Here is a 288,358-nt window from a genome sequence, read left to right as displayed (position 1 = left end):
GGCAGGCCTCCCATGGGCATCAGAAAAGCATGGCATATCAAGCTGCCTTAAGACCAAGAACCTCCCTCTGTGTTCAGGCTGGGCAAGGCAATCCAGCTGAGGAATAAGCCAGCCACAAAACTGGGGACAGCCCCTACTCCCATTGCCCGGAGTCCCACAAATGGACCAAGCTATACAACAGTCACATATATGCCGAGGGCCCTGGTCAGTTCCACGTAGGCTCCCTGGTCGTTGGTTCAGTCACTATGAGCCCCTATGAGCATCCTTTTTATATAACTGCACACTAGATTCATTCTTACTGTGCAACTGCTGCCTGTATCCATGGCAGAGATTCCCTCTTCCGTATGATAGAATTGAACGCCTGTGCAGGCACTCTGTCTCGTGCGTGGAATGATTTTCAATTCTGAAAAAGAATATGTAAAAGAAGGACTTGGGGGAATCCCCTGTCTCTCTACCAGAATCTGTTCTTTTCTACTGGCATTTGCCTTGACTCTGGTATCAGCAGATGAACGACAATTCCCTTTAAGGAGCTGTCTGTACAGTGTTGCTTTAATCACATCCCGTTTCCGGATGTGAAGGACATCTAATGGAGGCACTTCAGCTGTGGCGAAGGGCGCAGTGAAGAAGAGGTTGCTCTGTCACCTCCAAATAGTGCAATTGAAGCAATTAACATCTTTATCTGCTTAGACTCTCAGCTCTATATTTTCAGATAAGGTTTTATTCTAACCACTTGAAGACAAGATTACATAGTGACCAAGATAGACCAATACTGATAAGTCATTTAAACACTGGGGCCAAGTGCTTCCCCCCCCCTTTTTTTCTTTTCTTTTTCTTTCTTTCTTCTTTTGGGTCTAGGATGTTTATCTTTGAATGTTGCTGCTTGGACTCAGCAAAGATGAGGCTTTCAAATATTTCTTCTTACAGTCTTGCATTTTCCAGGCATTCAGAAGCCATTATTCGTTACAACAGCCTGCATCAGTTATTTTTGACATGACAAAAACAGGATGCCAAAAATCTGAGAGTCTCACCTAGGTATCTGCAATACATTAGGTGACGAGTTTAGTTAAAATCCAGAGAATACCTGATTCTAGGAAAATAAAAATTGTAATTGTTCAGGAAAGCATTTAGGGCATAATAAAACAGGATCCTGAAAATGAATTCGGAAAGTGCCCTGCATTCTGCGTGAGGAAAGGCAGGATGATGGCTGTTTCAAAAACACATCGTTTAGGATTGGAGAGAAAATCTCTGTTGTTACTGTAAGTTTGGTCTTTACATACTACATGCAAAAACGTAGATTGTGGTGAAATGTGCTTGTCACACCGCACTGAGGGGAGGGGGAGGCAGAGCCGGTATCCTGTTATAAAACAAAAGATGGGCAGCACCTGAGCTGTCCTCTTCACACGCACCCGCGTGCACTCACACACACCCGCGTGCACTCACACACACCCGCGTGCACTCACACACACCCGCGTGCACTCACACACCCACGTGCACTCACACACACCTCATGCACTCACACACACCCGCATGCACTCACACACACCCGCATGCACTCACACACACCCGCATGCACTCACACACACCCACATGCACTGGCACACACCGCATGCACTCACACACACCCGCATGCACTCACACACACCCACATGCACTGGCACACACCCGCGTGCACTCACACACACCCGCGTGCACTCACACACACCCACGTGCACTCTCACACACTGCATGCACTCACACCCGCATGCACTCACACATGCATGCACTCACACACACGCATGCACTCACACACACCCACATGCACTGGCACACACCGCATGCACTGACACACACCCGCGTGCACTCTCACACACCCGCGTGCACTCACACACACCCGCGTGCACTCACACACACCCGCGTGCACTCACACACACCCGCGTGCACTCACACACCACGTGCACTCACACACACCCACGTGCACTCTCACACACTGCATGCACTCACACCCGCATGCACTCACACACGCATGCACTCACACACCCTCATGCACTCACACACACCCGCATGCACTCACACACCCTCATGCACTCACACACCCTCATGCACTCACACACACGCATGCACTCACACCCGCGTGCACTCACACACACCCGCGTGCACTCACACACCCGCACACTCACACACCTGCATGCACTCACACACGCATGCACTCACACACACCCGCATGCACTCACACACCCTCATACACTCACATACCCGCATGCACTCACACACACATGCACTCACACACGCACGCACTCACACACACACGCATGCACTCACACACCCTCATGCACTCACACACACGCATGCACTCACACCCGCGTGCACTCACACACACCTGCGTGCACTCACACACCCGCACACTCACACACCTGCATGCACTCACACACGCATGCACTCACACACACCCGCATGCACTCACACACCCTCATACACTCACATACCCGCATGCACTCACACACACATGCACTCACACACGCACGCACTCACACACAGAATGCCACCTCAGTCACCTGTCCTTTGAGTCAAATGTGAATGCCTGACATGTAAGTCTCAACCTAATTACCAATTACTAGGGCCTGTTTTGGGACCTGCTGTTGGAATAGCACATTTTAAAATGTTTGGCTTGTTTGATTCATTCTTATCTTCATTTATGAGATGTGTAGTATCTAGAAGATGGGATAATGCCAAAAGGTGATATTGTTTATAAGACCTGGCAGGAAACTACATTTTAATGCATTTTTCGCATCTTTCCATACATTTTGAGATACTGAGTTAATCTTTATGTTCACATATTAAGCACATATTCTGACATATGCAATTATGCACATTCATACATATGGCTGTAAACAAACATCATTTATAAAGCTCATTTTATAGATTTAAATTTTCTTATGATCATGTCTTATACTTGTATATGATATAAGAAGGGTGTATTCTTTTCATTTTTATTTTTCTTTCATTGGTATGGCAAAATAACTGGCTGAAGCAGCTAAGGAAGGGTTCATTTTTGCCTCACAGTTTGGAGATACAGTTCATGGTGGAGATGAATGAGGGCAGGATCATGGGGCATCTGGTTATATTATACCTGGCTTTTCTTATTCAATAGGTGACCCCAGCCAATGGGATAAAGGTTCCCACTTTCATGGGGACCTCTGCTACTCAGTTAATTAAACATCTTCTTAGACAAACCTAGAGTGTGTTTCTGTGCAGATTCTAAATACAGTCAAGTTGATAATAACAATTAACAATCATAAGTCCACCCCTTGTTAATTTCACTCCCAAGCCCATCAAACAATTTATCTCTATAAATCACTGGTTTGGGGCAGTTCTAAAACAATTCAAAAATCCGAAGTATCTGTTCAGTAAAATGTCTTGAGTGAGTGAGGTCACTTGTCGCAACCTTGATCTCAGTCTGAACCTCATATCTCACTTGCTAGAAGGAAAGAGCCATTTCCCACAGGTTTTCTCTGTCTCCATATGTAAGTCATGGCCTGTGCAGGTACAACATAGGTCCCTACACACTAAACAAATAAAATACATACATAATAATCCATCGTGTCATCTGAGACTCGAGAAAATCCCCTAACTCTTAGTACCTATAGTGTCAAACATAGCTTCCATTCTTCACTAGATGGTGATGCAATAGCACTTCTGTTCTAGAAGGCGGGATGGGGCACCTACAGGAAAGATCAGACCGAAGTCTAAAATCAGGACACCCATTTTTACAGCTCTGTCCAGTCTGTGGGTTCATATTGGAGTCATCTGGACCCAAAACGTTTCGGCAACCTGCTCTCCTCTATGGACCACCTCTAGCCTCTTTCTTTGGTCTAGCTTTTTCTGACAGACGCACTATGGTTCTGGTTTCTCAAACATCTGGTGTCTTCACTGCACTTTAGGCTTCATCTCTCCAGCTGTATGCAGTGCTCTCTCTGGGCCTCCTTGCAGTGATTCTGACCCTGTCTCCTCTCTCAGGCTTTAGGAAATCTTCCCATAAACACATAAGACCTCCTCTCTTGTCAAACTCTGATGTACCATGTGCCAAGTTCTTCTGTCAGCTCAAGGTGTATCCTGCCTTGCTTGGATCAGAACTGAAGTGACTCACATGTGCCTAGCTGATCCTGCAGTAATAACTCTAGATTGTTCTTCAGCAGGGAACTCCTGCAGTGGAATTATCAGTTTAGGCTCTCTCCTTTCGAATGGAGTTTTATTTCCCCACTAGCTCCTTTGATGGGCAGGACCCTGGCATAGAATGACCTCTGGGAAGTTGCTAACACAGTCCTCATTTTCCTCTGAAACCCTATGAGCTGGGTATCCTCTCAGCATGTCTCTTACCACTGTGGTCTTCAACTCCCCTGCTCTGCACGAGTAACTTATTAACAATTTGCATTTAACATTCTGGGCCTCCCAAACCCTTAGCTCAAATCTCTATCCAAAATTCCCTGTAAACTTGCTTGAAAGGCCTGAGAATCATATGATCAAGTCTATCACCATAGCATCCACATTCCACAACACTAATATTCTAATATCTATGAAAATGAAATACTTGAGTCAATCACCTTCACGAATAGAGGGTGTTGTGACTCCCATATTAAAGGAAACTTGACCTGATGCACCAACTCTTTTTCCTGCACTCTATTATTTTTCTCATTTCAGTAGTGTTTATCCTGTTTTAGAAGAAAGATCCACAGTTATTAAAGCGCAGAGTTGGTAAAGAAGCCCATGCTTGCAGAACTACCAGAGGTTATTACTGTCTAAAAGTCTAAGTAGTTCAACTGAAAGAGGTGGAGTCACACACCTTTGGGAGGAACTCAAGGAAGAGTTTCCTCCCACTCCTATAGGTGGGATCTTCCTCTCATCCTCAGGAGAGTGGCTCTGCTCTGAGACCAGTTACCTGTCTCTGCTACCTCACTTTCTGAGCAGGAAACATTCTAATCAGTCGCTGTTTGTACCCTTCCCAGGCCCCAGAGCGTCACTTTTACCCAACAGTGGTGCCTGCTGTTTTTATTTTCAGAATATTCCCTTATGTGAACCGGTAGAAGAGAAGAGAAGCTCAGAGACTAAAGGTTCAGGGTGTGGGAGGAGGGGTGAGAAGTGCTCTGAAGTCAGGACTTTCTAATAGGTAGCTGCTGGAGAACCTGGCTGCCAGTATCCAATCCACACTGATACGTTAAATCACGACCTCAATTAGCCATTTGTGTAGGGTTGATTCAAGACCTAACAAGGTCCTGATGCTTGCACAGCCACTGAGCCACCTTTTCAGCTTTCCACCACACTTTTCCCACAATTTGGTTCTTCTATGAGATCTATGATAGACTTCTTGGATCTTTCTTTAGTGTTAAAATGGTTATCTTTTTTTTCATTTTTCCTAATAATTTTGGGCATTTCAAACATCACCCACTGCTGCCTGAGCTATTGTAAGCAATGGAGTTTGCTGGGATAATGCCTTTACCTAATGCTTAGCAGATGGCTTGAACAGTCTAGTAAATCTATTGAAAATGGCTGTATACCTTTTACATCATTGCCAGTAATGCATGAGAATTCTTTTTATTCCCTAGTGGGGCATAAATTTCAGGAAAAAATAAAATGCACTTTCTTTTTACTTGCTGTGAATTTCAATCTCTGCTTCTTGCAACTTTCTGAATTATATTGATCTTAATGTGATTATTTTCAAGACCAAATGCACAAAGATGACTTCAAAATGTAAGCCATAATATCAAAGTGTAATTCCCGTGAAATAACAGCCATCTATTTTAATGGTACACTTTTAAAGCTTCAGATATATACTTATACATTTTCATGAATATATTAAATTTGGATCAAACATATAAATCTATATACTCTGACCTCATAAAATAGTTGGAATGTTTTCCAATAGTGTATGTTTTGTAAGAGAGCTTAATATAGAATTATTTTCTTCTTAAATATTTGATAGGATTCATCATATAAGCAAAGTAATCTCAATGGGATTTTAAAAGTAATCAATACACTAAAATTATACCTAGTTTGGGGGAAGATATATGACTCATTGTTTTCTTTTTTAGAGGTGGGTGGTTTTGAGACAGGAATTTTCCGCATAACAGTCCTAGCCATCCTGGAACTCTCTTTGTAAATCAGGCTGGCCTCAAACTCATCAAGATCCACCTGTCTCTGCCTTCTGAGTGCTGGAATTAAAGGCGTGCGCCACCACCGCCTGGCTTTCATTGCTAACATTAAGTCCATGTAATGTTCTCGCAGAGGACCTAAGTTTGGTTGTCAGCACTCATATCAGGTGATTCTCAGTTGTAACTCCATCTCCAGAGAATTCAGCACATCACACACACGTACAAGTCTGTTGCCAGCAATTAGCATTTTCCCTACTAATTAATTCTTTGTTATGGAGGCTTTCAGCATCTCTATTCTAGATCCTCACCAATGTAAGATGGGTGTTAGTGAACTACAGCTATCCCACTGTTCTGCCAAACTTTATTTCTGTTTACCTGTGCTTCCGCATCTACTGCCCATGATGTTGTTTTATCACTCTCAAGCACTTCTAGGTTCTATTAATGCTTATTCTATAATAAGGGTGATTTTCTTTACTTCTGCATGTGAAAGAAAAGACATAGTATTCATTTATGCATCTGTATTTTTGCATAATATTCTCCAGTTCCATTGGTTTTAGTCAAATGCCTTCACTTTTCATTCCGTATGGCTGAATATTTTCCATTACATATAAAATTATAAAATCACATTTTCTTGAGACATTTAATAGTTGATGGACAGTTAGGTTGTGTTGATTTCTTGGCAGTTGTGGATACCATGGCAACCAAATTGCAGATGCAGATGTTTCTTAATATACTGGCAGCATGTGTGTGTCTTTATACCCAGTGGTGAGAATCTTCAGTCATGTAGTAGCTCCATTTTTAATGTTTTGGGAACTCTCATATTATTCTCCATTATAGCAACGGTAATTTTTGTCCTGTCAATAATCACTACGGACTATGTTATTGCCTCATACTTAACAGCACTTGTTTGCTTTATATTTTAATAGTTATTCTAATTACAACGGAGTCATAACGTCTTGTAATTCTGATTTACATATCATTGCTGGTTAGTGATATATAGCTTCTTTTGATATGCCTCTTGGTCATTTCTGTTCCTAATTTGATAGATGTCTATGTAAAAGTCAGGCAATCATTTTAATTGGATTATTGAGGGGCTTTTGGTTGTGTATTTTTGTTTTTGAGTTATAAAATAAATTACCTGTGAATGCTTTATTTTATTCTGCTGGCTCCTTCTTCACTCTGTTGGCTATTTTCCTCACTGTCACAACCTTTGTGTGTGTGTGTGTGTACCCGCCTCTCAATACATACCATAAGTAAATGTAATTTTAAGCATTTTAAAAAGTAGATTCTTTCCTTTCTAATAAATAAAATGCAGAGAACAACAATGAAGTGCTGGATTTCAACTAAGAGGAACACACTGAGCTGTTCCGCTCAAAGTAAATGGCATTTAATCCACCTATTAAAGGAATTCAAGAACAATTGTATGTTCTAAAGGTCTCCCATAGATGAAACTGTGAGCATGCAGAGAAAGGAGCTGGTTTTCAGGGATGGGGGTTTTAGTGAGGTGTCAAACTGCCCCATGGTGCTAAATAAGTATCCTTACTCTCAGTGACTGAGAATCAGTTCCCCAAGTCCTTCTGGAGGAGAGTGATAGGAGTGCCATTTTCAAACAGAAGCCTGTTTGGATTGTGGTCCCTGACTTTGCAGAAGCAGTGGGAACTTCAGAAGCTCCTCACATTGGGCAAGGGTTGTTGCAAAGAATAAGAATTCACATTTCATTTTGTATTTTTAATCAAGCAGCTTTATCAAAATAAAATTCATATACCCTACAATTTACCCATTTTAAATGTATAACTTATTGGTATCTTCATGGAGCCATGGACACAGTCTGTTGTAGAACAATTTTGTCACTTCTGAAAGGAAGCTGATTCTCTTCAATATCAATGTTTTCCATATATTTTCCCCTGATTCCTGGCAACCCATGATCTTTCACTACACGTGTACCTATTTTTAACATTTCTTGGGAATAATCTGTGGACTTTTGAGCCTAACACTTTTCATTTTAATGGAAATGTATTTCATACAACAAGTTCTGATTACAGTTTACCCTCCACCAATCCTCCAAGATACTTCCCACTTTTCCATATACCCAAATCTACAATCTTTCTATTAATTCTTATTGAAATAAAAACAGGAATATAACAACAACAACAACAACAACAACAATAATAATAATAATAAACAAAAAACCACACTGGAATAGGACAAAACAAACAAGAAAAAGTAAAGAGCTAATGAAAACTCATAAGAAACACATATAAACTTAGAGACACACATGTTGGCACACATAGAAATTCCATAAAAAATGACACAACTAGAAACCATAGTAAATTGCAAAGGATTTGGAAGGTTGGTGGGGGCAGAGGATGAAGCTATGACAAAGCATTTTGAAACAAAGAACTTTTCCAAATTCCACTGAGTTTGCTTTGTGGTAACCATCTACTGCTGGCCTGTGCTGGCCTTTGGAGTGGTTTATATATCCACTGAGACTCTGTCAGAAAAAACTAATTGTTCATTTGTGAGTGACTATTAGTTGGAGCTAGCTGCTTAGTTAGGGCTGTAGGCTTGTCTCCACTTCCCTCTCAGCTCTAGGGCCCCATTTGGTTTAGACCTGTGCAGGCCTTGTTCATTCTGCCACAGTCTTTGAGTTCCCATGGACATCAGTGTTGCTGTGTTTAGAAGGCCTTGTTTTCTTGGTGTCTGTCCTCCATACCCTCTGACTCAAATTTTCTACTTCCTCTTCCACATGGATCCTAGACCTGAGGGAAGGAATTTTATGGAGATATTTCATTTAGGGCTGAGTGTTTCATCTTCTCTTACCCTCTGCATATTGTCTGTGTGTGGGTGTCTATGTTTGTTCCTGTCGGGTGCAGGAGGAAGATACTCTGATGATGGCTGAGCAAGGCACTGTTTTGAGTATAGAAGAATGTCCTTAGGAGTCTTTTATTTTTCTGTTCCCTTAGCAGAACAGTAGTATTTGGTTTTTCCCTAGGTCCCTGGGCTGTCTAGTCTCAGCTTCTTGGTCACCCAATCAGTGTTGGAGATGGGTATCAAAAAACTCATTTTATGCAATCTCACTTTTCTATTTTGCTTGCTTGATGTTTCTTTGCTTTTGACACATTATCCAAACAGTTTCTTGCCCATTCTGATATCCTAAGCAGTTCCCCATGTTTGCCCTCAGGAATTTCAGTTTCTGGTTTTACATGTCAATTTTTTTATACATGTCAATTTTTAATGCCTATTGAGATTGATTTTTGTGACAGATGAGGACGACTTACCTAGTTTGATTTTCCTTCAGGTAGAGAGACAGCATTCTTATTGGCTTCCTAAAACCAGTATTCTTTCTCCAATGTATGTTTATTAAGTACTTTTTACACGGCCCCCACAAACTTGATAAATTGAATTTTTGTTTTTATTCTATTTAAACTTTTTTCTAGCTTATTTACTTATTCTTTGACATATTGCTTCATGTTAAATTTAACATATTTAGGATTTAGTATGTCTATGTTTATTGATTTGTAGTTTCATGCCAGTATGGTTAGAGGACACAGTGTTCATCATCTTATTCGATTTCCATTTATGAAGAGTTATTTTACAGAGCTGCACATTGTCTGAGAGTTATGAGTATACTTCAAAAATATATATGTCTTATATGAAACTTTCTGCAAATAAAAACTAAGTGAAATTGGATGAAATCATCACTCACACCTTCTCATCGAATTCTCTGTCTGCCTTATGTGTATATTCCTGGAAATCTCCAGTGGAAACCGTGGGTTGTCATGCATCTCTCTTCTTTTCCCTCCAGGTTTGATTGCCTTATAACATTTATGACAACTTAATATCCAATATACATTTAGAATTTATTTCTCATCCTGAAATTTCACTGTTATATTATCTTCTCATGTGTTTGTGAGGAATGTACATTCTCCCATTACTTTTGTTTTAACTGATGTCTATATTTACTTAATATTCATATTTATATATAGCATGTGATTTGGTCATACTTTTGAGTGTTCTGAAAACCACCCTCCCTGAGGTCCTCTGACTTTACTATTTCCAGGCAACACAATTACCTATCAATTCAAATTTAAGAGTTACTTTTATATCCTAGTTTACATCCTCCTGGGCATATTTAAGTATACCATTTTATTATTTGTTCTCTGTATTTGTCATCATTTGTTTTTACAATGTGGCAGTTTATTGAAAGTTTTATTACTTAATGTTCTATAGTATTTTATTATTTCCCTGTTATTTATACATCCTTGTATTAAACTTTACATCATGCTTCTTTAATAGAGCATAGAGTATAGTAAACTACCACTTCACAGGTGGAGACGCTTCATTTTAACTGTCCACGTGACATGATCTGGAATTAACTGGGAAGACAGTCTTTATGAGGCCTGTGGCACAACTGTGAGGGATTTTCTTAATTGGGTTCACTGAAGTGGGAAGAAATATTTCTCCTTTATGTTGCTATTATCACTACTGGCCTTCCCCACAGTGACAGGAAATCAAGCTTTCCAGGTATTGGGAAATCAAGATTTCCAGGTACTGGAAAATTTGTATTTACCTTTGACTCTTTCTGTATGCTCCTTGTAAGTTGTGCCTCTCTCCATAAAACCACAGGGTCCATTATCATTTAATCTTAATATTTCATGTTTGTTTTATAGAGATAACAGTAAAACATGCATTTCATATATTTAGTCTCTCCTCATGTTTTTGATTAATTTTTAAGAATCCAGCATTACTCACAATGTAATTTTCCTTAGTTGAATGTATTATATTCAGTATTTACTTCATGAACAGTTTTACTGCTCCTTCATTTATGCATTGGTTAGGTTTCTGACATTTGAACCATCACTGCAATGGTGTGAATTTTCTTCCAATGTATAGTTCTCGAGTGAGAACTCTATTACTGTTTCTCTGATTCCCTGATGATGTCTATAAAAGAGTAACTCTTTTTTTTAAAGATATACGTATATATGTATGTATGTATGTATATGTATATATACAGTGTTCTGCCTGAATATATGCTTGCAGCCCAGAAGAGGGCACCAGATCTCATTACTGATGGTTGTGAGCTACCATGTGGTTGCTAGGAATGGAACTCTACCTTCAGAAGAGCAGGCAGTGCTCTTAACCACTGAAACATCTCTCCAGCCCTCTGTAACTGTCTGGGACAACACCTTCTACTTCAGCTTTCCTTCTGTATATTTGACCTTAACTCAGAGATCACTTAATGTTGGGACTCAGAGTTTTGAATACACTTGATAAAAAATGTAGTCTTATGGCTCTGGTCGTGCATGCTTAAGTCACTTGGGAGTATGTCCAAGGTCATGAAGGGTTGTGGCATTCTTCGGGGTGTAGTTTTCTCTCTATTCTTGAGCTTGGATAGCTTTAATTCTTTCTCATTTAATGTTTCTGATCTCAGTTCTGGGGTATCATTATAGTTAAGATCATTCAGTTTATCTTAAACTTTAGATATTGTTTTCCATACTTATTATTTGTGCATCTTTGTCAACTTCTCTATTACATATCATGCTATGTTTCTAAAATATCTAGGTGAATTTACTAGAATTCTTAGAAATGCTTATTTGGATTTCTTGTATTTCTTTTATCTCTTAGTAACTTTGATATATACATATTATATTGTGTACATATATATTACAAATCATTCACATTATTCTTGTTTTGACATTATCATGTTTATTCAGCATAATTCCATGGAGATTCACTCAAGCTATTCCATATTAATTTTCTTTATTCTTTATCATTAAGTAGTACTCTATGTTTGGTAGCTCGCAATTTGTTTACAGCTCACTCATTGATGAATATGTAGGTAGGTTCCAGTTTAAGTCTATTAGAATAAAGCTTCTAAGAACATTAATAGACATAGTTTAGGCTGAAATGCAAATTTTCAATTTTTTAGACAAACAATTCAAAGACTTTTTGAAACCTTCCTGTTCTCTTATATAAGAAACTGCCAAGGACTGGAGAGATGGCTCAGTATCTAAGAGGATGTGTTGTTCTTCCAGAGGACCGGTGTTAAATTCCCAGCACCCACACAGTGGCTTACAACTGCCTGTAACTGCAACCCCAGGTAATTGGACAGTTTCCTCTGACCTCTGCACATACCACACACACACAAAATACACATACACATATGCAGTTGAAACACTAGCACACATCAAATAAAAATCAAAGTTAATTTACATAAAGAAACCTCCAAGCAGCTTGAGAGACTGGAGTGGATTCCATTCTCTATGTGTGAGCAACCAACTTTCTCCAAGCCCTTCCTTGCAATTTGTGTTATCGGATATGATGGTTATCGTTTGTATTGGATAGGTATTTATTGGAATCCCATTGTAGTCTTCATTTGAATGCATTTTAGCAATTGATGATTTTGAAAAACTTTTGACATGCATAGTTACTTCTGGTGGCACATGGTATGGATAGTCTCATGCCATTTGTGCAAAACATTTTTAAGGTAATGGCCTGTTTCTACAATTAGCACTGAATTGTCTATATTCTGTCAATTATATTTTAAATAAACACTGATTGTGGCCAGTAGCCAGGCAGGAAGTATAAGCGGGACAACCAGACAGGAAGTAGAGGTGGGTCAATGAGAACAGGGGAATTCTGGGAAAGAGTAAGTCCATTCCTCTGCAGTCCTGTCCAAACACCAAAGAAGGAAGATGTGACTTGCCCCGCGAAAAAGGTACTGAGCCATGTGGCTAACATATACTAGAATAATGGGCTAATATAAGTTATAAGAGTTAATAAGAAGCCTGAGCTAATGGGCCAATCAGTTTATAACTTTGTTGACCCCTGTGTGATTTCTTTGGAGTTTAACAACTACGGGAACCAGGCAGAACAAGGACTGGGCAGGACAGAAACCTCAATCAACACTGAATGACATAGTTTGCTGTAGGAATTCCTGCAGCCAGAAGCCGTTAAGTTACCTGCCCACTTAGATGGGGCCTCTTATACTATATATGCTGATGTAAAGCATGCATCAACTCTCTCTGCTGGCTATAGCATTTTGGTTGCTGGTCCCTGTTCAAAAAGAGCATTGTGATCTGTGAGTCTACCCCTAAATAAATAACCTGCTATTATATTCAATTCTGAGCTAGTGTGGAATTTCTTTTAAGTGTCCTTCTTCAATAGTTATGTTGAGACTCAATACAAAGCTGTCTCTAGGTTTTGTCTGACAGAAGCCAAGTGCAGCTGCCTCAGGACAGCAACAGTGACAGCCATTGTGCTTCTCAATTCAGCAAGGTCATGATTAAGCTGCTGATATTTGCTCTATGTGTCCTCTGATTTACCAGATGTGTCCATTCCTCTGAGAGGCAGCTTCTACCTCCTTATCAACAATTCAGTGTCTAAACAAGTCCCTGAGAAACGCTGTAAGCACATCCTGAAATGAGAGGTGACTGCTATGTATCCTGGGTGCATTGGGAGTAGACTCCATTCTTCCCCGCATCTGTCAGCAGCACAAGCTGTTTCTGATTTTTCTGGGACCCATTTCACGTGTGTGTGATTATTCCCCAAATTATATCTGCATGAAAACATTGAGTGTGACTTCTGAATCACACAATCCTTGACATCTCCCTTTTCTTGAATCTCTAGTCATTTAGCACTGCCTAAGGCATGCTTATCTACTCAAAAAAGTAGAGTGTTGGTGTTTTGGGGTAATATTCAGGAAGTACTCATTTTGTTTTGTTTTAGACAGTAGTCACCATTGCTAGACAGTATGTGCTCACTTTAAATATTACTGTCTTGTGCCTTGGTTCATAAGATGGAAAGAGAATATTGGTTGCCAAAACCGTTTGATACACTAGATAGTAAAGTGCCTATTTTCAATGTGGAAGAAGCCAAGTTACATTCTTTTGTTCTGAGACACTCGCTAAACTAGTCTTATCTATTTCCTTCCACGGAGAATATATTCCAATATCCCTCCTTGATGAAATGCTTCCGTTTTAAACATATGAGAGTAAACAAAGATTTCTTCTGGTCATTAGTTCTTTGGCTGATCTACACCAAGATCAAACAGCCAAGTCAGTAAATGCAAGTGTAGGAACTGCTGAGTCTTGGAACCTGCACGATAAAACATGCCTGTGTAGAACTAATCCCAGAGTCAGGCTCTTTGAAGCTGCATGGTAACACAGTCCTGAGACTGCATGCATATTCATCCCAGCTTATAAAACACAGGCTAGAGTCCAGACTGGTGACAACTCGCTAAACTGTATATTTAAAGGAGACTAAAAAGCCAAGAAAGGACCATCAAAATCACATGCAGAAGTCTGCCACAGATGGCAATGCAACTGTGGTGTTTTCTAAATTTCTGATTTATCACGATCAGTCTTTATGTGTCTCATAGGGTATTACTTTGTTCCCCTGAAATACATGCGGTTTCCAAAGGTGATTCTTCTTGAGGTAACAGTTAATTTCCTGTGTTTATAGTGCAGATTTCATATGGGAGTAAATGAATCCTCTTTGGTTATAACAGTAAATGAGTCTCATGAGCTGGGAATGATCTCTTGGCAACTTGCCTCTGTTTGGCCAAAGATGAGTGAAAGAGGCTTGGGAAGCAAGTGACAACCTCAGCTGAGCCTGGCTTATACGGCTCTAGCAGGTGCCAGGAAGCAAGTAACAACCTCAGCTAAGCCTGGCTTATACTGCTCTAGCAGGTGCCAGGCAGAGGTGGAATTTGTCCAAGTGGTTAGATTGTGGGTCCACACCTCTATGCTTTGTTTTTGAAATACTAAAAGGTTTAAGAGCTTATTTTCATTTTTATTGAGGTATATGTGTATGTCTGTGTCTATGCCACATATGTGGGGGTGTCTGTGCAGGTCAGAAGAGTATCCAGATCCCCTGGAGCTGAAGTTAAAGGAAGTTGTGAACCATTCAACATTGTGTTGAGAACCAAACCCGAGTCCTCCGTAAGAGTAGTATGTACACTGAGCCAACTCTGCAGCTCCTGCACACCTCTCCCTCCTTCCTCTTCATCCTCTTCCTTCCTCTTCCTCTTTTGTCCCCTCCTCATCTTCCTTCCCATTCTTCTTTCCCCTCTTTGCACTGATATGGGGTTGACCCCAAGACCATGCACATCATTGTCAAGTGTGCTCCCACTGAACTGTATCCCCATTTGGAAAATGTACTTTCCTACTTAAATGTTATTCATGTTAAAACACACTGAAAATATACATTTAAAAATCAAATAGAATTTAAACACCCTCATTCCCCAAATGCCATAAACATCCCCGCAAATATCTGGCTAGCAGGAATGAGCACAGAAAACTGTAGAGCCCCCAGAGGCGCCTTTGAAGTGAGCGTCACCATTCTGTCCTAATGGACCACACTTGCCACCACAGAGCTCAGAGACAGGGCAGGAGCACAGTTTAGACATAATGGTGCATTCATTCTTCTGCGTACATCAATCACTCTCTAGCTACACATGGTGCTTAATGAACTAATTCCACCTATAGCATATAAGCTATTCACTTACCTATGTGTATCATCATAGCCTCTGCTTCAGGCAGAGTTCTCTGACTATTAGCCTGCTTATTGTCTGTGTCCAAGGTTTCATGTCTATTTCTTGACCCCCATATGATTTTCTTGTGTATAATCACAAAATGTAGTATTTATAGACATGTATGTCATACCCAGCATGAACCTCTAACATGTCTTCATAAGGAAGCTCATAATATTCATTACTAATCAGAATCAGTGTCTCTGTAGAATATGCAGTGCTCCCTGAAGCACAAAGACAGATTCCTCCAATACCCTAAAGAGGAGGCTGAGTCATGAAATAAAAAGATTGTACTAACTATTGATAAGCGACAATATTGCCCATATGCTTGCTTAGTATCATTTGAAGGCATTCCTGCTTTGCTCCATGTGCGGGACGTTTGTTGTTTATCATAAATCCTCTGCGTGTACCACCTCCTGCTGACTTCTACTGTCGCCAGTTTTATGTTTTAGCTCTTTTGTGTGCTTTGTGGTGGCTTTAACTTAAATTTACTTATGTTAAATGTTGTTTCATGGCTCACTGCCATTCAGAGTTTTCATTGCACATCATCTGCCTTAACTCCTTGCTTACTTTTAAAATATACCGATCACATTTTCCTTGATATTATGAACAAGGTATCTATAAAGCTTTGAAATGTCTCATCAAGCAAAGAAAGTTATCAAGGGTATGACTGAGAAAGGAAGATAACTGGAGCAGATGTCGTCTTCCATCCCTCCACCTTCAGTCATGGTTTGTTTACTGTCCATAGCATGTGTGTGTTTGTATATGTGCATATATGTGTGTGCGTGTGTGTGCGTGCATGCATGTGTGCACTTATGTGTGGCAAGGGCAGAGGACAACCGGGCGTGTCACACCTCAGATGCCAAATTTCTTTTTCTTAGGCTCTCACTGGACCAGAACTTCTGAGAAGGATAAACTGTCTGGCCTCAAACCCCAGTGACCCACACACCTCAGTTTCCCCAGAGCTGGAGTATGGGTGCTGACCACTGTGCTCTGTTTATTTTCTTTTTTCTTTACCTTTAAATCTGGGGGTTGACCTCCAGTCTTCACACTTATGCAGACAGAGATTCACTGACTGAATTATCCTTCTGGTCATCTATCACAGTATCTTTAAATTCAGCAAATAATTGATTTGAGTACCCAGAATAATTTGTGTCATTTTAACAGAATTTTAATGGTTGAAAGCTATTAATGTAACAAACGAAAACTCAGCAGCTATAGCCAATATATAGGTGTCTTTATTTTGTCCCCCACCTCTCCACAAATAATTTGGCTGTGTCTTTTGAGACTGCCGTTGACGGTATGCATGTGTGTTGATATGACAACTCTCAGATAACTGCGCCAGTACTGCCATGCTGGCATTTAACGTCACAGTCATCAGTGCCCACTGACCTCATTCTGGGGCACCCCAACAGACCATCCACGCAACTCCAGTGTTCCCCATCAGCACAATCTTCCTTTTACAGCACACAGAACTGGGAGGAAAGCAAAAGGAATTTGTCCAGGCTGCTATGAGCGAGTAATATGTCAACCATGGTATTTTCCGTGCTTGTGCTGAAGCAGCGCTGGGGCAGAGAGGATGGAAATAATACCAAAAGCAATTAATATAACAGACAATTATTTTGTTCCTCAATTTTCTCACCTGGATCAAGTTCGCTAGCAGGGCCCACTAATGAATACAGGTTGGCAGCGTGCCTCAGCCCTCACACTTAGGCAGCTTCTGTGAAGGCTTTCCTCAGAAGACTTGGGTTTAGTCAATTTTCACATTCTCCAAAAAACAGTTATCCGGCTGGATTATTTATGACTGGGAGCAATTATGGTTAGAGGCACTGGGTATTCATAAAAGGTCTTCCTTGCCTAGCAGATTGTGAGATGATGTTTGAAAAGTAATTTGGTTTTTATATAAGATAGTTATTCAGATAAAATTGCAGCTCTGCTTCTCAATCTTTCAGTTATTAATATGAAAACCTGAAAATCTCAAATTCTGCTACCTGTTCATTTACATGGAGCTGTGCAAGTTTTTAGGGCGGAAAAGCACTCACTCTAGACAAATACATAAGCAGAGGTACTCCAAGGCATTATCTCCTCTGATGACACGCCCTTCTTCATCAGCTGCCATTATTCCTATAAGCTGGAAATGCTTTAACATGCCACTTTCCAATTCATTTTGTATGGAGTGGATGGGTAAGGAGCTGCACAAACACTCTGACTGCTCCGTAGGCAGATCTTTCCGTGTGCAACGCTGGGTCTGTGCATCCTTTCAAGCCACCCCGGGCTTCTTGTCCTGATGTGTCTCTTCAGCTCACTTCAGGTGGACGGCAGAAGATATTCCTGTGTTTTGTTAGTTTTTGTTCTGCTATTCTGCTTCTGTCGGTGGTTTGGATCTGAAGCACAGCCAAGCGTTGTGTCTCAGGGAGAGAGAATTCTGGGTGGGAGGAAGACGTGTGGATGTCTCTTTAGTTCACCTCGCGGAGTCCAATTTCACAAGCCATTAATGCCCTGAAAAGGGAGATTAATCTGAAGACCTACCACATTCTCAAAAATCGGACAAAGTGTTTGCAAATACCGTTAGGTTTCTTTGGGAAGGACTCTTTGAGAAAGGATTCATTTATATTCCCATAAATGAAGGAAGTGAGAGCCCATAGAGGTAGGAGTGTCTTCTTATACAGTGTATGGATATTTGGAAAATACTTTCTTTGTTCTTGGCATCATGTAAAACAGATCTGAAAAGTATATGGGTTTCATAAAGTATGTTCAAATAAATTCAACAAATAATCAGAATGTGCATGCCATGGAACTGAGGGGGTGTGTGAGTGTGGGCAACTAGGGACACATCCAAAGCATGTGTCAATTGTGTCAGATGCGCTCAGAGACAGGCATGGCCCTGGACACATTCAAAGACCATGGACTGAGGACATTCGAAGACCTCAACCGTCTTCGTCAGTCACATGAGCCTAGAACAGTGGTTCTCATGACCCCTTTGGGGCTTGAACAGTCCTTTCTTTCATAGGGGTCACCTAAGGCACTGGAAAACACAGATATTTATTTACATTGTGATTCTTAACACAAATAGGTTTTTTTTTCCCTATCTCTTCTCCAGTATATTTTGGGTTAAATCAAAACAAATAGTTTTATGGTTAGGAGTTACTACAACATGAGGGACTGATAAAGGGTCCCAGCCTTAGGAAGACTGAGAACCAGTGGCCTAGCACAGGAGATTACTACATGGGTTCCAGGATTGCTGAGTGAGCACAGACAGCCATGGTCACCATGCCTACAAGGAACAAAAGTAACGTTCAGATAGGAAAGAGTAAAACCCTACCAGGAGGTCTTGTAAGAACTGAGAAGACCCTAGAGCCTTGAAAGCCATGGAAACCTAGAACAGAAGCACAAAGAGAAGCAAATACCATGATAGCTTCCAGAGCTCACAGCTCCAGCAATGCTTCCCCTCTGCAGGCGAGAAGGCATCAGGGGAATTCTGTAATGTGTACCAGCTGACACGGACTTCCTGAACTAACAGGAAACTGTGTAATCCCCACAGACCTGCAGTCTGGTAAGAGAAAAAGAGATGCTTCATGGGTGCTTCCTTTTGGAGAAACAATTCATATTGACTCTTTAGCAGCTTCAGAATTCAGGCTGCTGTGGCTGGGTTGCACAATGGGGAGGGGCCACCGTCTGAATTCATTGCCGCTCAGGTGGTCTGAGAACCCCTCCCATATGCCTACATCTGAGGCCACTGAACCGTTCAACCACCAAGCCTTCCTCAACCTGGTAAAGCAACTCTGACCCTGGCACTTAAGCTGGCTCCGTGCCCATTCTTAGAGGAGAGCCATGTTTTGGGGACAGAGAGGAGTTCGTATTCAAACTGTAGGCCCAGTGAATCAGGTGTTTGTCCTCTGAGGGCTTTGGCCTGCAGATGTAGATGGAAACACACCTATTCCATTCAGCTGTATATAAAGAACTACAGGCAACTAAAGATGCCGAGTGGCAGAGAAATGGTCTTCCCCAAGGAGGAGCACATCAATTGTTTATGGAAGACCAGATGTCTATACAAATACACATACATATGTAACAACAATTAATGAGAAAAAGAGACCATGAATTAGAAGAGAGCAAGGAGGCATGTATAGGAGGGTGCGGAGGAAGGAAAGGGAAGGGATAAATAATGTAATTACAACTTCAAAAATAGTACAGTATTTTATAGTATTTCCTGTTTTGTAATAATTTAAGATTAGTCTACACACCAATTACCATATAAAAAGATGTAGAAAATAAATGTTTTCAGAAACTACAATTTGACCCTAGCTTCAATGGTCTGCTAATCCCACCTGATGCCTCTCAGTCTCCGCTTCCAATTCCCATTCTATTCCCTGGGTGGTCTTGTTTCTGTGTAACAATGGCAACAGGATAATGAGGGGCAGCTCGCATGTGCAATATGGCATTAGAAGTAGAAATTCCTGTTCTGTCCTTAGAATGGAGTGTGGACTGATTTGACATCATCCTGCCCAGGCTCCTGGGTTTATTCTAATGAGCACGGCAGCCTAATTACATGGCCAATGATAGTTCTCAGGAAGAACTCTGCTCCTGTCTTCACATTTCTTGGTCTCTAGTTATTCAGCATGCTTTGGTGGCTGCTTTTCCACCTAGGAAGAGTCCTGCAACTACCTGGACCCTTGAACTTTGCTGGAGCTACCCTGTGTTTGCGCTTTAATCTCACAATAAAGAATAGGGAGAGATGGAAATATCTAGAATGAACAGATACATTCTAGCTCTGTTAAAATTCTCATCAGAAGTCATCTTTTCAACCCAATCTGCCGTCATCTTTCAGTCCTGCTCAAAGGCGCTGGGAAAGCCGAGGAGTTAGCATCTCTCAGGCATCTGCTTGTTATGATCGATGAATGTGTTCTGATAAGTGCAATAAAAAAATCATTATGAGAACCATTTGCATGCAGATGAAGTGCAGAGGAAACAGTGCGCCCACAGACTTGCCTAACAGAACTACAAAAGTGTCCATGAATATTTACTACATATACAACAGACTTCGGTGCCTCTCCCAGCTCCTTTAACATAGTCTATGGCAGTTTCTTCTGGGGATGTTGTTTGTGCTGAGTTATTTCTTCGAATATCACATAATGAAATCACTAATTAAAATGCATAAGGCCCTTTCAAAACAAACATGTTATAGGGTCAAATTGTTTCTACTGATGACTTAAACACATTGAAAAGTAGTTTGAAGTCTTTCCAAATTTGCATGGAACTCTCATTAATACTGATAGGGAAATCTAACAGCCAACAGTTTTTAGTAAATCCGCTTACACACACACACACACATACACACAAACATGTATCCTAGTTGTGTGTTTTCCATTAAGATTTGTGCACAGAATCTGCACTCTGAAAGCTTTTTTTTTTTTGCAATTGACATACATTGGAGTGTTCTGTAAGTTCTGACACTACATGATAAATGAAGCTCCATTGGAGACTCATTTCATCCACACAAAACAGAGATCTATTTTCATCTGCACATCACACAGGTCAGCAATGGAGTAGTCCTTCTAGCTTCTTGAAATGGAGAGATGCCAGTACCAGGAGAGGGGCCAGAGGACGCCCTGCAGGAACATTCAACAACTGGAAAATTAATACCTCACCCAAAGGTTAAAAGAAGCTGGCTATGAGAAGAAAATAAAATTGAACTTGAATCAACTGTTGTGTGGAGCAAGATTAGGGTACATGTAAGGGAACAGGGGCAGTGCCCCTGAGTGGCCTAAAGCTCTTAGAGAGGGGCAGTTCTACTGTGGTCACAGAATGTGTGATAGTTTAGTTATGAAAAGTTTAAACTAGCCAGGACTCTGATATGGTCCTTTATCTAATTAAGGTGTACATCACTCTGTAAGGGCACAATTGAAGTGTGCTTCAATAGGAGTAAGGGGTCTTAAAGGAAACTTGAAAAGCCAGAAGAAACAAAGTGTAAAACAAAAAGATTCAAATTCATGATATCCTGGGCTCCTTTGACGCAAGAGATTTTTCTCAGTTGTGGTTATTGCTAAAAGAAACTAAAACAGGAAGTCCACCTGCAATCCCCCAATGCAATAGTGGAATAAAATGTCCAAAAGGTGAGAGTATAGGACAGTACACATAAGATATTTTCTAAACTGTCTTTGTGTCTAATTGAGTGAATATGTGATTACAGACAGAAAACAATTTCTAGTTGAGAAATATGAATGTACATGCAGCATCTTTACCGTAGCCACTCACTATGTTGGTGGTAAGAATAGACTCTTCAAGTCCTCATGACCTCAGGATTATCTCTTTGGTAAACAACACTGCTGCAGATGACAAGCAGCCCTATGAAAAGAAGGCTGCAAAGGCGAAAGAGAAATACGAAAAGGATATTGCTGCTTACAGAGCTAAAGGAAAACCCGATGCATAGAAAAAGGGGGTGGTCAAGGCTGAAAGGAGCAAGAAAAAGAAGGAAGAGGAAGATGATGAGGAGGATGAGAAAAAGAAGAAGAGGAAGACAAAGATGAGGAAAAAGATAATGATAAATAAGTTGGTTTTAGTGCAGTTTTTTCTTGTCTGTAAAGCATTTAACCCCCCTGTACACAACTGACTCCTTTTAAAGAAAAAAAAAAATGGAATGTAAGGCTTTGTAAGATTTGTTTTTAAACTGTACAATACTTTTTTTTGTATAGTTAACACACTACCGAATGTGTCTTTAGACAGCCCTGTCCTGGTGGTATTTTCAATAGCCACTACCTTGCCTGATACAGTCTGGGGGTTGTAAATTGGCGTGGATATTTAAAGCAGGTACTTGTTGGTGCACAGCACAAATTAGTTATATGTGGATACAGTAGGGATTTTTTTTTTTTTGGTTTTAGTGTTTAGTTGTTTTTTTTTTTAATTTTCAGTTGTCTGAAATAGCTTACACAAAAATAATTGTTGTTCTGTTAACTGAATACCACTCTCTAATTGCAAAAAGTTTGTAGCTGTTTTGTTGGCATTCTGACTGCTACTAAGTAAATACATTTTTTTTATTTAAATAAAAAGCCTATTTGGTAAACTGAAAGGTAGGAGCCTACAGACATTGCCAGTTCTTGTTCAAAAGGTAGAGATTAAAAATGCAAATGAAGTACTAAGACCTCAACAACAGAATGTCCAGAAACTCAGTGGAGGGACACTATCAACTCCTGCAAATTATCATATCCCTGACAACACTTCCCAACAGACAGGAGCAATGGCTATAGAACTGGAGACAGTCTGAGTTTTTAATCTACAAATGTTACATGTGGACTGTGCATCTTAGAGGTGTAACTATAGAGAGTCATCAAGTGGCTGCCTAAAAGGATGAGGTGTGTGACCAATGATGGAAGTTTTATATGGTAAGAGTAATGGGTTTTGAAAAATTCATATTAAAAAAGAAAACTTTCCCAAGTTCTTCTGTGATGACCATTTATTGGGTCATATGCTGTAATAATTGCTAGGTATTCAAGAAGAGAGCAATTTAAAATTTATGTGAAATAGTCTGATTTTTAAAATTGGCTATTATTTTGCAAAACAAACGTTAAAGCCAAACACACAACAAAACCATACATATTTCCTTATGCTGGTCTTAAATATGAGCAGATGATCGTGGAAGAAGCAAGGCAGAATGTTTTTGTCAATTAACCACAGGAAGTTATATCTTTTTATGATCAAATAAATTTTTTTCTGATAAACATAGAGCATTTAAATCATAGTCATAAAATAACCTATAGAAATTATTTATGTCTGAAACTTGTTTGTAGTTGATTTAAGAAACAAAACTAAATTTATTTAATAGCAAACTAAACTGTTCTTTACTTTTTCATTTCATTCAAATTTATTTAGGACCCATCTCATGCAGAGATAGTTTATATCTAATCACATAATGTACACAAGGAGGTAGCTCCAATGTCGATTTGCTGGGCGGTGGTGACAGGTTAGGATACCTGTCAGCAAACATTCTCGTTCAGTGACTTTCAAAGGTTGAAACGACCATTTGTGACATGTAATTTGCAGAAAAGCTTTTAAGATTATGTTTTCTTGGATGTTCCTTGGTAGGATTCCTGAGGTTCAAGGGCACAGTTGGCTGCCACACCTCTTGCTGACTGTAGAACCCTCCTCTCTTCATTGCAAGTTACTGGTCTGAGAGTGGAGAGTTCCAGAAGCATAGAATACTTAGTTGCATATTTTCTTGACAAAAAAATCTTGGCTAATTCAATTAACCTCACATCCTTCAGTGTCTTCATTTGTTTTCTGAAGCATGTCTGAGGAAGGAGATGATCTGTTTGGGTAAAAATCTGTCACCTTTAGGGAAACAATGAGCGTGTAATCCCAGGAGAGATGCCGTTTTGACCAAACCGTAGAGATGAATTTCCTAAGAAGTGCTTTAAACATTTTAAAAGGGTTTAGATTGGAATAGTGCCTGGTGAACTTCTGCATTTAACACCTGACACATCTACCTACTTTTGTGGTTTGGGGTTTTATTTTGTTTATATTCCTAACACTGGCCTTAAAGACATACCCCTTCCACCTCACCTCCAAAGTTTTGTGATTAGAGGCCAAGCGTGAGCCATCATGAGTGACCCTAACTGTATCTAATTTCAAACTTTGGCTTCTGTGGAGTTTCATTGCAGAGTACTAATTTATCCATCCTCAATCCAAACCCAAGAATTATGAATTTTCCTAATAAATATTTCCACAACTGAAACTAGCAAACCTTATCTGAAAGGCAAGCAAGAAAGTTGGATTGAGAATGCCTCTTAGATTAAATAGAAAATGCACTATTTAATCCATGCTTCTGCAGAATCACAGAGAGAACTGTATTTATTTGGCTTTATTGGGTCTTTCAAAGGCACCAGTGACCTTATAGGTCTCATGGATTTACATTTCAATATCTAACAAATGTCTTTGCTTATTCATTCTTTTTAAAATATGCTAAATTTTTGCAGGGAAAAAATGTAACAAAGATGAATTAATTGCTAGATCCTCAGATAGTTTGCATAAAAGCCCATGAGAAGATTAAAATGATTCCTGTAGGAACAAAGTCAGTTATGGGGAAAGCCTCACAGTATAATCATCTTTGTAATGAAAGATCCACTTAACTGCTCCTTCAAAACCATGTGCCGGCTCTTAAGTCAGTTCTCTCTCTTTTCACATGTATAAAACTTAAAAAAAAAAACTCTGAAACTTTTTAGACTTTTTGAGAATATTTCTCACATTTTATTTTTGAGATGGACTTTGAGTATCAACTGCGTGAGTGATGGGATTGGCAATGGGAATATCACTAGCAGGGTCATATGTATCTTACCGTCCATGTCTAGTGATTTTGCAGCTTAGTACCACATAGCATCTATTGTTTTTTGACCCACCCCATCTTGCTTCTTCATTTTGTAACAAAAAAACAAAAGACATGCATACGCATACATACCTCCACATTTCTCTCCTCACAAACATGCACATTTAAATTTTTCATGAAAAATTTATGACACTATAACTAAGTATTAATGGTAAAATATGAGATACAATGTTATAAGAGTCATTTATCTACAATAAGTCACAGTTCTTTATGGTAGAAAGTACTAATAGATAATAATAAGCTTAACCTTAATCTATCATCTATAGTTTAGATAATAATTAGAAGACTGTGTTTGTCTTCATGCAATATAGAGGGCAAACCATGGAATTAGGTTATGAGGAGCTCACTTTCCTATTACTAAATAAATAACTCTTAAAAACTTACTAATGCATTTCCCCCCAATATAGCCATAGACACATGCAGCACATGTGCTCACACACACACTGCGCGCACACACACACACACACACACACACACACACATGCAAAAAAACCCACTGAAAAGATAAGCATTAAAAGGACCCAGTTTAATGATAAAATAAACTTGTAAGCAGGTTTGTTATTTTAAAGTTCTCAGGTTGAGAGTGATTTATCAAATATCATAGATTTGGATCAAGTCCTGCTTAGTGTTCACTCCTTTTCCAAAGGGCAGTCTGAGACTGCCCATAAGGTTTTCTTTATTTGGAATTAACAAAGATATAAGTTTATAAGTTTGTTGAAATGGTTAACTCTACATCTTCCCACCTCAACTCATCTAACCAATATCTAATGGGGAAGCTGAAGTTAGTTTCCAGGGTGATTCTAAATCCCATCAAGGTGACAACCAAGATCCACTTCATAGCCCTCCAGCTGGAAAATCCAGAAGGAAACACAGTATTTGAAAAACACTGTACAATATAATGTATGGGCAGAGGGCAGAAATAGACACCTTTCCTTACATGACAGAAAAAACATGTGGAATGGTGTCACTATTAGTAATTATTAGTGAAATGCAAATTATTCCAAAATGTGACTCACCTATCCAAACAACTTTCAAAAGAGCAGACTACAGTCATCACCATGGGTGCATGGGAAAAGGTCCTACATTCCCGGAGGGAAATATAGTGGCAGAGTCTGAAACCCAAAAGTAGAATCTCATATGACCCAGGAACCCTACATCTTAGGGGAAAATTTTGACTCCAATCTTAACTTTTGCTCTTTCTTTTGGTGGCATCAGAGGAATCCCACCAGTAATGAACTAACTTTGAAAATATTTTGCTTATCCGGAAATACAATTTTGATATGATTGTGGCAATAAATATTTAAATTCAATGTGCAGTTTTAAAAATAAGGGAAGAAGAGATGAGATCAGGTTCTTAAAGCTTTCTAGACCTTATTTTGTCCTGTATTCAATAATTCTTTAAACCCAATGCAAATTACATAATCTAAGTAATATATTTCTGAAGTAAATAATACATTTTCTCACTCATGGTCATGTGTAGAGGGACAAATGACATATTTTATATGCATTTTAGAAATCTTTCTAAAATGATATACCAAATATCAGCAGGACTTGTAAAGGTAAAGGTAAAAGAGTTTAATTATTCATTATCAATAAAAATTCATGAATCAGATATCGGGGTAAGAACCTGAAGGATCAGAGAAGCAGAGAAGCCGCCAGTCCTCTCCTACCTGCTCCATTCCTTCCTCCTAAAGGGCCAAGATCCCTCTCTGATCCACCTCACTGCTTTCTGTCCTATCTGTCCTCAATCCTCCAAAACCTTTATGGTAATTTTGGTCAGCTAGTGTCTAGCTCCGCCCTCTGACTCTGAGCAAGCTTTGCCAGAACATGATTAGAATAGCACACAACAGGGGCGTGTCAGAGGAAACGAAAACTAAACTACAATCCAGTGATTCAATGCCCCTAGACTCATTGATTGCTACATGTTTCCATCCAGCTCTTAGGAACCCCCTTTCAACCATCCTCAACATGTCCTCACTTTAACAGTAGACAGCCCAAGAGACTGGAGGTTGCATTAAGCCTGAAGGTCAGCCATTCACAGGATGAGATTCTACCATGTCCTTGCTTTACTAGTAGACAACCCAAGAGGTTGGAAGATGTTTTTATCTAGGTCAGCCACACAGGAAGAGATGTGGAGTGTGGCTTTCGTCCAGTCCTGTTGCACAGGAGGAAGGCTCTCTTTGTTGATAGACAATGCATTTTTTGTGCCATTTGTGTAGCGTTTAAAGTAGAAATTCAAGTCCCTAATGTCCCCCTTTTCTTTTTCACTTTCTCCATGCACATTAGTCATAACCAGTCAGTCTAACTTAAATCATTTGTTCATTATTTGTCATCCAGCTCCTCACTTTTTGTGTTTGGTTAAGGGTATTGTTCCATGGTTGTCGTGGCCCGTGAGGGTCCAACATAAATTCCCTAATTCCTCAAACCGGCTGGAACGGAGTCGCGAGGAAAAGAACCGACACAGCTTACACCGTCATCATGGAAATGGCCAGATCGCCGTTTATTCTCCAAACATTTTTATATACCCACACCAAATTGAGCGGGGAAGGGGGAAAACACATTACGCCATCACCTAGGCAACCAACTGCCTGGGCTCAAGTCACACCCGCATCTAGCAGTCAGGTAGGCCCTGAATTAGCATCTCTATAAGACATCCTTCCAAATTACAAAAGAAAGGAAGCACCAAATATCTGAACTCTTAAGTCATCAGCTTCAGTCAAACATCTCTTCTCAGGTAATCCACATCTTAACAAAAGAAGCTAGGAGCAGGCATCCTGGCCTTTGTTAAGGGCAGAGACAGCTTGTCTGCAGAGCTACGTGGTCAGTTCGGACCGGGCTAATGGCTTTTGTGCCATATCGAAATATGGGCCCACACATGGTGGCTTACGTGTCTCTCTCAGTTGTCAGATCACAGATCTCTTTTACTACTGGTAACAATCATTACTGTCATTAGACCTAATTGATTGACAGTCAGTTCCAGAAACAACAGGAACAGTTTGCAAATGCTTTCTCAACATATGTTTCTCTTACATTTTCCAATTACAGAAATCAATTGTCAAGGACCCTTAAGGGAATGGACGTGTAGACAGAGGTATGGATAGACAATACATCTGTGAAACATGGAAGGATAAATGTATATATGGTGGGTAATAGATAAATAGTTGATAGATTTCAGATCAATAATGTGTAAATAATAGATAACCTATGGTAGCAATGACTTAGAAAATAGATAAACAGATTATCTCAAGTGGTTATAGAGGCTGGCAAGCCCAGTGTCTGCCAAATAGACTTGTAGCAGTCTAGAGACCCAAGATTACTAATGACCAATTTGAGTGCAATCTGGAATTTAGTGAACCAGGAAGTCCACTAAACACTTATGAAAAAAATTACCTTGTATACTTTTTCCCCTTATTGGATGAGGCCTACAATGAGGGAATTGTGCATCACTTAAGGAGCAATTACACACTTATTTAATGTTTTTTAATCTCACCCAAAAGCTTTCTCAGAGAACTGCCAACAGAAGTGTTTTATCAAGTATCTGGACATTCCATGGCCCAATCAAGTTGGCATCTAAAAGTAATTATCACGTATCTATAACACACCAGAAAAAAATGATGAATTTTCTTGGAATGAATATTTCATTGTACTCCCAATTTAGGTGATAATCATGCTTCATAAATCACACTGTGAACTTGGGATTAAATTGAATCATAAAGTACTCGTTTCAAAGACAAGGGAATGCTTTCATTGATGATAATCACAGGCTTTCTCTATAGTGTTTTCAAGGACATGGCTTTAATCAAAGAAAGATTTAGGTACCAAAGTTTAGGTTTTTAAAACTTGAGATCTAAATTTGAAAGGAATCGATTGAAATTTTGAGTACTAAAAAGTTAAACTTGAAAGTCCAGATAAAAGACATTCTACATGTTAACTAGAACTATAGAAATAATCTATGTTCAAATATTTTACATTTTAATGAGCTTAAAATTTTCCTACTTGGAAAAGGAACTATAGCAAAAGTCTATATGTTAAAAAAATCTGAATTGTCCTTATCTGTTTTGGTATCTGTGGTTGTTTGAACAGGAACAATGCCCACGGTCTTATGTGTTTGAATCCTTGGCCCATAGAGAGTGCCATTATTAGAAGGTGTGGCATTTTGGATAAAGTATGTCACTATGAGGTGGGCTTTAATGTCTCAGATGCTCAAGCAGAGCCTATTGTAACATTAGCTTCTCCTGCCTATGGATGAAGATATAAAACTCTCAGCTTCTTCTCTAGTACCATGTCTGCTTGCCTGACACTATGCTTTCCCACCATGATGATAATGAACTAAATCTTTGAGCAGTAAGCCAGTTCCAATTAAATGCTTTTCTTTATAAGAGTTGCTATTGTCATGATGCCTCTTTACATCAATAGATATCCCAATTAAGACAGTATTTTACTCCATAATATATTAATTAAGACTAATTTTGATGATTATGTTGGAGAGTCATCTAGGATTTCTTTTTATAGTTTTATTAACCTTTTCTCCTTCAGGACATGGTCCCTATTACATTTATAATAGTTACACTATTAATAATGACAGTTATCTTTGTTAATATGTCATGTATCAGCTAACCTGCTATATAAGAACATGCCATATCAGTTGGTTCCTGTAAGGAACATATGATTTCTGTGTCTGGAAGATAAAGTGTTAACTTTTCATGAGAAAATTCTCAGAGAACACAGAGGAGTCTCTTAGACATACAAAAGGAAACAACCAAAGTCAGAGACTCGGAGACCCAAGGTCATCTACTCTGTGGTCAAGGTCTGTGCCTTTACAGCAAATACAAGGAGTCTCTATTCAGATTTTGGAATATGTCACAGATAACCAAGATTTTTTAAGGTGTCATTTTGCATCTATAAAAATATGTTGTGACCTTTAGTTAAATAATGTTTTTTATTTTTAACAACAATTGCTGCCTTTTAGCATGGGAAAATATTGGAGTACCTTTGTTCTTTTCAAACTTGTACCACATAAGATTGAATGAAATTGCTGCTCTTTACTGTTATACAAAATTATCCAAACTTAATGGAGTACACCCTGGGTTTTATTAAAGGCCAAATAATCATTAGCATTTCCAGAATGATGAGGATTCCAAATATAAACACTGTTTGTTTCCTTAATGAACGGCTTGCATTTTATTAGGGCTGTAAATCTATTTCATGACTTTATGCACTGTTTTTTAGGCTGGTTAGGAGCTCACTATGTAGCCTAGGCTGGCCCAAAATGTCTACTTATTGACTACTATGGATTTTGATCGCTGCAGTTGGGTCTGAGTCAGTTTGGTGGTTGGTAGGGCAGAGCTGAGGCATGGTGGGATCTTCGTGAAGTGGGGTCTGGAAGAAGTCTTTAGAGAACTGGGAGAGCAGTCTTTTAAATGGATGAGATGACATTTGAGGAACTCCTGAGCTCATACAAGAGTGAGTTGTCATACAGCAAAATGCCTACCGAATGCTCTGTGGCCTCCTGCTTGTGGATGCTTCTCTAACACCCAACTTAAGCTCCTGCTGCAGAGATCTTTTTCCCTTTGACAGATACAAAAGAATGTGAGAGCAAAACTCAATGGAACTACTAGATTTTCTACTTTTAGATGTAGAAGCTCTGGATCCAACAAACTCCTTTTCATCAAGCAGATCTTCTAGCTTTAGTTTATCATTATTAAATCCTGAATATGTACAGTGGTGACACACATATTCTGTGGTGTTGACATTTCAACACTACCTGCTGAGTGAGGGACATCATCAATGATAGTATTCAGGGTACCAAAGTAATTGCTGGGCAATTTAGATTGCTTCACAATCTAAAGATTAATTTCATCTTCTACTTGTATTTCTTTCTTTTTCTGCTTTCTAGTAGTTCTCTGGACACTATAACTAAAAGAACATGCCTGATTTCTCATTAAACTCAAGAACTTTATAGAGAGGGCTTTTTTGTGTTTGTCTTTAGCATGAAGTCTCATATAAAAGAAAATGTCTCCCTCGTAGCATAGAAACAAGTAAAAATAGATATTTAATCTAGATACAACAGGATTGTTTGATTGTTAACTTTCTTTGGTTTAGACGTCATATTTTGCTCTCTGACACCAACTGTTTTCTTTTTAGTAAGGTTTCAGAATGCTTTTTCCATTGCTGTGCTTCTGAGGACCTTCGCTGTCATCGATCATCTCTCTCTCTTTCTTTCTATCAGTCTGTCTGTCTGTCTGTCTTTTCTTCCTTCCATCTATTGTCTATCTGCACATGAGCTAAAGTCTAGTTATACATTAAGTTTTTAGATGATCATTTTCTAGAATCAGCATTAGGAAGTATTAGTTAAGTAGGTGGGGTAACTTACCTGTAATCTTCCACTTCTTTGTTCTTAGGTTCTTGGTATCACTAATATATTATAGAGCTTCCTGTCCTATGCACTGCGCTCAGAACAAATAAGATTATCTCTAGGGGTTTATTCCTTATCTATGAAATGCAAATACATATTAACTCATGCCCCACCCCAAGCAGCATTTATTCTAGATTTGAAACGTTGATAGAAGATGTTTAATCAGTAATGATGATTTGAAATGTTAACTGATGATGTTGTGTTACCTGATTACTTAATAAAACATTAATGTGCAATTCATTTTATGGAGATGAGTAAATTTTTTAATCAGCTTACTTTAATAGGCATTTTTCTAGATCATCATGGAGCTAGCATTCAGTCAGTTTTAGGTTCAATGGCATAAGATACTTTTCTTGAAGAAATTCAGTTCCATCTGTGGTCCTGAGTTTCATTTGTCTTTCTTGCTAGATGGATTTTAGGTTTATTTCTCCCAGAAAACTTCTTCCTGTACCCGTGTTTCAGCTCTGCCATGTTGGTTGAACCATAATGGACATACACTATCTAAATATAACGAAGACATAAAGGCAAAAGGCATGTGGTTGCTCAAGTATATGTACATATGAAAGAATAGAGTGCACTAAAAAACAAGGATGGGAAGAGACTCCTCAAAAATGAAGAGTTTCCATGACAACCCACAGTTCATATCGCATTAAATGATCAAACGTCTCCTAATACCATAACACAATCAGCTCTCTGCTTCCATACAATGTTGGTGAGCAGAAAAAATTAAAAAGCATGCAAACGTTTTGTTTTTTTTTAAATCTGTTTTCATTTGCAAATGGTGTGTTTTATATAGTGAAGATACCAAGAAATTCCCTTCAAGGTCATTTAAAAACAACAATTAAGTTTATCTGGACTATAGAATCCATTATCAATCTTTGATAATTAGTTGTGCTGACAATAAGAATCCAGCCTGATCTAAAATACTAAAATTGTACATTAAAAGAGAATACTTCGTAGATATAAAAAGTTAAACAAACAGAGCACTAGGGCAAGAAGTTTTTAAAAATTGATAAAAAGTTATCTAAAACATGGAAATTAACAAACTCATAGATTAAAAATGATAACCTTTTCAGGTAATACACTGAATTAAATTTACTGTATAAGAAAATATTTAGGATTTTTTTTTAAAAAATGAGATGGTTTCTTTTTTTCTATATCAACATATAAAAGTCCCTCAGAAGAATTGGCATTATAAATATCCATTATCAGAGAAATATGAAAGGCAAACATTTAGTTTCTGTGCTTGCACAAATGTCACTTCTAGGTACCTTTCATAAGACTCATTTAAAAGTCACTAATAGGTCATTTTGTCATTAGAGAATCCTTCAACACAGAATGAAGCAAACAATGATTTAATTACTCAGAAATTAATACTGGTACCAAAGTGTGTTTAATAAAATATGACCAAGACATTAATCCACAAACCTATGTATACCTGATTTTTGTTAAAGAAGCCAGAAATATGCACTGGAAAAAAAGACAGCATCTTGAACAAAAGTGCTGGTCAAATTGCATGTTTGCAGGTAGAAGAACTCAAATAGATCCCTATTTGCCAACCTGTACAAACTGAAGTCCATGCACATCAAATACTTCAATGTAAAAACAGACCTGCTAAAAATGATAGAAGATTGGGGACTAGCCTTGAATGCTTTGGCACAAGAGACAACTTCCCGAATAGCACATCCAGAGCACAGGCAATAAGCTCAACAATAAATGGAACCACATGAAACTGAAAATCTTTGGCAGAAGTCCTCCTCAATGGTACAAAAGAACAACCCACAGAACAGGAAAAGATTTTAACCAACTCTATCATGACCTCCTAATTACAACAAGAACAGGAATGTTAGCGATTTACTAGACACACCTGATTCCAAGGATCAAATGCCCATAGTTCAAATCCAGAGCCGAAGGCCATTAAAGGCAAGAGTCCAGTTAATTAGTACAGAGAAATCAAAATGGTACAGTATAATGGGAAAAGAGTAATACATTAGAACATTCCCTCTAGGGAATAAGAGGAACAGGCCCATATAGTAAGACTAAGAAACTGTAGTACAAAGTCTGTTTCCCAAATGAAGTTGTTTTCCAAGGCCAGGCATTTGGATAAGGGCCTCCATTCCTTTGGGGGCTTGAGGAAAGTTCCTACTTGATAAAGCAATCATTCTCCCTTTCTCTAGGAAGAGAAATGTGTGTCCTTTTTATTAACAGGTGTCTGGTGCCTATTGTCAAGGTCAAGGCTAGCTTCCTTAACTCCTGATCTCAAACCATGTCCCAGCTTACAGGTCCCTTGTCTCTAGTTTAATCCTGTGTGCAACTATGCAGTATAAAATGTGTAATCTTCTCTCAATAAATAAATAAAAGGCCCTCCCAACCCGATTCACCATCAGATCATATCCACTACCCCACCACCCCCTGCTGCCACCAAATCCACATGTCCTTTTTGGGATCTGAACCCCTTGCCGAAACGTGTCTCTGGCAGTATGTACTCACTGAAAAAAACTGCAGCTAATATATCTGTGGGTAGTTATAGTGTTTGCTAGAAAGGCAAATAATCACATATGTTTTTGACGCCTCCTAAAACCCAGGACTCTGATACCTACCTGAAGATTTATGGAGATCAGATGAGTTTTATGATATCACTGAGCATCAAAACAGTGCCGGCAATGAAGCAGCAGGTAGGATCTAGGGGTACGCCTTACTGTTGACTGACTTCCTGAGGCAAACATGAGATCATGGGGCCAAGTGATTCACTGCATTGGGACATCTGCTAAAAATCTCCTCAGGGCGGTTGATAATTAAATTCCAACAGGGAGATGGATCAGCTGGTCTAAGTTAGCCTTGCTCAGGCTAACTAAGGCAGCAATCTCCTATTCTCCAAGTGTCCCATTAAATTTAATACTCTTTTCAAAGTGTAAGTTTTTTTTTCTTCCTTTCTTTCTAAAAATGATCCCAGGAAGATTGGTTCAGTCATTATCTAAGTTTTATCAGACCTTACCAGAAAATTACAGTTAGGTGACTCCATGAATCATGAAACTGAAGTGAGTCAATAAATAGGAGGATCTTATATGTATATTGATATTTAAATTCATCGTGAATATTTTAAGACTATATCATCCTTCCAAACACATCACTCGTTCCTGTGCTCAAAGAAAAAGAAGAGCCGACAGCCTTTTGATGGGGCTCACAGTGAAAGTCTGGTGCATTTGCGGTGGGATGTCTCAATTCTCTCTAGATTCATACAATTGGCTAAAGTGAACAAGAACAAAACAATTTATTGAATGAAATATTCACAACCTTCCTTATGGAAATAATTTTAGGAATACAACTGGCTGCAAATCATGAAGTAATACAAAGCTACGAAACAAACAACACTGCAGGGGCAGTGAAGCCACCAGAGTGTCATACAGAAAAGGTGGTATATTGTTAAGGCATAACACTGAATGATTCATTGCCCCAGAACGCAAATGCTGATCAGCCTCGGAAGAGATTAGCCTGAAGGAAATGCCACTGTTTTCCTCTTTCATAGGCCTTATATCTGCCATATATTTGCATACGTGCAAATGACCTATGTTAAGCTGAATGGAAATCAGAAAGAAACCTCAAGGTGGCTTGCGCATCAATACTAAAGGGAAGGATGGACCAGTCATATTGGTTTGATTGAGGCTTGAATACACAAGCCACTGACATGAGTCCCTTAACTAAGTATTTAAGTTGTTTTCCAAGAAGAGCACCTAGAATGTCCTCAGTGAAAACCACTGGTTCGTTTGAGAACCACGTAAGCTCAAACTGTTACCCTGTGAGGAACACCAGGCTGTAAGAGGCATGGTGACAGTTCATACTCATAGAAGGGACCCTTAATCCAGTCCTTGTTCCACCTATTGATTGACAGACAGCCTGCTGTCCCTATTATAGTTCCCTCAGGATCTGCTTACTTATGCACAAATACTTTGAATAGAAATTTCTCTTTAGTTCTAACTTCTGGTTAGGAAAAATATCAGAAAAAGGAAGGAGGGGAAGAGTTGAACTGAAAGGAAGAAAAGATTTTTTTAGGATGATAGCTGATCTCTGGAATCAGAGCTCATTAACATAAAGATTATCACACAAGTCTTTCATGATTTCTAACTTTCTATTTCTGTCTGCAGCCGTGAACAAATCCACAGAACTATAAATCCTTTCATGAGCTGGGATGATAAGGTACAGTAACACCCAAGCAAATGTTTGCTAGCTTAGGTGTGAGGGGACACCTGAGAAAGAAAGTATTCTAAATTTATAAATGATCAGCAGAACCTAAGACATTCTTGGTAAAACGACATTAATTCCATCTTCAACAGTATATAATACAGATGATAACAAGTCTTCCTTTGTTTTAAATTTAATTTCTATAGCAAAATTAAATATTCCACAAGAAGCTATAAGAAAGCCACAACGAAAGGTCCCCTTAATAGACCCTTGTGAATGGGGTCAATGCCTTTAGTGCTTTCACACGGAGGATAAAGCACAAAGTGGAGCCCTGGGAACCAGGAACCTGACCCTCTCCCACAACTGATGTATGCATTCCTTGATCTTGGCTTTTCTCACCTGCAGATCTCAGAAATGAAATTATGTTACATATAAGCCAAGTTGATGGCATTGTTGCCTAAGCAGCAGCAGCCCAAGTGGATGAGGGTTTGTGTGAAATGGCTCTAGCCCTTACTCTTTTGCTTTCAAGTTTTATTATATTTCAATCCGGGCATTAAACAATTAGGATGCATTTCCATTTTACTCTTTCTGAGTTCTATGCTGCTGTCATTAGAGGTCTTGCTATCCATATATATATATATATATATATATATATATATATATATATATATATATCTTACAACCCAAAGTGCATGAGCACATGTGTATAAGATTTTAAACAATATGAATATAAAAACTATCTCTCTGCAGTTACGTAGTGTTAGAGTTTCTTGGCCTCCTACATTCTTCCTCTGTCTCTCTGTTATTAGATTGCTTCTGGAAGACTCATTTAACATTTCTCATAGTGGAAGGACACGGTGGATGAATTCTGTTTGAATGTTTCTGAATACATAATTATTTTAGCCACATTATTGAAACTTGTTTATTTCTGGATAGACTGTTTTAGATTTCAAATGTCATTTACCATGGCACAGTGTTTTTTTTTTTCTCTTCTTACTTCCTTTGCTCTCATGAGAACCCTTCTTCTGTGCCCTACTTTTGATCCTCTTTAAATTATGGCTCCTCTTCAGGGACATTTCTTTCTGTGTTTTTTTTTTCTGTAGTGTCTTGGGCCTCTTCTGTCCTGCACTTAGACATTTCCTCAGTTTTTCTGAACAATTCTAGCTGTTGCTCTTCTACTATATTTTTTTTCCCTCTATTCGCTCTTCTCTCATGAGCTTCCTAAATACATGTGCATATTGCCAGCCCTCATCCCTCAGCTCCATGAAACTTTTTGGATTTTAATTTCTTTTCTATTTTTGCTTTAGGGGTTGGGAATAAATCTCAGCATGAGAGTGCTTGATTAGCATACAAGAGGCCCTGAGCTAGACTCCCAGCACCAGAACTAACAAATGGCTAAATTTAAAGACTGCCCCCTTTAAAAAGAATGCTTTACATTTTTCTATGTGTATGTGTGAGTGCCTGCGTGCATATATCACGCGCTATGGATGTCTAGGGCCTTCAAAGGACAGAAAAGGGAGTCAGATTTCTCATGAATGGAGACAGAGAATATATGCTTGTGAGTAGCCATATTGTGCTGGATACAGAACCTGGGTTCTTTTTTTTCTTTCTTTCTTTGATAATACCAAGTGTTTTTCATAACCACGTCTTGTTTTTGTAGTAATAAGGGCGGCGGGGCTGCGTCCCCAACACCCCAGCCGCCTGCTCGGCTAGCTTATGCTCCAAAATAACAACACACAAACTGTATTCATTTAATCACTGCTTGGCTTACTGGCTAATTCTGATATACCGATCAACCCATCTCTAATCATCTGTGAGCACCGGTCTTACCGGGAAGATTCTAGGTCGGAGCTTCATCGCGTGTGTCTGCCCGGGAGCGAGGCATGGTGTCTCTCTCTGAGGCGTCTGCTCCCGAGAGGAGAGCTGTCAAGTCTGAGCTCACTTCCTCTTCCTCCCAGAATTCTGTCCTGTTTACTCCACCTACCTATGTCCTAACCAATAAAATGGGCCAAGGCAGTTCCTTTATTAGCCAATGACCTTCCTCCATCATGCTTTCTTATTTTGAGTATTTTCTCCTATGATTTAAATTCATTGCCTTCTTTATGATGACAGACATTTTTTTCATGATTTGAGACAGTGAAATTTTCTTGTTAGCCATTTTATTTTTCTCTAAAATGAGCTAATATTTGTTATATAATAGCTTATATTATAAATAGTATCCCTAGCTCATTAATTTTAATCTTTCAATATATATTTGAAACCTATCAAAATATTTAACTAAGTTTTAAATCTTTTCATCTATGCATTGAGTCACTGAAATGAGCTTTGTAATGCTAAATAACCTGCACAATGAAAACTGTGTCCTGGGATTCTTTGAACATCAGCGAAATCTATATATTGTATTTTATACAGGGTAAGGCGTCAGCAGAATCTCTGTATATTGTATGATATACAGGGTAAAGCTTTCAGTCCATGTTCATGAGAAGTGTCATTCTACAATTTCTGACATTTGCATTCTTTGTCCCCATTTTTTAGGTTGTACCTCTTTTTCTCCTTAGAGTCACCAAGTGTAGCCCATACAGATCCTTACATTAGTTAACAGGAGGACAGACACAGCAGATAGTTTATAAAAAACAAAGTCATGTAAGAAGCAGCATTCATGGGCCATGTGCTGTCAGCATAAACTGCCAACCAGGTGACTGTAACACACAGCAAGAAAACAAATAGCAATAATCCCGAGCTTCCCCTTACCTTCCTCCCTCTGGGACATTAAAATCTCTCTATCTTCCAGGGGGACCATTTGAGTGTTTTCACTTCTTCCAGGATCTTGAGGCTCTGACGTCTCTAGAAACTTTGGCTGAACTTTTTCAGCCTTGCTGAAGTTCTGTGTTTCAGCAAAGGACCCACAGGATTCTTGCTAAACCTCAACGATTAACCAGGATCAGGTGAGAGGCCTCTCAGCTCTACTCAGGACCCACGAGGCTCCTCTGCAGTGTTTGAAGACTTCTTCCTAACAGGTTCCTGGAGCTTTGGGGCCTCAGATGGTCACTTCCAAAGAAGCAGCTTTGCTCTCCCATGTAATCTACCAAGTGCTGCTGAGGCATCATGTTTGGAATATATGTGATTTTAAAACACATTGTTTATGACAGTATAACAAGGAACAAAATGAAATCCCAGTGCCTAATCACTACCTGACCCCGAATGAAGGCATAGAGCTGAAGTAAGGTGTCCAGGGATTACAGTTTACTCTGCTTGTGATGCATTCCTGTACGAAGGTTTTGTCAAAATACAAGTGAACAGCTGCTCTTGAGACTGCCTTCCTCTTCAGTCTGAGTCACTACTGCCCTCTTGAGAGCCTGTGTGTGTGCGTCCTCCTCCACACACATCCCACCTTCCTCCCAAAGACACTTCAGCTATAAGAACTATAAAGGGATAAGAGAACTTGGCCATCAGGATAGAGCTCCTTTAAGAAGAATACTAAATGTTCTATCTACTCCATCCAAGGGATTTAACTCAGATGAAAGGCCTTGTGCAGGAAACTCTCCCTTTTCTTTCTTGCCTAGGTAAGTATTCCGAGCAGATGGCGTTATTCAATTATTAGCAGTTGGCACAACAGGTAAGAAATGAGAAAAATTTAAGGGCTATTGAACGCTAGGGAGCAATATTCATCCCGGCTCCTGGGGAATTAACCATAAAGCTCTCGTTAGTTTTAATGAGGACGCACAACCAATCTGGAAATGTTCACATTGACTCAGCAGTGCGCTCCACAGCACAGGTGTTTAACTGTCATCAGATTCAACAGTCTGATCCGAAAAGATTAAAAGACTGTAGGATAAAAAAACCAGCCATTCACAAAGGCAGAAAGGTCTGGGGAACCAAACTGTTATTTTAAACTTGAAAATATTAAGACAACTTGAGAAGCCCATTAAACTCACCCAGCTCAGCCTCATTTAGTAAATTTATGTATTGATATGTGTTGGTTTCTTAGCAGTGACACAGGAAAGGCTTGCATTTGGGCAATGCCTATATTATTATTTTGTACAGGACTATTAAGTTTGTTGAAGATTCATTATTAACATACTATAGCAGAATGGCCTCGTGATGGAGGGACACGCCTCCCCCAGGGAGAAGAGATGTGTGGTTTCCTATTGACACTGGAAGAGAAGAATCTATAGCTCAGAGTTGAACCACCTCTGCTGTGGCTGGGGAGCACATTTGCTGTCTTGCACATGACTGCTGAAGTCATGTAGAAACTGGTCATTTGTACTAGTGATTTCAGGAATTCTTTACAGAATGTTTATCTTGAAGATAGTTGAGAGAGTCCTCAAGGGGTCTTGATTGCTTCTATATTTACTGTATACCTATCACTGGCTTGTGTCTATGTCTATGTCAGTGTCTTCACGGGTATAGAAAATTATATCTCCATGTGTTTTAGTTTGTTTGGTTCAAATACGAGTTTGGTTCACGTTTTGAAGTCACGTGACAAAAACCTGGACTGAGAATTTGTGATTCCTGTTGGGAGCTATATCATGTAGCTGCTTATCAAAGGAAGATAAGACCTCTGTGGTCCAGTAAATGCCAGAGCTACACACATAAGATTCTGTAATGCTTACACAATCCCCTGTAGTTCATACGGTCATGGGCAGGTTATTCAGTTTGTCTGAAATTCTGATTTCTGGCTCTATGATAAGATCGAGTTGTATTTTCAGGATAAAAGAAACTAATATTAGATTATGTGTGTTGCTCAAAAACTAAACCTTTCCCCCTTTAGAGCCTGCAGCGCAGCTTTGAGTATCATGAATACTAGGGGTGAAGGCTCCAGATGGGCACCAGCTTGACTTCTCCATGTTCAGTGGATAGTGTAGGGGTTGGATGTAGCAATAGAGCTTTTCCACCAGTCTGTGGAGAGCCACCAATATTCTTGCCAATAGCCTGGGTTGTTTGAGGGTTCCCATGGGAACTCTATTGTATGGAACCCATTCCTCGTATTAGAAGCTTTATATGGAGACAAGAGATATCAAATTGGGACTCTGACTGCCCCATTATTTGGTGATTTCACTTAGATCATCATCATATATGTATGAATTTTAGGAAGCTTCTACTGTATTAAGTTTCCATGTGGCCCACCGCATGACCCTTACTTTTAGCAGCTCTTCCTCCCTGGATTCATCCCTTCACCTCCTTTTCCCTCCACCTGCCTGTTTGATCCTTACATTCCAGTTCCCCACCATCCATCCATAACTGTCTGTTCTATTTCTCCTACTTAGGGAGATCCATCCCTCTCCCCTAGTCCCTTACTCTCTGCCTAACCTCTGTGGTTATGCTGATTGTAGCTTACTTAAATTTTAATTTGAAGGATTTTATGTTTAAATATTTGCAATGCAAAAACAGGTTTTGTAGTAAATGATCCAAAATATCTTTATGAAGAAATTTACTTTTATTATATATAAACATAGGCCTTGCTGCAGACATAGATCAGTTTTTGAGCTATGTTTTTAGGAAGGGGATCATTTAATTAAAATAGATATGAATAATTTTCCAAGTGTCTTTCAAATATGTATGAAGAGACTTTGATTTTTTTATGTATTTATTTATTCATTGAGAATTTTATATAGTATATTTTCATCGCATTCTTTCCCACCCTTACCTTCCCTATACTTTTTCCTCTCTTAAAAAAAAAAACAGGAAAAGAAATCACTAAAAGCCTGGAGTCTGGTTTATGTTGGCAGAACATTCTCGAACATGAGGCCTGCGTTGAAGTATGTTTGATGTCCCCAGTGTCATTCCATTCAAGAAAACTCATTTCCCTCTCCCAGCAACTCTCAATTGGAAATAACTTCTTAGCCACTGTTGGACTTGATACCTACTTCGACTTCTCCATGCTGAAAACGTGAGTGCTCAGAAATAATGATCTATTATTTGGCTTCACATTTTCTTAGACGGAATTCACTTTCTACAATATCATTTACCCCACAATATTGAGGTAAAATATAATTCAGATTTTTAACCTTAAACTGTACTTTAAATTCATAGCTTCCGATGTGATCTGAATAGTAGTATTTCTCTTTAAAATCTAGATATTGAACACAACTCACAGCGTGATTGTATTTGAAGACAAGACTTTCTGGAGGTATGTAGGTAACAAGATGAAGTCAGGATATGAAGCCCCAATCCTGTAAAATTAGTGCCCTTATAAGAAAATATTGCACAGTTCTTTTGTTTTCATAGTCCCCATCTCTCTCCTAACTGGCTCCTTTCCCCAACACATGAGCTCAAAGAGGAGGAACCCTGTGAAGCTCAGAGAGAGGCCAGCTTCTGCCAGTTGAGAAGAGGCCCCAAATGAAATCCTTGTTTCTCTCACCTTGATCTTGGACTCCAGTTTACAGAACTGTGAGAATTAAATTTTGGCCAGTGACACCTCACTTTGTGGTATATTATGTTATAATTTAAGGCAGCTTCTGTGTACTGATATTTCATTTGTATTTTAATAAATAAAGCTTGCCTGATGATCAGAGAGTGAAACAGCTCCACTGGTCAGCCTTACAGAACTGGCAGTGGTGACCACACCTTTAATCCCAGTAGCCACATGAGTTTGCCACAGAAACCAGGAGGTAGTGGTGCATGCCTTCAATCCCAGCACTGGAGAGAAATATGAGATGGGAGGAGACAGCTCTCAGTCTCATTTCCAGATTCCAGGAGGCAGGATCGCCATTTCGGACTGAGGTAGAGGTAAGAGCCAGTAGCTGGCTGCTTTGTTTTTCTGACCTTTAGGTTGAACCCCAATTTCTGTCTCTGGATTTTTATTAATCATGCTACACTTCTGAGTGAGTGAACTGTGCACATACATTGTTTTATTACTGCATGTGATCACTACACATCTACCCGATCAGACAAATACTTTCATACATGGAAAGCCTCCAGGTCTCGGAGAGTTTGTGTTTTCATCTAGAAACCCATTAAGGAAAATAAGGGATGGGATGCATATTCTATATGATGAAGGGACTTGTTCTTTTTGTTAGGCATCAGGTATAAACTGTGCACATTGACTTAAAGATGCCCTAAGTTTACAATATGTAGTTCTTTGCCATGCCAGTATCTCCAACAAAGGCATTGTTGTGGTAAATGAAAGAGTTTGTCATCATCTTCTGCTAAGCTGGATTTCCTGGTACAGGTGTCATGGGAATATTACCTTGTGAGTTCCCTTCATATAGTAAGGTCTAAAGTGACAGTAGACTCCATTGATTCCAAGAAAATTGGATTTTTTTATACAACTTCAAGGAGAGGGAACCTTTCCATGTGGCTGGAATGGTAAAGGGCATCACTTGAGGCTGCCATGGACACTTGTTAGATCATGTCTTGCACAAGAGCATCAACTGATCCCCCATGAGAAGTGGTGCTATCACCATCTCTCCAAAAACGGGTTGGCAATGCCACATTTCTGTTTGCAGTACAAACGTGGAAAGTGCTTGAGTAGCATTGCCATGAATCAGTGCCTTTCCCTAGCTCCTTATAGGAAGTTCTCACCTCATCAGCTACTCTAACTCTCTGCTGGAAACTCTGAATTCCCTTTCTTAACAGATGAAAACATTTCAGAATGCAGCACCCCTTCTTGTCCTTAGGGAGTACATTCCAAGACACCATGCCTAAGACTACAGAAAGTTCCAAACCTCAGCTGCTTTCTCCTGTACAGAATTTTGATCACAGTATTTTGTGACAAATATTGCCATAAAAAAACTGTAAAGCAGATTGACTCAAGCCATTGCCTTCATTATAGAATATTACCCAGGTGTAGGATACTATGCTCTCTTCAGGACTGAGAGATGTCTCCTCTAAGATTTCCGTGGCTCTCTGAACTAGTAGCTCATCTTCTGGATTTGGCCATCATAGCTTTGTTTTCTGAGTTTCCTTTCATTCTTCTACCTGCTTCTCGAAGAACCTGAGCTTTCCCAAACTCTGGCACTGACCCTTGGGTGTCATCTGATACAACATTGGCTCATTCTGCTCTCTTTTCTTAGATTCAGACCCAGATGGGTATCTGATCCTTACATATTTTGTGTAGTTTCTAGTAACATAAAAGAGAAAGCAGTCCCTGTGACTGCATTTTATCAGAAGGGACTGTTCTTTAATATTTGGCTTGGGTCAGAGGTGAGAGTCATGCTAATCAATCTATGCTTTATTGTTCTGACCCAATTAAAAAAATGTGAGAAACTCATTCTCATAACAGCATGGGTATAGAGTAATTTACCAATTTAATCTCCTTAAGGTTAAACAGATTTCCTTGTTTAGAAGATATTTTTTACATGGCTAAGGGGATGTGAATTAGTTTTTAATTATAAACCCTTGTTACGGTAGAAGTATATACCAATGGGAGGTAGCCATGTTTTGGCTGTTTGAGCTGTGAATTCTTAGTTATTTCAACACTGGCCAGCTTTCAGGTCCTGGGGAAGCATGTGACAAGCGTGTGACATGGTTATATCAGTTGTGGAATCTGCAGGCTGAGGTCACGGCATTAAAAACACCAAAACAAGGGAATGCAGCAATCCTTCATAGAAATGTTGGATCTGCAGTATGCCCTGGGTTCTCGAAAGCCCAGCTCAACCATTTAGGGCTTGTTCTAGTCATCTTAACTATCAGCTTGACAGCCTAGAATCACCTGAGAAAGGAATCTCAATTGAAGGCTTGCCCTGATCAGATTGGCCAGCGGGTGTGTGGGAAATTGTCCTGCCTGTTAATTTTAGCAGGAATGCCCAGCCCACAGTGGACTGCAGGCTTCTCTGGGCAGGTGTTCCTGGACATAGCAAAGAGCTAGCTGAGCGTGAGCCTGAGCAAGCCAAGAAGTATCGTATTTCTCCATGGCTTCTGTTTCAAGTCCCTAACCGTACCATGACCTAGAATGTAAGACAAATCATGCCCTCATAACTCAGTCTTCCTATGTGGTGTTTTTGGCCTTGATTTTGGTCACAACAATAGAAGAGGGATTCTTTAAATTATTTCCCACTACATCCTGAGTGTTGGGATCACAATGATGCAACTCTATACATGGTTTATATGGTGCTAGAGATCACACCCTGGGCTTTGCGTTCCAACCCTAGCCCCTTGCTTGTTGGTGTTCATGCATTACTGGAGAAGGTATGAATTCATGGATATGAGATGGAAGCTGGTATATGAAGGAAGGCATTTTAGTAGTCAAGAAAAGGGGCTGTCTGAAAACAAGCATTTTTTTTTTACCTTGTTTCCTTTTGTAAATATAAGCTTGTCTGAGACCAGCAAAAGAATGGAAAATGTAAACCCCAGAACTCTGGCATTCAAGTAAACTTCACTGGAGCACGATGAGGGGTTGGAATATGAATGAAGCTCACTTCTTTCACATCATCACGGGGGGGGGGGGGAAGATGACGGTCAATATTCTCCGCAGTCTTCAGCCTCATGAGAATATTATATTATCTGAGATAAAGCTGTGACTGTTTGAGCTGCAGTGCCAGGCACAGCCGCAGTGAGATAGCAGGAGCTTAGTCATGGTATTTTAGCCATGGTATGGCTAATGTTCCCTGGTTGCCAGTGGTCATGAGTGTAGAGAACCTGGATGGTTCTCCAGCACAACACCGCTTCAGAAAGCCACAGTGCCACAGTTCAGATGGAGAGACTGGAAGGGATAAAGCAAGTTCTGTTCCTCTGAAGGCTGAGGAGATCTCCCTAGTGTTCTCCAAATGACTTGACTTTGAAGAACATGCTAGAAAGTGGAAATATTTTGATAAATATTTTCTGGTATGTGTCACTGGAAAAAGTCACCTGAAAGGCTATTTTATCATCAAATAAATAAGAGTTTTACATGTTATATGAATAGTTAATGTAATATTTGTGGCATACGGGCATGACTGTGAAAGCCAAACTTGCTTTAAAAAAAAATGAAACATGCGCCAGAAAATGTACCTACGCAGAAAACATTTCATAATTTACAGCATTGCTGCTTCTGTATTTGGAAATCCTTTTGTGAGCACGTTAGCAAAATGTATAATTATCTTACTAATGTGATATTTTTCCCCCGAAGGCTGAATGACTGCAAGCTAAGCAGGCAAGACTTGCCTCAGCGTGATATACTTCTCCTGAGTCTTTTGTGGAGAGGGTGACTACTTATAAATTATCTGTCGCATATAAATTAAGATAAATAATAACACGAATCTGCCCCTTCCTGTCGGGACTACAGAAGCTAACAGACAGTCTCCCTTGCTTAGAAATAGGTGGTACCTACTGTAAAACCCCAATATAAATAGAGGCGAGAGTGATAAATTGTGTGTTGTATTTCTAGCAGCTCATTTTCCTGGGAAATGGTGCTGGGCAATTTCCCTCCACAAAAACCTTGTAAGATGAATCCTATTTACTCTGGGTCTATTTACTTCTTCTGCAGAACAAGTTAAAATGTGCTACTTGTAAGTCTGATGTGAGGTCTTGTTGGGTTCCCCCCTCCTTTCATATGCCTTTTCTGAAATAGCAGCCATACTTTTGGCATCATTTTATTATTGTGCTTGAAAACAACCCATGTTTCTCAGAAAGAATTTCCTAACCACTTTAATTATACAGTACATGCCTTCCTATTTTCTCGGGATACTTTGGCCAATTGAAAAAGATCAGAGAAGTTAGCATAATGCAAAAGGAAAATACAAAGCTTGGAATCTGCAGAGGCTCTAGAATAAGAAAAGTCTGAGGGTCTGCCTCATACAGACAGGGACAGAGACATCACTCACGGCACACTGGTCCTGTGCTTCTAGCAATGAGTCCCAGGAAGCAAAGAGCAAGCAAAGTCAGAAGACAATAGGATGCAAGGAGTTTTGTTGTTATTTGTGGTTTTTGTTTTGTTTATTTTGCTTTTTTTTCATTTTAAGAAATGGAGCTAAGCATGGTGGCTCACACAAACAATCCTACAATGCTAGCATTTTGGACATGAGACAGGTGGACTCCAGGAAGTGCCAGGCTTGACCAGGCTACAGAGTACTTTCCTGTCTCAAATTAAAACAAAAATCAATAAAAATGTAGAATATTGGTATCAATTATATGAAATATTAGTAGTTAATAGTTAATAATTGCTTCTAAGGAGATAAGAAAGGCCATCCAGGGGATCACTTGAATATAAACAATGCATGTTAGAAGGTTCTCAGATAGGGTGGGGATGGCAGGAAGCAGAGGCTTCATGAGAGGAGAGCATGTTTTTCAGGATGTCACTCTGTAGGGACAGCGTTGGTGATTCTGAGTACAAAGAAATCATGCAGAACCCATTTTAGGTTTTGGGGGCAGATGGGTTTATTTGTGGATGGCGATTAAAAGTGAGATTTGAGGGACATTCCTGGCTTCAGGTGCAAAGTCGGTACCATTTTTTATAGGGCAATTAGATTGTCAGTGTAGTCCGTGGTTGCACCAACATAGGAAGGGATAATGTGGGAAAAGATAACAGATCTGCAAAGTGGGGCCATTATCTAGACAACAGGGCTTCTAGAAGTCTACAGAATCCAAATCACATATTGACTGAAGTTGGGGTAGAACTGAGGCTATCAAAGGGTTGGGAGTGTGGTGAGAGGAAGTGGGTCAGTGGCCACATTAAAAGCTTCAGTAAGAGACAAGAGGTGAGCTCTGGCATCCACCCACACTAAGGTCACAATGGTAAAAAAAAAAAAATGACTGTCGCTTTCAAAAGATCTGGACAAGGGGATCTTAAATGTTCCTAACCCCCACGCGTTAAACTTTTGGGACATATTAGGTGTTCAACTAATTACCTCAATCTGATTATCACACATTGTACTTATACATAGGTGCGGAAATGCCACCCCGTAGCCAGTAAATGTCCACTTATTATACATAAGTCTTCAGAGAGGTAACGTCAAGAAAATGGGCCAAGTCACAGAAGTGTTAGACGTGTTATTACTGTCCACACCCAGCTAATCTTCCTGCAATGGATGAAGAATCTCAACTCTTGTGAGAGCACAATCCGCAGTACCAGGCCAAATGAGTCTTACACCCAAGTTCCTCGACTTTTGAACGGCAGTGTGGTGATTTCCAGTCATTATCATCAAAGAAGTAGTAAAGCTTTGCATTGTTGGATTTTAATTCCCTCGCTTTTCTTGATCCTTGAGAAAACGATCTAAAAATGTCATAAAATATACCCCCCCTAGGGGTAATTGAGAGAACCAGGGCTGCTGCTTGGTGAGCAGCATATCAGGTGACTCTGACCTCTATGCAAAACTCCAGTTGACAATTCTCCTAAGGCACTGTCTGTGCCCTGGGCAGGACAGCCATCACATTTAACATCTCCCCACCTGCTTGTGTGGCTTTGATGGCTTTTCCCCCAAATTGATTAAACTACATGTGTCTTTTGGGTCAGGGTAATCTAGGTTATTTGTGGGGGCGGAAGAATCAAGTTTCAGAGAAGTAGCTGACGCCTATATCTGAGCCATTCCACCTTCCTCCCCTCAAGCCTGCACGCTGACCCTCTGTGCCCTCATTTGCTCTGATGTGTTCATCCTCTCCAAATACCAGTTTGAAGCTACAAAAGGTGCATTTTGCAGGTGAGGTGCTGGTGGGTTAAAACACCTTAGCGGAGAAAGTTTTTCACTTTGTCATGTTTGTCCCCCCTGCAAGGTGATTCGGGGACCATTTTCCTTAACTGTCATAGAAATGGCCTCTGTACGTGCCACAGCCGGTAACCACACTCACTCTTGTGGAGAGTCCTCAGTGCGTCCACCCTTTATCTAAAGTAGTTTTCCTCAGAAGGTAAGCTAGCCTCTAAACATACAACACTCAATGGAAAAGAAAAAGCATTATTTATGAGTTTGACTCATGCGAGCTTGAAGCTACCACACACTTGTGTTGAAACATTTGATGTTTTAGGATTTAGGTTTTATTTCTCAGTTAAGCCCATGGGCTAGACTTGGAAATGGCAGCTTAGATCTAGGAGCCGACGATACGACCATATTTCACTTGAGGGGAAAGTCTCTCGATGGTGCTCAGTGCCCATGCATTCCTGGTACAATGGAGCTTTGCAAATACAGCTCTGCGTCATGTGTGAGTGGAGCATGGGGAAGGAGAGACGTCGGTTCAGTTACTCACTAGAGCAGTGTATCATCTAGTGTCAGCAGCTGGAGCTTAATGGATATGGTCCAAGCTAGGAGCCGCTGTGATCTTCCCTTTTCTCACACCCAGGATTCATGACATGGGTTAACGAAGAGTGGGCTATAATCCCACAGTGGAACAAAACCATCCCAAAGATCAGTTAGTAGAAAGGAATATAGCTTAAATATTCCCATTTCAAATCTGCACTTTAGAAACTTCAACCACATGATGTAATTTTTTGTATATGCTTTGAAGTCCATTTGATTTTCGGTGACTACTCATTTAGGAAACAATTGTGGAGTCTGTGCTTTGTACTTAGGTGAGACTGCATATATACGTCGGGTAGTGATGGTGGAGAGATGTGAGTAGACTAAACGATGTCCTGGGGACAAGGCTGAGTCAGTCAAGTTCCTGCTATGCAAAGTGAGGAGCTGAGTTTAGAGTCTTAGGAAGCCGTGTAAAAGCCAATTGTGGTGATGAGCGCCTGTAACCCAGCACTGTTGGGTAGAGACAGGAGGATGCTCAGAGCTTGATGGCCAGTCAGTTTAGCCAAGATGGCAAACTCTAGGTTCAGTAAGATGCTGTCTCATAAAACTACGGTGGGGACTAATAAAGGGTGCCTGATGTCAGTCTCTGGCTTCCATATATAGGATCATGCATTTTACCCGGACACAAGGATATTCAAATGCTCACATGCACACACATGAAAATACATACATACATACATACATACATACATACATACTAAACATTCCCTTATGCTCTCAATTGAAAAGAGACTAGTCAGAATTGACTCCAAAGTTGTTCCTAGTGTTTCCATTATGTCCTTGGAGCTATAACAAGTCCCTGAGGTATAATAACAAATGATCCTTTAATTGAAAAAGTGTTTATTTATTTCTTAGACAAAGAGCCATGCAGCATTGTAAGGAATCCACAAGCAAGCCATTGGCATCCAGAAGATTCTCTACACTGTTATCCAAGCCTTGATGTTGCCCAGGTTTGAGCTGCCATTCACAGCCAGACCTTCATATTCTGCTGAAAGTAAATGACTTGCTGGAGCGTCCCTAGAGCACCCAGTCACTCAGTGACCTTTATGGATTCATAGTTATGTCTGGGCAAACTCAAAAGTGACATCATCTGACATCTTGCTGAGCTCAGGGGCTGAGTTTCTTTACATTCTACACTCCTGACTTTTCTCTATGCATCCCTCCCTGTAGGCAATGTTGCTATAGTCACCCAAAAAATATTTCAACAACACCAGAGCTCCACATTTTTCAACCTCTCTCCCATTGCCTATCAGGAGCTGACCCCGGTATTCAATTATTTCTAATCTTCACTTACTTTACTAAATATGAATAGCTCAGGGCTCTCCACAGTATGCTGTCTCTGACTCCAGGAAATTAAACAACAACCCTTTAACTCTAAGTATGTTCTTAATGATGTTTAGATTGTTGATATTTATGTAAAAAAACAGTCTGAAAAGTAATGAAATCAATGTTCTGAGAACAAAATAGGGCTTGTAATAAAATTATGTGTATGTGTGAGTGTATATGTGTATGAGAGAGGGGGAGAGAGAGATAGCGCTTGTGCTAGCACACACACAAAAGAGAGGTACAATTAATGACTGAGGTGAAGATAAGGGATTAGTTAAGGCAGAGGAAAATGCAATCAGAATTCATCTCCATCCATTATCAGAACTGGGACTGCCATTATTTTCAGTGCTGAACCCTTTGTAAGTGACCCTTTCTATAGTAAATAACCTATTGCCTGTGCTTAGGCAATGAACAAATCAAAGTCAGCGTGTCACACAAAAAAGAAGACAGAAAATCAGGATGGGATTTGAGAAGTAGAGTTCTAGTCAGAGATGAAGAAGGGAAAAAAAGCCAAAAATTACTATTTTTTTTGACCTTGTCAAAAAACTAAATCGATTTTTGAAAATGACATCATTCCCCCCTCTCGAATCCTTCCCACTGCCTGACAAGAGCAATGTGGGGTAGGGACAGCCATCATCACATCTTCACAGGAAGAAACAGACAGACACAGGTTTTTTGAAGTCGTAAAGGCGAAAGTGCAAGGACCTCGACTCAGAAGGCTGATGCTGGCGGCATGCTCCTAACAGGAGTCTGGGCTATGCACAGCCCCATGGCACTCCCCATTTGACAGATAACAAAGCATGATTTGTGCTACCAGACCAGAAGTATAGCTCATTTGATATCCCCTCCACTCTGTGTACCGAGGAAATAATACTAAAAGGAATATTGTGGGCAATGGACGCTCTGCAGCTGAAATTTGACAGTGTCTTATACAAGAGAAGTGGAGAGTATGGGGAGTCTAGCATACACAGCAGCCCTGTTCATAAGACCACTATGCCTGCCCATACCATGTCCAGTTAACTGAGACTTCTGAAATCTGAAATCAAATTAAAAATAATAGCCAGAAGTTTTAGAAAGGGAAGTAGATGAATGTGTAAAAAGTCAATGGCTAGGATTGTCTTAGCCTGTAACCAAGGCATAGGTACTGAGCACAAGAAACATTAGTGACATAATGGTTTATACATGACAGAAATCAAAAGGCACCATCAGTGTTGTGTTTCACATACATAGATTGTGATCAATGACTGTAAACATTTTATTTGCATTATGCCTTTCATTCTTTTTTTATATTTGTTTATTTATTATGTATACAATATTCTGTCTGTGTGCATGTCTGCAGGCCAGAAGAGGGAACCAGACCTCTTTACAGATGGTTGTGAGCCACCATGTGGTTGCCGGGAATTGAACTCAGGACCTTTGGAAGAGCAGGCAATGCTCTTAACCACTGAGCCATCTCTCCAGCCCCTATGCCTTTCATTCTTAAAGACAACTTGAGATTACACCTATATTACTGTGTTAAAATTAAAGGAGTAAGAAAGACCATGTCAGAAGCATGCTAGTGATATAGATGCAGTCCCTAAGCAAAAATACTTTAGTTTTCTTAGCAGATCATTTTGTCAGACTTAAATAAAGAAGTAACTAAAAAGTGGTATAAGGAAAACTAAGGCTTTGTTTCCTGTACAACATTTGGGGAGAGATCTTGGCTCTCAATTTCCTGATCAATAAGAGACAAAAAATAAAAATTAAAAAAAAACGATCCCTGTCTCCCCAGCTGTGTGCAATCATGGTGGTATAATTTGTCTGATGACTTGTAAACCTTTATTGATATGCAAAGACTTTCTAACTGCCATTTCATTACTCCAGAAGAATCCATGTCAGTAGCAGACGTATTTGGATTTAATAATCTAATCAATATTAATTAATATTTAATCATTGTTATATTAAATTAATATCCTAAACTTAATTAACACTTTTAAGGTACTGCACACTTACACATACATGATTATATATTTATAATTATTGGCAATAAATGTTTATCCTGGGAAAGCTCAGTGCTTATGTTCAACTTATTACCTTCCTTGTTATGTCAGTCTCAATTAAATTTAAAATGCATTTCTAGATGGTAACATAGAAAGCACATTTGACTTAGTTATAGATACAAGTATGGGTTGTCTCCATGTATGTATTCACAGATAGATACATATTTCTCTTTAAGTCCTATGTATCTTTTTATGTATATATGTGTGAGTGTATATGCTGTCTGTGTGTGCAGTGACCCCAGAAGCCAAAAAGGATGGCAAAACCTGCTGTGGAACAAAGGTCTTGTATTTTGTAAAGATTTGTCACTTGTATTTTAATAAAATGCTGATTGGCCAGTAGCCAGGCAGGAAGTATAGGTGGGGTGACCAGGCAGGAAATAGAGGTGGGGCACAATGAGAACAGAAGAATTCTGGGAAGAGGAAAGCTCAGTCTGCAGTCGTCATCCAGATGCAGAGGAAGCAATATGAGAATGCCTTGCTGATAAAGGCACCAAGCCACATGGCTAACATAGACAAAAATAATGAGCTAATTTAAGATGTAAGAATTAGTTAATAAGAAAAGCCTGAGTGAGCTACTAGGCCAACTAGTTTATAATTAATGTAGATCTCTGTGTGTTCCTTTGAGACTAGTTGCCTGTGGAACTAGGTGGGACAGAAACCTCTGACAATGAATGGCGCCACCCTGGACAGCTATATTCATATAAAACCTGAGAGAGCTTGGGAAGTAATTCTAGACACAAAAAAGAACAGTGTTAAGCCTGGCTCCCTGGTATCAGCATTTTCTCAGGTGAGCTCTGTTTGCTAGAGACAAGCATGTCTCATTTAAGACAGGCTTCCTGATTCAGCTTTAGCTGCAAAAATCTTACAGCTCTTTTAAGAGACCCCATGATCAAAACACTTAAATGGAGTTTATGAAGAGCTGACAGCATGCTTCTTGGTGATGGTAGGGACCTTGAAACGCCAGAGAGTTGTGGCAATAAGCTTGGCTCTGGCCAGTACCTCTACCATAAGGCTAGACTCTCAGACAGCTAAGGAATGGGCTGGATCCAGCAGTCAAAGCCACAGCTTTATTCCTAGTCATATTGCTTAACAAATTAAAGATTCATGTGGTCAGAAAGAGCTATACAGTAAAGATAGATTCAAAGATGAAGAAAATCTCTAAGTGGTTTACAGTGTGTTAAAAAATATGTATGTAGGCTTGAGAGAGAAAAGAAAAAGTCATTAAAATAAAAAAGAGAGTAGTTGGGTATAGTTGCACACACCTTTAATCCCAACTCTTGGGAGGCAGAGCCAGGCAGACCTCTGTGAGTCAAGACTTGGTGGCACACACCTTTAATCCCAAAATGTGGAAGGCAGAGGCAGGTGAATCTCTGTAAGTTCAAGGACACCTGGTCTACAGAGTTAATTCCAGGACAGTCAAAGATATATAGAGAAACCCTGTCTCAAAAAGTCAAAACTTAAAAATAAAAAGAAATAGAGTTTAAAATAAAGCCATGTAAAGATGAAAAATACACAAGAGTGCCTGAATACTTGATGTTATTGTGTTGTTTTTGAATCATTTGATGACTGAGGAAGGAACAAAGGCTGCTAAAAGACAATTGATTATAAATGCTGCTGAATTAATCCAACATATATACTTTGAAAATGCCTTGACTTCAAAATTTAAGTCAAAAATTGTATGAATTTGGAGAAGAGATTTTGCTTTTGTTTTCACAGGAAGTGAGAAGCTGATTTTGGATTGCTGATAGAGGTATCAAGCCATGTGGCTAACACAGACAAAAATAATGGGCTAATTTAAGATGTAAGAATTAGTTAATAAGAAAGGCCTGAGTGAGCTACTAGGCCAACTAGTTTATAATTAATGTAGATCTCTGTGTGTTTCTTTGGGACTGATCGCCTGCATAACCAGGCAGGACAGAAACCTTTGACAATGAAATCTCTGAGGCTGGAGTGACAGGAAGGCTGTGACCTACTGTATGGGTGCTGGGAACTGAACAGCAGTCCTCTGATGTTCATCAGTTAAACCATCTCTCCAGATGTGAAATCTAAGTCATATTTTAAATTATTTAACTAATTCTGCCAGTAGCCTCCTACTCTATTATAGATGTATACACTGAATATAGTTGAATATTTTAAGAGCCAACTTTTCAAGCGAGTCCAATTAAAATTAAAAATGATTTTAGAGAATTCAGTTGTAACTGAATTCTGAGAAATAAAATCAATTGGAGAAGATAAATTCACCTGAGTATAGATAATTAGAATGGACACTCAAGAAGAATACATCTATAAGGGTTTGTAAGTAAATAGTTTTTAAAACTAGTTTTTAAATTTTATTTAATATGTAGGAGTGTTTGCCTGAATGTATATCTGTTTACAACATGCAGGCCCTCAGAAATCAGAAGAGGGTGTCAGAATTCTGAGTTTGGAGTTTCTTATGGTTGTAAACACTGTGTGGATTCTGGGAACTGAACCATGGTCCTCTGTATGAGTACCAAATACTCTTAAGATGATTGTGATGATGAAAAGAGCAGGTAGTACTGCAGGTGGTAATTTAGTTTTACCCCAAATTATACAGCAGACTACTCCTTCTAGAAGACAGTCTAAAACATGTTTGTGATTCTCAACCTTCCTAATGCTGTAATTCTTTAATGTAGTTCTTTATGTTATGGTGACCCCCCAACCATAAGATTAGTTCATTTCTATTTTATAATTAATTTTGCTAATGTTAAGAATCATAATGTAAATGTCTGATATGCAGCATATTGACCTGTGACCCCTAAAGAGTCATTTGACCTCCCAAAAAGAGCATGACCTATAGGTTGAAGACTATTGATCTAGAAAGAATGTCTTACACCAAAAACTATGAAGATTTATGAGAAGGCACCTTATGAAACTGTGAGTCACATTAGATTTTTGGCTAAAATAATCCTTCCACCATAGTAAGTATTGTACAATTGGGAGGTACTAATATTTATGTCTACTGTTTTTTATTATTATTAACAGTCACCTCTGTGAAAAGAAAAAAAATCAAGTTCTCTTTGCCAGCAAAAATTTATAGTGGCAGCTGGGTGGTGGTGGTGAGAGAAATGTGGAATACTTACTTAGTGAAGGTTTATTTGGTTCCAAGGAAGAATAGAATTATGTTGTTGGAAGGAGATGGCAAAACAGCAGAGTATCACATTGAGCAAATAAACTAGACATAGAATGGTAGATATTGACATCAAAATAGGAGGGGACTGTGATGTGGGATTCCCCTCTGTATGCTATGAATATGTTTTGACCAATGGCTTAACAGAATATAGCCAGGCTGGAAGATGTATATATGTATATGTGTGTGTGTGAATATATATATTGAGTAGGCAGAGTCAGAGATAACAGGTAGCTGCTCAAGAAGTAAAAAGTAATAAACCATGAGCCTCATGGTAAAGTATAAATAATAGAAATGGGTTAATTTAAGATGTAAGAGTTAGTTAATTATAAGCCTGAACTAATAGGCCAAACAGTGTCATAATTAATATAATTTCTGTGTTATTATTTGGGTCTGGGCAGCCAGGAAATGAGTAGTCTCCACTTATAAAACACATGGCAGCACTCAACTGTCCGTAACTCTAAATTAAGGGGATCTGATTTCCTTTTCTGGTCTCTGGGCACCAGGCACACACATGTTTCACAGACATACACATAAGAATAAAAACAAGTGATTCTTAAAAAATAATAGGTGATTTTGTAGACAAGATATGAAAGGGGTAGGGAAGGGTGAATGTTGAAGGGGAGGGACTAAGGGGAAAAACTAGCCAAGTATGAGTACTTTACAGTGATCTTGCGAATGTCATGAGGGATATCATTGTGTTATATACTATCTAAGAAATGAATAGTAAAACATGTTTAAGGAAAACATACACGATTCTCTTTAGCTGAGAAAATCTGATGATTTTCCTTTATATGAAGAGATTTCTAGTAGCATGAAGCCTGGAGCATCACTTGGAGATGACTTGATGCTGATTATCACTGTCTTAGTCTCCAGAGCAAGCTGCAGTGAGGTTTTCAAGAATGCAATTTCACTACAACTGGCAGGTCTTTGGGCCTGCCCCTTTCATCCAAGTAGACCCCCTGACAATGGAGGAATAATACTTGCTTCCCTATGGCTAAGGTTTTATTTCTGCTAGAAAAAGAAAAACAAACGATATTAAACTGCATTAACAAATGCCTGAATAGAAAACACAGAATGCCGAGACACCAGATGGGAGCCAGCAGGAGACTTTGGGTGAATGGCAGAGAAAGAAAGGAAAGCAGTGCATGCCCACAGCTGGGTGCTTGCTTACAAACTGGACGTTTTGACTGTCCTTAACAGAATGGATTCCTGACACTCCACTGATAGGAGAGAGTTATGAGGGAGAAAATTATTCCTGTTGTTTCCCTCAGTTCACCTTCTATTAAAATGATGCTGATTTTTGGAGAAAAAGGCATGAATTTAGAAATCAGAGAGCTTCTTTCTGGTTTCCATTGTGGGTACTAATTCTCTTTTTCTAAGTGAATGTTTCTGAAATCAGAAAATTCTGTCTAAGATTAGCTGCAAGAGCATATGAGAAAATGAGATACCTGTGTTTATATTTCAAAGAAAATACTCATTTTATTTCTGATGTGTGGTTGAGAGTCCAAATATTACTACAGCTTCATTTCATTCAACTACCTCAGTTGAGAACTTAAGGGAGAAACCTGGACTTTTTCACACTTCAGCTGAAAAAGTGTTGAGAATTTTTTATGTGCATATTAAATGTATTGCAAACAGTCCATGTCATACTAGCTTCAAGCTAAGTTCTCTGACAAATGTGCTCTGAAATAAAAAGATTGGTAAATATATGAATGTTAGATGTATGCACTTTACCTATAAACTGTTGTAATTTAGATAGATAGATAGATAGATACATATGTAGATGTTTATAGTATGTTTTATAGTTGCAGTTTTAATGATGTACTATCTTACAATTTCTGGCATAGTTACAGTAAATTAAACCTGTGTTTTAACTCTTCCTCTAGGTTAGGAATGCATCGGGTACTACAGTTCTTGCCTAGCATGAACAAGACCCAGGTTTAGATCACAGCAGAGAATTCTGCAACAAATTAATCTAAGACTGAAGTATATTGCTTCAGCTTTCTTGTGATGAACTGTGGCCATTTATACAGTCTGGCTGGTATATTGAATACTGAATTATGAGTTAATGTGATGTGGGCTGTGAATGCCATTAGTTAATAAAGAAACTGTCTTGGGCCTGCTCAAGGCAGAATACACATAGGCAGTGAAAACTAAACTGAATTCTGGGAAAAAGAAAGCAGAGTCAGAGAGACATCATCTGCTAGAGGAGAAAGATGGGAGCTGATAGCTGGAAACTTGTGGTAGACCAGAAGCCTCATGGCAAAATATCGAATAGTAGAAATGAGTTAATTCTAGATGTAAGAGCTAGCTAGAAATATGCTTAAGCTCTTGGCCAAACAGTATTGCAAGTAATAGTTTCTGAGTGATTAGTTCATAGTCTGAGCAGCTGGGAACCAGCAACAACCTCTTACTACAAATTTGTATTCCAACATGGTCAACTATATCAATGTAACACCTAACAATGCTTAAAAAAACTTCTAAACACAAACGAACAGAGTTAAGGATGGCTTAATACCGTGGCTCCTTTAAGAGAGGTTTTCTTGATTTAGTGGTAGGGAAAAAAAAACCAAAAAACTCATGTGGTTTTGAAATGGTGGCTTCCTGGGCCAAGCTGCCAGCATGAACTCTGACGCCAGGAGGTCTGGGTATGAAGCATTTTAGTGGGGTTTGTGAGCAGAGTGCTACAACTTGTGTAAAGGCAATATAAACCTGCTTCAGCTTGACCCTGGATCTGGGGCAGAGAGAATGTCTCTCAGAGACTGTATACAGATCTCCAACATGTTGGGCTAGGTGGAACCAAAGGCAAAGCAGCCTTAGCCCAAGTCAGGCTGCAGCTTAAAAGCAATATTTTGTCAAAAAATAATTACAAATACACAATAAATACAGATTCAGATAAAAAAAAAACCTTTCTAAATTGGTCACAGTGTTGGATAAATGTATGTAGGCTTGGGAGAGAGAAGAAAAAGTGTATAGAGAGTTATAAAAAGAAGTAAATTGTTTTAAAAAAACAAAGTCTTTATAAACATAAATATTTAGAAAACAGTTTAACAAAATTATCTTCTACCAAGACAAAAATAGCATCTAGAATATATGGTCTTCCAAGCCCCAGGCCATTCTTTGGTGACAAGTATCTGAGGGATAGGAACAGGGGAGGAGAAAATAAAATATAACACAAATTTGAAATGTATTTTACATGTAATTAACACATTTAAACATCAATACAAACATTAATTAGCTAATTAATTAAATGACCTAATTTAAACTTTTATGCTTCAACTTATTATTGAATTATTAAAATTATCAATTATTAAATTGATCTGCACATTGAAAGTATTACTCCTGAACAGCACTTAAATTCTCTTTTGATATAAAATTCTAAAAAAAATATTTTAGGCATTTATTTGTAAATTAAAAAAGTAATCATTTAATCAATTAATGAAATAGATCGTTAGGGAGTCATTGTTCTCTAGCAGCCAAATTGAATCAGTCTTCAGGTCTTGTGATTGTTCCATATTTACATGTTTTATTTGAAAATACGATTCTTGCATCTTGTATCCGCCTGCACATCAGATAGCAGGGTGGAAGTGAAACGTGTATGAGCCACTAACCCTCCAGAATTCACAGAACGACAGAAGCGGCCTGCATTAGATGGAGGCCGAGCCGGCAGCACCTATGGAGGATGTCCTAAGTGGTTCTGAGTTAAGACCTGTCACCCCACTAATTCAAGTCAGGAATGACCTGCCTGAGTTAAAGTTGCAGAAATTGTACCCTGTTCTCCCCAAAGACCTGATGAAAATCAGGTGGCAAGATTGATGGGGAAAGCCATTTGGCTCTGATTATGCTGTCTGCATGCCTACACTTGATAAAGAAGGTAAAGTAATGCGTTTTCTGGAGCCAGAGTAGAAAAGGACTAAGGATAAACAAAGCCTTCCCAGTTGTTGCTCTGAGTTAAAGTGAAGGGCGAAAAAGTTTCGGGCTTTTATTGCATCACGAACTCCACAGATCACTTTCTGACTTTGTTTTAAAAGACAAGTCCTGTTTGCTCTTAGCTGAGACTCATGTTAGTCCCCAAAGGCCTCATACTGAGCAGTTGTACAGCTCCCAAGTCTCTTCCATGCTGAGTCTCCTACAAGTCACTCAGGATCGTGTTCCATTCCTTTAGAAAACACTCAGAAACCACTCAGATAAAATGGAGACCTCTGTCCTCATGTTGTCTTATCTTTGTTACCCCACCTGGACTTCTGCTTGTCTCTCCCATCTGATGGTACAGCAATATGACTTGACCATTGATATAACTTTTTATATATAACTTTTTATACCACCTATATAACTTTTTCACCTCCTCAGCCTCCCACACGAGGACCATCTACTCTCCATGAGTACCTTTGTGATTTTTCTCTAGTCCAGGTTACATGTATTTTCCTTGTTCACATTGCCTCGATTATCCGAGAAGCATCTACATGTATACCTACAGCTTCCTTCTGCAAGAATTAGCAGAAATTTCCCATGTAACACATATACTTGTCTGGCCAGCATGGTTGACTGTAGCTTGATTTCTTACGTGACTGCCAATGCCTTAGGATTATGCAGTTCCTCTCCTCCATCTGTAAACCACCATGTTTGTTGTCTAAACTGCAGGATGTCCCACAGCAAGAATTAAAAAATGCAAATTTGCTGAGGAAAAATGGCCAGTGGTGCCGATCCATCATCCAGTATGTGCTTTATTAAAATTGCTTAAAATATTTACAGAAAGAATGTTTCAAATAGAATCCATTCTGTCATATAGCCCCGTTGGCTTAAAGAGGGCAGTTGCCCCTCTCCATCTAAGCAAAATGATTCTTTTGTCTAATTAAACTTTTACCACAGGGCACTGGGAAGGATTACAGGTACTGTAAAGGTTTGGGCCCAAAGGACATTAAATTTCCAACAACATAAATAATAAAAACCTTTCCTGTTTGTTTCAGATGATGAAAGTAAAAAGAATTTAATATGTACATCGGACAGTGGATGTATTTGGCCTCTGATTAAATGAACTGCGAACAAAGACTTTACTGCTTTCATTTCTTCATGAGATATGCACCTCAATTCAATAGGCGTTCGCTTTCATACTGAAAAGCTGTCCTTCCCATGGTGCTGGGTGTTGAACCAAGGATCTCACGTTTGCTAAGCAGGCATTTTACTGCTGAAATCATATTCTAGCTCCATTTTTACTTTTAGTTCAAGCGAAAGTCTCACCCAGTTGCCAGGCTGGTGATATGAACGTGATATGCCTCAGCGTTGCCAGTAGCTGGGATTCCTGTCCTAATTGCCAGAATGAGTGGCAAAGCTCTTTTCAATCAGGTTAATTAAATCAATACATAAGGGTTTGAAGAAAAGTGTGTGTGTGTGTGTGTGTGTGTGTGTGTGTGTGTGTGTGTGTCTATATACACATTTATTTTTTCAGAAACAGGGTTTCTCTGTGTAACCTTGGCTGTCCTGGAACTTGCTCTCTGAACCAAATTAGCTGCAAACTTAGAGATCTGTCTGCCTCTGACTCCCGAGTGCTGAGATTAAAGGCGTGTGTCACCACTGCTAGGCATATTTTTGAATTCTTGAATGAAAATATTTTTTGAAATTTAGGCTTCAAATAAATTTTTTTTTCGTTTTTTTCGAGACAGGGTTTCTCTGTGGTTTTGGAGCCTGTCCTGGAACTAGCTCTTGTAGACCAGGCTGGTCTCGAACTCACAGAGATCCACCTGCCTCTGCCTCCTGAGTGCTGGGATTAAAGGCGTGCGCCACCACCGCCCAGCCCAAATAAATTTTAAAAAGGTAGAAAATATCAAAAACTGTCCTCTGTAGTTGAGTGATCCTCTGTTTCAATATTTAAGACCTGCAACTTTATGTTTTGAGAAGCATGAATGTGTGAGTCATAATGAATTATCAAAGTTTGTGATACTCTATCTTGTTGTCACTGTACTACCGTCTACACATGCATAACTTACTGTATTTCAAAAGAAAAGCTTATATTCTTGAATAGGAGGGAAGATATTATAACAAATAGAAAGTTGAGAAATATCAGGTTATTGGTTTTCCTATAACACAGTTTCATTATTCAGGTTGTGCCTGTCAAGGCACCCTGCAAGGTGATTATCAAATAAATATATGGCTAAGATTATTTTTGCATAGAAAATATAATAAAGGAAGAAAATTCTATCATATGGAAATGTTTGAAAAATTCAAAAACTTAAAATAATGAATTTAAAATCCCCAAAGTAAATAATTTGATGCACATAATGCAGAGGATGCAACTTTGCACAGTTGAAGAAAGAAAAGCTATTACACACAATCCACACTGGTGCCCACCTGTGAGTGATCAGGCGTGTTCAAAACTGAGAGAGAATGGAGCAGACAACAGTTAATCTCACAGCTGTGTGCACTAGAATGTCTGTCCCCGGTAGATGGAGGATGAGCTGGTCAGTACCTCGGCAAGCTGTGGACTGAGGCTGCTGCCCTACAAAGCTGAGGACAACCTGTCATGTAAGTGCCAGGATCCCTTGCTGACAGATAGGAAACCAGACAACCCACGGTTAAAAAATAATTCTGGTTCTGAATGATGGCTTGTGGTTGTCACTCCGTTTCTAGCCCACAACTTTCCTAGCTGCACTGATTCTCTCCTGATTCCCATGAAGTGGACGAGAACAAATAGGTGTAAGTTGGGACCTTTAGCATCAGAGGACATTTCAGACAGAGACACAAGTCTGAAGACAGTACTTCTGAAATGGCTCTAATAAATATGGCATCTTCATAATCCTCTACCCGATGAGAAGTTCATGTCACCTAGTAGATGATTTCTGAGTGAAGAGACAAGTGGGTAACAGAAATGGAATTTTGACAGTAGTACCAAATGACAAAATATAATATTCAGCCCATACACAAATTGCCATGTAACATTAACAGTTTGCAGGATGTGAGCCTGTGTCTGATCCATGTCACACTGTGCGTGTTTTTCTTAAAACAAAGATACATAAATCACACTGCAGTGTGGCTTGATTCAAGCTCTAGAAAGCCAGCTTCTGCACTTGAGAGTGGACAGTCAGAGACTGTTATTCTCACGGACCCCAAGCCATATCATAGCATAGCCATGCAGGTCATTACAGCTGTCTGAGTGATCAATTGCAGCCCTCAAAACCTTGCTAAGGGCAAATCAATTCGGCAGCAATTTATATCAATTATTTAGAGTGGCGAAATGGCTTGAAAACTGGTCTTGTACTGTGAGATTGAATAGCTAGCACTCGGAGCAGCACTTTGTTCTGGGAGAGCCATAACTCCTTTGCAAAATCCAAGCAAATGAGATTTGGGAATATGCATGAAATATATAAATATTCATGGAGTCTGAGGTGTACTCAGACCCCCTGTCTTGCCATTGTATTAATCAAACTGAGTCTAAAACTCTATAAATTAAAATGCATCAAAATGCAAAAGCTTAAACAAGATCGTGTAGTTGTTTGTCATGCAATAGTAAAGAGAACTAAGGATCCCAAGGAACTGCATGCATGAGGTCATTCAGAGGTAGTTTCTTCTCTCACTGGGCTGATTTCTGTAAGCACTGGTCCTCATCTCAGCTGAGAAAGGGTTATAATGGTGTTACCCCAGCCTCTGAACATATTCCTTACATTCCTTGATTCATGATGCTTGTCTTCCAAACATACCCATCATCTCTCCTGAACTGCATGAGGAGAGGTATGGACATGGGCAACTCAGGCATTCTTGGAAAGCACAGTGGCAGGCACACTACACAGGCTCGGGGCAGAGTCCGCACGTGCTCCCAATGAAATGGACTTCTGGGATCAGTGTTTGTCACGGGATCCTGAAATGGTAGCAACGTTTAGCCTTAATAGAAGGTGAGTGGAGACTCAAATTAGGTAAAAGGAGCCATAAGACTCCATATGGTTTTATCCAGATGAAAATGTAGTGATCTTTCCAAGGCAGCCTTTAAGACTTAAGCAGGCAAGAGAGATATTTATCATATTTACAATTATGTAAATAGGCCATGATTTGGGTTTGGTGGTGGTTTTTGTATGCTTGTTTGATAGTTGTTCTGGTCTACAATGCCTAGCTTGGAAGACGACCACGGTTTTCTACATATATGCATGCACCTATGTGCACATAAATGCATTGCATAGCATACACACACACACATGATTCCTCTAGAGTTTTCCCAAATATTACAACTGTACATCAGAAGACACATTCCAGTCAAGTAAACATCTCCCAACAAAGTGAATAAGGACACAGATAGGCAAATCCCATTATCTTAATTGAACCAAATATTAAATATACTATCATAAACAGGAAACATTGACACTTCTATTTCTTTTACATACAGAGTTATGCCTACAAAAGTATGACTCACTTCTGTGTAATTCATCTGCTTTTGCTATTCTTCATTAATGTGTCTTCACATGTTTTCTGTTGCTGCAACGGAATTTGGAGGCTGAAAAATGATAAGTGAAACAAGTGTATTTGGTTTCCAGTTTTGGGGGTTGTAGGGGTTCAAGGGTATGTCACCCTGTTTCTGCTATACTTCTGATAATTCTGGCTAGGGCTTTGTGGTAAAGAGGCAGGCAGCGGATATTTGTGCTTGAGAGATGCATCGGTGGAGGCAGAGAGAAGAGCTGACATGCTTGATAAATAGCCACTCTTGTATGGGAGTCCCACCAGACCTAATTCAGACCTAATTTAGTCTTAGGATAACCAAGTCATCCTGGGGAGAAGGCTACTAATTCCTTTTCTACCTGCATATCTCAGGCCCTCCTAAGGAGCATTTCTCTTAAAATCCCAGTGCTTCAGTTGGCTGGATGGGAACCAGAAAGACCCCAGAATAGGAACTTCTGTGACAAAAACTGTATGCACCATAGAAATATGTAAATAAATGTTTAATTTTCTCAAGTTATATTTAGAAATGGCCACATAAGTATAAATCCAATATAAGAAATAATTATTTGGTATCTTGAGTAAATTCTAAATGTGAAAACCGTACTGCTCTAAGGTGTGAGTAACAGTTTTTCTACAATCATTAGATAGAAGTTGGCCTGAGGCCATGCTGACGTCACACTTCTTTGACACTGAAAGTGGAAAATAGCAGATGCATTACCTTGGCATAAATACGTGTACAGGCTAGACAGTGGGAGGAAAATCTTGTTCACTATTGTTTGGTAAAGGGACACACCATTGTATACTCTTGATTTTTTTTCACTATTGTTTGGTAAAGATGCAAACCATTGGTAAGAGTAGCATTGCACATTGTTTAGGGGAGTGAAAGCCTTTGTCTCTTTTTGTGTATGCCTGTCACGTGAGATGTTATTCACTTTTAATAGATTATGCAGGATACTTTTCAGGTTCACATGTTCATCAGCCACATGGGAGCAACATGGCTCCGTATCCCTTCCAAAGTCCTTCTCTGACAAGTATCAACTATTTGCACCACTTGGATAATTCCTCTGGGTAATGCAAATCACAGTATATTTTTAAAGTGGGTTCTGGGAACCATTTAGTCTTTTTGAGGTTACAAATAGTTTAGGTTCTTGCTGTAGATGGGAACAATTTTGCTAACTCTCATCTTAAAATGACAATTATTAATTTTTCATCTTCATTTAATAATTCTTTCAGCAATTCTGCAGTTTAATATATTAATAAATCACCTCACATTCTGTTCTCAGGAACATTCTAAAGTTCATTCTCTCATTATATTTTTATTACTTATTAACTGAATAACATTTCATTTTCATCTGATTATGTCTGAGGTCTTTACACTTTACTCCCAGATCTGAAAATAAAATTGATACAAAGGTCTTTCAATTCATTCTGCATTTTGCTCTGTTTGATTGGATCATGGTTCTCTCTGCTAATCTATTAGTTGCAAGATCATTTTAAATAACATGGGACAGAACGTCTACAACTTGACGACTTCATAAAGGGCAAGAGAGCTGCTCTTCAGATCTATTGCCCATGGCATCTCTGAATTCAAATTCTCCCACATTACTAAACTGACTCATCTTATTGTTCACTAGGTGTCAAATATGTTACAAGCTTTTCTGTGTGAATGTTTGGTCTCCAGCTGCTGCTGCCGTTTTGGGAAACTGAAATTTTAAGCAATGAGACTTAGCTGAAGGAAAGGGAGGGATGGATGGTCTGGCTGTTTTCTTCTTCTTTCTCCCTGAGCTTCTGTTGCTGCCTCCTTTCACTGTCTTCTTGGACTGCACCCTTAAACCATGCTCCACAACATACCTTGCCTCCCTTAAGGAGCTTATTGCTAGCTATTGTACATAGAACTAATGCTGACATGTATCACAAAAATATTTTAATATATTCATATTCTCTTCCCATTGTGATTGGCAGACACAAAAAAAAAATGATTCAAACTGAATTATAATAGGAAACCAGTCAGGTGAAAAACATATGTCTACAAAAATGATAATACACAGGAAAGAGCATATGGAAACTCATAGAATGAGTATTTAAGGTAGCTCATCACTTCACCATTTGTACCACGCTAATCTCATTGAGTCATGAGCTTTAAATGGAAAATGCTGTTTGAACACAGTCTGTACTGGTTCAGTGTGATTCCATACCATTATTTTTACTGCTTCTTTTAATAATGTCATATAGCAAATTAAGAAAAGCCCAGATAGATATGATCTAATAAATAAAGCTTGCCTGAATATCAGAAAAGCAAAGCAGTCAAGTCACTAGAGAGCTCTTACCTCTACAAAATCTTCGGACTGAAAAGAGAGTGAGTTCTTGTCTCATCCTACTCTATATTCCTCTAAAGTGCTGGTATTAGAAGCATGTTGTTGTGGGGCCCCATACTTCTTTTTGAGACTTCAATCACCACTGTTAGGCATGCCTGTGGTTCACTGCAAAAAAATTCATAGATACTCAAACCAAAATTATGTACATAAAAATAGATGAAACCTTTTTCTAGATTTAGTTAGTAATCTATATGAGCACTAATATCATGATAAAAGTTTAATGTATATTATATAGTTAAATATATATTATATACATAGATCACCTCAAAATTTATAATATATATTGAGGTGATATTTATACCTAAGGAAAACAAAGAGTCAATATAAAACCAAAATATTGAAATTAGTGGAAATAAAATAGTCCTTATATATTTGTTTTCCTTCCGTCCCATATCGGGTGACTTTTCTAACATAAGACAGAGATTTTGATTTTTACTTTAATAAGCATGTTTGGGTTTAGAGAAGGAGAAAGCCCACTCTAACTCCAAAGGCAGCTTTAGTTTTTAAATGGACTGGTAATACAAAAAGACCATTTGTAATACATATCTGTAGACAGTAGCAAAAACAAACATTTGAGAACATTTATGAAATTTTATCCTATTGGAAAGATAGGATACCAATAGACCAATTTACTCTTTTGCTTGGGGAATTTTTTCTGGGTTATTTGTCCTTTTTCTTCAGATGTCTCATTTGTTCATGTAGTATTTGGATTCCTTAGCTGGGTATCTTTATTCTCCTGAAAAGACAGAAACAAAACCCTTCCAAATACTAATTTTGGGGGCATTCTCTTTTGGCAAGATATATCTGACAAATGAAAAACATTTATTAGTTTTAAAGGTGAGTTTAGATTAAATAGCCATGTTGATTAATGAACTATCATCTCTTCTAATTAAAAGTTGTCTCTTGTTCAAATTGAATCTTTATCAATTTTGGTGGTATCCATAGCTTTTCTTCTCCTGTGGAAACAAAAGCAAATCTCCTTCCCCAACATAACACATTTTCAGGTGTCTATTCTGAGGTCAGTACATCTTTAAAGTATTTTTACTGACTTAATTTTGTTTTTTCTACTATCCAATGTTTCGCCACAGCTGCTGTTCCTTTCTCATTAGCATTTAGAAAATTCAAAGTTAATAAAGCATTATGTAATCTATTTCTGGGGGTCTTTATTATCCCTTTCTGTTTATTTAGCATATCCTTTAGAGTTCGATTTGATATTTCTATAACTGCCTGCCCTGTAGGAGTGTGTGGTATACCATAATATGCTTTATGTTACAATAAGCAAAAAACTGTTTCATTTTCTTAGAGACATATTCTGGAACATTGTCTATCTTTATTTGTACAGGTGTACCTATGATGGTCATAACTTCCAGAAAAATGTGTGATTACCAAATCAGTCTTTTTCAAACTCAAAGTAGTTATTCATTGAACCTGCACAGTTGTTCATAGATACCTGAATAGGTATATTTGGTGTGGTGTACATATTTTAATTTTCCAAGTTCTGCTTTTTTGAGAACCCTTTGAGTTACTTCCTGCAGATAGTGGTGTTTGGTTTTACAAAGAACAAGTAGAACATTTCCTTATAATTTCCATGACTTGTCACGTAATCAAAAATTCTTTTTTTAACCTTTGCTAGGGACATGATGTTTTTTAAATGAAATTCTGAGGCCTCAAGCATATTTCTAATAAATAATTGGTTAATTTCTGCATTACCTTGTATTAAAGGACCTGGCAGACCTGTATGGGATCAGATGTGTGTTATGTATATGGGATGATTTCTCTTCTCGATTGTATCTTGTAACTGAATAAATAAATAATAAAGTCAATTCTGTGTCATCTGGTATAAATTTAGCAGTTTCAATGTGCAAAACAACTCTTTCTGCATATTGTTCAATAGGCTTAGCCTCTTCTCTGAGCTAGGTATTCCACTGCATTTGTGGACCAGGCTCTAAAACAGCTTTAACCAAGTCTATGTAGTCTTTAGGGATAATTCTATTTCAAACTGAACTTGAGTTTAACATTTGCCTCACAAAAGGTGAATGCATGCCATATGAGGCTATTGCTTCCTTGAATCTCCTTGTATCTAACATTGGCTCAGGAATCCAATTAGCTGTAATAGAATCTCTATCTTTTGGCAGTTCCCATAAGGTTACTGGATATATTAAGGTTGGTAGTTTGAAATCTTAGGCTGTTCCTCTCGAACCTTATAATGCAATACTGAAATTGGTTCTCCATTCAGATCCGTCTGGATCTGAATACTCTATGATCTGTTTTATTAAGCTTTTCTAAGGCGTGTATCTTGGCAGTGAAACCAAATAGCTTTTTAAGAGATATACCAAGAATTATCAAAATTACAGCAAAGATTATAAAAATGACAATTAGCAGAGTACATCAGTCCCAGTGAAGTTGATTATTCCTTAATTTAGTTGTTCCATTTTTAAATCATGCATTACCTCTTACCGTGGACTAGATATAAAATATCTCATAAGCTTTTCTTTGTGAATGTTTGATCTCCACCTGCTGCTCTTGTTTTGGGAAACTGGAATCTTTAAGCAATGGGGCTTAGCTGAAGGCATTACAGCCCAGGATGTTTTTTTGAGAACCTGGAAGTCTTCCTTTGAAGTTTTCCTCAAGAGGGAAACTGTCTCCCTGCCTTTGTGGGGTGTAAGTGCCAAACTCTAATGATCCTTGGCTACAAGCTGTGAAGCTTCCTCCAGTTAACATTTTAAAAGTTTGTCTCCCTCTGGTTAGATCCAATTAGCAAAAACAGATGGCCTATAATACCTACCCAAGCTCTTTAGACTGGGTCATCAGCAGCTGCCCCTGTGGTGTTAACTCAGTCTCCTTTCTGTCTTCTCGGTCTCACTTTCATTAAGACCCTCCATGGACAATCAAAATAATCTGGTAAATTTTTGGATTCTCCACTTGTTACAAGGCTTGTTCATTTATTTATTGCTACTGTTTAGATCTAGACTGTTCCACCCAAAGGCCTGTGTGCTTAAAGGCTTGCTTCTCCTGAGAAGAGGAGGAGCCTGGGAGAAGGACATTGGGCTACTGGAGATATGTCATGAAAAGAATATTGGATTCTAGCCCCTTCATGTCTGTCCTTTTGTTTATTAGCTGCCAAAACTGAGGGAATATTATCACGATGATGCACCGAACCTTCCTAGTGAACAAGATTGAAAGTGAGAAGCCAAATACCTCTCTTCTCCTTGTAAGCAGGTTTGTTATTGAGATAGGATCTCCCTGTGTCTGGAACAAGCAATGTAGACCAAACTGGCTTTGAATTCACAGAAATCTGTCTGCTTCTGCATCCAGCATGCTGGAAGGAAAGGCATTCATCATCATTTCATGAGTTGATTTCCTAATGTATTTTTATCATAGTAATGCAAAATTGACATATATGCATGTTAACAGTCAATTATATAGCCTGACATATTAGTCATCTTAAGGTTAATCATGTCTGGCTTCCTTATTTGCAGAATGGGAGACATAGCAGTAGATGAACATCAATCAATTAAGGAAATTGCCTCACCTCAACTGTATCACAAAATATGAAGACAGACTTCATAACTCAGTGTACATACTGTCCTGATTTAATTCCATGGTCCCAACTTTACTGATACATTGAAATGCAGGAGAGGAGCAAGGAAGCACTAGGTTGCTAGACAGCTGTAGTATTTACTGTTAATGCCACCTTCTCCCTATATGTTGACTTCTCCATGGCCCTCTTAGTATTTTATAAGCTGTCTACAGAACATAAACCTATTTCCAAGAGTTTTACTTTTGCTTATTCCTTTTCTTTAAAAGATATAGAAATTCTTCACAGAACAAAACCCTGCTTACACTGAGGCATGGTCCCTCTTCTCCATTTCCCAAAAATGCTGCAACAGGGACAACTGATTCCACATGAGCCTTTAAGGGGATGTAAGATCACAGACATGGAACTGGGGTAAGACAAAAGAGCTGATTTTTGTTGTTTGTTTTGTTATGTTGTGTTTTCCCTTTGTAACAAAATCTATGCTGGAAAATTTAAACAATGCTAAAAATGTTAAATTTCATAACAGATTAAGATTTAAAAAATTTACCCCGTGGGTCATTGTTAAATCATATATGGAATAAAGAGCTACGTACCTTAAAATGAAAGACAAAGTATAAATGTAACATTTCACAAGCTGTGTTTTTTTTTTCATTGTGGCTATCTTGGAAAACTGCTTCATTCTGAGTATTTAACAAAGACATAACAAATCAAATTCTGATCAGGAAGGCTCAAGGTTGGGTAGGTCATCTCTAAGTCAATAGAGTCATCTGTATTCAAGTCACTATCGCTGTTTACTTTGGAAGTCAACTTACCCTCTGAAGGAAACCATCAATTTAGAAGAAAAATCGAGGCTCAACATCATAAAGCGCCTACTGCAACACAGAAACCTCTGTCCCAGCTGGACTGCTGTAGCCAGGGCACTTAATTCCTTTTCCATCATTTGACAAAGAACAAATTTAAGGTGAGGGACTTAACTTAGAATCAATTTTTTCATCCCTGGGACAAACCAAGAATCTGTTCAGAATGTTTAACCTAGACAAGAAAGGCAATGCAGATGCTAAATTAAACTGTCCATGTGTCATACATTCATTAGCTATATTATGATTACATGAATGTGCATGGCACAATAAGAAAATTTAGTGAAAAATACTTTGTATCTTTTCTTTAATACAATATGTGGTACATATAAGGAGAAAACTACCTTAAAGAATTTGTTTTATTTCTCATTCTCTTATTCCTTTCTATGGCTTTTGCCTGAGCAATCATTTGCATGCTCTTAAAATGTGTGCATGAGTGAATGCATGTGTGTGTGTGTGTGTGTGTGTGTGTGTGTGTGTGTGTGTGTGTGACTATCTGTGTATTGTAGCTACAGGACAATCGTAGGTGTGTTTCCTCAGGTAGCATTCACTGCCATCTTGGCTTTGAAGATTTTAAGACAGCAACTCTCACTACCTAGAACTAATCAAATAGTGTAGCCATTAGGGAGTCCTGTGACTGCTTTTTTAGTACTGGGGTTTACAAGGCTGCACCATAGGGCCTGATATTTGCATGGGCTTCCCAGGGATGCCCCATGTCCCAATGCCTGCAAACTGTGTTTTTTCTACATTGAAATGTCAATGTTTTATTTTTTGTCACTTGCATATTTATAACACAGTTTGTATTTCATTCTTATAGTAAAATAAATTGACAACCCCAAGCCCAAATTCCTAATGTATTACCACTTTAAAGTCATCAAAATTCAAAATTAATGGTGTGACTATACTTTATCAGTTTTCTTAAAATTTTTATGCGCCTTTACAGAAACTAAGTAGTCAGTCAAGGATTAATTGGTCTTCATGTACCAACTAAGTTCTTTAGTATAAGTTAATTTCCATATATTCATCCCTCAGCTACTTTTTATTCCTTCATGTTCCTAAGGACTATAAGTATCATCTATTTAATATTTATTTTATTAGCCTTACCTTTAATGTTAATACAGGCAACCAAACAAACTTCTTACAAAATTGATATTCATTCTGCATTTTTGGAGACACTAAGTCAAAATGACATAGTTTTATTAAAGATTGTTTTCCTTGAGAAATAAAGGCATGACCACTATATTTCAAATCAAACATAAATATAATTATTTATAATATATTAGATATCATTCGAAGAATACATTTCTCTAAAACTAAATCCCCAATCTTTCCATTATCATGTCCATAAATATTTCATGTGCTGTTTTTTTTTAATAACAAAAAAGTGATGGCAGAAGGAGGGAAAACTATGTGTACAACTAAATCAAGATAATGCCTACCACGTTTTGACTAGTGAAGTGTAAATGGGTCAGAGCAAGGAGACTGAAGCTGTAGAAGCTCTGATGGTGCTCACGCTGGGCACCTATTCAGATCTGTTGCATTGCTATGTTAGGTCTCTCCAGCTTCCACCCTCAACCAGTTCACTCTCCTTTTTAGCTACTTGCTCAGTTATTATTTCCACAAATGTTCTTCTATTAAAAAGCCACAGCATTTCAACCTTTTCCGGATATCAGCCTGTCTCCCAATTTCTTTGACTGTTTTAACAACAGAAACTCATTAACACTTCAGTCTTCTCCTCCACTTGGCAAAACCCAGCCTCACATGCAATGCCCCTGACTTCCCTGTTTGGGTAGCTCTTCCTAGCCAGGTGTTTAAGGCAGAACAGTCGACATTGATATGGGATGCCCCTCTGTATGCTGTGAATACCATTGGTGAGTAGAACTTAGATAGGTGGCGAAAACTAAACTGAATGCTGGGAGAAAGGAGGTAGAGTTAGGGAGAAGCCATGGAGCTGCTGCCAGAGACAGACGTATTGAAACTTTGCTGGTAGACCACAGCCTTGTGGTGATGCACAGATTAATGGAGATGGGTTAAATTAAAATGTAACAGTCAGCCAATAAGAAGCTAGAGCTAATGTGCCACATAGTGATTTAAATAATGTGGTTTCTGTATGGTTATTTCGGGGCCAAGCAGCTTTCCTTCAACACAACATTGCATCAATACAGACAGATTGATGTTGGAGTGATCTTTTGCCTCCTTTTTGAAATCTATATATTCCACTTGTAAACATGTGCTTCTTTCTACTGGCTTTTCTGAGGTCATCCCTGTGTATCCATTCTCAGTTACTGTGAAGACTCAATAGGAAGTCCTTCCCAGTGAACATTGCCAAGTCTCAGACAATCTACATTTGTCTTGGGTTCTTTTTTCTTAGTGAATATTCTTTCCTTCTAGACAGGGCCTAATTTCTCACACTGCACTTTGTTACCTTATCCAGCTTCTCTTTCTATGTCAATGTTTGAACCTGAATGGATCCTCATCACCAGAAATTAACACTGTACATTCATTGTCCACTCACTATGAAATGTTCCAAAAATGCATGCAAGTCAAAAGAGTAGAGAGATGAATATTTTTCGACTTCCAAATGCTCTTAGTTGATAATCCTTTGCCAGTTATTTATAACTCCTCTTTGAATTTTAATTAGCCATTTAGCAAATGTCTAAAATGAATAGTAAAATCAAATTTATGTAAAATACTTTCAACATAATTGTCATGACTGAGAATAATTAGCACCCACAGAGAACAATTGTTTTTAAAAAATTTATTGTTAATTATGTGTGTGTGTGTGTGTGTGTTTTGTATGGGTTTCTGCTTTTGAATGTTGTTCGCACAGACACCAGAAGAGGAGGTCATATCTGCTAGAGCAGTAACTACTTTTAACCACTAAGTCATCTCTCTAAGCCTCATCATGTAGACCTCTTTTTAAACATTTCTCTCTCTCTCTCTCTCTCTCTCTCTCTCTCTCTATATATATATATATATATATATATATATTTGACTTGCCAATGATATCATTAGCTGTTTCATAGAATTCTTTAATGTTCCTTATCTAGAATTTAATTCACAATTATATAGACTCTAAATGTGTTTTCATATTTTAATTTACGTTCCACACATGTGAACAGTCCCATGATTGTCTTAGATAGGAAAATGTACTTACATATAAAATACAATAAAAGAATTGAAGTGTGTTAAATATTTAATGAGAAAAGTAGTTATGAAAAGCACAATTTTAGAATAATAATATTTATATTTATGGACATTGGAAATTTTACTGGTCTTTATTTTAAGGTTTCTGGGACAAGTGTCATATAGCTATGGTTGGTTTTAAACTTACTATGCAGTTAAATTGACCTCAGACCCTCAACTTCCTAACTCGCCCTTGCAGTTTCTGGGATTATAGATGTGCTTCTGCACACTCAGCTCTGAGCAGTATTTTTTTTAAAGGAAGCCAGGCTTGTGATTGTTACAGAGTTTTAGCTTTATTAATTAAAATTGATTTCTTTAAATGCACCTGATGTTGTATGAAAATAAAGTTATAGCTATAAATTTAAAATCTAGAATAAATGAAATGTTTATTTTTGTATGGTTTGTGACATGTCAGGACTGAAAGTTAAAAAGAGATTAACTATGTCTCTGTTGTATTTTCAGATCCTCTAGTCAGTACTGCCCCTATGTAGGAGCAGTGCGTTTTTAGCCTTTGTTTAAATTTGTTAATTTTAAAACCAGCTTGCGTCCTTTATCTATAGGCAGACATACAGTGTCCCCGTGAACAAATATAAATGTTTCTCACAGTGAACTTTGTATTCATTGGCTTACGTCTGTCACCTTGGCACAGTGTTTCAAAAGCCGTGGACAAAGGACGTCAGCTGAGTATGTCCTTGGCATCTTCTGTTGGACTGCCAGGAAGATGAAAGTCCCTTTTCTGAATATCACTCACAACAAAACGAAATGTACTCTAACATTTTTCATAATTGGAATATAAATTTAAAAATATCTTCTAAGTTAAAGCGATTTGTGCATGATGAGGAGAAACTCACATCTTTCAACCAAGCCTCCAGTGGTTGACAAGGCACAGTGACACTACAAGGCACAATGGGCTGGAAAGCAGGGTGGTCCTGTGAGGCATGGTGCTACCATAAGGCATGGGGGCCCCATCCTGCAGTCTCTTCACTCTGAAAATGAGGTAGGGGGATCTCATGAGCTGGGAAGTTGGAGATCAATCCAGGCAAGATTGCAAAACTCAGTCTCAAAAACCAAACAAAAGTCAACTGAAAAGAAGCATTAAGAACACATACACCCTTTCCCTGCTTTGATATCCATCAGTTTGAGATTGATGCTCATCATCTGTGTTACAGTCTCAAATTCCTATCAACAGTTTTTCCTTTCATCTCTCTGTTATATAGATTACAGAAAATGTTCTTGCCCTAGATTCAGAAATACCTATTAGGCTGTGTCTATAGCACATACTATTGTTAATTTACTATTTCATTTAGTAAATACTAAAAACAAAATGTTTAAAACTGCATTTTTTTAATTTTTTAGCTTTTTTATTTATACATAAATTCACCTTTCAATGTCTACTGATGTAAATTCATCTTAAATTTTTCCCGGTTAAAAGTCGAGCAGACTGCAGCTTCTAGGGAGATTCGGCTGTTCCTTTCAAGACTCACGTATGACTGAGCTCTGCAACCTAATTTTATGTATTTTTATCTCATGGATAAATAGGAGTATTTTCAATAGAATTTCTCAACAATTTTTTTCTGAGAGATTACTTGTCTTTAAATTTTAAGTTTCATAGTTCTGCTATCTTATCTTGAAAGTCATATCTAAGAAATCAACAAAAAATAAGTTTCCTTTAAGGTTGTGTCCCCTGGTGAGTAGACGATGCCCCCCAGATGACTCCATACCTGTGAGTGTATGGGAAGCACAGACTGGAATCAGTGGGCTCTAGAAAAAGAGGACAGGAAGTTAGGAGGGGTCTGGAGCTGGGGAGATGGGCTTGGGAAGAGTTAGAGGAGGATTTTAGAGTGAATATAATCAAAATATATTGCATTCATATATGAAATTCTCAAAATAGTTAATAAAAATAGTCTATTAAATAGGATAAATCTGTGAAAAGGTAGTTCTAAGAAAGAATTGGGGATTATGAGGATTTGGTTGGCAGCTTTGTTTTTCCCCAATATATTATGGCTTGAATACCATGCTCTGATATTTCTTACACACCATCTTTGGGCCTTAGTTTATATGTGGATGGCTTTGACTTACTAAAACTTTACAACAAAGGGCATAACTTTCCCCCTTGCTTATTTATGCAATTGTTCATTCGATCACGTATAACTGAATAGATTAGAAAGTCTGTGAAACTCACACTTTTTTTATAAACTAAGACATGCTCACATTTCTGGATTTGATTAATTTTTTATTGCTTCTACACCCTGCCTTCCTGATTAATTGAGTTGTCTCCTAACTAATTTCCCAGACTTCAGTTTCTTTATTCTTTTGAGAAATATTTTAAGTACCACAAAACTAATGACAATTTATTATAATTAGTATGGTAGTTAAGATACTGCAGTGTTAATATGATTGTGAAATAATTATGATTTTTCAGAGTAAGAATGAACAAAAAGTTATAACGTTGATGAGTACAATTAGCGAAATAATGTTTTACTCCTAGATTAATTACAAGGCTGAATTTGTTCATTATATTAAAATTAAAATTTATATATGTATGTATGTATGTTCTTAATTGGTACATACAGAATCATCAAAATTATACACACAGACTGGAGTTAACCTTTGCATGTGTAACTAAAAATAAATAAAAATACAATCATTCAAATTCAATATTCTTGAATATTTATTAAGTACAATTAAGTTGATTTTATGGCCAACTCAACTATTTATTATAAAAATTAGAAAAATATTGTAGTACAGTCTCAAGTGGATATCAGTTCTTTTATAAGGAGTATGTCAGTTTCAGAAGCATGGCATCATCTGCAATCATGTTATGAAATTGTACCAGAATATATGTATTGTATTATTAGAGACTAAATATACAACGGGAATGTTGGGATGGTTTGGTTTGAAGAAAGAACAATACCTTTAAATCAGAAATATCTAATAAATGAACTCTCTGAGAGGCTCTATTGAAATGGAAACCAATGCTTAATCTCTCTTTAATCTGACAAAGTCCATACAAATAAAGCTGATGCAAAGCGTGGATTTTAAGAACTGAAAACTCCTCGGTAGACAGATGTCACCCTCACACATAAACCTGCACATGCTTGTGGTCGCCTGTGGCTGCTCAGAGCATGACTCTGTGGTCAACTGTGTGTTGTAATACCAATTTTATGCTCGACCAGTTAGAAAATCTAAGTTGGCTACATAGGGAATAGTAGCTAAGTCAGAGTTCTGAGTGCAAAAAGGTGTGAGGAAATGTGCCCAGGACCAAGCACTGCATGTAGGGAAAGAAAATGACTGGTACCAGGGGTGACAATCTAAGACCTCAAAACACCAACTTCAAGAGATCTACAGGAGAGAAAGTACATATTTCCCAGTTTGTGGGAATGGGCCATCTTCTCAGTCAGCAACCAAGAACTAAATTGTCATGAGGTAAGTGGGAAATAAATACCTTTTTGAAGCCAAATTGTTTCGAACAATTGAACAAATCTTTCATTAGTGCATGTAGACTGTAAGGAATACATAACCATATTATCTAACAAAGAAGTGCAGCCAACCGGAAACTTATGTTGAAAGTATGGAACAAAGAGAGCTGAAAGGGATAAACGTTTAAGCACAGAATATAGTTTTCTAAAGTATTTCTTTTCTTAAAATGATAAGTAACTGTTAGAAGGAATTTGGAAATGGTATTACAGCTGTCAACCAGGCTAATCATTGACATCTCATGAAATAATAAAACACTCAGTTATTGCACACAATGACAGATGGAGGAAAACTAACAGGCCAAAGACTAACATGATAAATGGAAAATTATCACTGGAGTAATAAACACGGTAGAGTCAATGCTATTATTTCCAAAAGGTGCATGCTGCCAAATTAAAAAGTAGATGTTTTTAGACTGCATAAAAAGATATGAGGTGAAAAATTGAAGTGATAAATCAATATGAATTAAAGACAAAGGCATAAATAGAGACTAGAGAGATAACTTTGTAGGTAAGAGTGCTTCTGCTCTTGTAGAGGACCCACGTTTAATTCCCAGCTCCCATTTCCGGGTGGCCCACAACTACCTGTAACTGTTGCAGGAGACCAGAGAAACATTTCTGGTTTCCAAGTGCACCGCATGCATTTGCACATACATGCGCAGAAGTGTAATTAAACAAGCAATTAAAAGGGCAGAAAAATATGTACTGCATGAGAACTAAATGCCAGAAAACTGGGATGGTCATGATAACATTCGAGCAAGGAGAAGCCAGGGCAAGTGTTCAAGGACCCATGATGTATTGTTGTCGATGTATGTGTTGTTCACGATGATGGAAAGATCAGTTCAAAGAAGAGACAGAGTTCCTCAATTCACGGTATTCTTTTAAACAAAGTAGGTCAAAAGAGAAATTGATAACTCCCCAAATTTATTAACATTAGTCTTTACCTTTCCTCTCATTGTTTTTCAGGTAGAGAAATGTAATACATTCTCCAGTATGTTTAAGGAAAAAAAATGGCAACCATTAATAGCACCTTTGTACTCAGTTATATCATTAAAAGATAGCATTAAGCTTCTTACTGTCCTCTCTGGCGTCTGCGCACCTGTCTGCCCCCCTCTCTTTTCTCCTTTCTATCTCTCTCCCTCTTTCTCTCTGTCCCTCCCTTCTCCATAACCACCTAAATAAATATTTAACATGAACATGTAAAAAAAAAGATAGCATTAATGGGAATAATGTTGATAATGTTGGAGCCTTTACCTTGTGATGCCCATAGATGAACAGGCAAATCATAGCATAACAGCAACAGAAGCAGATGTAAGTAAGCCCATGAACAATGAATTCTTTTGTAATGATAAATCCTCCTGTGAAAATCCCAAGCCCACAAGTCTTCCTGCTGAATCCGACTGGCTATTTTAGAAAGAAACACCAATCTCTAGCATAGTGTTAACCACAAGCCTTACCATAAAGACAGGTGACGTTATGACCTTAGTGTCATCCTGATGCCAGTACTAGACCAGGCAAAGACATTCATTCACAGAGGAAGCAGACACAACTTTAAAGCAGTGTTCTTTGGTGTGGGTGGGATGCTTCTGCTCCTGTGGTTTCAGACAAGTCTAAAGTCACTGGTTTTCTTATTACCTAGTGCATGTTCTTTCACAGACTTCTTTCCATGTGTTGTGCTTATGTCTGTTTTCAGAAATCTGGTTATAAGTCTAATGATACCCATGTTCTATACTAAGTGAGTTTCCACTAGGAATGCGAGAAACTTTAACATTCAGATATCTGCATGTTCTCCAAGATGAAGAACAGAGACTGGCATTGTCCTCACAAGTTAAATACCTGGAAACACCCACAGAATCATATTAAATGAAAACAGCCATTGTCTTATATAGGGTGCCACATAGCTGGCTGATCTTGCTGTGAGAATTAGCTGAGGTCTAAATTAGCTTCACAGGTCTAAAGGATGCAAGGTCCCCTCCACTATCCATGTGGTGACACTGGGACACAATGAAGGATTTAAGAAATGTGGCTTCATGAGGCATCGTGAGCTTATCTGATAATAGCCCAGTTGGTAATATTCAAAATTTGAGAATCGTAGAGTACAGCCAAATTTTACAAATAACGGTGAAGTATTCATGAATGAAAAGATGGAGCAACAATAGCAAGAGGTTGCTCCCCCACCCCTACATGTTGAATATCAACAAATCTCAGATATAAAATAATGGACGAAAGAACCCTGTCATATCACATACACATTGCACTTCAGCAGTCACGAAATTCAAGAGATTTGAAGTCAGAGACACGGCGTTAGAAAGCAAGGTGTTTGCTTGCTGACTGGAGACATGGAAGACACGAAGCACCAAAGGACTGTGGTAGTGAATGGAGCGGTTCACAATCTGTTTCACTGTTTGCACAGGTGTTGATATTCCACAAAGTCAGCAGCATGTGTAATCACTGGATTTTTTTCTTTTCCTCCTCCCTATATAGTGTTTTGTAATAGCTGAAATAGCAAATGATGTCTCCATGAGAAAAATGAAAGAGACATTAAACTAAAGTACTTCCTTTGATATAACTAACTCCTTCAAACCAAGATAGGTCAGCAGAGCCACAGGTACACCCTACAATCATCATCTGTGCCTCAGAGCACGACAGGCCCTCCAGCAGGGCAGCACCACCCTATTCAGAAACCTGTATTTCAGGTTTTTCTAGAAAGGAACATCTTTAAAGTAAACAAGACCCAAGGGTGTCCTTTACTATCTTTTGGGGGAAACGCTTGTACAATGATTTTTATTCTCAATGGGAGATTTAAAGTGTCTTCCAAAGGCTAACTCATGTAGCATATCTGTAGATAAGAAGGATGACTGAACCTTCTCTGAAGGAGACTATGAGATACCAGTCCATTAAGCTATCACAACTGCAAGCCTTACAATGACAAGTAGATTTTTATGGGCTTATATCTTACAAGTCTTATTATAAACAAGAAGCTATAGTGCCCCCAGCCCTTGCAACCATAATATAATTATGAAGTCAACCAAAAATCTGATAACTTTCTATATTTCCCAACATGAAGAATACTAAAGTAATCCATTAAGTACTTGAACATTTTAAGTTTTATTTTTATCTATTTTTTATTCACCTTAATGAACCACCAAAATGTTTCTTTAAAAAATGCTACTATATTTTATTAACTTATTTGTGTGCATGTATGTGGACACATGCATGTCATAGTGTGCTTGTGGGTATCCGAGAGTAGCTTTTGGCCTATGTTGTGAATATCCGAGAGTAGCTTTTGGCCTGTTCTCTACGTCCATGTGTGGGTCCTCAGGAGGAACTCACTCCAGTTTCAGTTTGACAGCAAAATCCTTTACATTCTGAGACATCTCTCTGGCCCTGCAAAAACTTCCTTGTGTTTATTTAAGGGAAGCTGTGTTGAGACTAGTGGACCTGTCAATAGCACAGTATCTCCGATTCAAAGGTGGACTATTTTGCTCAGCATGCTTGCTTTCCGTGTAATTCCACCACTTGTTAGACATAACCGTAAAGCACTGGGGGTTTGTACTTTTAGCGTATCCTCTCATGTTTCATTTAAGATTCACGGCACATTTTCTTCCACCTCCACCGTTATTTAATTTGAATATGCACAAGGATTTACAATTTCAAATTTCAAGTCTCTTCTGCTAGGTTTTATTTTAGGAGAACCACAGTTTCAGGTAAGAACAGAAATGCATCATTTCTCCTGAGTAACAGATATGTTTGTGTTGCTGCAAAATCATATATCACCATAGAAGAGTACACAGAAAGGAGGTCTTGCGAGTACTAAAGTTGATGTCAATGCATAGTCATTAGAAATCCATCAATTACATAAGAGTGAAAGGCTCCCAGGGAGAAGTAAACACCCATTTTATCATTTTATTTTCTTTTTTTAAGGGCGGAGAGAAGCAGCCCACAGTCAGCCCCTCTCTAAAAAAGCTGGCAAGAACTAGTTACATGCAAAGTTGGAAAAGAAACCTGAATAAATTACTTCTAGGAGCAGCACATCACGGAGAGTCAAGGGCATTCATATGTGTAATAGACTCCCATGAGCAGGCCATAGGACTTGATTTCACGATGGCCCAATCTAGTAATGAGAACTGGTAATGAAGTTCAGGATTTAAATGAATTGTCAAATCAGAGTGTGTGCAGTTTATACATGAAATCTTGGTACAGCAGCTGATCTTCCCACCAGCCTGGATGCCCATAAGAGGTTTGCTCTGCATGATGAATATGTGTACTAGAAATTTAATAAAGCTTCAATAATTAAATATACGTGTTTATATTCAAGCAAGATGGTTTTAATTTTAAAATTAAAATATTTATTGAATTTGAATGTTAAATTTAAAAGTACAACTTCTTGTTGTGAGAGCATTATTCTGCTTCTTAAGATGATTTGCATATTGAATACTATTTTCCTTGAAAACTAACTTTAATTTATTAAGCAAAACTCTTTAGGTTGTCAAAAAAGCTGTACAATCAAATGTAGATCATTGAAAAATGTTTAAGGGGAAAAATAAAATTTAAAAGCAACTCATTGGGCATGTGGGCAAATGTGTCACAGTGGGTAAAGTCACTTGCCATTAAGGTTGATGACCTGAGTTTCATCTCCAGAATCCACATGGTAGAAGAGAGAAATGGACTCCCGTGTGCTACCCTCTACATACAAAATGAGCATACAGGTGCATGCACACACACCAAATAAATATATTTACTAAAATATTTATAAACATTTGTCATTAACATTATATGTGAACATCTTGTTAAGGAAGAAATGACCTATAGCCATAAGATACAAAGATGTAAGTAAAACAAAAACATCATCTGGGGCTTCTGAAAAAAAATTTATGTATAAAAAACTCTTAGATATACATTAACATTTGAAAAACAAATTTAAATGTTAGCATATCAAATCTGTGACTTAAACTTTAGAATTACTTTTTATATTGTTATTTATTTCATTCTGATAAAGCCATATATAAGATCTCAGCACTTGGGAGGCAGAGGCAGGTGGTTTTCTGTGAGTTTAAGGCCAGCCTGATTTACAGAGTGATTTCCATGACAACCAGAGCTACACAGAGAAACCCTGTCCCGACAAACAAAAACAAAGCAAAACAAACAAGCAAACAACAAAAGATTTTACGTTTTACTTCTTAAAGCATGAAGTTTTATTTTATTTTCAATTTTGAAAATGTAAAATTTGAAATTTTTTGTTATTGCTTTCATACAGAATTTAGCTTTGGAGTTCTTCTTGGCCTGGAAATTTCTATGGAGACCAAGCTGGCCTTGAACTTGGAGTAATTTACATCAAGACTGATTAGGTTGTAGCTGTGTGTGATAATATCACCTAAATAATGCAACTTACCACTCAAGAGGTCTATTCTAAGGGTTAAAGACAATTCTTCCTAAAGCACTATTTAGTAACATTTACATTTTTATCTAAGACCAAATCTTCACACTTCCTGGATGCTTTTGTGAATGAGAAAGGCCATTGGAAGCAGGTTGAGCATCATTTTTTGGCACATTTGATGACATCAGCAGAGAAGGGCTTCCTGTACTGAGTCTCCTAGCAAAGCTGCTGTGCAAAACACGTACGCAAATCCTACGCAAGTTCTAGGTCTTTATTAAAAACGCTTCCTGCAGTCCAGCCTTATGGTGCTGCTCGCTGCTTGAGTCATTTCTTTCTTCCTTACCAGAGAGACTAACGGGTTCCCAAACAAGAGTCATGTAAGATCAACTTGGATGCAGTTTCTGTTTTGACTTGCTGAGAAACTTGGAAAACATCTTCTTTATTTTATGTGTAACACATTTACTGTTATTTCCTAATTTATTTGAAGGTTCTTTGTACAAAACCAGCTCCATTTAGCTGGAGTCCCTTGATGTGTACAGCAACTGCCTGTTTTGCCAGAAAATAAAATGTCTTAGTTCTTGTTTTGCTTTCAAGCCTCTTTTATACAATGGGGTCTTTCAAACCAAAGTTGGGAAGTCTTTACATATTTCCGTTCTTTTATTTAATGTTCATTTAGAAACGTGATCATTGTATTTTCTCAAATATTTTTTTGCTTTCTTTGCAAATCTGGCATTGCAAAATCATGTGTTTATTTATGCAATCAAGTTTCATATCACTTAGTGCCAAAACCTGAACAGCTTAGAGGCTGACCAAACTGACCTAATTAGGTAAGGAGTAATGAAGAAAGGATAGACATATAGACACAAATACAGATAAACTGGAATTGGCTGGGCTGTACACTCTGATGGAGGTGCACTGGAAGCCAGCAAACTCAGTGTTTTATTTTATAAATCTGAATGGAGGAGGCAGGTTCATTGTATCCAGCTGCATGGAGGAGGCAGGCTTATCTAATTTGGATAGGGACTCTCTGTAGGGCAGTACTATCAGGCTGTAAACATATAGGTAAAGGAAGCTGCAGTGGACATTTTCTCTACACACCATCTTCATCCACACATGGACCAGGGGAAGATTTGCCATTTCTCTGAGTCTGATCTGAAGAAGGTTTCGGTATTGCTGTGGGCCTGACATCACCATGCACGTGTCAACCATGAGTACTTGATGTGGGAGTGTCATATATCAATCTGTTGATTTCATTAGTTAAGCAATAAAGAAACTGCTTGGCCCTCATAGGTTAAAACATAGGTGGGTGGAGTAAACAGAACAGAATGCTGGGAGAAAGAAGCTGAGTCAAAAGAGTCGCCATGATTCTCCCACTCCAGGCAGATGCAGGTTAAGATCATTCCTGGTAAGCCAGCTCGTGGGCTACAGCAGATTATTAGAAATGGGCTAGTCCAGGTGCAGAGCTAGCCTAGAAGAGGCTAGATAGAAATGGGCCAAGCGGTGTTTAAAAGAATACAGTTTCCGTGTAATTATTTCTGGTAAAGCTAGCCATGCGGGCGGCCGGGTGCCGGGGATGCGGCCCTGCCGCTCCTATTACTACAAGTACTGATTCAAACCTCATCGATTTCCCACGTTAGGACTCCCCTCAGTTACGGAAATAGTTCATTAGCTGCTTGGAATGCAGAAAAACACTGACCCTGGGGTGCCCAACCCCAGCTGATACGTGTGCAGCACAACCCCATACCCATTCCTCAGGGACCATCATTGAGAGATGGAAAGATTATGAGAGCCAGTGGAGCAGGATGTACTGTGAGACAGTCTTCTCTATATGACAGGGTAGCTGCACTCACAAACTCTCAACAATATGGCTGCCGAAACAGGATCTTACACCGACAATACCAGTTGACGTTCCAATGTGAATGGCCTTAATCTCACAAGGCCTCACGCCTCAGATGAAGAACTGCAGACACTCAGTGACAACTGAGAAAGGCAGATCATATATTCTCCACGAGTGAGCCCACTGGCGGGTGATTCAGTCCTCAATTTAGGGTCCCTCATAAGATATCAGTCCTATGGTACCATAACTGATTACATAATTAGCACCAGAATTTGATCAGAAGGGAGAGACAGATCTTGTCTTGGTACCTCTAGGTCAGCCTGTCCTCCCTGTGGCCAGAATGTGCCTTCTCACAGCATAGTAATGTCAAGCTACGAAGATTTTCCTACAGGACATATAGATGCCCCAAAGCAGTATTTCAACAGACCCACAGAAGCTGATGTCAACCATGTGTTTTGATTTTGTAGGAAAACCACCAATTGTAAGAAGAGCCTATCAAGGGTTTGTGGTCTCCATCCACACCAGAACATGAGTTGAGGACCCAGGACATGCATATTTAAGATTTTAGTCTTAAAATAAATGCATGTCATTTAAATTAACTATGATTTGTGAATATATAAATTCCAGAAAAAAATCAATTATAATGGCATGCACACACACACACACACACACACACACACACACCAGGGAAAGAGATAAAGTGACAGTGAGAAACAATTTCAACACAGAGATTCACTTTCAACGTGTTGGGAGCACAGTTCAGTGATACAAGCAAAATGCTTCCCTGGCAAATATAGAGTCCTGGTTTATTCTCCTAGACCACAGAAACAAACAACAAACAACCTTATGGAAATCATGAACTGTAGAAAATTAAACTGAGTTTAATTCAAGACTCCATCCAAGAATATGGATGTATTTAAAAGAGCATTTCTTATGGATATATTTTTTAGACAGAGCACCATATAACACTGGTGACCTTGACAATAAGGTGCAGAGTTTGAAATTTAAAATGTGGGGAGAAAACCTGTCAGGAACCAGTGCTCAAAAAAGATTAAAAGTGACTAAGGAAATAGTTTAAAATCGTAAGACACAGATCATTCGTGAGTCGGAGGATAGAAGTGGGAGAGAAGGTGACTAAATATTGATTGAGAATATACTGTCAAGAAATAGAAAATAAAATTCATAACTGATAAAAGCCTTATCAGGCAACATCACAAACCATCCTCTGTCTTCCTCTCCAGACACAGACCCCAATACGTCACACAGGTCAACACTACAGTCTAGTTGCTGAAAACCCAAAGACAAATTTAAAACTTAAGCTAGAGAAGAGGTGATCTTTAATCTTTTTTGAAAAGGGATAGATGATGGAAATAAGCAAAGAAAATGCCATCTTAAAAATTGCTGAGAAAGTGTCTTTAGCACAGCCTACAAAATGAACCCTGTATAAACCCCCAAGGCACCGTAGCGCTCACTTGTCATGTCGTTATTCTCTCCTATTTTCAATAGATCCTCAAAAGAAAGGTGGTTTTGAGAGGAGAAATCTTCATCTGTTTTGTCTGTTTATTATCAGTATTTAGAATATACCTTTACATGTCTTTGTTCTTGTGCATATACACACACATATATGCACACACACACATACATGCACACACTCATAGGAAAGTCAGTTTCTTTTGTAAAATTTTTACTGAGAATTTTAATTCAAGTATTTCTGTTTTATTAATATTTTTAATGATTTCTAAAGCAGCACAGTGATTCTCAACCTCAGTTTACTTTAAAATAGTCTGAGAAGAATATTATTTTCTGCATGGAACACTAGCTGTTTTGACTGGATAGATGAAAAGAAAGCAAGGAAAACAATCATTGGTCGTAGCAGCTTTATAATCTCCACGGAGTGTTAATTAATAACAAACAAACAAAACAAAAACTCTCAAAACACAGGCATTAAATGTTGACCTTTAGTGTACACCATTAGGACTGGTTGTAAGTTGTCCACACTGGGAAGAACACCACACATTCGCTGAATGCTTTTTAGCTGAGTAGGTTCACAAAGTCGGAGACAATTTATTTCCTATTGTCTTGCCTTACTCTTTGTGCTGATTTATCCTCTGCCTAGATTACAATTAACCAATTTAAGTAGATTGGCCAAAGTTTTTCCTTGCTTTGCTTTATTCTCATTCATAAAACAAATTTAGATTCTGCACGCAGCCGTGGACTTTAAACTTCCACCCAAGTTTTGGGTAGAATTTGGAATAGAGTCTCACCTTCCAGTAGTTCATAGGTATATTCCTTCTGAAGCATCTCCTATGGAGACCTGTTATCTGAGTTAGCTCATCTACACTCATCTCCTCTTGAGAGGCAGGTCCCCTGGGCTGTGTTTCCTTTCCCGAATCCCTGTTTCCAAGAAGTGATGATGGTAAGGAGCTCTGTGACAAGTATGCACACACCCCTCCCCGCTGCAACAGACAGCTTCTCAGGAAGCTGTGCATTAATTATACCTGCCTTCTGGATTTGCTTTCAAGATTTTTTCTATTTATACTGAAGTTGGAAAAATACTCAGAAACGTGTAACAGCAACAGCGACAACAAAAGAAACAGTGGGTGAAGAGCTGAAATAAGTGCCCAAAAGGCTGTTGTGTCTCTTTAATTCTCTTCTTTCCATCTTATCTTCACTGCACTAATAGGAGACCTGAGAGGTCTCCAATTAGGATGTACTAATAAAAATGAAGCCTATGAGATGGCACATGCATGTAATCTTAGCACTTGAAAGCAGAGTCGGGGGGGGGGGGTTGCTGTGGGCCATCCTCATCCTTGGTGTGAGATAATAGTCTCTCAAAAATAGCTAATCATCCAAATTGTCCCAATTTCCCTGAAACATAAATAGTGGCTGTGCAGTGACTTCATACAGCCATGGGAATGAATACTATTCTACAAAATAAAGGGAAAGAATAAAAGTGACTTCTAGAAGTAGGTAGGCACACGAAGTCCTTCCTTCCTAGTATTCACATTGATCTGTCTGTGGTTTTAGAGGTTTCAGAATCAAAAGTTTTAAGTACTCTCAGCAAAATTATCTTGCCATATTTGGTAAAGATCATGCCAGTCAATTAGACTTTATTCCAATAAGGGTCCCTTGAAGGCATGGTACATACACTTATTGTGCTCCAAGAAAGGGTAGGGGACAGACAAGAAAAGAAAATCAAGATACATCTGTTTCTATCAGAGTATTCCTGAGTTTGGGGGGGGAAAAAACCAAAATTTTAAATAGAACTTTGGTAAAAATTCTTTCTTTAAACATTCCTGTGAATAAAAATTGCAAATTTTCATGCAAGCAAGCAAGCAGGCAATTTTGCCAGATTTCTTATTTTCTATCACTAACTTCCTCATCACACAAGAATAAAGAATGCAGTTTAGCCTTTGCATCCAGAGGTAGCTTGAGTTTGGATCTCATTGATAACTGATAAATTAAATCAGGGTAGAGGAGGAAGAGAGGATAGAAGATGAAGAGGTAGAGGCAGAGAAATTGAAATAAAATACTAAAGACTCTAGGTAAGAAAAAGAGCCAACGGGAAGTGTGGGTGAGTCCCTAGTGCCAGCTCCAAGCCTTTTCCTACCTTTGTTTCCCATGTTTCAGGCTATAGTTGAAGGAGAAGTATCTTCTGAACACTCCAAATGAATTTCTGAGTCTCTCTTGGATTATACTTTCATATGATTCTACAATGAAACTGAAGCATTTTACACCAGTCTCTGAGCCCTTGTAGATGGATATTTTTGTGTTTCTATATACCTACTGGTGGTGACTAAAATCACATGACTTTCTACTAATAGTTTCTCCAAAAAAAAAAAAGATAATGTAAGACTAATATCACCAGTGGTTTATTTAAAAAAAAAAAGAAACTTGGGGAACAAAAAAAAAAAAGAGCAGTTGAAGATGATAAAAGACAGACACGAAACAAAACTAATTGGATACTTGAAGACAAGAGTTGCAGTTGAACAGTGTCCCTGAAGTGAGGCTGTGGGGAGGGTACTGTCAAAGGGGATGATGATCTAAACCCTGTCAGTTCTTTGACAGTCTGAAGTGCTCTCCTTTGAACTGGAGAGCCTCCTGCAGCCCCTTGCAACTCCCTGCAGTCCCCTGAAGACTCCTGCATTAAACACTTGCTCCCTAGTGGGGAGGCATTATGGGAATTAGAAATGAGGATCCTGTTTTTGGAGGTTGGGTACTGTTTGCAGAAGTGATGTCAGCACTGGTAGCTGACACCTAGCTGGAGGAAGTAGGTGGGAGTGTGGTGGTGTCTTTGGGGTGGTATTTTGCTGTGACTCTTTTTTCAGTCTCTCTCTGGCCCCTTGTCTGTCATGTGTTCCCACTGCCAGAATGCCCCGCCTCATCTCAGACTTAAAAGAATAAGTCAAGGGTATACAGTTTTCTCTTAAGTCATGAGCCTCTAGAAGGAAATCGTCCCTCTTAAGTTTTCCATGTCCAGTGTTTGTTCACATAGATGGAAAGAGTGATAGGAGTGAGATAGCAATTAGAAGGTGCTGGCGGCACATCCTGAGAACATCTGGCTAGGGGCAGTATGAGAAGAGAAATGAATCAGGGAAGCATAGCGTTCTGGAATGAGCTGACAGAAAAAGAAATTTTACCCCTCCAGTGGAGAGCAGCTGAAACATTGTTCACGGGAAATTTTGCACCTGTCTCAGTTGTAGTGAAAGTCGTTGGTTTCATCTCTCATCATTGTTGATGTCCATCCTGAACAACATCAGAACACATCATGGGGAGTTAACAGCAATCTCGCTGAGTCCGTGTCTTCAGCCTTTCAGATAGAAGGCTCCTTTCCTCTTGTGGAACAACGTATGATGTATTTAGCTAGTATCAAGATATGTGTGTTTTTCCTACTGGATTTGGACACATCATGGGCCTGAGGCAGCGCTGAATTGGAGTCACTTCAATATCTTAAAGTAGTAAACATCACTTTGGGGCTGGTGAGATGGCTCAGTGGGTACCGCTCGTAGTCATCAAGACTGAGAATCTTACTCCATGATCTCCAGGATCCACAGGTGAAATGGGAGAACGCATTCCGACAAGTTGCCTTCTGAATCTTGTATGTCTACAGGGTCATATATGCCTTCATCCAATAAATCAATGAAGTAATAAAATTTTAGAAGAAATATAAATGCAAATACCTTGCATTCGGTGTTCCCTGTTTGACTGTCTCTTGGTTTCAGTGTTTTTGCTGCACCTCAGACACTGATTGAATAAAGAAAACACTTTCTTTATGAAAACATTATACTAGTATCCCAAATCTGCTGGTTAGATGCCAACCTAGCCACCGTTGCTTTTTCTTTAGAAAGTATAGACCTCAGATCAACCCTAAATCCCAGGAGACATGGTAAAGAAGTTTCCTGTACTTTGTTGTAACCGTAAACAACAGGGCTCATTCTGTTAGCTGCTGTAAGTAACTGGAAAGAATTTCAAGTTAATGTACAATACTAACAAAATCATCCCCTACGAGGCAAAAATAAACTCTTAGGATTTTCTGACATTAGGATAATTATCCTCTACAGACTATTTTGCAAAAGATTAAAAGAAACATTTTAATTTGAATAGATGTGTTTGCGGGCATTGAAACTAAAAGCTTAGCGTTCAGAAGCAATGCCCCTAAGTTGTATTTGTTCTTTCACCAAATTTTCCCAATGATGGAGCTTCATGTGAGCACTGATTGATTGATTGATTGATTGATTGATTGATTGATTGGAAATATTCATGGGACGCCATGTGTATATTGTGTCAGAGGGACTGAGATGAATACTGGATGTTTATGCTTTATGACTTATTTTATTTGTTTGCATGTATGGGGGTGCGTGCTCATGCTTGTGTGTGTGTTTGTATGTGTGTGTGCATGCTTGCACGTGGACAGGCACCACCAGAGGCCAGAGGAAGATATAGCTTATTCTGCAACTAAAGATACAAGTAGTTGTAGCCTGCTAACGTGAATGGGCTTAGGGAACCAAATTCAGGTCACATAGAAGAGCATTAGGTACTCCACCACTGAGCCCTCTCTCCAGTTCCACATTTATGCTTTTAATGTTCACTTTATGTTGCCAAATGGGAAATATTAATAGTAATTATGCCGTGAAGGTCCTGTGGGGTTGGTTTCATTAGCCTGTGTATTAAATATCTGAGATTTTATGACCCATACTATTATTGCTTTATTGAATAAGAACCTAGGATTTACATTTCTGAATGTATGCTAATGACTTGATGCTTAAAACACTGATGCTTTTTCTTGGCAAAAGCTTTGTTTCGGAGTATTAATAAGAACATTCAGATAAAGTGTCTTCCTAAGGAAAATTTTGTTCAGACATTCTAATTCACACATTAGAGCTATGGAATAAGGGTAGGGCTGTACAGAGTGCTCACTTCTCGTGTGTGAAGCTCTAGGTGGAAGCCCAGTTCCTGACAAAAGAAAACCAAAAAAACCAAAAAAAACAAAAACAAAGCCAAAAAAACCAAAACACTTAAACCAAAACCCTGCAAGATAATTGGTTTTGTGTTTTTGAGTCAAGATCTAGACAGTTTGCTTCCTGTGTGACTCATTGGTTTATGGACATGCAATTGATATCTGAGTCATAGGGGGTGACAAAGCTGGTAGATTATTAGTTTATATGGTGAGAGGTCTCCATCAATTTACAAACAGAAGAGAAGAAGGAGGATGACTGTGGAACGGGGAAGCATTATAAGACATCCTCAGATGTTGAGTTTTTGAGAGTTGGTGAGATAGTTCAGTGGTAACAATGCTTACCACCAAAACTGATGACCTAATTTTAATTCCCAGGACCCATAGGGTAGGAAGAGAAAACCAACTTCCTCAAATTGACCTTTGACCTTCCAAACACACTGTGACACATGTATGTACACACACCACACACACCAGGAAAATAGTCCACTTGGCACCATAGATCGATCTCAGGGAGAAGTTTCCTCCTTTATCTCTCCATATAAATCCATGCTTTTTATCATAAAAATATAGAGCATAACCACATATATGTTTCCAGCTCTAGAATAGTGTATCAATTTACATGTTGGCTCTAGAATCAAGAAGGTCTTGCTCTCCAGCCTTGGCTCTGAGATGGGTGCTCACCCTGCCTCCTTCTGCCTCCCCTAGTGCTGGGATTCAAGGTGTGCACCACCACCGGCCAGCTCAGTGCTCACCCTTTTAATTGTTTTCATTCATGGCACTTGAATGGTGACATCTCATGCGGCTCTGCTGTTGGTGCTCAAGCCTCACAGCAGGAAGGCTTATTCTGATGCTCAGTGTCAGAGAACACTTGGCTTCTGCTCAACACATTTGCTTTTTATTCCCCCACAACACTTGTAAATTCCTCATCCCGAAATATCCAAACCTGTCTTTTAGTGTGTGTCTGTGTGTCTGTGTCTCTGTGTGTGCTATATTCCAGTTGTGGTATTGGTATGTGGAGGGGTTTATGTTTATATTAGTGTAGGGGGATGAGTTGTTTGTGTAACATGTGAATGCATGGTATTTGTACTTGTCTGTTTGTTATTGTTGGTATGAATCTAGAGGGTTGTGTGTATCTATGTGTGTGTGATGTGCGTATGTGTGGGGGGATATTTATGTTTGTCTTGATGTAAGGACTGTGTGTGTGATGTCTGCATGTGTGCATGTATGTGGTCGATAGAGGCTTGCACGGTGAGATATTTATGTTTGACATGTTGGGTAGAGGGCTGTGTGCCTCTGCATGCACTGAACATTTTCAGTTCTGGGATATGGCAATCCCCCATGTTTAAAGGGAATTTTCTCTATTTCTTACAGACACCTAAAGCAGTAGCAATCATTTGAATTTAATTTTAGAGTTACATTTGTCAGGGTTCAAATGATGAGCTCCTTTTAGTTTATCCATTAATCCCAAAGCGAATTACTAGAGTTGAGCCAGTTTCCTGAATTTAGTGATCCCCTGGCTTCTGTGTTTGTCTCTCTAACAACATGAAACTGTCCACAGTTCTGTTGTATCTCTTCAGACAGTGGCATGTCCCGAAAGCACACAGCCCCAAATGGGAATCACCTGTCTGCCTTGCCTTTACGTGGTTGTATCTCAGGCTAGAGACTGCACACTATGGAGTTTTCATAGTCATGTGTCTTTGGGTGGGTGAGAATGTGTCTGTGTGTGTGTGTGTGTGTGTGTGTGTGTGTGTGTGTACTTGTTAACACTCAATTAATATTCTGTCAGGCTCCCTTAGTTTTTCTTGATTTTAAAAGTGAATCTTTAAATCCAGAGCAGAGAATACCACAACAGTGATATCTAAAGAGCAAAGATGGACAGAGCCTAGAACTCAAGCAACCTCTGGGGTTCTCAGCTTAAGAAACTCCATTATTGTTAACCAAGTCCAAGGCTGCCCTGACAGTGGGTCTAGCAGGCCCTGCTGTTGGGAGCTGTGAGCCCCCAGATCCTGATTTTTTTTTTTTATAAACAACTTGTTTTCCTCTGCTCTGAGTCATCCTGCAGCTGCTCTGAGCACAAGACCCTCAGAGGTTCCTGATGGCGGCAGAGTGGATTCTGGTGGGTTCGGCTGGAGCGTGGCTATCAGTTAAGGATCTCTATATAAGCGGCTCTGGTACACAATAAAGGGGGCATTCTTAGGGCATTCTGGCATCAAGGATGAACCGTGTCTCTGTCTGTGAGTCTTTGTGTGTTTCAATCTCCAGCCCCTTGCCCGGTTTATGACCTGTATGGTAACGCATGGAGCGCAGACGGGCGTGGTGCGCTACACCCTGCCAATCAGGGAACAGTGTTGAAGTGTGAAGGGCTCTGTGAACGTCTGCTAATCTTTCCCTATATCACAAGCTGACTCCCAGGGAATCTGAGGATGTTGGCACCAACAGAGGTTTCTGTCATGAGTACCAGAAATCAGGCTAAGGAGTTCAACCAGAGGACATTGTGCGTCAATCTGGTACTTTCAGTGAGAACCGGTGTGGCATATAACACACGAAAGGACAATCATGTAGCAATGCCCACAGGAAATGTACTTCAAACTGAGGAGAAGGTTGCTGCGGGAAGTTTTATTCATATAAATATCTATGAAACCATGGTCCAATCATCTAGATCTTATTCTGTAGCCATGTACAAAAGACCTGAGGAAAAGTACTAATAAAAATTTGTCATTCATAGTGAGAAGCCTTATTTTACTTTTATGAAGATATTAATATTTTTCTGTTTATCACCACTATTCTTATGCTGAAATGAAAAGTTCAAGAGTACATGTGATCTTGGCAAATTCTCCCAATCCTTGTGAAGGCACCTTTAAGGACAAAACACGGTTGAATCTTAGTCTTGTGCTGGACTCCACAACTTAATATTCTGATTACATACAATGAAATAATAAGTGAACAAGTCATGTTTAACAGAATCACAGTTCCATGTATTAGGCAACTTTTAGATAACTTTGATCATTTGAACCCCAAAGATTTAACATGTAAAATAGAAGACAGCCAGGTATAGGGGTGTACATCTTGACTTTTAGCCCTGGGAGGCAAAGACAGATGAATTTCTGTGAGTCTGAGAACAGCCTTGGTATGTAGAATGTGCCAGAACAGTGAGGATTTACCTAGTGAGACTCTATTTCAAAGAATATATATATATGTCATAAACTGTTCAGTCTTGTAAGACTGACCAATACCAGAAAGTTTTTAAAAGTAGAGCCCACAGATCTTGGGGGTGGGGTGGGAAGGGGGTAAGGGGAGATGGGGAGAGAAAAGGTAGAAGGGAAGGAGGGGGGACTTGGGGAAATAGGAGGATCAGGATAAAGGAAGGTTGGATAGGGGAGCACGGAACCACAATCCTTAGTTAAGGGACCCACTTTAGGGTGGGCAGGAGAATTGACCCTAGAGGGGCTCCCAGGTGCCCAAGCTGAGGTCCCCAGTTAGTTCCTTGGGCAGCTGAGGATAAGGAACCTGAAATGACCCCATCCTAGCGCAATACTGACGAATATCTTGCATATCATCTTAGAACTTTCATCTGGCGAGGGATGGAGATAGAGACAGAGACCCACACTGGAGCACTGGACTGAGCTCCCAAGGTCCCAATGAGGAGCAGAAGGAGGGAGAGCATGAGCAAAGAAGTCGGGACCACGAGGGGTGCACCCACCCACTGAGACAGTGGAGCTGATCTACTGGGAGCTCACCAAGGCCAGCTGGACTATTACCAAAAAAAGCATGGGATAAAACTGAACTCTCTGATCATGACGAACAATGAGGGCTGATGAGACGCCAAGGACAATGGCACGCAGTTTTGATCCTATGCAATCTGCTGGCTTGGTGGGAGCCTAGCCAGTTTGGATGTTCACCTTCCTAGATATGGACGGAGGGGGGAGGACCTAGGACTTACCACAGGGCAGGGAACCCTGACTGCTCTTTGGACTGGAGAGAGAGGGGGAGAGGAGTGGGGGGAAGGGGAGAGGGGTGGGAGGAGGGGGAGAAGAGTGGGAGGAGGGGGAGAAGAGTGGGAGGAGGGGGAGGGAAAGGGGAGGCTGGGAGGAGGTGGCAATTTGTTTTTTTTTTCTTTATTCTTCTTTTATCAATAAAAAAAATGTTAAAAAAAACTAAATAAATCTCACAAACCAAAAAAAAAAAAAAAAAAAAAAGTAGAGCCCACAATGGAATCTACTGCAAGACACACTTCTAAACTCCACTTATTATTGGGAATGGTATAACCATATTGCGTAATGTTCTCATTATTAAAATGATAGTACTGGGCGAGTGGGAATACAAAATATTAGCAAATTTTAAAGATTATATAATTGATCTATTGAACATTTGGGACTTGTTGGATATTGATAGAAATTAACTCTATTATTTTTTCTGTGTTTGTTCTTATCTATGTATACTTCTGTGAACATTTCTGATCCACCCCCCCCTCTCTCTGTGTGTGTGTGTGTGTGTGTGTCTGTGTGTACTGAAGTTCAAATCCAGATATCAAATCATGCTTTAGTGGGAAAGCACTCACTGATCAACTATCTCCCAAGCCTCTAGTCACAGATAATTTTTTGCAATTTAATTGTTTTTTTCTGAAGGTTTTGGTGCTTGTGTGTTTGAATTATGAGGGTTTCTGTTGTTCTTGTTTTGTTTTTAAGATTTATTTATTATATATAGTATACTGCTTGCAAGTATGCCTACATGACAGAAATTGGGCACCAGATTTCATTATAAATGGTCGTGAGCCACATTGTGGTTGCTGGGAATTGAACATAGGACCAGTACTTAGAGTTCTTAACCTCTAATCTATCTCCCTACTCCCTATTTTAATTATATTATTAGTGTGTATATGTGTGTGAATGTGTGTATACTCAATTGTGAGCACACACGCCATGCACTGCATTTGGGCCGAGAGGACAAGTTTTGCAGTCAGTTCCTATTACTTGGGTCCCAGGAATTAAACTCAGGCCTTACAGTTAAATGCTGATCAATATCTCCTAGAACACAGTCACAGATAAGTCACAGATAATTCACATCACTATCATAAAGGTTGGGGCAAATCACATATTGAGAATTCTGGAATGGAAGCAAAGTAAGACCTAGGGAGCTTATTGTAAGAATGAAGTCAGAACACAGCTCTCTATAGCCAACACTTGATTATATAGGTGACCCTAAAAGACCAGCAAATGAAGCAACAAACAATCCAACAATTTCTTGTATCAAATAGTTTTGTAAAAACCATAGAACAAATTACCCAGAAATACACTGTGGCAAATAACAGAATGACTTCAACTGTGGAGTCCCAAGTCTTTAGGTGATTTGGATGTTGTCATTCCTGAACTCTGCTGGTGAGCTTTTGGGTACAGCCACAGTTTCTACCTCTGCTAAGAACATAGACACTGATCTTTGTGTACTGGGCTCCATGATGATTGAGCCAGAATTTTTTAAGAGAAAAAAAAGAAAAGAGAATTGCTCACTTCCTTTGCTTAAATTGATTTCATTCGACTGTTTCGTTTCTTAAAACAGAAACTAACATCAGATGGGAACCTATTGTTTTACAGCTAGAGTGGAGGAGATAGTTGTTAAATGCCCAGGCTTCAGTGGACAGTAAAACTCAACCTATTTTCCAGTATTTGTGAACTTCTTATGTTTAGAAAATGTGGCCCGTGAATTCAAAGGGAAGCTGTTAGAAACAGCTATAATGAGACACATTAAATTGGTGAGAGGTCCTTCACTAGTGCTTCCTGCTGAGATGACGCTGTTTGTAGAACATCCCAGTTATAATAAAATAGGATTATGCTTCTCCTACCAGAAACCATCATTTTGAATTCCTCCAGGGAATATCCATTTACTTAAGAGCCAGTGAAGTTTAGTTTTAAGATGGGAAGAGAGACATTACCTAGACAACATCTGTGGTTACTAATTGAAAGAATTAGCCAAAGTTAAGTGAGCAAGGCAATTACTATGATCCCAGGAAGGAGTATTGTCCAAGAAACCATGGTAAGTGCTAGAAGAGTTTGTGGAGCTTTGATTCTTCGGGCGATGTTTGTGATGCTGATGTTGATGCAGCCAGGAACAACCTGGGGGAACCGCATCTTCCTTTAGCAAAGGTGCTGCCTGCAGGGTACACATCATACATGTTGTCCAGGACAACAGCAGGGAAGGTGCAAAGATGACCAGATTTTCTGGTCAAAGACTTACCTGGCCTGCGTACAGGGAGGTCTCATCTTTCCCTGCGGATATAAGTGATGTTTGAGCCTTGCTTCTAATACTTTTCCTTTCCCGTGATGAGTCCTCTGAAGCCCAGATCGTGGAGAGTCCAGTGCTCGATAGCAGAATGCCACAGTGATGCTACTGCTGAGAAAGTTTTCATTTTGTCCATCTAAATGTTAAATACTAAATGCTATGTTGGTTTGGAAGACCCCAAAGCAGCAACTCTGCCATGGCATGAGTTGCATCTTCACTCACAAAATTCCCATTTAAGAAAAGAGATTCCATATCTTCCAATTTCCATTAGGAGTCTCACACATTCGTCTCAACTGTTTGAGAAAGTTCATTGTGTTGTATACACATCCCCTGTGACGTTATCTGTCAGTCACTTCCCCGCTTTCAGCAAATTAAAGCCAATTTTAAAGTGTAGGAGGACATTTCAAACTTACATGAGAACCATATTTTACTCCTTTGATAAAATAGTGGGTAGCAAAAATCTGCATAGATATTATGACTCTTTCTAGCTGTCTTTAACAAGTTTGATTATGTTTTGTAAGATCAATTGTTAACATAGTTAAGGTCAGATCGCTTGAGTATGATTATTTAAATTAAACTTAAATGTAAGATACTGAACTGTGACGGTCAGTATAAGCCTCAATACTTTAAAATCTGGTTTGTCATTAAGGAGGCGGTGCTAAAGAGAAGTGGACTAGGGATAAAATCCTCTCACCTTTTATCCTCAGAGTTCCAAAAATCTTTGTATGAGTTATCTGAGGCATGCTTTTCCCACTAAACATTTTGAATATAAATATTAAAAAGTCATTCTCTGGGTATTTTTTTAAGTGGATAGCATTGGCACTATGTATAAATCAAATGATTAAGAAAAGAATGTGCAGATGGGTGGCCCAAGCCAGGAAGCAGGTCATTCACTACATTTCGGATGTAAATATTTCTTTTTGTCTGGAAGCAAACAATGTATCTGGCATCTATTAGTAAAAACCTGGTAAATATTTCAGCCTAATGTCATTTATGGATCTTCATTGGTTACTCTCAACTTCTAAGAAAAATTTTCCTCCTGTAACATAGATGTTGCAAACACTGTCTGGTACAAATGATTGGCAGGTCACTGAAGGGGCATGAGTGTTCTTTCTAAGTGTTTGGCTCATCTGGGGAAAGCAAGCTGACACTGCATGCTTTTCTTTACTTGGTTTCTTTCTCTAACATAAATTGCATTTTCGCTGCATTCCTCTACTGCCCACCACATATAAGAAGACAAGTCTGGGTATCCACAAACTTCAGATAGCTATGCAGACCTCTTTGGAAACACACTTTGTAAAGAAGCCGCCCAGTGCAGGTTCTCGAGTGCCAGGCTTTAAATGTGCAAATCTAGTACAGAATCCCCGAGGTAAAGAAGGATGCATCTGGGAAGGAAAAGGTACATTAGATCCTAGGACACCCTTGTGCAAACGACATGAGTAGTGACTAGTCAGAATGGTCAATGTCGTGAGCAGGAGGGACAAGGCAGGTGCAGATGTGTGGAGAGGGAAACCCTCAGACACTGTGTGCTGGAGTGTCAGCTCATGCAGTCATTCTGGGAATCAGTCTGGAAGTTTCTTAGACAACAAGATATAGACCAAGCATGTGACCCAGCTTTATCATGACTGGACATCCCAAAGGATTTTATGTCATATGGCAGAAAAACCTACACATCCATGTTCAGTGCCGTTTGTTGCCATAGCCAAGCAATGGGTCAACCTAGATTCCCATAAGTAGATATTGAAACTGTGCTATTTATATGCAGAATCTTCCTAAAGAAGAATGGAATTTGCAAGACAATGGATATAACTGGAAGATTATATGAAATGAGGTCACTCAGGTTCAAAAGAAACAAATGCTGCATATACTTTTGCTTGTGGGGGGAGGATACCTTCGGGTCTTTGGTGTGTATGTTTAACACGGAGCATGTGTAGAAGCAAGGACACTGCCCACAGGCCATGGTGAGTACATTTAGAGAGTGGAACTAGTAGAAGAAAATAGAGTGAAAATAGAGAAGGGTAAGCTTGAGGTCCAAGGAATTCAAGAAGGCAGGGGAATAATAAAAATGGGGAAATGAGAGGCCAAGGGAAGGGTTATTCAAATGCAGCATGCCTGAACAAGCTATTTCAGAGGCTATAATCTCACAATCCAGTGGGGTGCAATAAATAGGAATAGCAGCATACATGTATGTGCTGAGGACACATATGGGGAGGAAGAATGCTGGAATTTAAAGCTTTATATAGGAATGGGGACAGTGGGTAGAGAAAGGAGAAGTAAGGTGAGTTAGCAACACCTAACGATGGGGAAGAAGCCTTATTATTATACGCCCACTAGCCTGTCAGATAATTAAAATATATTGTGAAGGAGTTTTAATAGATGTACGTTAATGAACCACACAGCTTCCATATGATATGGATTATTCATGAAGATCCAAGAAAACTGGATGTATTATTTAATTAAAATAATCATTTATTATATTAATAATATTATACATAGATTAAATTATTTAATTAATACAATTAGTTATTATCTTAATATAAATTAAATTACAATTTAATTAATATAACATAATTGATATTATTATTACAGTATTACTTATTCTATTAACCCTAGGAATTATTAGTTAAAGAGAACCCACCCAACCCTCCCATACACACATACACACACATTTGAGGGAACATCTCTGAAGAGGTGGAGAGAAGAATGTAAGGGCCGGAGAATGGAGAGGAATTTTATAAAATCCTGTCCTCTGTTGACAACACTACTTATGCACTCACAGAAGTTGTGACTACTAACCAGGACTGACTCTACTTGATTGAATTCATAACTAGTTTGGGCTTGTGTCAGTCCCGGGCTTGCAAGTATTCACCACTGGGTAAGAAGCTATGGGCAGTTGAGCTTCCAAAGGAGAGAGTCATTTTTGCCAGCAGTGTGGCCTTTGGAAAGTTGTTCTTGCCTCACTGAATGACCCCATTCCCACGTGAATAAAGGTAATATTAACGAGACCCAGTGAATTCAAAAAACAAGCAAGCAAACAAATAAACAAACAAAACTCCCAAATAATTATAAAGGGAGAACATGAAGTTAGGAGGGAAGTGTTATGGGGTTAATTGGGAGCAGAATTTGGATGAGGCGTGTGAAGGGTTGACATGATCAATATATATTATATGTGTGCGTATGTATATATGAGTACTTCAAAGAATTAATAAAATATAAGTGTCAAGAACTTCCATGAAGAAAGAATGCAGCTACAGTTTTCTAGGAAGGGGCATCTGGCTATCCTGCATTGTACCACTCCATTTTGCTCAATGGGGGATTCAAGCTTGAGTCCAGACCTGAATGTCTGGGGCTGTGACATTGACTCTGTGTGCTATGAAAATCAACTTTCCCTTCCTGCTCTCTCCTCCAAAGACTCCAGCTTTCCTTGTAGATCAACAATGCATTTTTATTCTGGCTCTTCACAATGGATTGCTCTACCGCTGTCTTGGATTCTTATCGCTGTGGTGACACTCTTGGTGAAGCAAGAATTATTTTGTTCCACAGGATGTTTATGAAAAGGCATTCCTCTCGAGGAGGGATATGCAAAGTAGCCTTGAGTAAGTCTGCTTTCTGCTTCATTATTTTCTAATAGCCTCTGCACTCAACGAATTCACAAAATCCTGACATGCTATAGAAAAGCTCTGTAGGACAAATTAAAGATTAAAAATAGTAACCTCATGAAGGCAGAATCCACTGCCCAATTAGAGCCACAGTCTCCACATTTATCTTTATCTTCAAAATTGTACTCATGAATATGCAGTACTTGAGAGACTAGGAGACATGCCTTTGAACTTTTGAAGAGTGGCTAAAGCCAAGCAGCATCGCAGACTTAAAAAATACGTGCTTGCTTGGTCACAGGAGGATCCTGGGATGAAAAGGATGAGCATCTCCAGGGAATGTGAAGAACTGATTTAAATACTGATTGTTGGTACTGATCTAGTCATTAGCTCCTAGTTTGGCTTAATGTAGGTATGTTTGATAAAACGTGGAGTCTGCCATTCCTGTGAATAGGTGCTTGTGTTATTACGTTTGCATTTCTCAAACTCAAGCATATGATGGTGAAAACATTAATCATAGAGAGCAACAATGAAGGTGAATGTGCTTGATAATTTTATGTCACTCTTACACAAGTTCAAGTTGTCTAAAAGGCAGGAATTTCAGTTGAGAAAAATACGTCCATAAGATCAGGCTGTGGCATTTTCTTAATTACCTACTGAGGTGGGAAGGCTACTGATGCCATTGTGGGTGGGGCCACCCCTGGGCTGGTGTTCCTGGGTTCTGTAAAAAAAAAAATAGCAGGCTGAGCAAATCAGTAATCAGCACCCTTTCATGCCTCTCCTTCAGTTCCTCCTCTGCTTGAGTTTCTGCTGTGGCTTCCACAGCAACGTTCATTTCCTCCCCAAATTGCTTTTGGTCATGGTGTGTCATTATGGCAATAGTAACCCTAACTAAGACAAACTGGTATCAGGATCTTGGAGTATTGCTGTGACAGGCATGGCCAGATGGTTTGGGGGAGGGCTGTGAAAAGACTTTGGGAGTTATGGCTAGAAAAGCCATTGAATCTTCAAAGCTTGGTGAGCTGCTCTGTAGGAGCTTTGAGGATAAGAATGTTGAAAGCAATGCAGGGGAATGTTTGAGTCACTTAAAACCCACCAGGGATGTCAGCTGCTTTGGGTTGAGAATCTGTGATGTCTGGTCAATTGGGTATGAAGAATCAGCTGTGCTTAACAAATGACCAGACTCGCTGAAGACACTTTGCTTTACAGGGGCAACTGATACTGGTGAGCAGGAGCTAAGAAGTTAGTGGTGATAAGGAAGAGACTAGAATCACTGAGATAAAATCTTACGGGAAGTGTCAACCAGCACAAAGAAGCTGTGTTCCAGAGAGGTGGCCAGTGTTGTACCTCACGTTGGCAGTTGAACCTGTTAGTATGTAAGAGTCACCCAGATGGTATTGATTTTGAAGATGTGAAGGGGTCTTGGAGAGCAGCTCAGGCAGAGCACTGTGTGGCAGTTCTGGGATCCTGAAAAAACATCTAGAAGAGGCTATCGGAGAAAGTGAAGTCCAGTTACACAAGAGACCCCAGCGTTTTGGAGATGCCAGTGTCAACTTTTAGTGCATTGGGGTCCCTGAGTAAGGGTCTCGCACAAATCAGGACACAGGGGATGCAGAGTATGAACAACTGCATAACAAGCTTTATTTTGTGTGGCTTTTTATACAGACTAAAAAGCATTACCTCAACTCTGAAACCCCCTTTTACTCACGTACATGATCATAAATCAACGGTTGATGGGAGAGGGCAAAGACCATTGTGGGTAGTGCCATCTCCAGGATTGTGGGGATGAGAAAGCAGACTGAGCAAGCCATGGGAAGCAAACCAGTAAGCAGTACCACTCCATGGCCTCTGCATCAGCTCCTGCCCTCCAAGTTCCTTCCTTGTTAGAATTTCTGTCCTGACTTCCTACCATGATGAACAGTGATGTGGAAGTTTAAGTCAAGTCAACTCTTTCCTCCCCACATTGCTTTTGCATGGTGTTTCATCACAGCAACACTAACCGTAGCTACGGCAGTGGGTATGTCTATGGTACACACACAGACAATACATTTCCTTCCAATCTCCTGCATCTGCCAGTAGACTTGGGAAATAAGCATACATGTCTCTGGTGGATGGTGTTTCTTAACCCTTTTTACTCTCTCCACTGTAGCTAATACTCACTAATGCAAAATAACATGCTGACTGACTTTCTTGCCAACTGAATTTCTTGCTTTTTTTTTATTATTATTAACAAGAGATTCTCTCTGAGAACAAACGCTTAGCAGGAAACATCAAAATCTTTTCATCTTATTGTGTTTTAAAATATGGGAGAGTGTGGCATGGAACACTAACAAGTAAAAGTTGTCATAAAGAAAAGTTTATGTATCCTGAGGTACTTCTGGTGGTGAGTCACACGAAGGCAAAGGAGCCTAAGGAAAATGTATTTCAGAAAACGTGGACCATAAAATGCTATCGGTGTAGCATTTCTTATAAATGTATTTATTTATTTAGAACGTAAGAAACAAGAAAAGCCCAGAATGAAAGCAGGTGCTGTGAATGTGACTTTAGAGCATGGTGAATGGAAGAGGAAAATGAGCAGGGCTCCCGGGGAGAAAGCAGCTTGAGAGAAACATGCACAGGACTCTTAGGAAAGCCTGCGTGTATGAGCTCCCATAATTTAAGATAAAATAAAATCAAAAGACTCTGATGTTTACTGCCATATCTTTTACTTACGGTGGTTTCCTCTCATTTATGAAGGAAGGTTTTTGTTTTATGCTCCTGTGTCTATTATTGCAAACAAAAAGGTACTGAAATAATTATCAAGGGACACTTTGGGGCGTAAATAGATTTTATATATTTAATTGCTAAGGAAAAGCAATCTGTTTGGTTTGAGAATGCATCTGGTATCTTGATGCTTGAAATAATGAGGAAAGATGATTGTGTGTGGCAGTTTGCTTATTCTCATGCAATTTTAATGGCTTCTCTTTGTCAGGTTCTTCTCTTTCTATTAGGAAATACAGGTTTTTAAAATACACTCAGATACTTCCCTTTCTTTAGGCTGATCTCAAACCTGAACTTTGCTGGTTACTCTGTCCACCTTTGCTTGACCCACGTTTAGTTAACAGAGTCATGAATAACACTCGCTGTTTTCTGTAGCTGGCTCATCCATAGAAACCCTTACAGTGGGGCTGATGTTGTCTTCACAAAGCTAAGAAAGTCAGTGGGGTGAACAGAGCGGTGAGCTGTCTTAAGCAGGAAACATGCAGGTCAGTGAGGAGCCCAACCATGGCACGACACGTTATGTGAGTGTATGTAAATATGACATGTGACCATCAAATTAGAAGCCTATGCAGTGTCATAAGATAAGAAGACCACAAAGAGTGACATCAGCAAAACGTCTGAAACCAAATAAAATTCCAGTCCTCTAAACATCCAGATAAATTAAAGCAGAAAAATCGATCATGAGTTAAGCTAAGTATTTTTTTTTAAGTCCGCATGGCTTGATAGTAGAATGAACAGGCGGAAGAAGCAGAAATTTGAAGAGGATACCAGTAAAATTGAGCCTATAGAGTGGGGTAAAGAATAAAATCACATACACGAGTGTTGAAGATTCCTGGATGAATGTAAAACACAGGAGCCATTCCCCTGGAGACGCTGCCGGAAGACAAGAGCAATGTGAGGGGATATCCCATAAATAGTGGTCACTGAGCTGCCAGATCAGGTGAACAGTGTGAATCCTCTCACCGGCATGAACTCCAGATCAGCACACCACTCTGATCGAGTATTACCAACCAAGCTTCCAAACAAAAGACTACAGTGACTCCTCACGCACAAGGGAACAGCAAGGACACTGGCAGCAGATTTGCCATCTGAAGCCATGGGAACGGAAAGCTTTCACATGGTTTAAGTGCTTACAGAGGACGAGAAATATTCCCTAAAAATCAAAGGGTATAAAATGTGATGTATTTAGGATGTTGTATTAAATGTTAGTGGTTCCTGGTGAGAGATTTAGGAGGAAACAAGGGAGCAGGGCCAAACAGTTCACCATCGTAGAAGAACAACTTAAGAACAATGAGGGCATCAATGAGGGAAATGCGATTCTAGCACACCCACAAAGCAACTAAGAAAATTGATGGCGTCCAGGCTCTTCTCATTCACAAGTGCTTTAAATGTGAGTACATTGAAATCTCCAATGAAAATGCAGAAGTCAGAAGAATGAATCAAAAATGTTAACATAAATGTAATCTCACCTAGGTGGGTCAAGACAGGTAGATTGTAGGGGTTTGCTTCCTTGGTAGTCTAGCCAATTTGTGTTTCCAGTTCAGTGAGAACCCTATCTCAAGAAACAAAACCGTGGAGATCCCTAGAGGAAGATCTCTTGCCTGCCCATGCACGGGCATACATATGCACACGTACTTACACATCTACAGCACAGAAGCATACACAGATATGGTCACAACTTTACACACACAGAAATATCTTTAAAGGTTGTACTTTATTTGCAATTTTTGTAATTGAAGGACATTATTTTCCAGAAAAACAAGTGCTCTCCATAAAAGGTACAGAGTTGCATAGCTATTTCTTTAAATGAGGCATTCAAATAACCAATCATCATATAGAACTACTGAACATCAACAGTCCTGAAAGAAATTAAAATCAAACTTCACACTTCAAAGAGTGGTTACACTAAAAATAAGCAGAGGGACAGCGTGTCGCATGTGCATGCCAAGAAATGAGAGCTGGGCCGTGACTGAGAATCTTGACTTATGCAGCCACAGTGGAAAGCCGTGTGTTTTCCCCCAAGGAATAGGCACAGAGTTACCACGAGCTGTCAATCTCACTCCTAGGTAAGTTTTTAAAGAGGAATTAAATGAGCAAAACCAAACAGAAGTAGGGATTCGAATACATGTTGTGGCCAGGGCATATGTGCAGTACTCAAATGTGGAAACAATCCACATGCCCATCAGCACATCCTACTAGCCACTTCATGTTTTATGACCTGTGATAAGACAGATGCTGGGCTTGACACGCGTGGAGAAGACAACCTGGAGAAAATCAAGGTGGGAAAACATCATACATTTGATGTGAACAATCTTGTAACACTAAAATAGCTGCTTGCTTCTGAGGCACTTAGATCAAATCCCTTCTATGTATCTTCTGGGAACAAAGAGGGACTTTTTTCCCCGGATAGAAAATCTAATTTGAAATGACTATCTCTCCATCCTTGGAAAGGGCCAACAGGACAGACATCTTCTTCTTCCCCAAGAGCCTTTCATCTCAGACATTGTCTGCCCTGCCCCTCACCTAATCTTGCTCTGTCAGGTTCTTAGCCGTTTTCATGCAAGACCAAAATTTTAAGTAGCTAATCACAAATGACATCAGCTTTCCATTCCCTTACTATGTATTATATAAATTTCTCCCTCAGTCCCTTCTGGTTATATTTCCTCTAGAAAATTCCTGGACCTCTGGCTTGGTTAATTTTTATTGTTTCATTTTTTTCAAGACAGGACAAACTAACTGTTCTGGAAATAGCTCTTGTAGGCTAAGCTGGCATTGAACTCACAGAGATCCACCTGCCTCTGCCTCCTGAGTTCTGGTATTAAAGGTGTGTGCCACCACCTCCCGGCAGATTAAATTTTTGTCAATTTGACACAAGATAGAGTCATTTGAAAAGTGGGAATCTTAACTGAAAAAAAAATGCCTTCAGCAGTCTGGCCTGTGACAATTGTGTGGTGCCTTTTTTTGAGTAAAGACTGCTATGCGGAGGCCCTGTCTGCTGTGGTCAGCCTTCCCCTGGACAGGTGTTTCTGTGCTGTATAAGCAAGCAAGTTAAACAAACCACAACGAGCAAGTAGAAAGCAATCCTTCTTCATGGCCTCTGCTTCAGTTCCCATCTTCAGGTGTCTGCTTGAGTTCCTGCTGGGATCCCAATGATGGATGCCCTCAGTTCCCACCTTCAGGTGCCCGCTTGAGTTCCTGCTGGGCTCCAGATTTAACTGTCTCTCTAATAGCTACAATCAATTCTGAAAACATGAATATATTCTCTGACTTATATAGAACGAAGAATAGTCCCCATTCCTTTATGAAGGCAATATTTACGATGGTGGGGATTGAGCCACAGGCCTCTACGCTATACTCTTCATATAAATTCCTGATGACACTAATGCTGTCAGGGCAGCAACATGACACATTACTTCCAAGCCCTCTGTTCTGGTCTATACTAACGTTCTCAGGATTGGCTGTTTGCTTGGAACCACATTCAAATTTCTCCATTTCTACTCCCCAATACATAACTGCAGTCTTTTTCTTTCCTTTCTGGCAATAATTCATAAATTTTATTTTTAATTGCATGCACTCTATACTAGTTATATTTCACCTTTCTTCTCTCTTCCTTTTTCTTCCCCTCCTCTTCCTTCTGCCCTAGAGAAAGAAGATGCAGATGCCAGTTTTGCAGATATTAATTGGCCATAAATGCTCATGCTTAAACCAGAGAAAGTGAGCTGTCTTATTTGGGGTTTTATTGCTGTGGAGAGACCAAGGCAACTCTTGTAAATATAAACATTTAATTGGGGCTGCCTTACAGTTTCAAAGGTTTAGTCCCTTATTGTCATGGCAGGAAGCATGGTGGCATGCAGGCAGATATGGTGTTAGAGAAGAAGCTGAGAATTCTACATCTGGATCAGCAGACTGCAGGAAGTAACAATAAACCGCTAGCCCGGGTTTGAAGTTAGAGAGACTTCAAAGCCCACCCCAGTGCACACAATTCTCCATCAGAGCTACACCTACTCCACCAAAGCCATACATCTTAATAGTACCAATTTCTGTGAGCCTATGAGGCCATTTTCATACAACTACACTCAGGCTTTTTTAATATATTTCAAGCCTGACCCAAATGGGAAAAGGCTTTGTCATTTTCCATGGGTCCGAGACCTTGGATCTTTTCATGCCCATGTCAACAATATACCTTCTATCAAGACTTCACATACTCAGGGTTTCCTATACTTCCCACAGAATATACTCCAATTATTTCTCTGCCTAAGTTACAGACCAGCCAACCTGCTAAGCCATATCCAATTTAATTTCGTTATTGCTAGACAGTCCTACCTTCCTTTGTAAAATAATGAGAGACTGTAAGAACCACACAGGATGGATAACATCAAGGAAACCCCGTTTTCTGTATCCGATGGGACTGATCCATCTATGAACTCACAGAGTCTCTGACAGCATGAAGATGTCCTTCTCAGGTTCAAGCCAGATACAGTTCCACTAAGAACAGGAGGAAGTAGACACATGTTTCCAGACCAAGAAGTTATCTCTTTGCAAAGGAAACATTTGTTTCCTCTAAAGGGAGTCCCTCTGAGTATTTTAACCACCCTTAAGAGCAGGTTCTATGCCAAGCAGTAGAAACCCAACAAATACAAAACAAACTCAATGGTACTTTTGTTGCCTTTTTGTCTCAGATTGCATTTTTTGGGCTTTTTTTTTCCTTACTGACATTTTGCTTGTATATTATGATTCCTGATTTTGTGTTTTTATGAGTTTTGTTTGTATGTGTATATTTCTTGTGTTATCTATTTGTTATATTTTTTTAAGTTCTGGTGTGTTTGCTATTTGTATCTGCCTGTTTGTTTTCTAAAGAGAAAGAATGTGTAGACTTGGGTGGGTGGTGAGGTGACGGAGTTCTCTAAGGAGAATCCTTCATCAGAATATATTGTATGAAAAATATTTTCCATTAAGAAAGAATTTTGAAAAAAATGGCTAGAGTCCACAAATGAGTGAGTACACACCATATTTATCTTTGTGGGTCTGGGTTATCTGTGTTTTCTATTTCCGCCCATTTGCATGCAAAATTCAAAATGTCATTGTTTTTTACCGCTGAATAGTACTCTAATGTGTATATAGTCCACACTTTCTTTATCCATTCTTCCATTGAGGGGTATCTAGGTTGTTTCTAGGTTCTGGCTATTACAAATAATGCTGCTATGAACATAGTTGAACAAATGCTTTTGTAGTATGCTCCCCACAACAATGCACCCATGTCTGGTTTTCTAAATCCGCATCCTACTGGACCAAACTCAATAGATGTCTAACTTCCCCTTTTGCATAGAGCCCCAAGGAGGGTTCACTCAATGCTTGTTTTGGTCTTCTTGTATTGCTGTTGGTAGAAAGACATTTTCTAGAACTTCTTTCTCATATGGCGCTATCAAGGGACCGTGTATACTCAAAGAAGCGTTAATTCAGGAGGCAGTTAAGAGTCTAAACAAACCCCGTCCCCTCAGGAGCAGTGCCTGATTCTTAGGAAGATCACCACATTCGTAAATCTCTGTAGTTTTACCCTAAACAAATACCAGCTAGTCATCATCAAAACATCATGCGTATTTCATCATTCTTTTACAACATCGTGTGTCCTTATGTACCATTGGGAAGAAAGCCCACAATGTTTCATCCACCGAAAAACATGAAATTTAAAAAGTACATGAGAGGTGTGCATCATATTTGCTGAAGATAGCATACACTCCAAACAAAAGACTCAAAGGATTTGAGCTAGAATTGACTTGAAAGCCTCCTCCTTGAGGACTAATTCTCATGATATTAGAAGTCAATGTTCAAGGAAGCAACCCATAGTCCTCCCAAGATGTGACACCTTTGAACCACAGCACTAACCAGCATGGCAACAAATCCTTGAACATGCAGTAAGTAGCATCACACATATATTGGTGCAAATTAACAGCTATCTAACTGAACTCAAGACCTGCTCAATAAGAACAAGATCATACCTGGCACTGTAGTCTAACCAATGACATTTGATGGCTGAGATCCTGGATCTTAGAGGAGAAACTTCTACACATGAATTGGGATGACCACTTGTGATTCATTAACTTATCAAAGACCCTTCTTTTAGCAGCCATTAGTTGCCCATAGTTCTTCATCTATGGGCCTACACTTCTTGGTCTTTTATATAACTATTAATAAAAAGAGGTGTCCATATCCCCTGACATCATCACTGATCTTGCAACTGTTGTCATTAGCCCTTTAGGGATATAGGAGCATTTAAGAATATGGTCATAGACTCGGACACTGGTGTCTGATACCGACAAGGGTTAATTAAAATTTATAAGTATATAAACATGAGTAATTCAAAGGTATTCATAAAATAATTTATAAAAATATTGTTTAGTCATAAAATGGATTTTACAAGTTAATGAATTTAAAACCATAATTCAGATTTCTATAATATAATCTCCCACACCTCTTGTCTGCATAATGAATAAATGGATTTTAACATAAAAAAGTGAATCTGCCCTTTCACTACACATAATTACAGTTGCACATCACTCTAGCCTGATTCAATAGTTTGAAAGTGCTTATTAACCTTTCAAATAGATTTTGTCCTATCAATTATACCTAACATCAAAAAATTTTACCTTTCACTTTTAGACTTCTAAATTAGCTCTATTACATGTTTTCTGTGGTTTTATAATATTAAAGATGCTGACGATAACTGAATAACACCCCAGAATATTTTCCGTGTGTCTTGCTATCGTTGGGAATGAGACCTGGGATAAGGTACAGATTTTCTTCATGGTGAAAGTTGTTGTTTCAGAAATGTTTTTACCGAGCCACAAAAAGGTAAAACAACAGTCCCCAATGTCCTCCCTGTTGCTGTTTTCTTTGTCTGCAATGAAATCATGATTGTCATGAAGCTGTACAAAAGTGAGTTGCAAAGAAAGAGGATTTTTTTCTTCACTATAGAGATAATGCCACTACTAATTACATTATCAAAAGTTTTAATTACCTGACCTTTATTCTGCTGTCTCTCTGATACCTAAAGTTCTGAAGTCTTTACATGGCCATGGAACTTTAAGTTCCTTAGATATATTGTCAGGTGCACGGGTGACAGGTAGAAGTGATTCAAATGTTTTGTTAACTTTAACCTTTTTTTCAGAAGTTGTTTTCTCTCGTTCTAGCTTACCTGGATTCTGAAGTATCTGGATTATTACTGGGTGCCATCATAGCACCTTTAAAAGATGAATGGATGTATTGGTCTTCCATTTCGTATTCCTGGATTTTTTTGTCCTGTGCCATGCTTTGGAACTCTCTGGCCCACAGAGTCCCATCAGCACCCGCACTCAGAGGGCAGCTCACTTTGACTCTTCACTCGCAACAGAAATTAAAGACAGAAGTGGGAAGGAAAAAAAAGTATTCGAACATCTTCTTGGGTTGCAAGTTTTGGATGTAGGATGTGTGAGTATGAAGATCCTTGGTATAATTATTCTGAGGGGAAGCATATTGGCAGATGAGCAGAGTTTCATATTTTTGACAATGAAAATATCAAACCGTGTTTTTTCTGGGGTGAAGGTGAGTGGAGGTAGAAAATTAAAAGAGAGAGAAATTAGGAAGCATGGCTTCTGCTTGATCCTGCTTCAACTTGACATGGTAGGCTTTGTTGACTCCCCAGGGGAAGCCTTACTCTTTCTGAGGAGTGGTAGCTTTGGGGGAGGATGAAGCTGGAAGAGGAAAGGGGAGGGAGAGGAGACTGTGGCTGGTACGTAAAATGAATTAAAAAAATAAAATACATAAAATATATATTAAAAAGGAAGCATGCTGGCTTCCTGAAAATGAGATTTTAAAATCCCACACTGTACAAAAATTCAGTGGAACAAAATAAAACAATACAAAAAGCAAATGGGAAGTGTAAAACTGAGTTAAAACCACCAAAGAAAAATCCCCCATGAAAACAACAGCAACGAAGTCTCCTGCTCTATCCAGCAAGCCCAAAGTAAGACACGAGTAATAACCAGAAAGAAGTCTCATGGAACTTGGACACCATGCTTCCTAGAGAGAGTTATAAGAAATAAGACAGAAAAGAAAGGGAAGGATAAAACTTCAAATGTACAAGAGCAATTTAAAATAACACGGAATAAACATTGAGCCAACTTTATGTTCCAGGGGCAGAAATAATAAAGGTCACAAGGAGTGGACTTTCTCCTGGCTTATTTAGATGACATATATCTAGCAGTGTAGATGCTATTAGATATTTTCTGGCTGCTAGTGACATGCTTGAGGGTTTTTGTTGTCGTCATAGCTATTTTCTAGTTTATTGTGTGCCCAGTATTCATAAGTAACAAATGAATTCTATTAAAATATTCTTTGTCTCCTTTACAAAGAGATTTCCAAAACACACTGTTTAGCTGACAAAGAAAGTATTCAAATCAATTTGATTAAATAGTTCTCTCTCTCATGATTGAAACAGCCACTTTGTAAAATGTATAATTTTATAAATTATAATTTACAAATTTGTAAAATCTGTAATTAATACACCTCTGCTACCACCCAAAGCATTAGACACATCTAGTTCATTGTCATTTATCTAATATGTTCTAGTACAATTGTATTTTTATATGTTTATTAATACATCATAACTGAAGTAATTTGAAAAGTAACACAAGGAAATAGAAAGCAAATGACAGGGGTTGAAGAGACAGCTCAGCAGCTGAACACTTGATTCTCACCACATACATGGCAGCTCTTAATTATTCATAATTCCAGTGACAGGGGTCTGATGCCCACTTCTGACCTCCTCGGGCACCAAACACAAAAGCTATGCACATACATAATACAAACACAACACTCATGTATATCTGAAATCAAAGGGAAAAGAAAAACAGAGATTTTAGTTAACTTTTACAGGTGTTGGTCTTGGTAGCAAGCATCTGTTCCCTCTAAACTCAGCAAGAAAAGGAGAACAAAAAGGAGAAAAAAGAAAGAAAATCCTTGTTTGAAATTTTGCTATCATAATTGATTTAAATATGTATAGTATTTGCAAATTCTAGCTGTGGAAATCAGATATCTAATTCAGTTTCTTTTTTATCTATTATTTATCTAACTTTCTAAAACAGAAATATCCCAGCAATTATCCCTGATTACTAGAATCAACTTCGTTTCTTTTCCTCCTTTAAAATGATATCAAGGTTTGGCTTGCTTATACTATATTCATTTTTAATGTTGTTTGGATATCAACTAAAACCAAAGTAATTTACAGATTCAATACAATTCCAGTAAAAGTGTAGCAGGTGTTTTACAGAAATTATCTGGCGTATTTCAGATATCCTTTTAGAAATGCCAAGTCCATGAATGCCAAAACAATGTAGACAAAAAAAGAGGGGCGGAGACCTTACATTAACTGATGGTTAAGGCTTAATGTGGAATAATCAAGGCAGTATGTTACCTGCCTAAAACTGAGCAGAGATCAAAGCCAATGAATTTTAAGTACAAAGTATATTACATAGTTTGCTCTATATATTCTATACGTGTCTCCAAATATATGAGAGAGTAGTCTTCACCCAAATAGAGAATAGAGCCTGTGTGTTTCTCTAAGGCAAATAAGCTAGAAAGATTAAACTAAAACATGCTGAGCTAATCAGAGTGGTTCTGAATCCAGAGCAATGGGATATTGCCACTGAGTTGGTCGGGAAAGGAATGAAAAGGGTACAAGTCGTGTTAGAAAACGTATTAAGATTCATGTGTAATTACACACACTCAGAAGCACTGTGAATCATTTACAATGTTATGTAAACACTTCCCCACGCCACCCAGAGGCTTCAGCCCCGAGCGTTTATCCACATGAAAAGTTTGCCCACCTAAGATTTATAGAAGTGTGGATTTCCACGAAAAGTTAGATCCAAGATGAGCCATTCAGAATGTAGGCACAAATGTGCCACGGTTCCTATTGTCAATATGCAAAACATCAGCATTGTTTTATATTACGCTATAATTTTCTCTGGTGTCTCAGGAATCCAAAAAGAATTCTGTGCTCAAAGTCTGGGCTGTATTCTAATTGGATGCATGGTCTGTCTTACTGGTGCCTTTTCTCCTACATGATGGCTCTAACAGGCCAGAGACTATGTCAACGCAAATTAACTTCCCCAGGTCAGTATTTGAATACTTAGTCACCCACTAGTTCCAACCTTTTTAAATTCATTTTTATTGAGTTCTGCATTTTTCTCTGCTCCCCTCCATACCTCTCCCCTCCCCGCTTCAACCCTCCCCTAAGGTACCCATGCTCCTAATTTACTAAGGAGATCTTGTCTTTTTCTACTACACATGTAGATTAGATCTATGTATATCTCTCTTAGGGTCCTCATTGTTGTCTAGGTTCTCTGGGATTGTGATTTGTGGGCTGTTTTTCTTTGCTCTATGTTTAAAAACCACTTATCAATGAGTACATTTGATAATTGTCTTTCTGAGTCTGGGTTACCTCACTCAAAATGATGTTTTCTAGTTCCATCCATTTGCCTGCAAAATTCAAAATGTTGTTATTTTTTTCTGCTGTTTAATACTCCATTGTGTAAGTGTATCACATTTTCTGTATCCATTCTTTGGTTGAGGGGCATTTAGGTTGTTTCCAGGTTCTGGCTATGACAAACAATGCTGCTATGAAAATAGTTGAGCACATGTCCTTGTGACAAAATTGAACATCCTTTGGGTATATACCCAAAAGTGGTATTACTGGGTCTTGAGGAAGGTTGTTTCCTAGTTTTCTGAGAAATCGCCACACTGACATCCAAAGGGGCTGGACCAGCTTGCACTCCCACCAGCAATGCGGGAGTGTTCCCTGCTTCAGTGTTTCCGCTTCAGACATTGAATAAACAGAAGTCAACCAAGGGCATTTAAGGGTTCCCCTGAATTCTCTCCTTTATATCATACAAAGTTTTAATTATTCTTTTAGATTACAACTGTGTGTAATGTAAGCTAACAATAGTAGCACAATCACTTTATGTTTAAAATAGTTAAAAGCTTGCAAAATATAAAACCATGACTTGTACGATCGTTGTAAATTTTTTTTGTGAGCACTTTGAAAGTTTTTCTTTTATAAGTGGTTGTTACTTATATTATTTATTTCCATTATGTGCACAAATTTATTTCAAAACATTTCTATGAGCTGGGCAAAGTGCAATGATCTGCCTTTAATTCTAGTACTTAGGATGTAGAGGCACAGGAATCAATTCAATTCAGGACCAACCTTTGTTAACATAGTTAAGTTTGAGGAAAGCCTTAACTGCAGGAGACCCTGTTCCATGGGAAAAAGGAGAAAACAAGCAAACAGAAAATTCCATGGAGAGTATATATTTGCATGACATATCTGAAAAATTCAACAAAGTAGAATCTGTTTAAATATATATGCAGGTACAACAGGGTAAAATTTATTTATTTTTAAAATTCTTTTAGCTGTTTGTTTATAATGTGACGGACAAAAAACAATGTGTTTGGGTGGATTCTATTTATTTACTGCATTCATATATGTAAAAGATCTTGAAAAGGCAGGTGTTATTTAGTTGTAGGAGAAAAATCCTTTCTTTTTATTGGGTATAATTATATTGATATAAAACAAAATAAGCTGGAAGTGGGAGTGGAAAACATTGATCGACTGTGCTACTTATTTGTACATTGTCTATCAAATATAACAATGGTTTAATTCCTTTCATTAAAAAGAACCTAACAAACAAAACACACTTGACATTGTTATTTACTATTAAGTTCTGAAGGACAGGGGCAAAGCAATGAACAGTCCATCTCTGTCTAGGGGCATTGCTGGTTGTTTTCACTTGTTTGTTTTAGAGACGTGTTCTGTATGTAGCCCAGGCTTACCTTAGAATAGCTGCTGCCTCCTGACTCAGCCTCCAGAGAGATGGGACTGTTAGCATTCAATGCCATATCCTGGAAAGGGCATATGTATTTTAAGTGAAAAAAAATCACAGCTATTAATCTGGGATATATCCGACATATAATTTATTTAATCAATTCTCTGAAAAAAGTTAAGCTAATCAAAGTATAACTTCTACAATACTGAACTAGCACATTTTATATATATATATATAAGTATATATATACATATATAAAATATATATAATATATAAAAGTATATATACGTATACACATATACATACATACATACATACATACATATATATATATATATATACTTTTATGCTTCTGATTGTTCATGAGGTGATTTTATAAATAAGACTGCCTGTAAAGTTAACTCTCACAAAGGATGTGACAAAGCACAGCTAGAGACTCAGCCATGAATATTTCAGGATCATTCCCTCTGCTAATTTCCTCATGCTTGCATTTGGTATAAATGATACATTCACACCACAGTCTCTAGCAGATTAGTGTTTTCTCCTTAAGACATTTCATTCATCTTGTGCTGTTCTAATTCATTTGACCCATCCCGGGTCCTTTCCGGACCCTTGCCTCGGGCACCAAGATCAGAGGTGCCTGATATCAGGTTTTCACTCTTTACTGTTGATTGAGTAACTCCACACAATGCTACTAATGCAAGGTGCACATGATAAGTGTCATCAACTAAGTTCCAGCATAGGCAGATAAAACCAATGCCTTCAGCTTTTCTAGAATAACTTCAGAGATTGCTCTTGCTCAGGCACCTTGGCAGGTGAACATGCTTCCTCTGTTGTCTCAATGGTCAAACCGTGTCTCTCAATATGAGGCAGGGGCTCAGTACTTTCCTTCATCAGCAGCTCTACTGTTACTCGACTATGTGTTTGTTTTATGTCTTACCAACAAGCCAACAGTTCTATGTTGAGATGGTTATTCTTTCAACCAATGTAGTGGTCACACTGCCTTTCTCCAGAAGAGGTTCCTGGAATTCTGTACATTGTTTTACACAGCAGTAGAGACACGGTGTTATGGTGACTATGTAAAACCCAATGAAAGTTTCAGTCAAGTAGAAAATACTCAAGACAAGTTTATTAGAAATATTGAACTTTGTAGTATATGGAAGTTTCTAGTCACTGAACTACAAAGTTCAATATTTCTAAAAAACTTGATCTAGCCCTTTAGATGAGTGTTTTAATCTCATAAAACAAGGAACTGTGAGGAAGTTTGAATTAAAATACTAGACTATTAATTTGATAAATTCCCCACTCTAGGAAACGGAAGAAATTTAACATAGTGATTTTTCTTCATATTTGGCCCAGAAGAATTTGATAGCTCACTAAGTTTGGTCATGAATGACTACTTGTGACTCTATTCATTAACAGATTCAGTTTGGGTGTAGGCATGTGTGTAGGCTATATTCTAATTTCTTCTTTGAAGCTTTTTGTCAACTCATTGGGAAAACTCCCTCCAAAAGAAGGATTTCTCTCTGTGTGTCACAATACAGTAACTCCGGCTGGTTAGTTGTGAAACCAGAAAACTTACCTTTGTAGACAGGATGAAGTAAAGTTCAGTTTGTCATCATCTCTGGGAAACTGTAATATGGGTAACGTAGACTGTTTGCTCAGTCTGTGTTAAATTAGAATTTGGGTTATAGAAACCAAGGGATAGTATGGTGGGGTGTCTGCTGTCTGATGGGTTTCTGATATCTGAATTTTTGAAATAACTTAAAGTAACTAAAAGTTATTTCGTAGACTTTAATCAAATCAATTGTTGTGTGACCCAGTAGCCTATACAAGTTAAAATAGTTTACAATATAGCCAGATATGTAAAATACATTAATTACCTAAGAAACTCGGTTCATAACAAAACTGACAAATATTGAGATTGCTTTTATTCTTAATGCCCCATTAAAATTCAACCTGCTCCAAAATACTTCACCACAACAGAGCACTGATTACAACTTATGACGCTTGACAAGCCGTTAAAACCCCAGTTTATAGCTTTACTTGGGGCTCATTCTTGATGCTATATAGCATATAATCTACCTGAAAAGATACATGGGGCTATTAGCATAAAATTTACAAAGCAAATACTAGTGAGACTAATAGGGGTTAGAAAATATTTCTTCTTAACCACTGAGCATTGCTTAAACATCTCAAATTAAAGTCATGACATCATCTGCTGGATTGCAAGCAATTCCTTATAGGATACTCATGGTCTGAGGGAGTAGGTAACTATAGTAAAGATGAGATCTCAGAAATAGTGAACACTACTGACTGAGCCAGGAAGTTGTCGTTCAGAGCCTGGATCTCTGTTGATCAAGCGGTAACAAGGATATAAATGCTCATAAATCATAAAACATCAAAAGAACATTGGACACAGAAACCTACCAATGTTTGTAAGTACCTGATAAAGGGCACAGCTTAGAAAGTACATGTAAAATATAAAATTACAAAAATGCAGCCTAAAATTAATTTTAGTGAAATTGGATCTGTGCAAACTCCACAGGGCATGGAATTCAAATTAAAGTCACTCACAAATCCAAGAGCTTTAATGAGTCCTGTGCCTCTGCTGAGCCTTCCTGAGACCTAGCAGAGAGTGAATTGCCTCCAAGTTCCCCAGGAAATTATTCTGAATTCTGCCCTTTGACAAACCATTCCTCTGCTGGCCCTCACATGTCCCAACGTTTCCCAAATTGAATGGCCATCACTATTCCCATGTTTCCTCTTATGTTAAGGTTTACTCTTGGGACTATAGAGACGGCTCCACAGTAAAGAATTCTCACTGCTTAAAGGATCAAAGTCCCCAGCAATCATAGCAGGCAGATCACAACTGCCTGAAACCATACTTTCAGGGGATCTTGACCCTTGAGGGCACACGCATGTGCACAGCGCACATAAGCATATGTAGCCCTCCACATAAATAAATAAATTAATTAATTAAAAGACTTTAATAGGCTTCTGAAAACAATATAATAGATATTTAACAATTACTCTTTTCTGCAAACCAAGCTCTATGAATTTCCTTTTGTAAATTTAATTTCTTCATTGGTTCTGTTTCTACACCTTGAACCCATCTTATCATTACAAGAAGCCCATGAACCCATCTACAAACATGTGCTGGGGGAACAAGAAGGGAGCTCCCAATACTTTGATAACCTTTGTTATACAGGCATGAAAAAATGTCTAAGTCTGTATTAATGCTACTGTTCTTCTGTATTGCCCACATTGTATTAATGGCATTAGTGATCTAAAATCTTGTATTTCATAATCAAAATCCTATCTCATGTCTACCTTTGATACTCTAAACAGTTTTATGAAAGTATTTAAAGGGAGAGCTGGAGATCTAGCCAGTTGGTCATATGCAAAAAAGGTAAGACTCAGTCCCACCACTGCATACACTAGGTCTGGTGGTCCATTCCCGCCAGCCCAACACTTAGCAGATTGATTCACGAAAGACCAAGAGCTCATGATGATATACTTATTCTGAAACCAGCCTAGAATACATGATATATAGTTTCAAAAATGATAACAGTATAATGAAATTAATAAAATCTGGAGTTTAAAAAAATAACAATAGGAAGATGTATTTTGAGTATTTAAATCTTAAAGCCTGTGTTTATTTGTTTTTCCATATTCCTGAGTGTTCTGGGGAAGTAATCAGCACCAACAAAACAAAGATCAGCAGAGGAGATGCCACTAGAAGACAATGTCCTTGAGGTGTTGGGATTTCACAGGCTCATAGCTATCAGTAAACCAGTCTTGCATAAATAAGGATAGTGGAGTCCAGACATGAGACATGCTGATTGGCTTAAGTTCAAATGACTAGATTGAAGGACAGTAACATTATGGGGATCAGGCCGGGCGATGGTGGCGCACGCCTTTAATCCCAGCACTCGGGAGGCAGAGGCAGGCGGATCTCTGTGAGTTCGAGACCAGCCTGGTCTACAGAGCTAGTTCCAGGACAGGCTCCAAAGCCACAGAGAAACCCTGTCTCGAAAAACCAAAAAAAAAAAAAAAAACCCAAAAAAAACATTATGGGGATCAGTGTGGTGTTTCCTCTTGTTATTGTTTATGTTTTATTTCTTGGGGAGAGACATACAAAATTCCCAAGGACCATTTCATCTTTTTTTTCCCCCTCAAAATGCAAGATGAGAAAGTGTGTTCTAGATCAAAAACTCAAATGTCTGAATGTAGAGAAGAATCCTCAAGTTCACTGACTGAAAAACAAATCAGCAAAGGACTGTATCTACCCAATTACTTACATTTTCCTGGATGTGCTACCACATTGCAGACCATTTCAGAATGTATTTGAATAAAATTGTTATATAGGTGATGAGAAGTTAACATTTATTTGCATAGCAGCCCACATGGAAGACACATCTGAACCACAGGGACAATTTACACATTTTTCCCCTTGCATTCTATGTTTAACATAGTATTTTTATTAATTTTTGTTGTGTTGTTGTTGATAAAATAAATGCAGTGCCTAAAAGTGATCTTGGGAGGAATGGGTTAAGTCACCCCACACATTATAGTCTCTCAATGGGAGAAGGCAGGGCAGGGACTCCAGTCAGGAATGTAGAGTTGGGAACTGAGTTACAGACCATGGAGGAATGCTTGGTATGGGTTGCTTCATCCAGCTTTCTCAATCTCTTTTCATACCCAGCCCAGGTCTGCTTGCCTAGGCATATTACCACTCATAATAGGTTGGACCCTCTTACATCAATTAGCCATTATGTCAATGACCCAAGACACAACCACAAAAGTCAATGCTGGGAATTTCTCAATGGAGACTCCTTCTTCCCAGTTATGTCAAATTGACACCTAGAGAGAATCATGACAGTATTTCTTAAAATATGTCACTCAGTACTTGACACGTGTGAACACAATCTATCTTAATTGCATGCTCAAATTGGATCACTTTTTAAAATTTCAAGATGCTTTTTTTCACACCCTTTCAATTTCATTTTTATGATCTGAAAACTAATGTTACTGGTAGAATAGAAACATGTTCCTAAAAATAAGATGAGAATTAAACACTGTCCTTGGATCCAGCTAAAACAGAGGCTGTGAATGTCTGAGTACAAGGCTCTTCCAGACAATCAAGAAAAAAATGGCATTAGCCAATTACCAACAAGAGATGGGTGCCAACATATCTATGCTACTGAGTTCTATCTTTTCTCTAAGTTAAAAACACAAGCCTATTCATTCATGAGACACTTCAATTTTTAAAAACAATTCCTAGTAACTTGAAGTAATTCATGGATGTTTTCATATAGTTGGATGAGATTCAAAATAAAAATATTTGAAGTCCCTTTATTATCCTTTGAATATCTGATTAATACATCAAAACTAAACATCAATACTGTTTGACAAACAGGTAGACAACGCACAGAATTATGGATTTATAACAAGGATGCTCAGAAAATACATCAAATAATGAATTAATTAAGATTGTATGGTGACTTCGATCTTTCATATTATTCTCCAGTAATAGGAAAAATTGTATGTTTTCATTACATTCAACACAAATTTATGAAGTATGGTTACATACATTACAGAATTTCTCATTACAGATAATTAACATACACACTAACTCTCCTGTTTCTGTTTTGGTGAGTACACATTCATTGTCTTTGCATTTGTCAAGGGTGTGTGAGATATATTTTTATGAGATACAGTCATTGGTTGCAGAATACATCTCCTAAAGAATACATCTTTCCTTTCTAAGTAAATTTTATCATTTGACTCTTGCCTCAAATACAGCCTCGTCTCTGTATCAACATTCCACAAAGCTAATTGGACTTTTGAGGTATTTTTGTGTGATAAATCTGTAATTCTATTTCTGTGACTTTCCTGATAATGATTTCTATTGAACAGTTGACTTTTTCCTAAATGTGTGTCATTCAATATAAATTGTTGGCTTGCAATAATACCTTTGAAAAACATTATAAATCTTTTTAACCTGCTGTGTTTAATATAATATTTATCAGGACATTGATAATTTTCTTTGGTAAATTAATCTATTTTACCCCATGCCAAGTTTAATTAAAGTTATTTTTAATTCATTTTTCTATTGCTCTCTTTCAAAATAAGTACTATGTCAATTCTGAGAAATTCACACTATATATTTTGATCCTATGCATCCCAGCTTCATGACACCCTACCTCTAGTTCTCTTTAGTGTTTTTAAAATTTATTAACCTTTTGATTCTAACCCTTGTTGTCTGTACCCTTCTGGTGACATCCAATGGAGCATGGTAAACCTACTAGAAGCCACGCCCTTTAAAGAAAGCCTACTCCCATTTTCCAGAAGTCCTTCCACCTCTAGTTGGGTTTCAGGAGTCAAGCTTAGGTGGGCCAGCCCTATGTAGCAAGCACCTTTACCTACTAGTCATCTCTGCAGCCCACAAATTCTATTTAATTCATTATATTTGCTTCCCTGACTTAATAGTCAGATATTTTTTGTGCCAATACAGGAAAAAGCTTTCTTATTTCCCATTTGAGAACATTTGTCTGTCATGTCCATTATCTTATGATATCCTAGTAACTTTCCTTGGTCACCTATAATGTTACCATGATAGAAAAAGATGAATTATTATTTTTTAAGACAGGGTTTCTCTTCCTGGAACTCGCTTTATAAAACAAACTGGCCTCAAACTCACAGAGATCCTACTACCTCTGCCTCCCACCTGAGTGCTGGGATTAAAGGCATAAACCCAAGTAAGATGAATTATTTGCAAAGTTGATTTTGTTCTCACATATATAACAGTATGGAGGAGCTATAAAATGTTGTTTTCCAGCCATGAATGGCATTTGGGGCATGGAGAATGGAGGTTCCATTTGGGGGCGAGAAAAACCAGAGGATGTGTGTTGTGCTGTCTCACAGGGAGTCCAAGGTCACTTCACAAACAGTGCTGTTTTCTCACCTGGACCTGGGATGAAGAGCCCCCATCTACGTGGTCAAGCCACTGCAGAGACTGTGTTACCATCAGTCCACGTATGTTATGAAGACATGATTGACAAGTCTTGGCAACAGGGTGGAGGAGAAGTAAAAGATTCTGTGGGGATAGCTAAAGATAGCTTCCGAGAAGGCATGCTGTCTCAAAGCTCTGTGAAGAACAGATGCTCGGTGGATTACTAGGAAGAAGACTCCTTTTCCTTAGATGCCTTGTCAATTCAAGGACACGCCAATCTTTTGAGTGTCCACAAAATGAAAACTGGTTCAGCAATGACCTATGTCTCATTTATCCATGGTATGTGTTGGAACTTACAAAGGTGTTTTATTAAGAAACAAAATAATCCAGCCACGGTGTTGCTGGCGACTGTTCTGGAGTAGAAGAATGCCTGCATTTCTGTACTTCAATATCTGAGGACAAACACATCGCGTTGACTCAAGCTACTCTTATAGTTTTTTCTGTAGCTACAGCATGAAGCAATATTTTATTATTGTAAGTGGGGCTATAACAGTATTGCCTGCTATTACAGCCATGCGGGTTGCCTTATCTTGTCAGGAGGAAGCTGCCTTTCAGGGTGATTTCCTCAAGTGTGAAAATGTCGCCAAGATAAACCAGACCACTTTCCCATTTAATTTGGCATTTTCTGGAAGATTGGCTCTGAAATTCAAGGCTTTCCCAATTAAATTTGGTTGCATTTACGCCTAGAATATTTTCATAGGGGATTGGAATCCTGCTGTGAGCTGGATTTTGAAGCTACTTGAACTAAATTACAAACCCAAGCCCACCCACCCTCGTCGACTGCCCAGTTCTTTCATTTACGCCCTCTGTTCCTCACTTGATTCTCAGGAGTTGATTAATTCCTATCATGTTTTCACGGGAAGAAAATAGTGTTCTGGAGGGAATCTCAATGTAGTGGAGATATATAGGAAACCACTTTCAAAAACATTTATTCCATTTCAGAGCATGTAACATGCACAATTCTACAGGAAATAATGGTAGCAGGACATCCTGACTCTCATTTAAAACTTTTAATCAATATTTTATTCAGTTACCTAGTTTTCATTTGACTTATTTTGACACTTTTTATTGTGTAATTACAACACACAAAAATCTGTTTCCATCAGGTTAGAAAGACTTAATGATAGAAGATTGTTCCCAAACCAAATTACATGCATCCACTCTCAACAGCCTTACAACGATATCCAACGGGGCAGGTACTGAACAGCGCTTGACCTAAATAAGGAATAATAAGCCCTGTTAACTGATGGCCTCATGCTGTGTATCTTCTATTTTCTGACCATTTTGGTTTATTTAGTTTGTACTATGGTGACACATATACACACAGCAAAAAAGAAAAAAGAACCTTAATATCACTGATGGAATAAAATGCATGGTACACACAGTCCAATGACTGTTCATGACTTGAACATACAGCCTGACATGTATATGCATGTGGCTGTTCATGACTTGCAATCCCAGGCACTCAGAAGTTGAAGCAGGTGATCACAATTTCAGAGACACTGTGGGCCTAAGAGTAAGTCCAAGGCTAACTTCAGCGGTGTAGTGAGACCCCATAACTCAAGCATCTATAATATTTGACATATGAATTAAAGCGTGTTCAATTCCTAAGCTGTTCTGAAGCTTGAATACTTTCACTCTCGTTAAAAAAATCTTCAAATTGTCTTTAAAACAGATGATCTTCACTGGTCAAAGTGACACAGTTAGGAAGAGAAAACCACATTTGAAGAGTCATTCCCTGCAGATCAGCCTGTGGGCGTGTCTGTGGGCCTTTTCTTAGTTGCGAGCTCATGCAGGAGGGTGCAGCCCACTGTGAGTGAGTGGTGTTAATCCCTGGGCAGGTGTGCCTATGCTGTGTAAGGGAGGAGGTTGACCATAAACCTGGGAGCAAGCCAAAAAGCAGCATCCCTCTACTCCCTCTGCTTCAGTCTGCCCCCAGGTTTCAGCCTGTGTGTGTGTGTGTGTGTGTGTGTGTGTGTGTGTGTGTGTGTGCATTTCTTACTTTCACAAAAGCATGTAGTCACACTATTCTCACTTATTACTCTCTCTACCCCAGTGATTCTTCACCTGTAGGTCATGACCCCTTTGGGGGAGATGAAAGGCCCTTTCATGCTGGTCACCTAAGATCATCAGAAAACACACATATTTCCATGATGGTTCATAACAGTAGCAGAATTATGGTTATGAAGTAGCAATGAAAATAAATTTATGGTTGGGGGTCACTACCACATGAGGAACTCTCTTAAAGAGTTGCAGTCTTAGGAAGGGTGAGGACCACTGGTCTACCCATACCTCCTGACTGCTTTTTCTTCCCTCCCCACATCAATCCCTTTATGTCAATCTCTTTGTGCGTGCATGCTAGTCTTATCCATGTATTCACTCGTGTGATTGCCATGTCGTATGCAGAAGATTGGGTGTAGAGTAGTGGCCATCCTTGTCCTCTGGCTCCAAGTCTTTACACATCTTTACCCACGTTCCCAGGATGTTTGTCTCATTCTGATATGGTAAAGGAAAAGAAGTGGCAGTTAATTCATGGAACACACATTGATATGCAGATGGGATTAATAAATACGCTGGCGGCAGGATATTGAGGACAGCTTGCTACCCCTGATGGTGTGTAACTGAGTGATCTGTGTTTCCCAGGCTTTACACAGCTCCCCTGACTTAGCACGCATGATTGTTACGTGGTTGACAACAGAGAAAAGGAAAGAAGTGGTATTCCCATGCATCCTCACTGCCTTTCTTGGCCAACGTTGGAGTGGTTTGTCCAGCAGAACTTTTGTTGAAACTATTTGCTGCCCAGCATTTTCAGGAAAAATATGCCCATGACTATTTTGACAGTAATTGATAAAATTATAGGAAGAGATAAAAAAAAGGTACAGGTCCTTCTTTTTTCCATCTCCCAATTAAATCCAATAAAGTACTTTTTCTTCTGTCTGTAAGACCCTTGGGCCAACAGTGAGTATATTGAATTATTCAACTGTTTCACTAACTCAGCATGAAAGCCCAAATCAGAAACCCAAAACAGTGTAAATTTAAATACCGAGTACATGTTCAGTATTACAGGTTTCTTCCACAGGACTTTTTTATAACATTGTCTTTTGGAAAATCAAATCATTGTCTTCCGAGAAACACATACTCAAAAAAGTCTCTCTCAGAAACTGTTTTTTTTGACGGTCAGGCTTAGAAAATTGTTCCTCTCTGTCAAGCCCTTTTACAAGGCTTTAAAGTGTATTGGATTTCTTCTGTTTATAAGAAAATTCTGTAATGGTTTCTCAAGAGGCTTTCCCAAAGAAACGCAATGCCTTCCATCAGGATGTATCCTTGTGGGAGGCTGATGCTCTGTTGAGAGAGACCTATTTCAAAGGAGCCTGGGTGGTGAGTCTCCAGCCCTGCCCACCTCAGCTTTCATCACCTTCCCTTAGAGGCAGCAGTCAGGAGGATAAGCGGGGGAGGGGAGGGTTGCAAGACTTCCTTCGGTGCCCGCTGTCCATTAGTGAATTGGCAAGGATTTTTCCTCATGAACATAATCTTAGGTAAAAATCCTTAGAAACAAATTATGACAGGCTTTATGCATGACAAAAGGAAGGTTATGTCTACGTTTATCTTAATTTTTCGCTGCACTGTGTTTTAGGAAGCAAGTGTATCTTATTAAGCAAGGCTCCTGTTAGGAATTTCCTTTATAACAAAATCAAATGTCGTAAAAACTTTTATGTTGTAGAAAAGGAAGTACATTACAGAAGTGCTAATGCCCCTTAGAAAATACTTGAGTAAACAACACATGTAATTATTCTGTGGGGAAATGTTGCTTAATTAAAGCACAGAGCCTTTCTATTAGCATACCCACCTGCTCCTCACATGGCCCCACTTCTTCCCAAAATAACGTACTTCCTGAACGAGGCTCTCCTTCCACTTTGCTTCCTTGAGAGAGATCCATTTTTATCCTTTGTTCTTTGCTTTAGATAGGCTCCTATTGGTTCCAAATGCTGTGCTAGCATGTTATCTACCACACCCACACAGACATACCTATGTGCATACAGATACACACACACACACATAACCGTACTTTACAAGGACTGTATAGATTTATCAGGATGACTAACTGTTACTATAGGTTTTGCAATCTATTACTTTTTCTAAAAACACAGGGCATCCTGTCAATGAGTTATAGACCTTAAAAAATAAAAAAACCTAACGACTAGTAGGCTTATTTATGATATTGTGTTTAAATAAAAATAAATATTGTCAATGCTAGCAGCAAAAGTTCTGCTTATCCTTCATTCAATGCTTTTATTTATTTATTTTTTTTGAGACAGGGTTTTGTTGTAATGTTGGAGCTTGTCCTGGCTTTAGCTCTTCTAATCCAGGCTGGCCTCAAACTCACAGATATTCACCTGCCTCTGGCACCCGAATGCTGGAATTTAAGGCATGCGCCACCACTGCCCAGCTCAATGTTTTGATTTTTAAGAGTTGACAAAATTGTCTCAGACTCTGCAACCCTGGAAACATGAGTTTAATCCTCAGAAGCCACAGTAGAAGGAGAAGTGACTCCCTAAAGTTGTATTCTGACTTCCATGCACATGGTATCATATGTGTGTCTACACTCAAATACACACCTATACATACAATGAAATTAAATGTTAAAAATGTCATTTTACTTTTGCATTTCCATGAATCTAAGGGACATTTATTTCACCTGTGCTGTGAACCTCTCACTGCAGAGCCCAAAAGACACTAATCTCTATGAGAAGCAAAGCTTGGGGTGATTTGGTACGCCAAACAGTAGATCTGATTTTCTTTGATTTCTCCTGGGGTGGGTGTGGCTGTAACTTTGTGCACATTGGGGCATGCACAGAAATATATATATATATATACTTCATCCCATCATAGTTTGCCATTTTTTCTCTCCTACCTTTTCTCACCTTCAAGCAACTCTCTTTCACAATATTCCATCCTTTTAAATCCTTAAAGTATGATTTTCACTCATTTTAATTCTACTGCAAGGAAAAAAAAACTATAATGTTCCTTCCCAAGCAGCAGTTTTTGAACTTAGAAACAGTGACAGCTGTTAGGCCTGCACAGATAAGAAGTGCCTCTATGGATCCTGTTTTGTCTGACGCTGTGAAACAAACCTTCTGCCTGCTTCTTCCAATTTCTTAGCATGTAAGTTGTCGTTAATTTTTTTCTTTTATTTAAGGAGGTAATGGTTTATCTCCATCAAAGCCATGATTATTTTTTGGTGTCTGTGCTGTTGGTTCATAGCGAAGGGTTGGCACCTAAAGAAATGCGTGTGGTAGTAAGCTCTGGGAAGCACAAATGTGTGTTTGACAAAGCTAAGCAGTTCATCCCGCCACAGAATGCTCAAGGGTGATTAATGTCTCTCACTTTAGTAGCGTAACAGAGGAGCAAGCACTTTACAGTTTAGGAGAACTGTCAGAATATTTCATTTAGTAGTTGATAAAAGATATCTTTTTTTTGAGTTGTCTATGTTTCTTCTTTTTTATTGGGGATATTTTGAGGAATGTCCTCATCATGCCTTTTGTCTTTTACATTTCTGTGATACTGACAATTCTCAGCAACATTAGCTTATTCTTATGAATGTCAGACAGGATTTTTATAATCATGTTAAGTGTATGTACCGATCAAATCCTCATATTTGTGATGTAGATATGTTTAGCATTTCCATTTTACTCACAAAGAAAGAGCTAGCACAGAAAAATTACCAAGTCTCTTAAAACCGCATATGCATAAGTTAGCAGAGCCAATAGCTCTTCTGGGGAAATTCACGGTTATATGGGCATAGAACAAGACTGAGTAGACATCTCTGCTGTTGGCTGTGGAGGGCGAAAGTCTATGCGAAACTGTGAATAACATGTGGCATAGAGGGAAACACTTTTTTTGTGACCCTATCCCACAGACAACTCTTGACCCTGACAGGTGGCCCAGGCTTCAGTAATATGCTAAAGCTTCAATAGACTTTCATAACATAAGTGGATTTGCTTGACAATTTATTTTAATTATGATTTAATTATTCATTATGTTGAATCAGAACCCTTGTTATTTTACTGACAATATGCACCTTTGTGGTAAACAGTGTGCCATCTGATAGGCTGATGATGATTAAATCAGTACAATCAGCATTCCCAGCCCCTCAAAATTGTTCGCTTCTACATTCCAGAAGCTCAGTTTTCCAGTTACCTTGAAGAAAATCATGTATGATTATAATCAGCACTCACCACACTGCACTCTAGAGAACCACAATTGTTTTCCCTTCTTTACCGTATTTCACTTCTGTACACATAATTAGCTGATAAATTCTAGAGCCTGTGTTAGAGAGGAATTATATTAGAGTATAACTTTTCATGTATCATGCCTTTCAACCAGACTAGGAAAAGATTATGCATGAGGCGTAGATTGCACTTATAGCCCAAGAAAAGCTTCACCATACTGGATTTGATGTTTTTAATAAAGGCACCCTGAATTTTGAGCAAAGTCATTAAAATATTTTATACTTTGTACTTTTAAGAAAGGAAGGAGAGGCAGGATACTATGTAATGATGCTGTAGAGTAGACATTCATTATCAGTTCCACAAGAAACTAAAATCGTTCAGGAGACAACATGCTGGGCAGCCCTGCGATCCAGTCTCAAGATTAGGTTAATCTAAGGGGAAAGCTCACCCTAGCTTTGAGTGGTTCCATTCCATGGGTAGGGTGCTTGGGTTGAATAGAAAGGATAAAATGAGCTGAGGCCCTGAATTCAACACTTTTTGCATACTGACTGTAGATACTTTGTGACCATCTCTTCCTGCAGACTGACTGTGGATACATTGTGACCATCGCTTTCTTCAGACTGACTGTGGATACATTGTAACCATCGCTTCCTGCAGGCTGACTGTGGATACATTGTAACCATCGCTTTCTTCAGACTGACTGTGGATACATTGTAACCATCGCTTCCTGCAGGCTGACTGTGGATACATTGTAACCATCGCTTTCTGCAACACTGACTGGATACATTGTAATCATTGCTTTCTACAAACTGACTGTGGAAACATTGTGATCAATGCTTTCTGTACGACTGTGGATATATTGTGATCCTTAAACTGCTCTGGTCAAGTAGTGTGTCACAGAAATCTGTAAAGAATTCACACAAGTATGAGGAATGTATGTGTGTACATGTGTGTGCATGCCTGCCTGCCTGTCTGCCTGCAAGAGAGAGAGAGAGAGAGAGAGAGAGAGAGAGAGAGAGAGAGAGAGAGAGAGAACACAACATCACTAGAGCCACTTGAGGGTGCTCCAGAAGTATCTGGTGTCTCTTTGGAAGTGAAGGAAGTGTGACTGATTCAAATGAAATAGACTGAATCAAACACAACAACAAAATATAGACTGGCAATGTCTCTATGTACTGAACAAATGCAATCACTAATTTTAGTACCATTACAGTTTGGGGGACAGCTTAGTGGACAGGATGACAGCAGCAAGCCAGCATGAGGTGTTTTTAGGTCTCCTGTGAAACCTTTTCATTGGGTAGTAATAGAATCAGTATGAAAATCGATGTTCAAGAGTAAGGATAGTGGGATGCTTCACACAGAATACTCTAGAAGCCCAACGCTCAGATGAGTTGTTGCCAGCAGGAAAGCATGTGCTTACCACAATTCCAAGTTTAAAATGAGTAAGAGCAGAGCCCAAGGAAAGAGGCTGCTTAACAGTTCTTTCCCTTCTTAGCATTGTTGCTGAGAAAAGTATGAATACTTCATAAGCCCACATATTCTCCCCATTTTAGTTAATAATTTCATGTTGCATTGGCTGATAATCCAAAGCTAAGCATTACTGGTTACTGTCTCTTAAGTCCCACCCCACCATCATTTTTAAGAGTTATAAATAATAGTCTAGGCTGAGCTTATGGTAACACACTGAAATTGGGAAGAGATCCTAGGAATTCTAGGTAAGATGTTTTACACAACCATTGTCCAGACTAAGTTGCAATTGTTCTTGGCTCTTTATGTAAATGTTTTTCAGGATTACTGTGTGCCAGGGATGGTGCTAACAGTTTTATGCTGAGCAAATTATATTTAATTGTTAAATACCCAGAGAACTTAGACAACAAAGAGGACACTAAGAGGGACTTACCTAAATCTAATTTACATGGAAAGTAGAAAAAGACAAGATCTCCTGACTAAATTGGGAGCATGGGGGTACTTGGGGGAAGGTTGAAGGGGGGAGGGCAGAGGCAGGGAGGGGAGCAGAGAAAATGAAGAGCTCAATAAAAATCAATAAAAATGTTATTTAATATTTTTAATGTCTTCTGGGGGGTGCTTATCCAATTACACAGTGTGAAGTTATCAGTTTCACACTGAGCCTCTAGGAAGTGGTTCCTAACTCTCGCAAGGTCACAGAGAAGAAAGGAGACAGAAATAGATCTAACCCAATGCAGACATAAGAACTCACCTTTGAACTTGTGGACAAGGGTTCTCCTTAGCTCAGTTCTCCTTAGCCCAATGATGTTAATTATGTGTTTTCTTAAGATCTTCTGGTATCAAGTTAGTTCAGGTGATTAATGATCAGATTAGATTAAACTAGATTAGATTGCATTAGGATCACATAGACTATTCATTTATAGAAAATATATAGCTCTCTTCTGAAGAACAGGGTAGTTCTGTATAGGAGTCCACTGTTTCTCAAGCCATCCTTTATAGGTCCCAGTCCATCGCTCTGATTGAATGGAAAACTTGGGACAATAATGTGGGGCTTCCTAGGAGCCTTCAGAGTGAATCTGTGTGTGTCCTAAACTAGGTGAGCTTCAGCTCCAGAACAGATTGGAGATCAGTACTCCTGGATCAATCTTTATCTCCACCAGATCATTATGTTTTAAAGCTTTAGAGAGAGAAAGTAAGTGTGTCTGTGCAACACCGCTTGCATCAGGCCATCCCTCTGAGTGAGTCCTTGCTGGCCTCATACTGTAGACACAGGTTTCCATGCTGCACTCATAGCCAGGGAGGCAGGAACTCCAGGTGAGTCTTCTCTTCATTCCTCGTTAACCTTATTAACATCTTCCACCTCTGTGAAATTTCCCAAGGCTAAGTATCCCTTCTCTGTGGAATTACACAGTACTTCCTACTTCTTTTCTGGGTTGTGTTAACTCTCAAGACGTTTTCAAAAGCCATCATGCCAAGTTGAACTTTTATGTTTTCTTGTGGGAGAGGTTAAATTTTTTTCCTGCATCTTTGTAAATTTCAAGTTGCTTCTTGTACGAGGTGGGACTTGGTGTCACTATACAGCGTGAGAACAGATTCCATCCTCTCTCTGTGTGACTCCTTTTCAGCATTTTATGAATTTTCTTTCCCTATTATACCTCGCTGTCTTCATTTAAACATTAGACCTAGACATTTGAGTTTGTTTCATGGTTAGTTCAATCCCACCTGTCTCTTTATCTATCATTTTTTCCTATAACTACTCGATTGTTGTAGTCTTTTAGAAAACTTTGAAATTGTGAACTATAGGTCTTATAATTTTGCATTTCTAAATGGTTTTACCTATTTGAAACCCATTGAGTTTTATAGACTATTGAGGCTAATGATGTTTTGTTTCATTAGTTTGTCTCACCTAATGCTAATAATGTTTGACCACCAAATGATCCAACCATCCAACCTATTACCCCTCACTGGCTGTTGCTTGGCTCTCTGCTACAACCCTTGAGTACTAGATAGGCTGTCTTCAAGTTTCCCCTTGCTCTGAAAAAGCAAGTTTACAATCCCTCAGGCTTTGAATTAATTTTTTTGTTTGAAATATTTTATTTTAAGATTTTAAAAGCTTTGGTAATTTCTGTTATATATTTCAAAGAAACACATCAGCCTTGCCATCTATATCTCAGATGTCTTTTGTATAATTGAGCTGCAATCTTTTGTTTCAGGGATCTACAGCCATACTTTTGTTTTATACTTATTTATATGTTTGTTGGCTTATTTATTGCCTTTCTTCCAGTGCCAACTTGCTTACTCATAATTTAGTTATTTTATGATGAATTGAATTGTTCAAGAATTATACAATTCACAAAGTACAAACACACACACACATACACACACACATGCACACACACACACACACACCCTCATGTAGACCATTGCAAGAAGGCTTGCTGACACACATTATGGATGATTAAAGGTAACCTTTAAAGAAATCTATTAGAAAATGGTCTTTAGATTTCAACTGTTCTGATTACACAGTCAAATTTAATGTGTGTCCATCTCTGCTAATTGATACTTACTGCTTCAGATACGTCATCGATCTTGTTCTTAGGAACATCTCAGAATTGGCTTTGGAAGGCAATGAACCTTAAAGAAAACATTCAAACATAGATCTGACTTATTCTGGAGTCAGAATTCTAATCAACTTAAACATAGATTTGTGTAAAGATGTCATCACAAAAAGCTTGGCTTATCGTTACCTTTGGTTGTGGGCATAAAGGCACTACCAGGATGCCACAGATTTCCTATTTTTTACTATGCTGTCACTGAGTTATTCAAGTCTAGAAGGAGATAAAAGCAAATAAATGAGAATATTTGCAGGTGTGTGCAGAGATGTGTCCCCCAAATTCCATGGACTGTCATAAATACTATTTGTATAAAAATTTTAAAGAAATAGGACAAAATTAGTGCACTATAGAATAATTTTGTCTTGTTTAGTTTTAATCAGAGGGCAGATGAACAACTCTCAGAAGAGAACTCATATCGAAAGTACCTAAAGGTTCAACTTTTTCAAAATCCATCTTGATATACCAGAAACACTGCTGAGACAGTCCTAAAAATTCTTAGGAAAAACTTAGCATCAAATGCACCCACTCTGCCTTAATTTCTGCAGAACTCATTTGTAGAAAATGGAAATTTGTACGCTTATAATTCAAATGTGTCCCATTATCACTGCAGCAGTAAGTGTCGCTAATGACCTCATGAAATGACTCTTGGAAGTGTGAAATGACTCAGTAATCAGAGGTCAGGGACACCGAGTCTACCCACGACTATAGAAAGGAAAGCAAGGACTGGGGAAGTTGTGTGGCAGAAGAACCTTTGAAATAATAGTTTATAAGATGAACTATTGACTTAAAAGTAAGATGAATGAATGGGCTCATGACTGTGTCTGCGTGAAAGATGAGTGCTATGGCTTCCTGGTGGCTTCTGTAATTAAGCCACAATGGTAGGCCTGACAAGTGTATTACATGGAATTCTGAGTTGTGAGTGACTGGGGCTAACTCATCAACCTCCATTATTGATGAGCGTCATTCATATTTGGAGGCTTCCTGCTGGTTGTGACTCTGAAGAGCAGATATAAGTGGGAAGTTATCTTCTCCCTAGTTTATGTCATAGAGTTGCAGCTGCGTGTGACACATAAGTAATGTGACATTATCAGCTAGGCAATCTGTCTATAGTAAGTAGACAGAACAGGCACAGAAGGGAGTCAGAGGCATGGCCACTCAGCTACCCAGTAGCCTAGCTCCTCAACAGCCCTGTGAACGTCTCTGAATTTTTATTCCTTATACGATTATAGGTTCCTCTCAAAGAGATCCAACAGAATGACTGTCTGTTGATTTCTTTGCATACTGGAAGGAGTTTAGATAATGCAATGTTCATTAGAGCAGGTCATTATTCATAATGCTTTATAATTGAGGAAACACGGTGTATGCAACCCAGATCACAGTTGGCTAGTGGCAGAGCAAAGGCTAAGGTTCTGTCTTGTCAGAACCTCAGACATTTCCAGTTGCAGAGTTGATCAAATGCCAAATTCCATGCAAAGAGAAGTTTGTCCATACTTTCATCAACACAAGGTCTACATAAACACAGAAGAAATGAACAGTCTGTCCAGTAAAATTAAAAGCAACTGGAAATTGAATGAAAGGGAGGGAAGATATAAACATGTATTAATGGATGGATAAATGGGTAGATAAATGATAGTTGACATATACATGTATATGCATGTATGTGTATTATATATGCCTATATATGCACAAGGACTCAGTTGCTTTATTAAGAAAGGTTTCAAGTTCAGGGTGCTCACAAGTAAGATCTGAAACATGTCTAATCAGTAATAATTCCAAAATGGGAACCTGTCTTTCAAATAGTCACCGACCATGAATGGTTGACTGGGACTGCAGCATTCTAGGACATATTTTGTTAATGGAGCAAAATCCAACTCAGACATTAATGGTGACACTTCAAATCCTTCCAAGCTCTAAAAGCAATTTTTTTCACTTAATTACTTTTTTGGGGACTGTAAGGCACTCAGGCATTCTCTTTCTAAATATAATTCTAATACTCTATACTTATTTTCAACATTTCCACCAAGGTTATTAAAATGAATCTTGGTTCTTTATGCAATGTAGGAGTCAATACTGTATTTTCATATCCGAATATGCTATTAAAGCCCAATAGCAATTCCAGCAACCCCACAAACATGCACAAACTGACTTTTGCACTGCAGTTGTGAATGGATTCACTTAAAATCCTTAACAGCTATACTTGCGTGTGCACATATGGAGGAATGGATTTTATAGGAGTGTGTTGCACATTTGGTTTTTATTTTTCTGGTCCCCATTTAGTTATGACCCAGTCTTCCCGTCTCTAGCACTTTTAGAAATAAAACCCCCTGATTGAAAGTACAGGACTAACTCACATCCTGATTAAAACATTGTTTAAAAATTGTTCTGATAGTTTGAATGAAATATCTCCCACAAAGTCTCAGGTATGTGGCATGCTATTGGTGACATGTTATTGAAGGCAACATGAATTTTTAGAAGGTGGAGTACTACATCACCCAGGATGGGCTTTGTGATTACTGAGCATGATTCTACTTTCTGTTTCATATCACTGTTTCCTGTGTGCACATGCCATCTTTCTGCTTCCTGCCCACCAGGCCATGCTCATACTTCTGCTGTCATGATGTCTCCACCATGATGGACTCTCTCCTTCTGCAACTATAAAGCAAAATAATCTGTGTTTTCTTCTTTAAGTGGTAGTTTGTTAGTCATTCTTTCATATCAATACAAAGGTAACCAATACAATAGGCGTATGTATAATATGTATCTACCATCATTCAGATTCTTGAGAATTATGTTTATATATATATATATAATTTGTAAATATATAAAATTATGTTTATATATCCCATTTTTATTGGATTATTTGGGTTTCTGATATCTAGTTTCTTGAGTTATTTATATATGTTGGGTATTTGTTCTCTATAGGATATGGAGTTGTTAAATTCTTTCCCAATTCTGTAGGTGACTGTTTTGTCTGATTGATGGTGCCCTTTACCTCATAGAGATTCTCCATGTCATGAGGTCCCATTTATTGTTGATCTTTGTGGCTGTGCTAATGGTGTTCTGTTCAGAAATTTTTGTCTTTTATGAGAAAGTTTAAGACTATTCCCCACTTTCTCTTCTCTCAAGCTCAGAGTATCTAGTTTTATGTTGAGGTCTTTGGTCCACTTGGACTTGAGTTTTGGGCAGGGTGAAAGTATGCATCTATCTACATTCTTCTGCACACAGCCATGAGATTTGACCAGAACCATCTGTTAAAGATGCTGTCTTTGATTTCAGTGTATATTTCTGGCTTATCAAAAGTCAGATGGTCATAGTTGTGTGGATGTAACGTCTGTGTCTTTATTTCAATCCCATTGACCAATGCTATTTGTTTTTAAGACAATACCATGATTTTTTTTATTAATTTATCAGACACAGTGAGATTTCCAGTGGTTCTTTTACTGTTCTGGATTGCTTTAGCTATCCTGTTTGTTTGTATGTTGTTTGTTTTCCATATAAAGACAAAATTGCCCTTTCAAGATCTGTGAAGAATTGTTCTAGAATTTTGACTGGGATTACACTGAATCAATAGATTGCTTTGGTAAATTGCATATTTTTACTATGCCAATCCTACCATTCCATGAGCATGAGAAATATTTAGATTCTTAGCCAAGAGGACCCACTTAACAAACTCTGCCCACTCTCTTTCACTAATATTCTCCAGTGGATATTTGAGTGTAATCTGCCAGCTTCCTCTTATGAAGCTGTGGAAATGAAATACCTGAACAAAGGATAGCATAAGGTTCCATCTGCCAGTTTCTGTATCTTTATAAAATGTATTTGGTACAGCCTCTGCTCCTGATGTGGTAGTTTTGAAAAGTTAACCTTTGCAGGTCATGAAGCTGCACCTCAGGTCAGGAAGATGAGGTTCTCATGGGGGTGAGTAACTACTGTATATCAAGAGAAATGTTTGGGTGTGTTTGAGGCATTGCTTTTTTTTCTTCTCTATGAGAATACAAAGAAAATTATGGTGACCTGTTATGATATTTTATTTGTGATCTAACAAAGAAAGCTTGCCTGAAGCTCAGAGGTCAGAGCTAGCCAGTAGTTGACCACAGAGGTCTGGAGGTCTGTCCAGACAGACAGAAATTGATATGACTTGGCAGAGAGAAGAAGATAAGTTGGGAGGAAACAGGAGATAGCCCTTTCTCAGCTGAGGAGTTAGAAAGATAAGAGTTGGCTGTGGCTTGTTCCTTTCTCTATCTTATTTTTCAGCATTTACTCCGATATCTGGCTTGAGGTTTTTATTATTAAGGCAGATTAGAACTCCTGCAGCATGGCTGGCCAGGCGGTGGTGGCGCGTGCCTTTAATCCCAGCACTCTGGAGGCAGACGCAGGTGAATCTTCCTGAGTTCAAGGCCAGCCTGGTCTACAAAAGCAGCCTGGTCTATAAGAGCTAGTTCTAGGACAGGCTCCAAAGCTACAGAGAAACCCTGTCTTAAAAATAAAAGAACTCGTGCAACAGTGATCACCTAACCTAGAAGCAAGCTCTCCCCTGATAGGAGATTTGAGGGGACTATGACCTTGGATTTACAGGATGCAGAACTTGCAGAAATAGATCATTGTTGTATCATTTTACAAGTCATTGTAGCAGTCCAAACTGAAACAGCAACTATCTCATAAATATGTAAAGGTCCACACCTTGCTAATCATTGATTTTGGAAGTTTTGTTTAATCTTGCGAAAGACTTGGTGTATTAATTGCTTTTCTTATTTTTAATTGATTCTTTTGAAAACGATATTTTCTCATTTTACATACCAATTCCAATTTATACTCCCTCACCTCACCCTGCTTCCTTCACCTTCCCCCCAAATACACCCCACCCCTATCTACTCTTAGAGAGGGTAAGGCTTCCCAAAAGGAGCCAACCAAATCTAGCACATCATTTTGAGGCAGGACCAAGGCCCTCCACCCTCTATATAGACTGAGCCAGATATCCCTCTAAAAAGAATCGGCTGCAAAAAGCCAGTTCAAGCTGGAGAGGATGCAGAGTAAGGGAAATACTTCTCCATTCCTGGTGGGAGTGCAAACTTGTACAGCCACTTTGGAAATTAGTATAGCGGTTTTTCAGAAAATTGGGAATCAGCCTACCTCAGGACCCAGCAATACTACTCTTGGGCAAATACCCAAAGGATGCTCAATCATACTACGAGGACATTTGTTCAACTATGTTCATAACAGCATTATTTATAATAGCCAGAACCTGGAAAAAATTTAGATGCCCCTCAGCCAAAGAATGGATAAAGAAAATGTGGTACATTTACACAATAGACTCCTACTCAGTGGTAAATAAACAATGGCATCTTGAAATTCGCATGCAAATGATAGAACTAGGAAAAAAAAACATCCTGAGTGTGGTAACCCAGACCCAGAAAGACAACCACAATATGTACTCACTCGAGTGGATATTAGACGTAAAGCAAAGGATAACCAGCCTATAGTCCACAACTCCAGAGAAACTAGGTAATGAAGAGAACCCTAAGAGAAACATACATGGATCCCCTTAGGAAAAGGAAATAGACAAGATCTTCTGAGAAAACTGGGAGCCTGGGGTGAGGGGAGAAGGGAGGGGAGAAGAGGAGGAGGGGAGAAGTAAAGTGGGGAGGAGAATATGTGGGAATGGGATGGTCACGATGGGGCAAGGACAGAGACTAAGAGCAACGTAAGATACCTTGATTGAGGGAGCCATTATGGGGCCACCAAGAAACCTGGCCCCAGGGAAATTCCCAGAAATCCACAAGAATGACTGCAGCTAAGACCCGAAGCAATAGTGGAGAGGGTACCTAAACTGGCCTTCCCCTGTAATCAATTTGGTTATTAACTTAATTGCCTTCATAGAACCTTCATCTGGCAACTGATTGAAGCAGAAGCAGATATCCACAGTGAAACACTGAAGTGACTTCCCAAAGTCCAGTCAAAGAGAGGGAGGAGTGATAATATGAGCAAAGGGATCAAGACCAAGAAATGGATACCTGAGCTAATGGGAGCTCATTGACTCTGGACTGACAGCTGTGGAATCAGCATAGGACCAAACTAGGCCCCCTGAATGCGGGTAATAGTTGTATGACTTGGGCAGTCTGTGGAGCCACTGGCAGTGGATATTCTTTCTCTGTCTTTTGGATTTTTTTTTTTTTTTGGATAATGGTTTGTCTATCCTGTTGATTTTCTCAAAGGACCAACTCTTTGCTTCATTGGTTCTTTGTATTGTTTCCTTTGTTTCTTTTTTTTTTAATTTCAGCTCTCAATTTGATTATTTACTGCCATGTAATTCTGGGTGAGTGTGCTTCTTTTCATTCTAAAGTTTTCAGGTGTTTTGTTAAATCATTAGTGCGGGATTTTTCCAGCTTCTTTATGTAGGCATTTAGTTTAACCTTTCTCTTAACACTGTTTTCACCGTGTCCCATAAATTTGGGTATGTTGTGTGGTCATTTTCATTAAATTTTAGGAAGTCTTTAATTTTTTTCTTTATTTCTTCCTTGATCCATTGGTGATTCAGATGAGCACTGTTTAATTTCCATGTATTTGGGGGCTTTCTGAAATTAGTCTTGCTGTTGACTTTTAATTTTAAACCATGGTAATCTGATAAGATACATAGAATTATCACATTTTTTATATCTGTTGAGGTTTGCATTGTTACCTAGTATGTGGTCAGTTTTTGAGAAAGTTCTATGAGGTGCCGAGAAGAAGGCATATTCTTTTATGTTTGGGTGTAATGTTCTATAAATATCTGTTAAGTCCATTTGAGTCTTGTTCATATAGAACTCTTTCAAAAGATTTCTAGACTAACAGTATTTTAAATGGTAGCACATATTACCAAACATGATTCATGGATAGGTCAATGCCACTTTAAGTTTTAAAGTTCTGCCAGTTTTAGGTGGCAATGTCCTCATAAAACATCTACTACTACAGAAAAAATAAAATATGCAAACAAAAACACTTCACTGTTATTTGGAACTAAAGATGAAATTATTTAATGATATCCTAGCTAATTTATATATTGAAGTATATAAATGATATTTTTCTATTAAACAATTTACTATAATTATTAACATGACCAAATGATATCAATTTAATCCACTTCCTTGGAGCAATAAGCAAAGTTGAGAGGTCATGAATTTAATTTATCAAATATGAATTTTGTATAATTTTTTATTTTTGCTTCTTTCTTAACTGATGTGTATTCTTTTCTAAACCATGATTTTTGTTCGTCTCAAAATAAAAATGTTTTTGCTGAGAGCAGAAAGAAAACAAAGATCTTGATCCAAGGAGCTCTATGAGCATCCAGAAGAGGGTAGGGTGGAATTGCAACAAGAAACCAAGAAACTAAAGCAAGGGAAGCAAGCTTGGCTTGTAAAACATTGGCTACTCCAACCAGTGAAGGACATATGCGTGCAGTGCCATGATGGGGTGCTATTTGGTAGAATCGGGACAAGGGCTCTGTTTATTCACCTCATGAATTAAGATGTTGATGTGTCGCTATCTGCAGGAAGTTCTCATCCGGGATTATGACCTGTTCCAGCTCTGAAGATTTCCGACCTCATCTCAGGGAGCACTAAGTCTCACAGCTCTGGAGAGAAATGAGGTGGCCAGAGAAGTCACAGACAACTTGAACCCACGGTGTTCTCCACGCTGGCATCGAGGCCTCCTCCCCAGAGGACACCCTGCAAAACCCGAAGAAGGCGTGGCTATACTAGCTTTGAAAACGTCCTAGACAACTGTCACCTGCCTCTTACCATGTTTCCGAGGCCAGTCATAGGTTGTAAGTCTGCGCTACAAGATCTGCAGCAAGAGTAACCTAATCTTTTAATTAAGCAAGCTGATTAGCTTAACATTTTTTGTTTGCTTTATTTGGTGGGTTTTGTTTGCTTTGGGATTTTTGTGTTTTTTTGCTCTGGTTTGATGGTTTAAATCCATTTGCTCTCTTTTTTGTTCTTTTGTTTTGGTATTTTGTTAGGTTATTTAGTGTTTACATTGTGCTCCCTTTAAGGCACAATTGAGTAAAATAAATGTATTTTATCAATAAAAAAGTGATTTCCCACTCTTCCAAAAATTGTTGATGTGAACTGTTCCCGTTTTGTATCTGGTAACTAATTTATTAATTTAAGAAGCCATGGTATTTATTCATATGGTTTCACCACTCTGACATCCACCCATGTCCATTTTGCATATACTGCTTGAGCTTCCTCCATACCACCACAAAGGATTGTTGGTATCATTCCAGAAATATTGGCCCTTTCTCTATTGTGTCCCCTTCCCCTCAGTGCTCACTTCTCCCGTTCATTTTCCTGTCTAGGGTTGGATTTTCATGCCCATGCAAAGTGCTCCACTGACCCAATACAATCTGTGTAGTTTGAGCCATGAAACTAAGTCCTAACCTGGAATTGTGTGCTCATTTATCATATAGTACAAACACTGCCACATACATACGCCATATATCCTGCCACATACATATACCACAAACCCTGCCACATACATATGCCACAAACACTGCTGAATACAAACATCTCTGTGTTGATGGAAACGTTTGATTATTCAGATTAAGCCTTGGTTGGTTTTCCCACACTAAACTAATTTTCTTTCAGTTTAGTCTGGAGAACTCTAGTTATTAGGAGGTAAATAATGTTTAGCACGATGCTTGCTGATGCACCATTAGCATTTTAAAAGGCACAGCCCATTTCTCTTCTGTTTCCTTAACTCCCTCTGAACGACAGCCCATCCTCTCTCCCTGAACAATATAAATCCTTTGCAACAGCTCTGATTGTCTCTCATGCTCGTGACTCAAGGGAGAACAAACAATTTGTTCCACAGCAGTTGAAACAAACACAATGTCCTTTCCCTAAGATCCCTCTACTTTTTAAGGTCATTAGTGCTTCTCGACATCTTTTCAAGGTCATTAGTGCTTCTAGACATCTTTTCTGAGATGACATTGTTTCACTGTGTTTCTTGCCCACTCTAAGAATGTTTTCTGAAACCCAAACTCTTAAACTAAATTCTGTGGCCTGAGATTGGGCCCTGCTTCTTTGCTCATGCTTTTTAGGTACATATTTTCTACTGAAGTATCAGTCTTTGCATGTAATAAATAATGTAAGCTATTGATACCTGGAGATAACATATTGTCTGATGGATATGCCATTTTCTCTTAGAGACTTTCCGTTTGAAGGGGTCAAATTTCACAGGGATTAGTACAGTGCTGGTAACCTCTGTTCTAAGGGCAGAGCTACTGAGTTCTGTGTCCTGTAATAGTGTAGCTCTTGTGTGTGGGCTGTTTTACATCCCTAAGGCAGCATTAAGTAGAGTCATGACAATGCCATCTGCAGTGCAAGCCTGAAATTGTCAAACAGCTTTAAAAGTATGTAGAGTGCTCCTCAAAGCACCAGGTCCATGATAGACATGTTTTTGCTCCTCTATTCTTTTCACATTCAATCTTTTCTTTTTTTAAAAGCCATTTATTAATTATTTATTTTTATAAAAATGTTTCTCATATGCCCCAAATTGTCCATGAACTCTCTAGGTGCCTATGGTTACCTTTGAACTTCTGATCGTTCTCTCTCCACCTCTTAAGTGTTGGAATTATAGTCCTCTATCTTCGGAGCCTGTTTATCACAGTGCTGGGGACCAAAGCTAGGCGAATACTCTATCAATTGAGTCATATCTCCAGGCCCTCCTTGTCACTGTTTTATTGCACTGTCCTAGCTAAGTTTCTTTGTTGCTATGATAACAGCTGAGGGAACCCAACTTGAGGTAGAAAATGGTTTATTTGGCTTATAGGCTAATGCCAGTCAACTACAGAAGGCAAGGAGGAACCAGGAGGCAGGAATCAAAGCAGAAGCAATGGAGGGATATTGTTTACCAGTTTGTTGCCCATGGCATGCTCAGGCTGCTTTCTTATATAACCCAGGACCATATGGTCTGGAACCTCCCACACCAAGCAGCAATCAAGAAAACGTCCTACAAACATGTCTACAAAATTTTGGAAGAAGTTGAGATCCCTCTTACCAAATGTGTCTAAGTTTGTTTGGAGGGGACAATGACTGTGGCATTCACCCTTCAAATGGGATTAGATCCTAAGTAAGAGTAGAGTTGTATCATTGATCCTAACTTGCTTCCTGTATCCCTGCATCAGAAATAAACAGGAAGGTAAACTCTTGGTAGCATTGAAAAACGTGTAAGAAAAAATATCCACCTTATATTTAAAATTTAGAACGTAACTGAATCTACCTTTCTATGCCCCAGAAGAGTAAACCTCCTGCTCAAAATTAATATTACAGATATATATTCAGCCATGTCAAACATTGCATATGTTTTATTTTCATAAACAGTTCCATAAATCATCTTAAAGGTTACTTTTCTAACTGACAAACCTAACAACAGCAAAATGGATTGCAAACAGACAAAAAGAGAGAAATCTGGACTGAGAGAAAGCATTTGTGCTTTTGTCAGATCATGAAATGGCAGGGAATGGCTCAGCAGCAAAACCTGCCCTGGAGAGCCTGGGCCCCTTGCAGCTAGTTCTCTGGCTTTTTTTTTTCTATCTTGAATGCACACCGCTATGAGGCCATATGATCCGTGGTGTTCCCCCTTTCATTTTTAGTGATAAATAAAAATTCTCTGGATTTTGAAACTTAGCATCAATAAAAGCCTGCTGAAAACCATGTTTCCTGTCGTTCTTTGCATCAGCATGATTGTCAGCCACAGCCGAGTTCTTGGCGGGCTGCCTGTGGGCGTCTGATGGACTGTACTAATGACTCATTAGGTTCCCAAGTAACACCTGCTATTAGCATGCTTGAAACACCAAGTGGTGAGTCTGGAGACAGGCTGTGGGGCAAGCTTCAGTCCTGCTCCTTGACAGACATCTACAGAACGCTCAGAAGAAAAGGTGCACATACATTTGGAAATATTCTGTTTTACTTGCTCCGTAACTTTTTCCTTCCATGTTTGACATAAGTGATGTGTTGGGCTTAGGCCAATGGAATTATTTTTAAAACATTCAAAGATCCAGATTGTGTGTTTGTGTGTGTTTGTGTGTTTGTGTGTGTGTGTGTGTGTGAGAGAGAGAGAGAGAGAGAGAAAGAGAGAGAGAGAGAGAGAGAGAGAGAGAGAGAGAGAGAGAGAGTTTGTGTGAGGAGTGTGTGTGTGTGTGTGTTAAGCACTAAGCAGGTAAATCTTGTAATTGTTCTTGTCTTCCTTTTCTTCCATCAGAATGGAAATATCTTAGAGGTGCGCCCTGTTACTTTAATAGTTAAACGATGATGGATGGACAGAAATATATCATGTGCTCTTTGAACTGAAAATATTTAATGTGGGCAGGGCCGAGCACTGACCCAGCAATTAAAGTCATCTAACATCCTCTGAACTCCTGTCAGTCACGCAGCAGTGATGAATCAGGACATACAATTAGTGCTCTCAGCTCTATCTGCATTCAGCAGCATCCAGATCACCTGAAGGAATGGATCAGCCTTTCGGTCGGCAGCACTGATTCGCGAGGGGAGTAGATAAATGACTGCTACCTTCATCATATGAGTTAGAGGGTCATGGTCAGGGGCTTCTATGCAATCCCAAACACTGACTTTCTCCTGGAATGATAGCTTTCTCCATCTTATAGCTGATGTCAGTACCTGAAAACAGAAGGGAACCATGAATGTGCCACATTGATAAGGTGATTGTGTGTAGGCATAGGGGCCCCAAGTTCAATTCTCATCAGCATGAAAAATAAATAAAATCTTTGAGGAGCAGAAGGAGGGAGAACATGAACAAAGTAGTCAGGACCACAAGGGGTGCACCCACCCACTGAGACAATGAGGCTGATCTATTGGGAGCTCACCAAGGCCAGCTGGACTGGGACTGAAAAAGCATGGGATAAAGCCGGACTCTCTGAATATGGCGGACAGTGAGGTCTGCTGAGAAGCCAAGGACAATGGCACTGGGTTTTGATCCTGCTTCAACTTCTGGCTTTGTGGGAGCCTAGCCAGTTTGGATGTTCACCTTCCTGGACTGGGATGGAGTGGGGAGGACTTGGGACTTTCCACATGGCAGGGAACCCTGACTGCTCTTTGGACCGGAGAGGGAGGGGGAGAGGAGTGGGGGGAGGGGGAGAGGAGTGGGAGGAGGGGGAGGGAAATGGGAGGCTGGGAGGAGGCAGAAATTTTTTTCAATAAAAAAAAGAAAAAAGAAAAAAATAAATAAAATCAAAGTATGTGCATACTATACATAGATAGATAGATAGATAGATAGATAGATAGATAGATAGATAAGATATATCTTAAAATTATCTTGGGCAAACTTTCAGCCACAGAAATCTAAGTACTATAGAACCACAGATAAAAAAAATGTTCAGAAATAGACCAGAAAAGGAAAATACTAGAATCATAGAAGTTTGAATAGTTTTATCACAGTATGGTTATTAAGTGAGGTGAAGCTATGGGCAACACCCAGAGGCAAGAGAAATGTTTCCTGTCTCCATTTGTGGGGCAGCTTCAGCACTTTATCTGCCTTGGGGGGAATGAAGGCTGTGTACACATATAAAGTTCATTGCTAACACTTAAGATTTATGGTTTTAAACAAATATAAATTTAGTTTAAGTTACTTACTTCTAATATTCTTTATTGAGTCTATTATTCACTATTTATATTTATTAAAATATGAATGATAACTTATATTTGCATATTTTCTAACAAGTCTTTGTGGTTTAAAATTTAGTATTCCTTTGAATGTTTACCATAAATTTGAAGTTGGGTAAGTTATTGATAAATGATTAATAGAAAATATTTATATGTAAATATCATTTCAGTTATGTCAGCCCTTGTTTTAAAGTTCCATGATTTTAAATTGGCTTGCTTAAAAATACAGTAATTAAATGACACAAGGAGGTTTTCAACCTAAGTCTGTTTCTAAATAATGTGTTCATGATATTTCAACATGGTGAGTTTAAGATGTCTTTCAGAAAAAAAACCCATTAAATATTTTTGCTTAGTAATTAATCTGTTCTATGAATGAGTTGAAAATCAGGGAGATCTTCTACTACTTAATGGACTGAAAAAATATTTCTCCCTATTGTGATCAGAGAATGACTATGTGAACCACTAAGGGAACTCATGTGACTCTGGACACTTGAATTCCTGCTGAAAAGGTATTAACAATTATTTCTAAATTCTATGGCCATTTTAGAAAATTAAATGTATTCATCTTCCTCCTCTTCCTCCTCCTCTTCTTCCTCTTCTTCCTCCTCCTCTTCCTCTTCCACCTTTTTCCGTGCAACTTTAGCAGGACCCTTGGCACCATCAAACTTCCCTTTGGACTTATAGTCAGCAACATCCTTCTCATACTTCTCCTTCAGCTTTGCGGCCTTGGTAATGTAAGGCTGCTTTTCACTGTCACTTAACTTATTCCACATCTCACCCAGCTTTTTGGCCACATCTCCAATGGAGATTCCAGGATTTGTAGATTTGATCTTGGGGCAGAATTCATAGCAGAATAAGAAAAATCCAGATGGTTGGTTATTGGCTAGAAATCCTGAGTTGTCAACTGTACATATCTATAGTTTGTAAAGAGAACAAAACAACCCAGACAGATTCTTGATGCTCCTTGTTTGGCTTGGAGGCTGTGAGGGAAGATGCCTTTTGGAGGGGGCTGTAGCTCAGGGCGTGCACTGTGAGGCTGGACCTGTTGATACTGCGGTGGGCATCCATTTAGCTTCAGGTTGTCTTGTTTTTGTATATAGTGGCATAGCATTCTGCTGACATTCTTAGCTGTGGAAAGGGGGGAGGGGTCAGCTGGCATGAGGAAGTGTTTGGATTTTTTCTTTAGTTAAGCGCTGTAGATTTTCAGCTGTTTTTAAACTGTAGAGCTCATCATTGTCAGCGAAGCAAAGAACTACTGCATCAACGAAAGTTCAAGAACCCTCTGCACCTAAACACAATTTGCAACATTCTGTTATTTTTTGTATGTTTAGAATGCTGAAATGTTTTTGAAGTTAAATAAACAGTATTACATTTTTAAAACTGAAAAAAAAAGAAAATTAAATGTATTGAGATCTTCATTGAGAAACATCTATCATGTAGTGGACCATAGCTTTAAAAAAAAATCAGATTTCTCAAAGTGTGGTAGATATATGTGATAGAATATCATTATCTAGACATCAAGAAAAATTAAGTTTTGACACTGCTGTAACAGGTTTGATTTGAACAGATGAGACCTTGCTGCACTAAGAAGGGAAGAATGAGAACCCTCAGAACTGAGGTCTAGACATTGGATGCTGTCTTCAGTGAGGCATCTGATGTTCTGCTCTATTTGAATCAGCCATAATTTCATGCTAATGCTAACTCCACACCCACATGTCATCTGGTTGGTAGCCTTAACTTGGCAACATCCTTGATCACAAGAAGTACAGGAGATACAGGTTGTACCTTCCCAGAAATCTTCAAAAGATTCCATTCACCACGACTGTCTCAACCTTCCCTCCCTTGAACACAATAACTACCAAGTTCTAATTGCCAGCAAGGGTTTCCTATGAGCATCTAAAGTGCATCATGGTTTGAGTTACTCCATGAATCAGCTTATCTATCACTTGTGCTAGTTATTAAGTTTAATCCAACCTAACCAAGAATTTGGAAAATATTTGATTAAAGTTGGAGACAGCATTAAGTAATCAATACAAAAGTATTTAATAAAGTTTATGGAATAGAGAATCAGATAGAAAATATTCTTTTTTCTCTAAAGGCAGTTTAGAATGGCACAGGCCAGAATTCACTTGGCAAGCAGACTTACTTTACGTTCCTGCATGTTTGACCGACTAAGTTCTAGTCTTAAGTTCGCAAAGCATCACAAGATTGCATCCCAGCCTTGGGATGGATCTCCAAGATTTCATCAGTTAGTGCAGGTGACACTCCAAGAAGAAGGTGATATATCAACATCAGATCAGGGTGAAAATTAACCTGGCGAACATAATTAACATTCATGGGTTATTAATTACTTCTTTGGGGAGAATGTGCTCATTTCGAAAGCTTGATTAAAACATGCTCTCCTTTAATTTAGTAAGGTAAGTAGAGAAGAGGGAATAGTTAACTGAGATTTGGATGAGGTCTTCCAAGTCTGAGTGGTTATAGTGTGCTCGGTTTCTACCACCTCTCTTTTCTGTTCAGAACTATGTTAGTCATCTGGGGCTTATGTAATGACATGGTACATATTAAGTAGTTCAAATGACAATTGTTTCTTATAGTTCTCAAAACTGCGACCCCCAAACCAGGGCACTAAGAGAGTTGTTTCTAGGTAAGAACCCATCCATCCATGGCTTCCAGAAACCTGTAAGGAGAATTTTACAGTCTCCTTCTATCCTCTTGCTGAGACCACTCCCAAAGAGTTCCCTTGAAAACAATTATCTCCAAGACTCACCTTCCAATACAGCCACATGGAGTTTTAGGACTTCAAGTTAAGATTGAGAGACAAATATATATATATATGTGTGTGTGTGTGTACGTATATATACACACATATATGTATATATTTATATGTATATAGTGTAAGAAGGTCCCAAATTAAGTTAGGCTTGGAGTCAGTAAGGAGAGTGATGCTCAGTGTACCAGATCCATGTAAGGCTGGATGATACATAATGTAAAAATCAGTTTAACAGTATGCTCCTGTACGCTGAGAACTATCTGCAGATAAGCTGGATGCCCACCACAATGGCCATGGTATGCATTGTTTTTTTTTTAAACATCAAACAATATTTTCAGTGTGGGTGAGTATGATGCCACTTGTTAGTTCTCTAGGCATGTGAGAAAAAACATGGTGCTGAACAAAGTGCCATAAAACAACAGAGTTATTTTCTATGTGATTTCTAGGAGTCAGACTGTAGATGGGAGACGGAGCCTTGGCAAGCCCTGACAAGGACCGCTCCGTGCTTCTTCCAGCTCTGCCTGCACCCTGCCCTCTGGGACTTGTCTTTTTAAGCTCCAGCCACGTGACCTGCTGCCCCGTCCCTATCCCCTGTCCTTTTGAGTTATAGTTCCCATGTATTTCCTGTAAAGGTTCACCCACGGGACCCAAAAACCATCAAATCCATGATGACCCCATTCTTACCAATCGCACGTACAACTCTGTTTTCACATTAGTTATATTTGGGAGGGACTAGCACAAGGTCACACCATCGCACCGAGGCTGCTTTGTTGCGAGATACCATCTAACAGATACAAAGTAGGCCTGACCAGATTTACTTAATCCTGGCACCAGTAAAGGGGCGTGAGTGGGAGAAACGGGGGGTCAAGTTTCAGATCTACTGTGCTTAGTATGTGCTGAGCTTGGACACTGGCATGCTAAATTGCTAGGCAATGTGTATATGAAGTTTCAGTAGGATGTTGAACTTTGCAGCTTGTTCACCTCCTGGCAGGCTTAGGCCTGCTTTCAGCAATACCCACCACAATGGATGCTAAGACTAAAATCTGCGTAAGAAAAATGAGATGGAGTGAAGAGCTAACCCCCTGTGAGTGCTCGAATTCTATGAGCAGCATATTTTGTCGTGTTTTCCATTGTGTGAAATCTCAGCAAGGCTCTCCTTCTCATAAATAGACTGGAGTTTTCAGGCTGAATTATATCACATCTGGAATTAAATAAAAACATGACTTCTTTGAACCACGACTGTGGGCACTATGAATACAAATCCATACATACTTCTCAGGGGCTACACAGCCCCAAATATCTACTTGAATAGAATAAAAACCTATAAATTTTTATTTAAATGACTCAAATCTTTGAGTGAGTTAAAAATAGTATTATTATTTGCAAATATGATTTGTGAATTCAGATAATGTTGTAATACCTATTTTTCAATAATAGAAATCAGTGCACTGTCCATATGCCAAGATTTCCGAAGAATAAAACATTAGGTCCAATTCAAAGTCAAATGACTGGACATCATTTGACTCTGAATTTCTACTTACTTTAGTTATGAAGGTCTATGTAAATCTGGCAGCATTATTTTTAACTGTTTATTTGATCTGAAAAAATTAATGTTCCGTTCCTATCTTTGCATATTCTTTTTCTTTCTAATGTGTTCTTTGCTAAGCAGTGCCTTCGTCCTAAGTAAGCAGCTGAAGAAGAAAATTACTGTTGCTTTTTTAAAGCACTGATGTATTTAAATGATAATTAGGGGCTACTGTTGAAGGTGTTGGGGTATAGAATATAGCGAACAGCATTCGTGGTTGAATACTGCAGGGTAGACGCTGAGAAAATAAATCATGTATAAAAGTACCTTAAAACTGGTTATAGCCAAACAAGAGGTTCCCTGCAGACAGCCATGTAAAAGACAATACTTTCTGGCTGTTGTGTGGCATCAGATTCAAGTTTTAGACAGAGCCATTGGGGGCTGACCTTCTCCATTCTGTCTCCATGTCCAGGGATCAAATGCTCCTGTAAAAGACCCATGCGGTGGGAGTCTGAGCTGGGAGCAGGGTTTGGACAAGAGCACCAGGCTGGTCCCCTTAGCCACAGTCCTGCCTCTGCATTTCTGAGTAGTATTTAGACAAAGAAAATGTTTCTCTAAATATAAATAGTGCCTTAATTTGATCGGTATGGAAATGTGTTTTTCAATCACAAAATAGCAAGCAATAAATATGGAAATATTCAAGAAGGTTGAACGTTTATATGGCGGTGAATTTCATTAATAAGGCCAAGGAGACACATTAAATGTCTGTGGTGAATTCCATTCTCACAGGGAATCACATCCCTGGAATAAGGGACTAAGCTTGGTACCTCCAGAGGGACTCAGGGAGATGTGACACAGGCAGGAGGACAGGACTCTCTCTCTCTCTCTCTCTCTCTCTCTCTCTCTCTCTCTCTCTCTCTGTCTCTCTGTCTCTCTCTCTCTCCTTGTCTCTCTCTGTCTCTCTGTCTCTGTCTCTGTCTCTGTCTCTCTCTGTCTCTCTCTGTCTCTCTCTGTCTCTCTCTGTCTCTGTCTCTCTCTCTCTCTCTCTCTCCCTCCCTCCCTCCCTCCCCCCCTCTCTCCCTCTCCCCCCTCTCTCCCTCCCTCCCTCCTTCCCTCTCCCCCCTCTCTCCCTCTCTCTCTCTCTTCCTCTATCTCTCCCTGGAAGGTGTGCCTTAGGTGTCAGAACCAATATTAGAGGTGGTGAGAGTTTTGGACCACCTCTAATTAACAAATGTTTCCCAATTCTTCCATCTTGTAAGAGAAGTGCAACACAGCCAGGCTAGTTTTCAGGTGCACACACACACACACACACACACACACCACTATTCAGTCAGGCTAACTGGAGTCATACAATTTATTGATTTATTAAAGGGCTTTTCTTAAACCATTCTGTTAAGATTTTCTAAGACAATTTAATATCAATATGAATATAACATTTATTTGCCTTCCATATTTTACTCCATTTTATCTATATTTAACTGACTTTTTAAAAAAGTTGGATGCAATCCAAAGTATTTATTACCTTACTTTTACTTTGATTTACTCATTAGTTCAACATCTATTTATTGAACATTGGCTATGTGCCAGGTTCTGGCTAGGTAACGAATGGTACAGCTTGGTTCTCCTGGGGTTGTGGCCCCTGTTGTCTGACAAGAGGATAGGCTATTGGCGAGGGGGAGGGTTCAGGAAGGGCATCTCTCTGCTGTGTATACTGTTGAAGGTTTCTTCAACATGCGTGATTGCCTCCATCAGAAGAGAAATTGGCGTTAATCAGGCAGTCATAGGTGCAGTTGTTTTCTCGGCCTGAGGATGGCAAAGCCTTGGAGGCAACAGAGCACGGCACCTGCTGCTTGCGAAGACAGAGTCTGTGATTGACTTCAGAGGAGGAAGGAGGCCTCCCTTCCATCCAGCATCTTTAATGAGATCACAGGTTTGCAGGAGGGAAGCTCAAGTTAAAAGTTTGGTGTTTTAAGGTAGTTTTGATGGAATCTATTGAAAGGTGAAATCATGAGGGAGAGGGAAAGAGAACTAGAGCGAAGGGAGGACATGTGGGAATAGCAAGTCAGGCGTGATCATGGTATCGATTCTACTCAGTGGAGGTTTTGCATTAATTACTGAGTTTCTACTTCTCAAAAATATTTGGACTCTCTCTGTCACTCACTATCTCTCTGTGTGTTCTAGTTTGTTCATTTTTGTGTGCATGTGGAGGGCAGCGTTCACTGTAAAGCATCTTTCTTAATTACTTTGTAACTATTTTGTGTGTGTGAGAGAGGAGAGAGAGACAGAGAGAGACAGAGATAGACAGAGAGAGACAGAGACAGAGAGACAGAGATGGTGAGACAAAGACAGAGGGGGGATCTCTCACTAACCCTGGACCCCACTCATTTGGACAAACTGCCTGGGCAGATCCACTCCTGTTGCTGCCTCCAGACTGCTGGGATTGCTGGAGTGCATCAACGCTCTCAGTACTTACACCGGTGCTTGGAATCTGAACTCAGGTTCTCGTGTTTGAACTACAACTGCCTTACCAGCTGAGCCATTACCCAAATACATAATACTGACACATGCAAGCAACCATCCAAATAACACGTATGGACTCGATCTCAGGGGCACTGCCATTAAAGGCATAATACTGAGAACTGGTGTGTTCACACAGCTCCTGGGACGTTTAAGGCATCCATGGGAATACCTTACAGGAGGGCACCCTTTATCTAGTTTTACAGACTAGAAAAACTCTAGGACATTACCTTAGCCCCTGAGCCTCTACTCTCATCTCTTTTGTATATTGTTTGCTCTTTTATTCAGTAAAGATTTTGAAAAAAGCAAGCTCGAAAGACCCTCTTTAGAGAATGGAATGGTTTATTAATTATTGCTTTAGCTTGCATCTTTTCTGTGAAAGGTATAAGTCTTTTTGGTACAATAACAAATTCTTGGAAAATGGCTTAACTGATTAACAAGAATTGTGTTAGTATTGTAAGCACTTAATTACCCAGGGTCGATGAATTCAGAATTCTTGCAAAGTCATTTTGCCCAGGGAGAAGCATGTATTTCTCACCACAAACTGCTAGCGCAACCTTGCCTTATTTCATTTTAGTGAAAATGATGTATTGATACATTTTTGTCAATCATCACATTAAAATCATTCATTTAAAATAATAACGTCTATGTGCAGTTATTGACATTAATGTCTAGGAAATATACAGAATAAAAGTGAGAAAATATTGAAAACCAGAAAACTGTGCTTTCCACACAAGTAAAAATAGTCCAAACACCATGTTCATACACACACACACACACACACACACACACACACACACACACACATATATAGTGCTGAAATCTTATTTAACAAATAAAAATTAACAAAACAAATATAGAATCAAGAATCAAGACAAATGAATTTTAAAGATGTTTCTATTAAGATATAATTGTACAAAAATCAACTGAACATATAAATTATACAGTAATGATAACTATGAAATTTTTGAAACCTGTAAAACACAGTGAGTGTTAGGATGATGAACTTCTTCTCCGTGCCTTAAGGCGCACACCCTCCCTTTACTCAAGCTCTGTTTAACTCCAAATGTGCCTCAGATACTGTAGGATGGTCTAAATAGATTTGAACATATATCTAATTGATACATACATAGAGTCACACAATACCCATTGTTTTGGGCTGTTCTCATGATCCAAAGTCCTTACTTTGCAGTATGGAATGACATTCATGCATTTAAAATCTTAAATGATGGTAATTTTAGGATAACTTTAAGCTAATGGGAACAAAGAAACATAAAATATAGAATTTCTACATCAGTTCATACCCTTAACCTCCCCATGAATGTGTTTTGTGTATTGTATATCTGCTCCAATAAGGCTCGAAACTGCTGCACAGTTCATAACTCAAGTCCAGTGTCTATCACAAAGTTCCCTCTTGGTGTACCAAACAATGTGAGCTTGATTAATTGCACAGAGCTATTTATCTTTTATTTTGGAGTTTGAATAACAGCACCACTGTCCTAAAACTGTCTTCTTCCTTGTCCATCTCTTTGCCTCAATCAGTGTTAACTTTAGATCTTTTAACTGATTGGCAGTTGAGTCTTTACAGACTTGGGTATCTTTGTAATTGGCCAAGTAGGTAGACATATCAGCCTCATTTCTCTCACTTATTAAACCACACGTCATATCTCAGTAGCTCAGTCTTCATCAACCAATAATATCTCTCCGTGTTTACTCATCCTTTAGCTGTCAAAAGGCATTTTCTGAATTAGTTTTATTATGAATACCGATGTCATAAGCACTTGTTCGAGGGTTTTTGCATGGCATTGTTTCTAATGCCAAATCATGTAAAAATATCCAAGAACATAGTAATTAGGTTGTGTGGTCAGACTATTTTTATCCTTACATCATCTTAATGTGCTTGTGCTGCTCTGCATACTCACAAGCAATAAATAGGCTGTTTTTCCCAGTCCCTTTGGGTTGCGCGGTTGCCCTTCTGTCAGAGTTTACATGTGTAGGCAGGTGCTGGTCTCACATTCATATTCTCAGTAGGTTCGAGCACATTTTCCTTGGCTCATTTGCCATCTATAAACTTGATCTGAAGAAGTATTAGCTGAGGGCAGTAGTTTTCAACCCTCCTAAAGCTGTGACCCTTCAATTTAATTTAAATTAAAAGAATACATTTTCATTTGTCATAAAATCATCTTCATTACTACTTCATAACTGTAATTTTGCTACAGTTATGAATCATAACATTAACTATCTGGTATGTGACCCCAGTGAAAGGGTCGTTCAACACCCAAAGTCATGAGAAACACTGCTATAGATTCTTAATACTTTTTGATTGAGTTGCATTTCCTTGTAATGCTTAGAAATGCTTTGTGAGTTTTGAGTGCCAGTCCTTCATTTGATAAATAGCAATATTGTTTCCCCAGATCAGACTTTTTAAAAAATTATTAGTTTTTTCTTGTACCTGATTTTTATTTATTTATTTTTTATTGAAAAAAAATTTCCGCCTCCTCCCAGCCTCCCATTTCCCTCCCCCTCCTCCCCCTTCTCTCCTCCTCCCCTCACTCCTCTCCCCCTCCCTCTCCAGTCCAAAGAGCAGTCAGGGTTCCCTGCCCTGTGGAAAGTCCAAGGTCCTCCCCATCTTCCATCCAGGTCTAGGAAGGTGAGCATCCAAACTGACTAGGCTCACACAAAGCCAGAACATGAAGTAGGATCAAAACCCAGTGCTATTGTCCTTGGCTTCTCAGCAGCCCTCATTGTCCGCCATGTTCAGAGAGCCCGGTTTTATCCCATGATTTTTCAGTCCCAGTCCAGCTGGCCTTGGTGAGCTCCCAATAGGTCAGCCCCACTGTCTCAGTGGGTGGGTACACCCCTCACGGTCCTGACTTCCTTGCTCATGTTCTCCCTCCTTCTGCTCCTCACTGGGACATTGGGAGCTCAGTCCGGTGCTCCAGTGTGGGTCTCTGTCTCTATCTCCATCCATCGCCAGATGAAGGTTCTATGGTGATATGAAAGATATCCATCAGTATGGCTATAAACCTGAAATGGCCCTATCCTTTAAAAATTATTTTAACTGTGTCTTTGTTTGGTTTCATTTTAAATTTTGACAAAATACAATTATCTTGGTGTTTTCTGTTGCTGTGAAGGGACACAAGGCAACTTATAAACAATCATTTAATTGTAGGCTTGCTTACAATTTCAGACGGTGAGTCTGTGACTGTCTTGTTTGGGAGCATGGCAGGAACCAGGCAGCCACGGTGCTGGAGCAATGACTAAAAGCTTACATCTTGATCCATAAACATGAGGCTGAGAGAAAGAGAGAGAGAGAGAGAGAGAGAGAGAGAGAGAGAGAGAGAGAGAGAGAGAGAGAGAGAGCTAACCAGAGCTCAATAAACCATGGGCTTATTGAACCCCAAAAGCCCACCCCTATTGACACACCTCCTCCAACAAGGCCATGCCTCCAAATCCTTCCCAAATAGTTCTACCAACTAGAAACCAAGCATTCAAATAGATGAGTCTGTGGGAACCATTCTCATTCAGACCACCACACCAATTTACTGATATTTTTCTCTAAGAATTGTACTTTTTGTGTTAATCAAAAATTTAACACTGAGTCAAAAGAAACCTAAGTTTTCTCCTCTTTATCCTTTTCACATTTGAAAGCTTTTCATGTCAAGATTTCTTCTCCATTCTGAACAGAACAAGCAGTATAATATTTAATTCATTTTGTGTGTCAGTGTCCAGTTGTCCCAGCACCATTTGTCAAAAGATGCTCATTTTTATTAACCTATTTTTATAGAAAGGTAATGCTTTATTTATTCATCTGTGTATATGATTTTTATAGTGATAATGTCTTCCAACACATCAGGCACAGAACAGATGCACAGAAATGAGTAGGGCATGTTCAACTTTGCTTTTTCTCAAATGCTTACACCATTTTGCTTCCACCCTGAGGTTGTGAGAAGCCCTGTTTCTCAACCACACTTGGTGGTCAATCTCTCCGTTGTATTTGTTCTAGTTAGCATTCAGTAACATCTCTCTTATCTGCATTTCCCAAATGATTAGACAGTAAACAAATATACATATGCTTATTTTCAACGTTGTCTTTTTTGGCAATGAATCTTGAAGGTTTTTTTTTTTTTGCTATTTTATTGCCTTGTATTTCCAAACACTTATTAGTTAATAAATTTGGAGTTAAGAAGTCATGAAGAGACATGAAATTTGAAAATGTTTTATTCCAGAATATGGACTATAAACCATAGAGATGTAATATTTTCAATTCATATCTACTATTGTTTTCTCATTTCTTTTCAGGATTCTTTTGGGACTGATAATGAAACAGCTGTAGGAATGTTAATTCTGGGGATGGCAAGAATGCTCAAAATTGAAGAACATGAACTGCTCTCGCAGAGGACATGAGTTCTGGTCTCAGTATCAGCATGAGGTACCTCAAAAACACTTGTAATTAGCTGCAGAGGATCTGGCACCCTCTTCTGATCTCCTCAGAAACTGTACTCATGTGAACACAAACAGGATCACACTCTTTCTCTTCTCTCTTCTCTCTCTCTCTCTCTCTCTCTCTCTCTCTCTCTTTCTCTCTCTCTCTCTTTCTGTCTCTCTCTGTGTCTCTGTCTCTCCCTATTACTCACTCACACACACATAATTAATAAAATATTTTAAAATAATAGTAAAGCAACACCATACTTGTTGTGTTACAAACAGCCCTGAGATTGGAGCCCCATCCACAAACTGAGTCGTTTAGTACTTAACCCTTCATCAGCTGCAACTGCAGTCTCTAATGGGTTAAATGCTTTGTTACAGTGGCTTTCATGATTTCAGAACTAAGAAAAAAAGGTTTTGTTTTGTTTTTACAGGAAATGATCTATTTGTGTTTTAAAAAGTAGACAAACTCATTCCCACATCATTCATAAAAGACTTTCTAATGTATTAGGCTTTGGCTTTGCATTAACATGGAGATCTGGAGAGTTATGGATATTTATTTGGCCATTACAATAACAAACATTTGTTGCCTTGTGTTCATATGACTTCATTTAACTAACTCAATCTGTGAAAGAAAAGTCAACCAATGGCCACAAAATCATCGCACCTTGCATTTGCCCACAGCTAACTAGATGCTTGTTGAAGAAGTCACTGTGTATCTATACCATATCTGTACCATATCTGTCCTTTTCTTTAGATGTATGTATCTTAAAATGTTTAAAGTATGCAAAATGTAAAAACAAACTACCATGTGAAATTATTGATGCATTTATAAACCTCTGTATGTTTGATTAGTTAGAATAAACATTTTTTATAACAGGAGAAAGGTATTGCATCTTTGTTTTAGTTGTTTTGCTCTTTGGTTTAAAAACAGATGAATTAAATCTTGTAGAAATGAAATTCAATAAAGTTTAATTGGGCTGAGTTGAACTATTGCATGCCAGAGCCGTTATACCATCTGTTTCCACAAAATGTTCATTTAATTTTATTAAAAAACTACAGAAATTAATTCATCCAATGTTTTTCTTCACTAATAATTAAACGTATTTTTCTTAAAATAATATTTTGTTAGACATAAATAGACCTAGGGACAGTACCTATTTTGATTCAGTTACATATCATCCAGTAACACATCTTGAATAATAACAGTTTTTCAGGCTTAAATAAAATAACTCTAACTGGAACAACTAAGCAAGGCAAATCCAGAATCAAATACAAGGGCATTTTCCTCAGAAGTTATTTTTTTTTTATACCATAAAACTGCAGGGACAACTTTGGTTTGAAATATTAAACACAGGCTTATAGTCCCGATTTGTCCTGTACATTTTCAGGAGTATGTGTTACTCACTCACACACGTACAGAAATACATATTGTACATGCTGAAAATGCACAGTAATCCGTAGAGCTTCCCTTCATCAATGTTGAGCAGTGTTTACCAAAAGCAGCCTTAGCAGGTAGTTTTTAACCTTCACTCTTATAATTATGTGTTCTAGATGTGTTTGTATGATGTGAGGGACACACACACAGTCCTGTGAATCTGGAGATCTCAAAACAACTTCTCTGAATCTATTCTCTCCTCTGTCCTTTCTGTGGATGGCATGGATCAAAGCGATGTTGGAAGGCCTGGACAGGTACCTATACCCACAGAACCATCTTGTTGGCCAGCACCTAAGTAATTTTTTCATAAGATCATTCTCATTTTTGCATTACTTATTAGGCTCTACATTCGACACTGGCTCACGTTGTAGAATCATTATTTCACAATCAATATTTCTCAAAATAATTTTCGGGTGATTTGTGGCAAGTAGTACCCTTTAATCTAAAACACATTTCTTGGATTTTAATTAAACACGTGTTTTCTGACTGTTTGGAAGTAGTAAAGCCACTGTGAATTTATCCATCTGGTAAAGGTAATTGCCCACAGTTTCATCTCCTGGTGTACAGAACAACTTAAGTTAGCTTAGTATTTATAAAATGCTTTATATTGCACAGCCTTATATTAGATTCCATATAGATGCCTTTTACATACCTGCTGTCGGTTATTGAATCAACCCCTGAGACAGGTTCAAGGGAAATGAAGTCTTGCCTTGTTGAGTGGGTTCAAATGTACTCTACAGGTAAAGACGGAGTGAGAACTAAACTGAGTTATGGAAAGGCATTCTGGAAGAACAGTCACTAAAGAGCCTGCATCAGTCTCTTTGCTCGCTTCACTGTGTTTTGAAGAGTCCCGTGAACAAATCTGACAATGGACTTAGAAGCAATTCTTTTTAAAATGCCACTATGTTTTTCTCTTAAAACACTAAAGCCATACCATGGCTGCATAGTACGAAAATAAAGCGTCAATGTGGAGGCTTAGAAGCTGGGTTTCAGGATTGAGTAGGTAGACAGTGGACCATACAAGCGTCCATGATCGAAGGGAAACTAAATTCTTTGGTGACGGCCATTGAGTCAAAAATGATTACTGTGTGCAAAGTCCAATGATTTATGGAGACTGAATTGTGAAATTAATGTAAACTGTTACACATGAATTCTCAGCCAGGAATTTCCACAATTTGAAAACAGGTAATGAAAACCTCATGATTCTGGAAGAAATGTGTATGAGTATTGAACCTTAGAAATATACACAGATGAACATACTCATGCATAGACACACATACACAGATGCACACACAAACACACATGCACACATAGGCATGCATACACACACATGAAAGCACACAGACATATACACATACATATGCAAATACATATGCAAACAGACACACACACAGACATCAACTATTAGGACTCAAAATGAATTATCAATCATATAGCATTTAGATTTTCACTGTATTAAAATAAAATTTCACCCTTAGATACATTCTTTCCTTTGTAAGGTAATTTTTGTGGTGACCATGGCATTGCACTTTTCCATATTTTAATTATGTAGAGCCTGGAAGCCTTACTTTGTTCTTTCTGTAGACATTATTATCTCCTGAATCACTTGCTCAGCCGGGATCTTTTGAAGGTGATGGAGATGCACATTATTCGCTTCCATCCAGAGGCTCAATCTGTTTCACCATAATGAAGATCCCTTCTAATCTCAGTTAGATCTATGTGGAGTCACGGGCACCAGGCACCAATTCTCCAGGGGACATGTCTGTCCAGGGGCACAGGAAAAGATTTTCAAGGATTTTCTTTCTTTTCAAACTTCTTGATGCTCAGTCTTCCCTAGTTTCTGAGGTGTGGCTCCACTTTCCCAGTCTTGGGGTACTGGAAACTCACAGAGAGTGTGGGAACTTGTATCTGCATTGCATAGCTGTTTTTCACAGGTCCTGGAGCCTACTGGACTGGGCATCAACATCACTGTTGTGAAATTAGTTTTATAAATATTTAAACTGAAGATGAAGGAGAAACAAAGATTAGGTAAGAAAAATGACCAAGAGTTTAAGCAGATTCATGACCCCAAGGCTCTAAATCAATATAACGGATGTCTTGCATAGCCAAATAGGAGGAAAATAGTAGTAAAAACTGCTGTATGTGTCGTGATATGTTCCTCTGAGAAAACATGTAGAAAGACATCTTTATAAGAGCAAAGCATAACAAGTATTGACTATTTTGAATGTTTACAGTTTAAAATCTGTTCTCAGACAACAGACATGTAGAAATATTAAAGAAATAATAACAATAGCAATAATGTGTGCATCAAGGACCATTAGAAGCCAATGAGGATCAAACAAAGAAGATCTAGCCAATGGAATTTGATGGTCTTTCATAACTCAACTTATAGAAATAGGTGCTTTCAAAGATGTATATGATTTTATTTTAAATCCTAATGTATCAGATAAATAATTGAGAAAAATTTTTTACTAACCACAAATAACACAAAAGGGTACATAGATTGCTTTTATTTCTACCAGTTATCTGCACACAGCTTTAAGAGTTTGCATGTGGGGACAAAGAGCAAGAATACAATACATAGAGTAACACACGTTCATAATGAAGTCAAGGAGGCAATACTAGCTGAGGGTTGACCTCATCACACTGACGACCATGAAAGGACATAACAGACAAGGTTCAATGAGTGGAATTTGAGGTACAAAACTTGCCTTACTTATTTGTGAATATGGTGAATGGGTTACATAAAAGCATTAGAAAACTCATCAAGCTATATGCTTACGATGCAGGACCCTTTCTTTACTTTTGCTTTGTTGCTCTGATAAGTTGTGGTAAATCTAATCAGGAAGAACACAGGAGAAAAAGCAGCTAGATCATAGAGTATGGATAAGAGAATATGCCAAGACTACAAACAGAAAGACCTCCTCCAAGGGTGTGACTCAAGCAAGAGCTGTTCCTGACACCGAGTCTTTATGGAACCACTACACCAGAGCCATGTATCCTTTGGGGTACAGACTTAGTGTGGAGGACCAGCAACACCACTGGGTCCCACTCTACTCAAGAGCTCTGAGTACTAGTAGAGGTCTAGAAGGAGCCATCTTCCTTTCCACTCCTCTGGTGACACAAACCAGGCTTTCGGCCCGAGTTTTGACAGTTTTCTAATAGGCTTCCTATGCTCTTCCTAGGGATGCCGTTGCCAACTGTCAGTTGGGCCATGCTATTATGAAGGCCTGTATGGACTTCCCACCTGGCCCTCTGCATAAGGTCACATTTCATCGGTGTTAACTGCTGATAATGACATGGGATGGGATGGGCCCTACTGGTCTGTGAGGTCTCTGTTTCATTCATAGTCCCACATGGCTACCAAATGAAAAATCATCAACTTCCAGAGATGAAGAATTTGCCCTGACCCAGCCTTCCATCGGGCAATGAAGGGGGCCTTTAAAGTTGTGTAGGGACTGCACTGTAGCATCTTCTAAGAGAAAATCTTCCATCTTGGACGGATGCCTATAAAGACATGGGGTGTTCTAAAGCGAGATGAAACATTCCACCCTGTTGTAAGGTTCCTAAGTTTTAGTAGTTAAGCAAAACAGAGCTTTAGAAAGTTCCTGTAACTGATAAGATTCACTAGATCCCTGGTTCCCTGAATTTATGTGAGTTGTAAGGATTCCTGAGACACCCGCAGATCAGCTGAGCTGCCTGGAAGAATCACATGCCAGCCAAGCTGCTTGGAACCTGGAGAGGACACTCTCTCCAACCTCTTGAGCGGCGTGCAGGCTGTAGAGATGCTACAGATTCCCAGCTTTGTGAACTGTCACTAGAGGTGACTTGAGCTGTCTTTGAGTTATTTCTGCTCCTGTACGTAACCTCTCACTCAGCTCTTGATAACTAACCCCAATAAAACTCAACGGTTCACTGAACTAGACTTCGGCAGTATCCTGACTTTCAACTGTGGCAGGCTCCCTGTCTAGAGTTTAGTAACTGTTTTTTCAGGTCTCTCCAGGATCGGTGTCGCACAACGGGAACATGGTGGGAACGTGAGAAAGCAGACAGCATGTAGAAGCCAAGTCTGCTGCTGGAGCTTTGTGGCAAGGTTTGCAATTAATTGTCCCCGAGGCAAGTGCACAGCTGAATGTTTCAATTCAATGGGCTGTTTGAACATGGTCTGGAAGGTTCTACAGTATGAGAACTGCAGAAGCAGTGGGCATCCCATCCCATGCCACAATGGAACATCAGGGGAGGTGTAGGTTTTGAAAGCATCACACCAAATATGCATTCACAAAGCCGTGGGCATTACCCAGCAGTTAGCCTTCTAGCTTGTCAATGGGCCTGCAGAGAACAGGAAAATCCAGTCTTCATTGAGCTGTTTGTGTTTTCAAGCAGGCTTTTTGTCTGTTTGTTTGCTTGTTTTCTGATAATAGAAACAGCTGACAAACGAGCTATGGTGTAAATCTGATTTATCCTTTGCATGTGACTTGTTAACCCCTAAGCATCACACTGCTTTCTATATAGACACACACTGTCCTTATTATAACTCCTCCCTTCAACAGAAATATTTTTGCTTTTATGATTAATAGTTCCGGGTCTGTGGCAAAAGACAGTTGAACATATAGACACTTAAAATTTGTTAATCTTTATGCAAGATTTGAGATTGGGGGTCAGGGTGTGAGCTGGCACTGAGTCAGAAGCAGTAAAGTCCACTATTGAAACTCTAGGGCAAAGTTCAGCCATAGTAGTGTGTGCATGCTAATTAAATATTCTTATAAACAAAGAACAGATGACCAGAATGTCAGGGGTGAGACAAGAGTAAAAAATTTTGAAGACGTTATGTGCTATGGTGTAAGAGAAAGGAGAGAATTTTAAGTTGGAAATCAAAATCACTCTTAGGGAGCTGGTTAACTGGGAGAGTGAGTCACATATAATTGCTTGATTCAAAGTCAAGGGAAGTTACTGATTTGTAATCTTAAGAACCATTTGTGCACCAGTATAACATACTCAGTTATCACACGCTAAAATATACACTTTTACATCTTCAACCTAATGTGCCCAGTTTAAACGGCAGCACCATAAAACCCCAGTAACAAAATGCAAGCACTGGTGGTTAAAATTAAAAAGAAGGAAAATTCATTAAGTGACTATGTCTGTTTGATATTCATTAATCTTACCATGCCTTTCTTTAAAACAAGAATTCTGCTAGCCATTAATGCAATAAGAAATATGACTGAGCTGAAGAGATGTCATGTAATGTGTTCCCAGTCATCAAGTAACTGAGGCGGAGTGTAAGCTATCGATCAGGGGGTGGCTGGGAGCAGGGATTTGCAAAGAATAAAGAGGACACTCACACAGGGTTTAACTGTTTTCCAGATTCACTGGGTTGTAATCGACAAATACTGAATGTTTGCAACCTTCACGCTAAGGGTTTAATGCACACAGACATGCACTGTGAACTTGTTACTGCACCTAAATTAGCATATTCATCAGGGCACATAGTCACCTTTATGTATGTGTAAGAGAGACTTAAGGAATTCAAATGAACAATATAATACCATTAATTATGGATTGACCTCTTCAAAAGTTAAAGTCTTCATGGCAGTTTTTTTCTTTCTTATAATCTGATTATGTTTGCTTTATAACAAATTTTCTCCTAATCTTTGACTTCATGGAGCTAAGGCTTCTGGAACTGACATTGTCTCTTGGATCGTGGCTGCCTGAAAGAGCTGCCCATTACAAAAAAGTGACAAAATCTGTTTTACTTACACTTAATTTGGCTTGCGACCTCGTTTAATCTGTTCTGAAATCCTTTTCAATCAGCTTCAATCAACAGAGCAAAACCATTATTCTTCTACCCCGAGGCCAGCACATGATAAGTAGAATTTAAGTTCTCATTTGGAAGAATCATTTTTATCAGCAGATCAAGGGTAGGATTATGACAGCTTTGCATCAATCATCAGAGGGGAAGAAAGCAACGGATGTCCGGTTCAAGCAAAGGGACATAATTAGCTTTATGATTGTGTGTGTTATTTGATCCTCTCTCTTCTGCAGTTGGTAGAATGAAATGTCATCTCGGCTTAATGCTTGTAGTCTGGTAAGGAATGCACAACCTAAAGTGGCGTGGCCACCTGTTTTCAACTATTGCATTGATGTCTGAAAGGGGAGTGGGACCATTTGAGATCAATTCCAGAATGGGTAGGCATTTGAAGGGGGAGTGGGATCATTTGAGATCAATTCTAGAATGGGTAGGCATTTTTAAATACGTTGCAATCATATTAAAATTAGTATCTTTGATTTTATCTTGTGTAGATAATATATATGCTAAATCTAAAAGTCTTCATCTCTGCTCTTCCTCTATACTGTTACTAAAACTAACCTGTTTTCAATGTCTTGGCCTTAAAAATAACTAACACCTATAACTATTAACTCTGAAGGAAATGTGTCAAACCAGAAATACATGATGACTCCATATAGCAAAGGAATTGTTAAAATCTCAATTTAAGGAATAATTTGTCATTTGGCAATTGTGTGCTTGGTCTCTAAGTGTGATACCTTCATCTCTATCATATCTTTTTCCTTTCACAAATATTTTAATGTAATATTTTTTTAAATGTTCTTATTATTTGGAAATTTCATACACATTTTATTTGAATCTACCCTATCTACTCCTGTCCAGCTGCTCCTCCTTGCAACCACTTTCTCGCCCAACTCCATGCCGTCACGACTGTTTTCACTTTAAGCCTGCTGAGCTCACTTTGTTCTGCCTGTATGCGTGTGGTTCCACAGTTTTTCTTATGACTTAGACATTACCAGACAGAGATAAGGAGAGGTGTTTGGTTTGGGTTTGTAGACAGGTTTGCCCTGGAAATACAGACTGCTTTCATTTCTGTCTTGTATCCTGACCCTCTCTGCTTTACCTTGGTAGCAAGCTCTAGACTCACCGGCCTACCCTTCTCTTACTGATTATATACACTGACCCCAAGACGTTTCTGGCAGTACACCATGGGTGCTAAAGTATCTCACTCTGATACTGTGTGTTCCTTGTAGAAAACTGCTCGGTGGACTGGGTATATAGCTCAGTAGTAGAGTGCCTGGAATGGGTAAGGTCCTAGCTTCAATTCCCAGGAAAGTACAGAAAAAAAAAAGAAGAAGAAAAAACTGCATGTCAGCATTCCCAGATGAGAATGAAGCCAACGTCCATGCTAACAGTTATATTGATCCCTGTTAGGCTCCTGGAAACATCCTGTAGGGCTTCGTGCTTGTCAAAACTGGAGTTCACTGTGCCACACTTCTATGACGCTGTCAAGTTAATGTTCCCAGTTTTTAGGATTCATATTGGGATTCACGTAAATGCCTTCTCCCACGCTTATGATTTTTGCATTGCAGCTATTTTGTGTCCTTATTTCTGTTAATTATGTCCCTTACACGAATGATCTCACACCCTTCCCCTTTATCTATTAATTTCTTACTTCTAATTGCTAAACTCTGGTCTTCCCATAGCTCTTCTTTCCAGCCCCCACACAACTTCCTTACCTCCGTGGAATGCACACCTGCTTCTCTTGCTCAAGACACCTGATTCCAGATCGCTCATCTTTCCACATCAAGCAGTATGACTATTTTCAATTTTAACAATGGTCATCACTGCTTGTGACTTGATGTTACTCCTAAAATGACTCCTTTCCCCTTTCAGATCCAAACTGATGGGATTAGGGCAAAATTTCTTAAGTGATTTATAACATTAACGTCATAACATATAACATAACGTCATCATAACAGAAAACGATGAACGTCCCATGCAAGGTCACAAAATGAATTTATATATTTTTGATATAATATGGTTTTAGATTGGCTGAAACTATCAATACTTTGTGAGTCAGGTGTTTTCCTCCATATCAATTCATAGCTAATCTTGAGAGTGGTTTTAAAAATCTGTGTCTGGAACATTATCATGACCCATAAAGGAGCTAGAGTTTGCTGGTAGGGGCTGAGTCCTAGTGAAAAGCAAAGGGTTCACTATAAGGCTTTATTCTAGCGTCTCCTACAGAGGCCACATATATTCACACACAAATACAAGAGAATAGAGAACAAAATTCTCTCAAATTTGATGGCGCTCAACTTTCCATCTCAGGATTTATGTCAGCATGGTTTTGATAATATAACAGAACAAAGAAAGAAAGAATACCACAGGCCAATACCATTCATATCTTACTAATGAAACACGTGGTACCAAAAATGTAGAGAGTATTCATGAAAATATGTATGACACAAGTTTCAGCATATTTCAGAAATGTAAAGATGAATATGTGTTATAAATCCATGTTTTAGTTTTAAAGTTGTTGACGGAAAACCAAAAATGTACAGTGGTGAACAACAGTAAATCATGTTTCTAATGGGCAACACATGGCAAAGTTAAACTTCTGAGGACATTCAGAATAAAAGATAACTTCCTGACCTATAGACAAACAAAATCTATAGTGAAGCAAAAGGCCATCTTTAATTGTAGGGACCGAGACAGTGAATCTCCCAAGACTTCTGTAGTATAGATAAGTGAAGAATTGACTAAGGATCAAGAAGAAAAGAAAAGAAACCAGTAGAAGTGGTGGTTTCTTGTTTTATCAGCAAATATACAAATGAAACTGTCTATAGGTAACAAAGGGGACAAATGGGAGGGAAGAAAATGGAGCACTGAGGGGTGGGAAATGTAATGTGCTCAACACACAATATATTCTCACAGGAAAAATTTGTAATAATTGCATAAAAATAAGAGCTGGAAAACATTATTGGGACCATTCAAGGTTAAAATATAGGAGCAATTTCTGTTAAATATTGTTGCCTCAGAAAGGCCTATCGAAAGTCACTTTAAAAAAATCAACAAACATCTTCCAAAGTGCTTTAGGATTCTCTTGTTGCTGTATCATGAGTAAGAGTGAGGTGTCCCAGCCAGGGAACCCTAGACTCTTTCTTCAGTATCACCTCTGCTAACCTTGGAGCTCATGAGTGCACTCTCCCCATTCCCGCCTAATTCCCAGGCATCTTGCCTCTCTCTTCCTAGAAATAAGCTGTGCTTCTCACCATAGGCACCTCCAGCGGGTGGCAACCCTCCTGTTATCCTGCATCACAGGATGATACCATCTCAACTCTACCGTCTTCATCCTTCACTACCAGATTTTCCTACAAAGTCTCCCTATAAATGATGTTCAAACCACCTCTCCTTCCGTGGCAAAACCATCACTCTCTCCAGATCACCGATTTTCTTTCTTCTGAACACACCATCATTAGACTCCAAAATGATACTTGTCAGGGTCGTTACACTGGCATTCAGGCGAATCCGCAAGTTAGTTCTCACTGCTTAGAAGCTTCTGCCTCTGTGAACATGTGACACACTTGCCCCTGGGCTTACCTGGTTCAGGGCTCACAGCGGGGAACATTGAGGGTCTAGCATCCTGGTACAGAGTTTACAAACTGTGTCCAGCAGGTGGCAGTACTGTGCCGCCAGAAAGTCTCAGTCCTTTCTGCCCTTTATTTTTAAATTACTGTATATTAGTTGCACAGAATAATGGTTTCGTTGTGACATTTTAATCTACATATATTCTGCACCTTGGCAATGCCATGCTTTGAATCTTCTCTTTTTATTTATTTCCTGGCATCCTCTTACTCCACCCTCCTACTTTCAGGGCTGCCCCCCTCCCTCACCCCATGTTGAGGAGGTAGCAGCAGCCGCTTTTATTTTTCAGTCTGGCTGATTTCACTTAGGGTGATTCGACAAACCATGGCCGGGGACTTGGATTTTTGGGCCTCAGTTTCTAATTATAATGGGTTTATAGTTGCAAGAAACTCCCAGGAGATGTTTTGCTCAAGGTACTCATTTCTGCCTTTTACAGCTGGGCACACCACACTTATTTTTTTTCCTGCTTTCTTAGTCACTTTCTCCTTCTGCTCCTCATTGGGACATTGGGAGCTCAGTCCAGTGCTCCAGTGTGGGTCTCTGTCTCTATCTCCATCCATCGCCAGATGAAGGTTCTATGGTGATATGCAAGATATTCACCAGTATGGCTATAGGATAGGGTCATTTCAGGTTCCCTATCCTCAGCTGCCCCAGGAAGTTAGTAACTGGACACATCGCCCTGGGCACGTGGGAGCCCCTCTAGGTCCCAGTCTCTTGCCAACCCTAAGATGGCTCCCTTAATTAAGATATGTGCTTCCCTGCTCCCCTATCCAACCTTCCTTTATCCCAATCATCCGGTTTCCCCAAGTTCCCCCCATCTTCCCCTTCTCACTTTCTCTTCCCCATCTCCCCTTACCCCCTCCCACTCCACCTTCCATTGGTCCTTCTATTTTATCTCAGGGTATTTATATAGGGTCCTTCTAGAACTGGAGTGATGGGTATCTTTTCTGTATGCTCCTATGCTTCCTTTCCTGATGGCACCAGTGGTCAAGTCTCCTTTAGTCCCTCTGGAAAGACAGGTAGTCCCCATCCTTAAATGTCTTTCTCAGATCAGCTTCCTAGTATCCATTGTACATTTTCAAATTAAAATATCCCAAACCTTGCATTCATGGATTCTCCTCTCCCAGATGTGAAACCTACATCACTAGTAAATTTGCATGGTTTGGTTTAAGTTCCAAATCATCATCCATCCACACTTTGCTGTATTTCCCTCACCAGCGTTTAGATAGAATCCTGCCTCGATGTTCACCTTCCAGTGACAGCTGCTCTCCCTACGCTAATCACCAGGTAGTCCTGGGCCCAGAGATTATTCTTTCATTGAATGGGTTCACCTGGCACCCTGCATTCTGTTTTCTAGAATGCTGATCGTCCCCCCACCCCAGGCTTCCAACACCAGAGACAGGATGAATATTTGGAAATAGAAGTCGCCTCTGGGGGGTTTTTGTTTGTGTTCTGTTTTGCTCAGTGTTCTCCTGTAACTCTATACTGACCTAGAGTGAGGTCGGTGTTGCCACCCTGGTCTTGCAAGTTCTTCTGCCCTGACCAGCACCCCGTCCCTGGCTCAAACTTCTCAGTATTTACCCAATAAACCAGCAATGATTTGTCCTCCAACTCCTTGGCTCACACTTCTCAGCATCCACCTAATAATCCAGCAATGATTTGTCCTCAAAGTCCATGGCTGTTAGACTATTTTTTTCCCCCTGAAAAGGTGTTTTGCAACACTTTGTGTAGAGACTTCTGTGTTAGGAACTGTGGAGATCAAGAATATGATATGGTTATTTTCCAGACACTTTTTCATGTGGTTTAACTTCCCCAGTCAAACACACTCAAGCTGAACTATGGAACTTGAAGGATATAATAGAGCTCCCCACACAGTACTAGGGACAGGCTCCTCCCTTTCTGTTGGTTTTGCACCAGGATCTCCCCAGTGCTTGGAATTCTATGACATGACTCAGAATAATCTGTGCATGGCTTAGCTACCCTAATGAACCCCTATGACATTCAGTATCTGTAAAGAGTTCGTTCTTATTTAACTCAGCCTGAATCAGGTTGTGTTTCTTGTAAGTAAAAGACTCCCAAAGAAAAGTAAAACAAGAAAGCAACGTATAACAAGAAAAAGAAGCAATTCCCTCTTTAAAATGTGAAGATATATGAATATTTTAAATGGACCTATTTGTCTAACAGTTTGTCTTCTGAAAGGATACTAAAGACATGATCTATTTTATAAAAATATGATATCGACAAAGTTATTTATCACAGCTACCTGTGAAAACACTAGCAGGAGCCAAATATTCACAAACTGGAAATTCTTAATACCTTCATCATAAAAACAACATGAAATCCTATGTATTTAGTAATAAAGGAACATAAAATTCACACCTCTTTTCCCAGAGAGTATGCATAACAATAAAGTTAAAATATGTAGGGAAATATTAATAGTATCGGAGTGTATTCTGTTGTACAAATTTGCATGTGTATAAATGTGCTTGTAAATATGATTTAAAGACCAATCTGTAAATTTTAAATATGGAGTAGCGCTGCACATTAGTAAGGAGAAACAATCATTTACAAGTGTGGTGAGTAGAAGGAAAGTCGAAACACGACTAAAGCGAGAAGTAAGCAAAAGCACCTACCCTTTGCTGGATTCTGTCATCCGTGGACGCATCCTAAGTCACAGCCTCGGCAGGAGCAAGAGTCTGTGGTCATCTCTGCTGGGCCTTTAAACATTTTCCCCACACTTGTGGCATCCTCCGTGAAGTAAACTCAGATTCTCGCAGCTGTCCTAGTCTACAGACCTGAAAGTCTCTCTCTCTCCTCCTCCCCCTCTCTCCCAGTGTGTGTGTGTGTGTGTGTGTGTGTGTGTATGTGTGTCTGTTGGATGGTGGTTGTTACCTGTGCTTCCTTTTTATTCCCATTGTGAATGTTTGCATATTTAATCATAACTTTATCCCTTCCCTGTCATATCTCTGTGTGAAATCTGTAAGGGAAAATCCCATACTTGAATATGACTGTCTATGACTTCCTATATCCATAACTCCCAGTTGTTCCCCCCAGCCCCCCCACACCTTGGATGATGACTCCCCTGGGTACTGCATCTTACACACTCCCACTGAGAGACTCAGTGAGACCTTTGCCCTGATTCTTAGGAAGTGTTTTAAAACATCGGCTCCTTCACTTTCCCACAGAGGATGGCTTAGTGTCCTTTCTTATTACTGTAGATATTTTATGATACAAGTGCACTTACCAGGCTAATAGAAGATTCTCATTAAAATCCAGAGATGGCATCCCTACGGCACAGGGCCTGATTTCCATGCCCGAGGGCATCAAATGCTGTGCTCAAGGACACCTGAGTCCACCTGAGGCCGCTTTTCAGTGGATGGAACTCATCTGGCTGACCTGATACTGCTGTGATCTGTACGTTCTAGAGAACCTATATGACCTATTCACAGTCTAAAGGTCTGATATAGTTTCCATTCTTACATTAAGACTTGCCATATAAGTTAAAATTTCCATCCCCTGGGCAGATCATTTCTTTTCTATCGTGGAAGAAAGGATAGATTTTAATTTCTCCAAAGAATGAGCTAATGCCTTAAGTTTTTCATTAAGCCATACATGAAAACTTCAACAGACAAGTTTCACAAAGAGCAAAGTTTGTGCTTTTGGATAGAGAATCCCGTGTAGCTCACGTAAGATTCATTTAAATCTGTGTGTTTGCACTTCAGCCTTAAGAAAAAACCAAAACAAAATCCAGCCATTGACATCGACAGGGATAGTGCCAGGGGTCATTAAGTGTGACAAACAAAAGAGAACCAATGTGTGGCTTAGGAATAGCTTGATGGTTAAGACCCCATAGCGCTCTGGTAAAGAAATCTGGGTTCAAGTCTAGACCCACACTGGGCAGCTCACTTTTACCTGTAACTACAATTCCAAGAGTATCAAATACCTCTAGCCTCCAAAGGTCCCTGCTCTCATGAGCACATACCAAAGCATAAAAACAAACATGAATATATAATTAAAAATAGAAACAAAACTTTAAAAGAAGGAAGATAAATACGGCACGTTTATGCTCATTTATGAAAACTAAAATGTATATCTTTTGGAAGAATAGCATAAAAATATTCTCTAGGGCCCAGGAAGGGCAGGAGGAGAGACGATGGAGATAACTTGGGTTAAAGGTATCAGAAGACAGGAGGAGTTTGCTGTGATTGTGATATAGCACAGTATGGTTGTTACTCATGTCAATACATGTTATATTTCCAAATGACCAGAAAAATTAAATCTTTCAACCCAGGAATGATTAATGTTTGAGGAAATGGGAGCCTTGGTCACCACCTGAACATGGAACATCTTACACTGCATTTAATATTGTACTATATGTACACTTAAAAACATGTCACAATGACACGATTTTAGGATATAGTAGGGGTACGGACAGAATGTTACTGATGAAGACAGTGGTTGTGTGTGAAAAGGTTGATCTATAAATCGGGTGAATTTCCCAATATATTCTGAGATTAATCTTAGTAAGTAGTGAGCATATGCTCAGGGGGCTGGTCGTGTTTTTGTCAGTAAAACACATACCAGAGTAACTCAAGAGGACTGTCAATTGAAAATAGCCTCCATCCAACTGGTTTGTGGTTATGTCTGTGAAAGCAAATTCTTGACTATTGTTTGATGTAGACAGGGCCAACCCGTTGCTGGCAGCAATATCCCTAGGAAGTAGGGTAGGCCTGGGGTGTATAACAAAAGAAACTGAACAAGCCCCAAAATGTAAGTGTTCTTACATGGCCTCTGGCCTAGGTCCTGAACCAGGTTCCTGCTTGAGTTCCTGGTCTTCCCTTGGTGAAGAACTATACGATGTAAGATAAACTAGATCCTTTCTCCCTCCAAATTGGTTTTGGTCAATGTTTCATCACAAAAAGCAAACCAGAATGCGCAGACATCAGTAAAGCCTCATATTTCTATGAGGTAGACCATGCTACACACAGTTTGACTTGTTGACCTTACTTTCCGAGGCCACTGACAGGCTCTCTGGTTCCCTACTCTCACTTCCGGTTGGTCAGCACAGTGATTCCCTAGGCTATGAGAGGCTGCTTACCTATTGTACATTCATACGGTTTTTTGTCTTCAGAAATCTGACTCTTTTTTAGCTTTAGGAAACAACACTTAGAACACTCAAAGCCTCGTTTCACATTTATCGGTAAAAAGTAATATTTCTCAACTAAGAATTGTCAAAAATACAGAGTAGGCTGGTTGTGTGCCAGTTTTCTGCTCCATAAACTACTTCCTTTTTGAGAACACTAACTGATTCCTTAGGTGAAAATGGTATGAGAAGAACAAAGAAAAACGAAAGTAGCCACTTGATACTTAAAACACTGTAACTCAGCTCACCCCCTACTTAGAAACTGCAGCCTGGCGAATTTTCCAAAAGCACTCTATCCGAAAATCCCCTTGGATAGTCATGGCAAGTTCCGCCAGGGAAACAGGGACACTGAGGAAGAAAACGGGAAGGACACAAAGGGAGAAGGGAGGGAAATCATTGGGCACACCCAGGCCTCTCCATCATCATGGTAAATTAGAGCAAAGACAGTCTTGGGCCTCTTTTGCATCCCTTGTTGGAATGCAGTACTGCTGTTTTCAACAGGCTTCATTGTTGTCTCACCTCTAATCACCCCCTCTGCTCCAGCTCCCCAGCTCAGGCTGCTTCCTCACAGGCTCTATCTGAAGGGATTGATTTCCAAGAGGTACATTACACCCGACAAGTCATTCCATTCAGTATCGAAAATGGCCTCTGATGCTCTATTGATCGGAGCGCTGTGATTAATTATATAAATTATCCTCTTCGCATTCTTCACCCGGCATTGCTTTTCTTATCCCTGTGAGGGAAAATGTAAATCAGGAGTCAGCCAAGCAAAGCTTCCGATGCTCGGTTCGATCTGCTTGCTATATCTGCTAACAAGTTCATTTCCCTATTTACATCTTCCTGGAGACAGAGAAGGCTTGTGTTTCTCTTGTATAAAGTTTATAACTGTTTCAACAGAGTTTGAGCCTGGTACATTAACCTCTGCCTATATGTGCTTCCTCTTCTCTATGTATGAATGTATACATCTTCCTCATGTATTACTTTAAAATCTACAACCCTTCATTGTGACCTCTGCCATGATGATTGTAAATTATATGTTAATATGTTAATCACAGCTCTTAAGCTTTTAAGAGCCAGGGATGGGTCTCAAAGCACTAGTTTAATAAAAGGAGAGAGATTTGCCTTCTTATACTTGTCCCTGTTCGAATGTCAAATCCCCTTGAACAGTTACATGCAGGCGCTAGCTGCTCAGATAAACATGCATGAACGCACTCGCATGACTATCTGTGCACACACTAGCATATCCACAGTTCTTCAAAGCTTGATGTACCCTTCTCTTCAAACATTTAAACTATTTCTCCCCTCACAAATACATAAATCCTTTAAAATATTAAGATTTTCCTCACTCAAATTCCCTATCCTAGAAGTTTGTAGACTGCCTCTGTTTCTAAAATCTCATCATTGAACTCATGTGCCTTTTGTTCTTGGTGACTTGGTTCTGGATGCAACTTTGTGATTACATTCAGAAACAGCACAGTGGTGGTGAGAGGGAATTTTCTAGAAAAGGTTGAGAATAGATTGAGGAAACAAAAGCCAATAGGCTGTGTGATAGAAGGGAAATCTCCAGGTGTTCCTAACAAAACTTAATCATCCTGTTTCCTATCTTCACTCCCTAATGTGTTCTCCCACCTCATGCTGCCCTGGACCAAGCACGGAAGTCCCTGGGAGATATATTTTTAAAAAGTGTGATTAGCATTGTTTCTACAGCCAGCGAAACTGGGTTTTAATTATTTTCCTCATTTCTTTTCTTCTTCTGCCAAGTTTTTCTTCAGGGGTGTTTCCATTTGCATTTTACAAATGAAACCTCTCTAAGTATTTACGGGACTGCAGCAAAAGAGTAACATTGTTGCATTGTGTGTTTGCCAAATAGGAAATACTGACGGGGGCAGCGCTGAATGTAAGTGTTCATTATGCGAAGGTGAGGGTGTTCATACTGTTTTCTTACGTCTGCGTATTCATGGCCCATATGAATGTGACAGTCATGCCTCTGGCACTATTTCCTTTCTATTTTGAGACAAACTAGCCTTGAATCTGTGATAACTCTTTGTCTCAGCCTCCAGAGTTGCTGATTACAGAGCTAACCACCCTGAAGTTCCCCTCACAAAATCTTCTCCCTTCTTCTGGCACCAATGCTCACATGCTTCTCAATTTAGTAATCTTTCAAGGCACACTTGAGACCAGAGTCTCTGTGTGAAGCTGTCTCTAAGTCTTGGATGGGTGTTTTTCAGTTGGTTGCCAAAGGGTTTCCTCTGTTTTCTCATTCATCGTCTGCAGTGACATTTCCATCCTTTTCTTCACCTAGAATGACAATCTTCTGGTTTTTCATTTGACATAGATGCGCCAGGGAAAAGGAATTTTGGGACAAATAAAACATGATCACTAACTAGCAGCTCAGATGCTGTGTGTGTGTGTGTGTGTGTGTATGCATGTATGTGTGTGAAATAGTGATGTTTGATGAGAATACATAGTCATTGCTACAGTTGAGAGTGTTTTTTAAAAGTACATAATATACATAATATATATTTTTTAAAAATACATGTATTACATATATATTCTAATAAATTAATATAATCTCCTTAATCTTACTTGACAAATGTGTTGAATCATCATATTCACAAGTAAATGTTGGTGAAATATTCCCAGCACTTAATAATTGAAGAATAGTCCCCTAATTTTTACTCATGAATTTGTTAGATAATCACTGTGACCAGCAACAAAATCTTAAGGAATTACAACTACAGCTTCCAATGGCCACCATTTCTTCTTTGTTATTGAAGTAGACAAGAAATACAAAGTTGAATTACAAATTCTAAGGGGAATATTAAAAAGACAAAATGAAAGACAGAAACCAATACTCAGCATTTATAATTAACATTCATGTCTTTAAAATTAAATAATTATACACGTTGCGTCATCCCCTCTGCATTCCAACAATGCTTATATTCGCATAATGACAATTTTACTCCAAGCCCTATTCTGATTTTGCTTAAGGGAAATATCTCTTCTCAGGAAACATCTGCATTCCTCAGCACACTGTGTATCGCCCTTGGCTCGGTATCCAAATTCTCTTCACACAGGAAGCGGCTTCTCTCTAATCTGAACACCTGGATCATAATGGGGAATGCTAGTGCAATCTTGAGGATTGTTTTTAGTGCCAGTGAGATTGGATGGGAAGAAATACTTAATTTGTACACTTGAGATGTCTGCTATCAGTAAGTAACTGACTTCCTGGATGCCTGCTGGTGCCGTGGCCCACAGAATCCGGGGAAAAGAAACATCACGTTTTATTCTCTTTATTTTAAAGGCAAGAAAATAAAGTCTCAAGGCCTTTTTTTTTCTATCCCCTACAGTCGTACTCATCTTTCTGACATTTCAGTTGAAACTTATTTTCATGCTTGCGTCTCCTTATTTTTCCATTGCCTGTAGGGTAAATTGAAATATTCTAAGATGATTCATAAGCTCATCTACATGAAGCTTTCAAATCGCCTCTGCAATGACTACAGGATGATTATTCTATTTAAGGTCAAGCATTCTGAAGTTAGCAGTTTAAAATCTACAAGGAGCAGCCAGGCAAAGACTCAGTCCCCCTGGACACTCAAGTCCATTTTTTGAGTGGTCTTCAATTCTATTGGCTCATTCTCTATCCTTCAAAATAAGTGCCAGTTTCGATTAAATATTTTGAGTGAGTTCACAGATTTCTCCAATATTAATATAGCCATGTAAGCCATTTGGCTGTTATAACTATTGTACTAGGAAATGTCCAACCTAACATCTTCTCAAGTCTCATTAATGATTGGATACAAGCGATGTCCTTAAAATTGCATGGAAGCAAGATGACCTGTACTCTGAAGGCTTTTATAGGCAAGCTGCACCCTGAGGTTGGTTGTCCAGGCAACAGTAACAACTTCATCCTTTCCCCAACTATTGTAGACACATCCTGTCCAGTAAATTCTGAAACTTGAGACAGGGTATGGGTTGTTGACTTGGATGGGTGTTGGCTCAGTATTTGACAGCTTTGTCACAGGTCAAAGTTTTCAAATGATCCTAACACTCCAGGCTCTTGTAGTTAAGATGAAGGGGAAGGAGTGAAATTACACATTGAGCTTCCATGAAATTTAACCAACAATAGTCTAGTATATATTTCACAGATGGTACTTGAACATTTTTGCAGCGTGACTTGGTTTAGATTTTAGGAAAACATTTTCATTCTACATTTCACCTTTTTAGATGGTAAACTAAAAATAAGACTTTAGGTGCTGCATTTCGAATAATCAGAATGTGGCGATTAAAGTGGAATTTACATAAAATATTCACTGACATTTAAAAACCTGCCTTTGGGGCTACAGTTGAGTCATTGGAAGGCTGGAAACCAGAATATAAATCTGCTGAAGAAGCATCATGGGCAAGAAGACCATTTCAAATCCCAGACATTCCTAAGAAGCCTAATTTTTCATCGAAGAAAAAAATAATGAGGATTCTTTTTTGTGCTTCAATAGAAGGGAAATGATAGCTTTTAATGAGCTAGCGCCATGAACAGACAGACTATCCAAACATTGGATTTATACTTCATTTATTTCAGTGTGAACGGAAAATTAGATAGAGATTGTGCCTATCTCCAATCAATGTTCTGCTTTAAAACACAAATCATGGCAACCGACAAAGCTTTTAAAAGTTCATCTCAACAAACGGAAATCACCTGTCATAATTGTGAGCATTATTATAAATCCATTTTGTGTATGATATTGAGAAAAAAAACACTTTCATGACAATCCATCTAGAACTTTCTATCCCCAGCCAACTTTTCCATTCAAAGTAGTTGTTTCAGCAGTTTTGATTTGTGACATCATAGTTACTTTAAAATGTATACTTTTTTGTTTCTAGTAAAATTTCCTGCAGGCATATAATGTTTATCTTTTTTTCCAAATCCGAAGTGCTTCCATTCAATATCTGTTGGGATACAATCCGTCTCCTTTCCAAGTCCAGCCTATCACTACCACTACCACCACCACCACTACTCCCATTATGATTATCATCACCGTCCCACTGAGTCCAGTTTTGGATGAGCTGTGCAAATGAGTATGGGCTCCTTTGTTGTGTCATGGGCAACTTACATCCCTAGGGAAAGTGAGTTTCTCCCCCTCGGCAGACGTGACCTGCAAATACCCCTAAACTTGGGATGAGTCCTAGGGAGCCTCTCTTCTTCCTGGGCTAGAATCTTGACAGGCTTGATCTTGTCCAGGTCTTGTGCAGGGAACAACAAATGCTATGAGTTTGAAGAGTCATCAATCAAGTCATGCCAGAAGAACATTCACAGATCTCCTCCCTCATCTTCTGGCTCTTAAACTTTCTCTGTGTTTTCAGCCATGTCCTCTGAGCCTTGAGCAGAGAAAGGTTGACGTATGAACAGGAAACGAGTGGTTTCATTTTTATCACTTATATCTTTGGTTTCTCTTATCAGTTCATTCTGGTGTTCAGGATTGAATTACTTCAGCTTCTTTCTTCCACTCCTGACTTAGCATGTTGTTCATTCTCTGGTAATGTGCAAGAAGTTTCTGTCAGATTTCATTTTTAGATTACTTGTCCCAAGTTCATGATGAAAACTTGGAATTCTGGGTATTTATCCTATAAACATAAACCTTGAATGAATTATAAGAGGATTTCAAGTAGAGAATATTGCTATTTGCTAACAGGCATGGTTTAGTTACTGTCTAAATTTTTAATTTTTTTTTCTTATTTTTACTCTGGCTAGAAACCCCCTTCAATGCTGAATAGAAATTGTGAGATAGACATCCCTATTTTATCCACTGGCTGGTCCATTTTGTTGATATTTAAAATTTTTATCTTTTCTTTATAAAATTCTGTGTTTGTGGTTTTGTCTAGATGAGCCCAGTGCCCTTAGAGTCCAGAAGAGGATATCAGATCTCCTAGACCTGGAATTATTGACAGTTGTTGATCCACCTAATGTAGATACCTGGGTCCCGTAGGTGGAGGCTGCTCATTTGTTTCCCAGCCAACCAAACCTGGAATAATCACTCAGAAACTATATTAATTACAACAATAGTTGGCCTATTAGCTTATGCATATTTCTAGCTAACTCTTACATCTTAAATCAACCCATTTCTATTAATCTGTTCATCACTATGAGATCGTAGCCTACCGGCAAGGTTCTAACATCTATCTCCTGCAGCGGCTACATGGCATCTCTTTGTCTTTGCTCCCCCCCTCATCCATCCATCTATCTATCTATCTATCTATCTATCTATCTATCTATCTATCTATCTATCTATCTATTGTTATAAATATATTCCAGCCTTGCTATATTTTGTTAATTGATTGGTCAAAAGCAGCTTCTTTATTAACCAATGGCAATGAAACATATTCATAGCATACTAAGGGGAATCCCACATCAGGGTCCTTGTCAAGAGCATCAAGTGCTTTTACCACAGATCCCCCTGGTTCTAGTGTCTCAAGTTAAAACATCACATTTTCACTGTCCCTCAGTGTTGAAGGAAGTGTACTCAGGGCTGCACTGTGCTCGAAATATTTCCAATGCGGCCCTACTTACATCTCTCTGAAAACATTTTCTGGTTCATCACGATTTATTTGGAATATGTCAGTTAATTCCTCTGTTTGTTGTCCAATCCATTCTTTTCACGTGTCAAATTCATGGCTGCTCCACTGTCCCTCATTTTGTGCCACTCTGTGGATTTTCATTTCAGTGACTTAACTTTCCAACTCCTTATTTTTCTTATTTTTATGATTTTGATGTACTTACAAATGTTTGCTGAAAGGTTGTCGTACTTCATTAAGGGCAGTTTTTCTCATTTCTTCCAATGTACTTAACCTTTTATCCTTAAAGTCGCTTTCTGCTGAATCAAGTCCTAGTCCCTCTCCCAGGCAGTACTTGTTTGGGCTTCTCTTCTCCTCCTCATGCCCCATTTGACTTTTTGGAACCCTTGGCATGTCCCCTGATTTTAGTGCTGCTAAAACTGTTCATGATGCCCGGGAGTATCTGTCTCTCTGGGCTCTGCCATTCTCCAGCCCTCGTTATTGTTTTTCACTTGTGCATTTGTTCATAACTATTTCAATCAATTATACTTTCTCCCAAAGTGAAGATATGGTCACTGTTTCCTAACAGCGCAACTTCACTTTTAGAGGCCATTGGTGTGATCTGTGCTCACCCTGAATCTTGTCCACTTGTCACGCTACATATCTGATGTGCATGGCCACAGTGTTTTGATCCACAATTTAGCACACAGAGAGACAGGTCCTGTGAGAGCCAACACCTTTAAAGAGAAGATTTTTAGATCAGAGTTTGAAGTGTGTCTGTACCCTGAAGGTCATTTCTTCACTTCACCCAATTCTCTCTGGTTGAAGAGCTGGTTTAGTGTCTTTCTCTTATATTCTCTTCAATTTTGGCTTCACTACAAACAAGGATTTTGTTTGAGACAGAGTCTCACTTTGTAGCCTAGTTTAGCCTGGATCTCACAGTCTTCCTGATTTCACTTTTGGAGTACTGAGATGCCATGCCTGTACCACATGGTCTAGTGAAAGAAGGAAGCTTCCAAACTCTGGGCCAAACTCTTCTAAGACTATCTTGTGAAGCAGACAGTGGAGCGCAATAAGTGCCAATACCCCAACATTTTCAGCATGAAAACTTTTTAGCCTCAGCTGAGCAGTGGGGTGGGAGTCTGGCATTCTGGCTGCAGACCAGTAGACGGAGGAGGACAGGAGTATATACCACAGTGTAGACTCCGTACACTTGCAAAATTCCTACCAAATTTTGATAGGTTTTCTCGAATAGTGTTTCTTCATGAATTATGCCTTTAAGAATATTACAGGAAATCCAGCATGATCATTTTGTTGTTGCCCTATTTACTTTCATACTGATACCCATTTCAGGAGGAAACACATTTGGAGGATGTCCTGAGTTGCTAATGTGGAAGAAAAAAAAATCAGTTAAATTAAATAAGTTATAACCTCTCTTTTAATGGCAAGAAAATGAGATTAACAATTATATAGTATTATAATTTGTCTAAATATTTAAAATAATGTGAGAAGGACTTCATTTGAGGAGCTCTGTTTTTAATTTTCTTTTTGTTATAAACATATACAATTCAAGCAAAGAAGTATTATTTGTTTATATCTTTGAGATAAAATATATATGCTTCTAATTTGTCAGGCTTTATGTTTAGTCTTCAGGATTACCTCAGCTTCTATAGAGTACTTGCTTATTGCAAATATTAATTAATTAAATATATAATTATGATCTCCTGGGAAAAGTTGATTTTGCCAAAAATATCAAATATGATTAATATAAAGTATGATGGAGGAGGGTCATCTTTCTATCTGTTGATTTCATTGGTTAAGCAATAAAGAAACTGCTTGGCCCTCATAGGTTAAAACATAGGTGGGTGGAGTAAACAGAACAGAATGCTGGGAGAAAGAAGCTGAGTCAGGGAGTCGCCATGATTCTCCCACTCCAGGCAGACGCAGGTTAAGATCATTCCTGGCAAGCCTGCTCGTGGGCTACACAGATTATAAGAAATGGGCTAGTCCAGGTGCGAGAGTTAGCCAAGAAGAGGCTAGATAGAAATGGACCAAGCAGTGTTTAAAAGAATACAGTTTCTGTGTAATTATTTCTGGTAAAGCTAGCCGTGCGGAGCTGGGTGGGAACGCAGCCCACCGCAGCTCCTTCAACAAAAGTACACATTTAATATCTTTGCAAAATTTTTGTTCTATAATACTCATTACTTGGATAAATATGAATTTATTGAAATAGAAATGAAATCTGGTGAGCATACAAATCAATAGCAGTACTGATAAGTCCACTAATTTTAGGGTTTATCATTACAAATAATGATATTTTCTATAAAGTACAAAGATATTTTAATATATTTGAATATTGTATTTATACACATGAATGAGCCCAATATTATTAATTCATTACAACTGCCAATGTGTAAAATACCAGTTACTTATACTATTTTTATGCTTGTTTTAATTTTTAAATTTGCCTTGTCTGGATAATATTGAACCTCTCAAATCAACGTCCTTTATGTGAACTCAGAAATAGAAATGTAGATAAATAACTAATCAGCATGAATAAAAACCACATGGTCTATAGTAGAACCCTGTAGACATCCAAATGAGCCCCACAGTGATGATGTGTGTTTTCGCCTATGGTATGACCATTTGTGAATTAAATTAGTTTGTGTGCAGTGGGAGATGAAAGCTCACTGGCTAAAATGATCAACAGTGTTGATAAGAATGAACCCTCCCTCCCTGGTCAGGCAGTTGGAATTTAGAGCCTTAACCCTGGGAAGAGCCTAAAAAGAATTGTGAAAGATGTTTCAAAAACGTATCTTTTAAAATAGGGTTTGTTAAAATGAAATGTAAAAGCATTTTTAAAAGTATAGATTAATTTTAGTGAGTCTGAATAAACACATTTAGTAATTTTATGTGTCTTCTAGTCACTTTTTAACCTATAATTTAATGAAGTACTTGTATTAAGAATTTATTCAATGGGACTATTAATCACTATTAGTTGTTCTGAGGCATCTGTGACCACCGGAGCTTTTGGAGTTCAGTCATAGATAGGGAGAGCAATAATATGAGCAAAGGGGTCAAGATTATCATAAGAAAAGTCAAAGTAACATTTGAACCAAACTAGTAAGCACTCAATGATTCTGGATTGACACCTGGGGAAACTGCATAGGACCAAACTAAGTCCTCTGAATGAGGGTGACAGTTGTATGGCTTGGGAAGTTTGTGGGGCCACAGGCAGAGGAACCAGTATTTATCCCTAGTGCTTGAATTGGCTTTTTAGAACATTTTCCCTACTAGGAATACCTTGCTTAATCTAGAGACAGTGAAGAGGGCCTTGGTCCTCCCTCAAGTGATGTAACACTTTGCTGACTCTCCATGGGACACCTTACCCTCTCCGAGGAATGGACAGAAAACAGAATGGGAGTGGGAAGAGGGGAGGGAGAGAGAGCTGGAAGTATCTAAAATAAAAAAAAAAGATTGTTTTAAAAACTAAAATAAAAGTTTAATAAAAAATAGTTGTTGTGAATTGATAATTATTAAATAATAGAAAAATAAAGAATCTGTATTAGATATTAAAACTATATATGATTCTTAAAAGCAACGATTGTGGTCTTATTACTTTTTAATTACTTTAGCATGGAGAGGTCATCTATTTTTGTAGTATTTCCACATTGTGTCGTTACTGCATTCTAATCTTCCCCTCTCACACTCTGCCTCTCCTCCATGGTCTGCCCTTCCTGTGTCTGCTCCCATCTTTCCCGTACATACCTTCCCCCTTCTGCTTTCATATCACATATATCCCATTAACCTCTCTCTCCCTCACTGCCTGAGACCTTCTAACACCTGGCAATTCCTTTCTAGTTCAATGCTCTACACACACACACACACATACACACACACACTCACTCTCATGTACGTATGTGTGGTGATAGTAAAACATATTTAATTTTCACTGCAGGTGCTGCATGAGGGAAGACATACAGTATTTGTCTGAGTCTGATGTATGTTTCTAAACATATTTCTGAACATAATTGATGGGGAACCTTCTCTTTCCCTATCCATTTTCCTGCAGCTATCACTAATTTGGTCAGTATAAAAATCCCACACACTCTTTGTGCCATGCAGACCATGGCTTGACTGATTCTTCATGACACTTCCTTTTACAGAATAAAAGGTGCCCAGTGGAAGTGGTGATAGGTAGGTTTGGCCCAGGCTGCATGCATATATGCATGCCATGTAAACACAGAAGCAATTCCAAGGCTTAGGACAGCTTTTGACTTCTAAGACAATAATTGAGACTCTAAGAATCTCAAAAATCAATTGATTTCCATTTTGAACACCCATTCTAAAGCAGAATGGGCTATAAGAACTGCAAGTCTGCCTTCACCTCACCCCTATTGATTGCTTCCCATGGGAGAAGCAATCCGACATGGGCAGGCACACTCCTAATCAATGTGAATGCCAAGGAGGTTATACGATTCTGAAATCTGATTTCTAAACAATTAAGAAAAAAAGAATGAAGTGAACGATTTTAGTTTTAAAATATTGTGATTTTTGAGAATAGTCACTGAAACTAAAACAATTTTACTACTCTATTATGAAGGACTTTGGCACTCATCCATGTCAGCCTTCGTAGAGCTGAAATGCGTATCAGTTCTTAGTATGAGTGCCTTTCCCCAAACGAGTTAATCCTAGGCTGGATTGGCACCAGGGTGTTTCATTTGCAAACATCAGGGAGACATGGTTGGTTGATTGATTTTGTAGCACAGAGCTACAGGACAGCTGAGTGTGCGAGTAAAATCATTCTGTGTTCTTCCTTACATAGTTAACTGGAACTTTTAGATCTTAGTGTTTCATGAGTTAATGAATGTAGAGGTAAGGAAACAAAATTCATCGAAAACTATAGTAGGTCACTCAGCTAAATTTCATATATAACATATTTTTTCTTTTTCTTCCTCTGGACAGTCTTTATCTTGTCTGAGGAGCACAAAAAGCAGATTACAATGAAACAAACAAACAAGTGTCTAATTGCAAACAAATTGGACTTTCTTAGTTCCCTGAAGAATAGTTGCTCTTAATTTCACTATTTTTAATGACACAAAATAGCAAAAAATTGTTGTAACATTTGGTTCACTTTGCAATCAAGTGGCCTTTCAGTAGGAATGTAGAATCAGAAGATCCTGCAGAATGCTACAGGCAGAGGCAATGTTACATGTTTTTTTTTTTTGTGTGTGTGTGTGTTTGTGTGTGAGATACAGAACTACAGGGGAGGCTTCTCGAACAAGGGAGAATATTTTCAAATGCGCCACCCCCTCACCTCGCTGAGGTGCTTTTTAAAGTTACTGTTTTGTCTGTTTCCCTTTCAATCCATCTTATTTAAAACAAACCTTTAAATAAACTCCAGAATAAAGACTGCGTGAGCCTTCATCATCTTCTTCAGTCAAGCAGAAAATTTTAGTTTTGCTTCACTTTGATTTTCTGATTGCTTAGTGGCTTGGTTAGCATTTAAAATCATGCAAAACTATGCAAACATCCGTCAACGAGCCCACTGCCTCTAAATGTCAAACTGACCTCAGTTATTGAAGGCCCAACTAGTTTTATACTGCCCTTTCTGAGCAATTTGTGATTGCCACTCAGGAAAGTGCTCATGCATACTGCCCTCCACGAAATGTAAAAGCCCCAAACCACCGCGCCCTTTGCAGACTCTCTCACTTCATCACAAGCAACAGCTGAAGCCAGAGTCCTTGCAGAGTACAGATGCCTGACAAACAAAATGCCAAAAACTTGGAGAAGTCCACATAAGAGCTTCGTACAATATTTTTCTTTTTTAAAACCGAATTTTGTCATCTCTCTTGCTTGTAAAATTCCTCCATCCATTCTTTTCCTGACCTGTGAAGAGAAAACAATCACAGTACGCTCACCGAGTCTATCTGCAACGGGCCAAAGAACTTTCTCAGTTAACCCCATAGTTTTTGCTGTTACTTACAGTTTGATTATTGAAGCTCTCTTTCCATCCTGTGGACTAGTTTATAAAGCAAGTCTTCCCGTGCCTTTCCAGTTCTAGCTCTTCCCACACTGATATGAGAAATATGTACTTTTGTACAGTACCAAATGCTATGGGTAAATTAATTAATCTACCTATACAATGCACACGATCAGAGTCTTTGAAATGCTCTCACATACTTTATTCATCCACATCTATAATCACCCCATGTAGTAGAAAGTGTGAGCTGAGCCTTTTGTAGCAGGTATACACTGTGAGTCTCACCCAATTTCACATCTAAATAGCAACATGGGGGATGGGACTTGCTACCCTGGGAAAGATGCTATCAAGCCAGTGAGGTACAAAGCCATCAAATTCATCTAAAGAACAGTGGATCCAGGATGAGTGAGGTAGTATATTTATAATTAGCACCTGTGCTTATGGCTTAGATTTTACATGATACAGAAACTATACCCTGATGCTGGAGAAAGAGCTTGAACAACTATGTTTCGTTGCAAGCCAATCTCCATAGATGCTGTGAGAAGCTTAGTTTGTGCTGCTGGGCTGTTCTTGACCCAGGCAAGGCTTTAAGATCTTTCAAATTGTAACACTATGAAAATTTCTTGACTTCCAGAACCAGTGCTCAGCAAACATGTGATACCAAAATGATCGTGTTACAGGCTTGCAGTTTAGTGACTAATTGTCTACTACACGGAAAAGCTCGGCATTCCTCCTCCAGCACCACGTGGGAGTGGGGACTAACAAAGCGTTTCTGTTATTGTTCATTGCCTCTTCTCCAATGCCCAGTCAGACACAGCATACAATGAGTTTTTATATTATTTATTTTGAATCATCAAAATAGTATTTGCTTTTTACAGAGTCCTAACGGTAAGATCTCTGCCTCTAAAGAGCAGGACTTAGGAATCCTCAGAATGCTCTGCTCTAAAGTGGATGGGATATTTTTACTCCTTTATGAAGAGCTACAGACAACCAGTGGGGAGAGAGTGAGAATCAATACTCCCCGGATGAGAGGTTACCCAGTCTTAGGTGGTCAGTCCTAAAAGCATATACATAAAAGCAGCATTAAATTGAAGAGCTCATGAATTAGCAAGCTAGCAGTGGTGTGTGGAAGGAGTCGGAGGAGAAGGAAGGGTGAAAATGATGGAAACATAGTACTCATGCATGAAATTCTAAAAGCATTTTAAAAATTAAAAAAAAATAAAGTAATGCACTGAGTATAATTTAAAACACAGGGGCTTTATGCAAATTCTGCCCTACTTATACTGAGTAATATTCATACTTAAGAGAGAAAGGATGAGAAATCAGATCTTTGCTCCAACAAGGAAAATCTAGTCACACATAAACGCTTCCACTGTAATCTGTCAATGTTCCTCACATTCTTATACTTTATCAAGTCTTTAATATGCCATAGCAAATTTTCCTTCAGAAACTTGTATGTCTTTCCAAGTTTATGCTTTCTCAGTTGGCAAAAAAATATTTATTAGGAAATAATTTCTAACTATCTACCTTTAAAATGGATTTTTCTATTTGGCCGCTTACCGAGGGCCGTGACTAGTCTCCTGAGTTTGCGGGTTGTGATATTACTAACGAAAAGCTAGTACTTGCCTAAGTCACTCACAGCTGTCACGTGGAATGACTGTTGGATTTGCAAGATCTATCCAGCTGTTAAAAGTGGTTTCAAAGCTACAGAGCATCGTCCTAACGACTGCGAATGTTTCAACATATATCACCGCAGAACATGCGAAGGTGCAGATAGCTGAGAATTCATCTTTTCATGAGCCCATTATCAGAGAAAATATCAAGCTCTCCTTTATATAGCCATTATTTAAATGAACACTTTAAAGAAACACTAGCCCTGTCCCTGAAACAACAGGCGCTGCTCAACACATGTGATTTCCTTTTAGAGTCAGTGGGCACATCAATTACTTCAGATTTTATGTTCTAGATTTTAGACACATGCTGAATATTGTTGGCACTAAAGAACAATACATGATACCAAAACAATCTCTTGCCTCCGAGGGACAGGAACACAAGCTAACAGTCACAAGTATAAAATCACAAAAGAGCCGCTCCTCTGAGCCCCAGGTATCATGGAATACTCAATAATGAGGAGAAAGACAGGCAATAATGTTGTCACCCCAAACTATCACCATTGCCCAAACTAGTCTAAAGAATTGAATAACTAACAGAATACTAAATAGTAGAGTTGCAATCTCGAAAATCCCCAGGTCTCCTGTAAACTAAACCAATGTCTTTAATCCTCCTACAATTATGGACTTGATACTCAGTGGTAATTTGAAGGCAACACATTGAAAGCTCTCCCCTTGTGCAGAGAAGATAGAAAGTATGAGGACAGAAGATGAAGAAGGTAAGGAGACAGAAAACCAAGGTGCAAGCTGCCAGAAGAAGTGCTACAACATATCGTGATGTATTTTATTTTATTCACTAGGTTTGTATAAAAATTTGTTTTTCTTAGCACTAAAGTATAGATGTATTTTCCAGTTTTCTTTAATGTCACTTGAGGCCTTATATAAAATCCAGCAAAGATAATGTCAAGAAAATGTCTCATCTCACCCTGGTTGGAGCCCAGGCTTATTACAACATCATATACTCCGTATCTCATGCATATCTCTTGACTCCACAATGACAAACACAACTTCTGTGAAAATCTTGAGAGAAATTTATCTCTGAGTTGTCATATAAGAATGAATGCCTATAAAGGAAAAACATAAAAACTCAATTTTTGACCTATGAACACAAAATCAATTTTCTTCCATTTTGAGATATTTTAGATTATTTTCTCAGGGTAGTCAATGTTGGCTTAAGCCGCATGTCTCTTGGGGATGTTTCTATTTATGTCCCATAATATATATGTATCATATGCATATATACATATATATGCAATAAGTGTATACATATACATATATATTCTGATATATATGTCAAATAAGTTGGTATCTAAACAGAAGCAACTATCAAAATACAATCTAAATACTTTGACAGTCCTTGTTGATGAGAAATAAAGTTACAGATCTCATTCTACAAATCACTTGTGGAGTATCTATAGTTACTCCAGTAATCTTTTTTCTAAAGGACTATCAAAATTTATGTGAAGAATGTATAAAAAAAATCCTTATCGAAGCCCGTTTTTTTTCCTGAAACCACACCAAGTGTAATAAAATTAGCATTTCTCAAAGCTCACTCTCTGCCCAGTTTTCTTCCTTCCTAAATTCACATGTACCTCCAAAGTATGTGTACTAACATCACATGAAGAAGCTTTGAAGCTGCAGGACTCTCCTGAATCGAGTCAGCTGGCGATTGTGTACATACCTCCATAGACGCAGTGTGGGGCTGAACCTTGCTGTGATTAATTTGGACAGAGAAAACTTACTCTCCTTTCGTTGTTTCTGATGTTTTGTGAACCTCGTGCCAATACCCAAGAGCCATGACAGACCCTTGAGAGGGATAACATGTAACAGAATCTTATTTAGGGATTAAAATCTCCTAAGTGGAGAAAATGAGTAAGGCAATAAGGCCAATTTCACACGTAAAATGTAAATGCATTACTCAAATGACATGCCTGGTATGAGGCAAACAGTCCTTCCGGTGATGGGAGATAAGTGGGGAACTGGATGGAGTGTTCTGATGCAATTGGCATTGTGTGGGGAGTCTGGCTCCCGAAACTTCAAGGACTGTTGGGTTAAATCAAGCATGAAAGGCTGAGTTCTCTGCTGGATTGTAGCAGCTGCCTAGCTGCTTTCACAAAAGGCATTACCAGAGTCTTTGAATGCACAGAATTGGCACCATAATCCTTCTCTTCTGTTACAGCTTCGCAGGGTGGGAAAATGGATGTTTTAGTTGAAGTGGATTATATATTTACTGAGTATGAATCTAAGGTTACTTACTCATATACCAGTAAAAAATGAAACTTTAGTGCCTGACCCAGCTTCAACTGGAAGAGGGTTTGACTGGTAGAGCCATGTGCGTAACTACGCTTCCTGTCTCAGCGGAAGGATCCAGCTCGTGCAGACTGCCGTTAGTATCACAGACCATAGCGATATGAAACACTGGCAATTATTTAGGCCAATCCAAGATATCTATTATCTTAAAAGGACACTTGAATCCAGGCTGTGAGCAGCCATAAAGCATTGTAGGGATGTGCTTACAGTTAGAATGTGTGAAAACTAAGTCCCCACCCAAAGTCTTTCCATTTTAGCCTCCAGAACTTCAATTGCAGGCAGCGCTTTCAGAAGTCTTGGCAACTTACAAGTTAGAACCGGCACGATGTCCTTCAGATTGTGTGACGTGGTTACTCCGCCCAGGGAGAAGCAAGCCTGGACCTCAGCTCTACCCCTTACTAAGTGTATCTCTTCCAGGACTGTATGCTCCAATCCCTACCGTAGATTATGTGACTGTCATATAAAAAATAATTGTTTAATGTCACCATGTTGAACTATGAACACCAAATTGAATAAGATAACATGAACAAATTTACTTCAAGACTCCTAGATACTTCAAAAGTACCAGGCACAGACTTGAGAAAGCCAAGTGTCTTAGTTAGGGTTTTTATTACTGTGAAGAGATGTCGTGATCATGGCAACTCTTAAGAAGGAAAAAATTTGATTGAAGTTGGCTTACAGTCTAGAGGTTTAGACCATTGTCATGGCAGGAAACATGGCAAGGGCACAGACAGACATGGGGCTGGAGAGTTAGCTGAGTGTTCTATATGCAAATTAGCAGAAAGCCGGAAAAGAGTGAGACATTGGGTCTTGCTTGAGTATTTGAAACTCCAAAGCCCACCCCCAATGATACACTTCCTCCAACAAGCCCATACACACTCCAACAAGTCCATACCCACTCCAAGACCACACCTCCCAATAGTTCCACTCCCTATGGGTCTAAGGAGGCCATTTTCAGTCAAACCACTATACCAGCCACCTGGTTACTAGACACATTCGTAAAAATACACTCAATCCCTTATATAAAGGTCTTTTCAAAGAGTCAGCTAGGAACTGTCTCTAATTCTGAAGATTAGGGTCCTTTAAAACTTCTCTTCATCTTCTGGATCTGCAGTGTTTATGTTTGCTTTCATCAAAATATTAATTATAGTAGGTGTTTTCTGTACTCTCGCAGTTAACTGAGACATTAAGTCTACTAACTAAGGAATAGAAAGAAGTTTTCTGAGTGTGGATCTGGACAGCTTTGATAACAAACTATCAAGTATAAATGCTTTTCTTTTGGTGACTAATAAGGAACATGGCTGAAGAGTAAATTTGTTTAAACCCCTTAGGAACCTTTTGAGAATCAGAGCAGAGTGTATAACGGACTCTTCACACTTGAACACTGCTTGAAGGTGGTGGCCTTAAAGTCCCAGAAGTTGTCTCTTAAAGGAAATGCAGGGAATTCCGTATGCCTTGTTGTGTTGTTTAGCCAATTAGAAACATGGAGAGCATGGGTGATTGGCATTTGAGACTTGAAAACCTTGAACGGACACCCTAACCCTCTTACAGCTTTGGAAATAATACAATAAAAATGACTTTGTACAATGACAGTGAAAAAATTTACATAAATACAGAAATGTATTAACGGAATAAAATAATATTTTATGCTCTCATAAGCCATTAATAAGCAGCCTTGTGTTTTAATGACGCAAAATGACTTTTTGCCCAATAGATTATGCAAGTCAATTATTTTTTAAATTGCATTCCAATTTTCATTATACATGTATGGATTATGAGATGGGAACTAAAAGAACGCTCTAGGTAAGAAATATTAAATATGTGATATTAAGAATTGAGGAATACATTTAAACTTTTTTATGAGCAATTGATTGCTATTTGAAATGAATGAAAAAATAGCAGAGTTCTGTTAACATAGGAAAAAAACAAAAAACTTTCAGATGAAAAATGAAATAAAAAGAAATTATTAAAAGTGGAAGAAACAGTAACTTATTTGAAGCCTTATTTTCTATGGAGTTACATCTTCATGATTTTCACATGCCTTCACTTATATGCACAGGTTGAGCAATTAATCCAGTCGAGAGCCAGTGGCCGGGGTGGTCAAGAACAAGGACTGTAATAGCTCTCTCCCACAGTGAGCATTTGTATTTGCATGGAAGTAAGAAAGGAAGCTGAAATGGTCATTGTCATTTGTGTTGGAGCCTCATCCTCAACTTTTAGTACAAATGCAGGTGTTTACATATATGACTATATAGACGTATATGCACACAGTGGCACAAGACAGTGCCATCTCTCAGGAACCTCCACAGATCCATCACGGAATACTTCCTGCTCCATTCAGGGCTCCTTCCTCCTCACATGCCACACATCTTGACCTTTTCCATTTCTCTGCCCTTTGGGTGCCCATTCATGATTCAGGACTGTTTTAGACAAGTTCCTCAATCCTGTAATATAGATGATGTCTTTTTACTACACACTGTTTATGAGTCTTCCCAGCTCTGGTTGAATTCTAAGATATTATGTGTCAAGAATTTTCAAAACATCACTCAACTCTTAGATATTCTACTCACTGAGGAGTGTTTCCTTTTTTGTAATTATTTTATTTAATTTTTTTCTTCTCATGCATTTTATTCCCAACACAGTTTTCCCTTGCTCCACTCCTCCGAGGCCCCCTACCTCTCCTCTCCTCCAGATCCTTTCCTCCTCCACTTCTCTTCAGAAGAGAGCAAGCCTCCCAGGGACATCAATCAAACACAGCACAACAAGTTATAATATCAGTAGGCACTGAAGCAATAATCACGGAGCCTGCATGAGTCTGACCTAGGTGCTCTGTATATATGTTATTGCTGTGTAGCTTAGTATTCTTGTGGAACCCCTAACAGTGGGAGTAGAGGGTGTTTCTGATTCTGTGGCCTGCTCTTGGGCCCCTTTTCCTCCTACTGGGTTGCCGCATCCAGCCTTGCTATGAGTGTTCCCTTCTTCTGAATTAAAACTGGCTTCAGTTAGGACTGTTTTACAGAGAGACCCTGTCTCAAAAAGCTAAGGCCAAAACCAAAACCAAACCACAAACCCCAGGAAGTCTCTTGTCATCTTATCACAAGTAATGCAACACAGCTGAGTTTACAGGAAGTCATTATGCGCCCTATGGACTCCTGATTATCTTTTTTTTTTCTTGCATGTAAACTCTAAGCAACGCCAGAGTTCACTGTAAGGGTCCAAAGTTCAATGTAAGAATTCTGCCTTCAGATAATGATGCTGGAGATATCATAGTGGGCACTCTGGTCCACAGCTCAACTGAGCTCCAGATTACAATCCACACAGATGAGTTTTTTGTAAGGCCTGCTCAGCTGAACCTCCACATGACCATGGCCCAGTCCATTTCTGTGGAATTGCTCCTCTGGAAATTCCTAAATAAAATTTTTATGCAGTTATACAGTTCATGGGTGTTTTATGCTTTAATAATAACCAAATAATAAATACGCAAGTGACTGTGTGTTGAATACCGTATGTGTACACATATGTGTATAAATTTATATATGCACGCTATATGTGTGTGTGTGTGTGTCTCCCCTGTTTGTTGGCTGGTAGATACCTTGTGTTTGAAATGAAGTGCTTAATATGTGTGCTGACGAGTAACTGTTCTTCACTGCTTGGCTGTCTTGTAGCACACATTCTAAAGGCCTGCAGTGAAAACATAAGAAAGGGTGATATAGCTAGCCATCTTACAGCAGAGAAGCAAACCAGATGATGTCAGAGTACAACCTGAAAGAATGGAAAATCAGAGAGCTGGTCGGAAGAACAATGTCCGATCTACCGGGTAAAGCAGACACACTGATACCGAGAGGAAATAGCAAAGGCAGTCGCTCCATTGATAAACACAGTTCACATTGTCATTTACTTATTTTCCAGTCAATGGATACACATTGCAATCTCTAGAAAACAAGCATGGATTCAGATGATAAAATATTGGAGCCAAGCACTGGGAAACACACCTGTAATCTCAACTCATTTAGGAAGATTTGCTCTTTGTGGCCAGCCTGGGTTCCATAGTGCATACTAAGCCCTGAGCCAGCCTGGGTTACAGAAGGCAAGACTGTCTCAAAACACAGAAACAACAAAATCAACTGTAATGTTGCAACCATCTACAGGTGATGTGTGAGTGTCATATATCAATCTGTTGATTTCATTGGCTAAGTAATAAACAAACTGCTTGGGCTCATAGCTTAGAACATAGGTGGGTGGAGTAAACAGAACAGAATGCTGGGAGGAAGAGGAAGTGAGCTGAGAGACGCCATCCTCTCCTCTCCTGGGCAGACACACGTGATGAAGCTCCGACCCAGGATGGACGTAGGCTAGAATCTTCCCCGGTAAGCGCACCTTGGGGTGCTACACACAGATGATTAGAAATGGGCTAAATTAATATGTGAGAATTAGCCTAGAAGAGAATGGGCCAAGCAGTGTTTAAATGAATACAGTTTGTGTGTTGTTATTTCAGGCATAAGCTAGCAGGCGGCCGGGGTGCTGGGAACGCAGCCCCGCTGCTCTTATTGCTACATACAGGTAAAAAAAAATAAAAATTTTCTATGATTTAACTTACAAGCAGTTGTTATAGCTTTTGTAAACACTGGTAAATATTACACTAACAATCTATGATTTAACAAATATGATTTAAATATTACATTAACAATCTATGAAAATAGCAGGTTAACTGAGCTGTTTTATTTTCTGATGTTTTATAATTAATCAGTCAATTACAAACAATGAATTCTGCAATTACAGTAATGAAATATATTTCAGGAGGGAATTCTGTTGGACGGTTGTCTTTTATAAATCATGTTTTGTTTTGTTTTGTTCCTGACATGATTCAATCCTTTAGTTCATGTGAACTGGAACATTGGCTTTATTTACTGTTTAGAAACACTAGAATCAAACCCAAGGCTTTCAACTGTCTGTAACTGTAGCTTCAACCCCTAAACATTTATATTAATTGAAGTTAATATTCATATTTCTAAATCAGCACAGAATCCTATTAGTTTATTCAGTCGGGGACATAAGTGTGACTGGAGTCTATTAGTTACGCTTAGAAATAGCCTCGTTTTAGTTAGCGTTCCTTATCGTTTCTGTCATCTCGTTTGACGACAAGTTACTCACTTGCAGCTACTTTTCCACTTTCTCCCGTGAGCTATAGCTAAATGCAATGCTCCTGGGGAAAGCAAAGATTATTTATGAAATAAATGCAGCTTCTTAAGCAGCAGAGCCTGTGGAGGTGCTGGCTGTGGTTTGTAGAATGGCTATTCCCTCTGGAAATGCAGTAAAATCTGAGCATTCAACTGAATGGCAAGAACCATTTTTGGCGTATATGTATGATTTATTAATATGTTCATTGTTGACCATGAGGAAGCCGGAGGCTTGTTAAGTGAAGTACCATTTCATCAACATTCTACCATTTAAAAACTGTAGTCTTCCAAGCAATCTTTCAGAAATGATATTCTCAAATCAGTTTGAATACATAGTTTTATTTCTTGTGCTTTTGAAATTAGTTCCTCCCACACAGGCATGGAGAAAAATGTTGGAGAACTCTGCATGTAAGGCCGATGTCCATCATACCCCGACAGCTCTCTGAGGCTGCCACAAAATGGAGGACTCTGTTTCTCAACAGGACTCCCTTTCTCCGTCTAACCTTCTTTGGAGAGAGACTCTAAGCTCAGGTGACTGACCTTATTTGGAGGATCAATCTACAAAGAGCTTCCAGCAAGCACCTTATAGCTTGGCCCACAAGTTCCCCTCTATTTTCCTCTGTGCTCAGATATTTGAATTGGTGGGTCATCAACATTTGTCTGTCCACAATTAGGTCCACGCACACAAACTGAGTGTATTTCCTCTCTTGTTCAACTGTCCTCTTCTCCCCCTGACTCATATAAACTAACCCCTTTGCTTCAATAAAGGAGCTGTCTCTCTGAAACTAACTCCCTAAAGCTTATGGCCCTTCGAACACTACTTGCTGCTTCTGCTCCGTTTGGCCTTGCAGGTAGGTGACCAACAATTCTCAAGGAAAGGGAAACCCACAGAAAAAAAAATCAACTAATGTTTTAAACACCCAGTTAAACATGTGAGGGACCCTGAATTGATCTAAACACTGAGCACTGAGTATTGTCCAGAAGAAAAACATATAGAGCTAAAGAGGAGGGTTATCCTATGTCACCTGTGAAAAGCAATTAAACACACACACACACACACACACACACACACACACACACACACCAGTGGCATTTCTGAGGTCACAAATCAGTATCTGGAATGTTCAATGATCTCTGTGCTCTTGGTAGCATGCAATCCCAGTGTCTCAGCTCTAGGCACATCCAGTTCTCTACTGGGACAGCATGGTGACTTGCTCTCAACCTGCCGTATAGCAGTATCTGGTTCTTAGGCAGCTGTGTGGACATTGTCTTGCCAGACCCCATAGAGATTTCTAAAGTGCCTTCCCTCACTGCTCTTTTATTTTCTGTTTCATGTTCAAAAATCACCTCCTCCCTCGTTGGCATCAGAGAGCTACAATCTCTCACAATTTCATTCCCCTAGATTACTAGGTTCAGCCTGGACTCATTTCTATGAGATGCAGTCAACAAGAATCCACAATCAAATGTTGTGATTATCTCGGGGTCACCTTGTGACATTCCATTCATCCTGTGGCCTCTGTACTTCAGTCTCTGCAGTTCCAATCAGAAAATAGCTTTCCCAGCTTTATACTTATTTGTGAGGACACCTCACCCAATACTGATACCCTACCACAGACAGGAACATGGAACTCATGAGTAGTGTTTCACTGAAGTTACTCCTCCAGTGTCTAGACGTTACATGAAAATGGGAAAGCATTTTATTTACATAAACAAAAAACTTTTAGGCCTAATTATTGTGCGCAGTAAAGAATTAGCTTTTATTTCATTAGAAGAAACACTTTGAGAAAATCAGAGTGAAAATGTAGAGCCAATATTAATTAAAATTTTTTCAGTGTGTGGGCATAATTGAGGAGATGAATGCTGTAGTATTACCTTAATCTACTTGAAAGAACATATGCAAAATAATAATGTTTATTAACAGTTGTTTTCATATTTTAGTATTAAATTGCATCTCTATCTTCGACTTCTACATTTTTATTTATAGATTGTGTCAGAGTGGATATCAACTCTTTATATTATTCTTGAACATTTATCATGCTTTTTGAGTTGGAATGTACAATGTGGGAATTGTGGGCTCCTTCTGCACTAAAAACTGAGAGCAAAGGTCAGTGATCAGCCATCTATTGGAGAGCTTAGGTAAAAGCAGATCAACCAGATTTTACAACTCTTTGCATGAGATCATTTTATACTCATAGCTGAGGGTCCAGGGTTAATGGTCATGTATTTTCTTCTTCTTTTCCCAGTCATAAAGCATTGACTTTAGTACTAAATAATGTATTCATATACCTCTTTTCATTCACAATTTGAGAACTATACTTTTAAAATAAGATTTCTACCACATTTATTTACTTTTCCTAAAACCGTATTAATATACTATTCTAGTTGTACACATCTGATTCCACTGATTCTCTGAGGTTTACTCTAATGTCCCAGTATTAAAGCAATGACTTGAAAATGTACATCAGATGTTTATTATTTTGAGGTGTGAATCCTCAGTAACGTGAAAGCTCTATCTTTGGGGTGCCAAAAATACTGACATTAATAGAATGCTGAATAGATGTTTATTGCGCAAACCAGAATTTTAAGACATTAGTGTTAACTTAAAATCTAGGATGGACAAGAAGTAGGTACTGTTCAGATGAAATTATAAAAATAGCTTCTACAATTTATAAATGGACATCATAAGACAAAGAAGATTTCAATGACACACACATTTTGTCTGAATCATACTGAGATGTTCTTTGAATATACCAGTGAAATATTTATGTTTGCCTACATCTCTTTTATGAAGCATTTTCCGATATTCCCTCCTCATCTCTTATACAGAATGTCTCATGCACTGTGTTTTTATGACAAAAATCATCATGGCTTTACACTTTGGATTTATTGTCAGAAAATTCTAGGAGCCTGTGGAAAGCAAATCTGAAATTTGACAACAGAAAATGGTTAAAGTGACAATCAACATTTAATTTCCACATAAAATTTAAATGATATAACATCAATACAAAGTTTTACTTAAAATAATTTATTGAAGTTAGAATATTTAAAGAACACTGCTATCTTATACACAGCTTTATATACTCTATGTTTATATTGACTGAACAATCACGTTGAATATTCATGGACCTGACATACATTATATGGAAAACACATCAGGAATGATGAGGAGGATGAGCAGATTGCAAAGATACTCATAAAAATTATAAGTTAAATATATATGGTGTATACAGAGCCCATGAGTAGCAGAGACAATGCTAAACAAAGACATTTATAACATTTTTATATTATTATGAGTATGGACATTTTTCCAACATGTATCTGTGTGCCCATACACAACTTGTACCTTTAAAGGTCTGAAAAGGGCACTAGATCCCCCAGAATAGGAACAAAAGATAGTTGTGAGGCCCTATGTTGCTACTGGGAATCAAATCTAGGTCTTATGGAGGAGCAGCCAGTGGTCTTAGCTACTGAGTGATCTGTCTACCACCTAAACAAAACAAAACATACCTAAAAGAAAAATAAACAACTAGCGATGGATCATGAAGATGTATAAATGTATTCACAGCATGGGAAAATGGTAGATGATGAGGCAGGCAAAGGATGTTGAATATAATTGAATCCATAAATCATGCTATACATGTGAGAAACTTTAAAGGAACAAATGTACTCAACAAAACGAAACAATAAATAACAGAAGTAAATACCTGTAGAGTGGTTTTTAAAAGATCATGTTGACGATAGTTTAACTTATTAACAATGAACAGTTTGAAAATAAAGAGTATATTGGGGTCAGTCTCTGTTCAGATGGTGTCACCAAAAGACAGCCAATGCGAGTAGCGCCAACACCTCCCATGGCTGTTTGAGCAGACCTGAGCTTCTAGAACACTAGATAACTCATAGTGGAGTCCCAACTAACTGGAGACTCTCTAATTTGGTGCCAAAGCCTAGGGCTTTGCCTGCTTCCTGCCCTTTGCCTGCAGACACATAGTCTGGATATTATGACCCTTGAACACCCTCACATGGCACGGGTTGTGTGTCATTCGGACTCACTGGCCAGTAACTTGATATGACCTTAGCTGATTGCATAATGTATGCATATATGCTGGTGAACATACACATTAAACCAGATCAGCTCCTCTTTGCTGGTCTCTGGAGTCTGCTTCCCAGGAAACTCGGTCTTCCTCACGTCTCCCCCACTGAGCAGCCAGTAAGAGGGAGAAAAACTCCACAAGTGTAGAATAAATTCTAGAGAGCAGTGTCGCTTCATTGCTTGAAGGTTTAGAATGCTAGGGTTTGCAGTAAACTTGGTTGACAAAGAATATTTAATATTACTACCGTTAGATTTGTTTTCCCTATTGCAGTGTTTGTGAATTCTTCTTTGGAAGTGTAACTCTTACCAAGGGAAACTTGGGTCATTGTAGAGTGTGGAGAAAGCTATGGCATCTGATGACTTTTGCTGAAGAGGATGTGGTTCAGTTAGTAGAGTACTTGCCTAGCATGCAGGAAGCCCTGGGCTCAAGACCCACCCTTGTCTTAGCCAGGCATGGAGGCACTCTCATTTCTGTACTTGGGTAGTAGAGGCAGAAAGAGAAGTTTCAAGCCATATTCTGCTGCATACTGGGTTTGAAGTCAGCCTAGACTGCCTGAGACCCAGATGCAACAATAACAACAAATCTAAGGAGGAAGAAAGAGCTTAGAAATTTAAATATTGCTTACAGAAAGATTAGAATTACTGTGGTATTTCTTTCTAAATGTAATAGAGTTAAAACTTTTAAATACAGAAAAAATCGTATTTAAAATTTAAATAAGTGTCAACATCAATTGTTTGGCAAAGAGATTCGACCAAAGAAGATATAATGACTTGGGTAGGACTAATGAGGAACAACTCTGTTGAGGGAATTCTGCAGTTCAATACTCTGTTCCTCTGCAGTTCCTGTAATGGGATTTGTGTAATTCCAACATTTCATGTGGCTATACACATTGACTTTGTTAATGTTAGCCAAGCACTGTGAGGGATCAGGCTTTTGCCAAGCCTTGTGGCTGCCTCCTGACATCAGGCTGGCTGAGTGTTGGCTTCCCTAAATGTTCTTCTTTCAACCTGTGCCATTTATTTGTGTCTAATGTAATGAACATAATAGATGCAAACATTACAGTTGATTCTGAGTTACCTGGGGTATCTTTTCCTTTCGTGTATTTTGAGAGGAATATTCTCCTTTAACCTGAATTAGCAAAATTATAGCATTTGAATAAAATTTAAATTTAAATTTGAACAAATTTAATATTTGTTGCTCTAAGTATACACATTGCTTCCCATACAGAGAAGTCCAGTAGAGTACTAAATTCAGACACATGAAGCAGCCTTGATAACTTACTGCGATTTCCATATTAGTTACTGAAAATTTTTCTGTATGATTAATTAAATCTTAGCTTTAATTAACAAGGATAATCTAGGTACTTTTTTGAGAGTGTCTCCAAGAGTAGTAGTTTCCATATAAGAAAGCCTTTAATCATACTGAAATACTAAAACAAAAGCTGGTTGAGTTGTTTTAGTTTTTAGTCATATGTTCAGTAGGTTATGAATTATGCTTGTGGTGTTTGTGTCATCTTCTATGGAATAATCAAGTAGAGTCGTTATATTTTCTGATCTTCCAATCCAAGCTCCACAGAGCATTGGACATCTCAGCCTTCCTCTCGAGTCCTCAAAAGTAACCTAATAGCATTAGTGGCTCAGTCACTTTGACTCGGGACTCGGGATTAATTCTTATCATGTGCTGTGGATAAAACCTTAAAGCCTAGTTACTGTTCTGCAGTTGTTTGATCTAGTGTGGGGTCCTGGCCCAGATTAAATGCACTCTCAGGGGGGTTTGAAACACACTATCAAATTAGACGTGTAAGGACGGAGATAGCCTCATGTCTAAAGCACAGGGCGTTTCCTTTCCTCCTGTCTTTGCCTGTTCCATTTATCGTTCCCTATCTAAACCCAAGATTGGTACCTGCCAAAAGAACAAAAAAAGACAAGATATCCAGCAGAAATGCTTCAGTGAAAGAATCAAGCACAATTGTGAACATATGAAAGAGGACGGAATAACCAGAAAAATTAAACTTCCTCTGGAGCAAGATTAAAGAGATGATAACCCAAAGGTGTAAGCCATGTCTGGAAGGTGACCCTGAATAGTTTAAGGTTCTGTTGAAGGATGTAGGATTCTAAGGCTTGGGTTTTATTTTGGTTTTGGGCTGTAATGGCAAAGTTAGCAATTATATTGATATCATATATATTATATATATATACATTTATATGTGTATATATATTTTCCTGCTGTGTATATGAGTTTATAGTTTAACTTCATATATATATGTGTGTGTGTGTTATATATATTACAGTTTCTGATATACAGGAACTAAATTTTACGATCTTTCTTCAACATGATAACACACACACATGACACAAATACACATATTTATACACACATGCACACATACACACACTGAGACACACACAGATACACAAGCTTACACACACAGACAAACATACATACATACATTTCCACACATGTATATATACATATCACAAATGCACGTACAGTACACATATTTACATTCGAATTAGAAGTCTAGATCTCTCAAAAATTATGTTCACACCTCCAGGGAGAGTGGATGGTCTGTGACAGAGTTGCTGACTTGAAGAAGTAGCTAAGCTAACATGAAGCTGAAACATAAATGTATACACACATCAGGAGATTATTTCTCTTGTATGACGTGATAGATGCTAGCAAGTGAGTCCTGGCACAAAACCAAGACAAGAAGAAACATAAAACTTTATATTCTTCCATGTACACTGAACATAAAAAAAAAGATTAACAGCCAGAATGGAAATAGTACTACACATCAACAGTAATAGGAGAGACATCCAATATAAATATGGTCCCTGAGATTAATGCCTACAAAGAGAATGATGTACAACTTTATTTTTGTGAGGGAAATTTGTGCCTGGCTCTAGTGTGTGTGAAGAACATTTCCCATTTTTCCAGGAGGATAATGCGTTTTCCCTATCGTGCTGGCTCGCTATCTTCTGGGGGAATGTAAATTATTACTCCTCCTGGAAAAGTAAGTTCAGATTATCTCACCCAGCATACTGACATGCCAGAAAATTTCATTCTAAATTCACTGAATAGTTTCTAAGGGCATAATCAGTATAACGCACAGAATGATCATTAAGGAATACTTTAACAGTAAAGTTCTCTAAGAATTTCACAATGTAGCAGTGTAGATGTATCAATTACTCTTTCTGACCCAGATGATTAAAAAATTGAAAATAACAAACAAGTGCCTTAGAATAAATAATAACTATTTATTTTTATAAACAGAACCAGAACATGCTCATTATATATACTTAATATTACAATTTTGAGGAATGCAAATCTACAACACAACCATAAAACCTTTATAACTACATTCATGACCTGTTCATTATTTATTTTGGTCTGACATATGAAAATCAGGGTAGTTATTATCATTCTCATGCAAAAAATTGAACCATATGAATTGCACAAGCAAGACAGAGGCGACCAAAGTCAAAAAGTGAAACATTCATACGACCATTCAGAAAAAAAGAGAGAAGAGCAAGACTTACACAGTCCCAGCACATCTCTGTGGAAACCATACAAATTAGAAGTTAAGGGAATAAAGTATTGAAAGAGGTAAAAACTTGACAACCTAAAACAGTACACACATTAAAACGATTCTATAAATGTCCAGAAGAAATATTGTCGTGGATGTATGAATTGAGGACTCTCCCTTACAACGAATGAACTTTGAAGGAAATGGTGTGAATAAAAAGTGTTTTTCAACAAGAAGGAAGAAAAGACAAGGGAGAAACGTGTAGCTCCATATAAAGAAAGAGAAGGAGAGAGAGAAAGAGACAAAGAGCAAGAGGAAGAATGAGAGAGAAAGCAAGCAGGCTTAAAGGGGCAAACACCAGTAATTAGTTAAATTCTATTGTTCCTAATTGATCTAACAAATCAGAGTAGGATCAAAATAATAATTGCTACTATGTTCTAACTGAATGTGGCTTATGGATTACTTAAATAAAAGGCATCAGTGTCATGAATGACAAATCACTGATGTCACAATTATTAAGCATAAAGGAGTTGAGGACACATTCTTGCAAAGTACTTGCATTAATCATGAAAGAGTATAAAGTGATTGGAATGAAAGTAAGACCATTTATTGATTAATATACATTGAAGATGCACAGGCTACCAGTAAATAACAAAGTATTGTATGGTAATAGGAAGTGAAATTGAAATTATACTTAATGATTGATTAATTTTCAATTAGACTAGAAACACCAAAAATTTAACAATAAGTACAAATCCCCAAATCCTAAATATAGGTAAACAATGTTAGTGATTTTAAAAACCTCTGTTAAAATTCCCCCAAAGGCTACCCCAGCATCTATTCGAACCAGTAGTAAAGAAAGGTTTTCCTTCCTGTCATCTCCACTGGCATTTGTTGTCACTGGTCTTCTTGATGTTATCAAACATTTGAATATTTATCTACAGATGTACTAATTTTATGACTAAGTCCATTCATCAGTGTAGCAAAATACATGGATCCAGGCAGTCAACTTATAAACAACAGAAATTTATTCTCCATAATTCTGGAGGGCAGCAAATAAAATATCAAGTTTTATGTTTGGTGAGAGTTCCACTCTGAGTCCATACCACACTTCTGAGAGATGTGAATGTTACCTACACCTGACAGAAGAAATAAGTGTGTGGACCCCTGAGCCTCGTTATCAAGGCAGTGATCCATCCAGGACAGAGACGTCATTGCCTAATTACCCCCAGGAGTCCAAACACACCTCTTAATTACCATCACACTTGGGTTTAGAAAGAATAGGTGTTGGGAATAAACACACATTCAAACTGAAGCATCAATGTGCAAAATTAAATGTGTTGGTTGCTTCTGAGGTTTTGTGTTGCACCGGCTGGTCATCTGTCCATTTGACACCATCTTTGATAAAATATGTCATAAAAGTCTCCAGTTTGGATTTTCTCCATTATTCAGCAGCAAATTTATTTAAAATGACTTAATCTTATCAAATATCTGTGTTGTGTTTTTTAACAACAGGGATGGAAAGGCTAAATGCAATACTAGACATTTCATTTCATTTAAAAAGATCAGAACAAATACTACACATGTATGAGAAGTGGGAACCCCACATATTAACGATATAATATGTCAAGGGGGGCGTGTCTGAAAGTGTTCTGTCCATCAGCACAGACTTCAAATACTTTAGTTATTCTAAAGAGTCATCTATATGCAGGGGCTTTGATAACTTGTTAAATAAATAAAACATTTTACATTTACAGTCAAGCCTGCATATTTTCTTATAAGGCACCTTTCCATTAGGAATTCTATAAAAGACACCAATTGAATTTTCTGTGCCTTAAGGCTTGAAGCTACCAATCTCTTTCACTTGGAATATATAACAATTCTTGGAAACTTTATTCCTCCTAAGAATAGAATTTTAAATTGGAATATAAATACATATTTTTTAGGTTTTTGCCACTCAAAGAAAATAATGATAATGTATTTTTCTGAGATTTTTATCTTTGCCAGAAATAGGTGCAGTGTTAGCTGAAATTATCAAAAGTAGAATTATCCTGTCTTAAGTAATTAACTTATTCTACAAATACCTATCAAGTGCCCTTTCTGTACCATGTAGCTAGAGCCTCAGTTATGTATTAGTAATTCTTCTAATAAATACTGTCATGTGTGTTTTAACATGTGCTTTATAGTCAATGATCAAAGAATCAGCGAATGGAAATAAATGCTCAAATGCCACCATAATGTCCCAATTTAGTCACACGTTAACAAGCACCTCTTTAATGCTTAATTCTTTGGTCTATGATCATGCAAAATTGTTTTGAATAAAATTATGCTTGAGTATTTAAACATATTTTGTTCAGATGCTTTTCTCTTAATTATTGAGTTTAATGACAAGGCATTTTTGTTACCCTGAAGGACACTCTCATGGGCTAGTTGTATTTTTTTTAACCTTCTTTCCTTTTGAAGTAAAATACTGCCAACATATTGGCTAAATTGTCTTTATATCATCATCTGCATTTTGTAACTCTGAACTCATAAGATTACATTAGAGCATTCCTCTTACAGTGTAAATGCCACACTATGGTTTTAGAGAAATGGGGACAATTAAGAGAATGTGGTTAATCTGGGGATAACTGGGCATATATGTTAGAGAACGATACACTTGCAGATTTCTTTGAACCAGTGGGGATCTCGTAGGAAGATGCTTCACCTGTTGGGAGCCAGAGCCGCCATCTTTTGTTTGAAGAGCATTTTGTGCTCCCAGAAGTGTTCTTATCTTCCTTCTGGCCGACAGGAGCAGTACTTATTCTCAGAGCTTGCCCAGACTAACTGAAAGGAATGTGGACTTTTCAAGGAAAGAGAGCTTGTAGTAAAACAAAGACATAGTCGTTGGAGTTGTGCTTGTCTCTGCCAGCTGTTAGTATAGCAGGGAGACCATAGTAAGAGAAGTTAGGGATCTTTGATACGACTCAACCCTTTTGAGATACCAAAATCATTATCTTGATAAGAAGTTAGTGGTTTCATCCTGCTGCTCTGATGCCTCTATACTTCTTAGAGAATGTGATGATGTATTTTAATGAATCAAATTGCTAGAGAATAAGGGATTGCACGGTAACATGAGAAAATCTATGAGGTGACTCACTGTGTTCACCATGGCTAAGTCTAGAAGGCATTGTGATGAGGAATGAACTGAGGAGAAGGCGCATTGCCTTTGGATCTCTCATTATTGGTTCCTGTTTTTAGGTCATGGTTAACAGGTGGCCATGCTGTTGGGCTTGATCATCTTAGGAATCAGGAGATCACACTTAAATCTCAGAAGCCAGATAAGCGAGGTATTTGCAAGGAGCAATTTTTAAAAAGGCAATTAAAGCAACCGATAGTCAGAGAAAGATGGTGGCGATTAAGAAAATCCATTCCTTAAAAGCACAGGTATTTGTTTAGTGTACATAGGCAAATTAACAAGGATAATCTGGAGGTTGAGAGAGGCTGGACAAGGGCAATGCTGTGCTCCATGACTAGGGCCATGATTTTGGACACTGTCGATTCCAATGGCTGCATGTGCCCTAAGTTTGGTGGCCAGAATGGTGGCACTGAGATGGCTGCTCATTTAGCAGGGAAGACAATGAAGTCGGGAGCTCTGTGCTATAGAGCAAGATCACCATCTCTGGAAGACACAGATTGGCTCTAGTTAGAATGGATTGGAATCCACAGCAGTGGGCTGTTACAGAAAGGGGAGGAGTTTGCTTCGTGGCTCCTGATTCTTCCCGTTTGATATCTCTGTCCTCAGTGTGGACTCCTTGCCTTTTTGGCCATCCCTTAAAAGGTACAGCAACGTTACATAGATGCCACTGCCATTATCCTGCAGAACTTCTAGTCAAACAAATAGAAAAGGAAAAATCAAGAAAGCTTCCAGACCAGCGCTCAGACAGAGAGCTCTTCCATCTTGATCAGAGAGGTGAAGCCACCTAACAAAATCATTCTGTATAATCAGCATCTCTTCACTGTCTGAGACATGATGATAGAAAGGACAATCACAATGTAGACCCCGAGAGACTTAACTATGGTGAACACAGTGAGTCACCTCATAGATTTTCTAGTGTTACCGTGCAATCCCTTATTCTCTAGCAATTTGATTCATTAAAATACATCATCACATTCTCTAAGAAGTATAGAGGCATTAGAGCAGCAGGATGGAACCACTAACTTCTTATCAAGATAATGATTTTGATATCTCAAAAGGGCTGGGTCATATCAAAGATCCCTAACTTCGCTTGCTATGGTCTCCCTGCTATACTAACAGCCGCCAGAGAGAAGCACAGCTCCAACGACTGTCTTTGTTTTACTATAAGCTGATGCTGTGAAATCTGCAGGAAGCACAGGATTCTGAAAACAGTTCCTCTCTGCATCAACTCTCAGAAGAGCACATAGGGTTTCCTGGTGTTTTGCATCTGTGTGTTTGTGCTGCGTGGCAGTGGCACATTCTGAGCCCTGTATTTCTAGTGCAATTGTTTTGCACACAGTCATCTCCTCCGTTTTAGCTCCTACTGCTGGCATCAGTCGACAATCTAATTACTCAAGGTCTCCAATCGAGTGACCTAAAGTCTTCATTCCTCTAAATACCCGCGTCTAACATATCCACAGATTCAAAGAGTTTCACTTTCCTCCCAAGTCATTCTCCACGTAACTGCCAGAGCAAACCATCTTAAAATAGAAGTGACATCTTACTGTTCCTTAGCCTGAAATGGCACAAACAGCAGTTATTGCATTTAAATGAAAACTTCTCCTCCAGGCTCTCCTGTTCACGCATGGCCTGACTGCTTCTTTATCCTTAACTAGCAACACTCTCAGGGCACTGGGCATGGATAACCATTCCCAACCCAGAGAACGAAAATGGTGCTGTCTTTATCACTCACCAGCACCTCCCTTGCAGAGATTTTTTTTTTTACCCTTGCTGTGTTATTTGCCAAAGTATTATTAACCATTCTATATCTCAATCCCTTGTTGATCTCACCTACCACACTGAGTCAAAACAGTGTGTATATGCATTTATAGTCCAGTTATCGGCACACTGCACAGGGCGTCATGTGTGAGTGTAGGGGCTCTTAGTGTTTCGCCTGTGGTGTCTCAGTACTCAATACAGCTTCCAGGACAGACTAAACAGGTATTTAATAAATAATTTCAGGTAGATGAATTAGTTAACCTAAAGCAAGACCTAGAGATAGTTGTTTTCAATTCTGCATGCAACGTGGCCATGCATACAGGGCGATGATTGCTTAATTGGCTTACCACCCTGTCAGAATAGCCGCACATTGCATGAAGCTGGCACCCTTCCAGACACTTTTACCCTAAGGGAAATTTTTCTGCCTTCCTCTATCTAACTGAATCCAAGCTGAGGTAACTGAAAAGTTCATCTTGGAATATAAAATGTGAAATTTGAGAAAGTGTAAAATAGAGATTGAAATTAGTATTTGCCAATTTTTTTCTCTCACGTAGAGTCTTATTGCTGTGAAAAGACGCCAGAACCAAGTCAACTCATAAGACAAAGCATTTAATTGGGGGCTTGCTTACAGTTTCAGAGGTTGAGTCAATTATCATCATGGTGAGAAGCACGGCAGATCACACAGAGCTGGAGGAATAGCTGAGAACCACATTCTGTTTCACAGACCAAGAGGGAAAAGAGCCTGGACCTGGCATGGGCTTTCAAATCCTCAAAGCCTTCTTTGTGACACACCTCCTCCAAGAAGGTCACACCTACTCCCTTGAGGTCACACCCCCTACCCTTTCTCACATAGTGCCATTCTGCGATTACTCAACAATCAAATACAGGAGCCTGTAGGGGCCATTCTTATTGAAACTGTCACATGTAGAAAACAAAGATGAAAAATAAAGCAAATACCAAAAAACAAGTAGAACGAACCAGCTCTTTGAGATCTCTCACAGTTTTGCCAACTTAACTCAAACTAGATATATCTGGAAGAGACTCAGCTGAGGAACTGCCCCCATCAGGTTGATGTGGGAGTGCCCAGCTCACCTCAGCTGGTGGTCCGAGGTCCTATAAGAAAACAGGCTTGGGGAGTCTGTAAGCAGCACTTCTCTATGGCCTCTGAGTTCCTGCCCTGACTTAGTTCAGTTTATGATCTGTAAGCCAAATAAGCCCTTTCCTCCCCAAAATTCTTTTAATAGTGTGTTTATAGAACAACAGAAAGCACACTAAGCCAAGATCCAAATGCCATCTTGGTCCCACTTCCTCCTTTCCCATCTATGAATTTGTGTTCTTTTGTTGTGTGATAATTCAACCATCCTCCGTGACTCTGTAAAAAGCGTCTCTCCCTATTTCACTTAGATTAGAACCTCTGGCAACATTAATTGAAAAAAAAAGTCAACTAAAAAGATAATTTGGATTAGTTAGGGCAAGGCAGGAGATATCAAGACTAATTGCATGATTTTGGAATGCCTGAAAAATTACTTTTTCTTTACATATATCAATAAATGTGTGTAAAAGTCACTTTTCTGCACAGAGATCCAGTGGCCAAGTCTCCCGTTGTGTTCTGAATGTAAGTATTAGATGATAAAACTTCTCAGTTGTATTTAATTAGTCTTTCACAATCAAAATTTCAAAGGCATTTTAATTTTCAGCAATTACTCTGCTTGTTGCTACTGTTGAATTTTATTGATGATTTAATATAACGTTCAGTTTCTTAGTGAATGAAATTTCGATGTCTTGTTAATTAAAAGAACTGTTGTTTTTAAAGGAGCATACAGATGCAGATGCAATATAAATATATTTGAGTGTTGGATTGTTAGAAGATAGCAACATATATTTTTAATATCTCTAGTGCGGTGTTCATTAAGCATCCTGTCAGCAGACTCCCATGCTTCATGTCAAATGACAATGTACTACATAGCAATTTTACAGTGTTCTTTACAGTCCTATCATTTCGATTTTACAGCAAATGTGAGGGAAGACAACAATACGGCCAGCAAGCTGCGGTTTCGCTAAGCTTTTCACAGTGAACACTTAGCTGCAATAATAATTCATTTTATATGATCTTAGTGTATACTAGGAAGGCTATTTCCCAGAATGGCAATTTTGTTGTTATATAAAATAAAATTATGCTTTGGTTTAAATGGCCATGCAGTAAGAAATAGAGGCCGGAATCTGATATGGAATCTGCCATATTGTCTGCAAATATATCTTAAGGGAAGCCAGTTATAATATCATACATTTACAAGGCAGTAGCTAAAGTGCTTAGTGATGAAAATTAGGACATGACATTTCTTCGTTTATAAAAATCTTGATGGTATCTCAGGATGTACAATATTTAATAAGCATAATGCTAAAAAGTGATGTGTATCGTATTTCATATCTATATTACTCTGTTATCAATCATCATTAACAATTGATAATTAATCCATTAGTCATAAGTAATGGGAAGGAATTACTTTATTCTTTGTGACAAAGAAGGTCAAACTGTTTTAGGGCAATATATTTTCCCAGCTCTAGATAATAGAATGCAAACTGACAAATGAACCCAGAATTAATTATTCATTTTTGGTAAGTTTATTTAAATGTAATCATCATAATTCTAACAGTTTTTTAACAGTTCAAAATATGAATGGGGCTTAGTGTTGTCACACTTTCTGATCAGTCTCCTCTCTCTTCCTTTCAAATGCGAGGATGAGTTAAACAGTGTCTAATATGTAATTCTCACATATATACATGTTGTAGATTTGAAATCTTAATAATTCAGAAGACACAGATATTTATTGTTAGCAGAAAATTAGAGGGAGGAGGTGTGCCGGCTTGTCTTAGTCAACTTGACACAAGCTAGACTTATCTGATAGGAGAGAAAGTCATTTGAGAAAATGTCTCTATAAGATCCAGCTATAGGGCATTTTTTAAATTAATGATTGGTCGGGAAGGGTCCAGTCCATGGTGAGTGGTTCCCTCCCTAGGCTGATGGTCCTGAGTTCTATAAGAAAGCTGGTTGAGCAAGTCATGAGAAATAGACAAGAAATCAGCATCCCTCCGTGATCTCTGCCACAGCTTCTGCCTCCAGGTTTTTTGCCCTTCTTGAGTTCCTGTCCTGACTTCCTTCAGTGATGAACGGTGATATGGAACTGTAATCCCAATAAACCCTTTACTCTTCATGTTGTTTGGCTATGGTGTTTCATTGTAGGAATAGAAACTCTAACTAAGACAGAAGTTTTTTTTTTTTTCTCCATCATTCCTCCCCAGTTCCTTCACTGCAAGTCAAAGCACCATTTTCTCAGGAAAGTTCTAGGAAGTCACTGACGATCTTTTTCAGTCATTAACTTGAAAAATTATAATCACTTCCTCACAAATAACTTTTGTCTTTACTCTATTTCTGCACTTTCAGTAATATTCAGTATGCTGTTGACAAAACAACTTAAGACTGAAACTGGATGTGTCTTTATCCATTTGTATCCCCTGTATCATATGCCTATTTAAATGTGTAGAGTGTCCCATGATTTGTTCTTCTAACGCAAGAAGGTTGGAGGCCAACACAAGGGTTTGCTTTTATGTCTTTTTTGCTTTTTCAACAAAATTTCTAAGCTCAAAATTACCTAAAAGACATAATGAGAAGATATCATGAAGGCCATATGTTGAAAACACATGAAGGGAAGTAATGAAGAATGGTAGCTCTGGCTGACTGGAGGAAGTCAGAGCATCCTTTGTAAAAGCCTAATACAGTAGTGACAGCCAGAGGTTCTCATCACACTGTGAGGTGCTGATGGGGTCAAACAGACATTCCTGCATGGCAGAGCTGAGCATGAGGTCTCAGATTGTCTGTAAAGTGCCTGCTTTCCGAGCTTGATGGAGTTAGAAGGTTACAGTCAGACTGCGAAGGAGCAGTAGGTCAACAATGACACAAAAGGCTGAAAAATGACATTCAACTATGGCTACCACCATTGTCGGCTGATGTCTCTGGACTTGGTTCAGTGTCCAACACACACACACTGTATACACACACAACAGTCTCTTTATCCATCTGTTAGTGGGCAGCTAAGTTGCTCCCATTGTTGGGTACAGTTAGTCGTACTTAGTAATTACATGAGTTTTTGTGAATTGCACATGTACTTCTGCCTCTTTTTAAACATTTACTACAGAACAATTCATGTTTACTGCACCTCTTTATTGTATCATTTTTCTTAAGCTTTGTTGGGTCTTACATGGTCATTATAGCCTAGAAACAAGAGAATATGGCATATGCTGCCTGCTAAATGCATATGCAGGGCTGTCTAATCACAAAGATACACACACACACACACACGCACACACACAGTTTTCATGTAGTCTTGAGAATTATACATCATTTACTTCTATAAGCACACATGATTTTTGTCAAAATACCACCGGCATTCAGAGATACTTGGCTTAATTTTTCTCTGCTCACAAACAAACATATATGAATATTTTCATGTTTTTATAAATAAGAATTTACACTTTTCAAAAACCTTAGAGCAAAGCTTTCTTTACACACAATAAGAATATCAACTTTGTACTCACAGATAGCTTTTCACTAAGGGAATGATTATGGTTTTGCCCTGGTGGGTGAATACTGCCAATAGTATCAGGCAAACTTCCATGAAGATATTGAGTTGATCCTTGGAAAGAAAGATTACTTGACAAAAAGACCAATCTAATTTGTTTCACCATCCCAAAAAGAGAACTCAGAATTCATTCTTTCGGGGATGCTGAAAGTGCATCCTCTGTCATGAACAGAGATGTGGACAGATATGGAGATTCCCTATCATGATTTGCCTCCTGGAGTGACCATGTCAAAAATAGCCCTCACTCTGATATAGTGACTATTCCTAGTGATCTGTTTGACATTCTTACCTATAACATCCAGGCTGTCGAGATGTTTATCCCTATTTTTCTAAAATTATCTTTCCTAAACATTCCTCAAGGAAGGAATTTCTCCACAATATATTCTCAAAGTGACCTCAAGAGTTGACTTATGATGATCAAATATTCTTAAAAAGACTCCTCAAGACCGGATTTACTAAATTATAAAAGGATTAAAGTCAGTCAAACAAGGTCACTTCATGCAATGCTGGAATACGTTGTGGTTAGCAAAATTCAAAATTTGAAATTGAATATGCACATTTGAAAGCATTTTTGTATATATTGTCTAATTGTTGTTTTACCTAATAATTTGAGATATTATTACCTAATTGAGATATAGCACCTAATATTGAGGTATATATTACTTAATAATTAGAGGTATTTCATCACCTGGTGATGAAAATGATTAAATCTTCTTACCAAAAAATCTTTGTTTGAATTTAACTTGTGATATTTCACAGAAGGCCTCTCTTTTCCTACATTATTTTTTAGGTGACATTTTAGTGAGAAAACACAGCTTACCTGTAGCTTTGCTATATCTAAAGTAGATGTGTATCTAATATTAATACCACATTTTTAATAAAAACACTATATTTTTCCTCCTTTTTCAAATTTGGCAGAAGAATAATATTTATTATTCTTCTCCCAACAGCTTAGCTCTTTATAAATTCCAAATGCTTCCATAGGTAAAGCCCCCATTGTCCAGGAAACAATGCTGCTCAAAGGACATAATTTTGATAAAAAGATCAATGCAGTGATTCAAAAGGAAACAAACACATTTCAACATGTTGATTGGATTATTTGCATTTTTGTTTAAAACATGTGTAAGCTGCGTATTTTCTATTTTCCTATTCGTCAAGTTCAAACATCTAATTTTAAAGATTTTCTAACACTATGCTTTCTTTTCCATTTATAAATTCTTAATATTCTAGCAAGGAAAATAATCATCAACTTAAAAAATGCTTCATAGAAAACACACATCTTAGTCTTGATGGGTGATAATTTTAATGTGAGATTTTTTTTTGTGTAAGACAAAGAAAACATAATATGTGTATACTGGAAGTAACTGGGCTTCACCATGATTGAGGAGCCCAAGGACTGTGATGACTCAGGTCAAGCAAACTTCATTCCCAGAGGCCTGATCAGTCTGAGAGTCATACCCACAGATGACTTTTCCAAGATCACGTGTAGATAAAATCTCAGAGAGAAGTAAGGAAGATAAAAGCACTCGTGTGTAGGAAAGGTGAACGATGCTTTAGCTCTTGTGCTGGAAGGAAGAAAGCCCACCGACAGAACTGGGGTCCCCAGAGGAAGGGCAAGTGTGATCCATCAGTTGTGGTCACAGATGCTGAGGCAAACGTCTGACTACCCTGGCGACCAAAGATACTGAAATTGACAGAACTTATCTGTCAGTCGTTTATAACTGTGTTGTCTAATAGGGTGGCCAGTACCTGATGTGGGAGTCCCCTCTGTGTGCTGTGATTACCATTAATGAAAGAAGAAACTGCTTTAGCCCTATAGCAAGGCAGAACTTAGGTAGCCAGGAAAAGCTAGGCTGAATGCAGGGAGGAAGCAGGGTGGAGTCAAGAGATACTATGGAACCTGCCGCCTGAGTCAAACATGGTGAAACTTTGCTGGTAAGCCACTACCACGTGATGATACACAGATTAGTAGAAATGGGTTACATTAATGTAAGAGTTAGCCAATAAGAAACTAGAGCTATTGGGCCAAGCAGTGTTTTAATTAATACAGTTTCTGTGTGATTATTTCAGGTGTAAGCTAGCCAGGCGGAGACCAACAACTACCCACATACAGTTGTTGAAACATAAAACAAAATCCAATGAAAGCACAAAACTGCAAATCTTTCCTCACAGCACAGCGTCCGTGACCACTTTTGATCATAACACTTTTTTTTCCTTGTAGAGAGGTCTGTGGGGCTGGACTGACTGCAGAACAACTCTACACTGAGGCCATTATAAATTAATAATTTATTAATGGCAAAGAAAGCAGGGTATTAGAGAACATTTCAAATTCAATGTTTGACCGTGAATAGTCGGTAAATATAAAATATGCAACTTACCCAATTTTAAAAGAAAATGAAAATAATCCAATTAAATGAAATTTATTAAAGTCTTAAAATTACAACATATCTAAAAGAACCCCACCAGGGGTATTTTCCAGTGCTTTAATTTGTAAAGCACATGGTCACATGACTGTAGTTATCAAATTGTGAGTGGAGAAGATGATTGAACGTTTTGCAGACTGTATCCATCTCCAGTCTCAGGCCCCTGGCTGCATCATCAACTTTCTGGGTCTCCAGACTGCTGACTGTGGGTATCAGTCCTTCTTTATAATTCCATTACTCAATTGCCTATGTCTATCTGTCACTTTAATGCCCATTGATTCTGTTTCTCTGGAGCTATTCCCCAACAAAATTAGTACAATGGAACTCTAAATTATCATAATGAAAGAAGTACATAAAATGCTTTTACATGTAGTAACACAATGACATTTCTGTCAACTATATTTTGGAAAATAAAGATGTAGCTTATTTTTCTCTAATACCATATTGATAGAGACTTGGTAGACTCAATGTCATTTTTTCCACTCTAATATTTTATTCCAAATCTGAATATAAATTTTCAAAAGTATATGCCTATTATAAATATTTTAAACTGCCTTTAATTTTCTTCTAAAAGTGATATACCTATGATTTTATATGTGGCTTTTTATATGATGCTATTAAGATGCCTATATTATTGTTTCAGCAAATGTTCAATATCAAATTTATTCTTATTATAATGTACCATGTGGTAAATCCATATCTTAAAAAGCTTTCCAAACTTAATAGCTTCCACAAATAAATGCAAAAGTTAAAATTTAAGATTAAATGGATGTTATCTATTTATTTTATGACAGCTCTATTGGCAGAGTTATTTATCAAACTTTCAAATTTCTTCTTTTAACGTATATTCCTCGATTTGACCTCCTAAGTTTTAGAGTTTTGTTTTAAATCTGAGCTAAACTACTAGTTGATATTTAGTAGCTGTTTATTGTGGTTCTGCAACAGTTTATCATAAAGGATGAATAAGAACAGTATATAAGCATTACCTTGAGGGCATCAGAAGCCTGGCATTGCCTCCTGGGCCCAGCAGGGCTGTCATCCTTCAGAAAGTCCTTTGAGAAAATCCGCATCTTGCTGTTGTCAACCCATGCCTGTATCCCTTGCTCTGTGGCTCTCACCAGCATCTTCGGGGCAGAAAGAGTTTCTTCTGACTCTCCTCTTGGTGTGTCTCTTCCTTTCCATTAGGAAGAGCAGACTTCACTCTAGTCAACCACGCCTCACACCCCAGGGCATCTGAAGCTCCTAAGATTGCTAGTGGTCCTCCCATGGAACATGGGTCCATTTATTGGTCACACGGAGTGTCTCAGAGTGACTTGGTCCCTGTCCCCAGCGTGCAGAATGCTATGTCCCCGTGCTCCACAACATCACTCTCCACTGCATCCAGGTGGTATTTGTTTCCATTCCTCTTCTGACTCACTAGTACATTTGGGAACCTGATATAGACTTAAAGGAACAAATAAAGCACGAAACAGTCCCACACCAGTTTGGATTCAAAGGGTTATTTGAATGGGAAAACCTTACAGAGCACCATCCTACACAACAGCCAGGAAAGGAGTCTAGTTGCTGGAGCAAGAGAGAGAGCTTTTTAAAGAGAAAGATACCACGCCCCAGTGGGCTGGTATCTCAAGAGCTATTGGCTGAAGGAGCAGAAGGAGCTCCGGCAGCAACAAAGATGTACAGGAATAAGAAGACTGCAATATCCTTGAAAAAAAAAAAGTAGCCCATTCAGTTGCCCTGGTCATGTGCCCTTTCCTCTGATTAGCACAGGAAGAGCGGTGGAGGAGGCACATATTAGTGATATAAACACTATTGTGTATGACTATGTCACATTTTATCATTAATGAGTACTGTAAACAGTGTTACCATATGCTTCCTTATTGTTCAGCCTCACTGTCCCAAGAGAACCTTTCTATTATTTCAGTCTTCATTGACAAATAGTCTTCATTTGTTCTTCTTTGATAGGAGGATTTTTAGCACAGGCCTCAATGGTCAGAGCCTCTAGAGGTCACAGTCCCCATGTAATCCCTTGTGTGTATGTCGCAGGACACAGTGGATTACTTCTATTAAGTAGAATGAAGGCAGCATGCTGAGACTTTATTACTTTCGTCTTGTTGGACTCTGCATATTTCCCTTGGGGCCTTGTACATTTGACTGGAGTTAGCTGCATTGCTGGGAGGCCCATGGGGTACAGATTTACTCAGCCTCTAGACACCAATCACCCCAGAAGAATGGTATACCCCAACAGCCCGAGAATGAATCCGAAGCTTGTCTTTCTTCTGTCTAGACTTGAGATTTAAGTTTTGTACAAGCTTCATGCCTCTGACACACACCCCATTCCCAAAAGGACCAGTTACACTGAGCCCAGATTCCTGACCCATGGAAATTTTGATATTATAGTAATGATAATTGTGTTTAAGCCACCTTATACTGAGTTAATTCATCATGCACTATATATCTAATGCAAAGACTTTTAGAACACAGTGTTTCATTTTTTTATATGTTTAACAAATAATGCTACCCATGCTTTCACCGCAAACCTCTCCTCTCCTTGTGACTTTGATTAACAGCTGCTTATTTCTTTTAATATTACAACCTTGTAACCACAATCTGAACTATTTTTAATTGATAATCTTACCAGATGCTATAGAATGCCCAGGGTTAATTTTTTTCTTTTTTTTTACTGCGGTGGTTTTCTCATTGACAATACTTAGAATCATCACTGTTGGTGGTCACACAAGAATGAAGGCAGAATCAAGTTGTCTATAGTTACTCATGAATTACAAACAAAGCCAGAAGCTTGTGGTTACCATGCATTTTTAAAACTGCTGTCAAATTTGGATATATATTTTGTTTAAGAATAAGTTCATATAGCCCTTCATATTCTCTCAAAACATTAAAACAGCATTCTAAAAATGTAATGAAATATCACAGCAAGGCAGTGATGCTAAGTGTAATTGAAAGAAGTTTTTCTATGACATATAAACCAGAGTGACCTATTTTTAAACTATTGATTTATCAGTCTGTCATGAGTTAGACATGCGACTTTGAGTGCACACAGCACAGTGTGAGAAAAGCTGTCAGGGAAAGGAGTCAAGGCACAGTGCGAACATCTGGAAGACAGCAATCAGAACACTAGACAGGAGATGACCCAACAGTGAAAAGGAGGAAGGAAGGCAAGTGTTCAGCAGTCAAAATGACACCTGCAATGGTGACAAAGAATATGTCAAAAACACAGAGTTGAGCTTCTCCACAGGATTTGTGTGTCGTGACCCCGGACGGAGGTTAGAATTATCCCAGAAGAGGCACATGATGCAAACATTATGAAGGCATTATCACGATCTCAGGCTCAGATTACACTGAACTGTTTTACAATCCCAACAGAACCAGAAGGTCCATCGAAAATCTGCAGTTTATAGTTTAACACTTTAAAACTTCAGTATTTCCTTTGATTTGGGATGACAATATTTGATTAAAAAGCCCAGAGTGCTTATACATTTTGACGGGAAATGGCTGATTGAGTCATTATTGTTCTTGGCACATAATCATGTTAGGTATTTGTATTTCTCAGAATCATGTTTTAAACCCATCAATTAATATTCTATCTACATTTTGTTACATCAAAAATACAAGTGATCACTCTTAAAATTATAAAATTGTCCAACCACAAGGCTTGGAAACAGAAAGTGCTTGCAAAGTTCCCATAGCTCAGTCCTGAGCCCTCTGGAGACACACATATTGGAAATGACTTTTTAAAAAAGAAAAGTGAGACCTCAAGCCTTAACTATGTGACTTTGTATACAAATCATAAAACACTGATGGCTGTTTAACACATTTGTTTCCAGATTTATTTCTGATGTGGAGAAATAAATCACCAGCTACCTCAGCTTTACCACAGACTGGACTAATTACCACGTCATATTTACACTTTCAGTGCTTCATCAACTCCCTGCAGAACCTAGATTTTAATGCGTTTCATAGTTTAATTTGCACTTTGATCACAGCTTTCCAATTTGTTTATTTATTCTGAGCATGTGCAGGTGGCTGAGTGGTTTGCTGTCCTGGGAACTGTACAAGGTTCTCTCTCTCTCTCTCTCTCTCTCTCTCTCTCTCTCTCTCTCTCTCTCTCTCTCTCTCTCTCTCTCTGTGTGTGTGTGTGTGTGTGTATGAGAGAGAGAGAGAGAGAGAGAGAGAGAGAGAGAGAGAGAGAGAGAGAGAGAGAGAGAAAGAGAGACTGAGACTCTTTAGGGAGCACTCAACACTTCATTTCACCATACACTGTCCTATGCAACACTGCATAAGATGCTTGTGAGGAAGAGGGGAGAAGAATATATACAAGTAAAATATTAACGGTGTAAGTGAATATGCCAATTGATACATAAATGAACATTGCTTCACGAGTATAGCTTTTGATGGATGTTGAACCCTGGAACTCAAATCCATACAAACAAGAATCACTGACAGTAAAACCCTCTACCTAAAAGTGGCAGGCATTGTTTTAACAGGATTACTGTTTTGATCTTAAACTGGAAGACAAAGATGCTAGTTCTAAATGACTGACTCACGTTTTAAAAAAAATGTAAAATGTTACCTCGGGGCATGGTAACCAAAAGTAAATACGTTAAAAATGGCCTGGAGGGATGTGATTTGTCACAATCCTTAAGTCATTTCCCTGTCATCAATCAGCACAGTCAACTGACAATGAGAAGTCTACTGGGGATGCAAGGAAAGAAAACTGTGAATCCAGAGGCAGGGAGGCAGGGCTACCTGGAGGGAGACCCGAGTCATGGATGTAATTCACAGTGGAGGCGAAGAATGATGAGCTGTGGACCTGTGATGTGGCTCAGTGAATAAGCATGAAGCACCTATGGTGGAAATAGAAGGCAGATACAGTCAATATTGACCTCTTCCCAAAAAACCACACAAACACATCACTATTAAACCAGCTTCAAGGGATCTGATACCACTAACCCCTACTGTTAAATATAAATATTGGAGGAATATATATATTTATATTTATATATATGATATTCTTGTGAAGTTTAAAAACCTTTAACTGAAGGATTTAAAATTATAATGGTGGCTGTAGCAGATAAAGATTATCCTATTTGCTTTTTGTTTATTTAATTGTGTGGATGAACCTGATTGTTTTTGGTTTTTCATTCTTACCCTTTGTGTTAAGTATTTTACTACTCACAGTTATATTCCCTTTAGTTTTAATGACAATTTGATTTAATGTTTAGTGTTGCTAGAGAATATGGTTCAAAGACTTAGTTTACCAAGGCCCCTCTTTCAAAATGTTTGCTGTTTCAATGTGAAAATATTCCTGGAGTGAATTTGACACCCTGGCTCCTTCTGTTAGCCACTGACACTTGGGAAGTCCTGTTGCCTTGTGTGCTATTGTGAGGTGTGAGCCCATGTGTTTAGTGTCCGTTTGGGCCTTACAAGGCTTCCACGGCATCATGCCATTTAAAGGATAGTGATGACGGTAGCTCTAACCCAGTCAATTCCCGATTATAAAGTGACATGGCAAACAGTTAAAGAACATGCTAATGAGAAAGAGCAGGCTGGTCCTAAGAGAGGGACAGAGCCCAAAAAGAGGCATTGCGTCCATACACATCTGTTCCTTTTGAGTTTTCAAAATTGTCGAGTGGCTATAAATCAGTCAGTGGCACAGCTGCTTCAAACATGAACACACTTAACCTGGAGAAGAATATCTCTAAGATCGTTTCTGCAGCCGGGTGGTGGCAGCGCATGACTTTAATCCCAGCACTTGGGAGGCAGAGGCAGGTGGATCTCTGTGAGTTTGAGACCAACCCTGGTCTGCAAGAGCTAGTTCCAGGACAGTCTCCAAAACTACAGAGAAAGCCTGTCTTGAACACCCCTCCCCCCAAAAAAAACCCCAAAGATCATTTTTTTTTTTTTTTGCATTTGGGACTGTTCACATAATAGCTCATCGCAGAAACACCAGGCTGCTGTATCTCTGTCATGTCCTGCTACAGGAATAATAGGTAAGAGCCATTGTCCTTGGAGAGCTTCTCGAGGCTTCCCAATGCCAAAGTCATCCTGGAATCAGCCACAGAATCAAAAGCTATTTACATCTGTTTTTCATGACAGTTGCTTAAAATACAAAAAAAAGTGCATTTTAACCCACACTGCTCAAATATTTCAGAAACTATTCTGGTTGTCAAGGCACATTTTAAAACTTATAGTAGAAGATGAGATTTATAGCAAATACAAATTATTACATTTTACTTTGAATTGATCACGATTTTTTTTTGCACATGGACTTTGTATCAGATTCTGGGAGAATTTTTAAGAGAAGAGTACTTTTTGCTCTTTTATTTTAAAATGCAACTCTAAAGAACAACCAAAGTTAGCCTGTGCTGTATAGACAAAACTTGATTTTAGTATCTAAATTAACATAGATGAATATATTTCCTTCAATTTTAAATGTTTTACTTTTTCTAGCAATCTTGTTAACTTAACTCTGATCTCAAGGGAACTTTTAAGTAGACTCCCTGGCATGAGGGCTCTTCAAGCACACTCTAGAATTCTATTTATACTTTTCTGAAGGGTCCTTCTTAAAGAGACAGTTCCCTCTTATTAGGACAATAGGGGCTAAATAGGAAATGTAGTCTTTTAATCTCGTCATGGCAGGGGTCATACTTCCCTGGGTAGATCCTAATCTGCAGGAGATCCGGGATTGATCCCTGGAACCTCACCAAACTGCCCTTGCCCTGTATGCCTGCAATTCCAGCACTCCAAATCCAGACTGGACGATGAGAGTTCAAGGTCATTACCTGGTACACCGCAGTTTGGATGCCAGCCCAGGCTACAGGACACTTCTTGTCATTAGATGTGCCCTTAGTGTGTCTGAGCTATATGCAGATTAACTGGCTGGCACCTTTACTGTGGGAGAAGGCGGCAAATACGCAAGACATGTATGCACATGATATTTTACAAACAAGGAGCAAAGTGTCAAAGTATATACACAAACTTTTGATTATAACTGTAAAACAGAACCTAGTAGACTGTTTTCATAAATAAGAAATTATCATGCTTTCAATTAGACACAGCCATTGCTTATCCCACTGAGCCAAGCCAGAGCAAGATAGGATGTGGCCTCATAGTTTTCCACACCATGCTGTGCTGAAGCAATGCAAGCTTTACACTTAGGCTGTAGTTTGCGGCATTTTAACTAGGTTTCCCCACCCCACACCTCTAAAATTGTTGCGTTGTCAGCGTGATTTGTATTAATGATTCCTCCTATTATACCCAATCGTGTCAGGAGTATCTATATCAACCGATTCCCATCAGCTGCAGTGGTGGAGTATTGGCATTTGTCTGAGCACAGTGTATTCAGTGTGGATGAGGATGTTCCTTGCCTCTCCTGATGGGGAAGCCATCTCCAAACAAACAAAAAAGAAAGATATAGCATGCACATTCTTACAAATAAGTTTTGAAAATGGCCTTCACTATGACCCACCTTCTGGAGTTGTTAAAAAAAATATTCATCCTCTAGAACTGTTTGGATAACAATATTCTCGAAGCAGGCACTTCTTAGGAGAGTATTGGAGACTTAGTCACAAGCAAAGTACCTCCCCGCTTCTAAAAAGCTCAATCAGATTATTTTACAGTATCACAAATGTTTTTTTAATATCTCAATGAAAACTAAGTAGCTAACAGTAAACAGAATAATTGTTTAATCTGAAGTGACTCACTTGATGTTTGTGTTATTCCTCTCTCACCAGAAAATTATATAGCTATTTAAATACAACCAAGAACACTTACAAAAATGTATAAACATGTAAATCACACTCATTTGCTGGAAAGCCCAAATCTTGGTTAATCATTCATATTCGTGGATTATCTCCTGAGGTCCACTCTCTGGATTCCCCACAGGCTGAACAGGTGGGAACTTTGAAAGAGGGTTTCCTTAACAGACCTGGGGACAGAAGAGCAGCTGCCTTCTGTTCAGGCACTGGAAGGACCGGGTGTAGTTCTTTGTGGCCTAACTAATCCCAGGTGGGGCTCTATCTTCCTTCCTGGCTTCCCCAGTGCTGACATTCCTGACTCGTGCTTGTGAGTTTGTGGAAACACACAGAAGGACCAAGAGTAACCATCTCACCATAATACACCAAGCAGAATTCCTTCTGCACAGTGCACTGAATTTCAACCCATTAAATTTCAAGTCTAATAATAGCAGAGGGCATTCTGAGGTTTTGAAACCCATCTTGTGTTACGAAAATTAATACGGCAGATTGGAAGAGTTAAGTCAGATGAACAGATACAAAACATTTTTCAAGATTCTTCTTTTTGTCATCTGTACGTATGTGTGTCTGAATATGGATATGTTATGTGCAGCACAGAAGAGAACATCAACCCCAAGATCTGGAGTTACTGGCAGCCCAGTCTCCTGGTGTGAATCCTGGGGACCAAACTCGGGTTTTCTCCAAGAACAGCAAGCTTCTTAATCATTGAGCCTTCTCTGAGGCCCAGGCAGAAAGTGGGATTTTCTTTTGTTTGATTAGATGGTGGGTTTTTATTTTTAATTATTTTAGAGTTTATCTAACCCAGTCAACAGTAAAAGAACATAACTTACATCATTATACAGAGAAAAGTTTAAAAAAACTGAATTGCTTGTGATGAATAATTATGGTATTGACCATGCAGTTTTACAAATGAAGCAGTTGAACTATATGCATACAGTGGGTGAATTTATGGTGTGTATAAATATAAAGCTGATTTTTTGAAATTGAAAGTGTACAATACATTAAAGTGAAGTATTTGGTGTCTCATTATACCAACATAGTTCTTTTCCATAATGATGAATTTTCAAAACTTAAAAACATGAGATCATTACAACTAATATTTCGAGAACAAAAAAGGCACACAAATAATTTCAAAATACAGAACATAGTGAGGGTTATTTTAGTATTGATATGTAGCAGAAAATGGCTCAGCAGAAAAGTCATATGTTAAGAAGTTTGTTAGTATCAAAAACCCATTGCCATTGTTCTTGAGTTCTCAGTAGTCCTCATTATCCGCTATGTTCAGCGAGTCCGGTTTTATCCCATGCTTTTTCAGACCCAGGCCAGTTGGCCTTGGTGAGTTCCCGATAGAACATCCCCATTGTCTCAGTGTGTGGGTGCACCCCTCGCGGTCCTGAGTTCCTGGCTCGTGCTCTCTCTCCTTCTGCTCCTGATTTGGACCTTGAGATTTCGGGTTTTTGATCCTACTGCACGTACTGGCTTTGTGGGAGCCTAGGCAGTTTGGATGCTCACCTTATTAGACCTGGATGGAGGTGGGTGGTCCTTGGACTTCCCACAGGGCAGGGAATCCTGATTGCTCTTTGGCTGATGGGGGAGGGGGGCGACTTGATGGGGGAGGGGGAGGGAAATGGGAGGCGGTGGCGGGGAGGAGGCAGAAATCTTTGATAAATAAATAAAAAAGAAATACAGTCAAAAAAAATAGAGAATACAAAGCAAAAAAAAAAAAAGAAGTTTGTTAGTATCCACATGTACTTTTCAAGGTAGGAGAGAGACACTTCATTATCCATATTTACACAGGATATTACTGGGTCATAGGTCAGTGATAGATCACCTCCTTGCTATGTGTAAGTCACAGGTATTATTCTTAGCACTTAAAATTGTATATTAATAAACACTATAAATTTTTTAATGTTTGAACATAAGAGAACACACTCAACTGCTTGTAACAGAACAGAAAAAGATGCCTAGAAACACTGTACAGAGGGTTAAAATCTACAAAATAAGCATAAACCCTGGATTTTAGAAATAACAATAAGACTCTGTTTTAAATATGGACCAAAGTCAAGTGTCTCTAATTTTTTTTACCTTAATTTGATTTTATACTTGCCTATGTGTATATGTGTGCACCATTCATGTGCCTATTGACTGAATACGCCAGAAGAGGGGTTCATATCCTCTGGATTTGTAGTTATGGGTGGTGTTTGCCATTGTGTGGGGTACTGGGAATCTAACCCAGGTCCTATGCAAGAAGACAAGTGCTCTTAATTGCTGAGTCATTGCTGTGGAACAACTTTTACCCTGTAACTATGTATTGCTCTCATTGGTTAATAAAGAGCTGACTGGTTTATACCTGAGCAGCAAGAGATTGGGTGGGAGACCCAGACTAGGAGATGCTGGGAAAAAGAAGGGTGGGATGCGAGGAATCTCAGGAGATGACATGAGATGCAGAGAAAGCAGGACGGGAAGTACATGCATGAGATAAATGAGTCTCAAGGGAGCAAATAGATTAATATTAAGTTATAAAAGCCAAAAACAAGTCTGAGCTCTCGGCCAAGCATTTATAAGTAATATTAAGTCTCTGTGCGGTTATTTGGGAAGTGGGTAGTGGTTCAGAAAAGTCTGCCCACGAGTCATCTCTCTATCCACATGAATAGACGTGAGTGCAAAGAGAAACCTGACTCAACATAATACACTTGACAGCAGTTGTAGCAAACGCAGTCCTCGTTACCAGGAGACACTGGCTCATACTACCTAGTTCTATAACTGCTCATAGTTGTGGGAGGAAGAATACCAAGGTCAAGGCCTCTCTTCCTGTGCTGTGAACACACCCGGCCTTGCTCATTGCTCTTGTGTACTGAGAGATAAGAAGGGCTCCTTCCACAGTCTTCTATGTACACTAATCCTAGCAAGTCAAAGTCCAGCACTGACCTTCTCATCATAGGGCTGACTCTTAGGTACCGCATGTACAAACACAGCCACATGGATCCTTAGGGCTCCAATGTCTGATTACTGTTAAACGTATTCTTTGAAAATTTTGTCATCTATAGATTGCATTTAACCCCATCCATCCACCAAGTGTTACAGTTCTCTCCAACTCCCCCTGATGCTCTCATGCCTTTCTCCTCCTACTTCATGTCCTCCATTTTATATTGTTATTAACCCCGAGTCCAGTTAGTGCTGCCCCTATGCTCATGGTTGGTGGCCAGCTCCTGGGGATTTGGAAAATTATCAGCAACCATGTATCCAAAGGAGAGTGTCTCTCTGTTTCTTTGTTTCTCTGTATGTTTATCAACTACAAAATGTTCCTCCTCCAAGGATGGGGCTTCACTGGCCTTTCCATTATTCAATTTGGAATTTAGAATGTCTGAATTTTGAGGGACTTATAGGTTTAGGTCCTCAGGAAAAAAAATTATTCAGGATTCCCACTTCTGAATCCCTATCAGAGGGAATTGGATGGTGGATCCAGACAGGGGTAAGTGTATGATCCTTTCCTAGTAGCCTCATTAGAAACATCGAGCGGGAAGAAGATGGTGAGGTGTTCTTTGAAGATGGAATGAATAAATAGTGTGCTTTATTTAAACCAGAGGTTCTCAATCTTCCCAATGCTGGGTCCCTTTAATACATTCTTCATATTGTGGTGACCCTAACCGTAAAATTATTTCACTGCTACTTATAACTGCAGTTTTGCTACTATTGTGAATGGTAATGGCAAATATCCTGAAATGCAGGCTATCTGATATGAAGCCCACCAGATGAGGTCACAACCTACGGGTTTAGACAATGAAATGTCACCAAGATTTAAAAGACCCGACAACGCTGTGCTAATTGAAGGCAGCCACTGAGAGAAGATGAGTACTTTGTGATTCCGCTCATGGTTAATATGAGCAATAAAAAGCAGATCAGACTCAGGAAGCAACATAGTGGCTCCTAGGACACAGGAAAATGAAATTGATTGGCTGATGTTAGGGCTTAAGTGGTAAACACTTGCTGCTGTTGAAGACTAGTCATTATGTTGGGGCTGCTCAGTCCTTAGCACCAACATTACTGCTCACAGCTCTAACTCCATTTCCAGAGTATCTTGTGCCCTCTTCTGGCCACCATGGGAATTACATGCATGTGGTTTATATAAACTCATGTAAGCACACACACAACCTCCCCGCTGCACTGAAACACTTTTATTTAAACTATATAGATTTTAACCTCTCTAAAAATACATTTCATTTTAAAATCTATGTATTTTATCTATTATCTATTTAACTGTATTATTTACTTAAAATTATGTTTGCCAGATATAGAACTATAAAAATTCTGCATATTAATATGATAGCATATTCCATGTCATTATGTGCCTTTATTACAGTGTTTAATCCAAGGTAAGCTGTTTGATTTCTTGAATCATTTTCTGAGTTCTAGGGTGGAAACATCCGGACTCCTTCTCGTCTTTTGAAGTGCACAGCACTGTCACAGACACTCCGTGCTCTGTGAATGTGTGTGTACCCTCATTTGGACTACCTTAGCACGATACCCGCTCATCAGCCTTTTCTGTCTCTCCCAAGAGCACTGACCACACCTCTATTCTATTCCAAACTTCCATGAAGTTGCTCTTCTTGGATTACATCCATGAGGGAGCACTGACCACACCTCTATTCTATTCCAAACTTCCATGAAGTTGCTCTTCTTGGATTACATCCATGAGGGAGCACTGACCACACCTCTATTCTATTCCAAACTTCCGTGAAGTTGCTCTTCTTGGATTACATCCATGAGGGAGCACTGACCACACCTCTATTCTATTCCAAACTTCCGTGAAGTTGCTCTTCTTGGATTACATCCATGAGGGAGCACTGACCACACCTCTACTCTATTCCAAACTTCCGTGAAGTTGCTCTTCTTGGATTACATCCATGAGGGAGCTCGTTCAGTATAGGTGACACTTTTGTGGGTCATTCCAATTAATGTCAGGACTCCCCGGGTTTCATCTGTGTTGTCACAAGTGATGAACTTTTGTCATTGTGCATATGAACCTTCAGTCTTTTCTATGAGTCACCCGCCATTCTTTCCTACCTAAGCAACACTCCATCGCAGTGTGGAATTGTTTCTCTGCTCCATTGGTATTAATTTTGGTTATTGTGTTCCCCGAGAGTTCATGTGGTCTGGGTAACCATCCCTTATCAGATGTGAACACTTTAGACCATTCCATAATTAGTCCCTTCCCCTTTGCTGGGCACAAGGTTTTAGATAGATCCAGTTCCACTTGTCTCTTTTTACTTTTGTTTCCTGTGATTCAGGCTCTTTTCCAGAAAAAAAAAAAAGTCAACGATTTTCCCTATGTCGTTTTCTAGAATGTGTATGGTTTCAGATTTTACCCTGAAATCTTAATTTGACCTTGAGTTTATTTCTCTAACTGGCAGGATTCCTTTATCACGTGTAGGATACTTTATTTTCCCTGGAGAGTGGCCTTTCCTGTAGCCGTTGAAATAGAGCGCATATTTTCATCTTTGGTAAAGAAGAGCAGGCCACGCATGTCTCCTTCTATTTTCGGGTATCCCGTGCTCTTCCGTCAGCAGCTACAGGCCTCCGGGGCACTTTAAAAGCGGCATTTTCATTTCATGTTATGCATAAGTTTATTCTAGACCTAAGGGAATTATTTCTCTTGTGCTGATTTTGTAAAAAAACAAAAAAAGTTTTTAAAAATGGAAATTCAATGCACTATGGTGTCAATGTGATCATTGAATTATGCAACATTCTTATAGCCATTTATTACCTAATTTAAATAATTTCATTTAAATGGTTATCTTATTTAATTTAAATATTTAATTAAATTAATTGTTTTAATTATTTTTATTAATTTAGGACAGAAAATTCGATGTATTTATTACCTTGAGAAAATAAAACACATGCTTATCCATGTTACAAGGCTTGTTTTTTTATGTAACTGTTAAGGTGTGGAAAGAAGCAGGCATTTTATGTCAGATGAGGGGTTCCATGGTAATTGGTCACCAGGGTACCCCTGGATTATGTCCAAGCTCCCTTTTGCAATCCTTGTTAGATAGGCCCTTTGGCCATGCACTGGAGGGAGATCAGTATCACCCCGAGAAGCCCTGCAGGTGAATCTGGCAAGATGGAGCAGGTTCGCAGCTGTGCCCTGCTGCTAGTGTGTGTTCCCAGTGCCACTGGGGAAGTGGACAGAGTCCAAGCTTTCTTCAGTTCCCTGCCCCCCCAAGAGCCAGTGTCTCCCCCCCCCCAGTCCCATCTGCAAAACATTGAGGAGAGGAGAAGGCGAGTTTCTGAAATCACCCGCTGGACACCGGAGGAACATTTACATCCAGACCGGACCTTGTGGCTCAGATGCCCATCCCCATCTGCGTCTGCGCGCTGGTGACGCAAATTGCCACGGTCTTGGGCTTGTACAGTAGGGGCAAAAGGCCTGGGCAGGTTCCAGCAGAGGTACCGAGGCAGCCAAGAGTCAGGCCTCTGGGGGCTACATGCAATCTGAAGGGCTGCCCTTCGAGGTAGAAAACCTCTCACTAGCAACTGGACCCTTTGGAGCGCTCTTCCTCCGGTGGAACAGATCCGCACTCAGGAGTCCAGGAGGGGTGTGGCCAGCGGCGGCTCCGATGCTGCCACTTTGGGGGAGTTTCTTCTCCCTGAGACCTACAGGCTGGGAGAACCTAGTCCTTTAGTGATAGGCATCATCAACTTCCCTATGGTCTAATGATTGATTGCGATAAAGTTGCCGATGTCCCGCCTCCCTAATGATTGGGATTGCCCCGCCTATCTAGGTGGCTCTAAGGAACCAGGAGCATCACGTACCGGTGCCTTAGTGAGAGCCCAAATTCCACGTGAGTGGTTTAGTCCCCCACGTCCGCCCAGGTCTTGGTCCAAACTGAGGCGATAGTAAAACCCAGTAACTTCTCTCACAGCGTTGACTCAAGACTGATACTAAACTAAAACCAGCAAGCTTCTGGCATCGGAGATGGAGGCAGGTGAGCAGCGGCCAGAATCCAGAGCATCAGCCTTCCCCTTGGCTGCTCTTTCTCCAACCAGCAATGCCTAGGTCTATTTCAGCGAACCAAAGAAGGAACCCTGCCCCAACTTCTCGATTCATCTGTCCTCAAACCAAACTGTTTAAATACTCAAGTTGATCTGCCAGGTTAATAAATCCTTATTTAAGGTGGGGTTCTGCCGCGTGGTGCAAACTGACCTGGGGCTCCCTCTTGGTCCTTCTTGGCTCAGCACCCCAGTGCTGGCATGACCTGTATGCACCAACCAAGCCTGTTCTCTTTACGGATGCCAGTATATAATTCTAGAAAATATTTAAGGCCATTTCCTCCCTACCAAAGCTTTCCGGAGGTGTTCACCACTAAGAGCAAAGATAGTGTGTTTCCTAATTTCCCAATGCCTTTCCACTGAATCAGAGCAGAACCCTCGTGGCCAGGGCCAAAGGAGGGGGAATCTGTAGGTCTTCCAGGTGAAGACAGGAGAGGAAGTAAAGAGGAGAGGGGATGCGGGTTAGATAGGGCGGGAAGCAGGGGAAGAGGGTAAGGAAGACAGGACCAGAAAAGGAGGGTGTGAGTGGGTGGGTGGATGGGGTGGAGGTTGGGGGTGGGGTGGAGCTAGCGCCTCCCCCATAGTTCCTGTTTTCCCGGAGATGGCCGCTAGAGGGAGACATGCTGGGCAGTACAGGTGGAATTAGAAAAAAGGAGCCGGCTGTCTGGAGGAATTTGTCGTGATGTCGCTTTAAAAGGCTTCTAGTGAATACAGGAAAGGAAGCTCACAGAGGAGAAAATCCAGTAGCGCCTGGCATTCGCCCCTAAGGTTCCTCTAATGTTGAGATCTTGCGTTCTTCACCGTTCTCAGCTTAGTATTAGGAGTAGAGTCTGCAGGGAAGCAGGAAAGGGTGCAGACTTTAAGGATGGAGCCTTGACCATCTTGCCTTTTCCTAAAGCGGATTAAGAAAACGCGGTAGAAATGGAAAAATTTTTTGCCTCTCCAATTATGTATCCAATCTCCGCTTAAGCTGACTCTGTGTCTTTAAAATATCACGTCACGGTGCCTGAAAAACGTAAGATCAGCGTGAAACGGGCTCTATTTTACACACGTGTAAAGGTATTTTCATCTCACAGTCAACTTGGAAATTGCTACGGGAAACCTTGGAATATGTCACTTAACGCAAGCTGGTCTCTTTCTTTTTAAGGAATACTATTCCCCCCGGCAAAAGCTTTTAAGTCATTGATGGGTGTCAGAAAGTAAGGTGTTCATGGGTCTGTGGCACTGGATGCGTGTGGGACATTTGAACACGTTGATATGTTCCACTTACTGTCCCAGGGTTGGGAAGTAGGCAGTGGGGGCTGCGGAAGTTAGCACGTTATCTTCATAGAGATTTCAAGACCGGACAGTCTAAATCATTTTTTAAAAAAGATGTCTCGATGGGTTTGAGCTCCGCCAAATGAATCAGGGATGACTCAAGAGCAAACCAGAAAAGTGTGTTTTCCCAGAACCAGGTGTTGAGCGCCGGGGCGACCCAGTCAGCGGCGCGCGCGCAGAGTGGCCAGAGCCCCCTCTGCTCCACCAGCGCTCTAGGCACGGTGCCGCCCTGCAGGACCCGTGGGACTCGGACCCGGTGCGCCATCAGCGCTCCCACTCCCACCCCAACCTCCACTCGGAGCCCGGCGCTCTCCGCGGCCCTGGTGGTAGACTCGGCCGAGCGCTGCAACCGGTGGGGCGGGGAGACCTGGCGCTCGCCCCACGGCCCCGGCAGCCTCTGACGTCCTCCCGGGCCTTTAAAGGAGTGAGTCGCTGCGCAGGAGAGAGACTCGACTTTGGAGCTGTCACTTTGCGGGAAGGGAGAAAGCGGCTCCTCTCCAGTAAGCCACAGCTTGGACGCCGCTGTGGCCGGGCACTGCGTAGGCTCTGGGTCGGATCAGTGCTGGGTGCCAGCATCCTAGGCAGCCAGAGTTGCATTGGACACTCGCGCCTGGCCGTGAACCTTAGGCGATCCCCGCGCCTTCCCCTACACACGCAGATTAAAGACCCGGAGGTGCGCCCGCAGTCGCCAGTGGAGCACAGAGCAGTCTTCTAGATTCGGCTGCCTTGTGATTTTTCTCCCAGTCGGGAAAGGCGCCTCGGTGAATCTGCACCTGCAACTTGTTTGGTTTCCTCTCCCGCTGCGTGTGCAGCGGCAGCGTCAAAGTTTCTCTGCCTTACCCGGGAATCAACGGTTTGGATCGATCCTTCCCGCCTGGTGTCCCCAGGCCTGCGGGTGAGCTGTTAGCCCGGAGCGCGGGTGAGAGGCGCGGCAAGAGCGGCTTGGTCCAGGCGAGCACAGGGAAGGAGCTGCGACCGGGAACTCCCCGGGTGACCCTTTGCGGCGCGACGGAGCTGGCTGAGCGTTAGAAGAGGAACTGCACGGTTCAGGGACGTGGGTGCCTGCACAGTGGATGTTAATCACCTTTCTGATTGCTTCTCAATTGGGGAACTAGTGGAGAGCACAGCGCGGGGCAGGCGCGCTCTGCGGGACCTGGGCTCCGCGGCAGGGATCAGTGCAGCTGTGGCTGCAGAGGCACGGAGGGAGGACGCCGCGGTGCTCGCCAAGCCTGAAGGTAGGCAAGGGGTGGGGATCCCTACTCTCAGGCCCAACTCAGAATTCAAAATTGCGTCTGTTTTCCTGCAACCTGGTTTTCACCCTCCTCTCTTTGTGCACCGCTTCTCTTGGGAATCCAGGGGACCCAGGACTTGCCCCGGCGCGACCTCCACTGCCCACCGGAAAGCCCAGTGCTAACTCCTTCTGGGGCCCTGAGTTGGGGGCCTTGAGCTTCCCAGAGAAGTTGATACCTTGAGATTTTGGTGATGTCTAACTTGATTTGATGTAGTTTATTAAAGGATGTGTTTCCTGTGGGCAAGAATTATGGGAAATAAATGTCACTGTCATCTACAACTGCTAGCACAGCTTAGCATCTCCTTCCTTCGCCCCAAAAGTTTCCCCATAGCAAGTTTTCCTAAGGTCCAGAAGTCAATGGAGGCTTGAGGTTTCCATACTGACCAGCAGAAGGAAAATGCGGGTTTTTAGAAGGGTAGGATAAAGGACATAGTATGATCATATTCATTCTCTCTCTCTCTCTCTCTCTCTCTCTCTCTCTCTCTCTCTCTCTCTCTCTCACACACACACACACACACACACACACACACACTTCTGCAATGTGCAGAGTGCAAGGCTTGATAATAACCCTTGCTGTTTCCAGACTTAAAGTTTTTTTTTAATTTAAAACATAGGACTTTTCAGTTAAGAATGGAAGAATTGTAAGTGGTAAGGTTACTCTAGGTAATTTTGTGGTAAGACCAGACTAGATATACACAGTAGAAGTTCATGAACAGAGTGTAACCAAGTTGGACTCTAGTATGGTGGCTAAAAGTCTAAGTGGCCCCAAATGAACAGAATGACTGCTACGTTTTTGGAAATGATATTTTTAACAGTGGAAGAAATTTAAAAAAGTCAACGTTTCAAAAATTTCTCAAGTGGAGAGACTGTGGATGGGAAGATAGAGTTAACTTCCAGAAGGTGGCTTATGGAAAACCAGTGCTTGGTGCTTCGGAACTACATATGGTAATCAGGGAAATAAATGAGCTAGTTAGTATTCCAAGCTTGCAATGCTTGGCTCCATAGAGAGACTGCTGTTACATTTCATTTCCAATCTCATTTGTGGTAATAGAATAATGTTGGATAGGTTTATCCACTTCCTCACGTGTGTGTTGTCAATTCCAAGATACCCTGCAAGGCAGAGAGGTGGGAGGTCCAAGATCTGGTCTTTACACCTTTCTCCTCCTTCCACTAAACACCCACCCCTGGACTGTCCCCCCCATCTCTGCTACTCTCTATCTCTTCCCTTCTCTACCCCAATTCATTTTCATTTACTCTCAGATGGTTTGTAGCTTTCAATCAGTGTCAAGACCCATGGCCTTCTGCTCCTGTGTTCTGTGTTCTTCCTCACAAGGCAGCTGAGTTAGGAGTTCCCTAAGTGAATTAATACATGGGCAGAGCATTTCGTAGAGTTGTGGAGTTTTTTTCCCAGATACTGAGTAGAGAAGGCAACCTTCTGAGCTACATAGAAGGGGCAGCTGAAGTCCACAGAATAGGAAGAGTAGAATTCACTGGAATTCATGCTAAGTCAGAAACCGGAACTGTACATTGGGTGAATTGAGTCCTTAAAGAGGGGGAATCAAATCCCGATTAGGGAAGATGCGACTTGAAATAGTTGAACCTCCCAAGGAAACAAGCCCTCCTCCTTCAGTGATCTTTCTACAATAAATGATTTATTCTCCAGAATAAACTCCTCAACTGGAATAATTGTTTCCTTAACTGTTTCTTCCCGAGGCTGAAAGGACAACTGGGACCTAATGTAGAGGTTCAGGAATTTCTGGTTCACTGGTTGTGGTTTAGCCCCTTGGGTGACAGTGATGTCCTAATTGAAGAGACATCCTGTGACCAGTACAAGCTTAGTGCTGATGGACCTGCTTTTGATGAGGAAAGGTCAGGTGATGTGTCCCTAGGACAGTCTTCCTTTCCTGAATGTACCTTATGTTCCCCCAGCCACACCATGGACTCTTCTCTCTGTCCCGTGGGGAGGTGACGATTGTCCAGTACCGATGTGTCATTGTAACAAGTTTTAGCTCATGAATTATTTTTAACACATCAGTGTATTCATGAGTTTGTATAGAAGACAACTTGATCAAGATATTGATGATGATAACTCTATAGATGTATTGAGGAGTCTGATTACATGACAATGTGATCAATATATTGATGAGCCATGATTTTATGATTGTGAATTGCATTTTATTGAGGAAGAACTTTAAGTTCTTTAAGGATTTTAGAATTTGGTTGTTTATGTATTTTCTTAATGGTGATAATTTATGCAACTTCCATAACAATATATAAACAGACTATATATATATTAAAATACCAAGTATCAGCTTTGTCAAGGAATATCTCTCCCATTAATAATAAAGCTTCAGGAAGACACTGCAAAAGTAAAGAGATGCTCTAAGGATAACTAGGCACTCTTACGTTTCTTTGGTATGTTTTGGCATTGTTACAAAACTCATCAGACCTTCCAGTGTTCATCTAAGAGAAACTGGTCACCTTATACCATAGAATTCTGTGTGGTGTGCATGGGCTGGGCCATGTCAAAACTAGTTACTTAACAAAGCCTACTAATCAGATACTCCATTTGTGGAATACCCATTTTGTTAGTTGCTAGCATTTGTAGATTTCTACCACAGAAGAAGTTACGTAGTCACAACACAATAGCACATCTGGAAACTGTGTGTGTATGCCAGTTTGCTCAAATGACCTTTCCCAGAGTCTAACATGCTCTTTCTGAGGTTGGGCTGGCTGCTCTCTTAATCTACGTGCATCTTGAATGTACATTTTGGAAGTAGCTGGCAGGTTCTAATGAAACGTGTCTTCTCAGGATGATGTGGATTGTAAGCTTATTTCTGAGTTTTGTGTTTTTGTGTTCCATTGAACCTCCAGAGACCTCTTTAGATATCTAGTGGTTGGTGCTCAAAGATAGTCTCTGAAGCTGGCAATCTGTGAAGGAAATCACAGCTGAATCCTAGCAGTTCAGTCTAAGCAGAAAAGAGGACTATTTTCTCCTCAAATTAACCCCATCACAGGTGTGCAGAGTGATAAGACAATGACATGCTGATGCACAGCAGCCAACACTACTTCCTTCGGAAAGTGGCTTGGGTTGACAGAGAGGCAGCCCTGGTAGCCAGCAGTGGACCCTCCATGTATACAAAAGGAAGGGACTTGTGTTTGGGGGTATCTCCTTCGTCCCCACCCATGGGGCGAGAGAGAATTGCCACATGGTGGCACTATTGTGATGCCTACGATTCTGAAAATGTCCATGCGGAAACACCTTCATCTGAAGTTAAGCCAATGGCAACATTGGAGTTTTCTCTAATGATGGATTTTCTGATGTATTTCAGACTAATAGTATTAGATAAGATCTCTTGTTATTCACGATTGACAAGGGTTTTGTTATTGTTGTTGTTGTTTTTTAAAGACTTCATTTCTCAGAAGATGAAATCAGGACTCTATCAGTTCAGTCTTTTTTCATTGATCTAATTAGAAGATAGGATTTGTTTTCTTATACTTATTATCAAACTTGTGTTTGGGGGGGGAGGAGGGAGGGATAGACAGATAGATAGATAGATAGATAGATAGATAGATAGATAGATAGATAGATAATATCATTTGCTTGAGGATGTTAAAAGATAGCACAAGATCCTTCTAGAGCTGGAGTTACAGGTGGTTGTGAGCTGCCCAACGTAGGTGCTAGGAACTGAACTCAGGTCCTCTGCAAGAGCAGCAAGTGCTCTCAACTGCTGAGCTAACTCTCTGGCCTCAAAGAGAAGGTTTCTTAAGATGATTTTATATCTATGAGACATACCCATTTCTCAACCAATGATGCTGATACTGTTGTGTACATTCTCCTTTCTCAGTTTCTTAAAATGGCTCCTCAAACACACCCCTTCCGTGTTTACATTGAGTTCACACATACTACCTTAAAATTGCATGCTATTCATTCAAACTAATAAAATATCAGACTCCTTAACAGCTGTGGTTTGCATCTTTAAAAAGACCCACTAGAAAAGAGACAAATCTTAGCATGTACCAGTTCTATTCAGATACTTACCTAGGAACCATCACCAACACATCACAAACAATAAGTCACTTGCACATAAGACCAGCTGTTGAATCTTTTAAACATTTATGGATTTCACATCCCATCCCTAGAGGGACCCGAATACATACAAAGCCTTCAAGGTTAAAATAGAAAACAAGGACATTTGTGAAAACTCAGATTTGAGCAAGAAGAGTAGAACATTATCATTGACAATACCCAGATGGTAGACCATGTGAGTGGGTTGCATGTCAGTCCTCTCTTTTTATTTTTTTACAGACTGCTCAGTTATCCAGTGAGGAGAGACTATAAGACCACTGTAACAAGTTTTGAACCCTCCATGCAGCAGGAAGCAGGCTGTGTGTTTACTCCATGTTTTTTGTGAGAGTTGGGGAGGACATTTGCTTGATATTTCCTCAGCCTTTATTTGCCAGATTGAAAAATCATATATATTATGCTCTGGTAACTAAAAATTTGATTCCAGGTAAACTCTTTCCCATTACCACCTGTGGCTGTAAAACTTAAAACTGAAATATGTTTATCTTCTAAGAAGTATTTTTTCTTGGCTACCTCTTAGCAAAATACCTGTAAACTGGCCAACCATATAATTAAAATAATGTCATCCTTATGTTATTTATCCTTTAATATGTTTTTAATTGCAATAGAATTTCATCATTTTCCTTCTAATTTCCACTATCCAATCCTCCCAGCTACCCTCTTTCGAACCCTTCCCATGTCCCCACTATTCTCAAGTTGATGGATTCTTTATTCTTTTCACCGCTATGAAATAAGGGACTTTTCCTTCAAACCTCCATAGACTTATCTTTTTATAACCATACTTTGTGAAGCAATCTAATCTGCTGCTTTATTTTTATAATCAAATATATAAAAAATATTCTTCTATGGACACACTTGCTGAATACCCAAATAGCAATATTTGAAGAATGCACACAATTTTACCAGGCACAACTTTTTGTGCTGCATTAAAGCATGCTGTGTACTTAACTCCAGGGACATGTTGCCATGGGCATTTAAAGCAATTGTGGGCTGTGACATAGTTTTCACATTGGGTATATAGTAGGGGATCAAAAACCCATCACGAACATCACATTTACAAAAAAATAGGTCATATTTGATTTAAAAGTATGATGGATTGGTGTGACTCAGGAGGACGTGTGTTTAGGGAATGAATATGCAATATGAAAAATAGGGAGCTGGTTAGTGAGATAGTAGTACCTACCCACCTTCCAAGTGAGATAATACTGCTGAGTTAGGAGATATAACTTAAAAAAAGAAACCAACATTTTGAGGCAAATTTATAATTCAATAATGCATAAAAAGTTTCATGGCAAAACAGCTTTCATGATCTAATATTTAAATTGTAGCAATTTTGTATTTAAAGCAAATATTATATATAGCTACTGCATTTAACACCATTTTTCATCTAGAAATGCATGCCTTTTTGCCTGATGAAGAGTCTGAGATACATCTTAGAATATCTTATTATAAAAGCAAATAATGCTTCATATGGATTCATTTGATTTTTAATTTGGGTATATGCATGTGTATCTGTGTGGGCATATGTGAATGTGAGTGTAGTGTCCATAGAGGCCAGAAGAGGGCACTGTTTTCCATGAAGCTTGTTTTGAGTTTCTCTAAGTGGGTGTGAAGTGGGTACTGAATTTATGTCCTCTGCAAGAATAATGAGCATGGTTGCCTGCTGAGCCATTTTTCCTGCTCAGCATTTTTATATTAGCAAAATAACTATACACCTAGATCTCAAAGGTGTATGCATATAAGCATCCACCACCCTGAAGCATTTTTACCTCGTCACCTATAAAAAAAAAGTTTTATGATCTTTTTACCAAGTTTCCTTGTCAGGAAGAGATTCACACCAAGAAGTGAGAAACTGTTTTTGCCTCCCATATTAGGAAGGTGCACAGTGGGATTTCAAATAAATGGCATCAAATAATTACAAGAGTTTGGATCGACTTGGCCAAAGTCAACTTGACCAGTATGTGATGGCCTTTTAGCGGTAGGGATGCTCAATTCTGATACTGTATGCATGTGTCTTATGGTTTTGAAAAGTGTTCTCCCTTGCAAGCTTAGGTTTCCAGTTCTTGGAAGCCAATCGTGTGAGTGTCCTATGTTTCTTCAGCGAGGCAGAAATCGCTGCTTCTGCCATGTAAGTCACAGAACAGGGTGACTTTATGACATCGACATGCCACGGTGGGTGCACTGTGGCAGGTGTTATCTCTTCCTGGTGAGGAGATACGGCTATTCAATGTGGACAGAATGCCCGTAAAGCCTGAAGACAGATGGTTTGCACATGGAAACGCTTATTTTTAACTGAACTCCACACTCCACGGAGCTCTGTTCTGCTTTGTAAGTCCAAAAGCTCTTTCAACTTTGTCAGCACGTGAGGCATTTTCTGTTTGTGGGCATTCATCAGATTGGGCTGCCACGGGGCTCCGTTCTTCATGTCACAGCCAACAATAGATAGGAGTGGAAGGTACAGGGCCCGTAGTTGGGCTTCCTGACTCCAAGGTTATTCTGAAATTGATCTCTTAGATTGCCTTTCTTCACTGCCTGTATTGCACAAGTGCTTTAAGACCTCGGGGAAAGAATTCAAGTGGAATGTGTGCGGCAATGTTTAACACGGGGTTTAATTCTGAATATTTTGAACAACTGTTTTTTGGGGGGGGTTGGGAGACACATATGAAACAAATATGAGTTGTTGACAGTTGACTGTGACTAGACAAGGCTTCATATGCATATGTGTATCTCATCATATATTTAAATAAAGATATAGATGACGCGCTCCTCCACTGCTGCAATTGGGACAGTTTCAGGAATGTTCCAGCTTCCAGACTTAAAAATAAAACGTTGCAACAAACGCACATGACTTAGACCCAAGGAGAAGGAAGCAGAAAATAAAAATTTCTGGCTGAATTTTCCAAATGAATGTCTACCTTAATTAAAATTGAAAGAAGCACATTAGCAAATGGAGGGTGTTCATTGTTTCGGTGGCTTTGAATAGCTACAATAAGTACAATAAGTAGAGAAATGAATAAAGCCATCTTGGACTTCTTTGAGAAATGTATTTGCTTTACATCGTTATGCTTGTTGATCATTATCTGAAATGAAACCTCAGCTATGAGAAATGATTGTATTTCTTGTCATGAGGACTCTGTCTTCTATTGCGATCTCATTAGAATTGTATTTACCGCAGTCACATGTCTTCTTCCATTTGTTTTCCAGAACAAAACAATGTCCTTCAGGCTTCTTGATTGTTCCATTGCATTGATAAAAAGTTAGAATAAAATTAACTTAAAAGTTTTAAGTGGAAAATAAACTAGAATTGGGTTGAGTTCTAAAAGATGTTTAGGAAGGAAGAACATTGTTTCTCAGTGGGCAGGTCTTCTGCCCTAGAACTTCTCCTGAATGTCTTACCCTGGGCCATGATGAACTGAAGGGTGTAATGGAATCAGAGCTTTCCTGACTTAACAGAGCATTATCAGACAGCTGCTTAGGAAGAAAAGAATTAAAAGGACGTACTGGGCAGTCGTGAGGTTGTTTCACTTGAAAACAAATGTACAAAGGTCTGAGTCTTCTTCCCAGAAAGGCAGCAGCTGTCCTGGGTACTTAGTCTCTCTCCATTGTAATAACTTATGACAGAATCAATTCACACTTTGTTTACAAACCACTATTGTATTCATGTGTGTGTGTTCGTGTTTTTGCGTACGCACCTGTCTATATGGTTTTCAACATTAAAAACATGATCATACTCCGGGGTTTTCATGAACATAATGCATGCCATTTTCATCTTTCATTGTTTGTGGTAATTGTGATGAACAATTCAGCTTCTTGAAAGAGGAGTGTTATTAATATGAGTGTGCTATAATGTGGATCTCCACGGGAGGTCTATTCAGACTTTAGAACTTATGAGCACATTCTATTTGTTCTACTCCACACTCAGTGAGTAAGGTCAAATACTGTGAGGAAAACAACGAATACCATAATATGGAGCAAAATCCAAGGGGACACGTGTCTTAGATAAAGATCTCTGTGACATATATCCCATTCAATCTTATTTTCAAATTAATAATCTCTTTCCCAGCTTAGCTCTTGCTTCAAGAACACCATGGTACCAGCCACACTTCTCTAGATAAACATAGGCATGCATTTTCACGTGAGAAGGGATTATTATGGGCACTATGGAGTTCTGGATTTCTAATTATTTGTAGTGTGTAAACTGAAGACCTGTGAAAGCCAGCAGTGCAACCCATCTAGAACAAGGGAAGACATGGTATCTCCAAGCAGAATGTTCCAAGAGCACTGGAAAGGAACTAGATGTGAACTGCAATGTAAAGGAAGAATTATCTCATTTGTTTTATGATTTCATGGTTGCTCTCAGTATATTCCATTGAGAAGTCTCTTGTTAAGTATTTACAGGTTGCTTCTAACTGGTAAAACCAGAGTTTTATTTTCTGTTACCATTCAGCCCTTATTTGGCTAAGTTTGCATGTGTTTATAAATGCAGCAAGACTGGGATCACTATACGGATGCATTGGCTTTTCTCAGTGATTCTTCAGGCTGAGGTCTCCATTCTAATTTAATGTATTTTATCAACTATTCACCACTCGTTAGCATGTTCAAGTTCATATGAAAAATTAACCGCCAGAGTCATGCAGAGAAGAAAATGTCACTATGTTGCTAATAGTCTCTGTTCTCATCTATGTTTTCTGACACAGGTAAGCATAGTATGTGAGAGATGTCTGCTTCTCAGTTCACCTCTGTTCCAAAAGTTACCAGTAGTTGAGTAACACATATCATGGGTCAGCTTCTTCAAGATTCTTGAAGGCAACTACTTTGCTGCCCCCAAGCTGAACCATAGGTGGGATTCTGCTATCATATGCCTCTCTACGTGGTTCACATTCCCAAATCACTCAGGCTATTTGTCCTTTATAATTTCAGTGTAACACACCACATTTATGTAAAGTTGAAGCAAAAGTAAATGTTAATGACCCCCAAATTAAAAAATACCCTTGTTCATTCCATCAGCAATGCTTTTCTATATTTCCATTTAAAGCAAATGATTTTGTTATTAACAAATGTACTAGAAGCATTTTGTGGCAACCCTTTATTACTCAATGCTTTTATCAATATTAAATCAGATTCAATTTGTAATCAATTGAGTTAGACTTACTAATGTGTTTCATTGGTAATGTGCACAATTTTCTTTAAAGTTGATATTTCTTGGGCTGGGGATGCCACTTCATGGATAGAATGCTTGCTACAGGAAGCCCTGGGTTTGATCCTCAACACCACATGAATCTGGGCATGGTGGTACATGGTCGTAATCCCAGCATTTTAGAGGGAAGGGGATCAAGAATTCGGGGTTACCCATGGTCAATCTTTACTACAGATCTTGTCTGAAAATAATAAAAATAATGTTTCTTTCAACATATATGAGTTGATTGTCTTTGTTGTAAAATTTTGGTTTTGTGCCTTTTTAAAAAAATGTGGGAAATTTAGAAGGCACAAAATAAGTTTATGAATGATATTAGCAAGCTACGGCAAAATAACTACTGTCTCTCCAATTATAACTGTCACCAGTGACCCGGTGACATCTCGATGTGCTGAACTTAATAAGTTGTCAGTTTTACAGAATTACCAAAATGCTTCCAAAACAATCTTTAGATAAATCTTCACACCCTTTCGTTACTTTCTCAGAAAAATTTCCTATTGGAATGGACTATTACAGCAATCACCTGTTTGCCATCAGTAACCCATCTTTCCATTTTACTGTTCTCATTCTGTTTTGAATGATGAGCTTCTTTTTTTGAAATAAGACAAGTTTTAATTAACACATCTAAATTTATGAATATAAATTTATTTTATTCATATCTTTTATGATTTTTTTGCAGTTCATCATTTGATAGGATAAGATGTACATTTATATTTTAAACGCTTATATCAAATCTAGCAACTTTTCTCGTTCTATTTCTTGCTTTTAAATATTTGCATAAAAGCACTGCCATTATGCAGTCATTTGCATATTTTAAACCATCTTCTTTTTTCAGCTTTGTTTTACTTTTGATTGTAGCTGAGCTGATTATACTAAAATATTGAAAAGTACCTTTTGTCAACAAACTTTTTAAATAACCAATTGACCACTTGTCAAATGACTTAATATCTAATGTTAAAATTCCTGTTCCAAATTAACCTTGAGGACTTCTGTTGAATGGAAAGTCATTTGAAAAACACAATTTGCCATTATTTCTGTAGAATAGTGTGAACCTTTTACCCAGATGGTTTTAGAGTGAATAATGTTGTCTTTCCACCTTGAAAACCTTAGATTTTCAATAGCATATTAGAATGATTATTGTACTACTTGTTAAGTCAACTTAGAGGAAAATCAATACAATCACTCCCAAGATAGCTTTTAGAGATAAGTAAAACATTTTGTGTATAGGCACGTATGTGTTGAAGTTGACCATGCAGAAGCCCTATACATTTTCAGACTTCTAACATCAGTATGAAAATATTATTTCAAGGTTATTCAAATTTGAATCCTTGTAATATTGTAGTTAAAACTGTATTGAATTTTTATGAGGAAATTTCCTTCAGAGAAAAGAGTCTTTTGAGTCATTTTGCTATAGGTCACTTTTGTTATAGAAGTGCCGTGATGATGAAACTGCCTAACACAAGCATTTCTATGTCCTGCTGCACTGCTGATGCATTTAAAATAGCAGAAGGAATTCCGTCCCCGGTCAGTGTCCCCACCAACCCAATTGACCTCTATATGTTTCCCTATGGAGTAGAAAGAACAGCTACCAAGTTAATGTATTTTAATCCTCTACAATCTCAAAACCTAATGGATCCCAATGTTTCCCAGTTTCTATTTTGAAAAGAAATGTAGGAAAATTAGAATCACTCTTTTAGGTAATTCCATCACAGAGAAGTGGTAATCTATATTTTCTGACTACTGAATGATACACACTGGACATTTTAAGGTTTAAACAACAACAAAGACTTAACGTACTCTCAAAAATTTTTCCTTCTTATTGAAAGAGGGAATGTAGCATGTTTTGTTGGAAGCCATTCTGATGAAGGAGGGACTGGAGAAGATGTGGGATATAGCTCATGTTAACATTTGTCCTGTGGAAATGAACATCTTCTCTGTTTTGATCAGTGCTGTGGGTAAGATTTTGTAGGTGGAGGTCAGTGGAGAACAATGCTAGGAACTTATGAGTGGAATTTTTGGAGACCTATTCAAGGTGCTTTGCTTGGAAAGCATTTACAGGTTGAGAAAAAAAAAAAGAAATAAATGTCCTTGTCACAAACATCCCACATGTGACTCCTGCACATTATTTCTTGGCTTTTCCAAATCCCCTAAGTAGAAATATAAAGGACTTTTAAATAGAACTTTTATTTAATTATATGGTGTGTGTGTGTGTGTGTGTGTGTGTGTGAGAGAGAGAGAGAGAGAGAGAGAGAGAGAGAGAGAGAAAGAGAAAGAGAGAGAGAGTATATGTATGTATACTTGCACTCACATGGATCATAAGATAACATCTTTCACAACATGGGTTATAGAACTTGAGCTTAAACCTCCAGATGTGTTGGTACTTCACTTAAGTCTAGCTTTGCAGTCCTAATAAAAAGTTTTAGTACAGGACAGACTGACTTGAAAGTCGACTACCTCAAAGCGAATAATCAACCTTCATGCCGCAAGATAAGGCTTATGTTCTAAAGAATTCAAAGAATATATTTCTCGATCATGTTTTTGTTGTACCCACTGTTCCTGTGTGGGCCCACAAATGAAGCTGTCTTTGTCTTTAGCAACCATTAATCTTGCATCTCAATTCTATATTTTTCTAATGTAGAGTCAGATATAAATGATATTAAATACTTACTCAAACACCAGTGTTGACTGAGATTTCTGTCCCACCTGGTCCCTCAGCCATTCAGTCCCAAAGCAACACACAGAAGGTCTACATTAATTATAAACTGATTGGCCTATTAGCTCAGGCTTCTTATTAACTCTTATAACTCATATTAGTCAATAATTCTTGTTTGTGTTAGCCACATGGCTTGGTACCTTTTTCAGCAGCACAGTCACATCTTGTTTCCTTTGTGTCTGGATGAAGGCTACAGACTGAATCTTTCCTCTTCCCAGGATTCTCCTGTTCTCCTTGTTCTGCCTCTACTTCCTGCTTGGCTGCCTGTCTATACTTCCTTCCGAGCTACTGGCCAATCAGCATTTTATTAAACAAGTACAAGAAACAAATCTTTACAGGGTAAAACAATTGTCCCACAGCACTTTCCCCTGTTTTTTTCAAATAAGAACTCTGAATCAAATCTCGCTTGTTTAGCTTTCTTTCTGACCATTATCCATACAACTTGTAACCGACACTCTAAACAAAGAAAAACATAATCTATTTTCTTTTTTTGGAAATGTGGGTGTAGTTTTCCATGCTACTTCCTGCTGACTGGGGGCACTGATAGTCTTATGGGGGCCTAAATAATATTTAGAATTATAACCAAGTTCTGACTAGAGTTCTCTGTGAGGCTTGATCATTTCAGCCAGTAGTCTTGAGGTTGTTCTGGATGTAGAACTCAGACATCTAAGCCACCTGTTCCTATTGGGGATTTTTCATGGGGGGGGGTCTTTCTTGATCAAACCTGATTTTTCTTAATTCAGAATAAATCCATAGCCTCTCATTTCCTGTGGAAACAAAAGCAAAACCTCTTCTCCAAAGTAACTTATGTTTTGACTTATATTTTAAAGTCAAGTCATTTTCAAAATACATATGTTGGATTAATTCAGCAACACTTATAGTCATATGTCTTTTAGCAGTTGTTGCTCCTTCCTCTGCCATTCAACAATTTAAAAACAACACAACATACAGTACCCAGACTCTCTGTGTATTTTTCATCTTTACATGGCTTTATTTTAAACGCTATTTCTTTTATTTTTATTTTTAATTTTTGGTTTTTCGAGACAGGATTTCTCGCTTTGGCTCTCCTGGAACTCACTCTGTAGACCAGGCTGTCCTTGAACTCACAGAGATCTCTCTGCCTCTGCCTCCCCAGTGTTGGGATTAAAGGTGTGTGCCACCACACCCAACTACACTCTTTCTATTTTATTTTAAGGACTTTGTCCTTTTTCTTTTCTCTCACAGCCCTACACATATTTTTAAACCATTTAGAGGTTTTCTTCATCTGATTCTATATTTAGTCTATATCTCTTTTTCTGACCACAAGTCTTTAATTTGCTAAACGATATGGCAAGGATTAAAGCTGTGGTTTTGATGGCTGGATCCACCCCATTCCTTAGATTTCTAAGAGTCTAGGTTCATGGCAGAGGTACTGGCTGGAGCCCTGTTTATTGCCACAACTCTGTCGAGTTTCAAGGTCCCAGACACCACCAAGAAGCATGCTGTCAGCAATTCATAAACACCATTTAAGTGTTTGGTGGCAGGGCCTCTTAAAACAGCTGCAAGTTTTCACAGTTAAAGCTAAGTTGGGAAGCCTCTCTTAAATGAGAAGCACTTGCCTCTAGCAAACAGAGCAAACCTAAGAAATTGCTGCTACCAAGAAGCCAGGCTCAACACTGTTACTTTGTGTCTAGAATTACTTCCCACGTTCTCTCAGGTTTTTAGTGGATTTATCAGTCAAGATGGGTTCCATTACAGAACTGTGGGTGACTTTCCAGGCAGCAAGATGTCTCTGTCAAATCTAGAGTTTTGGAAGTTGCTTACAATGCACTTCTTGTTTACTTAGGCACAAGTGACTCTTAAGGTATCCTCTTCAAAATAAATGTCTCATCCCACCACTCAAGTGCTAACACTGGATTCTTAACAGTACACTGTAAGCTCTTCAGCAAATACAACCAAAAGAGAGATTTTAGTCCTTCATTTAAACAGCATTGGGATTAAGCTAGACTGAGGTACTTAATGAAATTGTCTATACTTAAAATGATTGGTACTTACATTTCCCATTTCCTGAAAAAAAGATAGCATTTCCCAGTTTTATCACAGTCTCTAATCAAGCTTAGAAGTTAGAGAAGAAAGCCAGCCAGCGAAAGTCATGAAAGGCCATTATAATCTCTCAATGATTATATAGAGTTGAGGGTCTTCTCTGTATCACACAGAAAGCCGGCAGGCTTAGTTCAATTATGAAAACTCCTTTCTATAAAAGCTTAGTTTTGTTAAATAACATTTGACTGCATTTTTGCTTCCTGGAAGTTTCTGATAGTGATCTCCCTGCCACATTTAGAGCTACAACTTTCCTTCGAGCAGAATCCGTCATAACATCTTCAGGAAGAATGTTCACAAGTAGGAACACCTTTCTTGTTGATGTCTGTAGAGATTGCTGGGATGAAATGCATAGCATTTGAAGAAGAATATGTTCTGTTTTGCCTGTTATTTAAGGGTATTTTTAGTTTCTTTGCTCTTCAATGTCTGTTAAATTATTTATGAAACCATGTTGAGTCTTTTCTACTGTTCTAGTTGACATTTGATGTCCGCCAATGCTAATTTTCTAGATCTGCCCTTATAGAACAGTATTTGTCTTCAGATCATGTCTACACAGAAAATATCATGGAAGTAAAATGTAGAATGTTAATTTATTTCATAAATTATTATTTTCAATGTACGCTTGGTCATAAGCATGCCTCAGAAGAGTAGGGACATCATAAATCTGCTATTTGAATTTTGTTGCCTATTAACCTGCATATATCATAATGGGCAATGCAGTTCAAACGTAAATATCTCAATAAACTATGTCACAAAACACCTATTATTTTATTCTCATAGCCAAGAAGGTATAGATGAATAAGTTTTTCCTAAGATATATTAAGACTTAGGGAAACTGTTGCCTCCATAGTTTTTGGACTTATATTAGGTCATTGGTTTATCCTTTGCTAAAAACCAAAAACTAGCATCAAATCAGAAATTTTTCATAGTTGGGTTGATTTAGGTTCAAAACCTGAAGTGAAGAAACTCTAGAATATATATTTTTTAATTTTAGGTTTATTCAGTTCTCTCATCTTCTTGTGTCTGCATAGTGATGTTAGTAACAAACCCTGAGGCTGTTACACTAACAGATTTCCTAAGCACAACCACTCAGTTGAAGTGTATGATCATTTTTCACCAGAAGTTCAGTTGGGATAACTCTGATTCCATTACACCCTTCAGTTCTTCATAGGCCATCATGGATAAGACATTTAGATAGAAGTTCAGTTTATCATGGCCCATCAAGGGTAAAATATTCAGGCAGAAGTTCTAGGGCAGAAGACCTGACCTCTGAAAAACATTACTCTTCCCTCCCCCAGTGCAAACATTTTATTGTCCAAAGACTCTCCTGCGTTATGCAGATAGAATGATAAAACATTTAAAGGTATATATTTGTGCCCTTTAAGTCAGAAAAACCTTCTTAGTATAGAATCAGCTTCAAAAGAAACTGGGCCTATCCATGCTGGAATGTTGGCTGGCTTGATCTTGAACAGGCAAATATAGCTTCTGTGGGTTCTTGAGTGCAGGGGCCATTTCATGTCCAGAAGACAATGATTCGCACCACTCCTGATCTATCTTCTACCCTGGAAGAGGATGCAGTGTGAAACTGATCTGGCAGAAGATGGATGAAGGACTGTGGGGGGATTATGATCAAAATACACCGTATTTATACACTGTGGAATTCTCAAAAAAAAAAAATAAAGAGAATGCAAAAATACACAGGGTTGCAATTACTATGTGGATGGACATTTTGTGGAGTCAGATCACTTACAGAGGGCTGATTATTTAGCTCAGTGGTACACAGCATCCTCAGTATGCATGATGCTTTTGGTTCAAAACTCAGTTCTCAAATTAGAGAAGTAAAGGAAAACATTTCTTAGTAATGATTCTGTTCCCCCCTTCCCTTATTATATGATCTTGTCTGAGGTTTGGCTGACGTTCCAAAGAATTAGGAAGGTACCCCAGCATGAAAAATTATATATGTGGAGTTTTCATGTTTAACAAATTCCAGTGAAATTTAATGACTCAAATATCAATAACCCATGAATGATATATTTGACAGTCCCTTTGCCAGGACAAAGATTGTCAGACAGCTGGTCTTCACCAGTTCTGGAAATCACTTATATATCTTTACACTGCTCAGTTGTCCCAAAGAACTTTTTTGTCACATTAACTATGTAGTGAGTTTGTACGTATCCATGGGACATATGACTTGTGAGCATTCAAAGTCATGTCAAAGATCAATTGCTTCTATGGATCATCTTTGAGTATGAAACATTTTGAGAAATGTCAGCCATATTTGAATTCTGTTTTGAAAGACAATTCATTTAAATTCACTTAAATTTGCCTAAGGAATTGTTTATTACTGCCATTTTCATAACACCGAAAATGTCAAATGTGCTTGTCAATGTAAGCTGCCTGCATCATCACGCCAGCAGTGCCCTTGCCTTTAGAAACCAAGCTTTCCACTCTAATTAGCCAACTCGATCCATCAGCTTCCTCTGTGGATGTAGTTTAGGGATATTTTACTTTGTAATTTTGTGTCTTCTGTTCCTATCTTGAAGTTTGACTTGAATGAACATAATTAGTTGAACTTTAACGATAACCGACCAAACATTTCCCAATCATAACACAATTCATTCCTTTATTCACATGATAAAAACTTCATATATAAATCTGTGCAGTTACTCGATCTGTCCTTCTTTTTTTTAATGATTTATTTAACTTTATTTTATGTGCATTTGTGTGAAGGTGTCAGATCTCATGGAACTGCATTTTCAGACAGTTGTGAGCTGCCATGTGGGTGCTGGGAATTGAACCCGGGTCCTCTGGAAGAGCAGTCAGTGCTCTTAACAGCTGAGCCATCTTTCCAGCCCCTCGATCTGTCCTTCTTAAGGTGGAGAACACTCTAGGAAGGCTTTGTCATGCTCACTGGTATATATATATATATATATATATATATATATATATATATATATATATATATTGTCAAGCTAAAGCAGTAATGTTGAGGAGGCTGAGGGAGAGATGGTTTCATATTCACAACTCCTTCCAGCTTTTTTCAGACTAGGACTAAAATAACTTAAAAATGGCTTATACTGGCCTCAAGACTGTCTTCTAGTCTGCCCATGTATCTTTCAGCAAATACTAAATATGCACAAATATTTCTCAGTTCAAACAATGTGACAATGGTATGAAGTTGCATTCTAGTGGTTCAAGTCCAGAAAGTTCCATGCTATCTGTCAAAATTCAAAGATCCTATGAGTTTTTGATACTTTGATGGAAAGTCTCCAGAGGATTTTTTAATTCCAAGCCACCCTTTGAAATTTTCTCATGTGATGGCTGATAAGCGATCTGACAGTTCTTCTGTTTCCTTGAGAAAGCTAACACAGAGATTTATCTTAGAAATGTTAGCCATCCTCTGCCCCCTTATTTCTAGATTTAAGCAATAAATTCCCTCGATTTCTTAAGGCTGGGGACAGAGGAACAAGTGTCTTCCTTCATAAACAGACCTCTTTATCAGATACAGAGGAAAGCATGGCCCATCTTTATCTCCTCAGTTACACGACTTTTCACTCCTATTTTTAAAATTGAAGTTACTGATTTCTTTTTTGATACATAAATCATGCATGATGAGTTGAAACAGAAGAGACAACAGAAAATCGTGAAAAGTATTGACCTTGGCAGAAAATGAAAACTGCATTTTTTAAAGGTAAAAATAATATCTTTTTAGTTTCTTTAAATATCAGAACCTCACTGAAATGCATTTTTGTAAAGAAACTTATTTATTAAAATGAACCCGTGTTTCCTTCTGGATATTTTAAATACAGATATTTGGGTCACTGAGTGTTTTAAAGCATACATTTCATTTCTTAGTTTTCTATAATTAGCAATTATAAAGTTGGATGTTTCATTGACTTCCATTACTGTCTTCTAATGAATGGGTGAAATAAATGTCCCTGTGTTTAAATCAAAGCACACATCCAAGATTTTTTCTTAAGCATGTATTTCCAGTAGCAATATTAAGGCTTTTAAATGATATTTTTCAATACACTTTAAAAGGTGCTTTTTTTAAAAAAATTGGACCAAATTCATATATGCCTTATTTTATAAATTGCATCAGCTATATTTCATATTCTAATTATACACAACAAATGCAAATATAGCTAGATTAAAGCAGCTGATAAAATGATTAATGGGTTGACATGGTTTAAAAGGGTATTGTTTATAATTCTATGATCATTTTCTATCATGTTAATAGATCAAGGATGTCTAAGAAAGATATAGAGAAAAAAGTGTTTAAATTCCCAGATCAAAGACTCACAGTTTGATCAAATGTGTCAATCTGAGAACTATAATGATGATTTATGTACTTCTTCAGGACATTGTAGGTATTTTGGAAAAGTATTTTCTATGGCTATGAAAGTTACTCTAGCAAGATCTTACAAACAGAGTTCCTCTATTCACATGGGGAGAACATAGTCTATGACTATATGTTCTCACTTGAACGTATGTAAATGCTTGTATATAGATGCATCATTTAATAGTCTAGCATGCATTTGACATGTGAAATATTAGTCTCATTTTACTTCCCATCGCAATCAATATATGACTGAGTATATTCACATATATATTAATTTTTGTGTGTATTTTGCTACCATTTTCAGTTGGATAATATTCATTACATGTATGGGAAGCAACTTTCATTGAATGTTTGATTATTATTAATGTGCATATTTATTTAAAAGAATAGAAATATGTTTAATTCAGGTACCCAGTCTGCTCTGTTTGTATATATCCAACCTCCCCTCTCTCATAAACTCAGGATATTTTCAGGAGAAATTTTTTAGAAAAATGAAAGTTTGCAAAATTGGGTATTTCTATTTACATTCTTATACCTTACTTTGATTGGTTAATTTTAATTATTAACCCCTTGACATAGTCACAACTCAAAAATATGAGTGGTAATTTTCACATTAGATATTTAATTTTAAGTATATACATAACATGTCAAACAAGAAAATATCTAAGAAGTGGTATCTCCTGTGTTTTTAACGGGAAGGTAAATGTTACTACTTAGCTACTGTACAAATGGAAGCAATTTCACCTCCTTGTTTGGCTTTTCTTTATTACTTGATGCCTTTATTACTAACAATTTTTCATAGTGCGAATAGACTAAAATTTACTATTCACTCTTAGTGCATATTATTTTTTCTTAGGAATGCCACAATTTCCCCTTGTTTTACAGAAGTATTTTTTTTTTAAAGAAAGACAAATGATGAGGGGGTTGGCTGATATAAGAAGTTTTGTTTCAAACCCTCCTTTAATCCCCACTAAATGGTTTCTTGATGTATACCATCGTGATGACTCTGTTTAAAGGAGATTTAAGTTGAAATTAGACCAAATTCTATTGTTTTACCCAAAATAAGTCAGTCCTGTGGGCTTTCTACAATTATGTACACTTTCTTATGGACTATTTTATTTTTATAAAGTGTCTTTTTTATTTTATTCAGCTGTCATTCACTGACTATATTCATAGGCAATCTATAATACATGATGGCCATGAATCCATAGGGGTCTCTATACTAGAAATGTTTATGGCTTTAGTCCAACCCAGAAAAGTGAGTGTGGGCTGCCTTCAGCATCCACTGTAGAAGATTCATCTAACTATGGTCTTTGCCATGAAAAGCTAGTAGGTAGTAAAACAATAAACAAGTTTTTTTCCTTTGCAATCAGAGTTATGGAGGCCTAGGAGGAGAGCAAACCAGGTAGCAATAGTTTCTACAGTAGGACTGAGTGCCTTCAGCACCACACAGACCATTGGAGGAGGTCAGCTGCACAGATCCACCCCAGTCATGTAACACGCGTGTCCTGGCCACAGACAGGGGTCAGCTCATCAGAAGCTCATCAGAAGCTGGGGTCAGCTCATCATAGGTCGTTAGGCTCATCTCTTTCCTCATTCCCTACCCCTCCTTTTCTGATTAGTTCCTTCCCTTTTCCTTCCCATTGTTTTCTCCTTTGCTGAAGGTGATTCAACCCGCACAGTAAGCATCTACATCTATACATTCAGCCTGAACCAGGCCTCAGGGAACTTCAGATCCGACAGATGGACTCCTTCATAATATGCTCTGGAAAGCAGGAAATAATATAAAAAGCCTTCAAACTCAATAAGCTACTTTTTGAAGTGAGTGTCTATTAAGTGATCACATTAGAACAAACTTGATTATGAAATAACATTTTTGCAATGTGATAAACACTTTTTCCATTATTCGACGAGGAGCTGATGGCATGATATCTGAGTGACCACTGTCATTTCCGGAGGATCAGATCACAGAATACCATGTATGAGCATTGAAAGCCAAGAGAAGTGGGGTGCAATGTCATGGCCTTTGAGAAAGCAAGGATATCTCTAAGCTACAGCCTAAGATTAGACCTTATGCTCAGTGGTTTGTATATTTCATGTAACTGAAAGGATAAATGTGAACGGAGTCCCTACCTTTGAAGTAGCATACAATATCATAATAGGAGAATTTGCTTGACAATTTATATAGCCTTCATCATTGCTATAGCAACACATTATATTTAAAACTGCAATTACAGAATGTTTATGTTCAATGTATTGGTCTCTTGCTTTAAAGTATATACATAATTTATAGAATACCTTTTATATTGGTGTGTTTTCTCCCTGTTAACACATACCCAGAAACCTCAGAAATACATTTTAATTTATATCCAAAATATAGACCCCACTAAAAGTTTAACCTGCTTCCATCAAAAATAGACTTTGTAGTTTTAATTCTAATTTTCTTTGTCAAAACTAATGCCAGTGTTCTTAGCCTAGGTGACTTTAATATCCTACTTTCAATAAGAATTTAAATACGTGGATGGGTGCATGTTGGTTGCAATAATATAAAACAAAGGGAGAACACAAACCTACTGAGGTAAAAATTTTTTAAAAAAAGCACATCATTCCAGAAGAGCAGCAATGCATTTGCCATAGGATGTTACATTAGTGAGGGTTGTTTACAAATGAAGCCAGCCATATGTTTAATCAACAGGAAACACATTTTGTTGTAATGCAACTTGGCTACCTAAATGAAAGGGTAATGAAGTTAGTCACAGACTTTGGGGGAAATTTTACCACTTTTTTTTCTACTTAAGAAGATTAGTAATATTAACATTTAATCCTGCTTTAGATTTTCAAAGGGCTGAGCCTATAAATGATTAAAATTTATTTGGCATTTCCGCAATTATTTTCAATTTTACAAATGAAGGAATATTTCAAAAAAAGAATTAAGTTGGAAAAGTATTTGAAACCTATGGCATTTCAGTTAATTTAGTGTGGAATAATCTTTGCATTTTCATTCTGTTAGCTGAGGTCTCAGGAAGCTATCTTGGCACTTAGAAGTTGCTTACTACTAAGGGAGTCGCAGAAGCTTCTGGTTTGGAGGATTTTGGTTATAGCTGGACACAGATAAGGATTGGGGAATGGTGGGTTTCACTAGTTCTAGGAAAGAAGGCTAGGATGGTGGTTATGATTGCTTTAATCTAAATCTGAGATCAAGCCCGAGTTTACCTCAGCTAAATGTGAGTTCTAACACTAGTTGGGCTATGGATAAATTACACAGTCTCTGCAGTTATGATTCAAAACAGCTAGTAGCAGATAATCCATATTTATCATAGGGGTGAATATGATTACCAGATAGACTAAGCTAAAACTCAGGCATTTAGAGGTGATTATAAATATTATTTTCCTTTTAGATGGACACCTAGTAATATCTCCTATGTAGAAGACTCCACATAACCAGATAGACAGGATTAGTAACCAACTTACAGAATATTAAAGTTCAAATTATTTTTCAACAAAAAAATCATTCCTAAAGAACAGAAGTATAGATGTATGAGTTTGGTATTCATTGAAAAGGTAAATAAAGTTTTTTGAGTTGGTAAAGAAAGGGATAAATGAGCATTTAACTTTTATGATTTTCAATAAAGCATTGACTTTAAGTTCTTTAACTCTCTATTATTTAAGAAAAATTTATCAAAATAGTTTAGTAACAGTCATTTTCACTGCCTACTGGATATTCAGAAACAGAAAATGGTCATCCATTTCCATCGGTCATACATATTTGTTCACTAATTTTAATAATATGGGTAATTGTTAATTATATGACTTACTATGATAGAACTTACCTTGCTAAAGACTTTGTTAGGATTTATTTAACAAATTAATACTGTCAAATTTTCTGGGAATTATAAAAGCTTTTGTTAGTTATAATTTTAGGCACTGGAAAGTAATATTTTGCAGTAATATAAAACCAATAAGATAGATAACACAAGCATTGCCTGTGTATTTATGTATAAATATGTTGTCAATTTTGTGTAGATCCAACTCTAAATTTCAACAATGATTAGCAATCATTTATATGTATCTGTTCTTCCATGTACATAATTATAGTTGCTTGACATATGAGGAAACCCAAGTTCAGAAAATTTAGTTGATTTTTTAAAAGAAAAATGTGCAAATTAAAATTCTAATATCGCCATGTTTTACAGAATTTTCCTTTTGACTTTAGACTTTTTTCTCACATAATGAGCCTCATCGTTTAACATGGTTGTAAAATCAGATAAACTCTAATCCTCTCAAAAATAACAAAGATTGACTAATTTATAAAATGGTTTAGTATTGATTTTCAATTACTTAAATACTTTTATGATCCCTATATTTCTGAAGATGGTTAGGTTATGCCAATGACATAGATTGCACATGGCTTCCTCTGCCCGGAGGGTTAGGATCTAACAGAACTTTCGCCTTCATTACTGACAGGAACTGCAAGCTGGTGAAAAGCTTTATGGGTCACACTGAATTCTCTTGAAGTCATTTTAACCAGTGGAGCAAATGAAAGATATTAGCTCTTTGCATTTACATAATTTCTCCTGCAAAACTTTAACATTTCTATTATACTGTGAGTACGTGATTGGCTTAATGATCTTTATATTCATTATTTTTGCACTGCAATTAGCATGCACGGTAATTACAGTAGATGCTAAGTTTTTATAATTCCATTTCATCATTTGTATAATTCACACCTCTTTTCATAATGAGGATTTCTTACTTATAATAAAAATATAAATAACTCTTGACTTACACTAGCAGTGCTTAAATTTTTGTAGAAAAAAAATGGTATCTATCACTTAATGTATCACTTGCTTCATGATAGCTTAATAAAATGGTTTAAGTATTTAATAATATTTCATGAATATATTAAAGACAATTATGTTTTTAGACTATTAAAGTAAAATATATGCATCAATTTTAAATCTGATCTTAGACCATTAGTGGGTGATCCATCAAGGACTCACTCTTGGAATGGCCAATTTGGGGTGTCAGATCCTGTGAATTTCTTAGCGTTCTAGTTCAAATAATTAGAGGTGGTTTAGTAAGAACCTTTATGACTTGTTGAGCTGTGTTTCAGATTCTACAAGGCTCTTGTTTACCAGATACAGCTAATAAAAAAACATGAATGTCTGGATTTTAGATAAGCACCTATTCATCCCTATTATTATTTACAAGTTGTCCATAGTTTTTCTGGAAGCCTACATTCTTCATCTATCACACAGTAACAACTTCTTCCCAACCCTTCCCGATATTGGGTTACTGATTTTTTACTTTTCATTTCTTTCTTTTTTTTTCTCTCCTATGATCAAATATCCAACAGGAAAAAATTGGAGGGAGGAAAGGTCTATATAGTCTTGCAGTTCGAAGGTACACTCTCCATCATGGCAGGACAGCACCAGGATAGGAGTGGTGGTCAGCTTGTCACATTATAGCATTTCTCAGGAATATGGGAGGTAGACTAGAGGACAGGAGGGAAGAGAAAGGGAGAGAAGAGGGGGGAAGAGAAAGGGAGAGAAGAGGGGGGAAGAGAAAGGGAGAGAAAAGGGGGGAAGAGAAAGGAGTAAAAGGGAGAGGAAGGCAGGAGTAGGAGGAAGAGACAGAAAAGTCTACATAGTCTCTCCATTTTATTCAGTCCTCCATAACATCTGGGTGTATTTTTTTGGAGAGAGAATGATGTGGGAATCCTCTCTGTATGCTGTGAATACCATTAATGAATAAAGAAACTGCCTTTCCCTGTTGATAGGACAGAACTTAGGCAGGTGAAGAAGATGGAACTGAATGCTGGGAGAAGGAAGGCAGAGAGAGAGAAAGAGAGAGAGAGACCATGAATCTGTCACAAGAGATGTGCAGAAACTTTGCTGGTAGGACACGACCTTGTTCTGAGCAGCCAGGATGAACAAGTGGTTCCTTGCAACAAGAGAAGATTGAACTCCAGGCTAACTTCATGGTCCATTCTACTTTAGGAAGCACTGAGACACAGAGAATGCTGACATCTCTGGGAAACGCATTTTTGGTCTTTCTGGGAACACTCAATTAGCATGAATATATACTAGGGAATGACTTTTAGAGATGTGGGTCTGGATTCCCCATGCTTTTACAAGCGAAAGGTCTGGGTTATTTGTTACTAAGCACAGAATCAAGAATTGGATCCCCAAGAAGAGGAATTAATTCACAGGCTCACATAGTTAATGTCCATGAGGTTTTAGTGCTTATGTTTTGTAAATGTGTTTTAGTTTTTACCAGGACTCCTTCATCTCAATACTACTGACATATATGGAACTGGATGATTCCTTATTTTTGAGAAGAAATTTCAGTTTGTGATATAAGGATTTTAATTGATTCGTGGCTTGTTCCTCTTGGATACCAGGAGCCTTTAATGACCCAGATTTTGACAGACTGATGTCCCAAAATAATGGATAAAATTGTCACAGGTGAAAATCTATCTGTGGTGTGTGAGTGTATGTGGGTACAGTGTGAGTGTGCATGTGTTTGTGCACGAACATGTATGTGTACTCGTGTGTGTGTGTGTCTATTTGACATGTGTTTGTGTCTGTAATAAAGGGCAGGAGAAGGGAAGGGAGAAAGAGAGGAGAGAGAAATTGAGGTTGATTTTTAGTGTTTTTCTTCCTTTAGATTCTGAAGACTTCATTTTCTGTTTACAAAGAATCAAATTTAACAATTCATTTGGACAGAAGCCTGGCAAATTTCTCCAACTTACTCCATTTTGACTTGCCATAACAAATACAAGATCCAAAATGAATTTTAATTTAGAGTTCATTTTCTTTCTTTCTTTCTTTCTTTCTTTCTTTCTTTCTTTCTTTCTTTCTTTCTTTCTTTCTTTCTTTCTTCCTCTCTCTCTCTCTCTCTCTCTCTCTCTCTCTCTCTCTCTTTCTTTCTTTCTTTCTTGCTTAAAGATTTCTATTTCTTCCCCGCCACCGCCTCCCATTTCCCTCCTTCTCCCCCAACCAAGTCCCCCTTCCTCCTCAGCCCAAAGAGAAATCAGGGTTCCCTGACCTGTGGGAAGTCCAAGGACCACCCACCTCCATCCAGGTCTAGTAAGTTGAGCATCCAAACTGCCTAGGCTCCCACAAAGCCAGTACGTGAAGTAGGATCAAAAACCCATTGCCATTGTTCTTGAGTTCTCAGTAGTCCTCATTGTCCGCTATGTTCAGCGAGTCCAGTTTTATCCCAGGCCTTTTCAGACCCAGGCCAGCTGGCCTTGGTGAGTTCCTGATAGAACATCCCCATTGTCTCAGTGTGTGGGTGCACCCTTCGCAGTTTTGAAAGTACTTATAACATCTAATATTATTATACATCTATGACACAATATGGCACACTAAGATAGAAGCTTAAAGTATCCTAAAAGCCAGTAAATAACTCTCATAACTATATGTTGTCACAGTTAAAACAGAGATTGAAGTAGTTAATTTCAAGCCGGATAGATGTTTAATTATAGATTTTTTTTAAAAAGATAGCTTTTATTTTAACTAATAACTTTTATCCATTGTGCCTCCTGGATTTTGATTTAAAAACTAATTCTGTTTTGTATATTTTTCCTTTGTGTTGATTATTTCATATCGGAACAAATCACAAACATACTTTGTTACATTTTAAAACAAATGTATGTCAGGAATTAATCCCAAGTCTGCAAGCATGCAGGTAGCTTCCTTTACCATGAAGTTGTACCTAGCCCTTTAAGAATACACAAAGTCAAACTTTTTCAGTTCCCTTTGAAGTTACAGATTCTAACTTTGAAACAAAATGCATTTATGGACTTCAAATAACCCAAAAACCTGAAAGCAGATTGCTCAATTCCAAGGAAGTATTTGACATCTGCTTGAGAGGAACTAGCCAGTAGTGGAGAAACACCTCACTCTAGATTCCAGCAGAGAAAAGGAAAGAATTGAGAGCGGTGAATTCTTTCATTTTGATGGGAATAGTATTTCCAATCTCTTCTGTTACATGCCACATATAACTGCAGCCCAGAATCCTGTGTCCATCCTTGAGTGTGGAGCACCTGAGGGGCTGTAATGAGGAAAAGTCATCTTCTACGGGCCAGGGATGGGAGTCCATTTGAATAGTCTTTCCAATAGAATTGGAAATATTGTCGAAAGAGAAGACCGTGAAGGGAGTTTCCAAGTTAAATAGGAGCAGTCAGGCACTGCAATAAAGCTCAAAGGAAAGTTCATTGTTATGTCAGTGTTGATCCAACTGTGTTGCATCCTCAGACTGAAGAGTTGAAAAGACAAAGAGTGGGGGAAGGGGAAACAAATTACAAATATGGATTATGATTTTAACGTAAAAAAATGGTGGTCTGGTTTTAGTTTTGTTTCTTAGTCATTCACTAGTGTTAGCCACAAAAAAAAAATTGAATTACCCAGTCCTATTGTAAAGTTGATCTTAGAGAAAATTTACTAATGAGTAGTATCAAATGTACACTGTAAACATAAAATACATTCTGTCACTTTAAGAAGTTATGTAAAGTTAGGGAAATCCCCCAATAAGTTGAGCCATGCAGAGTCCTAGGGAACAAGATATGGTTCACAAGAGCAGTGTCGAACAAATAAATGCAGACACCTGGAGAACCCGATGGCTTTCAGAAACTTTTCGTGATGCATTTAAGGCTCTTGTTCTAAGGCAATAATAGTAACCACCTGTGAAATTAAAAAATGAAGTCTAGGGACATTGTTTTAAGTGATGACCCTCACCCATTCTACAAGTTGGCTTCAAATTGGAATTTGGTGATATTAATATAATCTGGTAGTTCTATGTTGTTTATTTCCATTAAAATTCTAGCTCTAGTGAATGGATGCATTAAAGAGAAACAAGTGACACTCTACCTAGGTCACATCCGAACATAAAAATTCTTTTATGAATGTACTAAACTTTGGTGATCCCTGCTTGCAGAATGTGTGCCCACAGGTGAGTATATCATTCTGTGATTCTTCTCTGAGAAGCCCTCATCCATGGTATGGGTGTATCTTTATTTCTTCCCTTAACACTAGTGCTTAAGCCTATACTTTTCTTATAAACTCAATTTTACTGAATTAAAAGAAAAGTGGAAAATATTTGTCACATGAAAACTAATAGGAAAAACACTCCTGGTTTCCATGAAGAATAAACCTAAAAATCAACAGCAGAAAAATACCATTGTTCTCATAGAATTCAAAAGTCAAGCTCATGTTAAGAATTTTTATTTAAAACAACAGCAACATTTTCTGTCCCCCAGTTTGACATTTGACCTGCTTTTTTATGCAAAATTGGAAAACCTAACACAGTCATAGCTCCTGTGTTAATCCAAAAGGTTTATATAAATTAAGAAGCATGTTTTGATTAACTTTGTCTAACTTATAGTCATTATAGTTTGACTCAGGGTCAAAGCATTAATTTCCTCTTTTTCTCTCCCCCCCTTTTCTATACCCCTTCTTTTTCTCCCCTCCCCTATGAAGCACAGTTAATAAAAACTCAGAGAGAGAAATGGAGGTTCAACCTGAAGTTCAGAAAAGCAAAATAGTCACTGCCTCTTACCTCTACCTCAGTCCAAAATGGCAGTCCCACTTCCAAAAATCTCAGAAGAAGACTGTGTCAGAGAGTTGTCTCCTCCCATTTTATAATCCTCTCCAGGGCCTCTGACGTCCCACCATAGGGAATGGGCTCCAACAATCTAGCTCATGCACCAGGGATAGATCCTGGTCCTACTGCCAAGGGCCTCTCAGATAGTCCAGGCTTCACCACCGTCTCCCACATATGGGGGGCCTAGTTTGGTCCCATGGAGCCTCCACAGCTGTTGGTCTAAAGTTTATGAGTTTCCACAAGGTTGGTTTAGCTATGTCTGTTGATTTCTTTATCATAATCTTGACAAACCTTGCTCATATATTCCCTCCTCCCTCTCCATTGGATTCCTGGAGCTCAGCTTGGTGTTTGGTAGTGGATCTCCGCATCTGGTTTCCTCAGTTACTGTATGAAGGTTTTATTATGATAGTTGGGGTATTCACCAATCTGATTATAGGGGAAGTCAAGTTTGGGCACCTTCTAAGGCTAGGAGTCATACTGGGGACTTCACTGTGGATTCTTGGGAATTTCCCTAGTGCCAGGGTTTTCTCTAACCCCATAGTGGGTCTCTCTGTCAAGATCTGTCTTTCATTGCTCTACCAGTCCATCCCTCCCCCTCGACCATCCCATTCCCTCATGTCCTCATCCCCCATCCCCACCCTCCAGTTTATCCAGGAGATATCATCTAATTCCTCTTCCCAGGGAGATCCATGTGTCACCCTTGGGGTCTTGCTTGTTACCCATCTTCTCTGGAGCTGTAGATTATAGTCTGGTTGTCATTTGCTTTACTAATATGAGTGGCTACATACCATGTTTGTCTTTCTGAGTCTGGGTTACCACACTCAGGATGTTGTTTTTTTTAGTTCCATCCATTTACCTGCAAATTTCATCATTCATTGTTCTTGTTTGCTTGTTTGTTTTACAGCTGAGTAATACTTTATTGTGTAAATGTGCCATATTTTTTAAATTTATTCTTCAGTTGAATGGTATCTAGGTCATTTCAGGTTCTGGATACTGCAAATAATGCTGCTATGAACATTGTTGAGCAAGTGCCCTTGTGGTATGGTTGAGTAAGTATCCTTTGGGTATATTTCCAGGAGAGGTATCAATAGGTCTTGAGGTAGACTGATACCAATTTTCTGAGAAACTGACATACTGATTTACAAAGTGGCCGAACAAGTATTCACTCCCACCAGAAATGGAGGAGTGTTCTCTGATTCCATTTCCTCTCCAACATACGCTGTTCTCAGAATTTTTGAACTTAGTCATTCTATTAGTACACATAATATATATTTCCACATGAAAATCAATCTATAGAATTAATTTTGGCTAACATCAAAACATATTTAGAATAACAAATCTAGAACCTTTCCTCAAATATGCTATTCTAGAATCTCTACAAATACACACACAGTTTGAATTATTGAAAAGCTGAGTATGATTTTAGTGGCTTTGGAGAAAAGACGAGCCTAAAGGTCATGTAAGGGGTTGGGTGAAACAGGCAGCAGATCATGTCATTACTTTTGCTCTTCTGTTTTTGTCCTAGAAATGATAGATTATGTTAAAGTATTATTTTAAAACAAACTTTCTTTCCTCCATGCCATAATCCTTCACCACAGATTTAAAAGAAACTAAAGAAAGAAATAATTATAAGAAAATCATAAATGTTTGAGGAGCTTTTTGATCCAATTTAAGCATTAAATAAAGTTACATATGTATTGAAACAAGGCAGAAATACGCACAAATATTTTTAACTTTTATATTTTTATATTAGTCCATATTAAGTTAGTAGAAATATCATGTGGATAAATGCAACTTTGATTTTGTTTACAGACATTCAGAGAACTTACACCTACTCTGAAATACTGAGTTTTAAATATGAAGACATTTTCAGAGATGTATTTGTGTGATACATTGCATCAAATCTATAATCTGCATCATGTTTTTTTGCAGAGTGTGGTATAGGTCAAAGCTGCAGTTAAAAAATATGGAATCTGAATTGCTTCAAAATTGTAAGCATTTTGAGTGTTTCTGTAGCATTATTAAGTAGAAAACCTTCCACAGCTGTTCTCCCCACCGTCTCATCTTGTCCATCCTTCCTTCCATTTGTCTTGCAGTGTACTCAGTCTGGTCATGATTGTATGACCAGTTTGCTTCATTTTCTATGCTGAGCTCCAGCCCCAAAGACAGTGCATATGGATGTTTGTGGATATACAAACAGAAATTAAAAAATCAATCAGAAAAAAATCAAATCTTCTGACACCGTGCATTGTTCATAAGGATTAGTTGTTCAGATTAAGTAAGATCATCTCCCGAGGCAAAGAGGAAACATGAATTCTTCACTGGGAAGTGCCTTTGAGCACTCATCATGAGAATGCTTCCTACTAAAGATCTAGTTACGAACAGCATGCAGATCTCCTTTGCAGGATGTCTAGCTGATTTGATTTTACCTTTTCTCAAAAGCTGAGCTTTCTAAAGTTCCTCCAAGAAGTAAGGATGGAGAATCAAGACAGACTCTAATGGTTGGTCCAAGGGACTCATTTACCTGTGATTCTCCTGCAGTCTAACAATATTAAAACACAGAATGATTTTAATACTTTAAGGAAAGGTCAACTGCATTTGGAAGAAACAACCACTATTGTTCTGCACCTGGGACAATTGGACAGAAAGGCACGAGTGCAGGTTTGAAAATGTAGCCTGAATTTATCATCCAATTGTATGATCATTATGACTATCTCTTTTATGCCATCTTTTATTATGAATAATTGGAACAAATTAATGTCTCCCTTGCTCACCAACTCTAATATGTCCACTCAAGCATAGATTAGTTCCCCCCTCTCCAGTCTAGTTTTATTTGGTAGACAGTTATACCTGGGACTGTTTTTGATAGAAAAGGCAACTGGCTTAACTTCTGTAGAAGAAAATTGCCTCTTTCATCTGTGTTGTAAGTACAGTACTTAAACCTGTTTATGATTGTGAATTACGTTCAATATACTAAGCAAACAATATTTGAAAATGTTTGCATTGCAAATATCAAATGCAGAACATTGTAACTTTGATTCTTCTATTCACTAATAGTCTATTCTATTGTAGGACTCTCTAAAGCCACACAATGAAGACAATACGGTAAAATTGTGCATAACTGCTGTCACTAAACCTCATAAGGAGAGGCCAACGTGCAAGGAAGCTGCTCAAGTTTTCAGCAAATGCCTGAGTTGTACATAATTTATAACAATCACATGTATCAGTGAGAAACTCAGCCCTTGGACATAAGAAGATATAGTTATTTTTTAAGTTAATTTTTTAAAGAGTAACATCTGTTGGTTCAATTGATGTATTTTACAGTGCATATATTCTTCGGGGTTGGATATGCTGTCACTGTCAGAGAAACTGTAGAATGCAAGTAGGGATCTGAGCTCCCTGTTCATGTCCTGCATCTTACTATTGTGGAATTAACTTTGCAATGACTCTATTCACTAGATCCCTAATATTTTATATTACATTTATGAAGCTTTCAAAACTGTCATTGCCATGTTTTTTCTTTTCTTCTTCAAACCTTTGGGTAAAACTAAGAATTTGAGCAATTGTTTAACTCCAGGGTGTGTGCAAACTGAAATCATTTAAAGGAATAAAATAGAGCATTGTCTAGTTTTCACAAACTTTAAGATTGCCAGTCATAAGAAGTTTAGAAACACATTCTAAATACTTTAATAATCATTTATTTGTTATAAAATTTTTGACCTCTTGACATAGGTAAATAATTTTAAAGGGAAAGAAGACTAAGAAAGTGCCTCTTTGTGCTGATCCAAGAAATTAATCTCATGATAGGAAACATCTATTTTCCACATTTAGAATGATGTTCTCAGAGACTCAATACCTTTATCCCAAGAAGAGCATTTTGTGTCCTTTAGCCATGTTCAGCTCTAACTCTTTAGCATGTGGACTCAAAAAAATTCTACAAAAAAAGAAAATGATCTAATCCCAATTGTGGTGCATATATTATTGTTTGAGCGTCTGCACTCTGAAGTGATTGATTCGTTCTTTGGGTGAGACTTAAACATCAACAAACATTACAGAAAAGGACAAATACTTCAAACTACAGGTTGTATGGATTGAGAATATGAGTCCCTGGTGGGGTACTTGATGACCATCATCTAATAAAACAAGCAAGTTTTGGGACATAGTACAATTGCTCAGATTCTTGTGTAAATATAAATGGTCGCCCTTTCAGAATCAGAAGAGTCTTTGTAAGTTGACAAAGGCCCATCAGTTCTGGGAAACAAACACCATTAAGCTACATTCATCTCATCTGTTTAGTGAGGCTCACTTTACTGTTGGGCTTCATGAATGCTTAGAGTATCAGATGCAATTTCCTTCAATATACCATAGAATCTTACTGAAGTTAGTATTTATTAGGTGCCAGAACCAAGGTTCAAAATAATATTAATGACTATCTCTACAATAATGAATATTTCCAATTTTTAAGTAGTCATAAAACCAAGAATGAGTTCCTATTTCACAGCAGAGTTATGCCACAATAAAGACATCATAGTATGGCTCAGACTTACGTCTCACTTGGTGTGGTCTTCATAAGATATTAGCTTATTAATGTATTTCAAGAAATATAATATGTTTATTCAAGCAATTTACCAGATTTGAAAAATGTTTTGAATTAGTGATTTCATATAATAAATAGGAATGTCATTACATAATATGTTGCTGTGCACAGTTGACCCAACCATTTTTAGCAGCAATTCACACATCAAATGCCCTGTGTCTGCAAAGCAAGGGTATTTTGTTATCTTTGCTTTTAAAATGGATTTGGCTGGAATTATTACAAAATTGGATATTAGATGAATAATATTGCCAATTTTAGTAGCTTGATATATATTGTTAAAATATTAACAGTAATCAAATAAACTTGGAGATACCACACACACAAACACACACACACACACAAAGGGGTGAATGAAAGTATTAAACTACTAAAGCATGAGAGGAACTCCACAGTGAATTCTGAGTGCAGACCAACCATCTGCCTTCCTCTTGTGTGTCAGAGCCAAGCACTTGCTTATTTGTAACCAAACGTGTTAACAGGCTGAATCGCTGTTAGAACATCTAAGACTCAGAGTGACAAATGATCTTTCAAGTGTGTCTACACCACCTGTTGACAGTTGTCATTTTGACAGTTACTTGTTTGTCTTGTTTGTTTCTCAGCATTCTGCTAGGCTTAAGCAAGGACAGAAGTACACTCATGTACAGTGATCCCCAGCCATGGATTGATACTTCCAAAATGTTCTCCCACTGTGCAGTCTGCCCAAGACCTGGCTTCTAGTGTGCATTTCTTCTTAGGACTCAATTACTGATTTATTTATTTTTTGTTATTATATATAACTATGGGATCTCATTGCTGAAAAGAATAAATACACCATACAGACAGCAATGTAACTGCCTGGGCTACTTTTTTTAATAGCCTATCCTAACAGATGCCCTCCCTAGCTTCAGTCATATGGGTCTTCAAGATGTTCCAATCAACCTGAATTCCATCACCACTCTTTGCCTGTCCACTCTTGTCCAGCATTGAAGCCTCCCTTTTCCTATAGCTCCCTCCAATTCTCTGCTACTCTAGACCCTTCACAGATGGAACTGTCTGCTCATGGTATCTCAAGTGTTACCTTTTCTGCCTATACCTCCATCTGCTTGCTTCTACTTTTCATATTTCACCACATCAGACACAATTTCTGCCAGTGTGCTTACCTGTCCACTCTTACTTCTTCTCAACTGTTCCCTATGGGCAGTGAACAGCACACCAATAGAACTTGTTAACTCTTTTCCAGCCTCAAGAGCATGGCATGGTGTGGTACACTAAAGATATCGACAGTGTATTTTTAATTAACTCATGTTTAAATGCCATTGTATCTCAACATACTAGCCTTTGTATATTAGCTGCTTAGAGTTGATAAAATAGTCTTATATTTTAGAGCTCTGTGTTAATCTCAGAACTGGGAACAAGCATGAGACACACAAAACATTCAGAGGTACACTCTGATTTTAGTTAGAAAACAGCAGGACTCCTGAGTAGACACAATTTTTAACTCTTCCATAAGACTTGTTTACCCAAAGAAAACCAAGCATTACTTTCTCATTCTAAAAATAGCCACATCTTTATTTTTACTGATCTTAAAACCTGTTCCCCATGGTGAGTTGTCATTCTCAAGACACACAGAATATTTGTCTCATAACTATTTGAAAATTATTTACACTTTCTAAGTATTGGAAATAGCTTAAGTGTTTTTCTTCAAGTCATAACTATTTAAATAGAAGGAAGTTTATAGAACTTAGAATTTAGATTCATTCTAAATGGTGTTTACACGTAGCATTCCCGTGTCCTGTGACAAGTTGCTTAGAAGTCATTCTTCATTGTGGAAGTCTTGAAAGATAAATTGTTAGCATAGCATACCCTTACTTAAAATTCGCTTTGCAGATCTATGTCTGATATTTCTAAAATAATTAGTGATAAATCAATTGCCTAGAATATTTTTGTAACATGGCATTGCTTTTTCATTTGTGCCCTTTTCATTCTTTCTCAAGTACATATTTCATATCAGGTACAGCTAAAAATTATAAAAAAGTATTTATAAAGTAAACTCCTTAACATAATCCGTAATACTACAAGAATTAGTAATTGCACATGACTTTATACAAAGGAGCATTCTTAAAAGTCAGGTGTAAATCAGGTTTTACGCTCTTCAACGATTAAGCTATTTTTCCTACTGGATGACAGTATAATTTCAGGGATATGTCTCCCAAAGAAAAATACTGTTTGCTTTCCATTTTGTAAAATGATAGGTCAAAATACAGCCTGTTTCTTCCCACCTTACATTTCAAAAGAAATTACTATTTCACAGTAAGGCATTTCCTGTAACTCTTGAGCCAGAAACCATGTCTGCAATGCCATATAGATCTAGGTACCTGTAGAGTCGGGATCTAAGAAACAAGGAAAACCCTGTCAATTACCTTTAATATCATCCTCTCTTCTTGACGATGCTGTGAGAACATCTTACGGGGATCTTCTCTGGAAGTCTTTTTCCTACAGCTTCACCTTGTTGTTTGGATGATTTAAAAGCACATTAACTTAAAAATATTTCAGTGCCTCCTGGCTTTGGCATCGTGTAGGGAAATTTAGCATTATTAATTATAAACAGCAGCTGTGTTAACATGTACATTTCCTGTGAGTGGTTATTGTTACATCTGCTGTCTCTCTGCAGAGTAATATCTGGTTGAAAATACATTTACTGACATCGGGGTGATGACTCATAAGGAGAGGCAGGAATGAGCCATGTTCCCCACATTATTGTGAATGATCTCATATTTTATGATTGTGTTTTCTGAGGCCTGTGTTTTATCATGTCTGAAAACAGATCATTTCATGAAAAGTAGAACTGCCAGCAGAAACGTAGTTTCCAAGAGCTTGCTTGTGTTTCCCGAGAAACGGTAAAATGATCATTCTCGCGGTGGCGTTTCAGTTGACACAGTTGCTTCTGTCCTTCATTTTGACGAAGCTATGAAGAATCAAAGGTGATATTTTTGTATGAGTCTTTGTCACACATACTTACTTTGTTGGTGGTGTTATTTTTAAATTCGATGTTTTCTTAACTGTCATTTCCATTTGTAAAGGCAAGAATCAAACCTTTTTGCTTTTTCTTTCCTTTAAAGTAGTGTGTAAAGGGCCCAACAACACCTGTTTAAGTATAGGTAATTTAAGAAGGCTAGGAACATGCTACACTTTCCCATCCTACATACATTTGCCCAACTTGTCAAACACTGTTGGATTTCTTTTCTGAGGGCAATGTAGCATCTCACTGCTTAGTGAATTTGACCATGGTTATAATCCATGTATTATATAAACCCTCTAAGTAACTGCTTCTCCAAAATATCTCCCACACACCTAGAGTTTAGAAAGAAGCAAATCTATCAGCGCTGGTGGTGGTTGACCATACAAAGTGATTTATTGCTTTGACGTTGTTCCAAGCTACATCTGACGCCCAAACCACTGGGGCTAACCCATGTGTCCTGCCACATACTTTGGGTGTAGGTGCTTGTATACCCACCTGGGGTTAGGAGGAAAGTAGTTGAGAGTATACAGGCAGCTCAGCACTTCCTGCCTGGGCTGGATCAGTTCTGCTAGGTGTGCACAGGAAGGATAGCATGGCAGATTCCAGGCACCATACACAGAGACTTTTCCAGACCATGTAGCACATGCTGGGCAGATTTAGCTTTTAGACAAAAAGGGTTTATGTGCTATGTGCTGCTTCCCAGAGTTGAGATGGTGAGCATGGCTCCAACCCAGGGGTCCCAGAGCTGACAGTGAACAGACCTCCAGCATGTTAAAAGGCCAAGAGAGGCAGAGTCAGCATCCAGGGTTACTGTGACCAAGCTGCTTACCATTTTAAGAGTGCACCTGGTCAGAAAAAAACTGCAGATATGCAATAAAGATAGACTCAGACAAAAAAAAAATCTTCTGAATAGGTCATACTGTGTTTAAAAAAATGTACATAGGCTTGGGAGAGAGAGGAAAAGGAATATAGACAGTTATGAAAAGAAATAAATAGTTTTAAAAGATAAAGTATTTAAAGAGATAGTAAAAGTAATATCAAAAAGCCATATATAAATGAAAAATACACAGATAATCTGGATTATGTATACTATTGTGTTTTCTTTTAACTTTTTGACTTTAATGAGCTCACTGCAGAGAAATATCTGATTGGGGGGATGCTAAGCTAAACCAACATAAATATTTTGAGGGTATTTTGGCTTCAAAATTTGAGTCTAAGGATATTTTATTTGGAAAAGAGATTCTGCTTTTATTTCTGCAGAAATTATAATTCTTGCTTGAGACCTGTTTTGTTATATGTAATTTTACTATGTAAAGTTAAAACCTTCCTTTTAATTTAGGCAGAAAAATGGAGGTGATGTGGGATTCTCCTATGTATGCTGTGAATATGTTTTATTACCATTGGCTAATAAAGAAGTTTCTTTGGGCTATGGCAAGGCAGAATAAATCCATGTAGGAATTCTGAACAGAGATATATAAAGAGAGTAGGCAGAGTCAGGGAGACACAATGTAACCACCAAAGTCAAAAACCTTATCAGTAAGCCACCGTCTCATGGCAATACACAGATTACTAGAAATGGCTTAACTTAAGAAGTAGATGTTAGTTAATAAGAATGCAGACCTAATACGACAACTTTGATGACTGTTCTTTGTAGATCATTTCAGTTAAAACGCCATGCTCTTTACACAGAATGAGTCATGGTAACAGTAATTTCACTTGTAAATGAGTAAGTTTATTAAACACGTAGCTGGACAAAGGTAAAGAAAAAACAGCAAGCAACAGACAGAGAACATCATCAGTTGGTGTGTGTTCAACAACCAGCGTAAGTTACACAGCCGCTGGTTGGAGTTCTTCTCTATTGAGAGTCTTGGGTGGGGCAGAAATTTTGTGTTTGGTGGAACTTCCACGTCAGAGACCAAGTGGCAGATAGATTAACATCAAGTCCATCCCCAAAGCTTACAATCCTTTACCCGAGATCAGGTGGGAGCCCTGCTTCAACAGTTTAGTTGGAGTTCCCAACTCAGAGTGTTCAGGCAGACATGCTTCTGAACAAATACCAAGTGATTCTTGTTACTTTTATGTCATAATAAAGATTGTTTGGTTGATGTTCCTAACCTGTCTGTACTGATTTCATTGCATATAAAATCCTTAGTTGTATGGAGAAGTAAGTCACATATTAATATATCACTTAAAGGGTCCTTTCTGGCTAATAGTTTGCCTTGGTTTATTTTTACAGATTTATGACTCAACTCTAACTCTATAAAAATGTTTGCTCACTTTCAGCCATTCTCTAATACTCAGAACACTTTTCTTAAGTTACATTTTATTTTATTTCCATTGTGCGTCCAAATGGCTTTCCCAGAGACTTTCAGATAAAAGTTTGAATTGTGGTTTTAAAAGGAGAGATTGCTGTACAAGTGGCCCAGAAGATAAGAGCAATGGCTGTTCTTGTAAAGGACATGAGTTTGGTTCTCATTACCCACATCTGGCAGCTCTCAAGTACCTGCACTTCTTTTCTAAAAAATTAAATTAAATTAAAGTTTTGTGTGTGTGTGTTTGAGATAGGGTTTCTCTTTGTTGTTTTGGAGCAAGTCCCTGAACAAGCTCTTGTAGACCAGGCTGACCTTGAATTCATAGAGATCTACCTACCTCTGTCCCCACAGCGATGGGATTAAAGGCATGTGCCACCACCACCCAGCTAATTTTATTTTTTTAAAAAAGAAAACAAACTATCTTTCTTCATTTTACATACCAATCCCAGTTCTCACTCCCCTCTTCTCCCATTACTTCCACATTCCCTCCACCCCCACTCCCATCCACTCCTCAGAGAGGGTAAGGCACGTTGCTTGAGGCCCTCCCCACTATATCTAGGCTGGGTATCTGTCCAAAAAGAATGGATTCCAAAAAAGCTAGTAGAAGCAGTAGGGATAAATCCTGGTGCCACTGCCAGTGGCCCTGCAGTCTGCCCCAGCCATGCAACTGTCACCCACATTCAGAGGATTTAGTTTGGTCTTATGCTGGTTTCTTCCCTGTCCAACTGGAGTTGGTGAGCTCCCATTAGTAGAGAGAAATTGTTTGAGTGGGTGACCCCATCATGGTCTTGACCTCCTTGCTCATATTTCCACTTCTCCCTCTCTTTGCCTGGACTTTGGGAGCTCAGTCCAGTGTTCTGCTGCAGATCTCTGCCTCTGTTTCCATCAGTTGCTGGATGAAGGTACTATGGTGACATTTAAGATAGTCATCAATTTGACTACAGGGCCAGGCCAGTTCAGGCACCCTCTCCACTATTGCTCAGGTGTTGGAGGAGCCTTCTCGTTCATTTCTGGATGCTCAAATCTGAAATAATGACACAAAACTCTATTATTTAAAACAGCCAATAGGTTAAGCATATTGCTAGCTAACTCTTATATCTTAAATTAACCCATTTTTATTATTTTGTGTATCATCACATAGATGTGGTGTACTAGCAAGATTCTAGCATGTCTGTCTCTCATGGCGGCTACATGGCATCTTACTGACTCACCTACTCTTTCCATATATATCTCTTCCAGCCTGGATATTTTCTGCTAAACCATTGGCCAAAAACAGCTTTTTATTAACACATATACATAAGGACGTCCCACAAAAGTTAGAGTCTTAGCTGGGATCATCTTGTAGATTCCTGGGAGTTTTTCTAGTGCTAAGTTTTTTGCTAGTTCCATAATGTCTCCCTTAATTAAAATATTTCTTTCCATACTCACCATTTCTGTCCTTCCTCCATCTCAACTATCCTGTTCCCTCAAGTTCTCCTCTCCCCTCTCCTCCCCTCCCCCTTTTTCCTCTTCCCTTTCTGGCTTCCCTTCTCTCCCCACCCCCATGATCCCAATTTTGTCAGGAGATCTTGTCTATCTCCCCTTCCCAGGAAGATCTATACATGTTCTTTTTTTAGGGTTCACATTGTTACTTAGTTTTTCTAGGACTGTGTGTGGGCTATAGGCTCATTATTCTTTGCTTTACAGCTAATATCCTCTTATGAGTGTGTACATACCATACTTATCTTTCTGGGTTTCCTCACTCAGGATAGTTTTTTTTCTGGTTCCATTCATTTGCATGCAAATTTCAAGATGTAATTGTTTTTAACACTGAGTAGTACTCCATTGTGAAAATGTACCATATTTTCTTTATCCATTCTTCAGTTGAAGGATGTCTAGGTTTTTTCCAGGCTCTGGCTGTTAAAAACATCAAGCGAGTATGAATTTAGGATGCCTTGAAATACCCTGGACTAGCTCTGTGTAGAATTCTCAAGATCATCAAAAACTGGGAAAGCCTAAAAAAATCTGTCAAGCTAAAAAGAGTTGGAGACAAAACAGCTACATTTTGAAGGATGTGGGTCGGATTTTGAAACTGTTAAAAAAAATGCTAACTTAAATTAACTAAATCTGAATTCACTGTGGACATTTGTTCATAATAATATTACCTATTTCCCTTGATAATTATACAGATCATTTTTCTGTAAACATAAAATGCATTATACAAATGAAATCTAATTGTAAATAGGAAAATATGTATAAGGCAACATTACTTCTTCTAGTGCACATTTCTACAAACAGAAGACAGAATGTAATTATGCTTGAGTTAAACACTGAAAGATTTGAGATATAAAAGACACTAGTCTCCTAGTGCAACTGAATACTTGAGAATCATCTCTGTTCACAAGATAATTGATCCCTCATTCTGAGCAGTTGTTTTCGGATGGAACTTAGGAAATGCCAGCCAGCATAGGCTTTCCCCTAGTGGATAAACATAGATCTTTTCCTGTGTAGAGAAACTGCTATCTTCCGCTCACCTTCAAAATATCTTAAACAATATATTTGTGTGAGATTTAGATTAAAACTTGGTTCTGGAAATCCATCCACAAATCTGAAATATACATCGGATGATTCCAAGTTCCAATTTATTTTTCAATATTTTTAATATCAGGTTTCACCCAGCCATATGAATGAACAACTATGTCAAACCTGGACACAGCTTAGGCTGATATACAGGATCCTAGTACTTGTGATGTAGAGAGCAGAGACCCAAGTTCCAGGACAGAATGGGCTACATAGCAAGATGCTGTATCAATGACTAAGTACCAAAACTGTCATATATGATAATAATGTTTTTATAGATATGTTTTATATAAGTTACACTCTTATGCATACATTTATGGGTAAATTCTCCTTTTCAGTATTCCTGTGATATGGATAATATTTTATCTTCATTTTAAATATGAAAGAAAAGAGATACAGTCACATCACTTTACATAGACAATGTGATAGTACCAAATCCATCACATGCAGTCAAGTGCAGAGCTAAGGTTTAATTATCGTATGATAAATTAGCCAGGGAGAAAATTAGTAGAAAGCATGCTAAAATGACAAAGCTCATTAAAATATGATTTTAATGTGTTTATAGTAATGTTATTGGCCTAAATAATCAAAACAGGCCTGAGAATGTAGTTCAGTTGGTGGAGTGCTTGCCTAGAAGTCATGACACTGGGTCCAAATCCCAACATCCCATAAGCAAACCAGTTATGGTTGTATGTATCTATATTCTCAGCATTCAGGAGGAAGAGGCAGGAGGATCAGATGTTCTGTGTTCATCCTGGGCAACATGAAATTCTGTCTTACAATAATAAAACACATGTTGAGAAATAGTAGAAAGCTATTTTATTTCAAGGTGCCTCTGAGTAATAATTTAGGTTAAGTTATTGGATTATGTGTGACATTTTAGTTGAAAGAGAAGATAGGAACATTATTTCCTTAATAACCCACTAGCCATTCATGGGCTGGTGCTCCTGTGCTAGGCCAAACATCCCATGTGCAGAAAATAGCCAGGACATTGGTCCCAGTAAAAGAAGAAAGTAAAGAAAGAAAAACTGAATATCATCTAAATATTATTTATTTCGCGATTAGATATCATCTGTGCTTTAATTATAAATGAAGTCATTTAGTGAACACTGAGAATAATATTAATAAATTAATATATTGAAAACATTTAAATGTACTTTGTACAATGGAATAAATTTGCCTTTTTCTCTATTATCGTCTTTGTCTTCCTTCCCTAATGAGCTTTCATTGATAGTAAATGGCAGCTGAAGTGAATAGTAGAACCATCCAAATATAGTTTTAACAAATGTAAGTTTAATGTGTTTTTAAGTACATAAACATTTCGGTATTTACAAAATTTTCTTTTAGGGGGCTGGAGAGATGGTTCAGCGGTTAAGAGCATTGCCTGCTCTTCCAAAGGTCCTGAGTTCAATTCCCAGCAACCACATGGTGGCTCACAACCATCTGTAATGAGGTCTGGTGCTCTCTTCTGGCCTTCAGGCATACACGCAGAAAGAATGTTGTATACATAATACATAAATAAATAAATAAACAAATAAATAAGTTAAAAAAATTCTTTTAAATTTTATTTTATAGATAAATTAGTCTCCTTTTCTTCCTTTATTTATTTATAGCTATTTAAATGCAAGTCATTATGTCCTACCATTTATTGCATATTAGTTAATATTTTTAGAATATTTGGAACTGGAGTTCACTGGCACTGTCTCAAAGGAAATATTTGAAAACAACAATCTTCTCCATCAATAGAATGTTTATTGCAGCAGTCAAATATCTTTTTATGATTAAGAAGCTAAATTAACTGCTTATATTTGAAAGGATTCTTAGGCTTAATTGGGAATGGAAAGACACAAACTAAGCTATGTCCTCAGTGAGATACTTACAGTCTCATTGTTATAACGCAGCCTTTCTTTTTACCCTCCAAAAGTTGGCTTGATTTCCCTTCACTGGGGAATAAGATTGGATTATTTCCCAAGTATTGGCAATTGCATTAAAATCTTTAAATTGTTAAGTTACTATTTTAATGATGTTTAAAAATGATGCATAGAAATTAGAGATTTATAATCTCCATAACATACATAAATCTTAGGACTGAGCTACACTAAATCTTCTATCTTAAGTGACTGACAAAAAATCTGATTTATTTCTGAGTACAAATACATGGAAGGGCGCTTGAAATCCGTCTGAGCATCTCTTAAAAGGCAGTACTTTTCAGCCACTTGAAAGTATTTTTATCACGTCTAGAATAACTCTGAATATAAAGTATGCGACAAAATATTAAAAGTCAGCAAAAATGTATGTGAAGCGGTGTTTGCAAATTTTGATACCTGACTTTAATTCTTGTTACTTCCTTTTTAAAGTTCCCTTTAAATTAGGTATTAGATTAGGTTAAATTAGATATTAGACTAAAAAGGGGGGAGGGAGGAAGAGAACATGAGGGAACGGGATGGTCGAGATGCGGCAAAGAACAGAGAGGGAGAGCAAGGAAAGAGATATCTTGGTTGTGGGAGCCATTATGGGACTAGCGTGAAAACTGGCACCAGGGAAATTCCTAGGAATCCTAGGATGACCCTAGCTAAAACCTGAAGCAGTAGTGGAGAGGGTGCCTGAACTGGCCTTCCCCTGTAATCAGATTAATAACTACCTTAATTGTTATCATAAAACTTTCATTCAGTAACTGATGGAAGCAGATTCACAGCTAAGCACTGGGCTGAGTTTCCGGAGACCAGTCGAAAAGGAGGATCAATAATATGAGCAAAGGGGCAAGTCCTTGATGGGAAAACCCACAGAAACAGCTGACCTGAGCTAGTGGGAGCTCACTGCCTCTAGACTGATGACGGAGGAACCTGCATAGGGCCAAACTAGGGCCTCTGATGTGGACGACAGTACTGAGGCTTGGACTTTCTGTGGGGCTACTCGCAGTGGGACCAGATTTATCCCCTTGTGCTTGAACTGGCTTTTGGAAGCCCATTTTCTTTGGAGGGATATCTTATTCAATCTAAATATAGAGGGGGAGGGCCTTGGTCCTTCCTCAAAATGATGTGTCAGACTTTGTTGAATCCCCATGGGAAGCCTCACCCTCTATGAGGTGTGGATAGGGGGAAGATGGGGGGAGCTGAAGGAGGGGAGGGAGTGAGAACTGAGATAGGTATGTAAAATTTTCATGGTTTTAAAAAAGTAGATAAATAAACTTCTAAAAAGCTATTTAAGTGAGAAAGACCAGATATTGGACTAGGAAATAAGGATTAGAAAATGCTGGTTTGCATCTACTCGTTTCAGGCTATATTGTCATTACTCTTTTTAAGCTTGATAGGCAATTTAGCTTAAAGTTAGGGCTGATAGGTAGCTTCACCAGCCGTGCTTAGCTGATTAAGACGTACTCACAACTACAACTGTGAAAGTTAAAACCAATTCGAACCATCCACAAAGGCAACTCTCAGAAACGCTAGGAGCATTGGCAACTTTGAGTCTTGTGGTCTCTTCTTTGTTTGTATGCCCTTGTACACTTTCCAGATCCGAGATTTTCTCCTTTTATATCTCCGTGCATGTCTTCGGAGTGTTGACTTGTTTGGGAAATGTCTCATTAAACATGAGTATTTACAAGTTGAATTCAAGATTATTTATTTTTCCCTCAAAAGGTTCAATTACCATTTCTATAGTCAGCTAATATCTTGTGACCAGACTGAAAATTGCACATTTGTAAATGACTGTAATTGTTTCTATGGATCCCTTCACAAAAGCGCCTCTCCAGAGCAGAAGCCTGACTCTGTGAACTGGATTAAGGAACTGTAAACACTGTATTGTCAACAGTCACTGAAAGAAAAGAGAATGACCAGATGAGGGGAATTTAGCAATGTGACTCCTTCTTACAAACTAATGGGCTTATTGTTAAATCTCCAAATAGCTTCCATTTTCAAACAGACCTTAAAACACAGCAAAGACAAAGTGTGATGTATTGTGTTCCAGTAATATTGGTGAAAGTGTGGACTGTCGTGTTGCCAGCTCTGGGTGGCATAATGTTGCATTTCAAATATTAATCAGATATTTGCCCAATTTATACTTCTATGCTTCAGAAATGAGCTCTTTGCCAGTATTTTCCTGCCTCAAAATGTGCCAAGATGTTATAATTTAGCACACCCCTCTAGAGGACACGGGGTCTTTGTTTGAAATATTGGAAGAAAGATCATCTGTCATTATATTTACAAAGTTGAACATCAAAGTATCTACTTTAAGAGGGACAGTTATTGAAGTGAATGAATTAGAAGAAGCACAGTTACAGAAAAGAAAATACTTTCTTGCTTTTCTTATTCTCCCCAAAGGTCATTCTGATTTTTTCCCCTTGTACTGTGCAATGATTGCATCTTCCTTTCTTAAGAAGAACAGGTTCAGTGAATCAATTAATTAAATTTCCCTTATGAAGCCCTGATATAACAGTGGGAAAGGTTTTATTTCTCTTTAAAGATGCATGCTAATAGAAGGACTGCTTACTCCCTGCAAGGTTATATTTAGACACTTGGCAGGATGGCAGTGCTCGCGCCCAGTGTTCCATGCCCTGTGCATGGAACTTTGTGATCAAGGTTATTCTGCGGTATGACAGGAAAGTTATTCTCCCATCCCAATCTCTGCTACCATGTTTAATGAAACAAAACATCCCAAATCCCTCCATAGGAGACAACAGAGCCAGAAGGAACACTCTTTTCCAGTATGAAAAGCCACTGGAGAGAAGATAGAAATAGGAGACCAGTATTGAGAAATGCATTAGAGAAGAAAATACACTTTATTCTTGCAGAAATTTTCTGTTTCCTATTCGTTTTTACTTCTGATTACAAGCAGTATTCTAGAAATTGAGACTTTTATTTTTTTAAAGATTGGATCCTGTGCTTAACACAAGGAAAATAATAACGCAATATGTATGTAGTGGTTTAATGAGTCAAATTTTAAAAAACTGGGACAGACATAGTAACTAAGATTCTAAGCAAAGAAAAGACCACAGGACTCAATGAACTCAACCATGTGTGCATGCATATGTGTGAGAATATTGTGTGTTTTCGTGAATATGTGTGAGAGTTGTATGTGTTTGTAAGTGTGAGTGTACGAGAGTGTGTTGAGGGTGTGTAAGTTTGTGTTTGTGAATGTGTGAGTCACTTGTAATTATAGCTGTATGTAATCCTCCTTCCTACCTTCTCTTCTACCTTCTGTGTCTGACTGAAATAAGGGAGAACACAACCTTCTAAATTCTGACCTTAATAAATGTTCTTGCCCTTCACCTCGCAGACATTAATAATAGTACAGGTGACCGCTCTGTGCCTAAGGTCCTCAGTTAAGTTATTGCCACGAGTGAGGATCAGGAACTACTTCAGAGGCACTTCAGTGCCCTTGGGAAGTATCCCCAAGGCAGTGCTTCAGCTGAAGCAGATGAGAAACCAAGTCAGACACCGAGAAAGGAAAAGGAAGAAAGTTCCACTCTGCAGACTCCTCTCCCTCTGTTTCTCCTCTCATCCCCTTCACTTCGGTCTCTCTTCTTTTCCAGGTCTTCTTAATTTTCCTTTTCATTTTTCTCTCAGTCTGCTTTCCCCTCTTCCCCCTCCTTCTTTTTCCCCTTCCCCTCCTCCCCCTTTCTCTCTTCCTCTCCCTCTCTTCCCCATATTCCCCCTCTCTTTCCCCTACTCTTCTTCCCCTCTCCCTTTCTCTCCCTCTTTCTCCAAGTCTTCTTCCTGTTTCTTCTCTTCCTCTTCTCAGTCCCTGACTCCTCTTGCTGGCCCCTCCCTTTCTTCCTCCTGCTCTTCTTCTTCTTCTTCTTCTTCTTCTTCTTCTTCTTCTTCTTCTTCTTCTTCTTCTTCTTCTTCTGCTTCTGCTTCTGCTTCTGCTTCTGCTTCTGCTTCTGCTTCTGCTTCTGCTTCTGCTTCTGCTTCTTCCTTCTTCCTTCTTCCTTCTTCCTTCTCCTCCTCCTCCTCCTCCTCCTCCTCCTCCTCCTCCTCCTCCTCCTCCTCCTTCCTCCTGCCCTCCTCATCTTTCTCCCTATAAACACTTTGCCTCCTTCCTCCCTCAGTCTCCCCCAGCTGTTTCTGACTTTCAGGGTTAACGTCAGAGACAGAGCTGTGCCCAGGAGATGTGTAGCTCTCATGAAGACCCCAAGTACGGTGGCTAAAAAGGAAGTAAGAGCAAATTTCAGTTCATGTATCCGAATTAAAAAAACTGCGGTTTTGATTTTGTTTTATTTCTTCTCTTGTTGCTAAAACTGAATTTTCAAAGGATTTTGAAGTGATAAAAATCCTTAGGGTTAATTCAAATTGCCCTTTATTTGGGAATGTACTGGCTGCCATGTAGTGCCAGTGTTATTACGGCTATTAGTGATTCAAGCTTAGAGGAACAAGAATACAAACAACCTGAGTGTGCTTTATCAATATAGACCCAATCTCATGTATGTAACAATATAGACCCAATCTCATGTATGTAACAATATAGACCCAATTTCATGTATGAAAATAATTGTCTACATTTTGTAGGCCTTAACATTTTTAATTTATTTTAATAGGTTCTGATCACTGTGTCATAGTTTAGCTTTTCCAATTCCATCATCGTGTGTGTGTGTGTGTGTGTGTGTGTTACCATGTTTGAATTTAGGGACTGAACAGGCTGGTCAAGCATTTTTATGATTAAACAACGTATATCAGCCCAGTAGTGTATTTCTGATCAATGTGTTAAAAGGGTTACAAGTCCTGAAAAAAAAACTGTTTTGAGGGTTTTATTTAAATTTTTGAACTTTGAATTTTATTATTTATTTATGTGTCCTTTTTATTCTGTGTGATTAGTCTTCATTGCCTACTTGATAGGACTGAGAGATGCCTGAAAGTTAATACACCCACTTCTATGTGTGTCCCTTAGGGTACTGTTTGCTTACACAGGCGTTCGCCGCCTCTGCTTCCTCTCCACCTTGATGTGAGCTGCTGTTCTGCAACATACCCTTCTTGCTGTGATGGACTAAAACCATGATTAAGAGGAAGCCCTTCCTCTTTGGAATTACTTTGGTTGGGTGTTTGATTGTAGTTATGAAAAAAACCTAAGTACTCTATTGTAAACATGATATTCAGGAGACACCCGTCCTGTTTTTGACTTGATGTCTAGTTTGATGATTCTCGTAGAATAAACATGAATGTCATTAGCCTCAAGTAATTACTTTCAAAATTTAGTTTATTCAACTACGTCTCTTTAAAAGCTCTCCACTGGTTTCTAAGGAGAAGGGTAATGCCTAAGGTTGAAATATGTATAAATATATGAAATGAGAAATATTGGAGAGTATCTTTATGATTTAACTCGTCTTACCTATTTCTATAGATGAATAAAGCAATGAGAAGGCCGATTACATTTATTACCAGTCATTCAGAGTGAAGTAGCGGCTTTCTTTTTTTGTACTAAATTTTTATACAAAGAGATATAGAAGTTGATAAATTCCAAGATGCTTCTGAAAAATAATATATAGTGAGGATACTTTGAAGAAGAATCATTTTGACCACAGACACTTCAGTAGAGAAAATCTAGCATAAGACCATCTGAAAATACTATAGCCCTGCTTGGTAATTTGTTTATTTTCACACATTATTATTTTAAATACATTTTCAACAAATTCCTGCATTGTTATCGTTTGAGGCAAGCATTTTTCTGGCTCACGATGTCACGATGTCTGGAAAAGTAGAGTTAAGCAAATTTATTTTCTACTTTTATTGCTTTGTAGATTAACTTATCTGAATTACGGCTTTGTTGTCTTTAAACATTCATATTAATTTTTCTAATATTACTATCAATTAAGTTTTGGCACAACTGCTTCATAAGAATATCAGGTCATTGACTTTATATGTCATCGATCTATCTATCTGCTATTCATCCACACATCTAGCTACTATCTATCTGTATTCATCTATCTATTATCTATCTTTCTTTCTATCTACAGCTGTACTTATTCATTATTATAGGTTCTTGCATTCCTTTTTACTTCACAAGCCATCTTCAACAATTATGGTCTACCTGTTTCGAAAGTGATTAGCCTGGAAAGAACCTTAGAGAACCTTTATTAAATTTGTTTCTTTATTCCATCTTAAGGTTATTTATTGTTTTCTTTTGACGAATTTGTTGAAATGGAATAACTATATAAATTTGTTTTGCATATTTGAGGTCCTACAATTGGAATGTTTATCTCTTTGTATTTGAACAAACTATTCATATACTCTATCACATAGAGACAGGGTCAGTAATAGACTGAAAGATTTTGGTTGTAATTTTTGAACCACTTTAAATTGTAAGTAATATCATTGGGCAAAATGAAAGATTTATTAATGGAATAAATTAATGACTTATCCATAAGACAAATTCTCATTATTTGTAATTTACATTGTCTAGATTCTATTTCAGGCTTGGGTTTACTGAAAAAAAAATGCATCCTTGGGTTCATTTGTCTCAAAAGAGAAAATATAGTTGTTTTAAAAGTAAACTTGTAATTGGTCATTTCTTAATATAATGAAAATTATTGTGAGGAAAATGGTGTGAATTGAATGAACATGCTAAGGACAGAACATAGGAATTAATTGTAATTATCAGATAAGTGTTGCATAGCTCAGGACCTGGATCAGACATCTCAGTTTTCCTTAACCTGCCTTTCATACTTATATTTTTTGAAAAGCGATAAAAAAAAGATGCAGGTTATGTTCTTCTTTTCATTAGGAAACTTTTTATGTGATCATAAGACTGTAGGGTATAATTAGATTAAATGACAGAGGAAATCCTAGGGGATAGATTTTATACCAGCATAGATATACCTAGACTTTTTTTTTCCTTTTAATGTTGGCTTTCTTGATTAGAACAGCAGGGGTTCCCGTGAAGAATGATTCAAAGTTTATTAGTGTAAATTATATTCCACATTTAGAATACTTTCAAAAACAAAGTCATGAATATGCATTCTTGGCCTGTGGCTGCAGATTTTCTCCCTCTGCTCCCTGGTCGTAGACACTTTCCAGGTGCCCAATATGTGCAGTGCCCTGTGCCAGATTGTGCGGAGGCACACACCAAAAATAATGTCATTAGGATGAATTGGAAGATGAGCTTGCAAGTGGAATTCTTTTCAGTGATCACCTGCAGAAACATTTGAACCATCAGCTTATACAAGGTATCTGAAGCTATACAGAATTAGACTAGAAGCATTCAACTTCTTTGGAGATCTTATTAAGTTAATTTATGTCAAGATGATTTATTATCTGCTTTGAGAATTTTTATCAATTTAAAATGCATTGAAGAATACAGTAGTAGGATACTGGTGTGCTTGATAGAATTGAATAGTAATTGAAAGATGGTGATAATGGTGGGGGTGATGATGATGATGGGGGATAGCTGTAACTGGTGATTAGTAAGGATAATAATAGTGATGTTATTTCTGAAGATGATATGTTGATGATGGTGACGATAATGATAGTGGTGGTAGTTATTGGTGATGAAGGTAATGATGGAGGTGGGGAAGATAGTGATTGGTGATGATGATAATAATGACTGCAGTGATGATGCTGATGATATGATGGTGGTGACTATGATTCGTGTTGTTGAAGAGTGATGGTGATGACTTAGGTAAAACAATTGTTTGATTTTGGTTATTTATTTTTGAAGCAGGAGTTTATTCCATTGTGAGAAGCCTATGGATTGCTCATTCTGTATATTACACTGAACTTCATAAAACACAAGTAAAACTTTCATGAAAGTAATCATGGAAGATAAATATGGATAGGTCTTCTCACCTGTTAGAGGCATGAAGCATGAATCATAATATGTGCCAAAGGCAAAATGTCAGGCCATTGGTCACATTGGTCATATGCTAAAATACACACACACACACACACACACACACACACACACACACAATTAACTGTTGAAATGAAAGGTTTCTTTTGGCTCACCATTTTAGAACTCAAGCCACAATCAATCGCCTTCTTGGCATCTTAGAATTAGAGTAAATGGTACATCAATAAATATAAAAATGAGTAAGTGACTTGAGAGAGAAGGAATGCTATTGGGTCTTATTTGAGGGGTAGTTAACTAAGAATACCTCCAAGTTCTTTCTAGGGAACAAGTATATGTAAAGATGACCTACTCAAACAGGAAAGTAAAAGGACAGTTGCAGAGAGGACTGCAGGGATATTAGGGGTTATCTGGGGGGGAGGGGGGGTTCTGAGCTCGTTCCTAAGACTGAGACTTGAACAACCAGGAAAGACAGAAGACCAAAGATCAGAGAAGAGAAAAGTTACCCTCCCGCGTGTGAGAGGCCTAAGTACAGATCCTCCCCTCTTCCTATTAGTTCTGTTTAGATACTAGCCCCCGTGGTATTCTACTCTTTCTCAGGTAAGCTACCTTCATCTTCCTTATCAATCTATGTTCCTCCAGCCCTCTTTCTGGGCTGGTTATGGAGATAACAGCTAGAGATCTAAGCTAGGAGATACCCAGAGCAAAAATACCAGCGTTCTCGATTGTTGCTGAGTTAAAGTCAGTGCTACAGATGTGAGGCAAGTTGGCCATTGTCTCAACCTAAGATGAAAACAGAGGCCCAAGAATCCTGGCCACAGATCTTCAGAGAGGTTACAGACTGAGGGGAACAGAAAACACCAGCCATAGAGACAAAGGATAAAATGACAAACACTACTGGTATGGACAAAGGACTCCATCAAGGAGAATAGGAGGTGCTAAGAGCTGGGAGTGTGCCTACCCTTGCCCCATGCCTCAGCCTTCCTCTCCTCCCGCTTTGGTCCTGCCCAGAGCAATGTTCCCCTAGTAGGCTCTTTCCTTACGAGTCTCTTGGTTTCTAATATTTCCAGTGTCCAGATGGGAAGGCAACCTAGGGACCAGGCAATAGCATTTCTTAAAGGGATCCTCCCTGTTACCCAGGGCAACCCCACATTTTACTGATTTCTCTGCAAAAGAGGTTTCCATAATTCCTCCACCGGCCCAGCCTGAGTGACATTAACCCCCCTCAGGCTCCACCACCTAAGCCTCTGGCCACTGCCCAGTTCTGTTGCAGACTCAGGGCTTTTCGGGGTCACTCTAATCAACAACAGGAAATGGGCTGGTCTTATCCAATATATTTCTCATAGATCATTAAAACACCATCAAAGGAAGCTTTATGATGCCTATAATCATATGCAATTTCTTAGATTTGCCTGTTATTTTTTCCTTTCATAAATCTCACGATAATTCTTTTTTCCTTAATATTTTTTAATAAATTAAACCTGTAGTATGATTATGAACCATCATACTATGCATTCATCATTCCCATGACTTCCTCTGTACACCCCTTCTTCTGAGCCCTTTTCTTCATCCTGTCGGTTTGGTAAGGAAGAAATTGATGTAGCTCAAATTTTCTAGGAACAGAACATGTGGACTATAGTTATAAAAAATTGTCTATTACTTCAAAAACACTTCATTACAGTTTATTATAGCTAAGTTTTTGGAAAGTAATTTTTTCAATATGATTTCCTGAGCTCTCTGGTTTACTCAAAAACTAATACTTTATGCTTATTTTTAAAATAGAAATCATATAATTTAAAGATAGGGCAGATGGAAAAATGGAATGAGAATATATGACTTCATCTTTCCTGTTGTGGTTTTTGTGATTTTGCAGGTATAAAACCCTGAAAGATGCATTTTGTGGCTTGAATAAATGTGTATTTATCCCAGGTGGAGACGCCAACATTAGACCATTAAATGACTTTATCTGTATTGAACTTGGGAATCAGAGAGTTTACTGGGGTCATTTGTAGGCTCCTTGATGGCTCCCAGGCAGCTTATCTTAAAAAGTCTTCCAACATGAGGGTTTTCAAGCAGTCACTATTACCATCTCTTCTTGAATATTTTTTTCCTGCTAAATCAGCCTTGGGAGATACTTAGTGAATCCTGTAAGCTTCTGGGATTCCTCATTCTTCTGGGATTTATTTACTTCTTGAGTCTGGCAGCTTTGTGAGTTTTCCAACCCCCGTTCTCGCTGGTAGGGAATGCTTAGATTACGAGGATGTAGCTCTGAGCATATTCCGAATGATGATGAAAGCAGATAATGAGAAACACAACAGCTTCTCGGGATTGATGTGTGTTGGTGCCAACAAAAGAAAGTAAATCACTGTGCATGAGCAGAAAATGATGACTTAGAACGGGGTTAACATAAAAATTATTCATAAAATCTATTTCTTATAAATATGGAAATGCAGTTCAGATTTTCTCTCTATCTTGCTTCTCTGGGGTGTAACATCCTTCTTCTCTTATATACCCCTCTAGAAGGAGCTCTGTGGGAGCAGAAAGTATATGTTATTTAAGAATGATTTCCATTTCTCATATGATCCCTTCTCCTTCTCTTCAACTGAACTAACCTCAGAGACAGCTGGCCCAAGCTAGTGGGAGCTCAAGGACTCTGGACTGACAGCTGGGGAACCTGAATAGGACTGAACCAGGCCCTCTGAATGTGGGTGACAGTTGTGTGGCTTGATCTGTTTGGGGGGGGGGCTCTGGCAGTGGGACCAGGACTTATCCCTAGTACATAAACTGGCTTTTTGGAGCCGACTCCCTATAGTGAGATACCTTGCTCAGCCTCAATGCACATGGATGATGGTTGGAGGTGAGGTGGGGGAGAGAGAGAAGGGGAGGGAGGGGGAACTGGGGTTGGTTATGTAAAATGAAAAAAGATTTAAAAAATAATATGCAATCTGTGTTAACTATGTCATTTTTTTCAGAGAATCTTAAATCTAAACAGTGTTGCAAATGCTTTACCAACGAAACGAAACACTGGAAAGTTGGAGGTTAAACTGCATTATATCAGACAGCACATAGAACAGGATAAAACAGCGGAACTCACTCTTACAGAAAACAAAAACAGTTTTTTAAAAGTACAAATTAACTACAACAGTGAGGGAGACCAATCCTTCCCATAGTGTGTGACTGCGAAGAGCAAGCTGGCCAGGGATGGGAAGGGCAAGAGTGTGCAGTTAGGTCAAAAGAAGTGGAAACTGGGGAAAGGGGAACAGTTCCATATCCTGTGTTAGGCAGATTGCAACATCTGACAGTTCAGAATTGTGGATGTCTCTTCCAAAGGTTTCCCATCTCTTTGCTTTTTCCTTTCCAGTGAACACGGGAGACAGCGCGTGAGGAGTGCTGCCCTCCTAGCTTATGGTATCCTCTCAATGAGTCTATTTTCAGCAGCCCAGGGAAATGCAGAGCAGAGGAGAGAGGCGAGTGCATCCCGGCGTTGCCTGTTCTAGCCTCTGCATTTTCAGTCTTGAGGATTCTGAACTTCCAATTCAAAGGCAGAAATGTTTTCAAGTGGGGATTGTAAAAATCCTCCAAGCTACTGCACTCTAAACAGACTCAAGTTTCTCTGTGGGAGCTGGAAACTGGTACATTTTGAGGCACAATCTGCGCTCTTCAGTAAAAAACAGTGGCAGGCATCTAAGGGAGGCTGGGCGGAATGACAGTCTTGTGATACTGAATGAAACATGTAAAATTAAAGTATCAATGCCATGCATTGAACTATAGAAGAAACCAGTCACTCCTCTTTTTTTTAAAGGTTGATTTTGTTTTTTTTAAATATTTATTTATTTATTATGTATACTATGTTCTGTCTGTGTGTATTCCTGAAGGCCAGAAGAAGGCACCAGACCTCATTACAGATGGTTGTGAGCCACCATGTGGTTGCTAGGAATTGAACTCAGGGCCTTTGGAAGAGCAGGCAATGCTCTTAACCACTGAGTCATCTCTCCAGCCCCCAGTCACTCCTCTTGAAACCTCAGGAAACACTGATAGTATGTAGAAAGTAATTAACTTTGCTGTAGGTAATCTTCCTATTGCATGTGTGTGTACATGTGTGTGCATGTGCCACGCGTACATGTGGAGGTCAGAGGATAAGCTGTGGGAGTTGACTCCTTCCACCAGGTGAGTTTCAGGGTCAAAATTAGGTCTTCAGGATTGGCGATAAGTGCTAGTTTTTTTGTTGTTGTTGATATATCTGTGTAGGAAGACAGCAATAATGACAATCACAGAAAACAATATGCGATTCCAAACCTCAAAACTATGCTTTCATCTCCTAAGCATGATGTAAGTGACTTGTAATCTATGTTCTTATCAATTTAAGCATCTGTCTTTTCCCCAGAGGATAGTTGATATGTCAGCATTTCTGACTACAATGGAAAGAGAAACTTATTTTTTTATGTGAGATGTTATTAAAAGAGCCCAGTTTGGGGGTAAAAAAAAGTAATATACCACATCCTTTTATTTCATTGTAGAATAAATTTGTAATGTCTACCTGAGGAAATATTTAATTATGTAGGATAATATATTTACTCTTTATGTTCTTCAGTTGATAGTTTCTTCGACACTGTCATCTTTGTCATCTGTTTTCTATCTGACTCTTACAATCTTTCTGCCTCCCCTTTCCTCAACATTTTCTGAGCTGAAGTATAGAAGTTGATTTGTAGATATACCCATTGAAACTGCAAAACTTTCCATATTGTTGGTTGCGGCTTTTTGTAATAATCTACATCTGTTGCAGATAGAAGATCCCTTGATGAGAAGTCAGTACTACACCTACCTATGGGTAATTGATAAACCTGAAAATCATGAAAGGTCAGGGCCACAATTTTTTAGGCTAATTTGAAACAAGCTTTAATTAAATATAGACCAGGATGATGGACTCTAACCAGGACCTGTCACATTTCGCAGAGGCTCAAAAGCCCAAATCTGCAAGGCTACCGTGTTTCCAAGCAGGGTCAGGCATATAACCTGATATATTTCCTGCCTGCATACCTTCCACCTACAGGTGGTCAAGCAGAGCCAGTTCAGTGGGGTCAAATTAGCTTGTTTAAGGGAGTGAAAACACGTGGCTTGTTAAACTCCTATTAACAACAGCCGCCAGCATTTCTGGAACTATCTGTCCTTGAGCAAGGGCCTTAAAGGTTAGAGGCATTTTTCTTTCATGGATCTCTTAGGCACATTAATTAAAACTGAAAACACAGCTTTGGCTCTCACATTGAAGGACCAATACTCAGAGTGTAATTAGGGTTATGCTGTGTTAGATAGACGGTGGATGGAGATTCTCCTCCAATAACCATGGTTTCACCAGCACCGATTATTTGACTAGGTTTCCAGTCCCAGGTATGAATTCATTCTTGTTGATCAAGTCTTGAGTCCAATTAGAAGGCTATTACTGCCAGGATATGTGTGGCAGCCCTGTTCCATTCGGGTAACATGCTAATCACTGTTGTGGTTCTAAGACAATATAGCTGAGTAGGATTGTGAATAACCTTTCTTCCTTTTTTAAAGTTTGCATGGTGCCTTCTGGACCATAAAAGCTAGTCCTCAGAGAGGAGGCTCTCAGGTCAGAGCCAGGTCAGGGGACTCTGTACCCTATGTCCGAAGAGCATGGTGTCTGAAGTGCATGGTGTCTTCAGCAATAGTCACATTCCGCCCACCTCTGGGTCTGCAACCAGGAGCAATATCAATAGACTATATGATTTTGGGAGCCTCTTGGGCAAGCCTGATAACTCAAAAAGGGCTTCTTGTGTGTGGTATTGGGGATTTGCCAGATGGGCTTTGGTTCTTAGAGGGACAGTTGTCCGCCCAGATGAGAAAAAATTATTTAAACTATACATATGTATGTAAACAGATAATTGTGTATATTAAAGTTTTTTAAATAGCTAATAATATGATCCTAATGGCTTTGTCATACATCCTTACTCTTCTTTTAGCCTCCCCCCTTTAGTATTTCTTTCTCTATCACTAATTAGATCCTTCATTTCCCATTTCCCTGATCAGATCACTTGTACTGAAGATTTGGAGCTAAGAGGCCCAAATGAGAGAGATGTTGGTCTTTCTCCATCTGGCTTACCTCACTCGAGATGATCTTTTCTAGTCTTATCCACACAAAGTCATGATTTCATTTTCTTTACAGTTGAGCAGTATTCTGTTGTGTAGATTTACATTATCTTTTCCCACTCTGTGCAGGAGTGACAGAGGATGTGGCTCCTGCTGCAAACCTTTCTGGGCTTGTGCTCTTCCTCAAACCCTGGATGTGCAGCTTCAGTATATCAGGAGTCTTCTTCCTTGATGAGAAAAGAATATTTTACTCATCCATAAAGGCCCAGTTACTCTGATGTCAAAAATCATTTGCCAATAAATAAATGAATAAAAAATTTTCATTTGGCTGAAATTAATGAGGCCACCGATGGAAGCTACTTGTAATTATCAACAAATGTTGAAAAGTTCATTAGGTCAGTTTCACCAGTATAAGGTTAATGGAGAAAGCCAATACTTTCAATCTGATAGATTGAAGTTTAAGCCCCAGACAGGTCTCTTGCAGCTGTGTAAGAAAAGCAACTCATGATTTTACAACTAAATGGATAGAACTAGAAAAATGAAACATGTTGAGTGAAGTAACCCAGATGGAAAAAGATAAACATCGCAGTTCTCGCTAAACATGGGCAGGTGCACTCACCCTGCTGAGACTGGCAATTTGACATAGCCCACTTCGCACACTCAGTCACTGTTTGTGTGTGAGATGGGCTGTGGACTGATGTGGGGCACCTTAGGG

Source organism: Microtus pennsylvanicus, chromosome 7 (assembly GCF_037038515.1).
Source record: "Microtus pennsylvanicus isolate mMicPen1 chromosome 7, mMicPen1.hap1, whole genome shotgun sequence".
In the NCBI taxonomy this organism is placed as follows: domain Eukaryota; kingdom Metazoa; phylum Chordata; class Mammalia; order Rodentia; family Cricetidae; genus Microtus; species Microtus pennsylvanicus.
The sequence above is the reverse complement of the archived record's forward strand: the minus strand, read 5'-3'. Positions refer to the sequence as shown.